Genomic DNA, 288,358 nt, shown 5'->3' with positions numbered 1-288,358 from the left:
ATGTTGTTACAAAGCAAGCTTTCGGGACTGCTTATGTCCCGTCATCAGGCTGATATGACAAAATATTTGAAGAAACCTTATTTATATACAGTTTAAAGTACAACATTTCAATAAACAAACAATGAGCTTGAAGAGAGAATCCTTAATTAGGTAAGATCAGATAGGTAGTATGAAAAGTTCTGAAGATCAAAGGGCTACTTGGAGTAGATAGCTCAGATATGGTAATGGATCATAAAACCTTCTGACAAATTGAGTCCTGTGTGAATAGAATCAAAGATAGTAATTAATTTATGCTCCCACACTCTCCGATGTGTCTCTGATTTAAAATTGCCTTTTAAAATGACAACTTTCATATTGCCTATGTTGTATCCTGGACCACAGAAATGTTTAGCCACAGGTAAATGGGTTTTTTTGTCTGTAATTGTATGACGATGAGACCTCATCCTTGCTCTCAGTCTCTGTCCTGTTTCTCCAACATACAGGCCACCCACAGGACATATATTGCATAGAATTAAATACACCACATTGGAAGTGGAACATGTGAATGTCCCTGGGATCTTATAGTCCTGCTGTGTGTTGGGAATTTGGATTTTGTCTTTGGTCTCTATATGAATGCAGGTTTTGCATCTTCTCCCATTGCAAGGATATGTTCCTCTTGGTGAATCAGAGGGCATTGAACTTCGGATAATGATGTTTCTTAGATTGGGAGGTTGCCTGTAACATAGCAAGGGGGGGGGGTGGTCTTTGAATAGTGTTTTTAACCGGTTATCCTTGTGTAGGATATGGTGAAGTTTCTTAGCCATTTTTCTGAGTATTTCAAGCTGTGGGTTGTAGGTCACTACCAGAGGTACACGATGATTTTCCTCTTTTTTTCTGTATTGAAGTACTTGACTTCTAGGGATCCTTGTGGCCCTAACGATCTGATCATCAATGGAGGTGGGATGGTAACCTTGATTTAAAAATGACATTTTAAGCTGGGTTAGGTGTTCATCCCTGTCCTTGGGACTGGAACAGATACGGTTATATCTGAGGGCCTGGCTGTAGACAATGGATTTCTTAATGTGTTTAGGATGGAAGCTGTCCCATTTGAGGTATGTGGGACGGTCAATTGGTTTCCGATATACTGATGTTTGGAATATATAACCGTATCTGTTCCAGTCCCAAGGACAGGGATGAACACCTAACCCAGCTTAAAATGTCATTTTTAAATCAAGGTTACCATCCCACCTCCATTGATGATCAGATCGTTAGGGCCACAAGGATCCCTAGAAGTCAAGTACTTCAATACAGAAAAGAGGAAAATCATCGTGTACCTCTGGTAGTGACCTACAACCCACAGCTTGAAATACTCAGAAAAATGGCTAAGAAACTTCATCATATCCTACACAAGGATGACCGGTTAAAAACACTATTCAAAGACCCCCCCCTTGCTATGTTACAGGCAACCTCCCAATCTAAGAAACATCATTATCCGAAGTTCAATGCCCTCTGATTCACCAAGAGGAACATATCCTTGCAATGGGAGAAGATGCAAAACCTGCATTCATATAGAGACCAAAGACAAAATCCAAATTCCCAACACACAGCAGGACTATAAGATCCCAGGGACATTCACATGTTCCTCTTCCAATGTGGTGTATTTAATTCTATGCAATATATGTCCTGTGGGTGGCCTGTATGTTGGAGAAACAGGACAGAGACTGAGAGCAAGGATGAGGTCTCATCGTCATACAATTACAGACAAAAAAACCCATTTACCTGTGGCTAAACATTTCTGTGGTCCAGGACACAACATAGGCAATATGAAAGTTGTCATTTTAAAAGGCAATTTTAAATCAGACACATTGGAGAGTGTGGGAGCATAAATTCATTACTATCTTTGATTCTATTCACACAGGACTCAATTTGTCAGAAGGTTTTATGATCCATTACCATATCTGAGCTATCTCCTCCAAGTAGCCCTTTGATCTCACAGAACTTTCACACTACCTATCTGATCTTACCTAATTAAGGATTCTCTCTTCAAGCTCATTGTTTGTTTATTGAAATGTTGAGCTTTAAACTGTATATAAATAAGGTTTCTTCAAATATTTTGTCATATCAGCCTGATGAAGGGACATAAGCAGTCCCGAAAGCTTGCTTTGTAACAACATTCACTATTATTTGTTAGCCATTAAAAGGTATCATACCCACAAGATTCCTATTTTGTTTCTCTCACTGAGAGCACTTTATATATTTTTTTCTACTGGCTAACACGGTACCAAACCACTTTTTTCGTTTTAATATAATAGTGGCATCATTAAGAACAATCAACTGTAGCGGAGAAAAGCCATGCAAACAAAAAGGTAAAACGCATTCTATGACCATGAGAGGTCAGTACGTTACATCCTTAGGCTTGTGTAGTGAAGGAGAATAAGAAAAAAAGGAGAAAAAAGTAAGTACAAAAAGAAAAAAAAAAAACATTCAAAAGTTCAGTAATAGAAAACCTTCTATATTGGGGGGTCAAAACAATGCTCAATACAACAAGTGGAGCATGAATCCCCAGCTCCATATGACAAGCAAAAAGAAAGGTGCAAGCACACATATGCCATTCAAGTGAGTGGGTAATAAGAGTCAGACCTTGTCCCATTTTGGGTTCAGCTTTTTTATGGGGATGGTTGATATTTGGGGATCGCTGATGCTTCTGATCCTTCACAGGGGTAATTCCCCATGAGAGAAAATTCTCTGCCTGGGGTGGGAATAAGCAGACGTGGGTATCTTCTCCTCTGTGAATCATCAGCTTTACTGGGAAGCCCCATCTTTATCTCATGCCCTCCTTCATTAGAGCCGAAGTGCATGGTTTGAATTCCCTTCTTTTGGCAAGTGCCCCGGCTGATAGGTCAGGGTAAACAGAGATGCTGGAACTCCTCTGGGATAGCAGGCCTTTTCCTTAGAGCTTGCATAGAGGCTTCTTTAGTCCCCATAAAGTGTATTCTTGCCAAAACATCTCTTGGGAGATTGGGGTTTAAGGCTTTTGGTTTGAGTACTCTGTGAATGCGATCAACTTTTAGTTCATGTGGCTCCAATTCGGGTAGCACTTCCCCCAGGAATTTACCAAAGAACTTAGGCAGATCCCAGTCTGAGAGGGACTCTTGGATTCCCCAGATCTTAACATTATTCCAACAGGACCTATCTTCCAGATTCCAGTTTTTATTCCGGACTACAGAGATTTTGACAAAGACTCTCTCAGGCGAAACACGTAGATCTAATTGACATGTTATACGCCCGGCTTCATGTGCTACATTGCAAAAAAATTATTTTTTTTTCAAATTGAATTTAAATAAAAAGTTACATTTTAGCTACCTTCTACTCCACTGGAACCTTCCTTTCTGCAGGACTAGTCTTCTCTTTTAGGGCAGGGTTCCCCAACTCCAATCCTCAAGGCCCACCAACAGATCATGCTTTCAAGGTTTCTTTAGTATTGCTCAGGTGATAATTGATTCACCTGTGCAATACAAAGGAAATCCTGAAAACATGATCTGTTGGTGGGCCTTGAGGACTCGATTTGGGGAACCATGTTTAAGGGTGTCATGCTCATCAATCAGGCTGTTATGTGTTTTAGTGAGCTCAGCCATTTTGTATTCAAGGTGATCTGTGCAGTCACCCAGAGATATTTCCCCTTTAAGATCCTGCACCATCACCCTCAGGTCAGCCTGCAGAGATTTCCTCAGAGAGGCTAGTAGGGCCTCCATTGTTCTTTTAGTAAGCAGATTCTGCCTCCCAGCGTCTCCCCCTCTCCCTTCAGATAGTACCTGCGAGTTTATGTGTGAGGAAGCCCTGGACGACGCCATCTACTCTGCTGCAGCATGCGGCTCCCTGGGGAAGAAGTCTGTTACCTTCATAGGTGAGGGCCGTTTCTGACCTCTGGTTCACCTAGGTTGTGGCATCTGAGGTGGGGAGTCTGGTGCATGGGATTTCGGGCTGTTAGATTGCCTGTGTGCCATTGTGTGAGCCGCTTTAGAGCTGGGGATCACAGAGCTCCAGGATTATGCTGATGGTGTCATGAGCTGCCAGGCCACGCCCCTTCCTGTGTGCATTTGTAAACATTAATCTGGCTTTTTTGTTTCTTTTGGAGCAATGGCTTCTTCCTGGCAGGGTAGCTTTTCAGCCCATGTTGATACAGTACTCGTTTCACTATGGATATTGACACAATCTTATCAGCTTCCGCCATCATCTTCACAAGGTCTTTTGCTTTCGTCCTTGGGTTGATATGCACGTCAGACCAAAGCACGTTCATCTCTGGGACACAGAACCCGTCTCCTTCCTGAGCGGTATGATGGCTGGACATTCCCATCTAGTTTGTACTTGCGCATAACTTTTTGTACAAATGAACAAGGCACCTTCAGGTATCTTGAAATTGTACCCAAAGAAGAGCCAGACTTGTGCAAGTTCACAATGCTCTTCCTGGTGCTACACAAAGAAGCAGTGTGTTTCAGGTGTGCTTTAAAATACATCCTCAGGTGTGTCTCTAATAAACTCAGATGTTTCCAAAAAAAAAGCTTCCAAACACATGACATCATATATCGGCAGTCCAGAATTGTTTAGAGGCATAGTAAGCTTACTGTATGTAAACTTTTGACTTTGCACTAAGTAATAAAAATGCTTAAAACATTCACTCACTATCATGATTCTAGTATTTGGCAAATAATAAGCATGGAAATCCTAATTGACCTAAAACAGGAAAGGTTTATACTGATTTCATGTCAGATATTGAGGAAAAACATGCATACTTGTCTTTTTAAATAGTGTATGTAAAGTTCTGGTTTCAATTGCTGATGGGGTATTCTGTGCTTATAAATGTGACTCCTTGCTGATGAGGTATCCTGTGCTTACGGCACATCTGTATGTAGTGCTAATACCCCTGCAAGTGTTACTCATGTCTGGGGCAGACACTCCCAGGAAGGAAAAATCCTTCAAAAATTACAAATCAACACCCCAAAAAATTCCACACCATCATTTTGTGAACAATTATTTAATAACTACACAATGAAAACACAATGAACCGTCATTGCTCTGGATGTAACAGGGTATGTTTTCACGATTAGTTTTTTTTTCTGTTCTTGTGGAATTTGCAGCAGAAATCCGACAATGACCGCTACATTTCTGCAGTAGACTGCACTGCCAAGGATTCGATAGGGCTAATCCATGTGTGGTCAAGAGATGCGGCTTCCAAGCAGAATAAATAGGAATCTTGGGGCAGAATCCCCATCAGAACATGTGTGAAATTACCGGAACATGCCCGAAGAGGAAATTTCATCACTTGATGGTAGGAGCTTCTTTTTGGGAGACTCCCAATCCGATCTAGTGTGGTGTACGGATTCCTGCTGTGTCTATCATTGTCATCACTCATCTGGTGGTGATGCTTTCTTAAAGACAATATTCGGGACTTTTTAAAAAAAAAAAAAGTGCCAAAGCATTAACAGGCAGGTAGTTGCTACTGGTCTGCCGGTTCTGCCTAGTGCCATTCTCCGCTGGCAGACTTGTCACAGACTTCCGCTGATGTCAGGTCAACAGTTCAGCTTTTTCTCTTCCTGTTGACAGGTTGGGACTACCCATGTCATGCTGCTTGACAGCTACCCGATGCATAACTGAGGGAAGCTGGTTGTCAATCAGTATGACACCAGTAGTCCCACCCTGCCAACAGGAAGAGAAACAGCTGAACTGTTGCCAGGGATCAACTGAATTTCCTGCAGCAGCAGTCAATGACAGGCTGGTAGTTTCCTCTGTTAGCAACTACCTGCCTGTTAGTGGTTAGGCACATTTATTTATTTTTAACATCACATATATCTCCTTTAATAATGTCACCAACATGATGTCAGAGCAGTAATTACCCTCATATTACAGTTGAGATCCCATTAACACACAGTGATGAAGGAGCAGCAGCAGGGGCCACAAGCCATTGATGCTGCATGTGCGGATGGAACGACAGGGCACATATAATCTAAACCCGATAATTCTGTTTTGAGGGGGGAAAACGATTGCTGCTCCTTTGAAGTCAGCCCGATTTTCTAAATAGTTTTTAACTTGTGAAAAATAATCTGCGGCTCACGTGACGTTACCACCTCTGAAGCCCCACGCACAACCTCTACACCAGAGTGGTAGTCACTCCCGACAGCCTGATAGTCAAAAGGGAGGAGTTTAATCCTGGCAAATGATCAGGAGAACAATAGTCCTTATACAAGTACAGTTAAATATAACAAACATTTCAAAGATTAAAATGGAAAGAAAGCTTAAAAATTAACACAAATACTTAAAAAAAAAAAAAAAAAGTAATCTCAGTTGGGATTCAATGATGCTTTTGGTATAAAATATCCAGCACCTTCTCATACCAGCAATGTCTGTTTCACAAGAGCATAACAAGATTTTTGTATTACAGCAGCAAAAAACAGGATCTTCTGGAAGGAATCAAGACCTTGGAATCAGAATGTGACCAAAGTTCAGTAAAACGCTGCCGGTCTGGATAGCAACATGGAAGCTAAAATGTTGCCTAGTTCTGTAAAATCGCACAGGTTCCAGATGTACCAGCCGCAATACAAGCCTCAAAAATATGCCCATATTATGGCTATTTTTGAGACTTTAAAGCAGGGCTGTGGAGTCGGTGCTCATTTTGGTGGAGTCGGAATAAAATGGACCGACTCCTAAAATATAAAATAAATTGGGTACAGTAGTTCAATGCAGAATATGCTGAATATTTTTTTCATAGGAATTTGGGAAAGTTATGAAATGTCCTATAAATGACTGTTCTATTCCTGATCTAAGGCTACATTCACACACAGCGTTTTTCCTGCGTTTTTTGAGGATACGTTTTTCAGTTGCAAAAGCATCAGCTTTTTAAAAAACCGCATCACCTGAAAGGTTTTTGAGCTCATAGACAATGTTTTCAATAGCAAAAGCAGATTAGAAATCTGCTCTATATATCCATTTATCCATATCTGTCTATCCATATCATATCTGTACCAAAAAGAATGAAAGCCGGATAGCACACAGACTAACACTCCTTTTTTTTTTTTAGCACCAGTCAGGTACACCTCATAGCTGCCCAAAAGGACGCCCAGGACAGGCATTGCTCATCTTCAGTAACATCAACTGATAGTTGGAATAAGTAGACTGCATTCATCACATCTTGTTAAGGTGCAGGCTTTATTTTCAAGTGTAGGGGTGTGAAGTATGAGGTTCTGCAGCAGCTGAGTTGTGCAGTATGAAATTCTGCGGAACAGCATGAAGTTCTGCCCCCCCCAGGTCTGATCCTGGCTATGCCCATAGTGTGAATGTAGCCTGAGGATCTAGGCTTTATCTTAGCCGAGATAAGTCATAGTGTGTGTGTGTATATATTATATATATATATATATATATATATATATATATATATATATATATACACACACACACACACACACACACACACACACACAGTACAGACCAAAAGTTTGGACACACCTTCTCAATCAAAGCGTTTTCTTTATTTTCATGACTATGAAAATTGTAGATTCACTCTGAAGGCATCAAAACTATGAATTAACACATGTGGAATTATATAAATAACAAAAAAGTGTGAAACAACTGAAAATACTGTATGTCTTATATTCTAGGTTCTTCAAAGTAGCCACCTTTTGCTTTGATTTCTGCTTTGCACACTCTTGGCATTCTCTTGATGAGCTTCAAGAGGTAGTCACCAGAAATGGTTTTCACTTCACAGGTGTGCCCTGTCAGGTTTAATAAGTGGGATTTCTTGCCTTATAAATGAGGTTGGGACCATCAGTTGTGTTGTGCAGAAGTCTGGTGGATACACAGGTGATAGTCCTACTGAATAGACTGTTAGAATTTGTATTACGGCAAGAAAAAAGCAGCTGAGTAAAGAAAAACGAGTGGCCATCATTACTTTAAGAAATGAAGGTCAGTCAGTCCGAAAAATTGGGAAAACTTTGAAAGTGTCCCCAAATGCATTGGCAAAAACCATCAAGCGCTACAAAGAAACTGGCTCACATGAGGACCGCCCCAGGAAAGGAAGACCAAGAGTCACCTCTGCTGCGGAGGATAAGTTCATCCTAGTCACCAGCCTCAGAAATCGCAGGTTAACAGCAGCTCAGAATAGAGACCAGGTCAATGCCACACAGAGTTCTAGCAGCAGACACATCTCTACAACAACTGTTAAGAGGAGACTTTGTGCAGCAGGCCTTCATGGTAAAATAGCTGCTAGGAAACCACTGCTAAGGACAGGCAACAAGCAGAAGAGACTTGTTTGGGCTAGAGAACACAAGGAATGGACATTAGACCAGTGGAAATCTGTGCTTTGGTCTGAGGAGTCCAAATTTGAGATCTTTGGTTCCAACCACCATGTCTTTGTGCGGCGCAGAAAAGGTGAACGGATGGACTCTACATGCCTGGTTCCCACCGTGAAGCATGGAGGAGGAGGTGTGATGGTGTGGGGGTGCTTTGCTTGTGCCACTGTTGGGGATTTATTCAAAATTGAAGGCATACTGAACCAGCATGGCTACCACAGCATCTTGCAGCGGCATGCTATTCCATCCGGTTTGTGTTTAGTTGGACCATCATTTATTTTTCAACAGGACAATGGCCTCAAACACACCTCCAGGCTGTGTAAGGGCTATTTGACCAAGAAGGAGAGTGATGGGGTGCTACGCCAGATGACCTGGCCTCCACAGTCACCAGACCTGAACCCAATCGAGATGGTTTGGGGTGAGCTGGACCGCAGAGTGAAGGCAAAAGGGCCAACAAGTGCTAAGCATCTCTGGGAACTCCTTCAAGACTGTTGGAAGACCATTTCTGGTGACTACCACTTGAAGCTCATCAAGAGAATGCCAAGAGTGTGCAAAGCAGTAATCAAAGCAAAAGGTGGCTACTTTGAAGAACCTAGAATATAAGACATGTTTTCAGTTGTTTCACACTTTAATTATATAATTCCACATGTGTTAATTCATTATTTTGATGCCTTCAGAATGAATCTACAATTTTCAGTCATGAAAATAAAGAAAACTCTTTGAATTAGAAGGTGTGTCCAAACTTTGGTCTGTACCGTATACATGTATACAGTGTATTACATATTTACAATTTATTACAGTTTTTTGTGGTCTAAAGTTGTATTCCAATAAATAGATATTATGTTCTATCTAAATATCTTGATTATTGGATCATAGAAATGATTAAATGTCTGATGTTCACATTGTACTACAATACATTTTTCACTTAAATATAAGCAATATATGTGGGAGTCGGAGTCGTGGAGTCGGAGTTGGTGTAAGGGAAATTGAGGAGTCGGAGTCGCAGTTTTGGCTTACCGACTCCACAGCCCTGCTTTAAAGTGAACCTGTCAGCAGGATTGTGCACAGTAATATACAAACAGCGTCAGGTCAGCACAGTTATACTGATTACAATGATACCTGGTGATGAAATCCGTCTTGTGGTTGTTGTTCAATCTTTATTTGTAGTTTTCAGTTAATGAGATTCCGAGGCGGCCTGTGGGTCTTGATGTGGTGCTTTGCTTACATATGCATCTGTATGGCTTATAAGAGGTCACTGATCCATCAGTCACCTGCCCCCTATTTTACATACTGTATAGCATATTGTGTGGTTTAAAAAAAAAAAAAAAAAAAGGTCAACATTGAAGCACGATACAATGACTAATATGTTTATACAGTATTCTGGGGGGGGGATAAATATGTTTTCATCAAAATGGCGCCTGTGCACTAGCATCTATTGTGTTCCAATAGATGCTCTTTTGCAAGCGCCACCGGTGCCATTTTGCTGGTTGGAAAAAAAAACTGTTTCCATCAAAATGGCACTGGCGGCACCTGTACAACAGCATCTATTGGATCGCGATAGATGCTACTGCGCAAGCAGTGCCACCATTTCGATGAAGATAGTATTGCAGGGGAAAAAAATTATAGAACTTATGATTAAATGCATATGTGCATATTAGGCATTGTATCATGCTACAGTGCAGGTGCCGATGCCGGTATCATTTTGATGAATGTTAAAAAAAAAAAAAAGTTAAATCACACAATGATATACAGTGTGTAAAATAGGGGGCAGGTCAGTGAGGGATCAGTGATCTGTCATAAGATGAACATGCAAGCAGAGCCCCACATAAAGCCTCGCCCACAGGCTGCCCCGAAGCATGAGAATCTCATTAACTGAAAACTACAAAGAATGATTAAATAGCAACCACAAGACGAATTTCATCACCAGGTAACACTTTAATCAATGTAACATCGCCGACCTGACACTGTCTGTAGTTTACTTAAAAGGAACCTGTCAGCAGTATTTTGCTAAGTCAGAATTGTTAATCTAGAAGAGTTTCTAGATTGTGTAGAGCTTTAATTCTCCCGCATATTTACTGGATTTTCAAGATGGTCGTAAGCTGTGCAAATCGGTAAGTGTAAATGTTTCATGTATTGCCCTCTCTGGATCGTCATGTCACCCAGAATCATTAACCAAATCGGAAGGTGACAAGTAGTGATGAGCGAAAGTGCTCGCTACTCGAGTTTGCATTGGTTGCTCGGGTATGAGTCTTGTATCACGGGTGCTTGAGCGACACTCTCAAGTCACTGTCCCGTATGTTTCGCGGCTGTTACACAGCCAAAAAACATGTGTGGATTGCCCATGTATGGCATGCAAGCCCCGCATATTTTTTGTCTAACAGCTGCAAAACATGCGGAGCGGGGACTCAAGCATACCACTTGAGCACCCGTAATACTCTGTGCATACCCAAGCACCCTAGGCTAAATTGAATAGCGAGCACTTTCGCTCATCATTAGTGACCAGTAAGGAGTTGTAATCAGAGGGAGATACAGGATGATGCTATATTTTATACTATTAAGTTGTCAACTATTTAATAAAAAAAAAATGTATGTTGTTGTACAACCTCTGACCCTTGCCTTGACTACTATTCTTCTGTCTAAAAAAAACCAATGTACATTCACATTAGGGAATTAAAAAAAAAAAAAAAAAAACCCTGAAAAACCCATTTAGGTCAAAATAAGAATGTTAGTCTTGCGAACCTCTTGCTGCTCTATTAATGCCTCTCCGCTGTTGCACCCATTTTGTTAAACATGAAAACATGGTGGCAGCAGTGACCTCATGACCACAGCATGTCAACAAAAACTGGGAGAATGGAAAAGAGCCAGAGCTGGTGCAGCGGGGAGGGGGTGAGGGGTAAGCAAGGCTGATTTTATCTTCACACACAACATATTTATAGATTAAAAATTGTGAATCTGAAGAAAAAAACAAACCTTTAAATGCTTCCTTTACATATTAGCTTCTGCAGCTTTAGATTGAAGGCAGGGTTAAACATGTTACCTCTACTAATTCGACACAGTTTTTCTAAAAATTATGTTGTTCCAAATGTCCATTCTTTGTTTCCATTCTTCTCTGCTGTTTCAAGCGTGAGATTATTAAACTGAAGTTACTGCAGCTCCTTTGAAGTTATTTCTCTTAGCTCAGTGTCAGCTTCATCTTTGACTTTGCAGTTTTTGATCATTTCTCTTGGATTATCCAGAAAGAACTTTCCCTCTAAAGAAAGAGGCAACCTGTAAAGTTTTACAACGCACTGTTTGATGTTTATCTTTTCTTGAAGACTTGATTGACTGTTTGGTCTTGATGAAGCATCTGGAGTCATCTCCACAGCATCACATGGTGGTAAAGATGCCATTTCCATTGGTTTCTTGCCTGCAGACAGAGATTTCTGCTTGGATGGTGTATATTTTCTCCTTATTGCAGAGAGTCTTTCTGATCCAATAAAATGTAATTTTCTTTTCTTTTGTCGCTGTAGTTTACCATCATGAACCAACTTGTCTTCAATTCCAAGATTCTGCCCACATTTCTCATACTCGTTACATTTAGGTTCTTGCAAAGGAGTGAATTCACCATTACTGTATTTAACTACACAGCCATAATGTTTTGAGATTTCGAGTTGGGAATCTCTCTCTGTCTGTAGATCTGGGTTAGACATCTTTAAACATGTCTTTACCTTGTCCAAAAGTAGCTTTTGTGAAGGTTTTACTACTTGACATTGGTTTTCTTTAGGAGTCTTTACATTGTGTTTATTTAGAGTATTCTGGACACTTTCCTGCTTACAATTGTCACAAAATAAGCATCTCTTTGGTCTGCACCGCCGGGGTGGAGATAGTTCTGAAGTTTCCACAAAAGAAATATTCTGCTTATCTAGTCCAAGACTGTGTGATTCTTTTCTCGATGCGGAAGGTGTTTTTATAGTTTCACTAGGAATAAATTGTGCTTTGCTTCTAGCCTGTTTCTTTGTCGTGACAGGGAAGCCATCTTTAATTAAGGGGAACTTGACTTTGCATGATTGACGACTGATATGCGATGTTAATTCATTCATTTCAAAATTTGTAGTAGGTGACACCAAGTTACATGAGCATTTTGATTGTTCTCCACAAACTTGAGCTGACCACCCTAACATGCAACAAAATTCATTGCCGTATATATTGTTTTGTATTTTTTCCATTGTCTTGTCATTCGTCGTGTTGTCTAAAAGAATTGCACTTTGAGGCACACAGCTGCTTCCATCCATACTGTTAAGAGATCTGTCAATACTTTCATTACTACAGTCACTCTCATTTATTACTGCATTGTCTTCTGAAGAATCTGGATTTATATCATGCTTGTTTAATGCTAAATGTGTTAAATTTTCCGACTCCTTGTCTTTCCAGTTTGACAGATAATCTTGGTCAAAGGGCAAACTTTGTCCACGTTGTTCAGTGTTAGCTTTTGGTCCTTTATTTTGGCAATGGATAGAGGAGCTAAATTTCTCACACATACTGCTTTCTCTGAAATCTATCGGTTTTGAATGTACATACGGACTTCCTCCCCCGTTACTCACATACATGCTTTGTTCAGACTCATCATTAAGATCGGTTAGGGGCTTTTGACCCGGTGTTAAATCTGATACTTTACTTGTTCCATGAGATAGTAGTGCTTTTTCTTGCCTGTTCAGTGTGTTTGCTCTACTTTCACCACATGTTTGTAAAGCCAAAACCGAATTTAACATAGATTCCTGTTTTCCTGTTGAATTACTATTTTCTCCTTCAGATAACGCAAGCGCTTGTGATTTTCTTCTTCCTACTCCAGATGTTTTTCTTAAAAAGGAAGTTTGTGTCTTCTCATCATGTTGGACATGCTCGAGAGATTTACCATTTGAGTTTTTTTTTCTTTTTATAAGAGGTAGTTTAAGCTGACGTTGTGTTTTCAGCTGTCGGGGCGATGTTTCTTTTTTGACAGTTCTCTTGCTGCTATCCAGATCTTTAATTATGACGTAATCACTGTAAGATTCTATATGCACAGCAAGTTGTTTTACTGAAGCAGAAGACTGTGGTACATAACCAAGACTTGGTGTTGTAGTACTTTCTGCTAATGCACATGGGCATTGGACTTGTTTTCCATAAATACTAGCCGTCCAGCTGAGAACACAACAAAACTTTTTGTCGCGTGATTTATTTTCTATATTTTCTTCCGCGGCAGGCTTTGATTTGTTGTCAGATGGTACAACAATTTTACTGACTGAAGAATCAGACCTTTTTTGTTCGTCAGAATTTTGGGTATGCGTTTCTATTCTTGTTGATTTGGCATATGCAGTAGATCTTGTCTCGATCCTTGAAAATTTGGACGCTGGAGAAGAAACTGTTGGAGTGACAGGTAGTTTAGGTTCATTAGATAGGCCACCTTCTTCTGTCACAAATTTATTCAGATTTTTGCCTTTATGATTATCCACAGTTGAGCTCACATTTTTACAGAGCCAAGCCTCCACTTCCCTAACATTGCAATCAGATTTATTTGAGGATTTAGGTGCAGAATGAGAATCCAAAGGTATGTGTTGCACATCTGATTCACTTAGCAATTTCAAGTCATTTGGACCTGCAGGGTCCAAGTGACTCTCTTTGAACCTTGATGCGATTGAGGCGTTATGATGGAAGCTAGTTTTAGACAAGGAGCATACGTTCGATATCTTGATAGTTGGGAATTCACATTTCTGTGCTGAAGGATAATGTGGAACTTCACAATGATCGCATTTATTTTCATCAGGCTGCCCGCCTTTCTTCAATTCATTCACTTCCATGGGCGTGTTCACTGCTGGTTCAGCAACATAACTGCCTGCAACCTTCGTGCTTGAATAATCAGACATTGGTGATATTGGCTTCTGTAAAACACAAGTAGCATTTGTTTTCATAACTAAAAAAAAAGATAATACATTGTCTTTCTTTCAGCCTTCATTGGGGAACACAGGAAACCATGGCTGTGCAGTGCTGCCACCAGGAGGCTGACAAGAAGAAATACTCTTAAAGAAAAAAGTTGGCTACTCTTCAAAAGCAGGGAGGTGGAAATGGTGTCCATTTTTGTGGAGTCGAAGTTGGAAAAAATGAACCAACTGACTGCTAAAATATGTAATAAATTGTGAACAATGCAGTATATGCTGTAAATTTTTTCATAAGAATTTAGGAAAGTTATGAAATGTCGAATAAATGTCTGTTCTATTTCTGATCTAAGGATCTAGGCTTTTAGTTGAGATGAATCTGTGCTGCACTTTATGTACGTGCTCAGTAGTGACCAATGCTGTGGAGTCAGAGTCGCGAATCGCAGTCAATGAAATTGAGGAGTTGGAGGTTTGGCTTACCAACTCCACAGCCCTGTTCAGCAGGCTACAACCTCCTACTGGCACCAAGCTACTCAGTTAGTCAAGAAGAAGTAGGAGAAGCAACATAAAGAAAATAAAAAAAAAGGGGAGAAGCCAGAGCTGCTTGTGGTCAGAACGCAATACATAAAGTGCATATGCACATATTGATTTCTAACTGTATTATAAAATGAGCCATTTAGCAAAAAATTCATCAATTATTTGAGCCACCCCACCACGGCATTCTCATATGGGGCAGTCATACTCTACGTTTTTTATATTCGCTGTGCCATTACGGCCTCCTAAATGTATTAACAGCAAGACCATATTAAATGCAAACTGTACCTGAAGCGTTTCTGAATCACTCCCAGGGAGCCAGAAATGTCAAGCGCAGATAAAGGTTGACCAGGTCCGGACATAGACATTTCAGGTTTAACCTCCACACTGACTGACCAGCACCCCAGACACAGGTGTACAACCAGAGCCTGGTGTAGGGCAGGGCTGCTGTGTGTGTGCACAGCAGCCTAGATCATTCACAATGAACACAGAAAGAAAGGCGAACATAACCCAGCGCGCACGGCAACAGTGGTGGTCAACCACAAACCAATATCAAATAAAAAAAGGGGAGAAGCCAGCACTGCTTAACGCTTCAGGTAGTTTGCATTTAATGTGGTCTTGCTTTTAATACATTTAGGAGGCCATAATGGCACAGCGAATATAAAACACGTAGAGTAGGACTACCCCATATGAGAAGGCGTGGCGGCTCAAATAAGTGATCAATTTTTTGCTAAATGTTTCATTTTGAAATACAGTTAGAAATCAATATGTGCATATGCACTTTATGTATTGCGTTCTGACCACAAGCAGCGCTGGCTTCTCTCCTTTTTTATTTGATAAAGAAAAGAAATCCCAACAGAGAATAACCACAAACAAATGCCCAACAAGGAAAAAAGGGTGGGATTTATGTCTTCCAATGAAGGCTGCAAGAAAGAGATTTTACAGCAAGTATCTAAAATAAATACTCTTTTCTCAGCACCTCTTTGGAGGACACAGGAGAACATGGGTTGTCCCAAAGCCGAATCATTGGGTGCAAAAAAAACAAAACAAAGGACTTTGGTACAAAATGGTAAAAGGATGGTAAAAAATTCTCTCAGGCCATCACCCGAGAAACTGCCACATACAAAAGGGTGTGAATTCTGTAAAAATTGGGGAAGGTGTGGAATGAAAACCAGGTAGCAGCTTTGCAGTACAGAAGACTGACGGCCAACAGCCCAGGAAGCCCCATGATGGGAGAAAAAGGGCGAGTGCAGTCTAGGAGACGTAACGAGAGGAGGAATTAGCTTGCACAAAGCCACTTGGACTGCTGACACAACCTGCCTTCAGAGTAGCCGGTGGGTCTAATTCAATCTGGTGTAGTGTGACTAATGGCCGCATAATTAATGGGAGGTATGTGTCACCGGGATGGTTGCTCCCTGTGACGTAACCCGGAGTATTTTTTCTTTAGGAAACGTAGGCCCTAAGTGGTTGTTGTTCACACTTGGGTCCGGGTTACAGGTAGCTCAGAGATGGGAAGGTCATGCTCCCCATATACCTCACCCCGAGGTGATGGTACTCACTGTACCCCTTTTTCCCTGCAGAAGGCTGTGTGGTTGTGTGTTTGAGGACTTGTGGTGATGTCATGATCACGTGACTAGCCAGTGGTGGGTACCTGGGTGTGGTTACAGCTATGTAATGGAGGTGTGTTTGGCACATAACAGTGAGTGTTTGGGAGTCTGTCAGTGTGGACAGATTTCCATGTGTCCAGGATGGACACTACAGAATGGTCTGTGTGCAGAGAAGGAGAAGTCTTCCTGTATGTGTGGCTGCAGACCAAACCTGCTTGCTAGACATTGCACAGTCTGGGGAAGCAGTGCTGGCTGGCCTAAACCAGAGGAAGGAGGTCTGTGGGATACCTCCAGAGTGGACGGTCTGACAACCGTGATACTGACCGAGGTCAGTGAGAAGTGTTTGCAGGATACCTCTGAGGATAAGAGGCATCCGGAAACTTGTGTGGCCGACACCAACAGGTCAGGGAGAGACTATTTATGCTATAGAGCCGAATGTGTAACGGACTGTGTACTGGCTGCTGCATACTACTAGGTTCCTGAGGAGCGGTTTATGTTGTACTTTAATAAACCAGATGGACTTTTTTAACCGAGTGTCCCAGCGCATGCCTTAACGACCAGCAAAGCGAGTAATCCCCGTCCACAGATAGTGTGGGATGTTACACTGGGTAGTAGTCAGAGTAACAAAAGCAGAAGAGGACATGTGGGATGTTACACTGGGTAGTAGTCAGAGTAACAAAAGCAGAAGAGGACATAGGCACACACTCTATGACAGGTATCTCTGGGATACCTTGGTCAGTTCATCAACTGATTGGGGCGGAGTAACAGCCAATTGAGGAGGCTCCTAAGTAGGCAGAGGTGACAGGCGAGTGCAAGTAGCACTGGTTGCAAATGATTGCCCCGAAGGGAATTTCTGATTAAATGAAGCGCATGCAAAATCGGTGACCAAGAGGGCTATGCGCGCTTACCGTCCTCTCTGGGTACAGGCATAGTAGAGAGAGAAAGAACTGGACAGAAAAAAAAAAAGGATCTGGTGTAAGAAGGTGGTGTCGCAGGAGTCAATTTAAAAAGAGCAAACAGCTGACCAGGTCCTGATTATTGGCTTAACCCCCAGCGGTATTTTCATTTTTGCGTTTTCGTTTTTCATTCCCCTTCTTCCCAGAGCCATAACTTTTTTATTTTTCTATCAATATGGCTGTGTGAGGGCTTGTTTTTTGCGGGACAAGTTGTACTTTTGAACAACACCATTGGTTTTACCATGTCATGTACTAGAAAACGGGGAAAAAAAATTCCAAATGCGATGAAATTGCAAAAAAAGTGCAATCCCACACTAAATGCTAAAACTGACCGGCCATTATGATTCTCCAGGTCATTACAAGTTCGTAGACACTAAACATGTCTAGGTTATTTTTTTATCTAAGTGGTGGAAAAAAATTGCAAACTTTGTAAAAAAAAAAAAAAATATATATATTTGAAAAACTTGTGCCATTTTCCGATAACCGTAGCGTCTCCATTTTTCATGATCTCAAGTTGGGTGAGGGCTTATTTTTGCGTGACGAGCTGACATTTTTGGTTAACGTGGTTTGCACGTTAACTCCCAGGCCAATTTTTACAATTCTGACCACTGTCCCTTTATGAGGTAATAACTCTGGAACGCTTCCATGGATCCCGGTGATTCTGACATTGTTTTCTCGTGACATATTGTACTTCAGGCTAGTGGTAAAATTTCATTCAAATAACTTGCGTTTATTTGTGAAAAAAATGGAAATTTGGTGAAAATTTCACAATTTTCCAACTTTGAATTTTTATGCTCTTAAATCACAGAGATAAGGCACACAAAAAACTTAAGTAACATTTCCCACATGTTTACTTTACATCAGCACAATTTGGGAACCAAAATTTTTTTTGTTAGGAAGTTATAAGGGTTAAAAGCTGACCAGCGATTTCTCATTTTTACAACACCATTTTATTTTTACGGACCACATCACATTTGAAGTCACTTTGAGGGGTCTATATGGAAAATGACACCATTCTAAAAACTGCACCCCTCAAGGTGCTCAAAACCACATTCAAGAAGTGTATTAACCCTTCAGGTGCTTCACAGGAATTTTTTGAATGTTTAAAAAAAAAAAAAATGAACATTTAACTTTTTTTTCACAAAAAAAATTACTTCAGGTTCAATTTTTTTTATTTTACCAAGGGTATCAGGAGAAATTGGACTGGAAAAGTTATTGTGCAATTTGTCCTGAGTACGCCGATACCTGATATGTGGGGGGGAACCACTGTTTGGGCGCATGGCAGAGCTCGGAAGGGAAGGAGCGCCGTTTGACTTTTTCACTGTAAAATTGGCTGGAATTTAGATTCGAGGCCATTCCACGTTTGGATAGCCCCTGATGTGCCTAAACAGTGGAAACCCCCCACAAGTGACCCCATTTTGGAAACTAGACCCCCCCCAAGGAACTTATCTAGATATGTGGTGAGCACTTTGAACCCCAAAAGGCTTCACAGAAGTTTATAACGTACAGCCGTACAATTAAAAAAATATTTTTTCCACAAAAATGATCTTTTCACCCCCAATTTTTATTTTTCCAAGAGTAACAGGACCCCAAAAATTATTGTGCAATTTGTCCTGAGTACGCTGATACCCCATATATGGGGGTAAACCACTATTTGGGCACATGGCAGAGCTTGGAAGGGAAGCAGCGCCATTTAACTTTTTTGGCTGGAATTGAGATCGGACGCCATGTCGCGTTTGGAAAGCCCCTGATGTGCCCAAACAGTGGAAACCCCCCAATTCTAACTCCAACCCTAACCCTAATGGGAAAATGGAAATAATTTTTTTTAATTTTATTATTTTTCCCTAACTAAGGGGGTGATAACGGGGGGGGTTTGATTTACTATATATGGCGGGTTTTTATTTTTGGCAGCTGTCATACGCTAAAAGACGCTTTTTATTGTAAAAATAGATTATGCATCACATCTTGAGAGCTATAATTTTTCCATATTTTGACCCATCGAGTCATGTGAGGTCTTATTTTTTGCGGGACGAGTTGACGTTTTTATTGGTACCATTTTCGGGCACGTGACATTTTTTGATCACTTTTTATTCCGATGTTTGGGACGCAGAATGAACAAAAACCAGCGTTTCATGAATTTCTTTTGGGGGGTGCGTTTACACCTTTCCGCGTGCGATAAAATTGATAAAGCGGTTTTATTCTTCGGGTCAGTACGGTTACAGCGATACCTCATTTATGTCTTTTTTTATGTTTTGGCAGTTTTATGCAATGAAAACAATTTTATATAAAAAATGATTATTTTTGTACCGCTTTATTCTGTGAGCTATGACTTTATTTTTTCGCTGATGACCCTGTGTGGCGGCTTGCGGGACAAGATGATGTTTTCTGCGGTACCATGGATATTTATATGCGTCTTTTTGATCGCGCGTTATTGCACTTTGTTCGGCGGTATGATAAATCATTTTTTGCTTCGCTTTTTTATTTTTTAAAGGAGTTTGCTAAAGGGGTTAACTAATGGGACAGTTTTATAGGGTGGGTCATTACAGACGCGGCGATACCAAATATGTGTGTTCTTTTGTTTGTTTTTTTTTCAAAAAATGAATTTATTAGGGAATATTTTTTTTTAATTTATTTAGCAATTTTTTAAAATTATTTTTACACTTTTTTTAACTTTATTATAATGTCCCAGGGGGGACATCACTGTCCTGTGACAGATCGCTGATCTGTCACAGGCTCTGTGGGCAGTGAGGAAGCCAGCTCCCTGCAGGCCACCGAAGGTCCCAGTCGCCATAATGGATCCGGGGACCTGCAGGGAAGGCGACTCCCGCAGCACATCACGCTGCTGCGGGGGGGTTGCAGGGAAGCACGGAGGGAGCCCCCTCCCTGCCGATGCTTCATTTAACCCCCGGTACACCGCGATCATGTTTGACCGCGGTGTGCCAGGGGTTAACGCGTCGGCGGCGGTCCGTGACCGCCCCTGACTCATTGTGCCGGGTGTCAGCTGTGATAATCAGCTGACACCCGGCTGCGATCAGCTGCGCTCCCCCCGTGAGCGCAGCTGATCGCATTAGACGTAATATTCCGTCCTTGGGACTTAGGTCCCAGGTCACATGGACGGAATATTACGTCCATTGTAGGAAAGGAGTTAATGATACCATTTTAGCGCAGATGCGATCTTTTGATCGCCCGTTATTACATTTTAATGTAATGTCGCGGTGACCATAAACATAATTCTGTTGTTTTTACTTTTTTTCTCGCTACGCTGTTTAGCGATCTGGTTAGTTTTTTTTTATTGATAGATCAGGTGATTCTGAATGCGGCGATACCAAATATGTGTATGTTTGATTTTTTTTTTTTTTATGGTTTTATTTTGAATTGGGTGAAAGGGGGGGGGTGATTGGAAATTTTTTTTTTTTTTACTTTTGGCATGCTTCAATCGTCTCCATGGGAGACTACAAGCTGCCCTAATCCAATTGGCTCAGCTACATATAGGAGTTCACATCTCCTATATGAAGCTGAATTACTCACTTGCTATGAGTGCCGACCACTGGGCTGCGCTCACAGCAAGCCGGCAGTGACAACCATAGAGGTCTCCAGGAGAATTTCCGGTTGTCATGCCAACCCACCGATGACCCGCGATCACGTGAAGGAGGTCAGCGTTGGGAGGATTTCCGGCACGATTGCTGGAAGCGCATGTTAAATGCCGCTGTCAGATTGACAGCGGCATTTAATGGGTTAATAGCTGCGTGTGAATTACGATTCCACCCACAGCTGTTCCAAGCACTTGTCAGCTGTTCAAAACAGCTGATGTGCCGGGAAAGATGTGAGCTCACCGCCGGAGCTCACATCAAAGGGAGGGAGTCCGACATCAGCGTAAATGTACACCCCATGTCAGAAAAGAGTTAAGAAGCGCAGATGGTGGGAACAGGACTTCAAATATTAGAGCGTAGGAAGGATGCAATCCCACTAGAGAGCATGCTGTAGACTGCCATCAACGACAAAGTATGAATGGAAGAAGGCAGCGACAAAAGGAAGAGGTGGGCACAAGCTGGAACGTTAGAAAAGAGCCCGGGGCAAGCTTGGCCTCTTGGAGTCAGTTAGGCTGCAATAGAGGCCAGGGCCTAAATTGGAACATAGAAGGGGCACAAGAAAATTGGTGGGTCGCACTAAGGGGACAGGAAGTGAAGCAGAGGAACGGGGGAGCCATGGAGGACTCTAGGGTAGGACAAGTAGAGAGAAATCCGACTATAAGAGTATATGAGTGCGTAAACACCACAGTATGCGAATGCCAAGTACAAACAGGATGTTGGCCAGCAGACTGCATTGGGGTGTAGGAAAGGAGGAAGATTGTTTTTACTCGTTGTGAGGACACAGCATTGTATCTTAATTAACCAGACGTTTATTTTCAGCAAGCCAAGAAGAACAGACTTATCTATATGTTGACTTTTGAATTCATGCGTTTTTCTTTGGTCAAGAGTCTGAAATGTTGACTCTTCTTTCTTGCATTGTCACTGAACAATGATGCTTGCCAATATGCCAATTACACATTGTCCAGGCCAGCTAGCTTATTGACTTTTAAACTAGAGGAGGGAAAAACTATGCAAATAGATTAAATAATCAAAAATGCAACTTGATCTTGTCATCATTGTTCGCCTTATCTGTGAATGCTGGATTGAAGGATATTTGTTAACTATAAAAAAGGTTATATGCCTCTGTTTGGTGAGCCAGAGATTCAGCCAAGACATCCAGGGACTCTCTACAGGACAGCAGCCAATACGTCATGGATTCATCACAAGGGCCACAAATTTGTCATTTTAAAAGATGCCAGCTTAGGGGACCACAGCTCCGACTGGAAGAATACAGATCTGCTCCATTGACCTTCGCAAATCAATGGATATGTTTGGAGAAAGCCAGGATTGGGACCTACCGGTCGCTTGGCTCCATAGAGATGTTAGAAGCCAGGTTGTGACCATCAAATCAACTGGTCTTGTACCTGAATAGGCTGTCATCTTCTTAAGCTTGTCATTATCTCCTCTCTGTACGTGCCACAGTTGGGGTAGTCGGCCCTGGAAGCTTTGAAGTCACAGCTGCTCTTGTCCGGCGAGTCAGCGGAAGGGTGAGACTGCATTGTGCACCATCTTGAGTATTCTGCTGGACCTGTTCTACGTGTTATTTGCCTGTTTTGTGGTTCAATAACGTACTGCCACACTGTTTTACCTTCATCCTGTGTTGTCTGAGTAGTGTTAAGTCCATGGTAAAAGGAAAGTGGGCTTTCGATGGAATGATATATAAACCTACAAAATTGTCACCGTGGCCAACCGGGACCCAACCCCCAGGCCTGAACCATGAAAACAAAAAACAACTGAGGGATCTTTTTATAAAAAATCCTCCCAAAAAGGATCAATAATTATACTTGAATTAAGCAATAATATAATAATCCAAATACGAAATATAGGTTTTTTGTTTTTAGAAAAATTAATGAAATTTGTTGCACAAATATTATACAAACAAGACAGGGTATTCGTATAAAGATATACACTCACTGGCCACTTTATTAGGTACACCATGCTAGTAACGGGTTGGACCCCCTTTTGCCTTCAGAACTGCCTCAATTCTTCGTGGCAGAGATTCAACAAGGTGCTGGAAGCATTCCTCAGAGATTTTGGACCATATTGACATGATGGCATCACACAGTTGGCGCAGATTTGTCGGCTGCACATCCCTGATGCGAATCTCCCGTTCCACCACATCCCAAAGATGCTCTATTGGATTGAGATCTGGTGACTGAGGAGGCCATTTGAGTACAGTGAACTCATTGTCATGTTCAAGAAACCAATCTGAGATGATTCGAGCTTTATGACATGGCGCATTATCCTGCTGAAAGTAGCCATCAGATGCCTGTTCTTAGCTGAGAGGAGTGGTACCCAGTGTGGTCTTCTGCTGCTGTAGCCCATCTGCCTCAAAGTTCGACGCACTGTGCGTTCAGAGATGCTCTTCTGCCTACCTTGGTTGTAACGGGTGGCAATTTGAGTCACTGTTGCCTTTCTATCAGCTCGAACCAGTATGCCCATTCTCCTCTGACCTCTGGCATCAACAAGGCATTTCCGGCCACAGAACTGCCGCTCACTGGATTTTTTTTCTTTTTCGGACCATTCTCTGTAAACCCTAGAGATGGTTGTGCGTGAAAATCCCAGTAGATCAGCAGTTTCTGAAATACTCAGACCAGCCCTTCTGGCACCAACAATCATGCCACGTTCAAAGGCACTCAAATCACCTTTCTTCCCCATACTGATGCTCGGTTTGAACTGCAGGAGATTGTCTTGACCATGTCTACATGCCTAAATGCACTGAGTTGCCGCCATGTGATTGGCTGATTAGAAATTAAGTCTTAACACACAGTTGGACAGGTGTACCTAATAAAGTGGCCAGTGAGTGTAAGTGACAGCTAAAGGAATAAATGCACTACAAGATGGATAATGCAGTACATAGAGAAACACACGTCCCACAGCAAGACTGCATGTCTAGTAAATGGCAAGTTTACAAAAGTATAGGGTTAACAGACCTAAAAGCCGACTATATATAATACACGGCCAGCGAATTAGTAAATCAATAGAATAAGTAAATGGTGGTCTGTATATTACCTTGAGACATGTTAGATGCCGCATGCAGGGATGCTAGAGAGACGCGCAGGAGACTCGACGTGCGTTTCACTGCACTCGGTTCGTCAGGGGGTGTGGCTAGTTAAAAAAAGGTAGGGGATATTTATACAGATAATATAGGATCCATCTGCGAATCGGTCCGTAGCCTGGCGTGATACACTGCTGTTGTGAACTCATTTTCTGGTTTACCTCTGGCTTCTAGTGAGGGTGGTGGAGCTGGCTGTGTTGACAGAGGAGTCGTGAGTTCTCCATCCGGGCTCCCTCTGGTGGTGACAGTAGGTAATGGAGCTGATCTAAATGGCAGAGACATGCCACCTGAGGAGGAGGACTGTGATTGGACATCAGGAGTCTCCGACTGGATTTAAGACAGCCGACTCCCTAATTCTGTGCTGGTGATTTTCCTGCCTTCTCAAGCTAAGTGTGCTCTGCTATTTTTCACTTGAGATTTGGTCTGGTTTACTCAGTTTTTGTGGTCAGCCAGCCCCCGCTGGGGCTGTGCTGAATTTCCATTCTTATGTCTCTGTTTATGCCAGTTTGTTTTTTGTCCCTGATCAGATTGGTCTCTTTTTGCTCTGTCTTCAGAATATACCAGAGTGCTGAAATAGGGAATTGAAGTCTAGTGACTTCAGGGTTTTTGTTATCAGAAAGTGTTGGACATTTTTTGGCAGAGTTTTTGTGCGTGATTGCAGACAGCATCTTTCCTTTCCTGTCCTTTCTAGTTAGTGTGGGCCCCATCGTTTGCTCAGCCTATTTTTCTATCTGTGTTTGTGTTTTCATCTTGTCTCACCGACAATATATGTTTAGGGGCTGTCTATTGCTTTGGGGTCTACTCTGGGGCAGTTCAGATTTCCCCTTTTCTTGCTTTAGGCTTATTTAGTTCTCCGGCTGTGACGAGGCGTCTAGGATCATCGTAGTTACGCTCCACGGCTACTGCTAGTTGTGTGGATAGGATCAGGGGTCTGCAATCCGCTTAGTTACCAACCTCTCTGGTTTTCTGTGGCTTAGCTTGTTTTTGTTTTTCCTCCTCGGTGACTCATTCATAACACACTGCCCTGTGACAGAGCAAGCCTGTGCGCGCGAAGGACGATGGGAAGGAGGACGTGCGTCTTCACATACCATCTCCATGGCAGCGCCTCCGGTCTACAACGCCACAGCAGCGATACACGCACAATCTATTGATGCTTTTTGGGAGGATTTTTTTTATAAAAAGATCCCTCAGTTCTTTTTTTCGGTGGGATGATGACTGGTCCATGCGGTTTCGGCTAGCGGACCGGAGCGCCGGCTGCCCCCCATGTCGACACACTAGTCTGTCCTGAAAAGGCTTAGTCCTTGTCTCCGGATCAGTCTTCGCTTCATATAACACGACAGGCTTTGGGAGGTGGGCTAGGAGATAAAAGGCAAGGACCACCCACCCAAGAACCAGATTAAAGTCTGCATCAGGAACAAGTCCTGCTATACCAATGAGAAACTGTTAGGTCTGACCCCTGGCAGATCGTGCTCTCCGTCTTATGTTGAGGTTACAGAGTGGCCATTTCACTCTGTTGCCCTATCTAAAAGAGAAAAATATGAGTAAAATGCAGAAAATACCATAAGTAGAGACAATTCTGGACCTGAGACTTGTGTCTGCCTCCAAAGTGACATTATTAAGCTAGATACCTTAGTGCCAGTAAGAGAGTACATAAGGAGCCAAATTTTCTTTAAGTGTATTTAGTAGTGTCAGCCTCCTGGTAGCAGCAGCATGTACCCATGGTCCCACGTGTCCTCCAATGAAGCACATGAGAAAAACAATATTTCATGGAAAGCAAAATCTGTTTTGTTTTAAAAAAAAAAAAAAAAAAAAAAAATGCAACGATCATTGTACCATGGCCAAATTGACCCACATATTACTAAAGGGTTGTCCACATTTTTCGTTTTTAATAGCCCAGAATAGTGTAAAAAAATAAAAATATAACTAATACTCACATACTGCTCACCTGTCGTTCCTCATCTAGCACTGTCTGGGTTTTGTGTCACGCACTGTGCACCATCTCACGGTCTCACCATATACCCTGTTTCCAGTTGTACGGACATGTGACCCCTGCAGACAGTGATAAAGTCACATCCCTGCTGGAAGAGGAAGCACAGAGATTAGTGTGGTACCCAGGCAGTGCTAGGAGAGAAGCAGCGGTGTATCAGGTGAGTATGAATACATTTTTTATATTTTACTGCAAGTTGGATCAGTTTTTTTGTTTATTTTTTATTTTTTTACATAGGGGTAGACAACCCTGTTACGAAAGGGATGTTGTCTCACCACATGCCTAATACATACAAATAAGCAGCTCTTACTCTGGTGGACCAGGTACCTTTATGTAAAACATAAATTATCTATGGACGGCTAATAGGGAAATTAAATAAAAAAAATTAAAACAAAATGAAACATATATGCAAGACATCATCTCCTTCACATTGTATATCGTTCGGAAATGGTTAACATCCTTTTCTGTAATACCTGGAAAAAGACATTATATATATATATATATATATATATACATACATACATACACACATATATACACACACACACACGCTGCTAGTCTCACTCCATTGTGCATGGAGGTAATCACAGGAACACTGTCTCTAAGATCTTCACTGGTTTATTATATATGCAGCATAAACCATGGTGAAGTAAAAATAAACACAGCCCTTTGGGCAAAAACAAAAAAAACCACAGTCCTTGTGGTAACAGAGATCCACCCGCTCAGGATTAGCAAAAACACACGGTTCTCGTTAGCAGTAGCACAAACAGGAACACTTCTCTGGAGTTCCCCTCTCCAGACAAAACAGAACACTGAATACCTCAGGAACCAACTATTTCAACCACACACCACATCCTGGGGTGGAGATAAAGTGGACAACCTCCCACCCACTCTATGGTTGTCCACAAAAACCCAGCCCTTATCCCTTTTACCCCAAGGGTAGTTTGCATGTTAATGACTGGGCCAATTTTTACAATTCTGACCCCTGTCCATATATGAGGTAAAAACTCTGGAATGCTTCCATGGATCCCGGTGATTCTGAGAATGTCTTCTCATGACATATTGTACTTCATGACAGTGCTAAAATTTCTTTGATATGATTTGTGTTTGTGAAAAAAAAATGAAAAACCGGATTACTTACCGGTAATACTCTTTTGTAGAGCCACGACAGCACCCACTGAGAGAGGGGATCCGCCCCTAGGAACAGGAAACCTACAGAGAGATAAAAGGGGCAGTCCCCCTCGCTCCCTCAGTTGGATTACAGAGAACAAGAGGAACCGCCATACATGCTTTAGTCAATTTGCTCAGTAAGCGATTCTAGTATATATATATATATATATATATATATATATATATATATATATATATATATAGTGGTGTAATGACCACTGTGTCCACGAGGGGGCGCTGTGTGGATGTCCCAAGAGTGTGAGTGGTTGAAGAGCCATTATGTATCTCAAGGTGGGTGACCTTGAGATAGAGACATATGTATGTTTATGAATGCTATTGTAAAGTATATATGTCTGTGTGAAGGACCTGTGGTGAGGTCATAGTCATGTGACCCGGTGGGCGTGGCTATGGACCATATAATGTGGCCAGGTTAGGTCACAGAGAGTGAATGCTGGGACCTGATTGGTCCAGTTTGGAAGGTCCCGTGAGGAGAAGGATCTCCTCACTAACAGCAGCCTGTGGAGCGGCTGTGGGTGTAATGGCGGCCAGTATCTGAGAGTCCCTGAGGAGTGAGTGGACTTCTGCGGCCTGGAGAAACAGCCATATGGGAACCCTGACGTGGGTGAGATAACCCTGGGGCTAAATAGCCTGTATAATGGACGCTCTCCTGTAATGCTGTGTATATTGCTGCTGGAGGTTTATGAAGGATGAATAAACCTCATAGACTATGATTTGTTGGAAAATCCTGTGCCGGATGTGTTTTTCGATCGCTGCAAGCGAGAACCCCTTACTTACATGACAGCGCTACCTCATAATATATATATATATATATATATATATATATATATATATATATATATATATATATATATATATATATATATATATATATATATATATATATATATATACACATACACACACACACACATACATACACACTTATATCTTCTGCTACATTTCACATATTTATATACTGCTTCTATCCTTCACCCATCAGAGTGAGCCACGTGTGGATATATCAAGGGAGGGAAGTGAGCGGGTGCTGTCGTGGCTCTACAAGAGAGTATTACCGGTAAGTAATCCAGTTTTTTCTCTTCACCACGACAGCACCCACTCAGAGATTTTCAGAGATAATCACCTGGGAGGGCCCACCGTGTTAAGGACAGATCTACCAAAGGCCAAAGCATCGAAGAAGACAAATCTAGCCTGTAGTGACTATAAAAGGCAGAAGGAGAAGAAGACCAGGTTGCGACCTTACATATTAGCTCAATTGGGAAATCCGTCCTTTCGGCCCAGGAAGATATGGCTCGTGTAGAATGTGCCCTCACGCCCTGTGGTGGGCCTTCTCCTTTTTGCCGAATATGCCAATGCGTTTCTGATCCACACTTCTTGTTACCCTGGAAAGAGACAAAAAGAGACAAAAAAGAGCCCTACTCTGCCTCCAGGGCCTAGAGTTATCTATATAGACTAAGATGGCCCCCCTTTACGTCTAGGCCATGCTATCTTTCCTTCTCTGGTGTTGCCGGGCTAACATAAAAAAGAGGGAAGGTAGATTTTTTGGATCTATGGAATTTAGCAGCCTTTCTAGGGAGGTAGGACGGGTCCGTCTTTGACACTATTCTGCCCAGAAATATTGTCAGGAAGGAGGATCTATTGACAGGGCCTGGAGATCATGCATCCTCCTTGCCGATGCTAGAGCTACCAATAAGGCGGCTTTCAATGAAAAGCACTTTATTGAGGTCAAGTGTATGGGCCCGAATGGTCCCTGTGTGAAAGCATCTAGGACTAAGCTAAGGTCCCAAGGCGGTTTTTTGAAGAATGTGAACCGGGTTTGCTTGCTGGCAAGCAGAGAAAGATCGAGCCACCCCTTCGTTGCCCGCACGTTACAATTATACTTGGCCTCCAGAGCCAAAACTTGGAATTTTAGGGCGTTACTTGCAAGTCCGAACTCACGCCCTTCCTGCCGGAACTCTAATATGGCAAGGATAAAGACCCTCCCCGGAAAGGTCTGCTGAATGGAAAGTTAAAGTTTTTCCTGCAAGAGAGTGTCAATTAAGTCATCTGAGAATCCCCTTCGCTTCAGTAACTGCCTCTCAAATTACATGCCGTGAGGCGTAGACCTTTGACCTGAGGGTGGTAACAGGGTCTTTGTGAGCGCAGGTCCCAATCCAAAGGGAGAACCCATGACATGGCTCTCAGCCATGAAACCCACGGCTTTTTTGGCCCAACAGGCTATTAAGAGGACTCTCGCTCCTTATTACCTCATCATCCTGGTAACTGCTGGCGACCATAACATGGGAGGGTCTGGTGAACCGTCCAAGGGTTTAGAAGGGCGTCGAGTACATCCGAACTGTCTTGTTCTGTACAGTGGAGCGAACCTTTCGACCCGCCTATTGTAGCGAACAGATCTATCTCTGGCATGCCCCATATAGCCGCTATCATCCTGAAGATGCACCGGCTGAGCACCCATTCCCCTCGATGCCGGGTAGGGTGGCTGAGGTGTGCTCCGGAGTTGTCCACTCCTCTGACATGGAGAGCAACCAGGAACAGGCTCTGAAGTTGTTTATTACCCTTACAAAACGGGTCAATAGGGACAACACGTGTTTTGGCTCTCTGCAGGATTCTCTCTGCGGTAGATATCAGAGTTCTTCACCGTATTCCTCTTCATACTATGAAGATACCATATCATACCATGAAGCATCCTGAAGTGATATGAGGCCCTATGAAGTACCATGAAGCACTAAGTACCATGAGGTACTATGAAGTACTCTGAAGCAATGTGAAGTACCATGAGGTACCATGAAGTACTCTGAAACATCATTAAGTAGCATGAAGTACTATGAAGCACCATGAAGCCATATGAAGCACCATGTACTATGAAGTACCATGAAGCACCATGAAGTACCATGAAGCACCATGAAGTACCGTGATGCAATATGAAGCACTATGAAGTACTGTGAAGGTACTATAAAGTACCATGAAGTAATATGAAGCACTATGGAGTACTATGATGCAATCTGAAGTACTATGATGCAATACTAAGTATGACGTAGTACTATGAAGTACCATGAAGCAATATGAAGTACTATGACTTACTATGATGCAACAAGAAGCACAATGAAGTCCTATGACATACGATGGCGTACTAAGACATATCATGAAGTACTATGGAGTACCATGCAGCAATATTATGCGCTATGACATACTATGATGTACTATGGCGCAACAAGAAGTACCACAAGGTACTATGACATACAATGACGTACTATGACATATCATGAAGTACCATGAAGCAATATGATGAGCTATGGCACATTATGATGCAACCAGAAGTACTATGAAGTACTATGAGAGATCACGAAGTACCATGAAGCAATATGATGCGCTATGGCACATTCTGATGTACTATGATGCAACCAGAAGTACTCTGAAGTACTAGGACATATCATGAAGTACCACAAAGCAAATATGACGTACAATGAATTATATCATTGGCTGCGTGTGCATCACTATTTGCGCTTTTTCTCCTTTTTTTTTTTTGATTCATCTTTGGCGCATGTTTGCACCGGGCCGTAGTATTTGGTAATTTATACAGTGGTGTCCACCTTTCACTGCATATTTTTCGTACTATGAAGCACCATGAAGTACTATAACATACTATGATATATCTTTCGTACTATGAAGCACCATGAAGTACCCTGAAGTACTATGAATTACCATGAAGTATTCTATGATGCAGTATGATTCATAGAGGCGCTATGATGTAATACGATACATCCAGACTCTATTATACCATATGATATACATAGGCCCCATGGGGTGCAGATAGACTTACGGCCCCGCTTGAAGGTGCCAAACAAGAAACCAGGCCCACAGTTACATTCAAGGGGGCACCTCTCAGAGTTCCAGATAACCTCCACTCTGAATGGTACATCTCAATTGTCTGAATGACCTCACCCGAAGGAGCCAATTAACGAGCCGCAGCTGGCAATCTTCACGGAGACAATGCGCTGCTGAAGTCCCCCATAAGGCTCTCAGCACATGAAATTGTGTGTGCCCCTAGGACTGCTACCAGTATGCTGCTGTTTACCAGGATCTATGACTGGTATTCCAATCTGGTACTTGCCTGGCTTCCAGCTACTTAGCTGCTGCCATCTAACGAGAGCAGTCACACTCGGACTGGAATGGCTGCCGACCCTCGGAGAGCAGGAGGAAGAGTGAGTGAACTCCTGCACACTGCTTCACTGACCCCTGCCGGGTGCTGTAGCCACCAATTGCAAGCCGAGGGTCTAGCTATACTGAGCTTCCCCTCCAGGGAGCAGGGTGAGGTTAGTGCACTTTTTTTTTTTTTTCCACACATCAACCAGACTAGGGATCTTCAGCTTGTCTCCCACTCTTGTAATTGCCCGGCCTTCATCTGCTCAGCAGCCACCTAAAGAGAGCAGCCCCGCATCTCCTTGATGATTAGCACATGGTACCGGCTGTGGAAACTCAGCCTAAGATGTGGTCTGCTTCACCGTGTACCACCTCTTTCCGTGGAACCATTCTGTCTAGAGCGTCCACTCTTTCTGATGCTCTATGGTAGCACCTCCACCACTTCATGTGGGTGTACCTTGCATCGCCATACGAGGCGTTCTGAGACGTGGTTCGCTTTCCCGTCTAACACTTTTATCCGTGGCCATACAAGGCCTTCAACTGCAGACCCTCTGCGCAAACGCACGCCAGTTACATTCCAGCCATATCGTGCTGCATCAGTGAGCGAGGATGGCCCCACCCGGCCCCTGCCTGCAGTCATTATCAGCCAAGGGGGGAGTCAATCTGCCTCGGCTCTCATCGCCCCTCTGGGACTGAGGCCCACCATGCCAAGCCCCCGGCTGCTGGCCTTCTGCACCTCTCATACGTGCCAGGTCGGCCTCCCCCGGTCTACACTGTCGGACCGGAACCAGTTGCACTCCAGCCATATGCTGCATCACCACGCCAAGCCCCCGGCTGCTGGCCTTCTGCGCCTCTCATACGTGCCAGGTCGGCCTCTCATGGTCTACACTGTCGGACCGGAGCCAGTTCTACTCCAGCCATATGCTGCATCAACCATGCCAAGCCCCCCGGCTGCTGGCCTTCTGCACCTCTCATACGCGCCAGGTCGGCCTCTCCCGGTCTAACCTGTCGGACCGGACCATACCACTGACCATCCGCCAAGAGTCAGGTATGGAATCAGCGTTCAGCATCTTACCGCATTCCGCATCATATCTCATCGCCGGAACAGCATACCGCTGAAGAACATCAGGTACGCTGATTCTCCCTTTCAGCGCCAGTGGCACATATCGCATCCTCAGGGCTTCATCTTCCTCCCTGGCCTCGTCACCCCCTTTTTTGCTGCTGTTATTATGGGGGGGGGGTGTCTTCCTGGTTCCCTGGCTCCCCGACGCTGTGCCGCGCTCCGTAATGCGCTATTCCCTGCGGAATTTCCTAGGTGCTGCTCCACGCACCCCCTGGTGAGCCAGGCACTTTTCGCCAAGGCCTCACCCGCATTACCAGCTGAGGGGGGATTCCCATCCTGGATCCGCCCTTCGCTGCTTCCAGCTCTGGGGCCCCCGTTGCTCATATAATGCCGCGGGCAGCTACCAGGCCAGGAATCCTCTTCTCCGTGGGTTCCTTCCTAGGAACAGGAAACCAACTGAGGGAGGGAGGGGGACCGCCCCTTTTATCTCACTGTAGGTTTCCTGTTCCTAGGGGCGGATCCCCTCTCTCAGTGGGTGCTGTCGTGGCGAAGAGAAAAATTTGGCGAAAATTTGGCAATTTTCCAACTTTGAATTTTCATGTCCTTAAATCACAGAGATATGTCACAAAAAATACTTAATAAGTAACATTTCTCACATGTCTACTTTACATCAGAACAATTTTGAAACCAAATTTTTTTTTTTGTTAGGAAGTTATAAGGGTAAAACAAACTATATGATAGAAAATACCAAAAAGTGATACTATTCTAAAAACTGCACCCCTGAAGGTGCTCAAAACTACATTCAAGAAGATTATTCACCCTTCAGGTGCTTCACAGGAATTTTTTGAATGTTTAAAAAAAATGAACAACTTTTTTCACAAAAAATTTACTTCAGATCCAAATTTTATTTTACCAAGGGGTAAAAGGAGAAATTGGACCCCAACAGTTGCTGTGCAATTTGTCCTGAGTACGCAGATACCCCATATGTACAGGTAAACCACTGTTTGTGTGCATGGCAGAGGTCGGAAGGGTAGGAGCGCCGTTAGACTTTTTCAACGCAAAATTGGCTGGAATTGAGATAGGACGCCATGTCGCATTTGGTGAGCCCCTGATGTGCCTAAACAGTGGAAACCCCCAACAAGTGACACTATTTTGGAAACTAGACACCCACAAGGAACTTTAGATGTAAGGTGAGCACTTTGAACCCCCAAGTGCTTCACCGAAATTTATAACGTGGAGCCGTAAAAATAAAAAATCATTTTTTCCACAAAAATGATCTTTTCACCCCCAATTTTTTATTTTCCCAAGATTAACAGAAGAAATTGGTCCCCAAAAGTTGTTGTGCAATTTTTCCAAAGTACGCTGATACCCCATGTGTGGGGGTAAACCACTGTTTGCACGCATGGCAGAGCTCGGATGGGAAGAGGCGCCATATTGGAGTTCAGATTTTGCTGGAATGGTTGACGGTGCCATGTGACATTGGCAGAGCCCCTGAGGTGCCAGAGTAACAGACACGCCCTATATGTGAACTCATTTTGCAAATGCACTCCCCAATGAATTCATCTACGGGTGCAGTGTGATCATCTTAACATCACATGTGCCTTACAGAATTTTATACTACTGAGCGGTGAAGAAAGAATAAATTACATTTTTACCACTAAAATGTTGTGTAAGCCCAAAGTTTTTAATTTTATTAAAGGTCTAATGGGAAATATTTTTTTACAACAAACTGAGATCCATTTTTTCCTGAGTGTGCCAATACCTACCCTACATGTAATCGGGAAATATTTTTCAGGCACAGTGCAACACTCAAAAGGCAAGGAGTGTCAAATTTTACTGTTATGGTTTGCAGGTCCATGACCCACTGGGAGAGCCCATGAAGTGCCAAAACATCAGAAACCCCCATAAGTGACCCCATTTTACGAACTGTATCTCTCAATGAATTCATCTAGGGGTGCAGTGATCACATTGACACCATGGGGAGTGTCACAGAAATTTATACCACTGGGCAGTGAAGACAAAGTAACTACATTTTTACCATCAAAATTTTGTTTTAGCCAAAGATTTTACATTTTCACTCAAGAAGTGGGTAAAAATCGCAACAAAATTTGTCCCACAATTTCTACTGAACGTGGCAATACCTCATATGTGGTTGTACAGTACTACTTAGCCATGCGGAGAGACTCGGGAGGACCGGAGCGCTATTTGCCTATTCAAGTGAATGGGTCTGAGCCCATGTCAGTGTGTTTCCATGGACCGTGTGTCCATGTGCAAATCACGCTGACATGTCCATTTTTGAATGTCAGCATGGGCCATAAAACGTCCTGTATATGTGCATACGCATAGCACACATGGATGTCATCCATGTGACACACATCGGCGCCGGGTAAGAAGCGTTACAGTAAGTGCTTTTCCCCGGCGCCGGGTGCGGAACACGGCTCTCATCATTCTCCCCTGCTTTGCCGGCGATCGGCGCAAGAAGGAGAGAACGATGAGAGTTATATTCAAGTAATAAAAGAGACAGCAGGCGGCAGCTGATGGGACTATTACTCCCAGCAGCTTACCGCTGCTGCAGGCTAATAATAGTGACAGCAGGAGCCGTGGATGGGAGTATTCATCAGCCGCTGCCTGCGCAATAAGTGAAAATGAGCTCACGGTGCTAGCAGGAATGTCACCAAAGTCACCACAACTCAGCCCGACTGGGAACGGAGCCTCGGTGACCGGATGTAACCTCTATGACATCACTTTTTTTTGGAAGTGCTGGTAACAGGGAAAACAAAAAAAAAAAAAAACAACAACTTTTAAATCTTCTGCCTGAGCGAGTGTGAACGAGCTGAGTGTGACCTGAGTGTAAGTGCGAACTGTGGTAAGTGTGACTTGTGATTCAGTGACTTTGGATTCAGGGAGTTTCCAAGGGAGGTATTACTGAATTGCTGTTATATTTTATTAATACTTTTTATTTATTTTTGCTTATCTTTTTGTCTGGTGCAATTCCCATTAGGATGTGCTCCACTATTGCCAATGCCATCCAGTGCACGTCTTGCGCATGTATGAAATCCTTGAACAGCCGGTCGAGGGTGCATACTGCTGTGCGAGATGTGAGCACGTTGTGCACTTGGAAGCCCAGATACTGGATCTAAATGTGCAGCTGGCAACACTGAGATCCATAGACAATATGGAAAGGAGTCTTCTTCTCACTAGGATAGATGAGGGGGGGGGGGATGCTAGGTTGGAGCTGCAGGACAATGAAGCAGCTAGCTGGGTGACAGTTAGAAGGCGGGGTAGAGGGAAGAGCACCAGGGAGGCTAGTCCTGATCTGGCACACCCAAATAAGTTTGCTAAGTTGGTAAATGAGGGGAGTGTTAGTGCAGGAGTAGCACTGCTGGAGCAAGGCATGTCCTCTGAAAGCCGGAGGAGTGTCTGCTCCAGCAAGGGGGGAAATAGGAGAGCAGGGCAGGCCAGATGGGTTCTGGTAGTGGGAGACTCAATTACTAGGGGAACAGATAGGGCAATCTGTCACAAAGACAGGGATCGTCGAACGGTGTGCTGCCCAGGGCTGTGGAGTCGGAGTCGGTGCTCATTTTGGTGGAGTCGGTATAAAATGGACCGACTCCTAAAAGATATAATAAATTGGGTACAGTAGTTCAATGCAGAATATGCTGAATATTTTTTCATAGGAATTTGGGAAAGTTATGAAATGTCCTATAAATGACTGTTCTATTCTTGATCTAAGGCTACATTCACACACAGCGTTTTTCATGCGTTTTTTGAGGATATGTTTTTCAGTGGCAAAAGCAGATCAGCTTTTTATAAAACCTCATCACCTGAAAGGTTTTTGAGCTCATAGATAATGTTTTCAATAGCAAAAGCAGATTAGAAATCTGCTCTATATATCCATTTATCCATATCTGTCTATCCATATCATATCTGCACAAAAAAAGAATGAAAGCCGGATAGCACACAGACTAACACTGCTTTTTTTCAGCACCAGTCAGGTACACCTCATAGCTGCCCAAAAGGACGCCCAGGACAGGCATTGCTCTGCCAAGAGTGTGCAAAGCAGTAATCAAAGCAAAAGGTGGCTACTTTGAAGAATCTAGAATATAAGACATATTTTCAGCTGTTTCACACTTTAATTATATAATTCCACGTGTTAATTTATTGTTTTGATGCCTTCAGAATGAATCTACAATTTTCATAGTCATGAAAATAAAGAAAACTCTTTGAATGAGAAGGTGTGTCCGAACTTTGGTCTGTACCGTATACAGTGTATTACATATTTACAATTTATTACAGTTTTTTGTGTTCTAAAGTTGTATTCCAATAAATAGATAATATGTTCTATCTAAATATCTGGATTATTGGATCATAGAAATGATTAAATGTCTGATGTTCACATTGTACTACAATAAATTTTTCACTTAAATATAAGTAATATATGTCGGAGTCGGTGTAAGGGAAATTGAGGAGTCGGAGGTTTGGCTTACCAACTCCACAGCCCTGGTGCTGCCTACCTGGCGCTCGAGTCCGACACATCGCTGATCGGGTTGACAGATTGCTGGGAGGGGCTGGTGAGGATCCAGCGGTCATGGTGCACATTGGCACAAATGACAAAGTTAGAGGTAGGTGGAAGGTCCTTAAAGATGATTTCAGGGAATTAGGCTGTAAGCTTAACCCCTTCATGACCAAGCCTATTTTGACCTTAATGACCAGGCCATTTTTTGCAATTCTGACCAGTGTCCCTTTATGAGGTAATAACTCAGGAACGCTTCAACAGATCCTAGCGATTCTCAGAGTGTTTTTTCCTGACATATTGGGCTTCATGTTAGTGGTAAATTTAGGTCGATAATTTTTGCGTTTATTTGTGAAAAAAATCAGAAATTTGGCGAAAATTTAGAAAATTTCACAATTTTCAAATTTTGAATTTTTTTTCTGTTAAACCAGAGTTATGTGACACAAATTAGTTACTAAATAACATTTCCCACATGTCTACTTTACATCAGCACAATTTTGGAAACAAAACATTTTTTTGTTAGGAAGTTATAAGGGTTAAAAGTTGACCAGCGATTTCTCATTTTTACAATAAAATGTACAAAACCATTTTTTTTAGGGACCACCTCACATTTGAAGTCACTTTGAGGGGTCTATATGGCAGAAAATACCCAAAAGTGACACCATTCTAAAAACTGCACCTCTCAAGCTACTCAAAACTACATTCAACAAGATTATTAACCCTTCAGGTGTTTCACAGGAACTAAAGCAACGTGGAAAGAAAAAATGGACATTTTAATTTTTCCAACAAAAATTTTCATTTAGCATCAATTTTTTCATTTTCACATGGGCAACAGGATAAAATGGATCCTAAAAATTGTTGGGCAATTTCTCCTGAGTACACCGATATCTCATATGTGGTCATAAACCACTGTTTGGGCGCACGGCAGGGCTCAGAAGGGAAGGAGCACCATTTGACTTTTTGAATGGAAAACATGCTGGAATATTTAGCGGTTGCCATGTCACATTTGGAGAGCCCATGTGTGCATAAACATTGGAGCTCCTCCACAAGTGACCCCATTTTGGAAACTAGACCCCCCAAGGAACTTATCTAGATGCATAGTGATCACTTTGAACCCCCAGGTACTTCACAAATTGATCTGTAAAAAAAAAAAATGCACTTTTTTTCACAAAAATTTTCTTTTAGCCTCAGTTTTTTCATTTTCACATGGGCAACAGGATAAAATGGATCCTAAAATGTGTTAAAAAAATTTCTCCTGAGTACACCAATACCTCATATGTGATCATAAACCACTGTTTCAGCGCAAGGCAGGGTCCGGAAGGGAAGGAGCACCATTTGACTTTTTGAATGGAAAATTAGCTCCAATCGTTATCGGACACCATGTCGTGTTTGGAGAGCCCCTGTGTATCTAAAATAGGAGCTCCCCCACAAGTGACCCAATTTTGGAAACTAGACCCCCTAAGGAACTTATCTAGATGTGTAGTGAGCACTTTGAACCCCCAAGTGCTTCACAAAAGTTTATAACACAGAGCAGTGAAAATAAAAAAAATTTTTTTTTCCTCAAAAATTATTTTTAGCACACTATTTTTAATTTTCACAAGGCTAACAGGAGAAATTAGACCACAAAAGTTGTTGTCCAGTTTGTCCTGAGTACGCTGGTACCCCATATGTGGGGGGGAACCACTGTTTGGGCACACTGCAGGGCTCAGAAGGGAAGGAGCGCCATTTGACTTTTTGAAATGCAAATTACTTCTAATCGTTAGGGGACACCATATCGTGTTTGGAGAGCCCCTTTGTGCCTAAACATTGGATCACCCACACAAATGACCCCATATTGGAAACTAGACCCCCTAAGGAACTTATCTAGATGCATAGTGAGCACTTTGAACCCCCAAGTGCTTCACAAAAGTTTATAACGCAGAGCCATGAAAATAAAAAAAATTTTTTTTCCTCAAAAAATTATTTTTTAGTGCGCAATTTTTTATTTTCACAAGGGTACCAGGATAAATTAGACCCCAAAAGTTGTTGTCCAGTTTGTCCTGAGTACACTGGTACCCCATATGTGGGTGGGGACCACTCTGTTTGGGTACACGTCGGGGCTCGGAAGGGAAGTAGTGACATTATGAAATGCTGACTTTGATGGAATGGTCTGCAGGCATCATGTAACATTTGCAGAGCCCCTGATGCACCTAAACTGTGGACCCCCCCACAAGTGACACCATTTTGGAAACTAGACCCCCTAAGGAACTTATCTAGATGTGTGGTGAGCACCTTGAACCCCCAAGCGCGTCACTGAAGTTTATAGCGCAGAGCCGTGAAAATAAAAAATATTTTTTTTTCCTCAAAAAAAAGATTTTCAGTCAGCAATTTTTTATTTTCACAGGGGTAGCAGGATATATTGGACCCCAAAAGTTGTTGTACAGTTTGTCCTGAGTACGCTGGTGCCCCATATATGGGGGGAACCATTGTTTGTGCACACATAAGGGCTCGGAATGGAAGTAGTGACGTTTTGAAATGCAGACTTTAATGGAATGGTCTGCGGTCGTCGTTACATTTGCAGAGCCCCTGATGTGCCTAAACAATAGAAACCCCCCACAAGTGACCCCATTTTGGAAACTAGACCTCCCAAGGAACTTATCTAGATGTCTGGTGAGCACTTTGAACCCCCTAGTGCTTCACAGACGTTTATAACGCCGAGACGTGAAAATAAAAAATACAACATTTTTCCACAAAAATATTTTTTTAGCCCCCAATTTTTTTATTTTCCCAAGGGTACCAGGAGAAATTAGACCCCCAATGTTGTTGTGCAATTTTTCCTGAGTACGCTGATACCCCATATGTTGGGGTAAACCACTGTTTGGGCACATGTCGGGGCTTGGAAGGGAGGGAGCACCGTTTAACTTTTTGAACGCAAAATTGGCTGGAATCAATGGTTGCACCATGTCGCGTTTGGCGACCCCTGATGTGCCTAAACAGTGGAAACCCCACAATTCTAACTTTAACCCTAACCCCAACACACCCCTAACCCTAATCCCAACCCTAACCCCAACACAACCCTAACCCCAACCACAACCCTAACCCTAATTCCAACCCAAACCTTAATTCCAACCCTAACCCTAATACTAACCCTAATTCCAACCCTAACCCTAATACTAACCCTAATTCCAACCCAAACCTTAATTCCAACCCTAACCCTAATACTAACCCTAATTCCAACCCTAACCCTAATTCTAACCCTAATTCCAACCCTAACCCTCTTTCCAACCCTAATGGAAAAATAAAAATAATTTCTTTATTTTATCAGTTGATCCTGCCTATGGGGGTGATAAACGGGGGGTTTATTTACATTTCATTCTATTTTGATCACTGTGAAAGTGATCAAAATGAATGAATGGAAATTGGAGCAGGCAGGCACACTGCGCATGCGCCCGCCATTTTCCAATATGGCGGCGCCCATGGTCCGGGACCGCGGGTCAACGGGAGCCATAACGGCACTCGGTGAGTACCGGGAGGTGGGTCAATCGGAAGCCGGGGGGAGCTGAGGGAAGGGGGGGGGGGGGAGATGATGACAGCTGCGGCACATCGCCTCTGTCATTCAGTGGCGGGGGGCAGATCGCCCCCGTTAACGGGTGGGGTCGGATCGCTGTGACCAGCCCTGTCCGACGCTACAGCAGCGTCGGACATGGCTGGATTGTAATATTTCATCAATTTTCATTGATGAAATATTACTATCGCTGATTGGCTGTTAAAAGTGAAACAGCCAATCAGAGCGATCGTAGTCACATGGGGGCGAAGCCACGCCCCTATGCTGAAGAACAAAGCCCCCTGTATCTGCGGGTCGGGTGACCTTTCAGTGACCTAGGTCACCCGACCCGCAGGGGGGCTTTAAAGTCATGACGCCACATAGGCGTCACTGGTCAGATTTGCATGACGCCTACGTGGCGTCATTGGTCGTGAAGGGGTTAAAGCAAGGACCTCCAAGGTGGTATTTTCTGAAATACTTCCTGTACCACGTGCCACGCCAGAGAGGCAACGGGAGATTAGGGAGGTTAAGAAGTGGCTCAGGAATTGGTGTAGGAAGGAGGGGTTTGGGTTCCTGCAGAACTGGGCCGACTTCTCAGTTGGCTACAGGTTCTACGCTAGGGATGGGCTGCACCTCAATGGGGAGGGTGCAGCTGTGATGGGGGAGAAAATGGCTAGAAGGTTGGAGGAATGTTTAATCTAGGGATGGGGGAGGGTATTCCTTTTATAGGAGGGGAAGACAGTGCAGATAGAGACCTGGGCACAAATAATGAAATTGGGGGTGGCATGGGGGGTGGGGTTAGAACAGTTAATAATTTAAGAAAGAATAGAGTACAGAGAGATACATAAAGTGCATGTATACTAATGCCAGAAGCCTCGCCAACAAAATGGAAGAATTGGAGTTAATGTTGTTGGAACATAATTATGACATGGTGGGGATATCTGAGACATGGCTGGACGAGAGCCATGACTGGGCGGTTAATTTACAGGGCTATAGTCTGTTCAGAAATGACCGAACAAATAAGCGAGGGGGAGGCGTGTGTTTATATGTAAAATCATCCTTAAAACCCATCCTTCGTGATAATATATATGAATCTAATGAAGTCCCTGTGGGTAGAGATAAAGGGAGGGGGGAAAAATAATAAGTTACTGATAGGGGTTTGTTATAAGTCACCAAAAATAATGGAAGCAACAGAGAATATCCTCATAAAGCAAATAGATGAAGCGGCGACCCAAGGAGAAGTCATTATTATGGGGGACTTCAACTACCCTGAAATAAATTGGGGAACCGAAACCTGCAGTTCCAGCAAAGGTAATAGGTTTTTGACAACTATGAGAGACAATTACCTTGCACAACTGGTTCAGGACCCAACAAGAGGGGGGCACTGCTAGACCTAATATTAACCAACAGGCCAGACCGCATATCAAATGTAAGGGTTGAGGGTCACTTGGGTAATAGTGATCACAAATTAATACGTTTTCATGTATCCTTTAATAAGATGTGTAGTAGAGGGGTTACAAGGACACTAAGCTTCAGGAAGGCAAATTTCCAACGGATGAGAGATGATCTTGGTGCAATTAACTGGGACGATATCCTGAGACATAAAAATAGACAAAGGAAATGGGAGACGTTTATTAGTATCCTGAATAGGACCTGTGCACAATATATACCATATGGGAATAAACATGCTAGAAATAGGAGGAAACCACTATGGCTATATAGAGCTGTAAGGGGTGCAATAAGAGATAAAAAATAAAGCATTTAGAGAATTAAAGCAAATAGGTAGTGATGAGGCATTAAATAAATACAGAAAATTAAATAAATTCTATAAAAAGAAAATCAAAATAGCAAAGATTGAGACAGAGAGACTCATTGCCAGAGAAAGTAAAAATAATCCCAAAATATTCTTTAACTACATAAATAGTAAGAAGCTAAAAAATGATAGTGTTGGCCCCCTTAAAAATAGTCTGGGTGAAATAGTGGATGAGGATGAGGAAAAAGCCAATATGCTAAATGACTTTTTTTCAACAGTATTTACACAAGAAAATCCCATGATGGATAACATGATCAGGGATAAAAATTCTCCATTAAATGTCACCTGCTTAACCCAGCATGAAGTACGGCGGCGTCTAAAAATCACTAAAATTGACAAATCCCCGGGCCCGGATGTGATACACCCCCGAGTACTGCAGGAATTAAGCACAGTCATAGATAGACCATTATTTTTAATCTTTAAAGATTCCATAATAACAGGGTCTGTACCACAGGACTGGCGTATAGCAAATGTGGTGCCAATATTCAAAAAGGGGACAAAAAGTGAACTTGGAAATTATAGGCCAGTAAGTTTAACCTCAACTGTGGGTAAAATCCTGGGGGGTTTTCTAAGAGATACTATACTGGAGTATATGGAGAAGAATAACCTCATGACTCAATATCAACATGGGTTTACAAGGGACCGTTCCTGTCAGACTAATCTGATAAGCTTTTATGAAGAGGTAAGTTCAGGACTGGACCAAGGGAATGCAGTGCAAGTGGTGTACATGGACTTTTCAAAAGCTTTTGATACGGTGCCACACAAAAGGTTGATACATAAAATGAGAACAATGGGGATAGGGGAAAATATGTGTAGGTGGGTTAAGAACTGGCTCAGAGATAGGAAACAAATGGTGGTTATTAATGGAGCACACTCGGACTGGGTCACCGTTAGCAGTGGGGTACCACAGCGGTCAGTTTTGGGGCTGCTTCTTTTTAACATAATTATTAATGACCTTGTAGGGGGCATAGAGAGTAGAATTTCAATATTTGCAGATGACACTAAACTCTGCAGGGTAATTAATACAGAGGAGGACAATTTTATATTACAGGAGGATTTATGTAAACTAGAAGCTTGGGCGGATAAATGGCAAATGAGCTTTAATGGGGATAAATGTAAGGTCATGCACTTGGGTAGAACAAACAAGATGTATAATTATGTGCTTAATTGTAAAACACTGGGCAAAACTGTCACTGAAAAAGACCTGGGTGTATGGGTGGACGACAAACTCACATTTAGTGGCCAGTGTCAGGCAGCGGCTGCAAAGGCAAATAAAATAATGGGATGCATTAAAAGAGGCATAGATGCTCATGAGGAGAACATAATTTTACCTCTAAATAAGTCACTAGTGCGACCACACTTAGAATACTGTGTACAGTTCTGGTCTCCGGTGTATAAGAAAGACATAGCTGAACTGGAGCGGGTGCAGAGAAGAGCGACCAAGGTTATTAGGGAACTAGGGGGTCTGCAATACCAAGACAGGTTATTACACTTGGGGTTATTTAGTTTGGAAAATCGAAGGCTTAGGGGTGATCTTATTACAATGTATAAATATATGCGGGGACAATACAAAGACCTTTCTAATGATCTTTTTACTCTTAGACCTGTGACGGGGACAAGGGGGCATCCTCTACGTCTGGAGGAAAGAAGGTTTAAGCATACTCACAGATGCGGATTCTTTACTGTAAGAGCAGTGAGACTATGGAACTCTCTGCCATATGATGTTGTAATGAGTGATTCCCTAATAAAATTTAAGAAGGGACTGGATGCCTTTCTTGAAAAGTATAATATTACAGGGTATATACACTAGTTTCCTTAATATTGCGTTGATCCAGGGAGCTAGTCTGATTGCCGTATGTGGAGTCGGGAAGGAATTTTTTTCCCCAATGCGAAGCTGTTTGCTACATGGGTTTTTTTTGCCTTCCTCTGGATCAAGATGTTAGGGCAAGTTAGGATAGGATATGGGTTGAACTAAATGGACTTAAAGTCTTCCTTTAACCTTAATAACTATGTTACTATGTATAACTATGTTACCCCCGGTTACTGACGCTGCGTTCCCAGCAGCTCACTCACCAGTGGTTCTCAGCCTGGACGGTCGCATCTTGGCACCGTCCAGGTTGAAAACCAATTATCCCCCAGACATGGATTACTGCGTGAGACAGAACGACGGATAGGTATAGTATATTGTTGTTTTATTATAGTTTTATTACAGGAGATCGAGGACTTCGGTGGAATTAGGCAAGGTTATAAGTATGAGTTAATTGAGATTATTAAAGGAGTGTCATTTTTTCAATTAAAGGACTTTATTCAGGCTGTGTCTTTATTTACAATGTAACTATAGGATTAGTAATGAATAGGTGTCTTATAGACACTACTCCATTTGGGGTGACGCTGGCACACTGTCTGCTTTCATTTCTTCCCCCCTGCTGCCGCTTTGCCAATTAGGTAGGTTTACTTCAGTAATTACCCATGTATTGAGAGAAATCGAGTGCCCACTTATGTTGGTGCTTATATATTACTAATGGGTTCTGTTTGTGGAATTTTACCTGATATTATGATCTATTAAATTAAGGGCATAGGGGTGTTTATTTAAATGCAATATTATCTTGCTGTAATTTACACTATAATTGGGATGTCCGCAGCATGTGTCAGCGCCTTGGTTTTTTAGCTAATTTCACATTGTGGTGTTTTGCTTTCCTCATCTGTATGCTTTTTTATAATAAAGAATTTTTTCATGGATTTTTCATAATAACTTTGGACTTGTGATTGCTCTTTTTTTGTGTTCCGTGTCCATTAATAAAGCCATGGGCTCGATGTCACCTGACAATACAAAGGTGACATCAACCCCACAAATCTTAACCCCACTTGCCACGGCTACAGGTCAAGTGTGAAGAGCCAGGCAAAGCGCCACAATTAGCACATCTAATAGATGTGTTTTTTCTGGGCAGTTGTGGGCTGCTATTTTTAGGCAGGGGGTCAATATCCATGGCCCCTTACCAGCCTGAGAATACCAGCCCCCAGCTGTCAGCTTTAGTAAGCCTGGTTGTCAAAAATGGGGGGGACCCCACCCCGTTTTTTTAAATTATTTATTTAAATAATTTAAACAAAAAAACAGCATGAGGACCCCTCTATTCTTGATAACGAATCTTGCTGAAGCTAACAGTTGCATCCCCCAGCTGTGAGTTTTGCCTGGCTGGTTATAGAAAATACAGGGGAACCCACGGCAATTTTTTCATTTATTTATTTACAGCGCAGGCGGCGGCTGATGAATACTCCCATCCGCGGTTCCTGCTGTCACTGTTATTAGCGGCAGCAGGAGTAGGCTGATGGTTGTTAAATATAACTCCTCATTCTCCCCTGCACGTGCCGATAGCCGGCAGAGCACGGGAGAATGATGAGAGCATTTTTCTAATTTTGGTACTAGACATTACAACAATGAATTTTAAACTAAACAATTCAGATGCAGTTGAAGTTCAGACTTTCAGCTTTCATTTGAGGGTATCCACATTAAAATTGGATGAAAGGTTTTGGCGTTTCAGCTCCTTAACATGTGCCACCCGGTTTTTAAAGGGACCAAAAGTAATTGGACAATTGACTCCAAGGCTATTTCATGGACAGGTGTGGGAAATCCCTTCGTTATGTCATTCTCAATTAAGCAGATAAAAGGCCTGGATTTGATTTGAGGTGTGGTGCTTGCATTTGGAAGGTTTTGCGGTGAAAGAAACATGCGGTCAAAGGAGCTCTCCATGCAGGTGAAACAAGCCATCCTTAAGCTGCAAAAACAGAAAAAACCCATCCGAGAAATTGCTACAACATTAGGAGTGGCAAAATCTACAGTTTGGTACATCCTGAGAAAGAAAGAAAGCACTGGTGAACTCATCAATGCAAAAAGACCTGGGCGCCCACGGAAGACAACAGTGGTAGATGATCGCAGAATAATCTCCATGGTGAAGAGAAAACCCTTCACAACAGCCAACCAAGTGAACAACACTCTCCAGGAGGTAGGCGTATCAATATCCAAATCTACCATAAAGAGAAGACTGCATGAAAGTAAATACAGAGGGTTCACTGCAGGTGCAAGCCACTCATAAGCATCAATAATAAAAAGGCTAGACTGGACTTTGCTAAAAAAATACATCTAAAAAAGCCAGCACAGTTCTGGAAGAACATTCATTGGACAAATGAAACCAAGATCAATACCTCTAACAGAATGATGGAAAGAGAAAAGTATGGCGAAGGCGTGGTACAGCTCATGATCCAAAGCGTACCACATCATCTGTAAAACACGGCGGAGGCAGTGTGATGGCTTGGGCATGCATGGCTGCCAGTCGCACTGGGTCACTAGTGTTTATTGATGATGTGACACAGGACAAAAGCAGCCAAATGAATTCTGAGGTATTCAGAGCCGTACTGTGTGCTCAGATCCAGCCAAATGCAGCCAAACTGATCCAGGAGTTTATTAAAGCAAAGAAGTGGAATATTCTTTAATGGCCAAGTCAGTCATCTGATCTCAACCCAATTGAGCATGCATTTCACTTGTTAAAGACTAAACTTCAGACAGAAAGGCCCACACGCAAACAGCAACTGAAAACCACCGCAGTGAAGGCCTGGCAGAGCATCAAAAAGGAGGAAACATAGCGTCTGGTGATGTCCATGAGTTCAAGACTTCAGGCAGTCATTGCCAACAAAGGGTTTTCAACCAAGTACTAGAAATGAACATTTTATTTACAATTATTTAATCTGTCCAATTACTTTTGGTCCCTTTAAAAACAGGGTGGCACATGTTAAGGAGCCGAAACTCCTAAACCCTTCATCCAATTTTAATGTGGATACCCTCAAATGAAAGCTGAAAGTCTGAACTTCAACTGCATCTGAATTGTTTTCATTGTGGTAATGTCTAGAACCAAAATTAGAAAAATGTTGTTTCTGTCCAAATATATATGGACCTAACTGTATGTCTCACTGAGGCTACTAGCTTCTGTGATTTGAAACCCAAGTTTCCTCCAGCACACTATATGTTGAGAGGGGTTCATCTGCCATTCTAAGGGCTGGGTTTTTGTGGACAACCATAGAACTGATGGGAAGTTATCCACCTTATCTCCACACCAGGGTATGGTCTGGGGTTTAAAAAGTCGACCTCCTGAGGCAGTGTTCAGTGGGGCTGAAGCCGGCAGCTCCAGAGAAGTTGTTTTTGTGTTAAACTATACTGAACTTAGCTGTTACATCCTGGGAGCGCGGATTCCCACAGCTGCAGAGTCTGTATACCATTTTATTTTGATTTCCTGTTTTGCCAAAAGGGCAGTGTTTATTTTAACTTGGCATTGGTTTATGCCGAATGCATAATAAACCAATGGAAGTTTTAAAGAGACAGTGTTCCTGTGTCTGTGCAGGTGAGTCAGCCGAACTACCACACTATGTGTAAATATTTATCGTACGCTTGACACCACAGCTCCAACGGTGATGTCCACACTCCATCACCGACTCTGTGCAGTTTACTTTGATTGGTGGCTCCCTCTCACTGATTGGCTGATTCGCTCTGTATTATGCAAGCCACTTGACTACTGACTTACAAAAATTTCAATGTAATCCTCTCCAATAGGTGATGTTTGGTCTTTAGGAACATTTGACACAAGGAATGTGACACTTGCAGCCCATGTACTGGATATGTCTGTGTGTGGTGGCTCTTGAGGCAATGACTCCAGCAGCAGTCCACGCCTTGTGAATCTCCACCATTTTTTGAATTACCTTTTCTTAATCCTTTCAAGGCTTTGGTTATCCCGGTTGCTTGTGCACCTTTATCTACCACACTTTTTCCTTCCACTCAACTTTCCATTAATATTCTTGGATACAGCACTCTGAACAGCCAGCTTCTTTAGCAATGACCTTTTGTGGCTTACCCTCCTTGTGGAGTGTGTCAATGACTGCCTTCTGGACATGTCAGGTCAGCAGTCTTCCCCATGATTGTGGAGCTACTGAAACAGACTAAGGGACCTTTGTAAATGCTTAGGAAGCCTTTGCAGGTGTGTTTTGTTAATTATTCTAATTTACTGAGATAATGACTTTTGGGTTTTCATTGGCTGTAAGCCATAATCATCATTAACAGAAATAAACACTTGAAATAGATCACTCTGTATGTAATGACTCTATATAAGAAATTCACTTTTTGTATTGCAGAACTGAAATAAATTAACTTTTTGATGATATTCTAATTTTGTGAAGAGAACCTGTAAGTGAATGTCACCTCCCGCAAAGAGAAATAAGCCACTGCATATAGTAAAAAGATAAAGTAAGGGCATATTATCCCAATGATATACTGAAGACAAACTGATAACCATAACGGCAATACTTGGGATACCAAAACAAATGTTATAGCCGATAGTAAGACAATCACAAGCAGTCAAAGACCCCTGTAATAGACATGATTGACTAATCAGATATATACAAATATTACCCATAGTTACCGACAGCAAAGACATTGACAGCAAAAACAACGCGTTTCCCCTTTAAAGACGGCGGGTAATCACAACGCTGCAAGAAGTCACATAACATCAGTGACGCATGGAAGTATTATTACAAAACACATTATATATATATATATATATATATATATATATATATATATATATATAGAGAGAGAGAGAGAGAGAATGAATGGTGGGGGGTCTTTACTTTGGTTTTGGAAATCCCTATTTTAGCTTTAAGGTACTGTCACACTTAGCGATGCACCAGCGATCCCGACCAGCGATATGACGCGGTCAGGATCGCTGGTGCATCGCTAAGTGGTCGCTAGTGAGCTGCCACACAGGCAGATCTCACCAGCGACATAGCAGGGGTCGGGGGTCGCTACTAACCTGTCAGATGAGGCGATCCTGACATCCTCCCGCCCGCGTCCACGCGTCGCTCGTCGGCATCACAGGAAGCTGACGAGAAACGGCCCAGGACGTTCTCGCGCGATCAGTGATAACCAGCGGGGTAGCCGGTCGGAGGTATCACACATAGCGATATCGCTATAACGTCACAAAAACCAGTGATGTTATAGCGATATCGCTTGTGTGACAGGCCCTTTAGTCTACTTCGAGCTTTCGCACCGAAGGGGGACAACAAGGGTTGTAAAACCCTCCAACTCAGATGTTGGAACCCAATTTTTGATAGAGCGTCAGGTCCTTTAGGGGGGGGCATGAAGGACCCTTCTGACCATTTTTGTTATTTAGTACATTTCCTAGTCTGAGGCTGCCAACTCTTCTTAAAGAGTAACTAAACATTTGAAATGTTATTTTTTTTTCATATTTCCTTGCACTTGCAATTTTTAGCAGATAAGTGAAGGTCCGGATTCCTGAGACCCCACAATCCCCTCCGCCAGAGTGGGGTACGGATTCAGCAGCAGAGGCTTTGTAGCTGTGCGCTCCTCGTGGGGGATGGGGCTTTGTGTGATTGTGGGGGCCTCAGGACGCACCCCCCGCCCATACACATGAAATTATAAGAGCAATGAACAGAAAGGCGGACTCTCACTACAAGGGGCGGCCATAGACACGTTCCCCTTCACTGTGCTCTAGAGGGGGCTCAGAGATCAGACCCTAAGTAACCCCTTCATCACCACAGCCTTTACTCCTCCCTAAACCACAATATCCACCTGAAAAAAAAAAACCGTCGCATTCTCCATCTAATTCGTCGCTACACGTTTCTCCTCATTTATCACGCTGGAGACATGTCCCCTCACGTCTCATACCTCAGCGCCCTCACCTCACACAGGAGCGGAGGACACGGCGGTTACTAGTTCTGACTAAATTGCGTCACTTGCGTCAGGCAATCTCCTCGCCGCGCGCATTTTCCAGTGTCGTCCCGCGGAGTCTCGCGACAGCCGCCCGGTTGGCTGAGAAGCACAGCTGTCTCTGATTGGACAAGCTATCGGGAAAAATTTCCCCCCAGAGATGTGACGTCACCAACAGCCGCAGACTTCGATTGGACGAGTGCGGAAACCCTCTTGAATGCTAGCGAATAGTCTCCCATCGTCTATGAGGTAAGCTGCGCCGTGATTGGCTGGCTCAGCTGGGACCACTCGGGAAACTTCGGGAGAGTTGCCTAGCGACGTCGGGAGCATGTGAAGACCGCATTCTGATTGGTTAGAAGAGTTGTGACGTATCTGCTCTCTCAACTTATATAGAACCAAGCAGCACGGAGGATCAGTTAGTGTGTGTGAGAAGACCGAAGACTGTCCCATTCTGTTACAAGAGCTGCAGCGCTTCCTGTCTGAGCCACCTATCCTGATTTCTCTGACTGCACACATACTGACAGAAGATGGTATCTAAAGGATTGGCATTGACCTGGGCACCACCTATTCCTGTGTGGGGGCAAGGTGGAGATCATCGCCAATGACCAGGGAAATCGCACCTCCCCCAGCTACGTGGCCTTCACTGACACCAAAAGACTGATTGGAGACGCCGCCAACAACCAGGTGGTGCTCAACCCCCAGAACACGGTGTTTGATGCCAAGAGGCTGATTGGCAGAAGGTTGGATGATCCTGTGGTGCAGGGTGACATGAAGCATTGGCCATTTCAGGTGGTGAGTAATAGGAGAAAGCCCAAGATAAGAGTGGAGTATAAAGGAGAGCAGAAGACATTCTCCCCAGAGGAGATCTCCTCTATGGTGCTCCAGAAGATGAAGGAGACAGCAGAGGCATATCTGGGTCATCAAGTCACCAATGCTGTCATCACCGTGCCGGCCTACTTTTATTATTTATTTATATAGCACCATTGATTCCATGGTGAGGTACATGAGAAGGGGTTACATACAAATTACTGATATTGCTTACAGTAAACAAGCTAACAATGACAGACTGATACAGAGGGGAGAGGACCCTGCCCTTTCGGGCTTACATGCTACAGGATGGTGGGGAAGGAGACAGTAGGTTGGGGGAGTGTAGCATCTCCGGTGTTGGTCAGGCGGTAGCTCCGGTAGTGGTGAGGATGCAGCGGGGTCATTGCCGGCTGTATGCTTTCTTGAAAAGATGGGTTTTCAGGTTCCATCTGAAAGATCCGAATTTGGTTGATAGTTGGACATGTTGGGTACAGAATTCCAGAGGATGGGGGATATTTGGGAGAAGTCTTGGCGGCGAATAAGTGTGGAGGAGAGGCGGACCGGAGATAACGTGAGGGAAGATATTGGGATATTAGTTCAAAACTATATGGAGGAGACAGGTTATAGATGGCCTTGTAGGTCAGTACTAGTAATTTGAACAGGATACGCTGAGGGAATGGGTGCCAGTGAAGAGATTTGCGGAGGAGAGAGATGAATTAGTCGGGCAGCAGAGATAAGGATGGACTTGAAAGGTGTGAGAGTGTTAGCAGGGAGTCCACATAAAAGGATATTGCAGTAGTCGAGACAGGAGATGCTGAGGACTTGCACAAGCTTTTTAGTAGGTTGAGGAAAGGACGGATTCTGGAAATATTTTTTCGCTGGAGGCAACAAGAGGTAGAAAGAGCTTGCAATGACTCCCATTACTAGGCTACCAAAGATGCCGGTGTCATCACGGGACTCAATGTGCTGAGGATCATCAATGAGCTGTCATCGCCTACGGCCTGGATAAGGGAGCCCACAGGGAGTGTAAAGTTCTCATCCTTGACCTGGGAGTTGGCACCTTTTGAGGTTTCCATCCTTGCCATCGATGAGGGCATTCTTGAGGTGAAAGACACATTGAGTAACACTCAGCTGGGAGGAGAGGACTTTGATAAGAGTAGTTAACCGCTTTGTTGAAGTATTCAAACGCAAACAAAAAGGACATTACCCAAATTAAGAAGGCTCTGAGGAGACTGAACTGCGTGTGAGAGGGCTAAGCTCACTCTGTCCTCCAGCACCCAGGCAAGCATTGAAATTGACTTTCTTTATGAGGACATTGACAAATACACCTCCATCACTAGAACCCACTTTGAGGAGCTGTGTTCTGATTACTGTGGTACTATGAAGCCTGTTGAGAAAGCCCTGCAAGATGCCAAGTTTGAAAGTTCCCAGATTCATGAGATTCTCCTAGTGGCATCAATGCATATCCTCAAGGTGTAGAAGCTGCTACAGGATGTCTTCAATGGGCGACAGCTGAACAAAAGTATCAATCCAGATGAAGCTTAGGCCTGTGGAGCTGCTATCCAGGCTGTTCATCCTCATAGGAGACAAGTCTGAGATTGTCAGCTGGAGGGGATATGATTGTCATCAACCACAACCAAGCAGACTCAAGTGTTCAGAACCTACACTGATAACCAACCCACTGTCCTCATTCAGGTGTACGAGATTGAGGAGTGGGTTTCCTCCTTTCTAAACACTGCTCCTTCAACCCTATCCAACCCCCACCCTCTCTCATCCTCCCTTCTTTCGAGGTTCACTCTGTCCGTATTTACTCTCCCTCTAATCTCCAAATGGCTGTCATATACCGACCACCGGGCTCAGCCACTGCCTTCATCGACCAATTCACCTGGCTCCACTTTCTCTCTTCTGACATCCCCACCATCATCATGGGGGACTTCAGCATCCCCACTGACACCCAGCAGCCTCCAAACACCTGTCACTTACCTCTTCCTTTGGACTTACTCAGTGGTCCTCCACAGCCACCCACACAGATGGACATACATTAGACCTCCTCTTCACTTGCCTCTGTTCCTATCAAATCTCACAACCTCTCCCTTCCCCCTATCTGACCACCATCTACTCACCTTCTCATCCTTGTCCTCCTCACCTGCCCCCCTTGTCCAGCCACTAGCACTTCCTGGCAGAAACCTCGCACAACTGTCAAAACCTCCCTAGAGTCCACTTTCAACATAAAGAGCATGGTGGAAGATGAGATGAAGGGGAAGATCAGTAATGATAAGATGATAATCTCAGACAAGTGTAAGGAGACCATCACCTGGCAGGAAACCACCCAACTTGCTGAGAGAATATACCCATAAAAAAAAAGGAGCTGGAGAACGTGTGTCATCTCATCATCACCAAGATGTACTGAGGGAAAAGCCCAGATCCAGCTGTGGTGCACAGGCCAGAAAGGGTAGCAGCTCTGTTCCAACTATTGAGGTGGATTAAGAACTGTCAGGTGAAGGTTAGACTGGGAAAAAAAACACCCTAAACAGAAAAGTACCAGGGATGAAAGTCTTTTAATGGCATTGCAAAATTGAGGCAGTCTTAAAAGGAAGTATTGACATGTAACCAATATACTGTAGAGCATGAAGAAATTTTGGGGTTTAGGTACCAGTTCCACATCCAGGGCTACATCTATTGGGGATCACCTTCTTCCATCTGCCTACTTCTGGAGGGAAGATACCATGCATGAGGCACTCTCCATAGTACAGTCAGGGATTTGCGGAATGAGTTTCATTATGTACTCTGCAACAAAGATGGCCATCTTATCTAATGCTTGGAATATCATACAAGACGACCCCTATTCAGGCTATATAAGCTATGGCCAGAGATGGAAACACAGTGCACACTGAGTATTTGCCCATCCTTTCTCCCACCCAATGTGCCATTTTTCTCTGTGGCTTGGAAAATACCTGTTGACAGCAACCACACAAACATGTGACTGGGTGAGGTCGTGTATGCTGCCAGAAATTCATTTGAACCTGCTAATTTTGTCATAAGTAGCCTACCATGTAATGTGTAGCAGGGGAGTGTCAAGACTCTTGGGCAACTTATGTTTTGGAGTAGGGAAGATAGGATATGTTGGATTCCAACATAGCTGATCCTTTGCTCTCAAGAAGATGGGCCAGCCCATAGGTGTCTGGCGCTCAGGGGCGCACCTACCATGAGGCAAGTTGAGTCCTTTGCCTCAGGCGGCGGTGCGTCCCTGAAGAGATGGGGCGGCAGATTCTCCTCTCCTGCATCTGCTCGGGTTGTTCATATATGGCTGTTCTGTGCGCACAGAAGCTGGCATGAGGTTACAGGAGGGGAGGAGTCAGGGGTCACATGATCAGGGGCCTCAGTGTGTGCATGACTCTGCTGTGCTGGTTGTCATGGCGCTGTACGGAGCGGGGTCGCGCGTGTACGGGGTGTGCGAAGCGGGGCCACGCGTGTACGGAGTGTAAGGAGCGGAGCCACGCGTGTGCAAGGGTTACGGAGTGGAGCCATGTGTGTACGAGGTGTGTGGAGCGTGGCAGCGTGTGTACAAGGTGTACGGAGCGGAACCGTGGGTGTATGAGGTGTGCAGAGCAGTGCATGTACGAGGTCGGTGTATGGTGGGGAGCATTCATACCTGTCAACTGTCCAAGATCCAGCGGGACAGTCCCGATTTTGAGAGTCAGACCTGTTGTGAATTCTCTTACTTCTGAGTCGGGGCTCCCTCTGGTGGTTACTGTGGGTAGTGGAGCTGGCCGGATTGACAGAGGTCTGCCACCTGACGATGATTGGAAATCTGGGGTTACTGATTAGGAGTATTTAAGTGAGCAGGCTTCTCTCAATTGTTGCTGGTGATTAGTTCTTCCTGTGCAACTTGAGGTCTGCTGTCTCCTGCCTGATCCTGCATTTTTCAGCTGAGTTGTTCATTTGCTAATCCTTTGCTTCTGATCTGGTTTTGCCTCTCCGCTTTGCTGTGTGGGTTCAGCGTGTTCCCTTCTGAGGCTGTGCTGGACCCCGCTCCATATGTTGCAGCTTGTGTCGGTTTGTTCAGTCCCCTGTTATTTTGGTCTCTTTTGCTTTGCTGCCAGTTTACGCCAGAATGCTGATATAGTGGGGGAGAGGTCGTGAGGGTATGTGCACACGTAGTGAAATCTGCTGCGTTTCCGCAGCGGTTTTGGCTCTTCGGAAACGCAGCAGATTCTGCTGTGTTGTACAGTACCTTTATTTTCATTGGAAAAAAAAAACGCAGTGCACATGCTGCAGATTTTTCTGCGCGGTTTACAATCCGAAGCATGTCAATTGTTTGGTGCAGAAACGCTGCAGTTTTACACTTCCTCCATTATGAGGTGTAAAACCGCAGGACTTTTGTCCTGCGGATTTACCTGCGGTTTTCGCTCCAAAATCTGCACACCCAAAAGACTACGTGTGCGCATAGCCTGAGACCTCAGTATTTTTTGTACATCAGACATGTTAGATTTTTTAGGGTTTTTGTGTGATTGCTATCTAGACAGTTTGGGCCCATTCATTTGCTTAGTCTATTTTCTGCCTGTGTTTGTCCCTTATCTGGTCTCACCGACAATATATGTTTGGGGGCTATTTCTTTGGGGTTTTACTCCGGGGCAGTTTAGATTTCACCTTTCTTGCTTTAGGCCTAGTTAGTTCTCCGACTGTGTCGAGGCGTCTAGGGCATCGTAGGTACGCTCCACTGCTACTGATAGTTGTGTTGTTAGGATTAGGGGTCTGCAATTCGCTAAGTGACCAACCTTTCTGGTTTCCTGGTGGCCTAGCCTATTCCTGCCATCCTCCTCGGTGACCTGTTCATAACACAGACCCCGCTGTCCCGGTCGGGAGCTTACTTTTCCCACGGACACAGAAGTAGACGGAGCTTCGAGGAGCACTTTAAAACTCACACGTGACATTCCACGGAAGTGACGTGCTGGAAGCTGATAGGAAATGAGATAATTTTGGGAAGAGATTGTCACGGAACCATGGAGGCACTTCAGGGAATGCTTCAGATCCATCACCGTGTCCTCCTCCGACAGCGCGAACAGCGGGATCACCTTGGAATCGGGGATGTCGGCCATGTGAGATCATATCCTGCACCAGGAGGCTTAGGTGGGCACTACAATGGGAGCCGGGCTGCTGTAGTACCTTTATAGAATCTTTCTTTCTCTCTCTGTTTCTCTCGCTCTGTTCTTTCTTTCCCGCTCTGATCTTTCTCTTTCTTCTTTCCCCTCTTTCTCTCTCTGTTCTTTCTCCGTTCTTTCTTTCTCTCTCTTTTTCTTTCTCTGTTCTTTTTTTTTTTCTCTCTCTCTCTGTTCTTTCATTCTTTTCCTTAGTACCGGTCAGTGTGCCCACAGTACCAGCCACTGTGCCCTCAGTACCAGTCAGGGTGATCAGCAGTGCTAAATGGGTGCGAATTTAGATTGGGAGCCCCATCGGGGACAGTGATGATAATGTGTACAAACTGTAAAGCGCTGCGGAATATGTTAGCGCTATATAAAAATAAAGATTATTAAGATTTAGATTGAGGCATATATATATGGATGTGACTAGTTGTGAAATGGGGGTGGTCGGGGCCATGGCCTAAATTTGCCACGGGGCAGAATGGAGCACAGGGGGGAGCAGAATGGAGCACAGGGGGGCAGAATAGAGCACGGGGCAGGATTGGAGACAGATGGGGCAGGATGATGAGGCAAGATGGAGACAGATGGGGCAGGCTGGAGAAAGATGGGGCAGGATCATGGGACAGAATAGATTACTCATGAGGGCAGGATGAAAGAACATACGGCTGGAGCCAGAAATTTGACACACGGGGGCCAGGATATACCATAGGGGCTAATTAAGGGATTATCTGTGTAGCAAGGTGGACATTAAAACTTATCCTTTATTAGGTAAAATTGTAAAAAGCCAAATTAGTCAAGCAACAAAAACAAATGGGTACCACAGTGAAGGAAGTGTCCTATAATCAATTAACAGAAAAGGGGGGGGGTAAAAAGGTACTACTGGCCTCTCAGATCCTCAATATTAGTCTGACCTGACAGCAAAATGACTATAGTTGCCGATAGGATGAATAGTATATACATAACCTCATTTATATGGTACAAATAAATGGTGCTTATAAGAAAAGAATATTATACCCATACATATTATTGTGACTTACTTGGGCAAGTGGATGTAAGTCCTCAAGGACAGGGTCCTCTCCCCTCTGTACCAGTCCGTCATTGTAAATTTGCTTACTGTTAACGATATCTATAACTTTGTATGTAACGATATCTATAACTTTGTATGTAACCCCCCTTCCCATGTACAGCACCATGGAATTAATGGCGCTATATAAATAAATAATAATAATAAAAAAAGTGGATGACATATCCTATGGGCAACTATAGTCATTTTGCTATCAGGTCAGATTAATATTGAGGATCTGAGGGGCCAGTTGTACCTTTTAAACACCCCCCCCCCCCCCTTTCTGTCCGCTGGTTATAGGGCACTTCCTTCACTGTGGTACCCCTTTATTTTTGTTTGACTAATTTGGCTTTTTACAATTTTACCTAATAAACAAATTTAAAAAAACAAAACCTTTATTAACCAAGAAAGAGAAACCACATGTACATTTATGCATACACCAAGATAATACACATGCGTTTTGCCAAAATAATTGTAAGTGAATAGCAATTCACACATTAAATTGTTTATACAATTTAGTTTCACAGGTCTATGAGTTATTGCTTAGGTAATTAATTATTAAACAGGTGAACAGAAGCATTGTCAAGCTCTATATCTTTGAAAGTACATATCACAAAAGCACTAGCAATCTAATTAAACTACAACCTAACACGCTGCCTAGTACATTATATAATATTAAAAAAAATTATGTGATGCCATAAATACATCTCGATAGATTTCAACTATAATAGTCACGGTGGTACCGAGCCTCCACTTCCTGATATAGTGAGATGAGAGGAATTCCATATATCCCAGATTTTATCAAATTTCCCCAAATTTAGAACGTTTTGATAAAGTGTTCTCTCATATGGGATAACCGAGTTTACCAGGTCAATCCAGGCTCTCAGAGAGGGGCTTGACCCTCCCATCCAACGTAACGCCAGCACCTTCCTAGAAAAGTGTTTTGCATAGAAAGATCCTAACATAGTGTCCCCAATTCTCCTCATCTAGCACCCTGAATAAACAAACTGATGGACTAAGAGGAACAGGAATTTGCACTAAGCATGTTAGCAGTGATGTTACTTCAGGCCAGTATGAAAGGACAATGGGGCATCCCCACACCATATGTACAAAGTTTCCTTCCATTATATGACACCTCTAACATCCCGAGGATTGGAGACGACCCATCCTGAAAAGTCGCAATGGAGTTAGATATGACTGGTGTAAGATATATAATTGAGTCATTCTATTATTGATAGATGGAGATACTTTAGTTGGAGATTCAAGAATCTCCTCCCAATCCTCAGCCTGAGCACCAGGAATGAGATCCTCCCACTTTCCCCTAATTGTCGTTATAGCAGAGTCAGTTCCTGCCGACAACATGTACGTGTAAAGAGTAGAGATAAGGCTCTGAGGGCTTTGGGATTTAAGGATTCCTATTAAAGGGAGAGATGGGTTGGGTCGTACTTGAATACCGTAAATGGGAATAGACAGCTGATCTGAGTTGAAGATAACGGAAGAATTGGGATCTAGGGACATTAAGTTGGATTTGTTCAAAAGACAAAGATATTACCTTCATATAGGTCTTTTATTAAAGAAACACCATGTGAGATGCAAAAGCCAGCGGATGGGTGGTTCAACAGCATCGAGAAATAGTTATAGTTCCATAGTGGCATTTCAGCAATGATGCTCTCAAAGTGGAACACTTTTTTGATCTGTCTCCGGATCGACCTCGCTAAACGGAGTAGAGGTTACAATTGGGGGGCAAAAAGTTTATCTGTGGACAGTTAATTTCTGCAGCATGAATGAGATGATGTTCTGAGCTAGGTAGATTATTTTCCGGCATCCACTTAAAGCTTTAATTTGTCCTGCCAGATCATATAATTAAAAATCTGGCAGTGCCGCTCCCCCCATGCGTTTAGACCTCTGTAGAGTGGATAATTTAAGTTTGGGTCTAGATTTCCCCCATATAAAGGACATGGTTAGGAAGTTCAGATTAGTGAAGATGAATTTAGGAACCAGCACCGCACTATGCTGAGGGGAGTAACTAAGTTTGGGAAGTAGAATCATTTTAATTAGATTAATACGGACGGCAACAGATAGGGGAAGTATACTCCATGAGGCGAATTTGAGTTTGACCAATTCCAGTAATGGGAAGATATTAAGTTGTAGGTCAAGATCACTGCTTTTAGATATATTAATTCCCAAATATTTAAAGTGAGACACTACAGGCAAAGGGGACAGAGAGCTAAGAAGGGTCGCAGGGCCATGAGAGAGGGGCAAGAGAGCGGACTTGTTCCAGTTAATATATAGGCCGGAGTATTTACTAAATTTATCTATGGTAGTAATCACGTGGCAACGTCTCGTCCGTTTTATCCATAAACACCATGTCGTCAGCGTATAAACCAATAGTATCTAGACGATCTGCTATTATACCTCTAATATTCGGAGAGATCCTCATACGTATTGCTAGCGCTTCTATAGCGAGGGCAAAGAGGGCCGGGGAGAGGGGGCAACCCTGGCGTCTTCCCCTAGAAAGAGAAAAGGATTCTGATATGGAGTTATTTATAACTATATGAGCTTTAGGTTTTGCGTATATTACACCAATCCATTTAGCACGAAAGCCATATCGTTGTAAACATGCAAATAAGAATGGCCATTCAAGGGAATCGAAGGCTTTAGCTACGTCCAACGACGCCAGGGCCCAATTATTATCCGGTACCAGGCAGCTATATTGAATCACTGACTGGACCCTCCAGATATTTATAGAGGTGATCTTACCGGGCATAAAGCCTGTCTGGTTCGGGTGTATAAGATCTAATATTACTGAGTTTAATCTAGTGGCCAGAATCTTAAGCTGGAGTCACACATAGCAATCTCGCTAACGAGATCGCTGCTGAGTCACAACTTTTGTGACGTAACAGCGATCTCACCAGCGAGATCGCTGTGTGTGACAGCGAGCAGCCCCCCTGCCAGTATCGCTGATTGCTGTAAGAAACCTCTGGACATTTTTTTGGTCGCTGGGCTCCCACTGGCCAGCACGCATCGCTGCGTGTGACAGGCGGGAGACCAGCGATCAGCTGTAAAAAATAGAATTAAAATAAAAAATATTGTTATTCTCACCTTCCGACGTCCCACGCAGCCTTCCTCTCTCCACGATCCGGTCCCAGTGATCCTTTGCACGAATGACCGCGAGACTTTGTTATCCCTTGAGACCGTGACTCTCGCGGTCATTCTCGCAAAGGATTACTGGGACCGGAGCGTGGAGAGAGGAAGGCTGCGCGGGACGTCGGAAGGTGAAAATAACAATATTTTTTATTTTAATTCTATTTTTTACAGGGATGGCAAGCGATGCCGGGCGCTCGGCATCGCTGTGTTGATCGCTGGTGAAGCTGTCTGTGTGACAGCTCACCAGCGATCACATAGCGACTTACTAGCGATCCTGACACCTTGATATCGGTGTCGGTATCGCTGGTAAGTCGCTATGTGTGACTCCAGCTTTAGTGAGAATTTTATAATCTACAAGTACCAGTGATATGGGGCGATAAGATCCACAATCAAGGGGGTCCTTCCCTTCTTCCTTGAGAATGATAATATTTGCATCATAAAAGGAGTCAGGTAAGCAGCCCCCCCTCACGATCCCTTGAAATACTTTTAGAAGTGGTGCCAGAATATCTTGATATTTTCTATACATTTCAACAGGGAACCCATCTGGTCCAGGAGCCTTTCCAAGGGCCATAGCCATCATAGCATTTTTAATTTCCTCTATAGTAAAACCAGCATCCAAGAAGGCCCGCTGGGTAGCATCCAATGTGGAGAATTCTATATCTGATAGGTAATTTAGACATTGTGGAGTATCAAGACCACTTGTTGAATTATATAATATTGTATAATACTCATAAAAACAGTGAAGTATATCTTCAGTTGAGGTCACTGTTGTATTATCCAATGTTCAGAGCTGGAGTATGGTGTACCTAATAAAGGTTTATCCACCTTGCTACACAGATAATTTATTTTGTGGATTGTTCTATTCCTGCTTAATATGCTAATTAAGGGATATTAACTGCAGTGATGTATTTTATTTTTTGAGGATACGGTTTTAAATGGGGGATGCGGTCCTGTTAATGTGCAGGGCAACACTGTTGCTTTTTTTCTTCATCTGGTGTAGTTTAGAATTTGGGATAAAATTAAGTAATGTGTTCTGGAAGTGGTGCTCTAGATAACTGTATTTCCTGCAGAGATGAGCCCTGGCTGAAAGAAGTGATGGCAGTCTGTGCTGGATGAAAGATGAAAAACAAAGATGAAGGACTTCACCTAGAGACGTTACTGGTGAGTTATTGTGTTACCTGTACACGGACACTATACACTGCATACTATATACAGCGGTCCGATGTATAATGTCACCGGTGATCACTGTATTACCTATACATTATATACAGAGCTTCTGTGTATAATGTCACCAGTGATCACTGTATTACCTGTACACTGACACTAGACAGAGCTCCTGTGTATGTCACTGGTGATCACTGCATTACCTGTACACTATGCACTATATACAGAGCTCCTGTGTATAATGACACCGGTGATCACTATATTACCTGTACACTGATACTGTATACAGAGCTCCTGTGTATGTCACTGGTGATCACTATATTACCTGTATACAGACACTGCATACCAAGTACAGATCTCCTGTGTATAATGGCGCTTAAGGTGATATTAGTATTGTGGGTTTTTTTTGTTAATGATTAGTATTGTAGTATTCAGTCACTATGTGGTGGTAATATGTTGTCCGGCCATGGTGTGGCAATATTTCTTTCTTGTATGTGCTATTATTTGGTCACCATGTGGTGCTAATATGTGGTCTGGTCATGGTGTGGTATTTGTTCCTTGTATGTGGTATTATTTGGTCACTGTGGTGGTAATATGTTGTCTGGACATGGTGTGGTGATATTTGCTCTTTGTATGTGGTATTATTCGGTCACTGTGGTGGTAATATGGTGTCTGGACATGGTGTGGTGGTATTTGTTCCTTTTGTGTGTGGTATTATAGGTCACTATGTGGTGGTAATATATGGTTTGGTCATGGTGCGGTGGTATTTGTCCCCTGTATGTGAGATTATTGATCATTTTAAAAATTGAAAAATAAATAAAAATATACCTAAACTGTATTGGATATTTTAACAAATGTTTAATAGGATAGAGTAGACTAGTGCTCAGCCAAAAGAGTCTACCTTGTCGTGGTGGCTGCTTAAATAATCTTTTGGCCAAAACTGCTGGCTATATGTGTGATCTGGTGATTGGAACTGTTAATGTGTGAATGGTGAGTAGTGCAGTTTTTCCAAGAGAGAGTGGTAGAACTGTGGACAGTTCGAGGGGTGGAGCTGGAGTGGAGCCTGGGAGGAGTCTCGAGGGGGCACCGAAAATTATACTGCCCCGAAATTCCTAGTGGCAGCCATATCTGTGTGCACATGGGCAATATTTGCTCCCAGGAAGGTGCGGAGCCGGGATAAAGCAGGAGAAATCTCCATTGTTCTTTACAGCATTTGTTGCACTATTACTAAGTGCAAATTTATAAGATTTATCACCAGTTTTATTCAAAAGTAATTTATGTCAGCAAAATGGCCCCAAATCATACACCCTGGGTACTGCCGCTATATCCAGGTTGTCTGCCCCCATTGCGAAGGTCCTAAATGCAGATTCACTGCGTTTTTCCACATTTCGTCTTTAATATACCGTATATACTCGCGTATAAGCCGAGATTTTCAGCCCATTTTTGGGGGCTGAAAGTCCCCCTATCGGCTTATACGCGAGTCATATAGCCAGGGGGTAGGTGGAGGAGGGGGAGTGTCAGATCATACTGACCCCCCCGGCGTATTTCTGCAGCCCCCATGCTTGTCCCACAGTGTCCTTTCCCTTCCTCCTACAGCGGTCACATGGTACAGCTCATTAAAGTCATGAATATGTGCATATTTATGACTTTAATGAACGGTACCACGTGACCACTGAAGGAAGGGAAAACGGGGCTGCAGAGACGCGCCAGGGGGAGATAAGTATATGCTATATTTACCTGTTCCGGTTTCAACGCTGCTCGCCGCTGTCTGCCCCTCTGGGTCCCTCTGTCAGTGACGTTCCCACAGCAGAGGGCGCGATGACGTCAGTGCGCGCCCTCTGCCTGAACAGTCACAGACAGAGGGACCCGGCGGGAAGACAGCAGCGAGCAGCGTTGGAGCCAGGACAGGTGAATATCTCAGGTGCCGGGTCCTGAGCCAGCGGCGACACCTGTCCCCCATAGCACACTGGTGTCCACCTGCTCAGCACACTGGCACCTGGCCCCCAGGGACAAGAGGTATGTCTTTTTTTTTTTTTTTTTTTTTTTACCTGCAGTAGCGGCAGCAGCAATATAAGGGGGCATATTCAATGGAGCATCTTATGGGGGCAGCATATGGAAGCATATTCAATGGGGCATCTTATGGGGGCATATTCTATAGAGCATCTTATGGGGCATAATCTATGGAACGTCGTATGAGGCCAGGACATATTATTCTAGGGATCATCTTATGGGGCCATTATTAAAGTTTGTGCAGTATTATATGGGGTGTATTTTGTATGAAGCATCCTGTGGGGCCCATCCTGAACTGTATGGAGCATTATATGGGGCTCTTGATTCAATATGGATATTCAAAACCAGTAGCTGCTGCATTTTCCACCCTAGGCTTATACGCGAGTCAATAAGTTTTCACGTTTTTTGTGGCAAAATTAAGGGGGTCGGCTTATACACGGGTCGGCTTATACACGAGTATATACAGTATATATTTTTTGTTGTTAACAATTTGCTGTATTTTTTTAGGTTTCCCAGTGTATGTATTTTTTTTTTTTTTCAGTAAATAATTTTATTAAGTTTAAGGCAAAGTGAACAAAGTATCGCTCATATCACATATAAAATGTAAATGTACATCGGTTAAAGTTAATTCAAACATGTGGATCAGGCAAATAGCACTGTATTGTGAATACTTTTACCAAGATAGGAATGGTAAAATAAGAAAAGAAAACAGAAAAAACAGAGAAAGCAAATCAATTCAGATTATACCGTGTCATGGTAAGACTTCTCAAAATAGTATTATAGAAACTATTTTAACTATAAAGACTGAGTGAAGATCAGAAAGAGAAAAGAGGGAAGAAAGAGATAGGTATAGGAAAGAGAAGAGGGTATGAGGGGGGGGGAATAGATAGATAGATAGGAGTAAGTCGGGCGTCCAGAGAGCTCATACGCACAAATATCCGAATCTTCATAAAGATTACAAATATCTGTTAAAGGCACCTGGGGGATAAACGACCACAGTATAGCCCCTTATCTGTGCCAAGACGAATATTCCGGAGTCTCTCGGAAAATGAGCCAGGAAGTCCACGTGCTAGCATGTGCATCCCATTTGTCACTGTCATCTGCCATCAGGGATTCCATACGCTCCAATCTATTTATCTCCTCCAAAAATTCCCTCATAGAGGGGGTGGTAGTTGTCTTCCAATGTCTTGGAATAATCATACGAGCAGCGATGAGAAAAAAACGCAAGATACCTCTTTTGGTCACAGAGAGAGATCCAGGAATTAGGGACAGTAAGGCTATTTGAGGAGTGGGGATTACTCGAATACCCGACAGTTGAAAGTACACTTCAAAAATTGAATCCCAGAATGACCTTATCAAGGAGCAATCCCACCATATATGTTTCATAGTACCAATTTCGACTCCGCATCTCCAGCAGGTATCTGGTACTGTGGGGAAGATCTTATGCAGTACGTCAGGGCATCTGTACCAGCGTGTAAGAATTTTAAAATTTTTCTCCTGTGCACTACAAGAAATGGACATTTTATGAGAGAGTGTAAAGATTTTGAGATGATCTTGTTCCGACAACATAATCTGGAGCTCTCTTTGCCAGGCCTCCAAATACGTTGGGGCACCTTTATACTGGGCTGTACACAAGAGGTTGTAGATCAATGCGATGGCATGCTGCGGCACGGCTTTTAATGAAATTAGGGTCTCAAAGTGTGTAGGTTTGGATAATAGAGCGTTTCCCGGGAATTTCTTTTTTAGAAATGTGGTCAATTGAGTATATTCCAGCAGTGTATGTATTTTTGATGTAGATTTAATGCTGGGCTTCTGCACTCTAAGCACCACTTTGTGTTTTTTTGGGCGGTTTTTTAGGGGGGTGGGGTTGCCCTGGAGTGGTGCTTCTAACCTAAGGTCCCTGCCATGCTTCTATACTCCCTGCTGCCATCTTCATCTTTTATCGGCGCCATCTTGTGCAACTTCTGTTTGCGGAAAGTCAGAAGTAACAGAAACACGCAATCAGGCCACATTCACATGTTCAGTATGTTACCTCAGTATTTGTAAGCCCAAACCAGGAGAGGAACAATCAGAGGAAAAGTGTAATAGAAACACGTCACCACTTCTGGATTTCTCACCCACTCCTGATTTGGCTTACAAATACTGACCAAATACTGAACATGTGAATGACATGTGAACCGGTACTGGAGATGTCCTTGTATGTAATACGTGTGGCAACTGTGTGCCTCATCAGTACCACACGGACGGCCACCGGGGAAAAAACGCTACAGTAAGCACTGTTCCCCGGCCAAGGGCGAACCTAAATTGAAGCAAGTTGATCACTTCGCCTCAGGCGGCATTGAGTCCCCAAAGAAATCAATATTTCAAATATATTCCTATTTAAAAGTGTATGTATTTTACATGTGCGTCAAGTTAGGCTAGTAAAGAGTAAACCAGATTTATTTGTACTGATTTTACTATGGGGCACCATTTTGCAGTTCGCCTCGGGCAGCAGAGAGTGTTGTGATTCGCTTTCTGGCCTCCCTCTGGTTATTACTGAAGGTAGTGGAGCTGGTCTGATTGAGAGGGGTTTGCGAGTTCTCTTTCTGGGCTCCCTCTGGTGGTTACTGGAGGTAATGGAGCTGATCTGATTGACAGAGGCTTGTCACCTGATAATGAGGATGACGATTGGAGATCTGGGGTTTCAGATTGGGATTTAAGACAGCTGACTCCCTCTATCCCTGCTGGTGATTTTCTTCCTGTGCCTCCTGAGGTCTGATGTTTCCAGCTCAGTCCCTTGTTGTTCAGCTAAGTGTTCATTTGCTATTCTGTTTGCATTTGATCTGGTTTTGTCTATCTCTGTTTTGTGCGGGTCAGCCAGCTCCGGCTGGGGCTGTGCTGAATCACCGCCCATATGTTACTGCTTGTGCCAGTTTGTTTTGTCCCTTGTTAGATTGGTCTCTTTTTGCTCTGCTGTCAGAATATACCAGAGTGCTGATATAGTAGGGGGCGAAGTCGTGCGACTTCAGTGTTTTGTGCATCAGACGTGTTGGACTTTTTGCAGGTTTTTTTGCGTGATTGCAGACAGTGTCTTTCCTTTCCTGTCTAGTCAGTGTGGGCCCCATCATTTGCTCAGTCTATTTTCCTGCCTGCGTTTGTGTTTTCATCTTGTCTCACCAACAATATATGTTTGGGGGCTATCTATTCCTTTGGGGTCTGCTATGGGGCAGTTTAGATTTCGCCTTTCTTGCTTTAGGCTTAGTTAGCTCTCCGGCTGTGCCGAGGCGTCTAGGATTATCGTAGGTACGCTCCACGGCTACTGCTAGTTGTGTGGATAGGATCAGGGGTCTGCAATCCGCTTAGGCCTGTTTCACACATCCGTATTTTACCATCAGTCAAAATCCGCCGTTTTGCAAAAAAAAACGATCCGCCATTTTGCTTGGCGGATCCGTTTTTTTTTCCCCCATTGAGTTGCATTACCGGCGGATCTTGACGGATGGCCATCCGTTGGATCTGGTTTTTTGCGGATCCGCCAAAATTTTGGCGTCCACCGACATGCCTGGACGGACAATGCAACGTTTTTTCGGGTGTCCGGATCCGCATTTTACATTGCGCATGCCCGGAGACTTGCCTCGGCCGCAAATTTAACCCTAAACTCTGTTCGGGCAGCTGAAAAATTCTCTCTCTCGCTCGTCCCCAGACAGCGGTTCCTTTAAATTTCTTCCTTCGCCGGATCAGTCAAAAAAACGGTCCGGTGGCACACGTTGATGTCCGTACACAGGCGGATCCGTTTTCCGCCATTTTGGCGGATTACAACTGACAGAAAAAATTGATGTGTGAAACAGGCCTTAGGTACCAACCTCTCTGGTTTTCTGTGGCTTAGCCTGGGCCTGCTCTCCTCCTCGGTGACCCATTCATAACAAGAGAGGCTAGGTTCACCCCTGCTGGCACTGGGTTATTCCTCATGACCATTCATGTGTCTGGGGGAATAAAAGGAATAGCTGTCAGCGGAACAGCTGTTTAGGCAAGTCTGAAAGGGATACCATAACCAAGCACCTCAAACTTCCACGGTGAGAAGTGAGCTGGCCCATCCATTGAAGCTTATGGAAAGTGGATCGCATGTGGCCTGCGTCAGAAAATCCAACACATTTGTAAACATTTTCGACTTTGTCTTATAGGTCACAGGAAATCATTACATCCAATGTCAATGTGATTTGTAGCCCTAGCCTAAACTAGCTGAAAGTGTCACATTCATCATGCTAGTCAAAAAGTAATTGAGGACATCGTGCAAAGATTAAGGCTGTGTTCACACACAGCGTTTTTTTCCGCTGTTTTCACTATAAAACCGCTATAAAAACGCGCACTTTTGTGCACATTGATGCGCTTTTTACCGCGAAAAAACGGCATCGCGGTAAAAACCGCAGCATGCTCATTTTTCTGCGGTTTTGGCTTCTTCCATGCGGTTTGAAACCGCTGCGGAAAAAAACGCATCAAAACCGCGCAAAAACCGCCATGGAAAAATAGGTGTGGTTTCTGGGAAGGGATTCAGGTTTTTGAGCAGAAATTTTCTGCAACGTGTGCACTTAGCCTAATTCACAACGAGCAGCACGGTGGCTCAGTGGTTGTTCTGTTGTCCTTTTCCTCAATGCAGGGCAGACAAAACCGATGCTGTTCAGCGTCCGGAGAGATGATGCATAACCAGAGATTGTGCAATCCAGACTTATTTATTTGTAAATCTGGACACACAGCGTATGATAGGTAATACAGTATGTTCTCCAGAAATGCAGATGTAAGCAAAGTGTGATAGAGAACAGCAAAGAGAGTGTGGTCGAAAACTGATGCCTTTCTCAGCTCGGTTCAAGGTCTCTCCCACTGAAAGTGAAACTAAAATGACATGGCTGCTAGGAGGAAAACGTGATCCCTAAACCGGAAGTGGAAGGCATGCCCATAAAAATTAATTACAGGCTGCTATACAGAAAAAGGGCATTGGATGGCAGCAGCTTAACATGTAGGAATTGTACTATGCATAACATGAAAAATACAATACATAGAAAACTGGAGAGCATAACTTACACAGAACATCACAGTGGTTAGCACTTGCAGCGCTGGAGTCCTGGGTTCAAATCCCACCAAGGACAACATTTGCAAAGAGTTTGTATGTTCTCCCCGTGTTTGCGTGGGTTTCTCTCACACTCCAAAGACATACTGATAGAGATTCTAGATTGTGAGCCCCAATGGGGACAGTGCCAATAGTGTATGTAAAGCGCTGTGGAATCAATGTTGATATATAGGTGAATAAAATAAATAAAACCTGCCAAGTCAAATTCCTGTACAATTAGAGTGCCAAAACCCAGGATGTATCAACAATCAGCTTCAAATTCTAGTTAAAACAGCAATTGTTTTTTATCTCACGGTTCTCGTTTGTAAAGAATACAACCGTACATTCAGGCTATGTGCCCATGTTGCAGAAATGCTGCGGAATTTTCCACAGCATTTCTGCAACTCCCCGCCGTGGGTAAAACCACAAGTGTTTTTAGCTTGCAGAAAGCGCTTTTCCAAGCGATTTGAAGCATCGCTTGGAAAAGTGATTGACAGGTTGGTCACACATATCAAGCATAGTGCTTGACAAGTGTGACCAAATTTTTACTATTGATAGAATGTTAAAAATAATTAAAATAAAAAAAAAAAAAAAAATCGGGATATACTTACCCTCTTTCAGCCCCCGGAGTTCTCCCGGCCCTCAGCGACGCTGCCAGCAAGATCCGTTCCCAGGGATGCATTGCGAGAATCACCTCGATGTAGCGGTCTCACGACAGTGACGTCATCTGGGATGATTCTCGCAATGCCTCCCTGGGAATGGAAGATGCTGGCAGTGCCGCGTGCACCGCTGAGGGTAAGTATATCCCGATTTTTTTTTTATTTTAATTCTATTTTTAACAGGAATATGGTACCCAGGGCCTGGAGGATAGTCTCTTCTCCTCCAGACCCTGGGTACCATCTGCACATGAAGCGCTCACTTAACACATGGTGGGCATAGCCACATGCATAAAGTGAGCGTTTCAATGCAATCCTATGGCGGCAGAATCTGCGCGATTTCGCAGAATTCATGGACATGCTGCGGATTTTACCGCTATATGATTCCGAAGCGGAAAAATTCGCAGCATGGGCACAGCAACTGCGGAATCCCATAGGATTGCATGGGAATGCATTTTTTAAGCATTTCCGCTGCAGCAAAAACACGGCGGAAACGCTTAAAAAATGCAACGTGGGCACACAGCCTTAAGGAAAGAACATTCAAATGGATGTTTAAAAATTTCACAAACATTATTAAATATTTATTTACATGGACGACATTTACATTAACATTGTCACATAGAAATCAAGGAATTAACACAATTTCAATGTTTCCCTACGAAAACTGTCTTCATAGAAGGTGCCATAAGCAGCCCACAATTTTATCACAAGTGTCCTCACCGAGGGCTTACAATTAATCTGCATTTTTTAACATATCAAATATAACAGAAGTTTCCCCCTTAGTCCAGTTTGAGTGCGGCCGATGTTTGGGTGCCCAAGAGCTGGTGTAAGTTTACACTGGAGTACATTTACTCAATGCTGTGATCGCCATCTAGTGGCTAGTTGTCTTCATCGTCATCCACATCATCAGCAAGCACAGTGGCTCCAAGGCTTTGCAGATTAGCGAGCATGCAGGATATCGATGCTACGTATTAAGAAAAAGAACATTCAAATTGAAAAACAATCTCAAGATAAAAACTTCAACACAGACAATCCGCTTTTTCTTCGATTGAAGACACCAAGGTCTGAAACACAGTGACTGCCTGTGTGTCTTTTTTGAGTTGGCTTTTTCAACATTGTGCTTGCAGGCCTTTGTTCTGGACAGCAGCACCTATTATCCACAAAGGAACTACCTATCTTTTTTTTTTTTTTCCCCAGGTACTACTGATCCTGAGACCCCCACCAATCGCTCAAAAGTGTGCACTGTCCATTTACAGTATATAGGCACAACCAAGTAAAGCTTTTTTCCCAGTAGTATTCTGCAGAAATATATATCTAATTCACCTTTGACAGCTGGAGTACAACTGGATCTGGCATCCTCTTCCCGTCTCTGTACCTTCTCATTTCCAATATCTATGGACTGGATGGCTGACAACCGGGTTTTCTGGTAGGAGGCAAACAATCCTTCCTGCCGCAGAGTTGCCTGGAAGGACAAATGCACAAATTCCATTTTTTAAAATCTAGTTTTACAATGCAGAATATATCGACATGAAAAACTACAGTAGTTAGCTTGGTACTAGTTGTGATTTTTGTTTCTCCAATTAGCAAAGTCATTTTGCAAACTGGTTTGACGAACCTCATGAACGTCAATAACCCATGTTCTTTTAGGAGTTCCCAGTTTATTTTAAGTGATGATTATCACAATAATATTCCAAAATTATTTTTTCAATTGGCTTGCCAATGTTATCGTTTTATTGGGGGACACAGGAAATCATGGGTGTTTTCTGCTGCCACTAGTAGTCTGACACTATGCATAAAAAATTAGCTCCTCCCCAGTAGTGTACACCCCACCAACTGGGGTTAATCAGGTTAGCTAGTGTCAGTAGGAGGTGGACAGTCTTTCACTAGACCCATATCTACCTCAGATTTCGTTTTCCCAGTAATTTTTTCCCCTTTTTATTTTTCAGAAGTTTCTTCTTTACCTATTCTCTGGAGGGAAATAGTGTGAACAGTCACACTGTTATCTCGCGTAGAGATGGCGAGTATGGCATGAACTGCCACCCGGTATCCTCATCTGTCTAGCCGGAAGGACCCCAACACATAATGAGTGTTTAGGTGATCCGAAGAACGGATCTGGCCCCCATTCTCATGCCCGCTCGCCAAACAAATCCTAACGGTTTTTAGGAGGAACGGATTTACCACAATCCAAGGAAGCCCAGACATCCGATGGCTCTTCACAAGCATATTAGGACTGTACAAGTACCCTGTCTTTTCTTTATGCCAGAGAGTGAGAGTAGAAGATAAAAAAAATAAGAATGTCAAAGATGAGCTGATAATGTATGAGGTTTCCCCAATAAACATGTATTCTCTCTCTGCACATCTACATATATCTGGGGGCCATTTGTTAAGTGTGTGACTGTGTATCCTGATTTTTCCAGAGTTTCTCTATCTTCCCCTCGCCCACTTCAGTTTTCAAAATTGAGCCCCCAGCTTCGGCGTAGACTAGTTCTGGTGTAGCTATGCCCTCCTCTACAGTCTCTTCTCCTGCCTGCTGTAGATATGCCCCCTGTTCCTCCAAGTGGTACGATTTCTGCACACCCTTTTACATACAGTAAGCCCTCCTCCCAGTGGGGTAACTACAAAGTTATGGGTCCCGATGCGAACTTTCAAATGGGGGGCCCCCCCATGCCAAATTACATGCACATCTCCGCTCTGTACACCTCGTACACGTGCGGCTCCTCTCCGTACACCCGCGGCTCAGCTCTGCACACCTCGTACACACGCAGCTCCACTCTGCACACCTCGTACACACACGGCTCTGCTCCGTACACCTCGTACACGTGCGGCTCCTCTCCGTACACCCGCGGCTCAGCTCTGCACACCTCGTACAGACGCAGCTCCACTCTGCACACCTCGTACACACACTGCTCTGCTCCGTACACATGCGGCTCCGCTCCGTCCAAAATTGTACACACACCGCTTCTGCTACATCCACTGTAACTGTTAAATATTAATAATTTGGTTGTTAATTTCTTATTACATTCAGTTCTGTACATTGCTTTAGCTGACACTACATAGGTTATGCTTGGAAGTTTAGCTCATGGTAAAAGGTAGGCTCCATATATACAGAGATCACATGCTTTAAGAGATGTATATAATTCATGGCTCACTGTAGAGGTCGCTGCCTCCCTCCCCATCATGAGACACAGATGCGAGGATGTCATCTCTGCACGGACATAGCATTGAATGGACAGACTGCTGGTATGTAACTTTGCTACGTGAGAAGCTGAACAGAGACAGACGCCATTTGCCATGTGGGATCCCAGAGAAAGAAGGTGACAAGCTTAGCTATAAATGGACAATCTCTTTATAATCATGCACCTATTTTTATGTTTTTCTGTAATAATCTTTTCTTTGATGGAAGAATCCAAATAAACCACTACATTTTTATCTGGTAACTAGTCCTGAGTATTTTACAGGATAAGCATTATTTTACATTGGAGAGCCAGCCAGATCTGAATTTTTGTACTTTTTTGCAGATTTCCCTCAACTTGCCCAAAAGGGGGGTTGAACTTTGCTAACGTCAGTCATATGTGCAAGTTATCAGGAACTCCACTACTCACAAGAATCAGACAGAACCTAGAAGTGAGGACTAAGAATTGCCAGATGTCTTGAGAAGTACTACAAGTGCCAGACGTGCTGAAGCCAGACGTGTGAAGACAAGAGCCCAGCGTTGTCCATCAAAGGAACAAGCTGAGACATTTCAAGGTAAGAAATGGATGTCATTAATTTTTATTCTAAGCAGAGTAAATTGAAATTTAAGTCTGTGGCAAGTCTAATTCAGAAGTATTATGGCTCAGCTTATATGCAGAATGTGAAATGGAAAATCAGAAGTTAGATTCTAAGCTTTTCAATAGAGAGATAAATTAAAAAATATTCTACAGATGGTAGAAGTATTTCACAGGTCGGTATCAGAAAAATCCAAAAATGATTGTTGTGCAGATGTTCCCGAGATTGGCTTTAAAGTTAGGGAGATTGAACAAGACTGTAATCAAGTGTCTGTAGCCGCCATTCAAGGTGACCTTGCAGACGTGGAACAAGATGGAGAAGTAGGAGGAGACTTCAGAACTGACGTAGAGGACGTACAATGGAAAGACGGACCACTAAAAATAGACGACTCACAGGCCCAACTCCGAAGTAAAGTAAGAATAAATTTGTTAAAAATATGCAAAATCATTCCTGCATATAACAAAATCCATGTTTGTAGAAACTCAGGTTTTTGAAAGCTGTGTTGACAAATTTGATTTATGTAACGAGGAGAAGAATCAGTTGTTCAAAATGTGGATCCCTGTAAATTTTGCTAGGAGATTATCTTTAAAGATATCTGGTGAAAAACATGAGAACTTAAATGATAAAGACAGATTCAAAATTTTGATTTTGTTTGTGCATCAAATGAAAATTATCCAGATATTGATATTCTTCAAAAATAAAGGATTGGTCGGAAGGAATGTACCTACACATTCATGTCTATATTTCACCGCTTGTATAGAACGGTCATGGAGAATGTCAAAACACAGTCCCTCATAAAGACTTTTGTAAGCAAATTTTGGTTTCTAAATCCTGCATCTCGTGTTATTGCGTCACAAAAAGATTCTTTATTTGAATGTGCGCAATCCCTTGATTTTGCTAGGAAACACGAGAATCGTGAAAGGAAAGTAAATTGTGCTAATTTTGTGAAGACAGGCAGAGTAAAATCTTATCAGAAGCCTGTATTAGCAAAGCCTTCTAAAATGAGTTTTCCCCGAAATCAAATCTATGAAGAACGAAGAAAATCACATGTTTGTTTTAAGCCGAATGATGCAAAGGATCACTGAAAAAACACAGATTGAGTTAAGGAAAATTCAAAGTTCTGATCTTCCTTCTGTAAAAAAGATGGCCGAATTTGACAGACAGAAGCAAGTGGTGAGTGACATCATTGACTTTGAGCTGAAGGGTCCATCGGAGCAGCTCAGAAAATCTGTTAACTTCAAAGTAGCAAGAATATTTAAAGACATTTTTTACAGGGAAAGAGTGGGTTTAGGAATTGGCTAAAAATGTAATTATATGTTGTGTAAAAGTGTTATACAATGTATTAGTCAGTTATATGTAATTATTATATAGAGTATAATTCTGTAGTTCTATAGTTTTGTAGATATACATATTCATACAGTATACAGTATATAGAGTGTTTGTAGAAGTAGAGATTGTGGAACTGTATTTTTTAGTGAAAATTCAAATCTACTCGAGTAATAATATTTAGAATTATGAATATGATATTAACCTTATCTTTTATTTTTTCCTTAGAATTTTCATTTCAAAGCAGGACTTAATCGGGAAAAAAATCTCTTACAAGGATTTATGCCTTTACTTACACAGGAAGTTGCAATAATTGCATGATTTTATATATTTAACACTTAAAAGAAAATAACACTGCATTTTAAATGTGTTCTGTGTGGATGCCTTTACTGCATGGCATGAATGACAACCACAGCATGTGAAATTTGAACCTTGTTCTAATAATAAGTATACCAGTATACTATGTCCCTGTTCTTTAGGGAAAGAATTTTTAAGGAGTCTCAACTTTTGCAAACCAATGGAATTTTTTTTTCTAGGCCTAAATGTCAAGTTTAGCTATACAATATATATATTTATGTTATGTGTATTTGGGGAATATACAAAGAAATATTAAGATACTAAACTTAATAGTTTACAATGCGCATTGATTGATAATTAGGATAATTTGGGTTAAAATACGTGTATTCATCACACCTTCGTATGTGGGATAATTTGGTTTAAACTTATATGTGACAGTCTGAGTGACAGATGACAGATGCGTGTATGAGCAGCTGCTTAGGAGTAATGTGATACGTTTGATGTGTGAGACGCCTCGAGGTTCTGTATGAAGAAAAACTGTCTTTAGAAGAAATATGCAGATCAGTTAAATTATTAGAATATTAAGATATAATGAAATATCTACACAACATATATTTCTTTAGTAATTTCTTGATTTAGTTAATTGTGATAAGTGCAAAGTGCAATCGCACATCAAAATGGTTTATGAAGAAAATCTACATTTAAATTAATTTTTCCAAAGGATAATTTTATAATATTCAAATTAATTTTAATAGTTACACATCTTCAGACAAATAATGGTATAAGCAAGTATAAATTCACAATTTATAAATTAATTACCGTATATACTCGAGTATAAGTCAAGTTTTTCAGCCACCTTTTGGGGCTGAAAAGGACCCCCCTCGACTTATATTCGGGTCACGGTGCCAACTTACCTGGACCCCGTCATCTCCGCGGTCCCCTGCAGCGTCCTGGCGGCGGGTGATGATAGGGCCGCGGCGGCGTTCAAAATCTCTGCGCACCGCTCTCTCCCATCCTCCGGCAGTGACGTGCAGGGGGCGCGATGACGTGGAAAGCACGCGCCCTCTGCCTGAGTCACTGAAGAGCCGGCGACGCTCAGGAGCAGCTGTCATCAACGTAGGTGAGTATATAGTGTGTGTTGTTTTTTTTTTTTTTAATTCCAGCAGGGGCAGCGGCAGCAACATGATAGGATTACTGGTAATCCTATCACTTTGGGGGCAGCATTACGATATTTGGGCCACCATTCACTGTGCAGCGTTTATGGGAGCATATGTTGTGCAGCGTTATTTGGGCCACCATTCACTGTGCAGCATTTTGGGGGCATACTGTATGTTGTGCAGCATTATTTGGGCCAGCATTCACTGTGCTGCATTTTGGGGGCATACTGTATGTTGTGCAGCATTATTTGGGCCAGCATTCACTGTGCAGCATTTTGGGGGCATACTGTATGTTGTGCAGCATTAAATTTACCAGTATTTTCAGCAATTCCCACCCTAGACTTATACTCGAGTCAATACGTTTTCCCAGGTTTTTGAGGCAAATTTAGGGGGGTCGACTTATACTCGGATCGACTTATACTCGATTATATACGGGTATTTTTCATTTTGGTTTTGATAAATGAATTATTTCATGAAACAATATGTTTTGGTATTAGGGGGAAATATGTTTTTGATCCTGACTACATCATCATATTTGATTAATACCTCTTTACACATTTTAATAAAAAAGAAATATTAATAAGGTACAATGGTATAAGTATTGGGTATAATTACATTAGGTATTATAAAGAATCATTTCTTTACACTGAGAAGAGTATTACATGCAAAGTTGCATAATTTGAATGTTTTGGTAACACAAGTTTATGACAATTATGAAATAATCCAGATCATGGAAATATTAAGGGTATATGTTACTGAAGACATAACTACTCTGCATCAACATAAAAGCCTTATTTTTTTATTCTTAATTTTATTTCTTATTTTATTCTTATTTTTCATTATTTTTAATTCTACCATCAATATTTAATAAAGTAATGTCTAGTATAGAATATTGCTTCATTAAATATAGTGATGATATGGTTCCATTACAAAGGAAAAATGTTTCAGTTCTGAGTTATATGCAACAATTCTTTAATTCATTCATTCATTCGCTCACTCGTATATTCTTATTTTGGTTCATGGTTATACATATTATTATTATAATAAATATATTCCTTATTAATAAAGATGAAAACACTTGTTACATAAAACACACTGACACCTATGGGTTGAAAAAGGTAATTACACCTATGACATAAAAAAATGTTCTATCACATGAAGAATATGGATAATAATGTATTATCACTTATTATTGTTTTATTATTCCAAACATTGAAATCCATATATGATACAAATTCTGATAATAATTATATGGATATTACTGATTGCTATGGTATGCTGATATTATAAGTTAGGAAAATTACCAGATTTGGTATAGAATAGGGAAAGAAGACTTCAAGCAAGATACTGAAATCACGTTAATAAAGACTTTTTATATTTCTAAATTGATTCTTATCAGTTGCAAGAAGAAGAATGCCGTTATCCAGAAGTCCCAGAAGGTAACAAAGCTATGATTACTGAGTAAGGCCGGAGTCACACTGGCGAGGAATACGGGAGAGTGAGAGGCGCAAAAAGCACGCATTAGACACTGACCAATGATTTTCTATGGGGTCCCTCGCACCAGCCGTATATTTCTCCTCAGTATCCTACGCTCCGTGCCACTCGCAGCATGCTGCGATTGTCAGCGTACTACGCCCGTAGTACGCCAATGCAAGTCTATGGGTGTGCAAAAAATACGGATTGCACACGGACCACACATGTGACTTGAGAGAAAGACGCACCAGGTGTCTTTAGAAACCCTGTCATAGGGCTCCATTATATGTCCATTTTGCAAGCCTGCGAGAAAATCTCGCCATACGGATTACATACGGACGCTTACATGCGCAAAATACGCGACCACACCTTGATTACGGATGACATACGGAGCACTGTTTAGGGGTCTGTCATCCGTATTACGCATGTAAAATACTGACCGTATTTTGCGCAGGTTAGTGTGACTCCAGCCTAAGACTGCGTTGCTTACAAATGCAGAATTCACCACTGTCAATTACAAGTGCAGTATCCACCACTGACAGTCACAATTAAGTGTCTAACCTGACAACCAGAGGACGATGATCCTATGATGCTGAGATGAACGGTGTTATCACGTTCTTACCAAGTTCCAGAGGTTTCAATCACCTGTAAAGCTTCAATGAAGGCTGGTGAACAATAAGGTAATTGTCAGGAAGCTACAACCCTGACATGTGTCCTGTGCATTAGGACTAAGGACTGGTTATGGTGCTATGTTTAGCAAGGAAGAGTCATTTTAACCCTTGCTTTGCTGACCAAAGACGTCACACCTGTTCAAAGACCAGTGCCGATGGAGGATTCCAGAATATCCAAGGCGAGCCAATGTAAGCCCAGGTTTTTAAAGGTGACACTGCACAGATATTAAAGCTGCATTTCATCTATAGACTTTGTTTTTGTCACGCGGGGCTTAGGTCAACTAAGGCAGAAATACCCGGGGCCCCTGTGAAGTCCCTTTAACTAGGGGAAACCGTGTCTGACCCTCAACCCAGGGTTTTTGCTGAAGGTGCAAATGCCTGAGCCTCCACCCTTTCCTTATCTGCTGCTCAGCCCTAAGCTTAACCCTCCACCCAGTGAGGAGACAAACCACCAAAGCCCCAAACAATAAAGACAGACAGGGAGAACTTAAACTGCACAGCGCCGCATACACACAGGACTATACAGTAATGTGAACAGGGCACAACAAAACACAAATATGGGAAGGCGAGAAGGTAACAATGGATCATACGACACCAGATATGAATCTCTCTCCAACACCTCCACTCCAGACCGGAACCACTTGGTATGACACACAAGCTATGATCGGCGACGCCCATAGGCCAGCACGGCTATTTAACCCCTTCCTGACATGAGACGTACTATCCCGTCCACGGTACCCCGGGCCCGTATGACCGGGGACGGGATAGTACGTCTACCGCGATCAGCGGCGCCCACGTGGTGAGCGCCGCTGATCGCGGCCGGGTGTCAGCTGATTATCACAGCTGACACCCGGCACAATGTGTCAGGGGCGGTCACGGACCGCCCCCGACACGTTAACCCCTTGCACACCGCGATCAAACGCGATCGCGGTGTACCGGGAGTTAAAGGGAAGCATCGGCAGGGAGGGGGCTCCCTCCGTGCTTCCCTGAGCCCCCCACGGCAGCGCAATGTGCAGCTCTGCTGCGGGGGGCTCCTTTCCTCCAGGCCCCCGAATCCAAGATGGCGACGGGGGCCTGGGGAAGCTGGCTTCCTCAGTGCCTGCAAAGCGCAGGCATGAGGAAGCCTTGTGCACTACCTGTGACAGATTGCTGATCTGTCACAGTGATCTGTGATGTGACAGATCAGCGATCTGTCACAGGACAGTGATGTCCCACCTGGGACTATGTAATAAAGTAAAAAAAAAAATTAAAAAAAAGTGTAAAAAAAAAAATAAATAAATAAATCGCCAAATAAATTAGTAAAAAAAAAAAATATTCCCCAATAAATTCATTTTTTGAAAATAATAAAAAAACCCAAAACAATAAAAGTACACATATTAGGTATCGCCGCGACTGTAACGACCTGCCCTATAAAACTGTCCCATTAGTTAACCCCTTTAGCGAACCCCTTAAAAAATAAAAAACGAAGCAAAAAATAATGATTTATTATCATACCGCCAAACAAAAAGTGCAATAACGCGCGATCAAAAAGACGCATATAAATATCCATGGTACCGCTGAAAACGTCATCTTGTCCCGCAAAAAAGAAGCCGCCACACAGCATCATCAGCGAAAAAATAAAAAAGTTATAACTCGCAGAATAAAGCGATGCAAAAATAATTATTTTTTATATAAAATAGTTTTCATTGCATAAAACCGACAAAAACATAAAAAAACGACCTAAATGAGGTATCGCTGTAACCGTACTGACCCGAAGAATAAAACCGCTTTATCAATTTTACCGCACGCGGAACGGTGTAAACGCACCCCCCCCCAAAAGAAATTCATGAAACGCTGGTTTTTGTTCATTCTGCGTCCCAAAAATCGGAATAAAAAGCGATCAAAAAAATTTCACGTGCCCGAAAATGGTACCAATAAAAACGTCAACTCGTCCCGCAAAAAAATAAGACCTCACATGACTCGGTGGGTCAAAATACGGAAAAATTATAGCTCTCAATATGTGGTGATGCAAAAATTATTTTTACAATAAAAAGCGTCTTTTAGCGTGCGACAGCCGCCAAACATAAAAACCGCCATAAATAGTAAATCAAACCCCCTGTTATCACCCCCTTAGTTAGGGATAAATAATAAAATAAAAAAATGTATTTATTTCCATTTTTCCATTAGGGTTAGGGCTAGGGGCGTGTTGGGGTTCGGGTTGGAGTTAGAATTGGGGGTTTCCACTGTTTGGGCACATCAGGGGCTCTCCAAATGCAACATGGCGTCTGATCTCAATTCCAGCCAATTCTGAGTTGAAAAAGTCAAATGGTGCTCCTTCCCTTCCAAGCTCTGCTATGCGCCCAAACAGTGTTTTACCCCCACATGTAGGGTATCAGCCTACTCAGGACAAATTCCAAAACAATTTTTGGGGTCCAATTTCTCCTGTTACCCTTAGGAAAATAAAAAATTGGCAAAAATATCATTTTTGTGGAAAAAAATGATTTTTTTATTTTCACGTCCGAGTGTTATAAACTTCTGTGAAGCACTTGGGGGTTCAAAGTGCTCACCACACATCTAGATAAGTTCCGTGGGGGGTCTAGTGTCCAAAATGGGGTCACTTGTGGGGAGTTTCAATAGTTTAGGTACATCAGGGGCTCTCCAAACGCACATGACACCCGCAGACCATTCCATCAAAGTCTGCATTCCAAAACGTCACTACTTCCCTTCCGAGCCCCGACGTGTGCCCATACAGTAGTTTTCTCCCACATATGGGGTAGCAGCGTACTCAGGACAAATTGGACAACAACTTTTGAGGTCCAATTTATCCTGGTACCCTTGGGAAAATAAAAAAATGGTGACTAAAAGATGTTTGTGGAAAAAATACGAATTTTTTATTTTCACACCTGGGCGTTGTAAACTTCTGTGAAGCACTGGGGGGGTCAAAGTGCTCACCACACATCTAGATAAGTTCCTTGGGGGGTCTAGTTTACAAAATGGTGTTATTTGTGGGGGGTTTCCACTGTTTAGGTACATTAGGGGCTCTCCAAAGGCAATATGACACCCGCAGACCATTCCATCAAAGTCTGCATTCCAAAACGTCACTACTTCCCTTCCGAGCCCCGACGTGTGCCCATACAGTAGTTTTCTCCCACATATGGGGTATCAGCATACTCAGGACAAATTGGACAACAACTTTTGGGGTCCAATTTCTCCTGGTACCCTTGGGAAAATAAAAAAAATGGTGACTAAAAGATCATGTTTGTGGAAAAAATACGAATTTTTTATTTTCACGCCCGGGCGTTGTAAACTTCTGTGAAGCACTGGGGGGGTCAAAGTGCTCACCACACATCTAGATAAGTTCCTTAGGGGGTCTAGTTTCCAAAATGGTGTCATTTGTGGGGGGTTTCCACTGTTTTGGTACATCAGGGGTTTTCCAAACGCGACATGGTGTCCGATCTCAATTCCAGCCAAAAACGTCAAATGGCGCTGCTTCCCTTCCGAGCTCTGCCATGCGCCCAAATAGTGGTTTACCCCCACATGTGGGGTATCAGCGTACTCAGGACAAATTGCACAATAACTTTTAGGGTCCTGTTACCCTTGGGAAAATAAAAATTGGGGTGAAAAGATCATTTTTGTGGAAAAAATATGATTTTTTAATTGTACCGCTGTACGTTATAAACTTCTGTAAAGCCCTTGTGGGTTCAAAGTTCTCACCACATATCTAGATAAGTTCCTTGGGGGGTCTAGTTTCCAAAATGGGGTCACTTGTAGGGGGTTTCCACTGTTTAGGTACATCAGGGACTCTCCAAACGTGACATGGCGTCCAATCTGAATTCCAGCCAATTTTGCATTGAAAAAGTCAAACGGCGCTCCTTCCATTCTGAGCTCTGCCATGCGCCGAAACAGTCGTCCCCCCCCACATATCAGGTATCTGCGTACTCAGGACAAATTGCACAATAACTTTTGCAGTTCAATTTCTCCTGTTACCCTTGGTAAAATAAAAAAAATTGAACCTGAAGTATTTTTTTTATAAAAAAAAGTTAGATGTTCATTTTTTTTTAAATATTCAAAAAAATTCCTGTGACGCACCTAAAGGGTTAATAAACTTCTTGAATGTGGTTTTGAGCACCTTAAGGGGTGCAGTTTTTAGAATGGTGTCACTTTTGGGTATTTTCTATCATATAGACCCCTCAAAGTGGCTTCAAATGTGATGTGGTCCTAAAAATAAAATGGTGTTGTAAAAATGAGAAATCGCTGGTCAACTTTTAACCCTTATAACTTCCTAACAAAAAAAAATTTTGGTTCCAAAATTGTGCTGATGTAAAGTAAACATGTGGGAAATGTTAGTTATCAAGTTTTTTGTGTGCCGTATCTCTGTGATTTAAGGGCATAAAAATTCAAAGTTGGAAAATTGCGAAATTTTCAAAATTTTCGCCAAATTTCCGTTTTTCTCACAAATAAACGCAAGTTATTTGAATGAAATTTTACCACTAACATGAAGTACAATATGTCACGAGAAAATGTCAGAATCACCGGGATCCATGGAAGCGTTCGAGAGTTATGACCTCATAAAGGTACAGTGGTCAGTATTGTAAAAATTGGCCCGGTCATGAACGTGCAAACCACCCTTGGGGGTGAAGGGGTTAAAGACCGTGGGCGTGACCAAACATCCAACCTGATCTTCAGCTAGATTAACCCCCGATAGCCTGAGAAACTCAAGCCGGCGCCACTGAGGCTATAGTGGACGGAGGTGGAACTACCTCTGCCTGCCGGACGCTGTGGTGTGAATAGCGTCCGACATGACCCCAGGGCCCTCAAAACTCATAGGACCCGGCTTGTCCGGATGATGACGGTGAAAAGAACTGACCAGCCGATCTGCATGTATGTCCGAGGCTGGTACCCAAGACCTCTCCTCCGGACCATACCCCCGCCAGTGTAACAAATACTGAAGAGTACGGCGCACTACTCGAGAGTCCACTACCTTGGAGACCTCAAACTCTAAATCGCCATCCACCATGACTGGAGGTGGCATCGGCGTCGTGTCCACAGAGCCTACCACCTTTTTCAATAAAGCCCTGTGAAACACGTTGTGTATCTTGTATACTGTAGGGAGTTCCAACCGATAAGCAACTGGGTTAATGATGGCAGCAATCTTAAAAGGCCCAATAAACCTTGGACCCAATTTTAAAGATGGAATTTTGAGTTTTATATTTTTAGTCGCTAACCACACCCATTCACCCACACACAGGTCCGGACCTGGCACGCGTCTACTGTCAGCCACCCGCTTGTACCTCGCACTCATGCTCAACAATCGCTGTTTCAGCCTCCTCCAGACCGATGATAATTGAGCTCCTAGCTGGTCCTCCTCCGGGACGCCCCCCGAGTCACCCTGACATAAGGTACAAAATTGAGGATGTTGACCGTAAACACAAAAGAACGGAGACTCTCCCGATGACTCTTGACGGTGATTATTTAACGCGAACTCGGCCAGAGGAAGGAAAGTAGACCACTCCTCTTGGTTGTCGGACACAAAGCATCGTAAATACTGCTCCAGATTTTGGTTCATGCGCTCAGTCTGACCATTTGACTGTGGATGAAACGCCGATGAATGTGACAACTTGATCCCCAAACGTGAGCAAAAAGCTTTCCAAAACCTCGCAACAAATTGAGTTCCCCTATCGGATACTATGTCCGACGGAACTCCGTGGAGTCTGACCACCTCCTGCACAAACACCTGAGCCAACGTCTTCGCATTGGGCAAGGAGGGCAATGAGACAAAATGCGCCATCTTTGAAAATCGGTCAACCACCACCAGGATGACCGTGTTCCCCGCCAAGACTGGCAAGTCAGTGATAAAATCCATGGAGATTTCTGTCCATGGCCTATTAGGTACCCCCAGAGGCTGTAGCGTGCCAGCAGGACGGGCTCGGGGCGACTTGGCCCTGGCGCACGTGATGCAAGCTGCCACGTACGAGACCACGTCCTGCCGGATTTTGGGCCACCAGAAACGACGCGATACCAGCTCCAAGGTGCCCTTAACCCCTGGATGACCAGCCAGTACTGAGTCGTGATGTTCCCTCAACACCTTAAGACGAAGATGAAGGGGTACTAATGATTTGTTGGTGGGAAGTCCTGGCGGTACCTCCTCTTGGACCTCGGCAATCTCCGCCTCTACCTCAGTCGTGAGAGCCGAAACCACTACACCTTCCTGGAGGATGGGTACCGGCTCTTCCCGAGGTTCTACCCCCGGAAAACACCTGGACAATGCATCCGCCTTGGTGTTTTTAGCCCCGGGACGGTAAGTCACCAGAAAATTGAAACGTGTAAAGAACAATGCCCAGCGAGCCTGCCTAGGAGACAGACGCTTGGCCGACTCCAGATAGAGCAGGTTCTTATGGTCGGTGATGACTGTGACCTGGTGAGCCGCCCCCTCCAAGAAGTGTCGCCATTCCTCAAAAGCCAATTTGATGGCCAACAACTCCCTGTTGCCGATATCATAATTCCGTTCGGCCGGCGACAGCTTCTTGGAGAAGTAGGCGCATGGATGCATATCGCTCAAAGATGAGCCCTGTGACAGTACTGCCCCCACTCCCACCTCAGACGCATCAACCTCCACCACAAAAGGTTTAGACACCTCCGGTTGCACCAGAATGGGGGCTGAAGCAAAACTGTTCTTTAGACGCTCAAATGCACGTATCGCCACCTCAGACCAGCTAGTCAGATCGGTACCTCTTTTTGTCATGTCCGTGAGCGGTTTGGCTATAGTAGAAATGTGTTTTATAAATTTCCTATAATAATTAGCAAACCCAAGGAACCGCTGGAGCGCTTTCAGATTATCAGGTCTTTCCCATTGTAGCACCGCTTGCACCTTAGCGGTGTCCATTTTAAACCCTGCGGCGGACACAATATATCCCAAAAAAGGCAACTCCTGAACAAAAAATAAGCATTTTTCCAGCTTAGCATAGAGCTTATTCTCACGGAACTGTAACACCTGCCTGACATGCTCTAAATGAATGTCCCGGTCGCTCGAATAAATGAGGATATCATCCAGGTATACAATCACAAATTTCCCCAGGACATGAGCAAACACGTCATTAATAAAATGTTGGAAAACAGCAGGCGCGGTTGTCAACCCAAATGGCATAACCAGGCTCTCAAAATGACCCTCAGGAGTGTTAAAGGCCGTCTTCCACTCATCCCCCTGACGGACCCTTATGAGGTTATACGCCCCCCTGAGGTCAAGCTTGGAAAACCACTTTGCCCCCGCCACCTGGTTGAACAAATCAGGGATCAAAGGCATCGGGTATGGATCACGGATCGTAATCTGGTTTAACTCCCGGAAATCCAGACACGGCCGTAACCCCCCATCTTTCTTCTTAATGAAGAAAAACCCCGCTGCTACAGGCGAGGACGAAGGCCGGATGTGTCCTTTGCTCAGACTCTCCGCGATGTAGTCTTTCAGAGCTTGTCTCTCTGGACCAGAAATATTAAACATCCTGGCCTTAGGTAATTTGGCCCCGGGTTTTAACCTAATCGCACAGTCATAGGCTCTATGTGGAGGCAGTTCTGAGCAACCCTTCTCAGAGAAAACATCCGCGAAATCCTGCAAAGCCTCCGGAAGGCTGGGCGTCACGGCGGACACACATGTGGCCAAGCAATTGTCCTGGCAAAAACCACTCCATTGGACTATGTCCTGAGTTTTCCAATCAATCACTGGGTTGTGCCTGGACAACCATGGAAAACCCAAGACCATTTGTGCTGGGAGATTACGGAGGACCCTACATGTAACCCACTCCGAATGTAGGACCCCAATGTGGAGTTTCACCTCAGCCACAAACTCCGTAATCTCCCCCTGAGGGAGGGGAGCGGCATTAATGGTAACCACCTGAATAGGATGAGGGAGTTTTTCGATCTTAAACCCGGCAGTGCGTGCAAACTCCTCATCTATGAGATTGGTGGCGGAACCGCTATCCACAAACACTGATATTGGTAGCTCTCTGCCCGCGATAATAACCTTGGCAGGGAGCATACATTGAGATACCATCATGGAGGATATGCATACGCTCAGTTGGGTCTCCTCCATACCCACTGAGCTTAGTAGTTTTCCGCCGGTGTGACCTTCTTCGGTAGCACAGGACAAGCGTTAACATAATGATTCCTTTTACCACAGTAAAAACATGCTCCGGGCTTCGTGAACCCAGGGACGCGACGCTTAACCTGTGACACCCCCGCAATTTGCATAGGTTCAGTGGGCTCACCTGCAGCAACCACACTTGCACCCCTGCTTTCCCCCAGGGGTAGCGTCTCCTGTGCTCCCTGACGCAAACGGCGATCAATACGTATAACCAAACTCATGGCAGACTCCAACGATGCAGGAGTCTCATACATCAGGAGGGCCTGTTTAACTCTTCCTGAAACCCCATGAATAAACTGACTCCGCAGCGCTGGGTCATTCCACTGTGTGTCTACTGCCCAACGGCGAAATTCGGAGCAATAGTCTTCCGCCATACGTTCCCCCTGACGGAGGGTGCGGATTTTAGATTCTGCTAGAGCTAATCTGTCGGGATCATCATAAATGAGCCCGAGTGCAGAAAAAACATTATCGACAGAATGAAATGTAGCAGAGTCAGCTGGTAAGGAAAATGCCCATGCTTGGGGGTCCCCACTCAGTAATGATAACACCAGGCCCACCCGCTGAGCCTCATTACCTGAGGAGACCGGGCGCATGCGAAAGTATAACTTGCAGGCCTCCCGAAATATGACAAATTTGCTGCGTTCCCCTGAGAATCGTTCTGGCAGCGGGATCTTCGGCTCTGCACCGACACCTGCAGATGCCGTTTGCACCTTCGCTACTACCAGGCCCTGCTGCTGAACTGCCCCTTTCAACTCGGAGACCTGTAAGGACAGCGCCGCCAACTGGCGGGTTATGGAATCGCTGGGATCCATGGACTCCTGAAAAATGTGGGCCGATTATAATGTCACGCGGGGCTTAGGTCAACTAAGGCAGAAATACCCGTGGCCCCTGTGAAGTCCCTTTAACTAGGGGAAACCCTGTCTGACCCTCAACCCAGGGTTTTTGCTGAAGGTGCAAATGCCTGAGCCTCCACCCTTTCCTTATCTCCTGCTCAGCCCTAAGCTTAACCCTCCACCCTCCACCCAGTGAGGAGACAAACCACCAAAGCCCCAAACAATAAAGACAGACAGGGAGAACTTAAACTGCACCGCGCCGCATACACACAGGACTATACAGTAATGTTAACAGGGCACAACAAAACACAAATATGGGAAGGCGAGAAGGTAACAATGGATCATATGACACCAGATATGAATCTCTCTCTCTCCCCAACACCTCCACTCCAGACCGGAACCACTTGGTATGACACACAAGCTATAATCGGCGACGCCCATAGGCCAGCACGACTATTTAAAGACCGTGGGCGTGACCAAACATCCAACCTGATCTTCAGCTAGATTAACCCCCGATAGCCTGAGAAACTCAAGCCGGCGCCACTGAGGCTATAGTGGACGGAGGTGGAACTACCTCTGCCTGCCGGACGCTGTGGTGTGAATAGCGTCCGACATGAGTTTTCTTATCAACATTTGAATTTATGGACTTTGATTTAATACACGCTATCTCAAAGGAATAAAAACTGTGTTTTTAAAAAAGAACCAAGAAGAAGACAGAAGACATCAAAATGAAGACCAGATGATGATGACTGGACCGGAGATGCTTCAATTTAGACTTAGGGAAGTATAATTATACATATTTTATATGAATATTGTTCACGGATTACCATAACATGAATTCACATCAATTATGTCATTGAGTACTTATAACAATAATCTGATGTTATTGATATTAAATTATTTTGTCAAAGAAAAAAGATCTCATTATATTTTGAGGGTTCCAGTTAATGTCTGTCTCCCTCAAAAGGGGGAATTGTTAAATATTAATAATTTGGTTGTTAATTTCTTATTACATTCAGTTCTGTACATTGCTTTAGCTGACACTACATAGGTTATTCTTGGAAGTTTAGCTCATGGTAAAAGGTCGGCTCCATATATACAGAGATCACGTGCTTTAAGAGACGTATATAATTCATGGCTCACTGTAGAGGTCGCTGCCTCCCTCCCCATCATGAGACACAGATGCGAGGATGTCATCTCTGCACGGACATAGCATTGAATGGACAGACAGCTGGTATGTAACTTTGCTACGTGAGAAGCCGAACAGAGACAGACGCCATTTGCCATGTGGGATCCCAGAGAAAGAAGGTGACAAGCTTTGCTATGAATGGACAATCTCTTTATAATCATGCACCTATTTTTATGTTTTTCTGTAATAATCTTTTCTTTGATGGAAGAATCCAAATAAACCACTACATTTTTATCTGGTAACTAGTCCTCTAAGTATTTTACAAGAATACGCATTATTTTACAGTAACCCCTCCTGACCCCACACAAACTTCACCTCATCCAGCACCATAACTCCTCCCCTCCTGTGACCTCATCACAGGTCCTGTGTGCACATTAGAGAACAGCCTAGCGACGTCATTGCAGGCTGTGGGGGGTCTCTGCGGGAGGGCAAGGATGGGTTTGATGCATGGGGGGCGTGGCGGCTTAGTGAAGTGTGGGAAAAATAGACTCACGGGCGGGACGCAGGTGGGGGGTCAAAAACGGGACTATCCCACGAGAATCAGGACGGTTGGGAGATATGGTCTGACCCGCCAGGCCCCTGACTCCCCCCGGGCCCGGTCGCAGTGACAACTGCTGCGACCGTGGTAGTTACGCCCCTGCCTCCTCCTCTCTGCAATCTCCATTTTCTGACTTTCGGACACAGCTGCAGGGCAGGATAGTCTCCAATCAGCTCCCTTGAGTCCTCTTCTACACAATCTCTGAGCCCAGGCTTCAGGATCTCATCTCCTGTGGGTAAATTCTGCTCTGCAGACTGACACTCTCCCCAAGAGATCTCCTTACTGTCCCCTAACCTCTGGCATTTATTAGTAAGTCTGCCCCATCTCTGTCATTTCTAATTCTAAAGGAGAGACCCCTCTCCCTCTGACCTCTACTACACTTGTCAAACACTTTGTTTGCTCGTCTTGTAAATGCAGACTCCCTTCAGGTCAGAAAAATGAAAAATGACGGCACTCCAAAAGTAGAAAAAAAAAAAGTTCAGTCCTATGACTAAGAGTGCACTTGACGCACTCGAAACACGTCAGGCTTCTTGTTTTTAATATGGCTTGAATTGCCGAATAAACTTTTTTTTATTTTTCTACTTTTGGAATGCCGTTTTTTTTTTTTTTTTTTCCTGTTATTGCTATGCTTACTAGCTTGGATGTGCAACCTCCTGCCTCATGTGTTTTGGCTCAACTAATATGGACTGATTTCGTAGCAGCTCCAAGTCTCCTTTCTACACAATTTCCCTTCAGGTCAGTCCTCTTTCCTCTGTCAGGACTGTCATTTCCCTGTTCTTACTACCCAAGAGTCTTCCTCAGTTTCTGGAGTGGGTGGTCCCCTTGCCCCTGTGTAGGCGACTTCTCTGTCGCAATCTGTTGCGGATCTTACCAGTTGTCTCAGTCCCTCGTATCCGTGCTGGACAGGCTCGGTTCTCCCCTCATCAGCGGCCAGTGTATCTCATGATACACAGTCTAAAAGGTACCAGCAATGGCCGTAAGTGGACTAAGCATGAGAGTTGCCCCAGGTCCTCCTCTTGCTCGGCAGCTTCCTCCCGGTCATCCTCCCCAGACTCACCAACAGATCAGATTTAGTTTCAGAGTCTGATTCGGACCTAGACTCTGATCAAATCTCCAACATGAGAGACATGGTTCAGAGTCTTACTGTGGCGGTCAACCAGACTTAATATCAAGGATTCGTCTATGGAACCTGCAAAACAGGCGGTGTTCTTCAGAAGTTCCAGACCAACTCCTAATATATTTGCTCCTCATAAGGAATTTCAGGAGGTCCTTTCCAGAGAACCAGAAAATCCTACCCGTCAAGGGAAACCACATGGTATCTTGTACTCCTTCTCCTCTGAGCTGGTGGAAAACTGGACAGTTTCTCCTATGGTGGATCCCCGGTTTCAAGACTTCCCCTTACATACAGGGAATCTCTCAAGGACTCCATTGATAGACTCATTGAGTCGTTTGCAAAGTCAGCCTTTGAAGCTGCCGGCTCCACTTTAAGCCCTACCTATGTCCCTACATGGGTGTCAAAGTCTTTATCTGCATGGGCTAAGCAACTCCGGCAAGGAATCCTCGCTGGAGCGTCACCTGCCAAGTTAGCTGATCTACCGAACCAGATTTGTCATGCTGTCCGTCCAGTATTATAGTGGCCAGCTGGAGAACCATCTGGCTAAAGGCGTGGCAGGGGCTGGCTGGCACTTTTCAGCCCGGCGGGCAATCAATAGGCAGTGGCCCTCGAATTGTGGTGGCTCACCTCTGCCCAACTTATCTCTGACTGCTGCATTAAAGCAGCAGAGAAGACAAGCTTTAAAGACAGGCTGGTACATAGATATGGGAACAGAACAAAGCTTGCTGCATAGATATGGGAGCAGAACCAAGCTTATTGCCTACATAGATACTGTAAAAGAAGCAAGCTAACTACATAGACATGAGAACGGAACCAAGATTCTTACGTAGATAAGGGAACTGAAAGGAGTTTACTACAGAACCGAGCTAACTATAGAGATATGGGAGCAGAACAGAGCTTACTACAGAGATATGGGAGCAGAACTGAGCTTACTACAGTGATATGGGAGCAGAACAGAGCTTACTACAGAGATATGGGAGCAGAACCGAGCTTACAACAGAGATATGGGAGCAGAACCGAGCTTACAACAGAGATATGGGAGCAGAACCGAGCTTACTACAGACATATGAGAGCAAAACTGAGCTTACTACAGAGATATGGGAGCAGAACCGAGCTTACTATAGAGCTATGGGAGCAGAACGGAGCTTACTACAGAGACATGATGGGAGCAAAAATTAGCTTACTACAGAGATATGGGAGCAGAACAGAGGTTACTACAGAGATATGGGTGAAGAACCGAGGTTAGTACAGAAATATAGGAACTGAAAGGACCTTACTACAGAGATATGAGGGCAGAACAGAGCTTACTACAGAGATAAGGAGCTGAACCGAGCTCACTAAGGCCGGTTTCACATTAGCGCATTTTATGCGCACGCACGGCCGGGGGTAGCTCCGCCCCCGAGCCGGCTCTCTGCCCGGCGTGCCCGCCCCTTGCCTGTAGCGCCGCCTCCTAGCGGACGGCGGCGCCTGCGATCGGCGCACCCTATCTTTAGCATAGGGTGCGCCGATCGTGCGCAGGTCGTGCGCTAGTTGCGCTTTGACCTGCGCTGCGCACTTTTGACGGTGCACCGTGCGCGCCAAAATCGAACTTTTCGGATTTTGGCGCGCACGGCGCACCGTCATAAGTGCGCAGCGCAGGTCAAAGCGCAACTAGCGCACGACCTGCGCACGATCGGCGCACCCTATGCTAAAGATAGGGTGCGCCGATCGCAGGCGCCGCCGTCCGCTAGGAGGCGGCGCTACAGGCAAGGGGCGGGCACGCCGGGCAGAGAGCCGGCTCGGGGGCGGAGCTACCCCCGGCCGTGCGTGCGCATAAAATGCGCTAATGTGAAACCGGCCTCAGTCTACTACATAAAGACAGGAACAATACCAAGCTTATGGCATACATATGGTACCAGAATCTAGATTACTACATCGATACAGATACCAGAACCAAGCTTACTGCTTAGATATGGTACCATAACTGAGCTTACCTTCAAACATATATACAACTCCAGAAACACGGACATGTAAACACACAGTACGCAGGGGCGTTGCTAGGGTCCTAAAACATCAGGGGTCCAAGCCCCAAAGTGCATGTTTCCCCACATGACCCCCCTATAGCCATATAAAATAGCATCTGTACATATGTAATTACAGTGTACCACTGATGCTAGCCAACAACACACAATGCAAAGACCAATATCATCAAAATGACTACTATAAAAGACCAAAACAATACGGCTGCACAATGTCCACTACGATCACCACTACACAGCGAATACATAATAATATGACCATTACCTCTACATAACAAGACACTCTATACAACTTGACACCACCATACACCTTCTACTACATAATGACGGAAACACATTAAGCTGTTACTAAATAAAAAAAAAATAAAAACACTACTAAAAAGAGCAATATTACCACCTTACAGTAACCGTATATTGGTAGATACCAGTCCCACAGAACATACACGTGATTACAGTACAGTTTAATTTACACATGTTTCGGGTCGTTCACTTTTCCAGTCTTTTCCATCTGGCCAAGATCTCCATTACCACTTCTCCAGCCACAGCTTGTCTGCACAACAAAAACACATTTTCAGCGACATCGCCATCTATTTCCAACCTACAAAAACTCCCCACTCTGTGTGCACTTGCGGTGTGAAGCACTGACCGCAATATTTAATAAATTGTGCCATTATTAGGATTACTCCCTCCCCAAAAAATGAAAGTGTCCCATAGAAAGTATTAATGCCTCTACTGTGCAAAGGCCTGTATTCTATATAATATCCCAAGTGCCCCCTTCCAGCAACAAATACCCTTGAATGTCCACAAAGTTAATAATGCCCCCCCCAACAAAATTGAATAAATAATGGAACCTGAGTGCCCCTATCAAAAACTAATAATGTCCCCTTTTATAACTAATAATTTCCTCTGAGTACCCACACAGCTCTGTATATACAGAATGATGGTCCTACAGCCCTCAATACACAATATGATTTTCCCCAAAGCCCTTTATAATACATTGAGGACCCCAGAGCTCCCTATATATAGTAAAATGGCTACATAGCCCCTATATACAATATGATGTCCCCACTGCACCCTATATATAGTATGAAGGTCCTCACTGTCCTATACGTATCATACAGTGGGGGAAAAAAAGTATTTAGTCAGCCACCAATTGTGCAAGTTCTCCCACTTATAAAGATGAGAGCGGCCTGTAATTGACATCATAGGTAGACCACAACTATGAAAGTCAAAAAGAGAAAACAAATCCAGAAAATTACCTTGTCTGATTTGGCAAGATTTATTTTGCAAATTATGGTGGAAAATAAATATTTGGTCACCTAAAACATGCAAGACTTCTGGCTCTCACAGACCTGTAACTTCTTCTTTAAGAGGCTTCACTGTTCTCCACTCATTACCTGTAGTAATGACACCTGTTTGACCTTGTTATCAGTATAAAAGACACCTGTCCACAACCTCAAACAGTCACACTCCAAACTCCACTATGGTGAAGACCAGAGAGCTGTCGAAGGACACCAGAAACAAAATTGTAACTCTGCACCAGGCTGAGAAGACTGAATCTGCAATAGGTAAGCAGCTTGGTGTGATGAAATCAACTGTGGGAGAAATAATAAGAAAATGGAAGACATACAAGACCACTGATAATCTCCCTCGATCTGGGGTTCCACGCAAGATCTCACCCCGTGGGGTCAAAATGATCACAGAAACGAGAAGAGAGAAGAGAAAGGGCTCAGTCCTTAGCCCCTGAGGGACCCCAACAGTGAGAGGAAGAGGAGATGATGTGGAGCCAGCGATTGATGCACTGAAGGAGCGGTCAGAAAGATAGGAAGAGAACCAGGAGAGAGCAGTGTCTTTTATGCCTATTGACAGGAGCATAGAGAGTAGGAGACAGTGGTCAACAGTGTTGAAAGCTGTAGAGAGGTCGAGAAGAATGAGCAGAGAGTGGTCACCGTTACATTTTGCTATCAGAATGTCATTGGCCAATTTGATGGGTGCAGTTTCTGTAGAATCTAGGGGGTGGAAGCCAGACTTTGAAGGATGTAGGAGGGAGTGAGTGGAAAGGTAACGGGCAAGGCGGGAGTAGACCAGGCACTCCAAGAGTTTAGAGATGAAGGGGAGGTTGGAGACTGGTCTGTAATTATTTGTGCAGGATAGATCGAGAGACTTTTTTTTTTTTTTCTTTTTTAATAATGGAGTAATGATAGAGTGTTTGATGGAGGAGGGAAAAATGCCAGAGGAGAGAGAGAGATTAAAGATTGTAGATAAACTGGAAGAGATGTGAGGGAATCGGGTCAGTAGTGCATGTAGTCAGACGAAAAGAAATGAGAAGCCTGGAGACGACTTCTTCTGTGATGGGATCAAATGTGGAGAGTGAGCCAGGAGAGATGCAGGGGAGAATGGGAGTCACAGCATTTGGTGGCTGGGAGTGGATTTTCTGATGGATATTCTCTATTTTCCCTACACAGTGGGAGACCAGGTCATAAGCACAAATGTCCGTGATAGTGGCCTGTGCTTTCAGACTGAGGAGGGAGTGAAAGGTGTAAGAAAATTTTTTTGGGTTGTTAGGAGGAGATCAGGGTATTGTAGTAGGTCTATTTGGCGAGGTGAAGGGCAGAGTTATTGGTCCTTAACATAAAAAAAAAAAATAATCCACAACAAATTTTAGTGTGCGAGTTTTCCTCCATAGGCGTTCAGCACTCCTAGAGCATCACTGGAAAAATCGAGTTTGCGTTGTGAGCCAAGGCTGTTTTACGGTGTTTGGAGATTCTGAGGGTGAGGGGCGCTTCTTGGTCCAGAGTGCTTCTGAGAGTGTCATTGTAGTGGTGTACAGCGAGGTCAGGACAGGAAAAAGAGGAGATTGGGGACAGTGATGAGTGTAGAGAGTCTATGAGTGAATGAGTGTTAATGGCTTGTAAATTTCTGCAAGTGCGGTAGGTAGGAGTGTGGTGGAGTGGGCGAGGATTGGTGAGCGTGAAGGAGAGAATGTTGTAGTCAGAAAGGGGAAGGCAGTAAATTATCTAGGTAAGAGACTGAACAGAGCCGGACAAAGACCAGATCAAGGGTGCTACAGTCTTTGTGTGTCGCAAAGGTTGAGAGCTGTGAGAGGCCGAGAGAAGTGCTTAGTGATAGAAGCTAGGATGCAAATGTGGAAATGGGGCTGGTGATGGGGATGTTGAAGTCTCCCAAGATAAGGGTTGGTAGTTCTGAGGACATAAAGTGTGACAGCCAGGCAGAGAGATGGTCAAGGAAGTTGGTGGGTGAGCCTGAGGGCCGGAATATGACAGCTACTCTGAGGGAGAGAAATCAGAAGAGCCTGATGGTGTGGACCTCAAGAGAAGGGAATGAGAGTGATGGAACTGGGGGGGGGCCTGGAAAGTGCATTCTGGGGACAGGAGTATGCCTACTCCACCACCAAGTCTGTTTGCGGGTCTCGGGAAATGGCAGCAGGGGGGACAGTGTAAGAATCCTGAATCCAGGTTTCAGTGAGGGCCAACAGATTAATAGAGTTGTTCAGAAAGTAGTTGTGCAGGAAAGGAAGCTTATTGCATACGGACCATGAATTTCCAGGAGATCCTGTCCTTGGTGGATATCCAAGACGCATATCTACATATTCAGATTTTTCCAGACCATCCGAGATTCATGCGGTTTGCGGTCCGAAGGACCACTTTCAATTCGTTGCCCTGCACTTTGGTCTCGCAACCGCTCCCAGGGACTTCAAAGATAATGGCAGCTGTGATGGCCATCCTTTGGGTCATAGGGTTAGTAGTCATACCTTATCTCGATGATATCCTCGTCAAGGCTTCCACAATTCGCCTACCTCAGGAAAGTCTGTCCATCACTTGATACCCTGTCTCGACTTGGCTTGATAATCAACAAGTCAAAATCCGTTCTAGTCTCTTCCCAGCGGCTTGTGTTTCTGGGCATATTTTTCGACACCCTTCAAGGGAGGGTCTGCCTCCCCGAGGAAAAGAGCAGCTCTTCAACAGGAGGTTCGTTCTCTTCAGGCACTACGGTCTCCATCCCTCAGCTCTGCCATGGCGGTTCTGGGCAGGATGGTGGCAGCTGTGGAGGCAATCCCCTTCGCACAGTTCCACACCAGGCCGCTTCAGCGGACCATCCTGTCCCAAAGGAACAAATCTCTTCTTTCTCTGGACTGTCCGGTTCAGATCTCGTTTCGAAACAAAGCGTCCCTAAACTGGTGGCTGTCCTCCCTCCTTCGTCAGGGCCAATCCCTCCTCCATACTCACTGGTAGGTACTTACAATGGATACCAGTTTCCTCGGCTGTGGAACGGTTTTCCTACATCTAACGGTCCCGGGCCAGTTGCCCCTTGAAGAGATTTCTCTGCCAATAAACATAATCGAGATCAGAGCCATCCTTCTGTCCCTTCTACATTGGCAGAATCTCCTCAACTGTCATCTCGTCAACTGCCATCCAATCAGGGTTCAGACAAACAACGCCACGGCGGTGGCATACGACAATCACCAGGGAGGAACCTGGAGTCCTTTGGCCTTGACCGAAGTCTCCAATATCTTTCTCTGAGCAGAGAAGGCGGATCCAGCAATATATGCACTGCATATTCCTGGCGTAGACTATTTGACCGCCAACTTTCTCACTCATGATGGCTCACGGCAGGAGAATGGTCCCTGCATCAGGACGTTTTCTGTCAGATCTGCCTACGGTGGGGCACTCTGGACGTTACGGTTGAACAGAAAGGTCACGCAGTTGGTTTCCAGGTCCCGCGACACCCTTGCGGTGGGCGCTGATTCATTGGCGATACCCTGGTCATAGTTCTCTCTTCCCTATCTGTTCCCGCCTCTTTCCCCTACTGCACAGGCCGTTGAAGATCAAGGCAGAAGGTGTACCAGTCATTCTCATAGCACCGGATTGGTCCAGGAGGGCCTGGTATGCAGACGTAGTCAATCTGCTTGCAGACGTCCCCTGGAGGCTCCCGTACAGACCTGATCTACTTTCTCACGGTCCTATCTTCCACCAAAATTCTCAGTTGCTCGATTTGATGGCATGTCTATTGAGACCGCTGTTCTAAGACAGTCCAGGTTCTCGGGGCCTGTGATTCAGACAATGATCCAGGCCCAGCAGCCAGCTTCGCCTCAAGTCTATTACTGGACTTGAAAAGCCTTCTTCCGTTAGTACAAAGCTAATCACTCCACACCTATGGTTTTCTCCCTTCTGTCTATTTTGGCTTTCCTTCAAGCAGGGCTTGACTCAGGACTAGCCCTCAGTTTTCTGAAAAGCCAAGTTTCTGTGCTCTCGATTCTTTTTCAGAAGAGCCTAGCTTCTCGTTCCCAGGTTAGAACTTTTCTTCAGGGAGTGGCTCAAGCAGTCCTTCCGTACCGAACTCCAATGGAACCCTGGGATCGCAACTTGGTTCTGGACGCTCTCAGGAGTTCCCCCTTCGAACAGCTGCAAGAGATCTCGTTAACTTTTCTTTTGTGGTGTTTTTTCTAGTGGCCATCATTTCCATCAGGTGTATTGCAGAGCTGGCGGCTCTTTTGTTGTTGCTCATAGTTCTTAGTTCTCCATCAGGATAAGGTGGTTTTGCAGCCTGTGCCTTCCTTTCTTCTAAGGTAGTCACCGCCTTTCATCTCAATGAGGACATTGTCCTACCATCCTTTTGCCCGTCTCTGACTCACCCTCTGAAGCTTTCATTCAACAGGTTGGACCTAGTCCCTAGTATCAATGAGGGTGCGCATAGAGGTCTTCCGGCTTCTAAGGCTACAATTGCTCAATCCGGACATCAATCTTGTAGGCGTACTGGGTTAAGAACAGAACGCCACCCCCTGAGGTTAAGGCTCGCTCTACCCAAGCGGTAGGAGCCTGCTGGGCAGTTCATCATTGGGCTTTTGCCTTACAGCTTTGTAAAGTGGCGACTTGGTGTTTCATTCACAGGTTCGCCAGGTTTTACAGGGTCCATACCTATGCTTCGGATGAAGCCAGCCTAGGCAGGAGAATTTGCAGGGGGCAGTGGTTAGATCCCTGGCCTAAATGGAGTCTGTGCCGTTTTTCCTCCTTAGTGTCTGCTTTGAGACATCCCAAGGTTTCCTGTGTGAATCGATAGAGAAGACAGATTTTTTGGTTACTCACCGTAAAATCTGTTTCTCAGAGCCTTCATTGGGGGACACAGCACCCTCCCATGTTTGCCAGCTGTGTTTATTTGTGTTTTCTTGTTACAGCTTTCTGTGGTCTTCTTTCACGTTGCTTCTCCTACTACTTTCTCACTAACTGATTAACTTAATGCCAGTCGATGGGGTGTACACTGCTGAGGAGGAACTATTTTTTTTTTTTTTTTTATGCATAGTGTCAGCCTCCTAGTGACAGCAGCATACACCCATGGTTTCCTGTATCCCCCATTGAAGGCTCCAAAAAACAGATTTTACAGTGAGTAACTATAAATGCTGTTTTCCGGCTCGTGGTCCTTGGAGGTATATTTCCAATATACAGATTTGATAATCTCACCATCATCAGATTTTTATCCCGTTCTGCTTCCCGTAGTTGGCGGGTAAGTTGTTCCTCTCGTACTCGAGCTGCGTCTTCTAATGTATTTATGGTTTCTTTGCTCCGAGTCTTCTCTCGCTGTATCTGGCGCTCAGTCTGTCTGAACGTCACAACTAGAAAGAGAAGCAGGAATTAGGGTCATGTACGTAAAAGTGATCTGTTATTAGAGAACTTTAATAGTGTTAACCTTGCGTACAATTCAGGCTGATCTGATTGAATGATGCAAGCATTAAAGGGGCGTCCAGGAATGTTTTTTTTTTTTTTTTTAATTCTCTTAGTGCAGGAAACATGATAAAATAATTATTACTCATCTATTCAATCCAGCCAAGTCCCAGCCCAGGAGTGTTAATGTCACATTCACATCACTACTGCAGCCAATCACTGACCTGAACATTGATGCCTGGATGAACAGCACGTGACGTCATAGTGGCCAGATGGTGGATACCACCAGTGCTGAAGTGGCAAGGGATTCAGTAGGGGAGTAACAAATATTTTTTATTTTAGCACTTTTCCTGCTCTTAGCTTTTGTCTTTTTGGCTGCTTCTCCCAGAAATGGCACCAATCTGATCTGTGAAGTTTAGTCCCACTCACAAGGGCCTCATTAATGTGGGACAGACTTACCAGCTTTTGTGTGCTCTCTCCTGGCCTCATGTAGATGCTTCTCCATCTGCGCCAGCTGCTGTGTTGCCTTCTCCTCCACGGCTCTCACTTTGTCCTGTAGCTCTTTAAAAAACACCATGTAGATGATTCTACCCTTGAACTACCCGCCATACCCCAGTACCAAAGCTGCCCACATCAGACGTCTTCTTCTACCTTTCTCATATTCCTCCTTCTGATCGCACAGTTGTTCTTGCAGTCGTGTAGTGGTCTCACAAGCTTCTTGAAGTCTCCTCTCGAGATCCAATATTTGCTCTCTCAGGGTGCGCTCCCGCTCTTCCGTCTCGTGGAGTGAAGAGCGTAGAAGGGATGCGGTCTGGCGAGCGACCTCTATTTCCGCTTCCACTGCACCAAGAAACACAAAGATGGTCGTATTCATGGTAATACATTTTTATCTGGCAGATCTAGAAAAACAGCCAAGCAACTAAAACAGGGATTTTTGTGTACTCACCGTAAAATTCTTTTCTCCGAGCCACTCATTGGGGGGCACAGGACCATGGGTGTTATGCTGCTGCCGCTCGGAGGCTGACACTAAGTAGAAACAAAAGATTAGCCCCTCCTCTTCAGTATAAACCCAGACATTGGCTCCAGCCGAACCAGTTCCGTGACAAAGCAGTAGGAAATCAAGAACTGCATAAGGGTATAAAAACGTCAAACCAAAGAACATACTCAAGCCGTCAGGCCAACATGGTGGGTGCCGTGTCCCTCAATGAGTGGCTCGGAGAAAAGGATTTTACGGCGAGTACACAAAAATCCGTTTCTCCTTCGCCTCATTGGGGGACACAGGACCATGGGATGTCCCAAAGCAGTCCCTGGGTGGGGAACTGACAGAACAGAACAAACCCCACGCACAAGCTGCCTATAGATGCGTTACCGACGCCTGCAAGATCCGTCTTCTCAGACCTGCATCTGCGGAAGCCTGAGTGTGAATGTTGTGCTTCGAGAAGGTGGGCAGACTGGACCAAGTTGCAGCCTTGTAAACCTGTTCCGCCAACACCTGTTGCCGAATGGCCTAGGATGCACCCACCGAACGAGTGGAGTGTGCCTTAATACCCGCTGGGATAGGCTTGCCTCTGACACGGTAAGACTCTAGAATAGCCGAGCTAATCTATCTGGCTATTGTGGACTTTGAAGCGGCGAGTCCCTTCTTGTGACACTCAGGAAAAATGAATAAGGCATCCGTCCTAGAGAAGGACGTTGTCCATGAGACGTACGTTCTGATAGCCCTCACCAGATCCAGAGTGTGAAAGGCCTTTTCAAAACGGTGTACTGGTGCTAGGCAAAAGGTGAAAAGAAACCACCTTGGGCAAGAAGGACGGGGACGGTCTGAGAACGACCTTGCCCTGGTGGAAAATTAGGAAAGGGGCTTGACAGGAAAGAGCGGCGAGCTCGGATACTCACCTGCTTGATGTCACTGCGACAAGGAAGGCGACTTTCCATGAAAGGTGAGTCAGAGAGATGACCTGCAGCGGCTCAAAAGGAGTCTCCTGTAGAACACCCAGGACCAAGTTAAGGTCCCAGGCATCCAACAGCCTTCTATAGGGGTGGTACCACGTGGGAGACTCCCTGAATGAAAGTTCCCACCTGCAGCTTGGAAGCTATCCTGCGCCGGAATAAAACTGATAAAGCAGAGATCTGACCATTGAGAGCTAAGCGCTAGGCCTGACTCCAGAAACTTCAAAATGGTGGGGATGGAGAAGATGAGAAGAACGACCATAGTCTCTGCACCATGCAAAAAAGGCTTTCCTGATGCGGTGATAGATCACAGATACTGGCTTCCGAGCGCTGATCATTGTGGAAACCACCTCTTGGGGGAACCCAGCTTGGGTTAAGACCCAGGATTCAACGGCCAGGCCGTTATACACAGGACCCCTGAGTTCTGGTGGCAAATCGAGCCCTGGGAGCACAAATCTGGTCGATCCAGTAGTCCGCACATGAGGAAAAAAATTCACAAAAAAAAACACATTTGAAAGGTTGACTCACCAAAACCCTGACTAATGCATCAGTAGTCCCCAAGCTGCACTAACTCCACGTACCACGCCTGGCGCGGCCAGTCCGGAGCAACTTGGATCACTGCAACCCCTTCCGCCTTGATCTTCCTGATGACCTTCGGCAGTAATGGAAGTGGGGGAAACATGTACAGAAGACTAAACTGACTCTACGGAAGGACCAGTGCATCTGCCCCAATGGCCTCTGGATCCCAGAACCGAGCTATGAATTTGGGCACCTTGGTGTTTAGTCTGGATGCCATCAGATCCACGTCCGGAGTCCCCCAGCGATAACAGATCTGATGGAAGACCTCCAGGATGAAATGACCACTCTCCTGAGGCGAGATGCTGATGGCTGAGGAAGTCTGCTGCCCAGTTTTCCACGCTCGGAATGTGAACTGCAGAGATGACCGAGTGGTTCCTCTTGGCCCAGCGGAGAATGTGTTCCACCTCACGCATTGCTGCCCTGCTGCAGGTGCCCCCCTGGTGGTTGATATATGCCACAGCCGTGGCATTGTCCGATTGTATTCGGATGGGTCGACCCGCCAGGAGGTGGTGGAACCGCCGCAGGGTCAACCGAATCGCCCAGATTTCCAGGACGTTGATTGGAAGAAGCGACTCTCGAGGCGACCAGTGCTCTTGGGCAGTGTGATGACGAAAGACGGCCCTCCAGCCGAGAAGACTGGGGTCAGTAGTAACTACCAGCCATTGAATCGGGTGAAAGGATTTCCCCTGGGTGAAGGAAGACCGCAACATCCACCACCTGAGAATGGGCTCCTGTATCAGGCTGCCAGAAGCGCATGCTGCAGAGGATGGGGGTGTAGTGGGCAAAGGGAACAGCTTCCATAGCTGCCACCATCTTGCCCAGGACACCCATGCCGAATCGGATGGAGTGAGGGTACGGACAAAGTGCTCGGACTCCCCGTTGAAGGGCTAAGACATTGTCTCGAGGAAGCATCACCAACCCTCGGAAGGTGTCCAGGGTCATTCCTAAAATGGATATCTGCTGAGCTGGGGCGGAGGAAGACTTGTTTAAGTTTATCAGCGAGCCCAGTTGAGAAAGTGTGTCCAAAGTGATACAGACGCACTCTGAGCAGGCTTGGAAAGATGGGCCTTTGATTAGGAGGTCGTCTAAGTATGGCAAAACCCATGCCCCCGAGAGTGTAGAATAGACATGACGGCCGCCATCACCTTTGTGAACACTCTGGAGGTGGTGGTGAGGCCGAAGGGAAAAGCTGTGAACTGGAAATGTTCCTCGTGGACAGCGAAGCGCAGGAACTTCTGGTGAGGGGGGGAAAAAAAAAAAAAAAAAAAAAAAAAAAAACACAGGATATGAAGGCAAGCATCCCGGATGTCGATTGGTGCTAGAAACTTCCCCTTTTCCATCGAGGTGATGACAGAACGGAGGGAATCCATCCTAAAGGGCCGGACCTTGACAAACTTGTTTAGGAGTTTCAGGTCCAGAATGGGCAGCAACGTTCCGTCCTTCTTCAAATGCAATAATATATGGACGGAGGGCACAGCCAAATTAGTCAAAAGTGGGTTACCAAAGATATATTCAAAAATACATTATACAAAGAACAAAAGAGAAAAGCAATATATCTACATATGAGAACTCCACAAAAATGTACAAAAGGTACATTTTATTTATACATCAATACCTGACACATACACAAAACAGCAAAAAACATTAACAACAGATTAAAAGATACAAAAAATTGAAATCATCTCAAATCATGAAATAATGATATGATGATACTCCCACAGCAGAAAAACCTCACATAGCAATAGTGATACGGTATAATGGCACTTTCAAATAAAAGGCGCCCTTCTTCAGAACCACGAATAAGTTCGACTAGAACTCTTCGAACGTCTCGTTTTCTGGGACCGGAATGATGACCGCGTCTTGGTGTAGCGACTCGATGGCTCGGTAGAAAGGCCATGCCGGAGGGCAGGAAGAAAATGCTATCTTGTAGCCAGAAGACAGCAGGTCCCTGACCCATTCGTTTTGAACGACAGAAAGCCAGGCATGACGAAACATGAGTTGAAGACCGCCTACCCTGCTGGTGCCGACCAGATAATGCCGCAAATCATTGAGCCGAGAACCTATGGGGCCTGGATCCCTTAGTTCTGGATTACTTGGGTCAGCTTTTCCACAACTGACTTGTCTTGTACGAAACCTGGGGACACCTGTCCCCCCCCCCTGAGGAGGACGCACCGATTAGGAAGAGGTGGTCATAGTGGAACAACCGGGATTGCTGCGAAATGACCAGAAACGCGTCTGTTGCTGACGGTGAAAAGGCCGCCTAGACTTCTGCTGGGGAAAGAATTTACATTTCCCCCCTGTGGCGTCGGCGATAAGCTGATCCAGCTTCTCTTCAAATAAACGACCGCTCGCCATTCCCTGAGCCACAGTGCCCCTCTGACGGTGATGGCATTTGAAGCTGCAAGTGCAGCACAGTTAGCCGCGTCCAGGGAAGTGTGCACCAAATAGTCCCCGGCCAGGGAGATCTGATTGGCCAGATCCGCTGCCTCTGGGTGGAGGTTACTATCCTGAATGGTTCTGGTCAGGGTATCTGCCCAAGAGACCATAGTGCCGAACCCGAGGCTTCAAAAACTGAGCGAGCAAGATTCTCTGACGGTCAGTGGGGTCCTTAATTGAGGATCCATCTTGTAAGGACAGGAGGGTTTTGGTGGCCAGGCGAGATGTAGGTGGATCAACTGGAGGGGATTCGTCCCATTACTTCTGCAGATCAGATGAAAAAGGGTATCTCGCCTCAAGAGGCTTCTGACCTGTGAAGCATTTGTCCGGTCGCTCCCTATGCCGCCGGACTATGTCCTGAAATTCGGGATGGTTATACAAAACCCTATGCAGGCGCCCCAGTGACTACTGCAGAGAAGGACCAATGAGGGTATCTTGCGCAGCACAGAGATCTTACCCAGGTCCCATGGCCCTGTGTGAGCGGTCCTCCCGATGCACTGCACTGTAAGGAGCCGGCCGGTGGATGAAGAAGTCCGCCGGGGATTGCAGAGGAGCCGTGAGATGTAGTGAAAAGCCTCACCAAGTGCAGTGTGAACCAAGCTGCACGTGTAGAGAAGCGGCTGGTAAATAAAGATGGCCGCCGGGAATTGCCAGAGGGAAGTCTTGCTGTGTGCGAGAAGCGCCAAGATGTGGGCGGCGCTGCTGCCGCCACATCATAAGTGGGTGGAGCTCCGGTTTACGTCCGAGAATAGGCCCAAGCTAGGGCCTAAATTTCCAATGCCGGCTGGAAATGCCCAGGGGAGAGGGGACGCCAATGGGGGATAGCGTTTAAGGCGCTGTTGTAGGAGCCCTCTGCCGGAGTTACTGTTCGTGTCCTGGGACCACACTTACCAGCGGTGTGCGTCGCGGCATGTAACCGACCTGGGCTGCTCTGCATACAGGTCAGCTGAAGTAGTGTGGACGTTGCAGGGGACCCTCCATCCACCATCCCTTTGATAGAGAGGTGGAGAGGGACTGTCCGCCTTCCTTCCATTGCCGCTGTTCATCAGTGGCAATGCAGTGGGGGCCGCACGAACGCCATAAGAGCCTCTGGACATCCAAGGGGTTAACACCCCCAGGATGGGACAGGGTTGCTGGTCCGGCTGTAATACATGAAGGTGACAGTCAATGTTCCCATCTGTTCTTGGTGCGGGGAGAGCGGTGTCCTGAAGGCACCCGTCGCACCTAAAAGATCTCCCGCCTGTTGTAGGTTTGGGGAGAGCGGAATCCTTATGGAATCCGTCGCCCCTCTGTAATCCTTTGAAAAATATTGGGAATAAAAATGAAAAAAAAAAAACTAAAAAAAAACAAACAAACTATAGTTGTGGTCTGAAGATCAGAACACATGTGCCTCCTACAGACACTAAGCATGAACTGGTTCGGCTTGGGCTAGTGTCTGGGTGTATAATGCAGAGGAGGGGCTAATCTTTTTGTGTTTTTCTTAGTGTCAGCCTCCTAGTGGCTGCAGCATAACACCATGATTCTGTGTCTCCCACTGAGACGAAGGAGAAATCCACTGTCCCGTCTTGTGCGGTGATTAACCTGTTATTTTTCCAGACATATTCCTCAAATATGCCACTGACCTGACAGTCCTACTTACATTTCTCTCTGGTCTCAGTCACTCTTCCATCGATGATTAGAGCACTGCGCTTCAGTTCTCCACTCAGACGGTCTCTTTCCTCATTTAGGAGGCTCACTTCAGCCCTTAAATCATCATATGATGGACGACATCTGCAGAAGGCATATTAAAATGAATCCCTTCCTTACCGATGACAGAATAGTATGTCATAAGTAAGGATCCCCGCTTTGAGGTGGGGTCCGGCGGTGAGCCCACCTCAAAGCTGTGACATGTCAGCTGTTATGAACAGCTGACATGTGCCCGCAATAGGCGCAAGCGGAATCGCCGTCCGCCCACACCTATTAACTAGTTACATCCCGCTGTCAAAGCTGACAGCGGGCATTTAAATAGCACTTCCAGCCGCCGGGCCGGAAATGAGCTCATCGCCGACCCCCATCACATGATCGGGGTCGGCGTCACGTTGCCTGGACAACCACAGGTCTCATAGAGACCTCTATGGTTGTTCCAGGCAGATGGCTTTGAGCGCCGCCCGGTGGTCAGCGCTCAAACCACAGCAGTAAATCTGCTACATATGGGCGATCTGCTCATCGCCCATATGTAGCAGAGCCGATCAGGATGTGCATTAATACTCGATTGCTAAACAGCGTAGCGAGAAAAAAATTCAAAAACGCCAGAATTACGTTTTTTTTTTTGGTCGCCGCAACATTGCATTAAAATGCAATAACGGGTGATCAAAAGAACGTACTTGCACAAAAGTGGTATCATTGAAAACGTCAGCCAGGCACGCAAAAAATAAGCCCTCACCCGACCCTAGATCACGAAAAATGGAGACGCTACGGGTCTCAGAAAATTGCGCAATTATTATTATTTTTTTTAAGCAAACTTTGTAATTTTTTTCACCTCTTAGGTAAAAGAGATCATAAACATATTTGGTGTCTATGAACTCGTAATGACCTGGAGAATCATAATGGCCAGTTAGATTTAGCATCTAGTGAACCTAGCATCTAGTGAACCTAGCAAAAAAGCCAAGCAAAAAAACAAGTGTGGGATTGCACTTTTTTTTGCAATTTCACAAAAACTTGGAATTTTTTTTCCAGTTTTCGAGTACACGACATGGTAAAACCAATGGTGTTGTTTAAAAGTACAACTCGTCCCGCAAAAAATAAGCCCTCACATGGCCATATTGACAGAAAAATAAAAGTTATGGCTCTGGAAAGAAGGGGAGCGAAAAACGAAAAAAGCTCTGGGAGTGAAGGGGTTAATAAAAGGAGCAAATATGACACTTGCCCCAACCCTGGTTTTAGGTCCCACACCCCTGGAAAAAAGCGCCACGTCAAGAAGGACAGCTTTGTAGGGAAAATCTAGGGGTCCCAGCATTCAGATCACTACAGTGAGTATTAATGGTACATATGATTGCTGTGCCATCTATGCTTACAGTAGGAAAGCCTCTTTAAATTTATGCAGGATGCTGCCGTATTCATCATTTAATATGACCACCAGCTCAGCTTAGGCCCCATTCCTCCATATGGTTCTGATTCTAATCACTTACATGTCATCTGTCACCGTGTCACTGGGCTGTTCTTCTTGTCTCAGTTTCACCAGCGCCAGTCTCTGGGCCACCAAACCTGACAGAGAGGGAGAATACAAAAAAAAAAAAAATCACAATGAGGTCTTGCACTCCCCTTTTCCTGTTGTGTTTTCCTAGAATTCAACTCTCGTATAGGAGTATATTTTATTTCGCGCTTTCAGTTTTTGATTCATGGCATCAGTTTACTGTACGCATTTACTATATTGCAGAGCGAATCCTGTATTTTAAAAACACAGTGAAGGCCAGGAACACAATCATGTGATGGACGAGTGGTTCATCCCTTTGTTTCCAATACAAAAAATAAATAAACCCCTTCTTACCCTGTATCGTGTCTACTCTTTTGGTAGCAAATGAGACCCTCTGTCCTAGGGTGACCAGTCGCTGCAGTGCCCCCCGGAAAGAGCTTTCCTGGGTGTAGAAAACCTGCACAAAACTGATGACACAATCAACATTTAAAAGTCACTTCTAAGTAATGCAAAGAGATTGCTTATTAATAGGATACACCAGGACTCTGATCAGTAAAAGTCAGAATGCTGGGACCCGCAACGATCCTGAGAGGCTGCAGAGCTATGGTTGATGCACACCAGGCTATGCAGGGAAATGCAGCCAGCCCTGATCAGTGAGGAGTCAACCTCTGGAGTGCAGGAGATGGCAGCAAAGTGACCATTTCATAACTATATGCCATCGCTTTATGACAAGTACTGTATATACTCGTTTATAAGCAGAGTTTGTGCTGAAAACATCCCATTCGGCTTATACACGAGTCAATTGTCCCAGAAAGCCGACGAGGGAGAGGGAGTGCACAGTGACAGCCGCTGGCTTCCAGCACACATCCTACATACCTTCCTGCGCGTCCTTGCTGCATCTCGTTTGTTCCGGCGCCAGCTTAACTTCCTGCAGAGCAATCACGTTGCCCTGCTCATTCACTCCCATAGGCGTGAAATGAATATTCATTACCATAATGAGCGGGGAAACGTGATCGCTCTGCAGGAAGTGCTGCTGGCACCGGAACAAACAAGATGCTGCGAGGGCGTGCAGGGAGGTATGTACGATCTGTTTTGTTTTTTTTAATGGGAACCATGCATACAAGGACAGGAACCGGTGAGTCATGCATAGAAGGATAAGGGATAAGGAGCCATGTATACAAGGACAGGGATAAGGAGCCATGCATACAAGGACAGCGACTAGAGAGCCATGCATACAAGAACAGCAACGGGGGAGCCATGCATACAAGAACAGAGACGGGGTAGCCATGCATACAATGACGGGGATGAGGGGACAATACATACCCGGCTTATACTCGAGTCAATAAGTTTACCCAGTTATTCGAGGCAAAATTTGGTGCTTCGGATTATACTCGGGTAGGCTTATACCCGAGTATATACGGTAAATACCCTTTAAGAGCAGGTTTGCAGCTTCCTTTTTATTAGCTCTTTGTCCCCTGGGATATTTCACAGCCCGGCTTCCGTGCAGTCATAATGAGAGGCGTTCATACCTGTCTATCATTTGCTTTAGTTGTAGCACAGTCTGTTCTGCTTTTTCAGCTCGGCTGGACAGAGAGGTGGCTGTGGCTTGGGCAGCAGTCATCTTATCATGTAAACACTAGAAAGGTGTATATTATCATAGCCAGCATCATGTATAAATAAAATATATATTTTAAAAAATAACTAACATTTCTTAGCATTTTTAAAAAGCTTGCTAAAAAGTTATTGACGTTTGGCATTTCAGGCATTTAGACATTGGGCATAATAATACGCCAATGTCAGACTCCCCGTTTGATGAGGGTTCCGGCGCTGAGCCCACACCTTTCTGGCTACTCGTCAGCTGATATATATGGGATACCATGAGATCTATATTAAAAAAACATTGGCCCATACTAATAACGGATCCAGTTCTCTGTAGAAATTTATCTGCAGGGCCTTTGATGACAGCCCGTAGGAGCCTCAACCTCAATGATATGTTGGTTAATAGTCACTACGTGACAAAGTCTCCATCTTTGTTTGGGAATGAAAATAAGAGGCGAGGATTTTTTCCTTGTCAAAATTGCTTGGCATGTAAGAACCATACTCGTGCCACGTCATTCACGTCATCGGACGGCTCCAAAAGATTCAACATAAACGAATTTATTACATGTACAACCACTCATGTTTACTACGCTAAATGTAGTTGCAATCTTATTTAAGTTGGATTAATCACGGGAGTTGCGAGTTAAAACGAAGGAACATGTCAGAGACATTGTAGCTGCCTGTGACGTGGATGACGTGGATAGCTTAAAATCCCTGCCCAGGCATTTTAAATCAAAACACAATTGCAATCCCTCGGATCTTTCGATCTGGGGTATTGATAGCATTCGTTTAGGAATCAGAGGTGGTGATGCGGTACGACTTTTGACACAAAGAGAATGTCGATGGATCACGATGTTGGATACATTAGCACCGGCGGGTCTAAATGAACAACTTAGTTTCTCCTCATTTTTATAACTTAATTTTCCTGGATTTTAATATATGTGTTTTGTCTCTTTGTATTTTAGTTGTGTTCCATATTGTATGAGTAATTATGAACATTTTCCCCCTGGACCCATGACGTGCTGTCTTATTGGATCAAGAAGATCACAGTCCATTAAAATAACCCAGCAACTGGAATTTTCCTGCTACATATTAATTATGCTATCCTTTGCACTGATTTTGCACTTATGCACTTTATTTGTTGCACTTTGTCGTTTATGCTTATGTATATAGTTTACACAGTGATCAATGTATGCACATTCTCACTGTAGTATTATGATATGTCTTTAATGATTATTACTCTTTAATGTTGATAAGGTATACAAATTTTTTATCACTATCATTAGCGAATGTTAGTTAGATATATTTGTTGAGCTAGTAGTGAACGACCATTTTTACACGTATTAAGGCACGAGAGGTTATTTGTGCGCATGTCGCGGGCACAGAGACATCCGGCGCATCACTTCCGGCTACAGTTGATGACGGATGCGGTTCAGTGACGTCACCGGGCATTCCGGGTGAACCGCATGGCCATCTTGGCGCCTGATAGTGACAAGAACTCCGGGTCCTGCATTCCGGAGGCATGCGCCAATTAGCGCAACACGTTACAGTCGGTAATGGGGTTTAAAAGGGGAGAAGGGACATACCATGCCGTCTCAGCCCCCCGACGAAGCCTACGCGATACGCGCGTAGGGGCTTGCTGTGTGGTGTGCAGAGCATCCATGGGTAAGGTATCTTGAACGTTGTGATTGCATGTGTGGTCATTATGGGGTCACGATCGCTATGATGCTAAAATGATTTACTTTGGGGCCTTTCATTTCTAACTACACTGGTGACCAGCTGTCTTGCTACGTATGATTATGTACAATATTGAAAAGCACTGTCACTTTATCTTCAGATATATTGTTGTTACTATTATCCCAACTGGTTTGCTGTGCACTGCCGCACACCTTTTGCTGCACCTTTATCCCTGTACAAATTACTCTGTAATGTCGTGATAATTGTCTATATGTTGTTCTGGCATCTCTTTTATATGAGATCAATAAAGATTCTTTTCATCTTATTCTTTTTCTGGTGGATTTAGTATGCCAACTGTTGTATTCATCGTCAGCTGATATATATAGCTGACATGTACCCACAACAGTCGCAGGTGGAATCGCGATCTACCAGCGGCTGTTAACTTGTTAAAGGCCGGTGTCAATCTCTTGACAGCGGCATTTAACTTGAGCTTTCGGGAAGCATTACGGAAATCCTGCCTGTCGGTGACCCAGTCACGTGATCGCGGGTCACAGATGGACTGGAATGACAATCAGAGGTCTCCAGCAGAACTGTATTGTGGTCATAGCTAGATTGCTATGATTGCCGCCCAGTGGTCGGCACTCATAGCAAGTGAGCGTTTCTGCTACATACAGGCGATCTGATCATCGCCTGTATATAGCAGAGTCGATCAAAGTACTGCTGCTTCTAGTCTCCCATGGAGACTACTGAAGCATGCAAAAAGTATAAAAAAAAAAAAAATTTTAAACAAACTATGGAATTTTTTTTTCACCGCTTCACTAAAAAAGAACCTAGACATGTTTGGTGTCTATGAACTCGTAATGACCTGGAGAATCATAATGGCAGGTCAGTTTTAGCATTTAATGAACATGGTAAAAAACAACTGTTGGACTGCACTTTTTTTGCAATTTCACCGCACTTGGAATTTTTTTCCCATTATCCAGTACACGATATGTATGTTAAAACCAATGGTGTCGTTCAAAAGTAAAACTCGATCCGCAAAAAACAAGCCCTCACATGGCCATTTTGACCAAAAAAAATAAAAAAAGTTATGGCTCTGGGAAGGAGGGGAGCAAAAAACAAGAATGCCAAAAAAAAATACCAATGGTCCTTAAGCGGTGAAAAGGGGTTGTCCCATGATGTTAATCAAGAGCACTATTCCTCCCAGTTTGCAGCGCGCCAGGCAGCAATGTATAAACGATTGACAATTTGTACCACCAGCGACATGGTTTAGCTTCAGTCGCGCACTGTGTGCTCGCTAAAGCTGCTATCAGAGGTAGCTTTGCATCTGCAGTATCAGGAGCGCAGCTTCATAGCTGCGCTTACAGGTTGTATCGCAAGGAATTTGCAAGAGCTGCACTCCTCATCTGGGAGATCAGCCATCGCTGATAATCTGCAGTAGCGGCCTGTGACCTAAGCAATGAGCAGTAAACAGTAAAAGTCAATAGTACATTTCAAAGTTGCTTATTTCCAAGCACTTTGCAATGTTATCCAGATGAGACAACTCTTTTAAGTCCAATAGAAAAGTTTAGTGGCACAAAGCTGGAAAAAAACAAACAAAAAAAAACTTATCCAGAGCATTTGATGAGAACACTGTACTGTCCAATATCCCGCTATAGACTGTAAAGTAACATCTTGTCGTAGCATTTTTTTAAATCAGGAAAGGGAAAAAAGTTTTAGCCAAACGTTAACGATCCTGTTGACGACTTATCCCTCACTGGAGTAGGGGGGAAAAAAAATGACCATGTAAAAACCTAACATGCCCGACCGAGCCTTCTTTCCCCTGGCATCGGTATTCCACCCCCTTTAGCTTTTCTTACTTTGTTTCGGACCCTTTCCATCTCCACCTCTGCTGTGCGGTCTTGCATGGCGTGCGAGTAGAGCGCCAACTGCTGATTGCTTTCTTGAAGAGAATTTTCCAGAGTGCAGATCTGGCGACACATACGATGTGATTGAGAGAACTGCATGACTGATTTAGGACACATATCCCGCCGCAGTTCTGCACCCACCATGCTCACCTTATCCTGCATCTTCCTATCATCATTCTCCTTGTTGATACCTTCTGACTTGAGCTGAACCATCAAACTGAAGACCTTTTCCCTCCAGAGCTTCAGCAGCTGCTGCGTCTTCTGTCCATCCAAGTGCTTAACCTGAAAAATATCACATGTATGAATAGTGTGGAAATGACTGGGAATGAATACAGAAACTATCACTTCCCTTCATGCAAAATTAAATGGGTTTTTCAGCCTAAACTTAGGCATGCACAAACCAGGGGAAGAGTCCTGAAGAGAAGAATCTGCATATTCCCAGTGCCTTCTGAGATAAGTGAAGAGTCTCCGCGAGCTCAACGATCACTGGATTTTGGCCGTTGCAGCTGAAAAGAGGAAATGGGTAAACGAGGGGAAAAGTCCTGAGGAGAAGAATTAGCATATTCCCAGTGCCTTCTGGGATAAGTGAAGAGTCTCCGCGAGCTCAATGATCACTAGATTTTGGCCGTTGCAGCTGAAAAGAGGAAATCGGTAAACCAGGGGAAAAGTCCTGAGAAGAATTTGCATATTCCCAGTGCCTTCTGGGATAAGTGAAGAGTCTCCGCGAGCTCATTGATCACTGGATTTTGGCCGTTGCAGCTGAAAAGAGGAAATCAGTAAACCAGGGGAAGATTCCTGAGAAGAATTTGCATATTCCCAGTGCCTTCTGGGATAAGTGAAGAGTCTCCGCGAGCTCAACGATCACTGGATTTTGGCCGTTGCAGCTGAAAAGAGGAAATTTTGGCTCATTTTTCATCGCTTTGAAAATTCTTGAACAATACCAATAAGGAAGAGGCCAGGAGCCATTTGGTGAGCTGCATTTCATGCTACATGTTCACAGATTTACCAGTGGAAAAGCCAAACTTCACATGCCACAAATGCAAGCTTGTGACTCTGTTGGAGGAAAAGATGCAAAATCTCGAAGAGAGGTTAGCTACATTGAAGATCATTAAGGAAGGTGAAGAGTTCTTAGACAGAGCAGAATTATCTCTTCACGTTACAGAAAGAGAAGAAATTCGAAGTGCACCTGAAGAAACAGAGGAATGGAAGGATGTGACCCAGAGAAGCAGGAGGATCGGGAGGCAGTCAGCACCCATACTGCTCAGGAACCAGTAGAAGGCTCTTACGCAGGAGAACGATGAAGAAATACATCAGGATAAGACTTTGCCCACAAACAGCAACCTTGTACGCCTTCAGAATCCTCCTGGATGGAGAAAGAAAAATGTTGTGAAGAAACGGAGAGTGGCGGTCATGGGGGATTCCCTGTTGAGAGGAACAGAGGCCGCTATCTGCAGACCGGATATAACTTCAAGAGAAATGTGCTGTCTTCCAGGTGCAAAAATTAAAGATGTGTCTGACAGGATTATCAGGACTCTTCATACCTACAGATGACTACCCATTCCTCCTAATACATGTGGGGACAAATGACACAGCAAGAAATGACCTGGAAACCATCTGCAGTGACTCTGAAAACTTAGGAAAGAAAGTGAAAGAACTGGGAGCGCAGGTGGTCTTCTATTCCATCCTTCCAGTGGATGGCCATGGATTAAGACGGTGGAATAAGATTCTGCAGGTGAACAACTGGCTACGTCGATGGTGCCATCAGCAAGAATTTGGATTTCTGGATAACGGAGTGAATTATCTATACAATGGACTACTTGCTAGAGATGGGGTGCACCTTACGAAGACTGGAAAACATGTATTTGGAAGTCGCCTTGCTACACTCATCAGGAGAGCTTTAAAATAGAACAACATGGGAAGGGAAGGAAAAGGCCAGAAAAAGCCATACACCTGACAAATGCTAATGAGAACTCTGCTATTAGAAGTGGAAAGGAAGAACTAAGACAAAAGAATCTAATTAATAAAAATATTGGAGAAAGAGAAACCAATCACAAACTAAAATGTTTCTATACTAATGCACAAAGCATGGGCAACAAACAAGGAGAATTGGAACTACTAACACAGGAAAAGAAATATGATGTCATTGGAATCACTGAAACTTGGTGGGACAATACACGATTGGAATACAAGGCTAGAAGGATACAACTTATTTGTAAGAAACAGACTTGATAAACGAGGAGGTGTCGCATTGTATGTGAAAGGCCAAGTTCTCCAAAAAATATGACATAGTCGTCATGGGAGATTTCAACTATCCAGACATTTGTTGGGAATCTCTCTCAGGCAAAACTAACAGGTCAAGGAAATTCTTATCCTCTCTTGCTGACAACTTTATCTTTCAAAAGGTAGGGGAAAAAACAAGGGGGAGCTGCTACCTTGGATCTAATCCTTATAAATAGGGAGGAAATGATTGAGGAGGTAAAAGTGGCTGGGACCCTAGGAGGTAGCGACCATGCTATTTTAGAATTTTGGATAACTAGAGGAGGAAGACCTGTGAAGATTCAAGACATCAAGGCTAGATTTCAGAAAGGCAGATTTTAAGGGATTCAGAAAGAGAATTGGAGGGATCCAATGGCTGGATATCCTTAAGGACAAAAATGTCCAGGAAGGATGGGAAATCTTGAAAAACGAAATTCTCAAAGCACAATTGTTAACAATTCCGAAAAGAGGGAAGAATAGGAAGCATTTAAGGAAACCAGGATGGATGAACACAGAACTTAAGCACATGCTAAAAAAGGAAGAAAGAAAGGTTTATAAAATGGAAAGAAGGTGGCATATCTAAAGAAAAATATAATGCTGTCTGCAGAACCTGCAGGGCACGAATCAGATTGTCTAAAGCTGACAATGAATTGAGGCTTGCAAGAGACATCAAAAGCAATAATAAAGGATTTTGGGGATATGTCAAAAGTAAAAGAAAAGTCAAAGATGCTATAGGATTTTTACAGGATGAAAATGATTAAATAGTAAGACAGCATGTTGAGAAAGACGAACTTTTAAATTCCTATTTTGCATGTTTTCTCTAAGAAAGGAAATGTAACATCAACTGTTCTTCACTGTCTAATTAAGGGAATAGAAGAATCCAGGATATCTATAAACAGAAAGCTAGTGAGGGAACACTTAGCTAACCCAAATGAATTCAAGTCTCCAGGTCCAGATGAATTACACCCCAGAGTACTGAAGGAGATAGCAGAAGAAATTTTTGAACCCCTCTCCATAATCTTTGAAAATTCGTGGCGAACAGGAGAAGTCCCAGAAGACTGGAGAAGAGCAAATGTTGTTCCTATCTTCAAAAAGTGGAAGAAGGTTGACCCAGGCAACTATAGGCTGGTGAGTCTGACTTCTATACCAGGAAATATCTTTGAACAAATTATTAAACAACATGTATGTCAGTACCTGGATAAGAATGAAGTGATTGGGTTTGTAACTAATAAGTCATATCAGACTAGCTTAATTTCCTTCTATGACAGAATCACTGATTGGGTGGGGTCAGGGAAATGCTGTTGATCTAGTATACCTTGACTTCAGCAAAGCATTTGACAAAGTATCTCACACAATCCTTATTGAAAAAATGACTAAATATGGCATGGACAAGGCAACTGTTAGGTGGATTTATAACTGGCTTAGTGATCGGACCTAAAGAGTGGTCGCAAATGGCTGCACATCCAGTTGGAAGAATGTCTCAAGTGGGGTACCACAGGGCTCTGTCCTGGGTCCTGTATTGTTCAACATCTTTATCAACAATTTAGATGAAGGAATTGAGGGTAAACTGATTAAATTTGCTGATGACACAAAGCTAGGAGGGTTAGCTAATACTAGAGAAGAGAAAGAGGATGCAGAAAGATATAAATAAGCTGGAGCAGTGTGCAGCAACTAAGGCTGGTTTCACATTAGCGCTTTTTAAGCGCACGCACGGCCGGGGGTAGCTCCGCCCTCGAGCCGGCTCTCTGCCCGGCGTGCCCGCCCCTTGCTTGTAGCGCCGCCTCCTAGCGGACAGCGACGTCTGCGATCGGCGCACCCTATCTTTAGCATAGGGTGCGCAGATCGTGCGCAGGCCGTGCGCTAGTTGCGCTTTGACCTGCGCTGCACACTTTTGACGGTGCGCCGTGCGCGCCAAAATCAAACTTTTCGGATTTTGGCGCGCACGGCGCACCGTCAATAGTGCGCAGCGCAGGTCAAAGCGCAACTAGCGCACGGCCTGCGCACGATCTGCGCACCCTATGCTAAAGATAGGGTGCGCCGATCGCAGGCGCCGCTGTCCGCTAGGAGGCGGCGCTACAAGCAAGGGGCGGGCACGCCGGGCAGAGAGCCGGCTCGGGGGCGGAGCTACCCCCGGCCGTGCGTGCGCTTAAAAAGCGCTAATGTGAAACCAGCCTAACAGAATGGTTTTTAACAGGGAAAAATGCAAAGTACTACATCTGGGCAATAAAAATGAAAAAAGCATATGCAGAATGGTAGGAATAGGGCTAAGCAACAGCACATATGAAAAAGACTTGGGTATACTAATAGATCATAGACTGAATAGGAGTCAACAGTGTGATGCAGTAGCAAAAAAGGCAAATGCAATTCTAGGATGTATTAACAGAAGCATACAGTCTAGATCACGTGAAGCCATTATTGCCCTCTACTCCTCTTTGGTCAGACCTCATCTGGAATACTGTGTCCAGTTTTGGGCGCCACATTTTAAAAAAGACATCAACAAACTGGAGCAAGTTCAGAAAAGAGCGACCAGAATGGTGACCGGTCTGCAAACCCTGTCTTATGAGGAAAGGTTGCAGGATTTGGGAATGTATAGCTTGCAAAAGAGAAGACCGAGAAGAGACTTAATAGCTGTCTACATATATATCAAGGGCTGTCACATTGTAGAAGGATCATCTTTATTCTCATTTGCACAAGGAAAGACTAGAAGCAATGGGATGCAACTGAATGGGAGGAGACACAATTAGATATTAGAAAAAACTTTTTGACAGAGTGATCAATGAGTGGAACAGGCTGCCACGAGAGGTGGCGAGTTCTCCTTCAATAGAAGTCTTCAAACAGAGGGGGGGGCGTGGCTATGGAGTGAACGGGAGATGACGCTTACCGAGAGAGCTCCGCATAATCCTGGGACATCCTGATACTTGAACCCTTTCCTCCAGGTATTTCTGGGGCTGCATAGACCCCGGTAGGCGGCGGGACCCCCTTGGAGCATCGTAGGAGGACAGGAGCGGTCTGCTATCAGCAGGAGACTGGGGAGACTGAGGTGGGCGGCTGCTTCCCCACGAGGCGGCGGCCATATTGCACGCGCGGCTCTGCTACAGGGAGCTGCGGCGTCACTCACACCGCCGCTCTGCTGCTCGGGCAGCAAAGATATCGACTGACAGAACGGGGGAGACGCGCGGTGCGTGCCCTGAAAGATTGGGCCCCGCGTGCTTTTTCCCCTCCGCCATTTAACCGCTGTACCGGCTGGTTTAATACTGTGGGAGGCTTTGCACACCCCACCCCCGCGGCTGCTGTCTTTGTGGGGACCCCTCTCCCTCCCCTGGCCGAAAGGAACTTTCACTGTACAGTGTGAGTCGCTGCCCTCATAAATTTACGTGCCCCCCCCCCCCCCCCATCTGTGGCCTGAGCCGTAATTATATATCAACAAACCTGCTGTGCGCGCTGCCTGTGGTGGACATTTTCAGATCATATATTTCCAGCTATCTTACTGGGTCGAGCTGCAGCAGCCATGAGCAGATTTAAGGGAGCAGCAGCGGAAAAATTAAAGGAGTATGCAAGACCCGATCCCTCTGAAAGTGCACGTCCCCAGAGGAATACTTCCTCCCAGGTTCAACGTAAAATTCGTCGTTCGGGGGATGAGGAGGAGTCTGAGCAAGAGGAATTGACCCATAAACAGCCTGCATCAATTGCTCAGACGCCTATCTCCCTAACCAGAACGTCCCTGACGGAAAAAAATTGAGGATGTATGCACGGAGGTGGGGAGACTTCGCCATGATATACAGGCCATGAAGGGACGCACTACAGAGGTGGAGACGAGAGTGTCCAAAGTGGAGGATACCATTACACCAATGGAGGCCAAATTAGCCCAAGGTGGCGGGCTCCATGAATGCTTGGAAACAAAAGGCGGACGACTTGGAGAACAGAATGCGTCGGAATAATATCCGCATCATTGGTCTGCCTGAACACTCGGAAGGTCAGCATCCTGAGCAGTTTCTGGAGGATTGGCTTAAGACCTCCTTGGGAGATGATTTCTCGTCAGTATTCGCTGTTGAAAGGGCTCATAGGGTCCCTACAAAACCCCTGCCTCCAGGGGCCCCACCCCGGCCCTTCCTGGCACGCCTCCTCAATTGTAAGGACAGAGACACCATTCTGCGTCTTGCAAGACAAAAAAGTCCTATTAAGTTCAATAATGCTGTGATCTCCATTTTTCCGGACTTTTCTATGGAATTGCAGAAACAACGGGCGCAATTCATCGAAGTCAAGAAACGGCTCAGGGAAAGAAATATTGTGTACTCAATGATATATCCGGCCCGGCTTCGAGTTGTTCACGGAGGTACCTCCGTTGTTTTCACGGATCCGGTGGGGGCGACTGAATGGCTGCGGTCCCAGGGGGGATCCCCTGCAAAGGAATCCTGATGTGATGGCTGTTAATTTGGATCCTTTTATTTAAAGGTCTGATTGGAACTTTCTCAGTGGGTATCTAGTTACCAACAATACCGGACACTGTGTTCAGTGATGGTATCCCCTTGTTTATTTTTTGATGGGGGCGTGAGACTGTGCTCCTATATTGTTAGGTCTTTGTTCGTTTTTTTCTTTTTCAAAAGTTTTTGTTTTTCTGGTTATTTAGGTAAATGCCGCAGCCGATGCCCACTCAGCTATCTAGGTGATATCTCTGCATTTTGATCGGGCACCACTATGCAACATATTTGGATTCGCGGGAATGGGTTCTGAATTAATATGTATGACCTGGAATGTAAGAGGCATAAAACCCCCCCGGAAGAAAATTAAGGTGTTCTCACAAATTAGACAATATCGTCCTCACATTGTGGCCTTGGTTGAGACGCACCTGACCAGAGATACCGTTCGGTGTGTGCAAAAACCGTGGGTACAATGGTTTATACATACTTTTCATACCAGCTATTCAAGGGGGGTTTCATTGTTAATTCATAAAGATGTTCGGTGGGAAACCAGGGAGGCCCGGAAAGATCCTGAGGGACGGTTTGTGTTTGTACATGCGCTAATTAACTCTCAGAAATATGTTATTCTGTGTATTTACAACCCCCCTCTGGCCAATATGTCAATTATCCAGAGGGCACTGAGCTTTGCCCTAAATTACCCAGATACACGTCATTTGTATGGGTGACTTTAATTTGGTCATGAATAATCATCTTGATAAATTGAGATTGAGTGATGGAATACAGAAGTGGGGCATCCCCCCTGGGCACATCCCAGCTGTCGCAATTTATGGCGGGTAGCGGGTGGCTGGATCTATGGAGATTGCGTCATCCAGAGACAAGGGAATATACTTGCCAATCCTCCACTAAACGCTCCCTATCTCGCATAGATTACATTTTTGGATCCAGCAGCCTAGAGACAAGGGTGGATGATGCTGAACATGGCAGTAGGGGGATTTCAAACCACAGTCCGGTTGTTCTTAAACTTAAGTACGGACCACTGAATAATAGGATAACATGGAAACTGAATCCTTTCTGGCTGAAATTGATAAAACCGCCTGATAGAACAATTGATAAGCTACGTTGCTTCGTTTCGTCCCACCCTGAACCCCGAAATATTAATCTATTTTGGGACACTCTTAAAACTTATCTGAGGGGTTGTTTATCCTCCACAATCTCTTATATTAAACGAGTAACATCGCAGGAGGATGGCGAGGTGGAGCGACATTTGAAGGATTCGGAGGCTGCCTACATATCTGACCAAAGTAATAGTAACAGGGTGGAGTGGTTGACAGCTCAAAGGTTGTATACTCAACATATTGACACTATAACTAAACGTAAATTATTTTTTACCCGACAATCTTATTTTGAAATGGGGAACCAGGCAAGCAAATTTTTGGCTTATCTAGTACGGCAACATAGTACAACTAATACAATCCTGCAGATTCACTGTTCTGATGGCACTCTGGTCTCTACAACTGAGGAAATATTACAATGCTATTACGACTATTATAGTTCACTGTACAATTCTAAGTCTGATGTTGACAGCCTGGGGTGTTTAGACTACTTAGCAGATATAGAGTTTCCCACACTAAGCCCTTCCCAACGGGCCTTTATGGAGGCTGAGTTTACTCTAGAGGAGGTGGAGGTTGCCATGAAAGATATGGCCTCTGGGAAGGCCCCTGGGCCGGATGGATTTCCTGTCGAACTATATAGGAAATATCGGGAGATACTGGCGCCCTTTCTGCTGAAGGTGTTTCGTGGGATTTGGGAGGGGGGGATGCATGCCGGAATCCTTTTATGAGGCTAATATAATAGTTCTGAAAAAAGAAGGAAAAGACCCTTTAGATTGTGGATCTTATCGGCCTATATCATTAGTAAATGAGGATTATAAGATCTTTACGAAAATTTTGGCCAACAGGTTGAACTCAGTCATATTAGACCTTATACACTCTGACCAAACTGGCTTTATGCCTGGTAAGAGCACCTCCATCAATATTAGACGGGTTCAGTCGGTGGTCCAGTATAGCTCCCTGTTGTCGGATAATGAATGGGCATTCGCATCACTTGATGCGGCCAAGGCCTTTGACTCTCTTGAGTGGCCTTTTCTTCATGCATGTTTGCAGAGGTATGGGTTCGGTGACAAATTTCGAAAATGAGTCAGTATATTATACATGAAGCCTAAAGGCCGGGTCATAGTAAACAGCTCCATATCTGAACCCTTTTCATTACATAGGGGAACTCGCCAGGGGTGCCCCCTCTCCCCGGCCCTTTTTGCTCTGGCAATCAAGGCACTGGCAATTCGTATTAGATCGACCCTTCATATTGCTGGTGTAGAAATAACGGGTCGAATTGATACCATAGGCCTCTATGCTGATGATATGATAATATTCATGGACAAAGCAGAGGAAACCCTGGTGAGAGTGATCACTACGGTAAATAAATTTGGTAAATATTCTGGCCTATATATAAATTGGGAGAAATCTGCTTTGATGCCTCTTTCCCACGCTCCAATGCCACGACTTGAAACTCTCTCATCACTGCCCATTGTAACCAGTTTCAAATATTTGGGTGTCCACATTTCCCAAGACAGTAAGTTTGATTTGCGACTTAATGTGTATCCACTGCTGGAGTTGGTTAGGGCCAAGTTTGCGATCTGGGGTAAACTTCCGTTGTCTGTGGCTGGACGCATCAATTTAATCAAAATGATATTACTCCCTAAGCTTAGTTATTTTCTACAACATAGTGCTGTAGTGGTGCCCAGATCCTTTTTCGCTAATCTGAATTCCCAGATCACATCTTTCATATGGGGGAAGACCAGGCCCAAACTTAAATTATCCACTTTGCAGAGACCTAGGAGGGAGGGGGGGCGGCGCTACCCGATTTCTTTTTGTACTATTTGGCCGGACAGGCCAAAGCCATGAACACATGGATGCCTGGTGGTCACCTTCCTAATTCTGAGAATCATCTACTTCATGCCGCACAGGTTGGTTGCCCGCTGGGATTTTTGGAAATGAGGAAAGTAAGTGTCCCACGGTTGTTGCCCCTGCTTCGACTGGCACGGTCGGAGTGGAGGCAGATTAAAAGGGTGGTTGGATATGAAGATATCATAGATGAGATACCTCTGTGGAATAATGGTTACCTTCCAGCGTTACTTGAGCACCTGTCTGCTGAGTTTTGGACTCAGTATAATATTTGCATGATAGGCGATCTATATGATCATGGAACTCTGATGTCTTTTGAACAACTGCAAGTTAATCGTAATGTCCCGAGATCCCAGTTCTTTCGGTATCTACAACTGAGGTCAGCTATTCAATCGCATATAAGGTCTGCAGGTATAGATATTGTTATTTCGTCTCTACCCTTGATAGGGATCCTTAAGTCTCATCTCCTCTCTATATACATATATGCTGTCGGTGGGGACAGGACCTGCTATAGACTCCGTTAAGAAAAAATGGGAGAGGCTCGTTCCGAATGCGCAAGGAGAGGAGTGGGAAGAAATACTGGAGTCCTCAATTAGGGTGTCTCCATCTGTTAATAACAGGATGATCCAATTATATTATAAATCAATCATATTTGACTCCAACTCGACTCTATGATTGGCCGATACCAATCATCGGAATGTTTAAGATGTCATTCAACAGAAGCAGATTTTATCCATATGGTCTGGTGCTGTCCTGTCGTTGCGCAATATTGGAGAGAGGTGACATCATTATTAACATCCTTGGTACAGGTTCCTGTTCCCCTTGAACCGCTGGTCTGTCTGTTTGGGGTCTGGGACGAGGAGACATGGGATCAATATGTTGGGATCTTTCTACGGGAGACGTTGTTTATGGCACGAAAGGTACTGGCATTGCGATAGATGGGAGGCTCATCTCCCTCACTCGGGTCCTGGGTTAATTTAGTGAACTCGATCATCCCATATTAACGCATGCTATATCAAAACAGAGGGTGCCCGGGTAAATTTGATAAGATTTGGGAGAGGTGGAACTACTCTCACCTCACTTTGTAGAGTGGAGATGTCATATATTAATAAAGGATTAAGTGTGTGAAAGTAGGCTGCGGAATAGTTTAGGTTAGGTTTATGTTTTTGTAGATGTAGATTTGGCTTAAAAGTTAGGCAGATCTCATTACACAAGTAAAAATACAAGACCATTGTGATTCAAACGACATTATATTTCGATATTTCGTTTTATTCTGTATACATCTGGTATGCACATTTTGCCTTATACTTTAAATGTCATATGAACATATATACATTTTGTATTATGTTTAATATTATATACCTGTATGTATACTGTATATCTGTTTATGACTTAACAAATTTAAAAAAAGAAGTCTTCAAACAGAGGCTGGACAGACATCTGTCTGGGATGATTTGGCAAATCCTGCTTTGAGCAGGGGGGTTGGATCGGATGGCCCAGGAGGTCCCTTCCAACTCTACCATTCTATGATTCTACTGCTAAACGTAACGCAACCTGACTTCGAACGGGATGGTGGGGGAAACCCACACCAACCAGATATTTAGGCTGAAATACCCCTTTATCAGCTACTGTATATCGGTTATAACTAGTGATGAGCGAGTACCGTAATATTGGTAATCGCTATAAACGGTGTTCCATATTATTATGCAAAAAGAGTTTAGGAGTGATAAGGTTAGAATTTTTTTGTTTGTCATTTAAACTCATTGATGGTGATGTGTGTCAGGGCTCTTTATATCACTGAAAGCAATTGCAGATACCTGTGCAAATTAGTTTGGCAGGTGTGTCCAAATAAAGACAAGATTACTTAAGAAGGCTGTTCCACATTATTAAGCAGCCTACATTTTTTGCCAAAATTGGAAAGAAAAAGGATGTGTCGGCTGCTGAGAAGCAACAAATTGTGGAGTATTTAGGTCAAGGCATGACAACAATCAACATTGCCAAGACACTTCATCGTGAACATCGCACAATCAAGAAGTATGTAGCCGATTCCAAGCACACACGTGTGCGTGCTGAAAAGGAGAAATTGAGGACTCTTTCCAACAGGCAATTGCGTCAGGTTAAAACAGCAGCTGCAAAAATGCCTTGTCATAGCACCAGACAACTTTTTGAAGCTGCTGGTGCCTCCAACGTCCCCCAAATAACAAGATGCAGGGTCCTTCATAGGTTTGCAGCTGTGCATAAGCCATCCTGTCGACCACCTCTATCCACTGCACACAAGCAGAAACGGCTCCAGTGGGCCAAACGATACATGAAGACTGACTTCCAAACTGTTTTGTTCACCGATGAGTGCCGTGCAACGCTCGATGGTCCAGATGGATGGAGTGGAGGATGGCTGGTTGATGGACACCCCATGAAAACACGGCTAAGGCGCCAACAAGGTGTAGGTGGAGTAATGTTTTGGGCTGGAATCATGGGGAGAGAGATTGTCGGCCCCTTTAGGATCCCTGAAGGGGTAAAGATGAACTCCATAATCTATGTGGAGTTTCTAAAACAGCACTTCCTGCCATGGTTCAAGAGGAAGAACCGTGCTTTCCGCAGCAAGATCATTTTCATGCATAATAATGCACAGTCTCATGCTGCAAATAACACATCTGCATCTCTGGCTGCTATGGGAGGACAAACTTATGGTGTGGCCACCATCTTCCCCTGACCTCAACCCCATTGAGAACCTCTGGAGCATCATCAAAAGGAGTGTCTATGATGGCGGGAGGCAGTTCACATCTAAGCAACAGCTCTGGGAGGGTATTCTGTCCACATGCAAAACAATTGAAGCACAAACCATCCAAAAACTGACAAATTCAATGGACGAGAGAGTTCAGAAGCTTCTTTCGAACAAGGGGTCCTATGTGCAAATGTAACATCACCTAGAATAAAGTTTTGACTTGAAAACTGTTTGATTTCATTTTGTAATAAGCTGATAATGCTTATAATTTCACAATTGACCATTTTTTTGTTCAAAATAAAAAAGGTTGAAAACTCTGCTGTGCATAATAATTTGGAACATGCATTTTGAGTGTTTCTTATTTTTAAAAATATACTGTTTTCATAGACAGTTTGTTCAAAAACATTGCAATTATACTAGAATATTAGATGACTGGAAAATAACAATGACTGCAATTCATATAGGTAATTTAGAGAAAATATTTTTTGCATAATAATTTGGAACACAGTGTACTCGTAATGAGTACTTTGCAAAAATCGCGTATTCTTTCCAAATAGCGAATACAATGCAAGTCAATGGGAAATGCGAGTAATTTTCATCTGGACCCTATAAAGGGGTCTGGGGGCCTGAGGAAAAGACTGAAATAGATGGGAAAGTGATGAAACATATTGGGAAGAGCCTGGAGAGCATGCATGCATTTCTGACTCACATATGGTTTCTGGGAATAAGTTTGTCGCAGTATTATGCCACTTTTTAGATACACATGAACAACTACCAAACCTAGATTTCTATTGAATATGTATCCCCCATCTCAGTCACAATGTGGGACAACCTGTAACAAGGGCCTCCAATGACAAATATTAGTTTGGAAGGACCACTCTACATTCAAGATTTGACCACTGCACAGTGTGCATAAGGTTTGTAAAAATTAGCCCTAATGGCTAAGTCATGGTTGACGCAGGAAGCCACCATTGCAAGGGCCTCCAATCACAAATAGTAGTTAGGAATACGGTCCTGGTTTGTCCACTGCACAAGGTGCATAGGGTTTGTATAAATTAGCTCTATGGACTGAGTCATGGCTGATGCAGGAAGCCACCACCCCAAGGGCCTCCAATCACAAATAGTAGTTAGGCTGGAGTAGGAATGCTGTCCTGGTTTGTCCACTGTATAATGTGCATAGGGTTTGTAAAAATTATCCCTATGGGCTGAGTTATAGTTGACGAAGGAAGGAAACGGGTATTTATGGGAAGGGGTTGCCATTAACAGCAGAATGAATCAGCATTTTTGGTGAATTTAGGTTGGCTTGCTGTCATCTGGAGGGATTGCAAACTGTGGAAATATCAAGCTCTTGTTGAATTTACTCGTAATCAGAGTAAGTTTGTCTGCATTTTCCGTGGAGAGGCGCGTGTGCCTATCAGTGATGATTGACCCAGCGGAACTGAAAACACACTCTGACATCACACTAGCAGCCAGGCAGGCCAGCACCTCCAAGGCGTATAAGGAGAGGTCGGGGCCAAGTGTTCAGCTTGGACACCCAATAATTAAAGGGAACCGAAACGTCAAAGGAAGTACCCCTTGACCATGTTCTGCAACTTCTCCCATATTGGCATAGTTACAGTCACAGATAGCCCTTGCTGGTTTATTGAAAATTGACCAATTTGTGCACATTTCCCCCCCCCACTTCTGTTGCACCTGGTGTTCGTGCCTCTCCTTATTATCCCTTGGTGTTGAAAACAGCCGCTACCTCTGCCACCAGCATTGTCTGAGGGTGAGGTTTTCAACAACTGATCTACAACAGCCCTCTTGAACGATTTCATTGTACAACTCTTCGGTGACTCCAAAAGGAGAGAAGGAAATTTCTCCTTGTACCGTGGATGGAGAAAGTTGGCCAACCAGTATTGGTTGTAAAATGTGTATCACGCGAGGGTCTTGCCACAAACACTTACACATGAACTGTGCCATGTGAGCTAAGCTGCAAAAAGGCAAATGTTCTGTTTCCCCAACAGAAGGAACAGTACCCATCCTTCTCCTCACGCTGACTCACCTCCTCCTCCTCTCCAGCCCATCCAGGCTGCACAGACAAGAAACTTGGGTTGAGTGTCCCCTCTGTAGCATTAGGAGTCCCCTCGGTAGCACAGAAAAACAAGGCAGGGTGACTTTTCAGAAGTTTCTGAACAACTAGGTTCAGCACGTGAGCCATGCATGGTACGTATACCAGCATGCCTACCTTTAAAGCCACCACCAGGTTACGCCTATTATCGCAGACGACCAGACCAGGTTGAAGGTGCAGAAGGGAAAGCCACTGATCGGTCTGCTTTAAAGCTTGCCACAGCTCTGCTGCAGTGTGTGGTTTATGACCTAAACAGATCAGCTTCAGCAGAGCGTGTTGCTGCTTTGCCAATGCGCTTCTGCACAAGTCCCAGCTTGGCAGTGATGGGGAGGGTACTTCAGTAAAGGATGAGGAGGAGGAGGTGGAGGGGAGAGAGGAAGTGGAATATGAAGAGGCGGAAACCCTGACAGAAGTTGGGCCCGCTATTCTTGGCGTGGGTAGGATGTGTGATGTTCCAGTTTGCGCCTAGGTCCCAACCTCCACCAGGTTCACTCAGTGTGACATGACAGAAACGTATCGTCTCTGTCCACAACAACTTGTCCAGGTGTCTGTTAAGTGGACGTTCCCAGTTACGGCGTTGGCGAGAGCACGTTTCAGATGGTTTAACAAGTGCTTGTGTAAAGCAGGGATGGCACACCGGGCAAAATAGTGGAGAAAATGGCCTGGTGCGTGCATGGTAGCAGGCAGTAGGAAATCTTTGGACTACTGCTTTGCGTAGGGCACTAACCCAAAAACAGCGGGGAAAATAGACCAGTGCTTTAACCCCTTTCCTACATTAGACATACTATTCCGTCCATGTGACCTGGGACCTAATTCCCATGGACGGAATAGTACGTCATGCCCTTTAATGCGACATCGCAGTTTAAGTCGCGGTGATCGCATTAAAATTCCAACGCCATCTTACCTCAGGGCAGATGGCCTCGGCATCCCGGGCTGTCTCCTCCCTGGCCTGCGCCTCTGTGCGCTGTGATTTGCTGTTCAATTCAGAACAGCCAATCGCAGCGCTTCTCATTGTTTCAGCCAATTAGCTTGGCTGAAACAACGAGGTCCTAGGCTTCGATCGAGTACCAATGTACTCGATCATAGGGCTGGTGCCTGCCAGGCACCGGCAAAAAGCTCCCGGATTGGCGCAATCGCCGATCTAATCGATTGCGCCAATCTCAGCGCACAGCGGCGGAATATATAATAGCACCGATCCTAGGCCGGAGCCTAGGACAGGTCCAGCAGGGCCTGCAGGAAGTGGTTGGCGCGATCGATTAGATCGGCGATCACGCCAACCACAGGGCACAGCTGCGGTCCCGCTGTGACCTCTCTGTGCCCTGCTTGTGACCTGGCCATGACCTGCCTAGGAATCGGAGCTGTGAGCTCCGATCCTAGGCAGTTGCCATGGTCACCAGGCAGCGCAGGCATTGGTGGATCGATGTAATCATTCGATCCCACCAATGACAGGTCACAGCAGTGATGTGACCGCTCTGTGACCTGTCCCTGACCTGCCTCTGGCCTGTCTGACATCTCTGCAGGGGTCCTCACTCTTAGCGGAGGATTCCTGCAGAGAGGTAAGACGCAGCAAGAGCTCCTGTGCTGGGTATTGTGGTGCCACAACTTTTAGCATCACAATCACTGCAGAAGAAAGAAGAGAGAAGAAAGAACACTACAACTGTAAGTGCTAACTGATCCCCAATCTATCTTCATCCCCCCCATCCCCCCTCCACCCCCCCTTTGGCGCCGCCTCCGTGCGCAGCCGCCGAGCGTTGATCGGTGACGCAGTTCACCGATCAACACTCGTGCTCGCTTTTTTTCACTCAGCCCCCTTTGCGCCACCTCCTCACACACATCCCGCAGCCGCAAAACTTTGATAAGTGACGCGCATCACTTATCAGAGCTTGTGCCTGCCGTTTTTCAATTTTTTCACCCCTTTTTGTGCCACCTAACTACAGCCCTAACTGTTGATCCCTGCCCGATCTCTATTCATCCACCCCAATCCCCCTCTTTTTACCCCCCTTTGCACCGCTTCCGTGTGCACATTTAGCAGCCGCAATTCACTTATCAAAGCTTGTGCCGGCTGTATTCCATTTTTCTTTTTCACCTCCCCCCCTTTGCGCCACCCCTGTGCACACATCCAGCAGCCACTAAATTTTGATAGGTGACGCTGTTCACTTATATCTAGGGCCTGCTGTTTTAGACTTTTTTTCACAGGTATTTTTCTCCCCATTTCCTTTTAGCTTTTTCTTACAGAATAGTGTGTACCAATCACTAGCCCCCCCCCCACACACATACACAGTTATAAATAAATCATAGAATCATAGAATCGTAGAGTTGGAAGGGACCTCCTGGGCCATCTGGTCCAACCCCCTGCTCAAAGCAGGATTCGCTAAATCATCCCAGTCAGATGTCTGTCCAGCCTCTGTTTGAAGACTTCCATTGAAGGAGAACTCACCACTTCTCGTGGCAGCCTGTTCCACTCATTGATCACTCTAACTGTCAAAAAGTTTTTTCTAATATCTAATCTGTGTCTCCTCCCATTCAGTTTCATCCCATTGCTTCTAGTCTTTCCTTGTGCAAATGAGAATAAAGTTGATCCTTCTACAATGTGACAGCCCTTTAGATATTTGTAGACAGCTATTAAGTCTCCTCTCAGTCTTCTCTTTTGCAAACTAAACATTCCCAAATCCTGCAACCTTTCCTCATAAGACAGGGTTTGCAGACCGGTCACCATTCTGGTCGCTCTTTTCTGAACTTGCTCCAGTTTGTTGATGTCTTTTTTAAAATGTGGTGCCCAAAACTGGACACAATATTCCAGATGAGGTCTGACCAAAGAGGAGTAGAGGGAAATAATGACTTCACGTGATCTAGACTGTATGCTTCTGTTAATACATCCTAGAATTGCATTTGCCTTTTTTGCTGCTGCATCACACTGTTGACTCATATTCAGTCTGTGATCTATTAGTATACCCAAGTCTTTTTCACATGTGCTGTCACTTAGCCCTATTCTTCCCATTCTATATATGCTTTTTTCATTTTTATTGCCCAGATGTAGTACTTTGGTTTTTAACAGGGAGAAATGCATTCTGTTAGTTGCTGCCCACTTCTCCAGTTTATTTAAATCTTTTTGAATCCTCTCTCTCTCTTCTCTAGTATTAGCTATCCCTCCTAGCTTTGTGTCATCAGCAAATTTAATCAGTTTACCCTCAATTCCTTCATCTAAATCGTTGATAAAGATGTTGAACAATACAGGGCCCAGGACAGAGCCCTGTGGTACCCCACTTGAGACATTCTTCCAACTGGATGTGCAGCCATTTACGACCACTCTTTGGGGCCGATCACTAAGCCAGTTATGAATCCACCTAACAGTTGCCTTGTCCATTCCATACTTAGTCATTTTTTCAATAAGGATTGTATGAGAGACTTTGTCAAATGCTTTGCTGAAGTCAAGATATACTATATCTACAGCATTTCCTTGATCTACCCAATCAGTGATACCGTCATAGAAGGAAATTAAGTTAGTCTGACATGACTTATTAGCTACAAACCCATGCTGACTCTGTTTAATCACTTCATTCTTATCCAGGTATTGACATACATGTTGTTTAATAATTTGTTCAAAGATCTTTCCTGGTATAGAAGTCAGACTCACCGGCCTATAGTTGCCTGGGTCCACCTTCTTCCCCTTTTTGAAGATAGGAACAACATTTGCTCTTCTCCAGTCTTCTGGCACTTCTCCTGTTCTCCAAGAATTTTCAAAGATTATGGAGAGGGGTTCAAAAATTTCTTCTGCTATCTCCTTCAGTACTCTGGGGTGTAATTCATCTGGACCTGGAGACTTGAATTCATTTAGGTTAGCTAAGTGTTTCCTCACTGTCTTTCGGTTTATAGATATCCTGGATTCTTCTATTCCCTTAATAGGACAGTGAATAACAGTTGATGTTACATTTCCTTTCTGAGAGAAAACAGATGCAAAATAGGAATTTAAAAGTTCAGCCTTCTCAACATCCTGTCTTACCATTTCATAATTTTCATCCTGTAAAAATCCTATAGCATCTTTGACTTTTCTTTTACTTTTGACATATCCCCAAAATCCTTTATTATTGCTTTTGACATCTCTTGCAAGCCTCAATTCATTTTCAGCTTTAGCTAATCTGATTTGTGCCCTGCAGGTTCTGCAGACAGCATTATATTCTTCTTTAGATATGCCTCCCTCTTTCCATTTTATAAACATTTTTTTCTTCCTTTTTAGCATGTGCTTAAGTTCTGTGTTCATCCATCCTGGTTTCCTTAAATGCTTCCTATTCTTCCCTCTTTTCGGAATTGTTAACAACTGTGCTTTGAGAATTTCATTTTTCAAGATTTCCCATCCTTCCTGGACATTTTTGTCTTTAAGGATATCCAGCCATTGGATCCCTCCAATTCTCTTTCTGAATCCCTTAAAATCTGCCTTTCTGAAATCTAACCTTGACGTCTGAGTCTTCACAGGTCTTCCGCCTCTAGTTATCCAAAATTCTAAAATAGCATGGTCGCTACCTCCTAGGGTCCCAGCCACTTTTACCTCCTCAACCATTTCCTCCCTGTTTATAAGGATTAGATCCAAGGTAGCAGTTCCCCTTGTTTTCTCCCTTACCTTTTGGAAGATAAAGTTGTCAGCAAGAGAGGATAAGAATTTCCTTGACCTGTTAGTTTTGCCTGAGAGAGATTCCCAACAAATGTCTGGATAGTTGAAATCTCCCATGACAACTATGTCATATTTTTTGGAGAACTTGGCCATTTGATGCATAAAGAGTTCATCCATATCTTCAGCTTGCACAGGCGGCCTGTAGTAAATGCCTACAATGGTGTCCTTTCCATTGTTCTGTCCTTGTATTCTTACCCAAACAGTTTCCACAGAACTCCCAGTCTCTGAAGCTTCAATCTCTGTGCAGATACACGCGTTTCTAACATACAATGCGACACCCCCTCCTCGTTTATCAAGTCTGTTTCTTGCAAATAAGTTGTAGCCTTCTAGTCTTGTATTCCAATCATGTGTATTGTCCCACCAAGTTTCAGTGATTCCAATGACATCATATTTCTTTTCCTGTGTTAGTAGTTCCAATTCTCCTTGTTTGTTGCCCAAGCACCATACTTCCACAAAAAAAATGTCCCGCCCATCATGTTCCTCCCAACAGCGCTATTCAATGGAGGAGGCATATGCTTTACTTGCCTCCGACACTGATAGCGAAGGAGAAGATTCCACTTTTCTTTATTTTTCGGATTCTTCATCCTCTTCCCCCTCGGGTCCTGCGGAACCGCCACGCAGATGCTCCAGGACAGAAGATGAGGCAGCGCCCACCATGCCCGCAGCTGATTCAGCAGACCCTGTGTGGACCTCGCCCCCCCGAAAATCACGAGCCACTGATTCCTGATTTTGTGGCAGAATCAGAAATCAAGTTTGACACCACCGGCCTCACAGAAATTGACTTTTTCTCTGAGGATTTTGTTAACTAATTTATACGCTCGGCAATTTTTGGAACAAAACCCACGTTCATCATATTCTAACTGGTCTCCTGTGGACGCATTTGAAATGACGCAGTTTTGTGGCCTGGTCCTCTACATGGGTATCCAGAAGAAGCCTGAAATTCCGCAATATTGGGGTGTTGATATTTTATACAACACTCCAGTGTTCCAAATGGTCATGGTCCGGATGCGTTTTCAGGCCATCCACAAATTGCTGCATTATAACGATAATGAACAATGTCCCGCACGACAAGACCCCAACTTTGACCGTGTGTTCAAAGTTCGGCTGGTCATCGAACACTTCAACAAAAAGTTTGCTGAAGTGTACGTGCCCCAAAGGGACATCTGCGTGGATGAGTCCTTGGTCCATTTTAAGGGCAGGCTCGGATTCCGTCAATACCTGCCCAGTAAGAGGGCCAGGTACGGAATCAAACTATAAGCTGTGTGAGAGTACCTCAGGGTACACCCACAGGTTTAGAGTGTACAAAGGAAAGGACACCAGGATTGAACCCCTGAGTGTTCTGTCCTGGGAGTGAGTGGGAAAATTGTGTGGGATTTGGTGCACCCACTGCTGGATAAAGGTCATCACCTCTACCCTGATCTTTTATACCAGCGTCCCACTCTACAAATCCCTCTCTGCGCGAGGTACCGCAGCTTGCGGTACTGTCCGCAAAAATCAGAGAGGCCTCCCGAAGACGCTACTTGGGCAGATACTCCGAAAAGGTGAGAGCAGGGCCCAATGTAGCGACCACCTGCTGGTGGTCAAGTACAAGAGGGATGTCCTTCTCTTGACCACCATACACGGTGATGGCAGCGCCCTCAGCACTGTACGGGGTACCTCTGCACAGGTCAGCAAACCTGAATGTGTGCTGGGGTACAATAAAAACATGGGGGGCGTTGATCGCTCCGATCAACTCCTCCAACCGTACAATGCTTTGGGAAAGGCCAAGGTGTGGTACAAAAAGCTGGCCATGCACATCGTCCAATTGGCAATGCTCAACGCATTCCTGCTGTCACAATGTGCATGCCACACCGATACGTCGTACCTTGAGTTCCAGGAGGTAATGGTTAAGGTCCTGATATTTGGCACTCTGGAAGGAGTGGGCCCCAGTACTTCCGGAACTGAAGGTGCTCGTACCAGGTCAGCATTTCCCGGGGGGAGGTCCCGCAAACTGCAAAAAGAGGTAAATCGCAAAAAAGATGCCAAGTGTGTTACAAAAACGGAATACGCAAGGACACCATTTATCAATGTGACACCTGCCCGCAGACCATACCATCTAAGTCTGCATTCCAAAACGTCACTCCCTTCCGATCCCCGAAGTGTGCCTTAACAGTTTTTTCCCACATATGGGGACCAGCGTACTCAGGACAAATTGGACAACAACTTTTGGGGTCCAATTTCTCCTGTTACCCTTGGGAAAATTAAAAATTGGGGACTAAACAATCATTTTTGTGGGCACAAAATAGGATTTTTTATTTTCACGTCTGGGCAGTTTAAACTTTAGTGAAACACTTGGGAGTTCAAAGTTCTCACCACATTCCTTAGGGGGTCTAGTTTCCAAAATGGGGTTACTTGGGGGGGGGTTTCTACTGTTTAACCACATCAGGGGCTCTGCAAATGGAACATGACGCCCGCAGACCATTCCATCAAAGTCTGCATTCCAAAGCGTCACTTCTTCCCTTCTGAGCCCCAAACAATAGATTTCTCCCACATATGGGGTACCAGCGTACTCAGGACAAATTGGACAACAACTTTTGTGGTCCTGCTTCTCCTGTTACCCTTGGGAAAATAAAAAAATTGTTGCTAACAGATCATTTTTGTGACTAAAAAGTTAAATGTTAATTTTTTCCTTCCATGTTGCTTCTGCTCCTGTGAAGCGCCTGAAGGGTTAATAATCTTCTTGAATGTAGTTTTGAGTAGCTTGAGGGGTGCAGTTTTTAGAATGGTGTCACTTTTGGGTATTTTCTGCCATATAGACCCCTCAAAGTGACTTCAAATGTGAGGTGGTCCCTATAAAAAATGGTTTTGTAAATTTTGTTGTAAAAATGAGAAATCGCTGGTCAACTTTTAACCCTTATAAGTTCCTAACCAAAAAAAATTTTGTTTCCAAACTTGTGCTGATGTAAAGTAGACATGTGGGAAATGTTATTTATTAACTAATTTGTGTCACAAAACTCTCTGGTTTAAGGGCATAAAAATTCAAAGTTTGAAAATTGCAAAATTTTCAAAATTGTCGCCATATTTCCGTTTTTTTTCATAACAAAACGCAAGTTATAGCGAAGAAATTTTACCACTAAAGTGAAGTAAAATATGTCACGAGAAAACAAAAAACTGTCCCTGCTCGAGTATCTCTCTCCCTACTTTACACTGACCTAATATATACCGCAGATAGCCATGAAAAGGGCTTCTGTGTTATTAAGAGGCCTAAAGACTCTCCCTAGCAGCTGAGTGATCTCTCCCTATGCTGGTAGCTGCAATGTGTGCTAAATGGCGGCGGCAGGGCTTAAATAGATCTTATGACACTGGGAAGCCAGTCAATCACAGTAATGCCACAACCAAGATGTCTGCAGCATTACTGTGATTGGTTAAGAAGCCCAGCATGTTTAGTGGCTGCAAAGGAGGTGCCAAAACTGCAGGGCGGGACATCCGAATATAGCGAGACGACTACACAAATACTCGCAATGTAATGAGTAACCCGAATAACATACTATCGGTGCGAATAGCAATGAATACACTCGCTCATCACTAGTTATAACTATTAGATCGCTACGGACCCCCTTGAGAAAGAAGGACTCGTCCTCACAAGAGAGCAAAATCGCATCCAGGAATTGAATGGGGCATCAGATCGCACATGCCTAAATTGCTAAGTTCCCTGTAGGGACTAAAAAAAATGAATATTATATTATATATCATACAAATTAAAATCACCTTTTTCTCAACCCCATCCCCCAAATTTGCATATTCAATATCACTGTGCTTGTAAGAGTCTGATTTCTAAAAGTATAACATTTATTAACCTGTAAGATAAACGTCGTAAAAGGGAAATAAAAAAACTGCAATAAGAAAATAAAAATGTTTTATGTACCCCACAATAGTGCACAGAAAACCATTCCCTAAACAGCTCCATCAATAGAAAACTGTCCGGAAAACACAAATAAAAAGTAATGATGTTGGTACTTACTGCTTTTCTACAGAGATCAGTTTCCTGCAGGGATAAAATGTGTGTAAGTGATGACAACCGGGTCTGCAGGAGCGACATAGAAGTCTGCAGAGTGTCTCTCTCTTTCTCCAGAAGCTAAAAAGATCAATAAGGACCGGATGTAAAGAGCTCTGCGAGGTCAGACATTCATCCTGCAGTCCCATGCATGTCACCTGTATTGTTTTCTGCAGCTCCGTCTTCTCCCTCTTCTGCTCCTGCGCCTGTCGATTATCCGGCACAAGCTCCCCTATGTACGTCCTCAGCTGCAGCACTAAGGCATTCTGGGTTTCCAGCTTTACATGGGACTCACTAGAAATGACAAACGACGGCACCAATGACAACTGACTATGGTAGGAGGCTAGGTCACCTTTCATAAACCGTTATTGGATTTACCAAAACGGCACGGGGCAAGTTGTACCTCAGCTCTGCTTCCGCGGCCGCTCTCTTCTCGTTAACCACGTGAAGTTCTTCTCTCAGACGCTTCACTTCTAGCGTTTTCTCTTCCCGTTCTTCTTGCAGCTGTGATTCCAGGGTGGACGCTCGGACCATCAGCTTGTCAGACTCCATCTTGTGACTCTCCACCAACGACTGCAGCTGAGCATGGGAGATTGCAAACACGTTAAACAGAAGGCTAATTAACGCTATACGTATGTGGATTAATTAATTAACAGAAATAAATATAAGTTTGTGGCCCTGCCAGTGTGTGCTTACTTCCTGCACCAATCACCTGCTCGCTGCAGCCAATCGCTGGCCACGAAGTGATGCCAGCATGTACAGCACATGACCACTGACGCTGGCAATTGGCTATGTATTACTCAGGATTGCAAGAAGTAAGCAGGCGCCATCATAGAGGAGGCACTGGGGAAAATGATGGCTATATTTATTTCCTCTATTACATGTTTTTGGTTCTATTTTTATGAATCCTGGAAAAGTTGCCGGCACTTGATAAAAGTTATCAGTATAAGGCCTCGTTTAGGCAGTTGCCTGTTTGCACCACAAATTTTGGGCCGGCAGCAGGTCTTATGCCCTAGGTCCCCATCACTTGCCTCCTGCATCTTCTGTATTTCTGCCATCTTCTCTGCCTGCTTTTTCGTCTCCTCTACTTGTCTTCTCCTCCCTTCTGCCTCCTCGGCTTCTCTACAGGCCAGCTTCAAAGCTTCCATCTCTTGTGCCATCCACAGCATTTCCTCCTCTTTTTCTTGAGCAACGGCAACCTCCTTCTCCAGTTTCTGGATTTCTTTCATCTGATGGGCAATAATTTCCAAGGCCTTGGACTCCGCTGGTGGAGCCTCCGATGGGCGACGATCCAGAGACCTGTAGGGAAAATAAAAAGTGCTAACGGATAAGAATACAAGGCTTTGTAAGTTCGGAGACGGTGTATTATATTGCCTTAAAAAGGGGTTGTCCTGGCAAAGCCGGAGCTAATGACCTTTGATTGGTGTGGGAGCTGGGTGTCACAATGATCTGTTCAGAATAAGCAGTTGTGTAAACATGAGGAATTACACTTTCTGAACATTATATGACTTGTATCCTGTAATTTTAACCTGTTTTCCCCCTCGGCAGTTTCTCTCTGAGCTAGTGGGTGTACACAGCACACAGAGTCCTGCTCTCCTGTCTCTATATAGCACTTGTTCAGAAGCAGCAGCCTGGTTGGTATTATACACCAATATAGTGCAGTGTAGCTGTGAATCCTCATCAGGAATTAGATAAACACTTACTAGAAAGCAGAAACACTATCTCTGCATCTCCATTCTCCTTCCCTCTCCATAGACTTTGAAATGCAGCTGTAATCTGATCTCTCAGTGAGCTGGCAGTTTCTCTTAATTTGACAATGACAGATTTGAGCGGTGTTTTTTTTTTTATTTTTGGATGGGGAGTTCAGGATGTAGGAGGAAGTGTCTCATAAGTGGATAAAGTAGAATGTACTATTGATTTTATATAAAGTTTGTTGAAACCACAGTAACCATTTCTATGACATATTTATAATAAAGTAATGGGTGGCTCAGTGGTTAGCACTGCAGCCTTGCAGTGCTGGGGTCCTGGGTTCAAACCAAGGAGTTTGTATGTTCTTCCCGTATTTCCGTCGGTTTCTTCCGGAATCTAGATTGTAAGCCCCATTGGGGACAGTGATGCCAATGTGTGCAAACAGTAAAGCGCTGCAGAATATGTTAGCACTATATAAAAATAAAGATAATTATTATAATGATGTATCGGTACGCATCTAAGATATGCAATATGATCTATGATCTAAGATAGGCAACATGTTAAGGTACCCTAATAGCAGGCAGCCCAACGATCCCTCATAGATCCAGTAGACAAACTGAATTAGAATTTCCCACTCCCCTGTTTTTTTGTGGGAGACCTGGCAATCCAAGTGAAGAATGTGAGCTTAAGGGGGTATTCCAATCTTTACGATTCTTGTAGGTGCCAAGTAGAAATGTAGTATAGTTCTCCTGATTTGCTATGTCACTTACCCAAAGTGCAAGATATTGCAGTAGCTTAGATATACATAGTTACGACCACTCATTGTGACAGCAAGTTAGGCACCCATGGTTACGACCACTAACAACTAAGCTACTTCAATGTAGTGCACATGAATTAAAGTGAACCTGTCAGCAGGATTGTGTACTGTAACCTACAGTCAGTGTCAGGTCGGCGCTGTTATACTGATTAAAATGATACCTTGGTTAATGAAACTCGTCTTACGGTTGTTCTTTAACCCCTTAACGACCAGAGGTATTTTTGGTTTTGCATTTTCATTTTTTGCTCCCCTTCTTCCCGGAGCCATAACTATTATTTATTTGGTCAAAATGGTCATGTGAGGGCTTATTTTCTGCGGGACAAGTTCTACTTTAGAACAACACCATTGGTTTTACCATGTCGTGTACTTGAAACGGGAAAAAAAAGATTCCAAATGCGGTGAAATTGCAAAAAAAAGTGCAGTCCCACAGTTGCTTTTTTTTACTAGGTTCACTAAATGCTAAAACTGACCTGCCATTATGAATCTCCAGGTCATTACGAGTTCATGGACACCAAACATGTCTAGGGTCTTTTTTATCTAAGTGGTGAAAAAAAATTCCAAAAACTTTTTTCATAATCTCGGGTTGGGTGAGGGCTTATTTTTTGCACGCCAAGCTGACGTTTTTAATGATACTATTCTGGTGCAGATATGATCTTTTGATCGCCCGTTATTGCATTTTAATGCAATGTTGCGACGACCAAAAAAACGTAATTCTGGCGTTTTGAATTTTTCTCTCTACGCCAGTTAATGATCAGGTTAATCCTTTTCTTTTATTGATAGATCGGGCAAGTCTGAAAGCGATACCAAATATGTGCATATTTGATTTTTTTTATTGTTTTATTTTGAATGGGGCAAAGGGGGGGGTGATTTAAACTTTTCTTTTTTTTTTTATAAAATTTAAAAAAAAAAAAAAAAAAACATTTTTTCATCACTTTTGGCATGCTTCAATAGTCTCCATGGGAGACAAGAAGCTGCCATAACCAGATTGCATCTGCTACATACAGGTGATGATCAGATCACCTGTATGTAGCAGAGTACCTCACTTGCTATGAGCGCCGACCACCCTCCTTCACCTCATTGGGGGACACAGGTACTGTGGGACGTCCTAAAGCTGTCCCTGGGTAGGAAGTTGACTCACCGATCCAAGCTACATGCACCTCCTGTCTAAAGGTGCACCACCGCTGCTTGGAGAATCCTTCTACTCAGACTCGCATCTGACGAAGCCTGAGTATGGATATTGTAGTGCTTTGAGAACGTGTGCAAGCAGGACCAGGTTGCAGCCTTGCAAACCTGTTCCGCCGATGCCTGGTGCCGAAGTGCCCTCTGATCCCTGCTGTAACTGGTGTGCCTCTGATGCGGTAAGACTCCTGAATAGTCAAACGAATCCATCTGGCTATGGTCGATTTTGAGGCAGCGAGTCCCTTCCTGCGCCCCTCAGGAAGCACGAACAGCGTGTCCGTCTGACGAAAGGAGCCCTTTCCACACGGTGTACCGATGCTGGACAAAAAAAGGCAAGACAATATCCTCATTGATGTGGAATGAGGAAACGACCTTCGGCAGAAAAGGAGGGGCTGGTCCGAGAACCACCTCATCTTTGTGGAAGACCAGAAACGGAGCTTGGCAGGATAGAGCTGCCATCTCTAAGACCCGCCTGATTGACGTTATTGCCACAAGAAATACTACCTTCCAAGAAAGGTGGGTTAAAGAACCTCCCTTAACGGTTCAAATGGAGCCTCCTGTAGAACACCTAGGACCAGGTTAAGGTCTCAAGCGTCCAAGGGTGCCCTATAAGGAGGTACCAAGTGGGAGACTCCCTGAATGAAAGTCTTCACTTGCAGATTGGTAGCAATCCTGCGCTGGAACAGAACGGATAAGGCCGATACTTGTCTCCTGAGGGAACTTGGGGCCAAGTCTGAGTCTAGGCCAGACTGAAGAAAAGCCAAGATGTTGGGAATAGAAAATCTCAGTGGAGAACAACCATGGTTCCGACACCATGTGAAGAAAACCTTCCAGGTGTGGTGATAAATACGTGCTGAGGCCGGCTTCCGGGCGCTAACCATTTTAGCAACCACATTGCGGCCGAACCCAGCCTGGGTTAGAATCCAGGACTTAACGGCCAAGCCGTCAAACACAGGGACCCTGCGTTTGGGTGGTAGATTGGGCCCTGTGACAGTAAGTCTGGGCGCACTGGCAGGTGCAAAGGAACGTCAGCGAGTAGCTGTACTAGGTCTGCGTACCATGCCCGACGAGGCCAATCTGGTGCCAGCAGAATCACTGGCACCCCTTACGCCTTGATCTTCTTGATGACCCCCGGAAGTAGTGGCAACGGGGGAAATAGGCATGGGAGGCGAAACTGGTTCCATGGCAGAACCAGCGAATCCACGGCAATTGCCTGCGGATCCGGGGATCAAGCGATAAACACTAGTACCTTGGCGTTCACTTTGGAGGCCATTAAGTCCACATCCGGCGTCCCCCATCGTTGGCAAATCTGCTAGAAAATCTTGGGGTGAAGTGACCATTCCCCGGATGCGAGACCCTGCCGGCTGAGGAAGTCTGCCGCCCAGTTGTCCACGCCCGGGATGTGGACTGCCGATATCGCCGAGTGGTTTCTCTCGGCCCAATGAAGCACATGCCCTACCTCGTGCATGGCTGCCCTGCTGCGGGTGCCCCCTTGATGATTTATGCAGCCATGGCGTTGTCTGACTGAATCCGAACGGGCCGGCCTGCTAGAAGGGGATGAAACTGTCGCAGAGCTAGCCGGATTGCCCGTATTTCCAACAAGTTGATTAGGAGGCGTGCCCCCTGCGGCGACCACTGCCCTGGGTCGTGTGGTGGCGAAAAACCGCTCCCCAGCCAAGGAGACTGGCGTCGGTTGTCACCACCAACCGTCTGGGGGAAAGGGTTGGCCCTGGAGAAGTGATGCACTGGCTTGTGGGCAACCAGCACCGGCGATCGAGAGAGAATGGGTTTTTGTCCCAGACTGATAACAGGGCGTGCTGCAGGGGGCGAAGATGGAGCTGGGCAAATGGAATTGACTCCATTGCTGCCATCATCCTTCCTAGTATCCTCATGCAGAAGCGGATGGTCTGAGGGACCGGTTGGCGCAGCTTCCGGACTCCCTGCCGGAGAGCTAAGGCCTTGTCCCGAGGGAGAGTTACCAACCCTCGGGAAGTGTCGAAGATCATTCCTAAGAAGGCGATCCTCTGAGCTGGCACAGGGGATGAGGTTTTGAAATGAACCAACCATCCTAAGCGGGAAAGAGTATCTAGCGTGATGCTGACACTCTCCTCGCATGCCTGAAAGGAAGGGCCCTTGACCAAGAGGTCGTCTAAATAAGGAAAGACAACTATGCCCCGGGAGTGCAGGGTGGCCATGACGACTGCCATGACCTTTGTGAATACCCTGGGAGCGGTGGCCAACCCGAAGGGCAGTGCTGCGAACTGAAAGTGTAGGCTGTTGATTGCGAGGCGCAGGAACCATTGGTGCGGGGGAAAAATGGGGATGTGTAGGTAGGCGTTGGTAGGTGTAGTTAGGTAGTCTTGGATGTCGATAGAGGCCAAGTATTCTCCCCGTCCCATGGCACATATATGACTGAATGGAGAGACTCCATCCGGAAATGTCTGATCCTGATAAACTTGTTCAGGAGCTTTGGGTCCAGAATGGGCCCGACGGCCCAATCCTTTTTGGGCACCGTGAACAGGTTGGAGTAGAACCCCTGATATTTTTCCTTCTCCGGTACGGGAACAATGACTCCGTTGTGCTGGAGTAATTTTATGGCCTTGAGTAAAGCCCTTGCACGGGCGATTACTTTTGGAGGACGGGAAAGAAAAAACCGTCTTGGGGGGTATTTGATAAATTCTATCTTATACCCCGAGGACACCAGCTCCGTTACCCATGTGTCGTGTGAGACGGAGAGCCAGGCGTATCGAAAACAAAGCAGGCGCCCACCTACCTTGCTGAAGTCGCCTTGAGATTGCCTTGAGTCATTTGGCTGCAGATCTCTGGGACCTAGGTCCTCTTGATCTGGGCTGGTGGGTACGCATTCTCCCCAAAGGGTTGGCTCTATATGAGCCCTTTCGATCCCTGTCCTGGCTGGGAAGACCTGAAGTGGCGGAATTGGTTGCTGCAGTCCACCCGATGTTGCGAAAGGACCGAAACCGTGTCTGAGGTTGGTGGCAAAACGGCTGCTTAACCCTTTGTTGAGGGAGGAAAGTACTCTTTTCACCTGTGGAATCAGAGATGAGTTGATCCAACTTCTCCCCGAACAGACGACCACAATGATAAGGCAAGGAAGTCAGGGATTTCTTGGAAGTTGTGTCTGCCTGCCATGTCCTCAACCATAAAGCCCTCCTAATGGAGATCGCATTTGCGGCAGCCAGAGCCGCGCAGTTGGCCGCATCAAAAGATGCATTAGGTAGTCCCCGGCCAAAGTGATCTGATTTGCGATCTGATACCTCTGCTGGTAGGTCCATACCCTGTAGGGCTCTGTTCAATGATTCTGACCAAGCCATCATGGCCTTTGCTACCCAGGTTGCCACAAATGAGGGGGGAGAGTGCTGAACCTGATGCCTCAAATACTGAGCGAGCTAGGTTCTCTATGAGACGGTCAATGGGATCCTTGATAGAGGACCCGCTAGGTATGGATAACAGGGTCCTAGAGGCCAAGCGTGACACGGGTGGATCTACCGTTGGGGACTCTGCCCAATTTTTACGGAGATCAGGGGCGAACAGATACCTCGCCTCGAGCGCCTTTTGCCCTGAGAACAGTTTGTCGGGCCGCTCTGTGTTGTTGTACTATGTCCTCAAACTCTGGATGAGAACTAAAAACTCTATGCTGCCGCTTTGCTCGCTTAAATGAGACCTTGAGACCTGAGGCCAAGGCGGAATCATCTTCGATCCCACGGGTCTGGTTGACTGCCTCAATGAGACTATCAATTGTTTCCCGGTATTCTGGAGTACCTGAATCAAGCGGCTCATCCGAGTCGTAATCTGAGCTCCCGTTAACGACTCTTGGTGAAGGTGAGCGAGAGGCCCGAACTTATGGATGCCGAATCACCAGATGGACCGGGAGACGCTGTGTGGGTTTGTTTCCCCTGCGTCTGCCTGGAGTGAGAGCGGCCCCTGCAGGCCGGAGGCTCCTGTGAGGTGGAGGACCCCTCTAACACAGGCGAGCCGCTATCCCTGCCCCTATCTGGGGCTCGAAGGGACTCGATTGCTCTCGTAAGCGATGCCATGGACTGCGACAGAGACAGAGCCCATTCCGGGGGGCTCGGTACACTGGGCTCGGTCGCAGGAGAGGGCTCCTGGGCACGTTCGGAATTGCAGGCTTCGCAAATCTGCTTGGTTTGCGCCTGTGGGAAGGCGGACTGACAGGAGGTGCACGCAGCATATAAAAATGTGTGTGCCTTTGCTTTTCTGTACATGCTGGCTGCTAAGCGATATGCCAAGGACCAAAAAGCTGCTTAGCCTCTGGAAAATACACAGAGGGTGCCCTTCCTCCAGGGGTAATATGGTGGTAATGGTGGTTTCCGAAAGGAGCCACTCCTTGGCTGGGTCCTTCCCTGGAGGAAGATCTGGCTAGTCCCGTGGTTGAGACTCTTAAATGAGGCTCCACGGACTTTATTTGCATATTCGTATTTCCCAGGGAGCAATGCACCTAGGATTTCACTGATTGAGCGCCTTTGCCAGCTGCCGCAGTGTTTTCTTTGACTGGTCTCCCTGAGGTCAGTGATTGTTTCATGATGTTGGTATACTAGGCATTGCTCCCACCTAGCCAGAATCCTGTCCAAACACTGATGAGGGGCAACACCTCGAAACAGCTGTCCGTGGATGGATACTTGGCCTTGGTATTTCCCTTGTCATATCTGTAAACTCGTAAAGAGCTGGATATTGACTTAAAGGGCCACTTAATATGGTGGTAATGGTGGTTTCCGAAAGGAGCCACTCCTTGGCTGGGTCCTTCCCTGGAGGAAGATCTGGCTAGTCCCGTGTTTGAGACTCTTAAATGAGGCTCCACGGACTTTATTTGCATATTCGTACTTCCTCCAGGGGTAGCACTTACCCCAGTCCTGTGTCCCCCGTCCTGGCCTGTCAGACGTCCAGCCCGTCGCCCAGCTGTTTCTTCTTTAAAACACAGCGCGCTCCGGCGTGTGGGCGGGCCTCCGGACGAAAAGGCGGCCCGAGGCGTCATGGGGCGGAACTTCAGTCTGCGGCCTAGTCCCTGGCAGAAGCCGGGGACTAAATTTCTGCCGTCCATCCGAGGCCCCGATGGGCGGGTCTGCCAGAAGTGGCCGCGTCACGGGGTCTAGCTCCGGGAAAAGCCGGGGCCTAAGTTTCCGGCGTGCGTCCGGACTCAGGGCGGGACCACCAGACACTGGGCCAGGAGCCTGTGCCACCGGCTGACACGCTATGTGGCGCACCCCGGGAGCCCAGGGACCAGGAGTGCTGACCACGGGGGTCCACAGGAGCCCTCCCAGCCCACCTCCTTCCATGCCTCACCCCTCGACATCCTCTTGATCCTCAGGTTAGGGGGGGGAGGGGGGCCGGAAAAAAGTTTTAAGGACGGTGCAGGCACACTAGCTCCATCTTCCCTTATAGGGGATAAGGAGAGGGACCGTCCGCCACCTTCCATCACCGCTGTCTGGCATTGGTGATGCAGTGGGGGCCGCACGGACTGTTCGCAGGCCTCTGTACAGCCTAGGGTTTCACTACCTTAGGGTGGTCAGGGCTCAGTCCAGCATCATGTCCCACGTAGCGGGAAAGGATACGTGGAGGTGACACTCGCACGTGCTCGCCCGTTGTTGGCTTGTGGAAATCGGACCCTTTCAATAGGATCCGTTGCCCCTGTCTTATCTTCATGGAAAAAATGACCGAACTGGAAAAAAAGACCAGACATGTGCCTCCAATGGACACTAAGCAAAAACTGATTCTGCCTGCAACCGAGGCAAGGGTGTATAAGGCGGAGGAGGAGCTAACCTTTTTTTTTTCACTTAGTGTCAGCCTCCAGGCGGCAGTAGCATACACCCACAGTACCTGTGTCCCCCAATGAGGCGAAGGAGAAATATATCTTTTCTCGGAGACTTCATTGGGGGGGGACACAGGTAACCATGGGTGTATGCTGCTGTTGCTAGGAGGCTGACACTAGGCAAAAAAAAAGGAAAATAGCTCCTCCCCAGCAGTACACACGCACTGACAGGCACCAAGAACCTCAGTTGGTGTTAAAGCAGTAGGAGAATCAACAAAAACTCAACAAATGTACCAACCCAACAACAAAAGGCCTAAAAGTGGTACAAACAGTTAGGGAAGGTGCTGTGTCCAATGAAGGCTCCACAAAAGATTTTATGCTGAATACCAAAAATCCCTCTTTCTTTATTGCTTCATTAGGGGACACAGGCAACCATGGGATGTCCCAAGGGTGGGAAACAAACAATGCAAAGAAAGAAACAGACTTAGGTCAGCCTGTGTGTAACCGCCGCATGCAGCACCTTACTTCCCAGGCTTGCATCAGATGAGGAATGGGTATGAACCCTGTAAAACTTCACGAAAGTGTGCAAAGATGACCAGGTTGCAACTTTACAAATCTGTAAAGCCGAAGCCTGGTGAAAACTGCCCAGGAAGCTCCCATCGCCCAGGTGGAATGAGCCTTTACCCCCCAGAGCAGGCTGTTTGTCCTGAACTACCTTGTCCTGATGTAGAATCAGTAATGGAGAATGGCAGGACCAAAATTCTCCTGATGGATGTAATGGCAACTAAGAAGGCCACTTTCCATGACAGGAGAGAAAACGGAATGTCTTGAATGAGCTCAAAAGGAACACGCTGGAGTGCACCAAGAACAAGACAAAGATCCCATGGATCTATCAAAGGACGATAAGGAGGTGCCAGGTGGGCGACTCCTTGAAGAAAAGACTTTACCTGGGAACGAGAAGCCAGATCTTATTGAAAAAGAATTGACAGAGCAGAAACTTGACCCTTAAGGGTATTGAGTGATAGACCAGAGTCAAGACTCGCTTGTAGAAAACCCAAGATGGAAGGAAGGGAAAAAAGACAGATCAAATTGTTGTACTCACTCCACCTGAAAAAAGGCTTCCAGTATTTGTGATAGATACACAAAGATGCTGATTTTCTTTCCCTAATCGTGGTCTGAATGACCTGATGGGAAAAGCCGGCCTCCCTCAGGACTGCGTTCTCAATGCCAATGCCATTAAACTTAAGAGACTGTGAACTCTCATGGAAGAGGGGGCTTGAGAGAGAAGATCTGGACGGTCTGTAAGCCTCCAGGGAGCATCCATGAGCATGTTCACCAGCTCCATATACCAGGCCCTTCTTGGTCAGTCTGGAACTACCAGGATTATGGAAATTCCTTCCGCCTTTATCTTTTTCACAACTCTCGGAATCAAGGGGAGAGTTGGAAAAAGATAAGGCAGCTGAAATTGGGACCACGGGATCACTAGGGTATCGCAACCGATGGCCAGCAGATCCCGGGACCTAGCTACTAACTGAAGAACCTTGTGGTTCAACCGAGACGCATTCGGTCGACGTCCGGGGCGCCCCATCTCTGGCATATTTGGTTAAAAACGTCGGGGTTGAAAGACCACTCGCCCGATGCGAGACCCTGACAACTCAGAAAATCATCTGCCCAATTTTCCACCCCCGGAATGTGTACAGCTGATATTGCGGGAACGTGAAACTGCCCATCGCAGAATCCTTGTTACCTCTGCCATCACTTGCTTGCTGCGAGTCCCTCCTCGGTGGTTTATGTAAGCCACCGCAGTAGTGTTGTCCGATTGAATTCGGACCGGGCGGCCAGCCAGGAGGGACTGCCAGCGGCGAAGGGCAAGAAAAATCGCCCTGATCTCTAGAAGATTGATGGGGAGAGCGGCTTCTCGAACGTTCCAGAGACCCTGCGCTGTGTGATGAAGCAACACCGCTTCACAACAGAGGAGACTGGCGTCAGTGGTGATGACCTGCCACCGGAGAGGGAAGAAGGACTTCCCGCACAGGACAGATAGCATCCACCAGGTCAGGGATGGCCTCACCCTGAGAGGAAGTAGAATGGGCCGGTCCAGGGAGACAGTCCTCTTGTCCTAGGTAGACAATAGGGCCAGCTGAAGAGGACGAGTATGGAATTGGGCAAAGGGCACTGCTTCCATGGCAGCAATCATCTTTCCCAGGACTCTCATGCAAGACCGCAGGGGAAGAGGAATTGGTCACTTTAGAAGGCGGATTCCCTTGCAGAGCGAAAGAAACTTTTCTTTTGGACGGAAGACACGGGCTTGGGCCGTGTCGAACCTCATCCCGAGAAACAGCAGGCATTGGAGTCAGGGAGGACTTCTCCCTGTTGACAATCCAGCCGAGATGGACCTGAGTGTCTAAGATGACCTGAAGGCTCAGGTCGCAGTCTCGTCAGGACGGCCTCTTGATCAAAAGATTGTCCACGTAAGGGATTATGAGAATCCCCTTGGAGTGAAGGATGGCCATGACCGCTGCCATCACCTTCGTAAATACTCTGGGGGCAGAGGCCAGGCCGAATGGAAGGGCCGTGAACTGGTAGTGATCCTCCTGGATCGCAAACTGCAGGAATCTCTGATGTTGAACACAAACAGGAATGTGAAGATAAGAATCCTGAATGTCTACAGAACAAAGAAATTCTCTCGGTTCCATGGAGGCAATCACGGAACGTAGGGACTCCATCCTGAAATGGCGGGCCCGAACGTGATGGTTCAGTTGCTTGAGGTCCAAAATCGGACGGAGTGAACAGTCTTTGTTCGGGACTACCAAAAGATTGGAGTAGAACCCTGAAAACCTTTTGTTCCAGGGAACAGGTACGATTACTCCTGTGCGTAGAAAGAAAGAGACGGCCTGAAGAACCCCTGGAGCTTGAGACGGGAGTCTTGGTGAACGAGACAGAAAGAAACGTCGATTTTATAACCGGACATAACTATCTCTCTGACCCAGGCATCGTGGCCAACCGACAACCAAGCATCATGAAAGAGAAGAAGCCGGCCTCCCACCCCGGAGATACTCCCGGGTGGGGGTGACCCGTCACTTAGAGGAAAACGTGTTAGCGCGGAACCCAGAAGACTTGGAAGAACGACCAATTGATCGCCTGGACTGGGGAAGAGAAGTGCTTTTTCATGCTGGTAGCATCCGAAATTATCTGATCCAGTTTGGACCTGAAAAGCCTAGAGCCTTGAAAGGCAAGGTTAGTGAAAGACTTTTTTGAGGGTGGATCAGCATTCCACGCTTTTAACCAGAGGAAGCGGCGTATAGCAATGATGTTGCTGTTTGCCCTGGTGGAACAACCAGCCGCATCCAAGGAGGCGGTCAGAAGATATTTGCCAGCATAGGTAATCTGGTCTGCCAAATCTGCCATCTCATCCGGAGGAGCTGCTTCTAGGCTACCCTGGCAGAGTATTTTTGCCCAGGCAGACATGGACTTAGCCACCCAGGTGGAGGCAAAATCTAGCACAGGCCTTAATGAATCTAATCACCCATCGATTACCCACTAGGTCGTAATTATAAAGAGCCCCTAGAGCTGACACCTGAACTTTCAAGGTACTCAGTGCCAGGCCCTGCTCTTGCCCTTTTTGAAGGAACTCCAGGATCTCTTTCAAGGGTACCTTTCCTTCTGAAAACACCCTGTGGAAGATAAAACCTTTTTCCACGTCCTACTATAAATTTTTGTAGTTGCCGGCTTTCTACTAGCAAGTAAAGTAGAAACCAGATTGGCAAAGAACCCTGTTGTGAATTCTCTCTCTGGCTTCCCTCTGGTGATTACTAAAGGAAGTGGAGCTGGTCAGATTGACAGAGGGGTTGCGAGTTCTCTTTCTGGACTCCCTCTGGTGGTTACTGGAGGTAGTGGAGCTGATCTGATTGACAGGCTTGCCACCTGATAATGAGGAAGAAAATAGGAGATCTGGGGTTTCTGATTGGGATTTAAGACAGCTGACTCCCTCTATCTCTGCTGGTGATTTTCTTACTGTGCCTTCTGAGGTCTGATGTCTCCTGCTCTTTCCCTGCATGTTCAGCTAAGTGGTTCATTTGATATTCTGTTTGCATTTGATCTGGTTTTGGCTATCTCTGCTTTGTGCGGGTCAGCCAGCTCTGGCTGGGGCTTTGCTGAATCACCGCCCATATGTTACTGCATGTGCCACTTTGTTTTGTCCCCTGTTATATTGGTCTCTTTTTGCTTTGCTTTCAGAATATACCAGAGTGCTGATATAGTGGGGGTGAAGTCGTGCGACTTCAGTGTTTTTTGTGCATCAGACGTGTTGGACTTTTTGCAGGGTTTTTTGCGTGATTGCAGACAGTGTCTTTCCTTTCCTGTCCTGTCTAGTCAGTGTGGGCCCCATCATTTGCTCAGTCTATTTTTCTGCCTGCTTTTGTGTTTTCATCTTGTCTCACTGACAATATATGTTTGGGGGGGTTATCTATTCCTTTGGGGTCTGTTCCGGGGCAGTTTAGATTTCCCCTTTCTTGTTTTAGGCTTAGTTAGCTCTCCGGCTGTGCCGAGGCGTCTAGGATCATCGTAGGTACGCTCCACGGCTACTGCTAGCTGTGTGGACAGGATCAGGGGTCTGCAATCCGCTTAGTTTCCAACCTCTCTGGTTTTCTGTGGCTTAGCCTGGGCCTGCTATCCTCCTCGTTGACCCATTCATAACAGAACCCCCTACCTTCTAGCACTGACTTTTCAAGTTCCAGGCTGTCAAGTGCAGCCCAGTCACCTGAGGATGAAACACAGGCCCTTGAGCTAGAAAGTCTGGGATCTCTGGAAGGACCAACGGCTCCGTTACCGACATACTCCTTAGCCAAAAGAACCAGGGCCTCTTGGGCCAAAAGGGGGCTATGAGTATTACCCTTGCCCTGTCTTGCCTGATCTTCCTGAGGACTGCTGGTATCAGACAGATTGGGGAATGGCGTATGCCATGGAGAATCCCCATTTGATTCAGAAGGTGTCCACTGCCTGGGGATTTTCTCTCGGATTCAGGGAACAGAACTTTTACACTTTGGTGTTCTGTCGGGTGGCAAAAAGGTCATTCTCCGGTTCCCCCCACATGTCCACCAAACGTCTGAATATTGTCGTGAGGGACCATTAGCCCCGCAGAAGTTGCCTACGGCTCAAAAAGTCCGTTGTTACATTGTCCTTATCTTTGATATTGAGGGCCGACAGTGACAAGATATTCTTCTCTGCAAGACTGAAAATTTGTTTGGTTACATGCATTAAGTTCTGGAACTGTGTACCCCCCTGATGATCCAGATATGCCACAGTAACCTGGTTGTCTGACAATATCCTCAAATGATGGCCTTGCAGGAACGGTAGAAGAGTCTGCAATGCATTTTCTACTGTGCAAAGCTCCAACATATTTTAAGAAGCTTCCATCTCTATCAGTGACTATGTCCCCTGAACCAGATGGTTGTCCAGATGTGCTCTCCAACCCCTGGGACTGGCGTCTGTGGTAAATACCCTGGAGATGTGAGGAAACCACGGGACCCCCTCCCAAAGGGATTTTATGCCCAACCACCAGTGGAGAGAATGTATAACCTCCTGTGGTAGTGTCAATGTACCTTCAAGATACCACTGCAATGAATGTTGGCTTTCCAGGACGAACCTCTGCAACTCCCTTGAGTGGATCTGAGCTCACTTCACTGTAGGGATACATAAGGTCAGGGAACCCAGGAGAGACATAGCACTTCTGAGGGTCATGACTGGATTTTGTATTGACCCGGAGAGGAGACTGAACAATTTTTCCCTTCTTTTGCTCTGGCAGACGACATTCCTGCCAGTAGGAGTAGAGTAAGAGTCCTAAAAAGAGCTGCATCTTTTGTGGCCACAGCCTTGATTTTTCCAGGTTTAAATACCATCCTAAGCTTTTTAGGATAGTGACTATGTCATCCACCTGACTGTGGCAATGAGTGAAGGAATGGCCTACTATTAGAAAATCATCCAGGTATGGGATGACTATCCGGTTTCTCTCTCGGAAATGAGCTGTAACCTCCGTTATCAGCTTTTTGAATACTCGAGGGGCCACTGCCAGGCCAAAGGGAAGTGCCTTGTACTGGAGGCGTCTTACAGCACCTTCCACTGATACCGGCACCCTGAGGAATTTCCTGAATGCCACGTGTATTGGCACGTGGTAATATGCATCCTTCAGGTCCAGGACGGCCATATAGCAATCAGGGAAAAGTAATTGAAACGTCGACTTTATCGACTCCATCTTAAACTTTGGGATCTTCAAAAATTTGTTCAGGCCCTTTCAATTGAAGATCGTCCTGTATGAGCCATCTGGCTTCTTTAATAGGAACGGGGGAGAGTAGAACCCTTTCCCCTCTTCCTCCGCTGGTACATATTGCAGAACATTCTTGTGACGACTCCTGGAGTCCTGGCACCAACCCTCCCAGGGCGAGGTGACCTAGTGAGGACCACCCCCTATACAGGGAGTGTCAGGGGCAAGCTCCAGGGGGTGAGGTACCACGACTGCTGGCACAAGGTGGCCGGCTCACAGGAGACATGAGTGAGTGTGTCTGCAGGAATGTGTAAAGCGTGGGCACAGGAACACGTGGTGTACAGGACGGTACTGGGTGTACTCGGGAACACAAGGAGTGTACACGGGGACACGTATGGCGTGCAGCGACTAGTACGTCCGGGTGTGAGCAAAGCAGGATGCGCGCAAAGGAGCACGTCAGAGTACTGAGTTAGGCAGCAGGTGTGCCAGGAGGTGTAACAAAGTACAGGAGCAGAGTGTGTGCCAGAGGGCACAACTGAGCATAGGACAGAGTACAGGATTGGAGCGTGTGCCAGGAGGCACAACTGAGTATAAGACAGAGCACAGGGTCAGAGCGTGTGCCAGGAGGCACAGCTGAGTATAAGACAGAGCACATGGTCAGAGCGTGTGCCAGGTGGCACACAACTGAATTTGAGACAGAGCACAGGACCTGAGCGTGTGCCAGGAGGCACAACTGAGTATGGGACAGAGTGCAGGTTCAGAGAGTGTGCCAGGAGGCACAACAGAGTACAAGGCAGAGTGCAGGTTCAGAGTGTGTGCCAAGAGGCACAACAGAGTACAAGGCTGAGTGCAGGTTCAGAGTGTGTGCCAAGAGGCACCAGAGTACAAGGCTGAGTGCAGGCTCAGAGTGTGTGCCAAGAGGCACAACGGAGTATAAGACAGAGGACCCGAATACAGCGCACAGCCAGGCAGGGACATAGCAGACCAAGCCAGGAAGCACAACAATAATCAGGCATCTCCCCTAGGAAGAGGTAGCCTGATATAGCACATAATCACGAGGGCTTCCGGGTCAAGTCCTCCAGTACCATAGAGAGGACTGACCTGGAGACCGAAGTGAGAAGAGCGCGCAAGCGCACATATAACATGGAGGAGACAGGAACCTAGGTACGAGAGGTGCGCGTGCGCACCCGGCGGAACCCCCCGGAGTGACCGCGGCTCCGGAAGAAATGACGTCGGGACCGAGGTCCCGCCCCCAGGTGAGCGCGGCGTGACAGTACCCCCCCTTTACGCCCCCTTTCTAAAACTGGAGAGGAACTTAGACAAAATCTGGGGTGCGTGGATATTCTCCCTGGGTTCCCATAACCTTTCCTCGGGGCCAAAACCCCTCCAATCGGTCAAGAACATGGTTTTCCCTCTTACCTTCTTCATGGCCAAAATGTCATTCACCTCAAACTCATCCCCCATGCCAACAGGCTGGGGTGTGTGGCCTGGAGAAGGATGAAATCGGTTATGTACCACAGGTTTAAGGAGAGACACATGGAAGGAATTGGGAATACGGAGTGAAGGAGGCAGCTTCAATTTGTAGGCAACATCATTAAGCCGCCTGAGGACCTCAAAAGGACCAATGTAACGGGGACTCAGTTTGTAAGATGGTACCATAAGGCGGATGTATTTGGTGGAGAGCCACACCTTGTCACCAGGGAGAAATGGAGGAACGTCCAGGCGCCTCTGTCAGCGTGTAATTTCATTCTGTCCCGTGCTCTCTCGAGAGCGGTTTTGGTCTCCTGCCATACCCTGGAGAACTCCACAGACAGAATCGGCAGCAGGTACCCCCGAGATAGGAAGCACCGGTAGAGGCACACTGGGATGCTGTCCAAAGACGATGAAGAAAGGAGACTTGGTGGACGATTCACTGGAGTGATTATTGTAGGCGAACTCAGCCCAAGGAAGTAGACCGACCCAGTCATTCTGATGAGCATTAGAAAAATGCCGGAGGTAGGATGTAAGGATCTGGTTGGTACGTTCCACCTGCCCATTGGTTTGGGGGTGATAGGCGGAAGAGAAATCCAATGACACTTTCATGAGTCTGCATAGAGCTCTCCAGAAGCGAGATGTGAATTGGACCCCTCTGTCTGACACGATGTGCTGGGGGAAGCCGTGAATCCTGAAGATATGGGAAATAAAGATCTTCGCCAAGTCAGGAGCAGAGGGTAGTCCGGGAAGAGGAATGAAGTGGGCCATCTTTGAAAATCGGTCTACAACCACCAAGACCACAGTACAACCGGAAGAACAAGGCAGATCAGTAATGAAATCCATGGCTATGTGCTGCCATGGAGCCGACGGAACGGGAAGCGGGAGCAGAAGACCGGAGGGTGGTTGTCTGGGTATCTTGTTCTGGGCACAGGACAGGCAAGATGCCACAAAGTCTTTAACATCCTGGGAGAGTGAAGGCCACCAATAATAGCGAGAGATTAAGTCCAAAGTCTTTTTGACACCAACGTGGCCGGCAATCTTGGACGAATGTCCCCAGTTTAACACTCGTTTTCGGCTATTCTCAGCCACAAAGGTTCTTTCCGGAGGTAACGTGGTTAACTTGACAGGAGCCACGGTAATTACTTTGGACGGATCAATGATATGAGAGGGTTCTTCCTCTGCATCAGATGACAAGAATGATCTTGACAACGCATCCGCTCTAACGTTTTTATCGCCGGGTCGAAAATGTAGTTCAAAGTCAAAGCGGGCGAATAGGGACCACCTGGCTTGTCGAGGATTGAGCCTCTGTGCGGACTGGATGTACGCCAGGTTCTTATGGTCCGTGAAGATCTTGAATGGATGTATGGCACCTTCCAGTAAGTACCTCCACTCCTCCAAGGCCAATTTAATGGTCAATAGCGCTTTGTCGCCAATGGAGTAGTTCTGCTCAGTGGAGGAAAATACTTTAGAAAAGAAGCCACAGGTGACAAAACGTCCAGAAGAGGATTTCTGCAGAAGGACTGCGCCAGCCCCGGTAGAGGATGCGTCCACCTCGAGAGTGAAAGGTCTACTAACCTCAGGTCCGTGAAGCGCCGGAGCAGCGGCGGAGGCTTGTTTCAGCGACTGGAAGGCCTCTTCAGCCTCAGAGGGCCAAACCTTTGGGTTAGCTCCTTTGCGGATAAGGGACGAGATGGGGCGAACCAACAAGGAGAAATGAGGAACGAACTGTCGGTAGTAGTTCGCAAAACCAAGGAAGCGTTGGATTGCCTTCACCCCATGGGGCTGTGGCCAATCAAGGACAGCGGACACCTTCGCTGGATCCATGCGTAGACCTGAGTCTTAGATAATATACCCCAGGAATGGCAGGGACGTTTGCTCGAAGGCGCATTTCTCGAGCTTGGCATAAAGGCGGTTCTCCCTCAGGCGTTGGAGAACTTGACACACGTTCTTTCTGTGGGCGGAGAGGTCTGGAGAAAAAACGAGAATGTCATCCAGATAGACTACCAAGCAGGAGTACAGCGTATCCCGGAAGACGTCATTCACAAACTCCTGGAATACCGCTGGGGCATTGCAGAGGCCGAAGGGCATGACCAAGTCTCTGGTGTTAAAGGCAGTCTTCCACTCATCTCCGGAACAAATGCGGATCAAGTTGTAGGCCCCGCGAAGATCCAGTTTGGTGAAAATTCGAGCTCCTCTAAGCCAGTCAAATAGCTCCGGGATCAAAGGCAATAAGTACTTGTTCTTGACCGTGATATCGTTCAGGCCTCGGTAGTCTATGCAAGGACCGAACTGAGAAGAGCGCGCAACATGGAGGAGACAGGAACCTAGGTACGAGAGGTGCGCTTGCGCACCCGGCAGGACCCCCAGAGTGACCGCGGCTCCGGAAGAGATGACGTCGGGACCGGGGTCCTGCCCCCAGGTGAGCGCGACATGACAATTCTTCCTCAAGAGGCACAGTACTTCTGACTCCAACACTATCTGTTTTGACACGGACACTCGTGGGGCCGTAACGATGAACCTGTTTGGGGGATATCTTCCGAATTCCAGTCTCAACTCTGCCCTCACCAGGTTGAGACTAAGTACTGGATGATATTTTCTCCCAGGCTGGAAGGTAAAGGGAGAGCCTTTCTCCCACCTGGGGTGAAGAGTCATTTGGAGTACTTCAGATCACTTCGGGAAGAGGTACTGAACAGGAGCCCCTTGGACTTTTTAGGTCTGTCGTCCCGTCTCCTCTGTTCCGTGGATGCTCTCATTCTATTGTACCTTTTCCCCAAAAGGACTGTTTAAATGAAAATAAGGGAGGCTTTGGGAACCCCTTCATCCCAAACCTCACCCCAGCCTTCATCCCAATCCTAAACATCTCTTCAACCTATCACTAAAAATTGGTGCTTTCCCCTCATGCTTCAGACATGCCTCAATCACACCCATCCTCAGAAAGCCCTTTCTTGACTCATCCTCTGTACCTAGCTATCGCCCCATATCTCTTCTCCCCTATGCCTCAAAACTACTGGAACACCACATCCATCTTGAACTGTCCTCCCACCTCTCTTCCTGCTTCCTCTTTGACCGCTTACAATCTGGCTTCCGGTCACATCACTCCATTGAAAATGCCCTAACTAAAGTCACCAATGACCTACTAGCCGCCAAAGCCAAGCAACTCTACTCTGTCCTCCTCCTGGACCTGTCCTCTGCCTTTGACACAGTGGACTACTCCCTATAACTACAGACCCTCATCTTTTGGCATCACAGACTTCGCCCTATCTTGGATCTCATCATACCTAACAGACCTCAGCGTCTCCCACTCGCACACCACCTCCTCACCTCGCCCCCTATCTGTCAGAGTCCCGCAAGGTTCAGTCCTAGGGCTCCTGCTCTTCTCCATTTACAGCTTCGGCCTGAGACAGCTCATAAGAGTCCCACGGCTTTCAATATCATCTCTATGCCGACAACAAACAAATCTATATCTCTGGACCATTTATCACCACCCTACTAATCAGAATCCCACAATGCCTGTCTGCTATTTCATTCCTTCTTCTCTGCTAGATTTCGAAAACTTAATATGGACAAAAGGGAACTCATCATATTTCCCCCCATCTCACTTCGCCCTCCCCCCCCCCCAATGGACCCATCCATTAAAGTAAATGGCTGCTCACTCTCCCCAGTCCCACAGGCTCGCTGCCTTGAGGTAATCCTTGACTCTGATCTCTCCTTCAAACATCATATCAAAGCCCTTTCCACATCCTGCCGACTTCAACTCAAAAATATTTCCCGGATCTATACATTCCTCAAACAAGAATCTGCAAAAACCCTAATCCAACTGCAACCTCCTGCTCTGTGGCCTCCCCTCTAACACTTTTGCACCCCTCCAATCTATTCGAAACTCTGCTGCCCAACTAATCCACCTGTCTCCCCGCTATTCTCCAGCCTCCCCTCTCTATCAATCCCTGCACTGGCTCCCCATTCCCCTAAGACACCAGTTCAAATCCCTAACCATGACATACAACCTGTGTCCTCCATATATCTGTGACCTAGTCTCCCAGTACTTACCTGCACGCAACCTCCGATCCTCACAAGATCTCCTTCTGTACTCCCCTCTTCCCACAATCGCATACAAGATTTCTCCTGCGCATCCCCCCTACCACTACGTATCAGACTCTCACCTACCGTGTAAGCATTCAAAAGGAACCAGAAGACCTACCTCTTGCAACAAGCCTACAACCTGCAGGAACCACCGATCCACCAAAGCACTGCACGACCAGCTCTGCCCTCACCTATTGTATCCTCACCCATCCCTTGTAGATTGTGAGCCCTCGCGGACAGGATCCGGTCTCCTCCTGTACCAGTCATGACCTGTGTTGTTTAAGATTACTGTACTTGTTTTTTTTATTATATACAACCCTTCTCACATATAAAGCACCATGGAATAAATGGCGCAATAATAATAATAATGTGGTTTTGCGCACCTTGAGGGGTGCAGTTTTTAGAATGGTGTCATTTTGGGGTATTTTCTGTTATATAGGCCTCTCAAAGTCACTTCAAATGTGAGGTGGTCCGTAAAAAAAGGTTTGTAAATTTGTTGTGAAAATGAGAAAACGCTGGTCAACTTTTAACCCTTATAACTTATTCAAAAAAATCATGATTCCAAAATTGTGCTGATCTAAAGTAGACATGTGGGAAATATTATTTATTCACTATTTTGTGCGATATGACTCTGATTTAAGGGCATAAAAATTAAAAGTTTGAAAATTGCCAAATTTTCACCTAATTTCCATTTTTTTCTTTTACAAATAAACGCAAGTCATAAAGAAATTTTACCACTATCAAAAAGTACAATATGTCACAAGAGAACAGTCTCAGAATCACCGGGATCCATGGAAGCGTTCTAGAGTTATGACCTCAAAGTGACAGTGGTCAGAATTGCAAAAATTGTCCGTGTCAGGTAGGTGAAAAAAGGCTTCGGGGTGAAGGGGTTAACAACCGCCCATAATTGTGTAAGTGGTTATAAGAAAGGTAATTAGAGCCGCTTCTTTAAATACCTGGCCCTCGCTCCATCCCCTTTTTCTTGCTTTCTTTTCAGCATCTCATTTTCCTGCTTCAGCTTTGCCAGCTCTTTAGTCAGTTCTGCTACAACCTGGGGCTCAGTAGATAGTTGTGGAATGGGCGCAGAAGATGGAGGAGTAGAGTGCTGGCGAGGGGTCTCGAAGTGAGAAGGTGGGATGAGTCCAGTGACACCTGTGCGGGAGAAGCGGGTGGATAGGACAGCACACATAAGGATACCGACATATGGGAAATGGCACATGAGCAGACAGAATTTCCTAACGTGACCGGGTGTGACAGCTATGAAAACAGGGGCATAAATCACGTGAGAGTGACATCATACATGGCATGGATGCAGATACTGCCCGTCTATGGCCCTGGAGCACTTGGCAAGTGCATTCATTATACCGATGGAAAGAAAAGCAATGTGATGCTTCATTCCTCCTGTGGATGCGCTATAGGGAAAGCAAACACTTCTCAACAGGGTATCGGACAGCTGATTGCTGCACGGGACTCTGATTAATCTTACCGGGTCCCCTGGATGTCAAGAACGCAGATAGCGGATTTAGGCTCCTCTTCTCCATCACTATCCAGGACACTGCAGGACCGAAGAACACAAGTGTTATGCTCTGCGTAAATCATCACCTCCATTTCTAAGTTATGGCACCCTGCCACATACCAGTGTCGATGACGGACACCACTAACTGAGAAAACAGGACAATCCCTTTAACCAGTTCAGGACCCATTCACGACCAGACATATTTTAGACTGTTTTTGTACATTTTTCTCTCCTACTGTTGTCACCTCAAATTGGCAGGCTATGTAAATGCCCTGAAGGGCAGTGTTTCGTCTTCTTTCCTCAACCCCATCCTTCCCTGCAATATTTTTAGGGAATTTGAGTAGGTGTCCTCCATAGTTCTTGTGTGCGCAATGCAATCTTGCCTAGTGCATGCGCAGTATGCTTTGCCTAACTGCGGGCAAAGCCCAAAAACATTACTGCACATGCGCCGACGCACTATGTCCCGGAACACAGCGAAATACTTCCGGGACATAGTGCGCTGGTGCATGCGCAGTAACTCTTTTCGGCTTTGCCCGCAGTTGGGCAAAGCATACTGGGCGTGTGCGAAGCAAGATTGCATTGCACATGAGCGAAATATGGAGGACACTTACCCAAATTCCCGAAAAATATTGCGGACAGCGGGGAAGGATGGGGTGGAGGAAAGAAGATGAAACACTGCCCAACGGACCGGACACAGGGCATTTACATAGCCAGCCAATTTGAGTTGACAGATTCCCTTTATTCATTTTTACCATGGTACATAACATTTATGTCATTTTTATATTCAAGCTGTTTTATTTCCCGGGAAATGGAGAAAATGTAAAGAAAGGAAACAGGTGTCAGTTATTCATATTTTTAAAAAAATAATTTAAATTGTGTTCCCGTTTCCATAGCAATTACTTATATATAATCGGACACAAAGGTTTTTATTTTTGCTGTCCCCCTCCTCCCCCCCCCCCCCCCATCAAGGACGGGGTTTTGAAACAGCAAATCAGATTGGCGAGAACGTTTTTTGTTATTTGATTTCCTAGTTACCGTATTTATTTTGTGCATTGATCCCCCATAAGGTTATACACCCCCTTTTTTTTCTTTTTATTTGGTGGTGAGGTATGGGGGGGTGGAATGAACATTTACATTTTTCTCCTAATTGCTAGAGATGAGCAAAGAAGTTTGCAGGATCCTTGCACAGTGACATCCCAGATATTTAGTTGGCCGGCTTGGTGCGATGTCATGTGTGTCGGCTAACCTGAAAATAAATAGAGAATGTTGTCAAGTAGGAGGCGGCTCATAGGACCCCTCTCCGGCAGCCACCTAATCCTACAAATCGAATCAAGTTCGCCCGTCTCTATTGATCTCCCCTGTAACTTGAGCTTCTACACTGATGAGCTAAAGGGTAACAATGTTTTGAACTTTTGGCTTTCAGGCTCCATATCTCACCACCCACTACAGGTTCCAACCTGAGACTAACACCATTTATAGAAAATCATCTTGGCTATCTCATACATAAATTGGATTTGCAACTATTTAGCATTATGCAGATTCTTGTCATGTCACTGCTGTTATCCTCCAAGAGACTCTTGGGATCGAGATACCCGAACCCACCTGAGCAAGCTGGCCAAGTGAACACACACCCTCTTAACAGGGAGCATCAGGGGCAATCCCAGGGGGTCGGAATACCGCGACTGCCAGTAGCAAGGGGCGGCTCAGAGGAGGCAGGGAAGAGAATGAGGGGTCTACGGGGTGACAAATGGAACAACAGGAAACAGTATATGTAGGCGAGGTGTGGACAGGGACATGGAGCACACAGCAGGAAGAAGAAAGGACTGGAATGGGATCCGTGGGCCAGGAGCCGAGGGCGCAGAGCAGGGTGCAGACACAGGGAGAAACCAGGTAGCTGGGCACTGCAAGGCAAAAAGGGACAGAATATGGCTAAGAGAGGACAAGGGACCTGAGAGAGGCAGCGCTAGGACGAACTCTAAAGTAGGCTCGCAGTAAGCACTATCAATAATCAGGCGCTTCCTCTAACAGGAAGCGGCCTGATATACCCGGTAGCCTCTGCCCAGAATGGGCAGTGCTTCCGGGAACCGAAACAACCCGACAGTATTAAACTGCCGGGGGAGCGTGCGCCTGCCACCTAACCGGGCGGCCGCGCATGCGCGGAGCCTGAGATTCCCAGCGCGGCTGAGGACACGGAAGTGTCGGTGAGACGCGACGGGGGACGCGGCCGGCAGAAGAAGAGCCGTGGCGCGGGGCCCAGCCGGCGGGTGAAGAGAGGTGAGTAACAACTGCATTGTCACTGTTTTACTCCTAAAAATCTAAATTTTAATCTATTCTATTATTTCTAAACACTGTTTTTCGGTGATTCCTTTGTATCCCCGTTCATACTGCACCCACCCACACAAATGATACACCATTTGAAAGGTAAACTTGCCCCTTCAGCAAGAAAATAGCCAAACAAACCACACATCCACGATTTGATCACAAAATACAGTTTAAACATTAATTTTTATAAACCTGCAGTAAGGAAAAATGACCTGCAGGTGGCACCACAGTACCCTAAAGTAGCCCTCCTCCTCCTATTACATCATGCGGGCACTGAGTCTTTGTCCATGATTTTTTGAGGACTCTCCTTATCTAGGGGTTTATGGCAGATAGGCATCTATTGTGTTATTTTGCCTCTGTTTGGATATTCATCAGCATTATTCAATGTTCCTTTATTGGTCTGCCTTCAATATACATGAATTTATATTCTGTCCTCATCCCTTTAAATCTTGACCAATGGGTCATATAGGGTATTGATATTTCTCAGATCTCTCAACTTGCAGCAATTATTTTTGATTCACTTTTAGTGACCTGCACTTTATTTGCTGATCTTGCAGATAATGCCTTGTCATGATGCATATCATTATTATATTTGACATCTTTTTCTATTGAATTGTCTTGTGCATTATTTTTCCTGTATAGAGTACTGTATATTTTTTCCTATACAAACCCTTTGCCTTAGCATCGTGGAGGAGTGGAGCATTAGGTTATTTTAGAACCTTTCTGGAGTGTTACACACGGCCAATTTGTCCAGGCCTTTTTTTAATTGTTTTTATTCAAATCAATGTCACTTTATGTCTGGAATTTTTTGTGTCAATAAAATTTATTGATTTGTTTATATATTTTTGTGTTATATTGTGATTATAACCCTGGGGTTGATCGCATCCATTACACACACTTCTTTCTCTTGTTGGTTGCATTTCTAAAGCACACTACCAACACATTTGTAAACATGCACTGCTTTTTCACTCATTACTTCGCCCCACCCCCACACGATACACCATTTGAAAGGTAAACTTGCTCCTTTCAGCAAGAAAGGAGCCAAACAAACCACACATTCACGATTTTATCACTAAATACAGTTTAAACATTCATTTGCATAAACCTGCAGAAAGGCATAATGACCTGCAGGTGGCACCTCAAGCGGAAAACATTTTTTGGCCTCTACTTATCAAAACAATTTATTATATCACCAATCTACATATATAAATACCTGTCTGTGTTCATCATCTCATGAAATACATTTACATTTGACCAGCTTGCTTTGGTTGTTGGGGGCGCAGGCAAATTCAACAAATGTGTGAAAATTTCGCAAGGGCCAAGGTAGTTTTTAATATTTTCATAGTATTTTGTAAATCCACCTTTGGCTTTCACTACTGCTTGAATTATTCTGGGCTGCTCTCGATCAGATTCAAAAGCATGTTTTGACCGAAATCTGATCCCAGGTCTCTTCTACACGTTCCCAAATTTGGTGCATACTGGTCGCCTCACTTGGGTATGTATACAGTGTTTTCTTCAGCTCTACCCACAAGTGTTTGATTGGGTTGAGGTCTGGGGACTGTGAGGGCCATTCCCGCACCTCTACCTCATTGTCACTGAACCATTTCTTTACCAATCTTGTAGTCTGCTTCAGGTCGGTGTCCTGCTGGAACACTATGTCATCCTTTTCAAACCCATAGTACTTAAGTGTACGAAGTAACTCCTCTTGTAGAATACTCACATATAGCTCAGCACTGAGACCGCCATCGACCTAATAACTCACTGAGCTATTAGGGAAAATGAGAACAGGGAAAGATTTTGTAGTATATAGGAAGGGAAAGATTTTTTTTTCCACCACCAGGAGCAAAACAGTAACAATGCAGTGACATGACAAGAATCTGCATAACTAATCATATGCTAAACAGTTGCAAGTCAAATTTATGATTGTTTATAAAGTGATGGTAGTCGATGGTGAGATATGGAGCCTGAAATTCAAAAGTTCAAAACATTGTTACCCTTTTGCTCTTCACTGTATATTAGCCCCAGTTACAGGAAGAGTTCACTCACCACTCACAGCCTACCAATCCATGGAGGGGGTGATTGCTCAGTATAGGATTGCACAAAAGAGGCTTGTATAGGGCACTGTCCACATGCAGGCTGGACAGCACTATATAAATGCATCCCATATGGACACCCCCAATTTCCAAGACCTAACGTGCTGGGCTTAGCTGCGCCCTGAAAAATAAAGTGCAAAATAATACATACAAATATGTGAGGTATTGGTCGATATTTTGGCCAAGATATGGAAGCTCGCAACCCGCATCACACTAAACTTTATAGCAAAGCCACAAAGAGAGAACTAAAAATACTCAAAAATTCAAGAATACAGCAGAAAAGGGGCAGCAATTCTTCCTTGCCCAGGTATCTGAACAAATGCATGATCAGGATGTAGCAAACCCATGTAGTAAATATGGAGGCAACCACTCACAGCCTCTTTTGTGCAATCTAATACTAAGCAGTCCCCCCTCCATGGATTGGTAGGCTGTGAGTGGTTGTCTTATTAGTACTTTGCACCTGTGTTGCCGCCATCTTTACTACATGAGCTTGCTGCATCCTGATCTTGCATTTGTTTGGAGACCTGGGTGAGGTAAGCACTGCTGCATTAATTCTTTAGTCCTCTTTTTGTGGCTTTGCTATTAACTTTGGTGTTAGGACGTGCAAGCTTCATACCTTGGCCATAATATTGACCAATACCTCGCATTTACAGTATATGTATTATTTTGTACTTTATTTTTCAGGGTGCAGCTAAGCCCCAGTATGTTAGGTCTTGTAAACTGGGGTGTCCACATGGGATGCATTTAAATAGAGCTGTCCAGCCCGCCTGATGGAATAGTATGGGCGTCACTAATGGGCTGTAAACCAGACGCTGCATTATCTGCATGTGAACAGCGCCCTTTACAAGCCTCTTTGAGCAGTATCTTATTGCACAAATCACCCCCTCCATTGGGATGGGTAGGCTGTGAGTGGTTGTCTTATTAGTACTTTGCACCTGTGTTGCCGCCATCTTTACTACATGGGTTTGCTGCATCGTGTAGTGCACTTGTTCGGAGACCTGGACAGATAAGCACTGCAGTATTAATTGGAGGATTTTTAGTCCCCTCTTTGTGGCCGTGGTGGTAAGTATAGCTCTTGCGATCACTAAGGTTGGAGTATGTGCCATTATTCTGGCTTCCTAAACTGTATAATTGGTGCTCGTTCAGCGATCAGGAAGGCAGAGACGGTAATAAACCCCTTCTCGTGTCTATGGGGGGGTCCGAATGTCTGACGGCCGGCGCCTTGCTCCCGCGGGCTAACCAGGCTGCTCCTGAGGCTGGAATGACGTAGTCAGACGTCGTGTGACCCACAAAGTTACGTCAATGGAGAAAATCTATTTGCATTGAGGCGATCAGAGCGTGACGAGAAGATATGGCGGTTTCTCACTGTCCCGGCCGCTTCCATAGTGGCTTGCGCATTTTGTGCACCACAATCCAAGTGAGAAAACCCGAGCTATCATCTTCCCCGCGTCACCCCAACATGGAGTCTGTGCGAACAACCAGAACCAATTACCGTAAGCCTGTGCGGCTTCAACGCAATGTCTTGGACTCTTTACAACTATTGCATTAGTTAGCCATTGGCCACCTACTAGTTCCCTTACTGATGCAATGCTGGGACATGTAGTCCCCCAGCTGTTGCGATAACACCCTTACCTTCACCATCTCACCTTTTCCACTTTCAGTCCCGTCTCACTTGTTACACTTCATCCAGGCGGGCTGCGGACCCGGGAAACCACAACTGAAACAGCCGCCATGACTTTTTTTTTTTTTTCTCTTTTCCACTCCCCTTAGTAACCAAGCTACCAACATAGCAACGACACCAGCCATTTATAAACCAATGTGTTCATTGAGCAATAAAGTTTATTGAAAAAGAACGTGTCAGCGGTGATTAAAACAAAAAAAAGGGCGGGGTTAAACTGCGTCAACCAATGAGTGCCGACTAAAAGGCGTGGTTAAAGAGACCAATCCCTGATGAGAGGGGCGGGGTTTCTTGACGAGTCCGAAAGTGTTCCGCCAATGAGAAAGGGCGGGCGTGTCCCACGCTGGAAACACGCGCCAAATTTCAAAGGCGCGCTTCCTTCCTCTGACTTTCCCGCCGTTATTCCCGGCGGCGATGGCGGCGGGGACGGCGGTTCCGTGAGCTCCGTGACGTCACAGTCCGGGATTCCCTCTCGCTCTCGCCAGTGTCCTCCCTCCTTCCCCCACTGCTGGCCGCAAGCTGAGGAGCTGGATTCCTGGAGAGAGAGAGGTTATAAGTACAGCAGCTGACGTCAGCTGTAGTGGAGGCCACGCCCATTCTGTATCTTTTGGGGTTCTTTTAAAGGGGTAGAGGATATGATGCTGTTTTAAAGGGATAAATTGACTTTGGGGACTTCTTAAAGGCAGCAGTTTTAGTCGGTTATGATTTTGGTGAAAGGTCATCGCCATTGATGATTAAGACTGTCACCGTGACAACCGCCATGGTGGGGTCAGATGTGTCGCGGGTGCAGCCCTGTTTCCAGCTGCTTCGCATGGGCTCCGACCAAGAAGTGGTCCCGTCCTCCTCACAGGACCTGTACACCTTCCTGCCTGACTCCTCCCGCTGCACCTATCGGCTCGGGGCGCGGCCGGACCTGTGTGACGTCCCCCTGCCCGGGAAACCCGGCGTCCAGGCGGAACTCCACGCGGAGCGAGAACCCAGCGGGGACTGGCGGGTGAAGCTGGAGAGCTGCTCCAACTGCGGTGATTATCTCCGTGTCTCGTCTCGTCCTTCTCTTTTTTAGGCTTTGTCTGTGTAGATGGCGCCCCGCTGACGTGTTTCGAGACGTCCGATCCGAAACTACTTGCGGTGACCTGGAGAGAACCGACGTCAAGATCCTCACCGTGAAGTGTGACATCGTACATGGCTGCCGGCCATCAGGTCATGGCGTAGCTAAACGGTGCCCCGGTCCACCATGGATTGTGACGGCAGCTGTAGAAATATGGCTGCTTGCGGTAAAACCACACACGGCCTGGTAGAGGTGGGACATTCGAGTCTCTGGGCTTGGTCAGTAATCTGTGGACGGGAGCCCTGACAACCGCCTCCTACCACTGTCATTGGTCAGTTCTTTTGGTGTGACATCGCACAAAGCCGGCCAATTAAAAGAAGAGCCACTGATGCCAGGAAGAAGGAGGCGGTTCTCAGGGGTCCCGTCCAGCAGCCATAGATTACTGACTTGGGCACCGATTCACACTGTGATCCATGTGCCAACTCCAGATCTGATCTCACAGGTTTGCATGAGACAGTAAGTTCGGGTCGAGAGACCCACAGTCAGTCCTAAGGCCGCGGTCACACGCTCAGTATTTGGTCAGTATTTTACATCAGTACTTGTAAGCCAAAACCAGGAGTGGGTGATAAATCCAGAAGTGGTGACGGGTTTCTTTTACACTTTTCCTCTGATTGTTCCACTCCTGGTTTTGCTTTACAAATACTGATGTAAAATACTGAACGTGTGAACATGGCCTACGCCAACTCTCCATGTATTATATTGTGTCCTACATGCCTGTGTCATGGGATATAGCATCACTTAGGTGAGGGCCCGACCTCTGAGCCGCTCTGCCCCTTTCTAATTTTTCCTTGCACGGTGGCACTCGATTAAAACTATATAAGGCTATGTGCACACTCTGCGTTTTTTGCTGCGGATCCGCTACGGATTTGGCCTCTGCGGATCCACAGCAGTTCCGCAGACAGTGTACAGTACAATGTAAGTCTATGTGACTTACAATCCGCAGTGCACATGCGTTTTTTTCACTGTTGAAAAGCGGTTTTAAATCCGCAGTTAGAGTTGACATGTCAATTCTTTCTACGGATTCCGCTGCGGTTTGCCACCTATTCCATTGTCCAGGTGTCAAACTGCTGGCCAATCCGCAGGTAACACTGCAGGTCAATTTACCCGCGGATCCACACGGAAAAATCCGCTGATGAATCTGCAGCGTGTGCACATAGCCTAAGGACTGACTGTGAAAGGGCCCGGGACACTGAAGGTACTGACGATAGAGATAGTTACAACAGTGTGTATGTGTGTGTGTGTGTGTGTGTGTGTATATATATATATGCGCATGCATACAGTGCTGTGCAAATTAATTGGGACAAAGCATTTTTTTTAAGTAAAATCGTAAGTTGGTTACCAGTCAGTGATTCAAACCAGCTTTAACTGCTTTGAACAGGTGTGAGTGCCTGTTCAAAGTAGTTAAAACTGGTTTGAATCACTGACTAGTAACCAACTTACTGATTTTACTTAAAACAAAAAAAAAAAATGCTTTGTCCCAATTATTTGGCACAGCACTGTATAAATACTGGTGTAACTATCACATATGGATAGCCCTTTATTTTGTGATCTGCACAGATGGTTATTGTCATACAGTGCTCGTGAACACAAACACTTGTGCAGTATACTGTTTCTTAAAATTTAGTCCTTCAGATAATAACACTTAGCTCGTCACCTAGGAGGCCGACAACTGCTGCTTTTCTATTGAGCTTGTAAGCGCTGTTTTGAAGCTTGTCTGGATCGCTGTGATTGTACTCCGGAGTAACTTGTAATCCCTGCCAGCTTCAGTGCAGCGCTTAAAAGCTACAGAGCTGCAGCAGTGGTAGGTTTCCTAGGTGATGAAGTGTAAAGAAAAGTGTTAATATCTCAAGAATGGCTAAAAGATTTCTTAAACGGTAAACTGCAAAAGTGCTTGGTGTTCCAAACATCAACGATGATGAGAAAAGACCTTTTAGAGAGTTATACATTTATGGGTGCTACCGCTTTTACAGCAGAGATAACCGACCCGTCTGCTATAGTTGTATCCTATGTGGTTCCTCTGTTTGTAGCAGGAATGTTATGGCACGTCTTCATTTTTCTATAAATGTATAGAAACTGATATCCAAAGGAGTCGGGGTCCTTACTGGATAGGTAAGGTGATTGCTTGGTCTGACCGCTGGGACCCCCACTCACCCTAAGGAAGGGTCTCTGAAATGCCCCATCGGAAGAAGAGAATGCTTCTCCTCGTTCCTCTGCTCCATTCATTGTCTATGGGACTGCCAGAGAGTGGCGAGTGCTGCACTGTCAGCAGCTGTCCAATAGAGAATGAATCTGTGTCACCACTCTACTCCAACAGGGCATTTCAGTGTCTTTCTCGGGATCCCTGGGGGTCCCAATTATTGTACCACACCAATATGCAAGTTAAGGTTTTAAAATGACTTCTATTCTTAAAGGGTTTATCCAGTGCTGCTTACTTCCACATCAGGAAGTAAGCGGCTGCGATAACGTTGCGGTTTCCTTCCAAGGCGCATGCACGATCGGTGGGTGTTGTGCCCATGTCCAATGAAGCGACTTCTCTTGAGGTTTCTGTAGGTTCATAATGTATTGCCACTAAAGTTGTTGCATTTGCTCTTTAATCTTTTGCTGTCCTTGCACCTTCCTCCCATTATTCCCCTGCGCTCTCGTGCACGTAAAAGGGTTTGACCAAGTAGGGAAAACTATGGATTCCTTCATGCAAAAAAAAATAGCACCACACCTGTCTGTAGGCTGTTTATGGTGCTGCTTCTTAGCCTAACTCCGCACCCAATATGAATGGGGCTATGTGCACACGTAGATTTTCGTCCTGCGGATTCTTCCGCGCAGATTTTAAGAAATCCGCAAGTCAAATGACCTGCATTTTTCCTGCGGATTTCTTCCTTGTTTTATTGCGGTTTTTCCACTGCGGTTTTCCCCCTTCGGATTTGGAGAATGGAGCAGGTGGAAAACCGCACAAAAGTGACATGCTGCTTTTTTTTGGACCGCGCGGAAAAACCGCAGTGTGTACACAGCGGGTTTTTTTTGTTTTTTTTTCCCATTTACATTGTACTGTAAATCACAGTGCGGATTCGCAGAAAATCTGCATCGTGTGCGCATAGCCTTACAATAGCAAGCACAACTCGTGACAATTTTTGGAGAAAGCAGCCGTGTTGTGAATTCGCTTTCTGGCCTCCCTCTGGTTATTACTGAAGATAGTGGAGCTGGTCAGATCGACAGAGGGGTTGCAAGTTCTCTTTCTGGGCTACCTCTGGTGGTTACTAGAGGTAATGGAGCTGATCTGATTGACAGAGGCTTGCCACCTGATAATCATGATGACGATTGGAGATCTGGGGTTTCAGATTGTGATTTAAGACAGCCGACTCCCTCTATTCCTGCTGGTGATTTTCTTCCTGTTTCTCCTGAGGTCTGATTTCTCCAGCTCTGTCCCTGCATGTTCAGCTTAGTGGTTTATTTGCTATTCTGTTTGCATTTGATCTGGTTTTGTGCGGGTCAGCCTGCTCCGGCTGGGGCTGTGCTGAATCACCACCCATATATTACTGCTTGTGTCAGTTTGTTCTGTCCCCTGTTATATTGGTCTCTTTGCTTTGCTTTCAGAATATACCAGAGTGCTGATATAGTGGGGGGGCGAAGTCGTGCGACTTCAGTGTTTTTTGCATCAGACGTGTTGGACATTTTGCAGGGTTTTTTGTGTGATTGCAGGCAGTGTCTTTCCTGTCTAGTCAGTGTGGGTCCCATCATTTGCTCAGTCTATTTTCCTGCCTGCGTTTGTGTTTTCATCTTGTCTCACCGACAATATATGTTGGGGGCTATCTATTCCTTTGGGGGTGTGCTCTGGGGCAGTTTAGATTTCCCCTTTCTTGCTTTAGGCTTAGTTAGCTCTCCGGCTGTGCCGAGGCGTCTAGGATCATCGTAGGTATGCTCCACGGATACTGCTAGTTGTGTGGATAGGATCAGGGGGTCTGCAATCCGCTTAGGTACCAACCTCTCTGGTTTTCTGTGGCTTAGCCTGGACCTGCTCTCCTCCTCGGTGACCCATTCATAACAGCCGTGGTTTCCTAATCCTGGACAACCCCTGTCGGACACATTGTATATTGACGCTCCCTTTTATATTTTATCCTAGGTATTTACATCAATGAGGTTCAGCTTCAGTGTCGTCAGAGGATAGAGCTGTGTGACGGAGACCTTCTCCGCTTCCAAGAGTGTCCTCCTTCGTTATCGCCTCCTTCTGCATCCCCCGACACATACTTCCTGTTCCAGCGGGTTCGCGTGCGTCCTTTGGACTTCTGCGCCATCACATCACCACGTGCCCAGGCCACCCCTTCCACTGGTTTCACCCCCGTACTAGGAACGCGACGGCTCGGAGGGGAACGTGGGGTCTCTCCTCATTACACAACTGGAGCCACGGTCATCCTCAACTCCATTGGTAGCATCAGCAAGATGAAGCGTGAGAGGATGCACAATGGCGGACTGATAGGAGGGACAGTAGAGCTGACCAAGCCACCGACTCCAGATTTACCACTGCCATCTCGTACTGGTCTGGAAAGAAGGAGAAGTCGCAGGAAAGCGCAACACAAGGTCCTCTGTGAACTGGAGGAAGATGAGGAGGAGCGGCAGGTGGAAGATGAAGATGGAAAGAGGAAGAAAAAAAGAAGGCGGAAGGAAGACGAAAAAAGGACGGCACAACAAGTGCAAATGGGAAGGTGAGGACAGGGCTGTTTTTAACAAAAAGTAGTAGGGTTTTTTTTTTTCTTAAACAAACTTGTACTTTACTCCCCCCTTCTCAGGTCCGGTGCTCAGTCTCGGCCACTGCTCATAGTGTCTGTTATTGTCTGCAGCGCTGACGTCACAACGACAGCACTGCGGCTCTGAAAGGCTTGTGCTGTGAACTTGAGCACAGCCTTTGAGCTCACAGATTGTCTGCAGCGTTGAGGTCACGTCAACAGCGCTGCAAACAATTTGTGAGGTCAAAGGCTGTGTTCAAGTTCACAGCACAAGCCGTTCAGAGCCGCAGTGCTGTCGTTGTGACGTCAGCGCTGCAGACAATAAGACACCCGGAGCAGCGATGGAGACTCGGTGCTGGACCCAGAAAGGGTGAGATCTCACAGCCATATACAACCCCTGGCAAAAATTATGGAATCACCGGCCTTAGATGTTCATTCAGTTGTTTAATTTTGTAGAAAAAAAGCATATCAGACATGGCACAAAACTAAAGTCATTTCAAAAGGCAACTTTCTGGCTTTAAGAAACACTAAATGAAATCATGAACAAAAAATGTGGTAGTCAGTAATAGTTACTTTTTTTCCTACGCCTCATTGGGGGACACAGAGACAGTGGGTGTTATGCTGCTGGCCACTAGGAGGACACTAAGTAAACCAGAAAAAACAGGCCTCCTGCGTCTGGTACCCCTGAGTGGGCTGCATCCCTGTCACGGTCATGGGGTCTCTGACCCAGGCTATATTCTCCCTCCGAGGGGACTGTCTCTGGAAAAGCGGACCCATGGCGCGTCCCCCAGTCGCGTTCGCACCTCAGCATCACCGACTCCTGTCGCTCGCGCGCCCTCTCCTGAGGTTCACAGCATGACTGAGTTCGTACTTGTCGCGTCAGCCCCTCAGAATCCCTCATCTCATCAAAAGTCGCTTGATTCTCTTATAGAATCAGTCAGCAGGATTCTGAAGTTAGATGAGGAAAGTATTCAGGGCTGTGGAGTCGGTAAGCCAAACTTGCGACTCCGACTCCTCAATTTCCCTTACACCGACTCCACAACTCCGACTTTGACTCCCACATATATTGCTTATATTTAAGTGAAAAATTTATTGTAGTACAATGTGAACATCAGACATTTAATCATTTTTATGATACAATAAAGATATTTAGAACATAGTATATATTTATTGGAATACAACTTTACAACACAAACTAATTGTAAATATTTAATACACTATATAATATTGATTGCATATATACAGTACAGAGCAAAAGTTTGGACATACCTTCTCATTCAAAGAGTTTTCTTTATTTTCATGACTGAAAATTGTAGATTCACTCTGAAGGCATCAAAACAATGAATTAACACGTGGAATTATATAATTAACAAAAAAGTGTGAAACAACTGAAAATATGTCTTATATTCTAGGTTCTTCAAAGTAGCCACCTTTTGCTTTGATTACTGCTTTGCACACTCTTGGCATTCTCTTGATGAGCTTCAAGAGGTAGTCACCGGAAAAGGTCTTCCAACAGTCTTGAAGGAGTTCCCAGAGATGCATAGCACTTGTTGGCCCTTTTGCCTTCACTCTGCGGTCCAGCTCACCCCAAACCATCTCGATTGGGTTCAGGTCTGGTGACTGTGGAGGCCAGGTCATCTGGCGTAGTAGCACCCCATCACTCTCCTTGGTAAAAATGGCCCTTACACAGCCTGGAGGTGTGTTTGGGGTCATTGTCCTGTTGAAAAATAAATGATGGTCCAACTAAACGCAAACCGGATGGAATAGCATGCTGCTGCAAGATGCTGTGGTAGCCATGCTGGTTCAGTATGCCTTCAATTTTGAATAAATCCTCAACAATGTCACCAGCAAATCACCCCCACACCATCACACCACCTCCATGCTTCACGGTGGGAACCAGGCATGTAGAGTCCATCCGTTCACCTTTTCTGTGTCGCACAAAGACACGGTGGTTGGAACCAAAGATCTCAAATTTGGACTCATCAGACCAAAGCACAGATTTCCATTGGTCTAATGTCGATTCCTTGTGTTCTTTAGCTCAAACAAGCCTCTACTGCTTGTTGCCTGTCCTTAGCAGTGGTTTCCTAGCATCTATTTTACCATGAAGGCCTGCTGCACAAATCTCCTCTTAACAGCTGTTGTAGAGATGTGTCTGCTGCTAGAACTCTGTGTGGCATTGACCTGGTCTCTAATGTGAGCTGCTGTTAACCTGCAATTTCTGAGGCTGGTGACTCGGATGAACTTATCCTCCGCAGCAGAGGTGACTCTGGGTCTTCCTTTCCTGGGCCGGTCCTCATGTGAGCCAGTTTCTTTGTAGCGCTTGATGGTTTTTGCCACTGCACTTGGGGACACTTTCAAAGTTTTCCCAATTTTTCAGACTGACTGACTTTCATTTCTTAAAGTAATGATGGCCACTCATTTTTCTTTACTTGGCTGCCTTTTTCTTGCCAAAATACAAATTCTAACAGTCTATTCAGTAGGACTATCAGCTGTGTATCCACCAGACTTCTGCACAACACAACTGATGGTCCCAACCCCATTTATAAGGCAAGAAATCCCACTTATTAAACCTGACAGAGCACACCTGTGAAGTGAAAACCATTTCTGGTGACTACCTCTTGAAGCTCATCAAGAGAATGCCAAGAGTGTGCAAAGCAGTAATCAAAGCAAAAGGTGGCTACTTTGAAGAACCTAGAATATAAGACATATTTTCAGTTGTTTCACACTTTTGTGAATTATATAATTCCACATGTGTTAACTCATAGTTTTGATGCCCTCAGAGTGAATCTACAATTTTCATAGTCATGAGACTTTCAGAGACCTTCACCCGGGATGGACCACCGTGCTGAGGACCGATCTACCAAAGGCTAGGTCAGATGAGCATGATAAATCAAGCCTATAGTGGTTATAAAAGGTAGAGGGCGTTGACCAAGTTGCAGCCTTGCATATAGACTCGATTGCGACGTCTCCCCTTTCTGCCCATGAGGAAGCCATAGCTCTGGCGGAATGTGCCCTGATACCCTCCGGAGGATCTTCATTGCTCACGGAGTATGCCAGACCGATCGCGTCTCTGATCCACCGAGACAGGGTACCCCTTGTGACTTCATACCCCTTCTTTTGGCCCTGGAAGGAAATAAATAGAGCCCTACGCTTCCTCCAGCTGCTAGACCTCTCGATGTATTGTAATACTGCTCTTCTAATGTCTAGTGTATGGAATTTTTCTTCCTCTGGAGTAGAAGGGTTACTAAAAAATGAAGGGAGGTGGATCTCTTGCGACCTATGAAACGTCCCTGCTACTTTTGGTAGGTATGAGGGGTCTGGTTTTAATATTAGCTGATCCTGGAATGTTAGCAGGAAAGGGGGTTCTATAGATAATGCTTGTATGTCGCAAACTCTTCTGGCTGAAGTTAGTGCAATTAGTAGTACTGTCTTGAGAGAGAGACTCAATATCCCTTAAGCACCTAACGGTTCAAAGGGGGGACGTGTTAGGGCATCTAGTACCAAGTTCAAGTCCCAAGGAGGAACTCTGGGTATGTGTACCAGTTTGCTCCTCTCACAGGCAGAGATGAATCTGGCTATCCATCTATTGCCTGCCACGTTATAACTATAGAGGGCCCCTAGAGCAGACACCTGGACTTTTAGTGTGTTAACAGATAGTCATAAATCTTTCCCTTTTTGTAGAAACTCTATGATCGATGTTATCGGGATTTCTCTAGAGTCGGGAGCTGTGTGAAACTCTAGGAACTTCCTCCTTACCCTGGTGTAAATTTTTGTAGTAGCCAATTTTCGACTCTGCAGGAGAGTATTGACTAACCCTTCCGTGAATCCCCTTGCTCTAAACATTTCCCTTTCAAGTTCCAAGCTGTCAAGTGGAGATTGTCCACTTGAGGATGGAAGAATGGTCCCTGAGAGAGGAGCTTGGGGGTTGAAGGAAGCACCCAAGGGTCTGTCACTGACATTGCTTGCTGGCATGAAAACCATGGCCTCCTGGGCCAGAATGGTGCTATTAAGATTATTCGTGCCTTCTCTGCCCTGATCTTCCTGATGACCTGCGGTAGTAGTATGATTGGGGGAAATACATACGCTAGCTTGAAGTGCCAAGGGGCTTGGAGGGCATCCAGAATTTCCGGACGGTCTGTCACGTTCAAAGAGGCGAACCTTTGCACCTGCCTGTTTTCCCTGGTGGCAAAGAGATCTATTTTGGGGAAGACCCCATAGTGACATAATGCGTGTGAATATTTGCCGGCTCAGGCACCACTCTCCTTGCCGTAGTGTATGGTGGCTTAGAAAGTCTGCTTCCGAATTGTCTCTTCCTCTTATGTGGAGGGCTGAGAGAGGCAAAAATTGTTTTTCGGCTAAGGACAAGGTCTTTCTTGCGGAAGACATTAAGGCGACTGATCGAGTCCTGCCTTGCCTGTTCAGATATGCGACCACTATGGTGTTGTCTGAAAGTATTCTCACATGTTCCCCTTGTAACTGCAGAAGAAAATGATATAATGCATGACTAACCGCATTTAGTTCTTTTAAGTTTGAAGAATCCTGATCCTCGCTTATATCCCACAGGCCTTGGGAGAAGGCGCCTCCCATATGAGCCCCCCATCCTGCGGTGCTGGCGTCGGTAGTAATTATACAGGAAGGCGTTATCACCCATGGTACTCCTCCTGATTATCATCCTCTAGCCACCACACTAGGGAAGTTAGGACCGTCTGGGATAAGGTAATTTTCTTTGTCAAATGCCCTCGGTCATGGGTTTCCTCTAAGAGAATTTGATGTTGTAGCTCCCTCATGTGGAGCTGGGTCCACTGAACTGCCGGGATCCAGGAAGTAAGGGACCCCAGGAGAGACATTGCATCTCTCAAGGACATGCACGGTCTGTCTATTGCTAACCTGACCTTCATTTTAATTGTTGCAATCTTTACCTGTGGCAGTAGGCATTTTTGGTTTATGGAGTCTAGTTGGAGACCCAGGAAGGACTGGACGTATTGTGGCTAGATTCTGGACTTCTTGAAGCTTATTATCCAACCTAGAGCCTGTAGAGACAAGAATGCGTCAGCAACTCGTCTGTTACATTGTCAAGTTGAGTTCCCTATTATTAAAAAGTCATCCAGATAGGGTATTATCAATGTGTCCTTCTGGCGTAAGAAGGCCATCACTTCCAGCATCACCTTTGTAAAGACTCGTGGTGCGATGGAAAGGCTGAATGGCATGGCTGTGAACTGGAGATACTGTATGGTGCCATCGAGGGAGACCGCCACTCTGAGGTATTTCTGATATCTGTAATGGATGGGAAGATGATAATCATCTTTCAGATCCAAGCCTGCCATCATACAATTGGGGAAGAGGAGCTTAATTGTAGATCTAATAGATTCCATCTTAAATTTATGATTTATTATAAATGAATTTAGCTTCCTCAGGTTGATTATAGTCCTGAATGAGCCATCTGGTTTGGCACCAGAAAAAGAGGGGAGTAAAATCCTCTCCCTTCCTGTCCTTTAGGCACATGGACCAATCCTTTTTTTTTTTTTTTTGTCCAGCAGACTCAAAATCTCAGTCTCTAGGGCCTGCTGTTGGATTGGCGAGCTGAGAGATGTTATAACTGAGTTACAGGGAACGTGGTGGAAATCTATTTTTAACCCTTCTCTAACAATGCCCAGAACCCAAGGGCTGGCTGTGACTTTTTCTCATTCCTGAAGAAAAAATTTTAGTCTTCCTCCTACTGGATGGACTGGCTCCTTAGCTCCTGTCTCTGCGGAAGGAGGATCCTCTAAACATGGCACCTTTGCCCTTTTCTTCCTTTGTGGCCCAGCGATTTTGATTTTCCGCTGGCCTTCCTCTGCCAAATGGTCGTCTCCTAAACGCCCTCCTGTAAAATGGGAGAGAGGGGTTAGGGAAGCCTTTTTTCCTTTCCTTTGCCTTGGTAAGGATTTCATCTAAGGTTTTTCCGAACAAAAACACCCTCGCAAGGAATGGCACAAAGCTTTGCCTTGGATTGGGTGTCGCCTCTCCAGCTTTTAAGCCACAGGCTACGCCTGGCGTTATTAGGTAAGCCTGCTGTTCTGGCTGTCAGGCGTGATGAATCAGCAGAAGCATCCGCTATATACGCAGCCACGCATCAATGGAATAGCGGCTCGTAGTTTGTCTCTGGAGATTTTTTTGGGTCTATTTGCTGGTCTAGTTCATCAATCCAGACTAGCATAGAATGAGCTGTGCAAGTAATAGCTATTGCCGGTTTAAACGTGCCGGTAGCTACCTCCCATGCCCTTTTTAGTGAGGCATCAGCTTTTTGGTCAAGTGGGTCTTTTAGAACCCCTGCGTCCTCCACTGGTAAGGCTGATTGTTTTGAGGTGGAGGCGACTGCCGCGTCCACTTTCGGGACTTTAGACCATGTTGACAATTCCTCGTCGCTGAAGGGGTACCTTCTTTTTGAGGTTGAGGGGAGATAACCTCTCTGGTCCTGCTTCTCCCATTCCTTCTTAACCAGAGCTTTTATAGCTGTTATAACAGGAAAGGCTCTCCTCTTCCTATCTTTTAGTCCTGCAAACATAATTTCCAGGTCACCACCTGACAGCACGCTGTAGGACGTCCTTCTTATCCACTGTGGGACAGGAAACCACGAGAGTTCAAAAGGACCCTCCCCTCACCACCCTTCAGTGTTTTTTCCTGTCCCACTGCGGATGGGAACGACGAGAGATCCGACCGTTCTGAGCAGATGGTGAGGATCGGGGGGCCCAGCCTTTCCCTTCCCGCCTCAAGAAGTCTGCAGGCTGACACCCACCTGAGGGTCCCTCAGCAGACCCAGTGTAGCGCTGCTCCTGGGAATGGAGTCGCTTCCCTTGAGAGGGCTCTCGACTCCAGGTGTCGCCTCAGATGTCCCTCTGCCAGGCCGCCTCTACAGAGCCGCATCCTGTAAGCGGTCCCGGCACCAGATGACCGCAGGACATCTCCGCAGCCAGCGTGGCAGAAGACCCACAGCCAGGTGAAGCAGAGCCGGCGTGGGGTGGATCGCGCCTCTCCAGGCGACGGCACCGCAGGGCTTCCGGTCACGGGGTCCACGACGTCAGCTTCCGGGGGGAGGGCGGATTGCGACCCGAGCGGCCGCGTCACTTCCGGGGGACGGGCCCGGGCGACGGCAGTACTTCCGGGTAGCGGTTCTGTCACAGGATTTGAACTGAACCGCGCGCCCGGTGTGGGAAAGCCGACAGGCGACGTCCCCTCCAGGAGGATTCAGAGCAGGTCGGACATCGCCCGATTTAGCGGTGGAGAGCAGCCCCATACAGCCACTCCTGCAGAGATCAAAGATGGAGGATCAGGCGAAATCTGAGACGGGGCCAAAGGTTACTGCAGGACCCTAGGTAGGCAGATCCCATAGGACACATATTCTATGTATTCCAGGGGACCCCTGCAGAGAAGGAGTCTAAGAAGGAGAGAAAGTGCCAAAAAAACTAAGACACATGGCAGAAGCCCTTATGTGACGCATGCACCAGACGCATAGTGGGGGATGAGCAAGCCATTATGATGTCTAACATGAGATCCATTATAAGGGAGGAGGTACAGGCTTCAGTATCAGGCCTAAGATGCCCCCAGACTCCGCAGCCGATTCCCCAGGTATCCGGTAAAAGGCCAAGGGAGTCGGACTCCTCGTCGGAAGGTGACCCGTCCGAATCAGGGCTAGATGAGGAGGAGATGAGAGAACCTGCAGAAAAGGGGAAGAGATACCTCTTTTCATCAGGGGATACGGACGAACTGTTAGGTGCTGTAAGACACACTATGCAGGTCGAGGAACCCCCCAGAGACTCTCAGTACAGGACGAGATTTTTTGGCGGGACTGAGGTCGCAAACCTCGATGGTCTTCCCAGTAAATATGCATATACGAGCAATGATACTGGAGGAATGGGAAGAGGCAGAGAAGAGACTTACTGTCTCTAGAGACTTTAAACTGCAACTGCCATTTGACCCAGAGGAGGTCAAGGTCTGGGAGGAAATCCCAAAAATAGATATCCTGGTTGCAAAGGTGTCTAAAAAGATGGTAATTCCCTTTGAGGACTCCACCAATTTGAAGGAGCCCATGGACCGGAAGGCAGACGGCCTCTTAAAGAGAGCCTGGGAAAGTTCAGCCGCGGTCATACGGGCAAATATAGCAGCAACGTCTGTAGCGCGATCAATGCACCTCTGGATGGATGACTTAGAGGAGCACCTTACAGATAGAACCCCAAGGGAGACTATCCTAAAATCCCTTCCCTTGTTAAAGTTAGCCACTGGGTTTCTAGCTGACGCTTCAGCGGAAACAGTCAGATTTACGGCCAGGAATCAGTCCCTGACCAACGCGGCCAGGAGAGCCATTTGGCTAAAGAGCTGGTCGGGGAATGTTCAGTCCAAGAATAAGGTCTGCTCAATCCCCTTTTCAGGAGGCAAAATCTTCGGGCCGGTGCTCGATGATATTTTGGAGAAAGCCTCTGATGAGAAAAAAGGTTTCCCAGAAGAGAAACGCAAAAAATATCAGCCCTTTCGTAGACCCCGTTTTAACCAAAGGTCTGACTACAGAGGGAAGGGGAAAACTTGAAGATGGAGCTACCCCAAAGGGGGAGAGAGCAGGGGTAGGAATAACGACTCCATCTTCTCTGGGTCGAACTCCCGAAGGAAATGACTCCACCAGAGTAGGGGGACGATTGCTGGGGTTCCTAGAGGGATGGCACCTGGGTGCTACAGGTGATCTCACAGGGGTACAGGATAGAGTTCGACTCCCTCCCTCCAAGCCGATTTCTGATACCCAACTCTCACCTCCACTCTGCCTCCCCCATGTGGCTGGATATTCAGGACCTCCTAACAACGGCCGCAGTTATCCCAGTACCCACGCGAGAGGATGGCAGAGGAGCCTTTTCTCAATAAGAAAGCTGTCAGGAGAGTCCAGAACTATAATCAATCTCAAACCCCTAAACAGGTGGCTAAGATATAAAAGGTTCAAAATGGAATCAATAAAATTCACGATTCCTCTTCTAGGCAAGGGGGCGGTAATGTGTACTTTAGATTTAAAGAGTGCATATTACCATGTTCCCATCCACCCAGACAATCAGATATCTCAGGTTTTCAGTCAGGAAAGAGGGAAGAATCTATCATTTCCAGTTCCGCTGCCTCCCCTTCGGGCTAGCTTCAGCTCCAAGGGTCTTTACGAAGCTGATGGTAGAGGTAGTGGCCTACCTAAGAATCAGAAATATTATGGTGGTCCCTTACCTAGACTATTTCCTCATCTTAGCAGATTCAGTGGCCCGGCTCAGACTCGACTGTCAGTCTTTGATTTCCACGCTGCAGAGCTTGGGTTGGATTATAAACTGGCAAAAATCAGATCTAGTACCCAAGTCAAAAATAAAGTTCCTGGGAGTAATGCTGGACTCAGAGGAAAGAATGTCTTGCCTTCCAGAGGTAAAACAGACCAGCACGAGGGAAAGGATTCGCCAGTTTGCAAGACAACGAGTCTCTATCAGAGAGGCCATGAAGATTCTGGGCCTAATGACATCCTGTATTCCCTGTGTCAGGTGGAGCCAGTTCCACTCTCGAGATCTACAACGGGCAGTTCTGTCTTCCTGGGACAGAAGGCAGAGCTCGTTAGACAAGAAGATCCGATTGTCTCACCGAGTCAGGAATTCCCTGATGTGGTGGACCATTCCGAAGAATCTATGCACCGATGTCTCATGGATCCAGTTCCCAGAGGTCATAGTCACCACAGACGCAAGTCAGCAAGGTTGGGGCGGACACGTCCAGGGAAGATACTACCATGGAAGATGGGGTCGAGAGGACAGCAAGGAGTCCTCCAACTTCAGAGAGCTTCATGCGGTATGGAAGGTACTATCGTCTGCCCAGTCACTAGTGAGGAACAGGCACGTCAAGGTACTATCGGACAATACCACGACAGTAGCTTTCCTGCGTCACCAAGGCGGTCCAAGACACCAGGACTGCAGCGCCTAGCCGAACAGATCTTCAGATGGGCAGAAAAGAACACCCTCTCGATCTCAGCAGTGCACCTAGAGGGCGGAAAAAAACAGGTGGCAGACTTTCTCAGCAGAAGAAGAGTTGTCGCAACGGAATGGGAGCTGAACAGCGAGGTATTCAACAACCTATGCAGCCGCTGGGGAGCACCGGACATAGACCTGTTCGCAGTCAAGCAGAACACAAAGGTCAAGACCTTCTACTCTCTGAACCCTCTGGGGAACCCAGCAGGAATCGACGCTCTATCACAATCATGGAGCAGGGGCCTGTTATACGCCTTCCCACCTCTCGCTCTCATACTGCAAACTCTCAGGAAAATCAGCGAAGACAGAGCCAGAGTCATACTAATAGTGCCATTCTGGCCGAAGAGAAGTTGGTTCCCCTTGCTGGGGAAGATGGCAGAGGAAGAACCCATTCTTCTACCAGAAAGAAGGGACCTCCTCCACCAGGGTCCGGTTTGGCACCAGAAGCACTCCAATTGTCGGCCTGGATCCTGAGCGGCAGGTCTTAAAATCAAAGGGCCTCTCAGACGACGTCATCTCTACCTTGCAGGCGAGTAGGAAACCGGTAACCGCTGCAATATATAACAAGATCTGGAAAAGATTCTGCAGCTTCTGCAGCGAGACAACAGTTGAGACTGACCACCCCAATATCCCAAAAATCCTGGACTTCTTGCAGGCAGGGTTCAAAAAGGGTCTTAGTACAGATCGCAGCCCTTAGTGTGTTCTATGACTGTGCCCTGTCAGCACACCCTTGGGTAGCCCGGTTCTCCAGGGCAGTTCAGAGGCTGAAGCCCTTAATAAGGAAGTCGGTTCCCCCCTGGGATCTTAACCTAGTCCTCAATACACTATGTAAAAACCCATTCCAGCTAGTGGCAGACATAGGGATTGGTAACCTCTCGATCAGAACGGCATTTCTGGTAGCGATCACGTCGGCAAAGAAGCTAGGAGAACTTCAGGCCCTGTCTATCCAGGACCCTTATCTACAGGTGTTTAACGATTAATCTTAAGACTTGACCCGGCTTTCCTTCCAAACGTTGTCTCAGATTCAAACATGAATCAGGAGGTAGTGCTCCCTTCATTCTGTCAGTTCCCTAAGAATAGGAAAGAGAGCGCCTACCATAACCTAGACGTCAGGGAGTCAGTACTCCGGTACCTAGACACAACCAGGCCTTGGAGGAAAGATAATAATCTTCTCTTCATTCAATATAGTGGTCCGAATAAAGGGAGGAAGGTGTCTAAGTCCACAATTGCGAGATGGATTAAATCCACAATTAGTCTAGCCTATAGGACACAGGGGCAGAATTTTCCCCCCCCCCCCCCCCCCCCCGGGAACCTTAAAGCCCACTCAACTAGGGCCATGGCCACGTCATGGGCAGAGAAGGGGGGGAGCCTCGGCAGAGCAGATCTGCAGAGCCGCGTCCTGGTCCAGTCTCAGTACCTTCTCTAAACATAAATTAGATGTGGTATCCGCACAATTAGCATTCGGCAGAAAGGTACTCCATGCGGTAGTCCCACCCTAGGACCAGTCTCCTTTGGTACTACTCCAGCGTCCCGTCAGGTGGTGACCTGGAAAACGGTAATTAGACCTACCGGTAATTGTGTTTCCAGGAAGCCATCCTGACAGCACTATTAGTTCCCTCCCTAGAATACTCTTCCGTACTATTGTGATGTAACATGTGTATGTGGAAATTTTGTTAAATAAAAATATTCTTGCATCCATCCAGATGTGTTACTTTGAGAAAACACTGAAGGGTGGTGAGGGGAGGGTCCTTTTGAACTCTCGTGGTTTCCTGTCCCACTGTGGATAAGAAGGACGTCCTCCAGCGTGCTGTCAGGATGGCTTCCTGGAAACACAATTACCGGTAGGTCTAATTACCGTTTTCTTGTGTTTGCGGCTCCCTTGTCTCTGTGCACCCCATGGTGTTCCTCACGGATTTAACCAAGTTGTCCATGTTCTCTAAGGGGAAACACAAACACCCCTCCATATCTGAGGAAGATGATGTGGATGCATTGGAACTATCAGACTATTGCTTCGTCCTCATCAGAGTCTAAGCTAACCGCAGTTGGTTTGTTAGTCTTAGTACTTATGGGTATGCTGCTAGGCTGTGTTAGGGCCTGTAACTCTTCCCTTATTATGGCCCTTATGTCTGTGGCTGATGTTGATGCCTGTTTTGCTGTTTCAGTAATGCATTTTTTGCATAGCCTTTCTGTGTAAGAGTCCGGTAGGGGACGTGTAGAAAGGGCACATTCTTTATTTTTTGATTTTCTCTTTTTTTTCTTAGCCTGAGGTAGAGACGTAGCGAGGGAGAAAGAGAAAGGCAGACAGTTGTCCACTCACCAAAAAGCTGTAGGTACCGGATCAGGAGGCTGAGAAGGAGGCTTGTTGGCATGGCTTCTGTGGCTTCTATCCGAGGAACCTTGGCACGAGTGATCCTTGGATGTCGCTGTATCACCTGCTTGGGGATGCGTGTCTTGTCCTGGGGAAGACATGCTTGCACGCAGTAACCACATCCCCTGGGTTTTTTGTAAGCTCCTTCATTATGCCGGTACCTCCACCTCCAGGTGCGCCTGCTTGTCTTGGGGGCGGCTAATTAGTATGCGTCCGGCCTGGAATACAGCCGCCGGCCCGCTGTGTAAATTAACATCGTCCTTTTTTTTTTTTTTTTTTTTTTTTTTTTCCTTTTTCCCCATTAGGAGGGGGCGGGGAGCGCTCCTGCATGCCCACGTGTGGTCTCGCGATACTTCCCCGGAGCTGCGCGTGCGCCCTGTGCTGAGGAGCCTCCGGTAACCCGGAAGTTCCTCCTTACTCTTTCCTGTCGGCGCTGCATGTGTGTCCCCTCCTGGACACTGAAGCCTTTAGGAACGCTGGAGGCTACCACCATCTCCTCCGGTTCCATGCTCCCATACGGACCGGGATGGTTCCTCCCCAAATCCGGGTGGCGTGTAGCTCTGCAGGTGAACCCCGGTCGGCCTCACCCGGAACCGGCGTTTCTGCCCGCGCTGGTGCGGTATCAGTCAAGGAGGGAGCTGGATCACAGCACTCCGCCGTCGCTGCTCCTGGACCGGAACCCCCGCCGTTCCCGCAGACACTGCACAGGCGGTTCCTTGGCCCAGGTATGAGCTGTAGGAGAATCCTGCGGTTTCCCATAGGAACAGGAAACCAACTGAGGAGAGGCAGACCGCCCTCTTTTATCTCTGTAGGTTTCCTGTTCCTATGGGCGGATCCCTCTCTCCAAGTGGGTGCTGTCGTGGCGAAGAGTAAAAGGGATTTTTGTGTACTCACCGTAAAATCCTTTTCTCCGAGCCAGTCATTGGGGGACACAACACCCACCCTGTTTAGCCTATTGGCTCACTGTAGCATTCTTAGGCTTTGACTTGGTTATGGTTATTATTGACTGTTTATGCTCCTACTGCTTTTTTTCACCGAACTGGAGAAATCTCAGCCAGAGAGAGAGTGTATACTGCAGGGGAGGAGCTAACTTTTTTCGGGTTTACTTGGTGTCCTCCTAGTGGCGAGCAGCATAACACCCACTGTCTGTGTCCCCCAATGATTGGCTCAGAGAAAAGGATTTTATGGTGAGTACACAAGAATCCCCTTTTTTTTTTTTTTTTTTTTTTTTTTTTAACTAAGCATAGGGAAAAAATTATGGAGTCATTCAATTCTTAGGGGGAAAAAACTAAGTAATCGCCCTGTAAATTTTCTTTCCCAAAACTAACACCTGCATCAAATTAGATCTGCTCGTTAGTCTGCATATAAAAAGGAGTGATCACACCTTGGAGAGCTGTTGCACCAAGTGGACTGACATGAATCATGGCTCCAACACGAGAGATGACAATTGAAACAAAGGAGAGGATTATCAAACTCTTAAAAGAGGTTAAATCATCACGCAATGTTGCAAAAGATGTTGGTTGTTCAGTCAACTGTAAAATCTGGACCAAATACAAACATGGGAAGGTTGTTAAAAGCAAACATACTGGTAGACCAAGGAAGACATCAAGGCGTCAAGACCAGAAGCTTAAAGCAATGTGTCTCCAAAACAGGAAATGCACAACAAAACAAATGAGGAACGAATGGGAGGAAACTGGAATCAATGTCTGTGACTGAACTGTAAGAAACCGCCTAAAGGAAATTATATTTACATACAGAAAAGCTAAATGAAAGCCATCATTAACACCTACACAGAAAAAAAAAAGGTTACAATGGGCTAAGGAAAAGCATTCGTGGACTGTGGATGGATGACTGGGTGACAGTCATATTCTGTGATGAATTGTGAATCTGCATTGGGCAAGGTGATGATGCTGGAACTTTTGGTGCCGTTCCAATGAGATTTAAAAAGATGACTGAAGGGAACATGCAAATTTCCAGTCATTGATGATGATATGGGGCTGCATGTCAGGTAAAGGCACTGGAGAGATGGCTGTCATTACATCTTCAATAAATGCACACGTTTATGTTGATATTTTGGACACTTTTCTTATTTTATCAATTGAAAGGATGTTTGGGGATGATGAAATCATTTTTCAAGATAATGCATCCTGCCATAGAGCAAAAATTCCTTGAAAAAAGACACAAGGTCAATGTCACGGCCTGCAAATAGTCCGGATCTCAATCCAATTGAAAATCTTTGGTGAAAGTTGAAGAAAATGGTCCATGACAAGGCTCCAACCTGCAAAGCTGATCTGGCAACAGTAATCAGAGAAAGTTGGAGCCAGATTGATGAAGAGTACTGTTTGACACACATTAAGTCCATGCCTCAGAGACTGCAAGCTGTTATAAAAGCCAGAGGTGGTGCAGCAAAATACTAGTGATGTGTTGGAGTGGTTTTTTTTTTGTTTGTTTTTTTCAGGATTCCATCATTTTTTCCCTCAGAATTGAGTGATTCCATTTTCTCCCCTATGCTTGGTTAAAAAAAGTAACCATTATGTGACTACCACATTGTTTTGTTCTTGATTTTTCTTTTAGTGTTTCTTAAAGCCAGAAAGTTGCCATTTGGAATGACTTTAGATTTGTGCTAAGTCTGTGATTTTGCTTGTTTAATTTTGTAGAAAAACTGAATGAACATCCTCCAAGGCCAGTGTTTCCATAATTTTTGCCAGGGGTTGTATAATTTGACTGCCTGAGCTGCGTTTGTAATTCTTCCAGTACCTAGTAGAAACCATCAACAAGTTTGTCAGATCTCCTTTAAAGGGAATGTCACCCCCCTTTTTTTTTCGAATATGAGCTGCCGGCACCGCCATCAGGGGCTTATCTACAGCATTCTGTAATGCAGTAGATAAGCCCCCCCCCCCCCCCCCCCCCCCCGATGTAACCTGAAAGATAAGAAAAAGGAAAAAAAGAGATTATACTCACCCTGGTGTCCGGTCTGGCGCCTCCCATCTTCATATGATGCCGTCCTTCTTTCTTTCCTGTCGTGGCTCAACAGGGCAGAGCAGTGCGCCTGTGCAGGAGCCACGACAGGAAGGAAAGAGGACGGCATCGTATGAAGATGGGAGGCGCATCGGACCAAGACTGGCCCGCCCCCCCGGTGAGTATAATCTAACTCCTTTTTGTCTTCTTTCAGGTTCCATCAAGAGCAAAAAGGGTGACAGATTCCCTTTTAATGGAGTTTTTCCTAGATTTCTGTACAGTATATGGTGTAAAAACAACACATCCCAAAATGCATCAAGCCAGAGATTAATTCTGTTTGCTATTAGTTACGATTGTTAATATGTCCATGGGTCGGGCTCAGACAGGCACTGTAATAAAAGGGTCAGTCGTGCCAACAGTGCGGGGCACGAGCTGCCAGCCATTACTTGCACTATTTTCACCCGTGATCGTACATGTCAGTATTTTTAGGTCTGTGTGGACTAACACAGAGGCTACAATGAGTCTGTTGTGCAAATCTGGTCATATGAAACCGTAATGCTCCTCTTCTCCCATCTAATAAGGTAGTGGTTAAATGACTGGGTTATGCCGTCCCACATTGATTGGTGGGACCCCTACTGTTCCTGAAAATAAAGGGACCCCCTAAATTGATTTTCTCTGCACATCAGACATGGTGCCATTCAAGTGAAGCATGAGATTTACAGTGTTTGTAATCTGCTACAATATGATGGCGTAAAATGGTATAACCGTTGCAGATTGTGCTTTTTATTCATGCATACATGTATTTCACCTCCATCCCTTGAGGCCGTTCTTGCTCATTCCACTTGATTTCTTTTTGCAGGAAGCCTCGTGGTCGTCCAAGAAAGAACCCGACTGCTCCGACGGTCGTGTCCCAGACTATCTCCAGTGCAGAACCTTGCGCCTGGCGATCGTGCTGCCTCCCACAGGAAGACACTGTGAGCTGGGTGCAGTGCGACCACTGCGATTCCTGGTACCACGTCATGTGCATCGGACGCAGCCTGACCTCCCTGCAGGACACAGACTTCCACTGCGGCTGCACGTGACCTGACATCACTTCTTTCTTTTCTCACCTCTTCTTTTAACCAAGCATCCTTTTTAAAAAAAATTTATTTTAACACTTATTTCTCTGTAATCTGAGAGCTGCGGCCCCATCTTTCCCCCTGGGCTGTAGCACATTGCACGGTTGTGTGCATTATTCAAGGCATTATTCTATCATGTACAATAGGGACCTTATTGTACCCCATTCCTTTCATTATTTAACCCATTTTCCTGGTCACTTTTTATTTTCTTTTTTTTAGCTACAATTGACCATAATGAACCCACAAAACTTCTGATATCAGGCAGATCTTCACCAGAAATTCTAATGGTCATTTCTCTTTGCTAGATTGAAGCTGTCAGAAAAAAAAAAATATTTATATATTTTATCATTTATTAAAAAAGATTTTTGATGTTAAAGGGGGTTTGGGTTCCCTGGCGATAGGTTTTTATTTTTTAATTATTTAAATCAAACCAACCTTGCTTTACTCCCTTTCCCCAGGTCCAGTGACGAGTCTCCACCACTGTTCCCGGTGTCTATTGTCTGCAGTGCTGATGTCACACTTAAAGCACTGCAGACAGTCTCTGAGCTCAACGACTGCAAGAGTTGATGGCACTAACCGCTCAGAGTTGCTGAGCTGATTGACTGGCTGCAGCGCTGTCAACATGATGTCCATTATGGTTTTCAGCACCGACACCAGAAGCATCGGTGGAGACTCGTCGCTGGACCCAGGAGAGGGGTGAGTAAATCACAGTCTTGTTTGTTTGTGTTTTCTCAAACTATAGCTGGGGGACAAGGGTTTCAGAAAATAGGAAACCCTTTTATATGGTGACAGTGTGATGCTTTGTACAGGACTGGACACTAGGGGGCGCTGTGTATAAAAGCTGACACCAGTAAAATGTCTGCCCCTTCCTATAGCGATCGATCTGTTCACGAGAGAGCTTTATTCTGCGTCATGTTAATTTTTTTTTAACTTATGGGGTCTAATAGATCAACCAGGAGCCATTTTGCTCCATACAGAAGATATCTGGGTTTTGTCGGTCTGTGGGGTCTGACCTCTGCTAAACACAAGAGTCAGATTTCCTGCCTTGGATTTGCATATGGAAAATCTGCATATTAAAATAGCAACAAAGTGAATGATCTTTTAAGGAATCTGCTGTGTATATTGGTCGTTGCCACGTATTAAGCTGGGCTTAGGTGGCCACCAAGTTAATCGGTCCTTTCATGACCTTAGATGATGCGATCATTATGTGCACGCATATCGTTTTTCTCGCCAGTACGTCTTCTCTTTATTCAGGATGATGTTCTGTTCCCTAAAAATCACTGCACCCGATGAATAAGCATTCATTGAGGGTGACTGGCAGCCGGAAACGAGCATTAGTAACGCCTGTTCCCATAATTATCGGCCCAGATAAAACCAGCAAAAGTTCATTTTTGCAATATTTTCTCAAGGAAATTCTCCCTTTTTTGTGTGTATTTATCACCGTGGAAAAGATCACGGGTTTTAATCTAACAAGTAATTTTTATAAGGAGGGGTATAATAGCTTGAAATTATATTTTATTCTTCACTTCTGGATAACCTCGAGCACTAAACCAGTGGTGGCCAAATACTGATAAGGGAAGGTATTGCTTTTTGTGGGTGAATGGGCAGACGGGATCCCGGAAACTGTCCAGTCCTGCACTATATTCACTAGGACTCTCCTTTCGTAAAACTGTTAATGAGCGATGATATTTTTTATTTTAATTCCCCCACCCAAATAAGTTTTATAATGTGAGGCCCCAATATAGGAAGTTATCCTCTAGCCATGGGATTCCCAGTGATCCTTGAATATGGCTCTGCAGCTCCATATCCTGAATGGAGCAGCGGACGTGCCCATGCTCGACCTTCTCTACATTCATTATGGGACTGTCGGAGGAAGCGGAGTACAGTGCTCTGCTACTCCTCAGTCAACCGAGCCGAGTTCCAGGGCCCTGGTTTTCAGGATCGTGGGTTAAAGGTCCCAGCAATCAGTAAGTTGTACTCTTGGGACTAACCCTTTAACTTAGAACACATTATGAAAAATTAATAAGGTGAAGCGTCCTGATTGTGACTGCCTTGCATGTGAACAGGTCGCTTTTATATTTTATGAGCAGATCAGGAATCCTCCATGGAACAATTGCATAATAAACTCTTTAGTGTGGATTTGCTGCCGATTTAATTCTCAGTAATTTGGCAACAAATCTGCTTTAAAATATTTTCAGGCGTAATATTATGGCCAGTGTGAATCCAACCCTGCAGGCATCAGCAATAAACCTTTCCTTGCCATAGTGTTCACTAATGATATTCCAGCTGCCTGCAGCCACCACTAGGGGGAGCTCGCTATGTACAGTTATCCATACCAGTTTCCAGCAGATTTTGCACAACTCATAATTTTTCTCATATTTTCCACCACTCTTAATACTTTATTGAAAAATGGTCTGGAATTAGTGAGGAGTGTAAATAGATCTGCATGTTCCCCCCCCCATTGATTTCAAGGGGAGCACTTTTAATTTATATAATATAAATTCCTCCTAGTGTTAGGTGCAGACAGAACCACACCATGACTGTTCACACAACCATACCGTAGTGCACAATTTCACTTTTTTTTTTTTTTCTTTCTTTCTGGTCCATGTTACAGACTCTATTCTTGGCCAAATCGCGGTTCTACAGATGAGTAAATAATAATTTTTTCAATCTGCCCCTATTGGTACTGGATTAAAACAATTTCTGTTTTATTAAAAAAAAAAAAAATTACCTGGTGAGGAACCATAACTTGTTGCTGTTTCCCTCTCGTAGCTGGCAAGTGTTCCCTCAGCAGGAGAAGCATGTCACAGCCGCTATGGGCGCAGCAGGGTATCCTCTACTTCCTCGGGTGACTGTGCTTTTGTATTATTTTTGCACTTTTATAGTGATTTTTCTTGTGTGATTGTAATATAATATTGAATTATGGCAGTCAATTACCACAATGACTGTTCAAACCAACCATGGGAGCTCAGTGCACCTTTGGTGTAGCCACAAAGTTTAGTCCACCTTGTTTTCCAGCTATCTGCACCCTTCTTTGACAGCTCTGATTTTACAGGAAACAGTCAGGAAAGAAGGGAGAAGATAGGGTGGAATGTGCCCGAGCTTGGTTTGAACAGTCATCTTGTACTGACAGTCTCTAAAAGTCGGCATGCCAATGAACCGTCATCAATTTCTTCAAGTATTAGAAAGGTTGTCAACCTTTGGGGTAAATGTTCTTATTGCCTAAAGGGGTATTCTCATGTTGTTAAATTGCTTTAGTTAGTTAACATAAAAATAAGCAAGTTTGCAATTGATCTCCTGCTGTGAGCGTTTTTATCTTACACAGTGTACAGCTGGATTCTAAGGAGCTTGGCCACCAGAACCTGGCTGAATGTGCACAGAAGTTACATTCCAGGAGAGGCGTTAACTACTGACAGCCCAATCCAGGCTCTCCAGCCAACTGATTTTTATACAGCAGATAGCTGCTCATCTCGCTTCCTCTCTCATCATCAAACCTCTAAAATCACCAGCATCAGAAGTTTCCAGAGCAGATCTATGGCTCTCACTGTCTGGATCTGTGTGGTCAAAGACCCTGTTATTTCTATGTGTATATGCAGTGATAATGGTGCACACTTCAGAACAAAAATATTAGACCACTAATATGTAGTATTATTGCACCTGTGCAGTTGCCATTTTACTTGGGTCCTCTGCACCCTGGTGAGTGCAGATGTATTTAGGCCTGTCTGGTTTTATCTTGGTTTTTGTTTTTTTTTTGGAGGATTTTTTCCTCTCTGAGGTTTTCATGTTAGAGTAGGACTGGCAAGTGTTAGGAACTTTGACGCAGTTTGCCAGCTTCTGTATTATGGCCATAATATCAACCAATACCTTACATATATTGATATGTTTTTGTGCACTGTATATTTTTTCAGGGTGCAGTTGGGCCCAAATGGTTCTGCTTACTGTGGCCTCTGTTCACACAGGATGCATTCTAGTTGGCACTGGGCAGCCCCCCTATATGGTGTTACTAAGAGGTTGTGAACCATAAGCCCTGCATTCCCTGTGTGAACACTGCCACATGCGGATTATATTTCTGCACTGGTGTACCACACGGCCAATCCCTGCTTGTAGGCTGGCTATTTCATTTGCCATTATTGCACCTGTGCAGTTGCCATTTTACTTGGGTCCACTGCACCCTGGTGAGTGCAGATGCATTTAGGCCTGTCTGGTTTTACACTAATATGTAGTAGCAGAAACAAATTTCTGACCAGAAGTGGCTATGGAAGAGACAATGTGATAATACTGGGTCTATCCTAAATGTTGCCATTGGGTTTAAAAAGATAGATGGATTGATATAGATAGATAGAGATATATATCTCTATCTCTGGCAAAAATTAAGAGACCACATGTTCAGTTTGTCTGAGTTTTCTCTTTATAGGTATATTTTTGAGTAAAATATAAATTGTCTATAAACTTCTGACAATATGTCTCCAAATTTCCAAGCAATAAATTTTGTAAATTTTTTTTTTTTTTTTTTCTGACAAAAAAAAAAACCCCCAGTGCTTTCAGACCTAAAATAATGCAAAGAAAACAAGTTCATAATCATTTAGAAACAACAATACTAATGTTTTAACTCGGGAAGAGTTCAGAAATGAATATTTTATGGAATAACCATGATTTTTAATCACAGCTTTCATGCGTCTTGGCATGCTTTCTACCAGTCTTTCACACTGCTTCTGGCGCAAAAATTTAAGCAGTTCTTCTTTGATTGCTTGTGATTATCCATCATCCTCCTGATTACACTCCAGAGGATTTCAATGGGGTTCAGGTCTGGAGAATAGGCTGCCCATGACAGGGATTTGATTTGGTCGTCTCTTAATTTTTTTTCCAGAGCTGTGAGATTATATATATTTAGCTGAAGAGCCCGGCGCTGCCCGGGCATGGTAACTAACTGTAGTTAGTTATAGCAAATTATAATTATCCTCCATCCCATAGTCCCGTGCCCATATACCCATCATACATATCCTCCATCCCATAGTCGAGTGCCCATATACCCATCATACATATCCTCCATCCCATAGTCCCATGCCCATATACCCATCATACATATTAGCCATCCCATAGTCGAGTGCCCATATACCCATCACGCATCCTTCATCTCATAGTCCCATGCCCATATACCCATCACACATCCTCCATCCCATAGTCAACCATTATGACATCACTAGCTGAAGAGCCCGGCGCTGCCCGGGCATAGTAACTAACTGTGGTTAGTTATAGAAAATTATAATTATCCTCCATCCCATAGTCCCATGCCCATATACCCATCATACATATCCATGATCCCATAGGCCCGTGCCCATATACCCATCATACATATACTCCATCCCATAGTCCCATGCCCATATACCCATCATACATATCCATGATCCCATAGGCCCGTGCCCATATACCCATCATACATATCCTCCATCCCATAGTCGAGTGCCCATATACCCATCATACATATCCTCCATCCCATAGTCCCATGCCCATATACCCATCATACATATTAGCCATCCCATAGTCGAGTGCCCATATACCCATCACGCATCCTTCATCTCATAGTCCCATGCCCATATACCCATCATACATATACTCCATCCCATAATCCCATGCCCATATACCCATCATACATATCCTCCATCCCATAGTCCCATGCCCATCATACATATCCGCCATCTCATAGTCCCGTGCCCATTTACCCATCACACATCCTCCATCCCATAGTCCCGTGCCCATATACCCGTCATACATATCCTCCATCCCATAGTCCAGTGCCCATATACCCATCACACATCCTCCATACCATAGTCCCGTTCCCATATACCCATCATACATATCCTCCATCCCATAGTCCCGTGCCCATATACATATCCTCCATCCCATAGTCCCGTGCCCATATACCGTCATACATATCCTCCATCCCATAGTCCAGTGCCCATATACCCATCACACATCCTCCATCCCATAGTCCCGTGCCCATATACCCATCACACATCCTCCATCCCGTAGTCCTGTGCCCATATACATATCCGCCACCCCATAGTCCCGTGCCCATACACCCGTCATACATATCTGCCATCCCATAGTCCAGTGCCCATATACCCATCATACATATCCTCCATCCCATAGTCCCGTGCCCATATGCCCATCATACATATCCTCCATCCCATAGTCCAGTGCCCATATACCAATCACACATCCTCCATCCCATAGTCCCGTGCCTATATACCCATCATACATATCCTCCATCCCATAGTCCCGTGCCTATATACCCATCATACATATCCTCCATCCCATAGGCCCGTGCCCATATACATATCCGCCACCCCATAGTCCCGTGCCCATATACCCGTCATACATATCCGCCATCCCATAGTCCAGTGCCCATATACCCATCATACATATCCTCCATCCCATAGTCCCGTGCCCATATACCCATCATACATATCCTCCATCCCATAGTCCGGTGCCCATATACTCATCACACATCCTCCAATCCATTGTCAACCATTATGACATCATAATGAGCGGCGGCGGGGCTTGCAACCTTTGATGACATCAGCGTCGCCATGGCAACCATTGTGACATAATGGGGGGCGGGGCTTCATATGCACACAGTGCTTCCCCAGTATGCAAATAGGAGCATTGTGACATAGAGGGGCGGGGCTTGACGCGCACACACTTTTTTCCCCAAGTATGTAGATGGGGGCAAAATTGTTTGGTGAATTGGAACGTGCGGGGTTAAAATTTCGCCTCACAACATAGCTTAAGACGCTCTCGGGGTCCAGACGTGTGACTGTGCCAAATTTTGTGGCTGTAGCTGCGACGGTGCGGATGCCTATCCCGGACACACACACATACATACACACTTTGAGCTTTATATATTAGATAATGAGCGGCGGGGCTTGCAACCTATGATGACATCAGCGTCGCCATGGCAACCATTATGACATCATAATGAGGGGCGGGGCTTGATACACACACACACACACACTTTTTCCCCATTATGTAGATAGGGGCAAAATTGGTGAATTGGAATGCGCGGGGTTAAAACTTCGCCTCACAACATAGCCTAGGACACTCTCTCGGGGTCCAGACGTGTGACTGTGCCAAATTTTGTGGCTGTAGCTGCGACGGTGCGTATGCCAATCCCGGACAGACATACATACATACATACATACATACATACACACACTTGAGCTTTATGTATTAGATATATATACTCTAACTTTAAATAATTTTTGCACCGTTGCTTCCTATATCCTGTAGCATGTAAGCCCGAAAGGGCAGGGTCCTGTCTCCCCTCTGTATCAGTCTGTGATTGTTAGTTTGTTTACTGTAAGTGATATCTGTAATTTGTATGTTACCCCTTCTCATGTACAGCACCGTGGAATCAATGGTGCTATATAAATAAATAATAATAATATAGCACTGTCTACAATGAGTTAACTGAGAAACCATCAGCCTTTACAACCATTATGTCTCTTTCTCAGCTGATTTATGGTCTCAGACCACATCAAAGTTGAATGTGTAGGGAAACTAGAAGCCAAATGGTGCAAAGTTGTTTGCATTTTTGTTTGCTTTTTATGGAAGTGCAAAAAACGAATCTTGTGTTAATGGAGCAATGGTCGTTCATGCGCCCTGCCGCTACAATCATTCTTCTGAAGATGCTGTAGACCGGGTGAACATTGCACTCTTCTATCTCAGGTGGTCCCATTAAAAATGAATAGAGCAGCAATACATATGATCCCAGCGGTCGACCCCCAGTGATGAGGATGTTAACCCCTATCTGTTTAATGGGGAATAATAATAACCATACCTGAGAAAACCCCTTTAAGGAGAGCATACCGACGCAGGTGAGGTATTTCGTGTGCAGCACAAACTGTACAGAAGAATATGTAGAGATTATCAGCATTTTGATGTACCCCCATCTACCATTTGTTTCGTTCATGGGTATTAAATGTTTGTAACTCCCTCTCAAATTAATATATGTTCCTTATTTTGGGTGGGTTCCCTTCCTATGAATTGCAATAAACTAAGAGCACTATTTACTATTAATTTTGAGAGTTTTGTGTTTCTCTTTTTGACTGCGAATAGTAGCCTTGTGATACATCTTACTTTTAATAGCCACAGCTACATCCTGGTAAAATCAGCTGTTTGTCGGAATCAGGACCAAGGGGGTGATCAGTGGATTCTAAGGTTCTAAAAAAAAAAAAATACTTTGGGAGTTTATAGGTAAATGACAATCATGGGAAAACTGTTCAATTTCCCTGCAGCAGTCCTGCAGGAAAAAAAAAGTATTACATTATGCTCTTTGAAATCTAGAAGCTAATGAGACCTTCCCAGCTAAATAACTGCTGCTCAGTATAATTAATCGAGGTCCTAATTGAGGGAAAATGATTCTATTAAAATCTTCCAGTGGGGTATTTGCTAAAAAGAACAGCAATCCCCTTCAAGAAGTAAATGAAGTCTCCAGATCTTTGGAGGTCTCTTGCTACACATGGGCATATTTGCATTAAGTATATAGATTGCAATCTGTGGAGTGACCAGATTTCTCCCAACCAAAACTTACAACCTTTTTTATACCTATAAGTTTGTAAGGCTGGTTTCACACTAGCGTTTTTTTAGCGCTGCGCGTCCTGCGCCCCTATCTTTAACATGGGGGCGCATAGTCTAGCGTATGCACGCGTTTTTGTAGTGCGCACCGGACGCAACCTGTTGCATTTTTGGTCTGTCAGACCGGTTTCAAAAACGCATGCGCACGGAGTGCGCAAAAAATTCACATTACAGTCTATGGGAACGCAGGCTTGCGCATGGACTTGCGCACACCTGCGTTTAAAATCGCATGTGTTTTAAGAGTTTAAGCTGGTTTCACACTTGAGTTTTTTTGCGCTGTTTTTTTAGCGCAAAAAAAAGCATGCGTTTTTTTCCCATCTTTTACATAGGTGCGCATACACATGCGTTTGTATGCGCATGCGTTTTTTTGTAGTGTGCGCTCAGGCGCACAAAATGCATCCTGTTGCATTTTTTGTGCGTCCGACTTGCCCCAAAAAAAGCATCCGCACGCAATGCGTTTTTTTTTTTTTTTTGTTTTTTTTTACAGCCAAACACCCATTATAGTCTATGGGTGCGCATACGTGCGCATGGTAATGCGTATGTATGCACAAAAAAAGCATGTGTTTTTAAACGCACCAAAACCGCACACAAATGTATGATGCATTTTTTGCGTTGCGCAATGTGCGCAGTGCAAATGCACATAAAAACCGCAAGTGTGAAAGTAGCCTAACATGGCTAGAAACTGGTTAAAAAGCAAACGCATGCAAAACGTATGATGCGTCTTGCATGCGATTCTATTGTGCACGCAGAGCTAAAAACCGCTAGTGTGAAACTAGCCTAAGTTTGGGGTCAGTTCGCATACGGATTGTGAAATACGCCCATATGAACCAGGCCTAAAAGTCTGCTGACGTTTTTTTTTCTATACACTGTGTGCAGAATTATTAGGCAAATGCGTATTTTGATGACATCATCCTTTTTATACATGTTTTCATACTGCAAGCTGTATAGGCTTGAAAGCCAACTGCCAATTATGTATATCAGGTGTTTTACATCTCTGTAATGAGGAGGGGTGTGGTCTAATGACAACACGCTATATAAGGTGTGCTTAATAGGCAACTTCCTTTCCTTTGGCAAAATGAGTCAGAAGAGAGATTTGACGGACTCTGAAAAGTAAAAAATTGTGAGCTGTCTTGCAGAGGGATGCAGGAGTCTAGGAATTGCCAAACTTTTGAAGCGTGATCAGCGAACAATCAAGCGTTTCATGGCAAATATCCAACAGGGTCGCAAGAAGCGTGTTGATAAAAAAAAAGGCGCAAAATAACTGCCCATGAATTGAGGAACGTCAAGATGCCATTTGCCACCAGTTTTGCCATATTTCAGAGCTGCAACATTACTGGAGTAGCAGAAAGCACAAGGTGTGCCATACTCAGGGAAATAGCCAAGGTAAGGAAGGCTGGAAAACGACCACCTTTGAACAAGATAAAACGTCAAGACTGGGCCAAGAAATATGTTGACAGATTTTTGTAAGGTTTTATGGACTGATGAAAGAGTGACTCTTGATGGGCCCGAGGCTCAGTAAAGGCCAGAGAGCTCGACTCAGACGCCAGCAAGGTGGAGGTGGGGTACTGGTATGGGCTGGTATAATCAAAGATGAACTTGTGGGACCTTTTTGGGTTGAGGATAGAGTGAAGCTCAACTCCCAGACCTACTGCCAGTTTCTGGAAGACACCTTTTTCAAACAGTGGTACAGGAAGAAGTCTGTATCGTTGAAGAAAAACATGATTTTCATGCAGGACAATGCTCAGTAAAGGTCTAAAAGAAGAAAAAATAATGACATGGCCCCCTTGTTCACCTGATCTGAACCCCATAGAGAACCTGTGGTCCCTCATAAAATGTGAGATCTACAGGGAGTGAAAACATTACACCTCTCAGAACAGTGTCTGGGAGGCTGTGGTGGCTGCTGCACGCAATGTTGATCGTAAACAGATCAAGCAACTGACAGAATCTATGGATGGAAGGCTTTTGAGTGTCATTGTAAAGAAAGGTGGCTATATTGGTCACTGACTTTGTTTTTGAATGTCAGAAATGTTTATTTCTAAATTGTGTGTTTTATATTGGTTTACCTGGTGAAAATAAACAAGTGAGATGGGTATATATTGGGATTTTATTAAGTTGCCTAATAATTCTGCACAGTAATAGTTACCTGAAAAATAGATATCCTCCTAAGCTAGCCAAATCTATAAAAAAAACAAAAAACTCCAACTTCCAAAAATATTAAGCTTTGATATCTGAGTCTTTTGGGTTGATTGAGAACACAGTTGTTCAATAATAAAAAGAATCCTCTCAAATACAACTTGCCTAATTCTGCATGCAGTGTATTTTAATTTTTCTCTGATTCTGTTTGCAGCTCACTGTTGCCCCTTCTGAGCTGTAAAGAAGAAACCTTCCCTTTTATCAGATGACATTTTCATTTCTGTACGCAATACACTTGGCTGAAGTAAGGGTGTAGTTAATATTTTCTATCAAAAATTGTCCAAATTAAAGAAGAGATCCATCGTGAATTAAAAACAATTCTTTATTGAAAATAATAAAAATCAGTGCCGCATGTAGGGGACATTGTGGTATCTGGACAAAGATAATGATATAGTACTGATATAGAGAGAAGTGATTATCAAAAATAAACTTGAATATGCACATGTAATCCTAATTGGCAATGAAACAAACAAAAAAGGAAGGGAATATAAACTAAGCAGTAAATACTGACACAACTAATCCTATCTTAGGTTTTCATTGGGGTAAACATAAAAATCCCATATCTAGAGTACTACAGAGTGTATATAGTACCAACTAATGCCATCAAATGACCAGATTTACTATGAAAGAGATCATAATAAATATCCTGACTCTTGGAATGGACTAACAATGTCTCAGCAGGTGTATTATGGTAATATACAGTTAGGTCCATATATATTTGGACAGAGACAACATTCTTCTAATTTTGGTTCTAGACACTAACCACAATGAATTTTAAACGAAACAATTCAGATGCAGTTGAAGTTCAGACTTTCAGCTTTCATTTGAGGGTATCCACATTAAAACTGGATGAAGGGTTTAGGAGTTTCAGCTCTTTAACATGTGCCACCCTGTTTTTAAAGGGACCAAAAGTAATTGGACAGATTAAATAATTGTAAATAAAATGTTCATTTCTAGTACTTGGTTGAAAACCCTTTGTTGGCAATGACTGCCTGAAGTCTTGAACTCATGGACATCACCAGACGCTGTGTTTCCTCCATTTTGATGCTCTGCCAGGCCTTCACTGTGGTGATTTTTCAGTTGCTGTTTGTTTGTGGGCCTTTCTGTCTGAAGTTTAGTCTTTAACAAGTGAAATGCATGCTCAATTGGGTTGAGATCAGGTGACTGACTTGGCCATTCAAGAATATTCCACTTCTTTGCTTTAATAAACTCCTTGGTTGCTTTGGTCGTTGTTTCATACTACAGATGGACAATCAATTTGGCTGGATCTGAGCACACAGTATGGCTCTGAATACCTCAGAATTCATTTGGCTGCTTCTGTCCTGTGTCACATCATCAATAAACACTAGTGACCCAGTGCCACTAGCAGCCATGCATGCCCAAGCCATCACACTGCCTCCGCCGTGTTTTACAGATGATGTGGTATGCTTTGGATCATGAGCTGTACCACGCCTTCACCATACTTTTCTCTTTCCATCATTCTGGTAGAGGTTGATCTTGGTTTCATCTGGCCAAAGAATGTTCTTCCAGAACTGTGCTGGCTTTTTTAGATGTTTTTTTAGCAAAGACTAGTCTAGCCTTTTTATTCTTGAGGCTTATGAGTGGCTTGCACCGTGCAGTGAACCCTCTGTATTTACTTTCATGCAGTCTTCTCTTTATGGTAGATTTGGATATTGATACGCCTACCTCCTGGAGAGTGTTGTTCACTTGGTTGGCTGTTGTGAAGGGGTTTCTCTTCACCATGGAGACTATTCTGCGATCATCCACCACTGTTGTCTTCTGTGGTCGCCCAGGTCTTTTTGCATTGATGAGTTCACCAGTGCTTTCTTTCTTTCTCAGGATGTACCAAACTGTAGATTTTGCCACTCCTAATGTTGTAGCAATTTCTCGGATGGGTTTATACAGCTTAAGGATGGCTTGTTTCACCTGCATGGAGAGCTCCTTTGACCGCATGTTTCCTTCACAGCAAAACCTTCCAAATGCAAGCACCATACTTCAAATCAACTCCAGGCCTTTTATCTGCTTAATTGAGTGACATAACAAAGGGATTGCCCACACCTGTCCATGAAATAGCCTTGGAGTCAAATGTCCAATTATTTTTGGTCCCTTTAAAAACAGGGTGGCACATGTTAAAGAGCTGAAACTCCTAAACCCTTCATCCAGTTTTAATGTGGATACCCTCAAATTAAAGTCTGAACTTCAACTGCATCTGAATTGTTTTGTTTAAAATTCATTGTGGTAATATCTAGAACCAAAATTAGAAAAATGTTGTCTCTGTCCAAATATATATGGACCTAACTGTATAAAGTAAAATAAAAAGTATCAAATGGCCCATGAAATTTTACCTATAAGTAGCAAAAATGCAGGATCAGTCAGAGATCAGATGCGGCATCCCCACAGCACGACGTGCGTTTCGCCACTAGCTTCTTCCAGGGGCGTCTGAGTTGGTATTATATATCCTTTATACTCTAGATATGGGATTGTAATGTTTACCCAATGAAAACCTAGGATCGGATTAGGTGTGTCAGTATTAGATGAGCACATTCTAGTTTAAAAGGTATATTGGAAATAACTGATTAATCATATGAATGAGTCACTTGACTGTATATAGCACCCTATATTTTATTACTTTGCTCCATAGCAGCATTAATATAATATTATCTTTGTCGGGATACAGCAGCATCTCCTAAATGAGGCACTCTGTGATTTTAAGAGGTTTTTGTTTTTATTATCAATAAATTGTTTTTAATTCATGATGGATCTCTTTTTACTTTGGACAGTAATTGGTAGCCAAAGTATGGGCGTAATTGGATGAAGTGCCATGAACCCTATTGTTTGGACATTGTGGTAATTGACTTAAGAAAATATTGCAGAATCTTTTTTATCTTGTAAATATTCCTTTCCTGAGACTGGTCACGCCTTACGTCTGCTCAGAATAAGATCATTAGAGAAGATGTTGATCGAAGGTATATTTAACCAATTCAAGCAGTGACTGAGGAGAAGCTCTCAGAATGGTCAGGGCCGGGAGGATTGGAAATAACTACATGTCCACTATACTGACAGTTTAATGCACATAATTGGGGGGATGCGCGCCAATATATTTTATAAATGCAGCCTGTAAGATATATGATGTCCGTATTTTACTTTTTCTCACTGCTTGGTCCGTGATGGGTCGAACAGAGGATTGTGGACTTCCATCTCTCCTGTCTGTTGAGAAAAAATGGGCCACGTTTGATTAGTACTTGGTTTAGAGAAGTATTTATTAGAGGGAGACTTTCGTGGCTTTACGCACCGGGGCAAGTCCAGGACACTCATAGATGGCAAATTCTTCCCCCTCTGCCTCCGAGTCGGTGGACATTTGATGGCAGGGCTTCTGATCTGAGCTTCTGGGAGTAATGGGAATTATTAGATTGGAAAACAAGAAACCATAATTGGGTGGACATCATGCTGGTGACTGATGCTCATTCTCGCTCTGCGCCTTACCTCTCCTGTGCCTGGAAGTGTTTCTTCTGAGCACTATAATGCTGCTTATAATGAGACATCTGATCCGGTGTCTGAAGGGAAGGAGAATAAAAAATAAAATGATAGGACTGATAATCCATTGTACACCAGAAAAAAAAAAAGCCCACAGGAAAATTACCCACACGGAAAATTGGCCACTTTCTATGAACACTGTATATTGCCAGAAAACTGTCAATCAGTGGTTGAGGTGGGTTGGACCAAAAGACACGAGACGTCTTGTCCTCTAGAACATCTGATAACCCTCAACCCAACCCCCAATGACAAACACAAAGGCAAAAATATATAAAATTGAAAAGAATAAGGCGCGAATGAAAAATAAGAGAAAAACGCCAAAAAAAGAGACAAAGGTGCAAATGCAATAATGAATCAGGCCTTTTGTATTTAGCTGGTGTGCACCATGTCTTACCCTCTGGCACGCGGGCTGCCTGCTGCCCTTACAGGATGTATAGGCCATCTCTTGTGCCAGCCTGACTTCTTTTTGTAGCCTAAATCAACATGGAGAATACAGATTAATGGGTAAAATTGGGCTATAGTGAGGAAAAATCTGCATAAAATCCATATTAATAACTAGAAGCCATAGCTGTCAGATACAAGCTGAATAATCAGCCCTGATGCTGCCATGTCAGATCTCATACAGATGAGAGATGCAGATAACGCTATTAGTCCGGGTCTGTGGACTCAATGTTATGAACTATGGCCATAATATAAATGTAAAATGTATAATGAGCCCTAACACTGCTTCTAGTCTTGTGCTACTTCTCTGCAAGGAAATTGGCACTATATTGTATCTTTTTTTTTTTTTCTTTTTTTTTTAAGGTATCTGTGCCATTTTAGCATCCAGTTTTTTGCATTACGTACCTGTACCAACACATCGCCACAACAAGTATTCCAGATAAAGCGGTCAGGCTGCAGATAACAATCAGAGCTGAAACAAAACACAATACACAAGAACATGGTGATGGAAGGTGAGATGCTGAAATGAGTAACACTCCAGAGCTGCACTCACTATTCTGCTGGTGCAGTCACTGTATACATACATTACTGATCCTGAGTTACATCCTGTATTATACTCCAGCGCTGCACTCACTATTCTGCTGGTGCAGTCACTGTGTATATACATTACATTACTGATCCTGAGCTACATCCTGTATTATATTCCAGAGCTGCACTCACTATTCTGCAAGTGCAGTCACTGTGTACATGCATTACACTACTGATCCTGAGTTACATCCTGTATTATACTCCAGAGCTGCACTCTGTTATGAGCTCATTTTCTGCTCCACCAGTTGAGAGTTCCCCTTCCGTTCTCCCTCTGGTGGTGACAGGAGGTAGTGAGGTTGGTTTAAGTGGTAGTGATCTGCCACCTGGTGAGGAAGATGACGATTGGTTCTCTGGAGTATTCGACTGGATATAAGACAGCCGACGCCCTATCCTGTTGCTGGTGATTCAGTCTGCTTCTCAGGTCTAGGACTCGGCTCTGTTCTAGTCTTCTCAAGATAAGTTTGTTTTTTGCTAATGTTCACACTTGCTCTTGTTGGTCTTTTCAGTTTTTTTGTGTGGTCAGCCAGCCTGGCTGGGCTGTGCTGAATTTCCACTCTTATTTGCCAAATTGCCTTTTTTTTTGTCCCTTATTAGATTGGTCTCTTTTTGCTCCATCTCAGAATATTTCAGAGTGCTGATATAGTGGGAGAAGTCTAGTGACTTCAGGGTTAATTTTGCTATCAGTGGTGTTGGACATTTTGTAGGGTTTTTTTTGCAGACTGCAGACAGTGTCTTTCCTTTCCTGTCCTTTCTAGTTAGTTTGGCCCCATCATTTGCTCAGCCTATTTTCCTGCCTTTGTGTTTTCATCTTGCTTCACCGTCAATACATGTGGGGGCTGTCTCTCCTTTGGGGTCTGCTCTGGGGCAGTTAGTTTTCCTCTCTTCCTGCTTTAGGCTTATTTAGTTCTCCGGTTGTGACGAGGCGTCTAGGACCACCGTAGGAACGCTCCACGACTGCTGCTAGTTGCGTGTTAGGATCAGGGGTCTGCAGTCTGCATAGTTACCAACCTCTTTGATTTTCTGAGACTTAGCTTGTGTTGTTTTTTATTTCCTCCTCGGCTACCCTTTCATAACAGCACTCACTATTCTGCTGGTGCAGTCACTGTGTACATACATTACTGATCCTGAGTTACATCCTGTATTATACTCCAGAGCTGCACTCACTATTCTGCTGGTGCAGTCACTGTGTACACACATTACATTACTGATCCTGAGTTACATCCTGTATTATACCCCAGAGCTGCACTCACTATTCTGCTGGTGCAGTGTCTCTTGTACATGGGTCGCCCCTCACACCCAGGGCAGCGGGGTACTCAGTACCGGGCCGGTGTCAGGGGCATGTGTCACAGCAGCGGTGACCCGGTCCGTGGCCCTGGGTGCCCAATATCTGGCGGTGATGTCAATAGTGTTATAGCTTAGTTGAATAGTTCGTGACACCACCCGTGGTGTTTGGCAAGTAAGATGTTGATCCAACGCTGCATGCAGATCCAATGGGACTGATGGTGTGGTGCAGCAAAGATGGTGGTGTTCCCCACAGGTGGAGCTGTAGTCCCAGGGCAGTGTGGGTGCAATGGATGAGGAGAGGCGCAGAATGGTATAGATGCTGGTACCCAGATGTAGCGGTGCTGAAGGTGTTAGCGACGAATGAATGGAGGACACCAGGGCTTGCAGTGTCAAAGCTTTACTCACAGTTCGTGGTACCCACTGGTGCCCACCTCCGTGCCGTGTCCTCCGGGGTAGAGAATCAACCTCCCGGGCAAGTCAGGGTTCTTCTCTCCAACACTCCGCCAACATGTGCCTTTCCTGAACGACTCCTCTATTGCGCCTTTTAATGTGAAGAGCTCCAGTACCGTAGTTCTCTGGAATTCCTCCTGTCAGATGTTCCTAGAACCTTACTTGTATGACAGACAGCTGTAGCCTCTATCGGGGACTCCTCTCAGAGTCCTGGCTCGCAAATCGGTTGCTGTTGTGTCCCAAGTCTTGGATGGGAGTAGTGCATTTACATTCAACTACTCCATCGGTGTCTGCTGCAGAACCATAAGTGTCGATACAACCTCGGGGACCGGGCCCTGGCCTTGCACTGAGAACCTATAGGCAGGGTTCCTCTTCTAACCCACAACTCCTCTCTGTTCTCTTACTCCTTCGTTCCGCGCTGTTCCTTCTCCCTCTTATGGAAACGTAGGTTGCAGGTCTACGTCTTTCTCCTTCTCTTCTCTTTCCCGTGCCAGCTGGCTCAGATCACTGAGGCAACTGCAGCACTCTTTCTAAACTGAACTCAAACTGAACTCAAAACTAACTTCAGAACTGAACTTCTCTCGCCTGCCCTCCCGTCAGCCTGCCCTCCTGTCAGACTGACCTACAATTCTAAACCTTCCCTCTCTTTTATACTAACTCCACCCACCTCCCAGCACATCTCGTGTTACGAAGGAGGGTTCCGCGAAGGGTGCTCTGCTACCCCCAGCCTGAAGCTGCTAGGCGGACCTACTGAACTATCCTGTGTGTGGGATGCAGGTGTTGGAGTGTGGAAAGGAGTTCCCAACCTACCTAGTTGGTGGGGCACTACACCTTAGGAGAAGGTGCAGTACCTCTGTGGCGACTGAGCCTCAGGGGCGCCACATACATACATTACTGATCCTGAGTTACATCCTGTATTATACCCCAGAGCTGCACTCACTATTCTGCTGATGCAGTCAGTGTACATACATTACATTACTGATCCTGAGTTACCTCCCGTATTATACCCCAGAGCTGCACTCATTATTCTGCTGGTGCAGTCACTGTGTACATACAGGATGTAACTCAGGATCAGTAATGAAATGTATGTACACAGTGACTGCACCAGCAGAATAGTGAGTGCAGCTCTGGGGTATAATACAGGAGGTAACTCAGGATCAGTAATGTATGTACACAGTGACTGCACCAGCAGAATAGTGAGTGCAGCTCTGGGGTATAATACAGGATGCAACTCAGGATCAGAAATGAAATGTATTATACCCCAGAGCTGCAATCACTATTCTGCTGGTGCAGTGTCTCTTGTACATTACATCCTGAATTCTATATCACAGGATTTATATCTAAAGAGCAGAAATTACTTAGCGACATTGTCTGGTTCATCTCGCTCTTCCTCCTCCTGACCAGTTTCCCGTCTTTCATCTGGGGTGGGAGTGTGGAGGTGAGCAGTGACGGGGCTCGAGCATCGGAGCTACTTTTGATAAGTTTGGGTTTATCTCCAGTAGATGTAAGATGGACAGAGGCAGCTGCTGTGCTGGTGGATTCTGCAAGAGAAAGTGAGTAAAGGCTAAAAGGAAAGGACAAGAACAGACAGAAGGATGGAGATTGGGCGCTTTGGGTGAAATACTGACCTGTGTCTGTTGGGTTTAGTCTATGTCCTTTACTGATCCTGTATTCCTGAATGATGTCGATCATTGCTTCCGGACCCTTGATCTTCAGTCTCCGGCTTGCTGAAAGAAGCAAATGCACAAAAATAGTCAACAAGCTGGCTCAATTTACAGCTCAAGGGTGTTACGACCATCACATGAGCTCTTCACCATGGCTATATCATAATGGGGCAGAGAGAAGACCTACGGCTGCAGTCAGCCAGGTCATACTGATCGACTTGTATCGAGCACAGTAAATCTGAGGCAATGCTGCCCCCTATGGACAAGAACATGTAAGATTAATATCACCTCTTAATTCACATTTTCCAAAATTCGATTCCTCAAAGTTGGATATGCAGGGGCCGCATTTCTGGCTGCCTGGTGGGCATATTTCTCTGTTCTTCATAACACAATCCAAGTTCGAAAGACAGCGACTTTGCCCTGCAAGTAGACACACTCTATAACATTAGTAAATGTTTCAATTCATAGCTGTATATCAGGTAGTTTAAAGCAAGGGGAACCTTAAGGCTATGTGCCCACGTAGCGATTCTGAAGCAGAATAAGCCTGAGCAGAATCGCACACCCTGCTCCCGGGAAAACGCATGCGGTTTTTGACGTGCGTTTGTCAAGCATTTTTGCATGCGTTTTCCTATGCATTTTTGCCCAAATGATGGTATGCAGAATCGCGTGCGTTTCCGCAAAATTAATGAACATGCTGCGTTTTTAATCGCTAAGCGTTTCCGCAGCGGTTAAAAACGCACCATTGGCACATGCGTTTTTCATTAAAAATCAATTGAATGCTTTTCTTAAGCGTTTCCGCAGCAGAATCGCTTGTCTCTCAAAGCGCTGCAGAAACGCTTAAAAAACGCTACGTGGGTACACAGCCTTAGAGAAGTCTATGGGCTCATACTCATCTGCAAGGAAAACGGACAAATGCAATCGAAAAAGAAATCGGATTGCACTCTGACCAATGTTATCCTGTGAGACACTGCTCAACTGCGTTTTTTTGGGGTTTTTTTTGGGCTCAGCTCAGATTGGGATGAGAAAAAAATTACAGCATGCTGTGAGTGTCCTCGTATATTGGAAGAGACTCGCTAATGCAAGTCAATGTGTGCGAGAAAAAGATTGCACAGCACTCAGACCAAACGAGTGCAGTCCAATTTTCACACACCTATGTCCTTTGAAAGCCGGCAATTCATCTGCCGGGTACAGTAAAATCACAGCCTGATCTGACATAACAGAATAGATAGATTACATATAGTATATGTAAAATAATATAAAGCTGTCAGTGATATATATAGTACATTGTGTGTGCAGCTTACTGTACATGTATTTTAGTACTGAATATTAACTAGCAAAGGGAAAGTCCACAACGGGGGCCGATGTTTATACCCTGGCAAGGGAATAATACCCATGGAGCTTCCCAGGCTATTAATATCAGCTCACAGCTGTATACTTAGCCTTTCCTGGTTATTAAAATGGGTCCCCCCTTCCCCCGTTATAATTAAAAACCAGCAAAGGCTAGGCAGACAGGGCTGATATTAATAGCTTAGGAAGGGGCCAAGGATATTGGCCCCTTCCCAGACTAAAATTATTAGTTCTCAGCCGCCTCAGTAAAAGTGCATCCATAAGATGCGCCAATTCTGGTACTTAGTTTTGCCTCTTGCCCTGGTGTGGCTGCAAGTGGGGTGATAGTTGGGGGCGTTGATGTCACCTTTATATGGTCAGGTGACATCAAGCCCAGCGATTAGTAATGGAGAGGTGACTATAAGACACCCCCATTACTAACCCCATAATGATATTGTATAAAAAAAAACACACCCAGAATAAAGTTCTTTAATTGAAATAAAGACACTTACTCCTTTATTGAATTTTCCCAAAAACGTGTATTCACGTGATCTCCCAATCCTGGATGGCAGGCTGTTTAGTCACATCATGCAACAATTCACTCCCTTGATGAAACGCGCGTAGGGGAAGCGGCACAATCGCATGGTTTTAGGTAAGACATGTACAGTGAGGAAAAAAGTATTTAGTCAGCCACCAATTGTGCAAGTTCTCCCACTTAAAAAGATGAGACAGGCCTGTAACTGACATCATACGTAGATCACAACTATGAGAGTCAAAATGAGAAAACAAATCCTGAAAATCACCATGTCTGATTTGGCAAGATTTATTTATCAAAGTATGGTAAAAAATAAGTATTTGGTCATTAACAAAAGTTCATCTCAATATTTTGTTATATATCCTTTGTTGGCAATGACACAGGTCAAACGTTTTCTGTAAGTCTTCACAAGATTGGCACACACTGTTGGTGGTATGTTGGCCCATTCCTCTACAGCAGTGATGTTTTGGGCCTGTCGCTGGGCAACACGGATTTTTAAATCCCATGTAATACAGCAGTGTCCCCGCTGTGCAGTGATGAGGCAGTGACCCAAGCAAGTTCAAAACAAAAAGTGTTTAATGTCAAACAGTGCACAGCATGCTGTATCCTCCAAATCGCAGCCACGATAACAAAGACAGTCCAGGACTGGTAGCCTTGAGCGACCGCATTGCCGTGTACGCAGCGGGTGCCAGACCTTTTGGCTCCGCTTGGCCCTGTGTTGCCTCACACAGGGAGTGCTCTGCAGACAAACCGCTCTGTCTGCTTGCAAGACCAAAACTGACACACCCAAATTCTTCATGCAGGGTTTTTTCTCTCCTTCACTCCACTCTGTGGCCATGGGCCACTTCTAAGATCTGGGCTGGAGGAAACAGACCGGACCCACTACCTTCCTGCAGTCGGTTTCAAAAATAAAGGCCCAGACCTGGTTTTCCTGAACAAGCTCCTTGGTCAAAAATAATTTGACCAGGTTCAAACTTACTTTTATTCTGCCTTGTGACTCAAGGCACACTGATTGCTGTGACCACATGGCACTCCAGCGGATCTAATGCACTTCTGAGCGCATCCTGGGGGACACATAGCAACCCTCACATATGACTCCGGCCACTGCCTCACAAACCCCCCCTGTTCAAATGCATCCGCATTTCCCTGTGCCTTCCCCGCCCTATGTTCCACTGAGAAACTGAAGTTTTGCAGGGACAGGAACCATCTGGTGACTCAAGCATTCCTCTCTCTTGCTTTTCTCATCCAAAGGAGGGGTGAATGGTCCGTTACCAAACAAAACTGACGCCTGAGCAAATAGTAGCGTAGGGACTCCAAGGCCCATTTAATCGCCAAGCACTCCTTCTGCACTATAATTTTTCTCTGCCGGGTCAGCTTCCTGCTCAAGTAGGTGACTGGTTGCTCATCCCCGTTCACCTCTTGCGACAGCACCACTCCTAGGCCTAGGTTTGTATAATTAAGGTCGTCTTGAAGTCGGGCTGATGAGAACCGGCTGTCCACACAACGCCAACTTCAGGGGCTGGAATGCTTCCTCCGCTTGAGGATTCCACTGGACCATCACTGTCTTCTTACCTTTTAACAGGTCTGTTAGAGGGTGCTGATTTCCCCGCAAAATTGGGTATAAACCGACGGTAGTACCCAAGGATGCCAAGGAATGCCCTCACCTGTTTGGTACTTAAGAACTTGGGCCAGTTTTGGATGGCCTCGATTTTGACCCCCGTTGGTACGACCGGAGTCACCTTCGTGACCAAACATTCTCGGTCCTTCCAGGCCTTTTAGCAGGTTTTCATGCTACAGTTGCTCGGGTTTCCTTTTTCCGGGTTGGTATACTCTATAATTTACTTCCCCCACTTTCCCCCGTATCTCATAAGGCCCTTGCCACTTGGCCATGAGCTTACTCTCTGGGGTGGGTACTAGTACCAACACCCGATCTCCTTCTTTAAAGGTCCTGACTGTGGCCCTTTTATTATACGTGCGACTCTGAGCGGCGTGGGCATTCAACAGATGCTCCTTTACTATGGGCCGCACGGCTGCAATCTAATCCTGCATTTTTGCCACATACTCGATGACACTCTTATGTGTAGTGGGCTGCTGTTCCCACATCTCTTTGGCTACATCCAGCAGTCCCCTCGGGTGCCTGCCATACAGTAGCTCAAATGGGGAGAACCCCGTGGATGCCTGCGATACCTCGCGGATGGCGAACATTAGATAGGGCAATAACATGTCCCAATCTCTTCCATCCTTGGCGACCACCTTTTTGATCATGGCTTTGAGGGTCTTATTAAACCTCTCCACCAACCCGTCGGTTTGTGTATAATACACCGACGAATGTAGCTGTTTAATCCGGAGCAGCTTACATAGCTACCTGGTCACCTTAGACATAAAAGGAGTTCCCTGATCCTTAAGGGTAGCCCAAGGCGAAAAGCATAGCAAATAGTTCACGGCTATTAGTTTCGCCGAAGTGTGCCCGAGAAGTATTGCCTCTGGGTACCAGGTGGCGTAGTCTACAAATACTAATATGTGCTGGTGGCCCCGGGCGGATTTTACTATGGGTCCTACCAGATCCATTGCAATCTGCTCAAAAGGTACCTCTATAATGGGCAGAGGCATCAATGGACTTCGTGGTGGGTGAGGTTAGTTAGCATTCTGGACATGTTTTGCAGTAGCTTTGGACCTCAGGGTAGACACCAAGCCTAAAAAAAACGGCTGCAGTATGCGCTCTAGCATCTTTTTGGCCCACAAATGCCCTCCCAACATGAGTGTGAGCCATGTCGAGCACCGCCCAACGATAGAATTGGGGCACTAATAGTTATTCTACCACATCACCCCTGATTTTATCAACCCCGTACAGTAATTCCTGGTTGATCGTCATCCGAGGAAACTCCTTCCTGCACCTGGTCATTGAGAAACCCCATTCACCTCGATTACTCTTTCCCATGCCCAGGTCATAGTGGGATCCTGGAGCTGGGCAGTCCCGAACTTACCAGGTGACACCTCCAGCTCAGGGCTCGGTGGGGTCTCCTCAACTTCTCCTGCCAATTCTTCTAGGGGAAACCTATTGGGGCTACACTCTGTCCCTATGTTGGCGACCCCTGTGGCAGGTATCCCTGACTCGGGATCTTCGGGTTCTGAGCCTGGAATACTATTTACCCTGAGAGGGCTAACCCTGGTCTCCCAGAGGCACCAGAACAGGGAAAAATCTCTTCCCAATACAGTCCCATAATGAAGAGTCTTTATCACTCCCACGTTTTATCTCCCTAGTTAGGGTGGAGAATGTGACCTCCGCAATCGGGTACTCTCGGAGGTCCCCATGTATGCACACTACCCCCACCTTCTGTCCATTAGGAATGTCCCTAGCAACCAGGGACTCGTGTACCAAGGTCATCAAGCTCCCTGAGTCCAAAAGAGCGTCTGTCTGGTACCCAATAACGAGTACCTCGCACAGCTGAGGTTAGGTACCAGCAGGGTCTGTAGTTTTCAGTGCAGACTGGCTGGGCATACATAGATACACGGCAAGCATACTTGCAGTCCATGGGTTCGGTTGTTAGGGGGCAGTTGGCAACGACATGTCCAGGCTCTTGGCATCACCAACACTTAACAACTGTGGCACAAGGGAACCTTGGGGCCAATTTAGGAGACACGGGTCTGTTATCACTTTCTTTCCGAGATATCCCCTTGGTACAGGCACGATCCGTATTGGCCCTGGTAGAGGGTCGGGGACTTTTCCTATTCTCCTGAGCTAGGGGGGGCCTTACGTGAAGGCCGCAGTGGAGCATTGTCCCATATAAAATCCTGAGTGGCTGTATACCGCTCTATCAGTCCTATTACCTGGTCCAGAGTGAACGGGTCTCCTTGCCCCACCCAACACTGTATGGCTGCTGGCAGGGCCCTCACCAGCCGGTCGACCACATCCTCTCTACCATCTGGAAAGGGGTTAAGGTCTCAGGCTGGAGCCATTTTTTAACCAGTTGCAGTAAGTCACATACGTGAGACCGGGCAGGGCGAGACTCTGAAAAAGACCACTGGAACACCCGTTGGGCCCACATGTATGTATTAACCACCAGTCTGGCAAGGATCTCACCTTTCAGCTTCCCATAGTCCAGGGCACCGTCGCGACTGAGGTCCAGGCAGGCCTTCTGTGCATCTCCCGTCAGAAAGGGGGGCCACCACTTCAGCCCACTGGGTCACCGGCAAGCTCTCCCACTCCGAAGTGCGCCATCTTCCTCATTGCTGACCGAACTCTGTCCCCGGCCTCCAACCGGTAAGGGATCACTGGGGTGGGTGACTCTCGTAGAACCGCGATCTGCTGCAACAACAGATTATTTGCCTGCTGCCATTGGTTCTGCTCCTGCTGCCGTTGCTGCAGCTCCTGCTGCCATAGATGCTGCTCCTGCTGCTTTTTTTTGCTGCTCTTGCTACCTTTGCTCATGTTGTTCCTGCTGGAGCTGCAGCAGCTGCTGCTGCTTGAGGGTCTGCTGCTTGAGAGTCAACTGCTTAAGTATTTCCTCCATCTTTTTAGCCAGCTTGAGCTGCAGTGTTGCAAGCTTAATAAATGACATGCAACATGCTTTGGGGTATGCCTCAGTTCACACTGCTCTGCATTCTCCAACCATATGTAATGCAGCAGTGTCTCCGTTGCTGTGCAGTGATGAGGCAGTGACCCAAGCAAGTTCAAAACAAAACGTGTTTAATGTCCAAAAACTCACACAGTGCACAGCACGCTGTATCCTCTGGATCGCAGCCGGGAAAACAATAGACAGTCCAGAACCGCTTGCCGTGAGCGACCACATTGCAGTGTACGCAGGGGTGCCAGACCTTTTGGCTCTGCTTGGCCCTGTGTTGCCTCACATAGGTAGTGTTCTGCAGACCAAAAGCTCTGTCTGCTTGCAAGACCAAAACTGACACACCCAAACTCTTCCTGCAGGGTTTTTTTCTACTTCACTCCACTCTGTGGCCATGGGCCACTTCTAAGATCTGGGCTGGACGAAACGGACAGGACCCCACTACCTTCCTGCAGTCCGTTTCAAAAATAAAAACCCATACAGAGTTTCACTGAACAAGCTCCTTGGTCAAAAATAACTTGACCAGGTTCAAACTTACTTTTATTCTGACTTGCGACTCACAAGCACACTGCTGTAACCACAAGGCACTCCAGTGAATCTAATACGCTTCTGAGCGCATCCTGGGGGACACATAGCGACCCTCAAATATGATTCCGGTCACTGCCTCACACCCTTCACAGGTTTTCTATGGGGTTGAGATCTGGAGACTGGCTAGGCCACTCCAGGACCTTCATATGCTTCTTACGAAGCCATGCCTTCATTGCCCTGGTGGTGTGCTTGAGATAATTATCAAATTGAAAGACCCATCCACATTTCATCTTCAATGCCCTTGCAGATGGAAGGAGGTTTGCACTCAAAATCTCACAATACATGGCCCCATTCTTTCTTTCATGTACACGGATCAGTCGTCCTGGTCCCTTTGCAGAGAAACTGCCCCAAAGCATGATGCTGCCACCCCCATGCTTCACAGTAGGTATGGTGTTCTTTGGATGCAACTCAGCATTCTGTCTCCTCCAAACATGACGAGATTTGTTTCTACCAAACAGTTCTACTTTGGTTTCATCTGACCATATGACATTCTTCCAATACTCTTCTGGATAATCCAAATGCTCTCAAGCAAACTTCAGACTGGCCCGGACATGTACTAGCTTAAGCATGGGGACATATCTGGCACTGCAAGATCTGAGTCCCTGGCGGCGTAGTGTGTTACTGATGGTAGCCTTTGCTATAGACCTTCTTTTTTCTCTTTTCCTTGCTTATGCGTCCTTCACATTGTTTAATAAAATGGTCAGCCTTACCACAATAAAGGCATAGCCCCTCAGAGAACCTTCTCTGTTATGAATGGGTCACCGAGGAGGAAAACTAAACAAGCTAAGTCACAGAAAACCAGAGGTTGGAAACTATGCAGATTGCAGACCCTTGATCCTAACCACACAACTAGCAGCAGCCGTGGAGCGTTCCTACGATGAATCTAGACACCTCGTCACAGCCGGAGGACTAAATAAGCCTAAAGCAAGAAAAGGGAAAAACTAACTGCCCCAGAGCAGACCCCAAAGGAATAGACAGCCCCCACACATGTATTGACAGTGAAACAAGATGAAAACACAAACACAGTCAGGAAAATAGACTGAGCAAACAATGGGGCCCAAACTAACTAGAAAGGAAAGACACTGTCTGCAATCTGCCCAAAAAACCCTACAAAAATAATGTCCAACACTTCTGATAACAAAATTAACCCTGAAGTCACAAGACTTCTCCCACTATATCAGCACTCTGAAATATTCTGAGACAGAGCAAAAAAGAGGCCAATCTAATAAGGGACAAAAAGCAAATTGGCAAATACAGATAAATATGAGTGGAAATTCAGCATAGCCCCAGCCGGGGCTGGCTGACCACACAAAAAACTGAATAGACCAACAAAATCAAGTGTGAACATTAGCAGAAACACTTAGCTTGAGACGACTGGAACAGAGCTGAAAACCAAGACCTGAAAAGCCAGAAGGAATCACCAGCATAGGGCGTTGGCTGTCTTAAATCCAGTCTGAGATCCAATCATTATCCTCCTCATCAGGTGGCAGATCTCTACTAATTAAATCAACCTCACTAACTCCTGTTACCACCAGAGGGAGCCCAGAAGGAGAACTCACAACTGGTAGACCCGAAAATGAGCTCACAATACTTCTCTCCCTTTCCTGAGAACGAGAGGACATCGCCCCAAGTTGCATCGTTTCCCCACAGTCAACAGGGCTCTCCTGAGAAACTGGGTCCAGCAAAATAGCCAGCATGAGGAGAAGGTTTCTATCTCTCAAACTTCTATCCACCCTGATTGCTAACTGCAAAGCAGCTTCCAGCATAGCAGGTGCAGGATATACAATGAGTAAATCTTTAACCCTTGTCATTCAAACCTGCTAAAAACTGACTCTTGAGTGCTGAATCATTCCAGCTGACTTCTGCAGAAGATTGTCTGAACTGGGTACAATATCTCTCAGCATCGCCAGAACCATGTTTCAGCTGTCTGAGTTCTGCCTCTGCTGTAGTGACCCGATCAGGATCGTCATATAATACCCCCCATAGCAGAAAAAAAAAAGGTTCAACTGACATCAAACAAGGGTCATTCAGGCGCAATGAAAATGCTCAAACTTGCGGCTCACCTCGCAATAATGACATAATCCCCACACGCTGTAATTCAGCCCCTGAAGACCTGAGTCTAAGCCGAAAATAAAGTAGACCTGCATTTTTAAATGAAAACAAAATCCTGCCGTTTACCAGAAAAACACTCAGGTAAACCCACCTTAGGTCCTTCAGAGCGGACTCCATTGCAATTACTCATGTGCTGTTGGAAGCTGGCAACTTCCAATGTTAACCCTTGCAGGCGTTGAGCAAGATCTTGAACACTGTTCATATTGCAGAAATCCAGGAGGGTTTTTTTTTTGGGCTGGACAACTGTTATGGATCTGCAACACAGGACTAGGGTAGAAGGGGGAAAACTGACCCTGCACTATGTCTAGGCTGATACCCTACGATGGAGTTGGCAACCCATTCCTTGCGAATAGACCCACCGAAGATCCTAGGTTAATCTCAAGCGAAGACCTATAGATGGGGGAAGGGGGTCCCTGAAAGATCTAAGGACTGGGCACAAAAACGGGTGACCTCCTAATAGATACCACAGAGAAGGCTGCAGAAACCAACAGAATACAGAAACAAAGACTAGCGGAACCAGAGGTCCCAGCACTGCACAAGTTACACACACAGAAAGCAAAGCACCAAGCCAGAACTCAAGCGGATTAACACTGTTGTCCAGCAAGGACTGGAGGCAGGTGCTGGGCAATAAAGAGTGATACAATCACCTGACCCAAGACAAACCCAGCATCAGAGGAAAAAGACCAGCAGCCAGAACACCACAAGAAAATGGTGGATAGTCACAAACTAAACAGTTTTGTTAGACAGCGATAATCCAAGTTGTCATCATTCATTAATATAGGAAATGGTCCTTCCTATTCAGAATTTATTAAAAGCAGATTAGGGACATAAATAGATATTTTATACAATTATTTCTATTATCACCCAGCTCATTTTAAAAATAATAATAGTTAAGTTTTATGGCTTGTTAGTGAGGCATTAAATCTGTATCTCTATTTTGATATATAGAACTATTGCTAAAGCAAATGTGCTTGGATGAGGTGTTATCTGACCATGCTCGTGGCTGTTTGACAGCTGCAACACATGCAGGGATTCCCTGTTTGTTAGCCAATCCCTATATGTGTTGTGGCTGTCGAACAACCGTGAGACATGCAGCCGCGGGGACTCAAAAACATTTTCGAAGTCACTCGGTTAGCACCTAAGCATGGCGGATAACACCGTATCCGAGCACGTCCGCTTATCACTATATGGAACATATAACACCAGGGGCTGACACTCAAGATTCCTGCTGTGGATGTGCAACCAGATCGTTATGAAAATTAGCCCAAATGCAATTGAATGGAGCTATTATTGTCTGATGGGTGTCTCAATATGGAAACTGCTGCTGGTACCAACTGTGAGGCAGCGACCGGAGTCATATGTGAGGGTCGCTATGTGTCCCCCAGAATGCGCTCAGAAGCGTATTAGATCTTTTGGAGTGCCCTGTCATCACAGCAGTGTGCCTGTGACTCACAGGGCAGAATAAAAGTGAGTTTGAGCCTGGCCAAGTTATTTGGACCAAGGAGTTTATTTAGGAAAACCCGGTATGGGCTTTTATTTTTTAAACGGACTGCAGAAAGGTAGTGGGGACCGGTCAGTTTCCTCCAGCCCAGGTCTTATAAGTGGCCTATGGCCACAGATTGGAGAAAGGAAAAAAAAAACCCTGCAGAAAGGGTTTTGGGTGAGTCGGTTCTGACTTACACAGACACAGAGCAGTGGTCTACAGAGCGTTTTCTGTGTGAGGCAACACGGGGCCAAACTGAGCCAAGAGGTCTGGCACCCCTTTCTTACCCGGGCAGCACGGTCGCTCATGGCAACTGGCCACGGACTGTTTTGTTGCTTCCTGGCTGCGATCCAGAGGATACAGCGTGTTGTGCACTGTGAGTGTTTTTTGTGGACATTGAACACATTTTTTTGTTTGAACTTGCTGAGTCACTGCCTCATCTCTGCAGAGCATGGACGCCGCTGCTTTACACTTGGCTGGAGAATGCGGGCAGTGTGAACTGAGGCATACCTAAAGCGTGCTGCATGTCGTATATTAGACCTGGAATGCTGCAGCTTAAGTCGACTGATAAGATTGAGGAAATACTGAGACAGTTGGCTGCCTCACAGGTGCAACAGCAGAAGCTGCAAGAGGAGCAGCAACAGACCAACAATTTAATTCTGCAGCAGATTGCGGCTCTGCAAGAGGCAGGTTCCCCAGCCACCACATACAGATCGGAAGCCCGGTACAAGGTCCGCTCAGCGCTGAGGAAGAAAGCATCTGAGGATGACATGGAGGCTTTTCTCACCATTTTTGAATGCACTGCAGAACGGGAGAACTTGCTGGTGGCTCAGTGGGCTGAGGTGGTGTCAAACTACTTGACAGGAGATGCACAAAAGGCCTATCTGGACCTCAGTCGGGACGATGCCCAGGACTATGGCTATGGGAAGCTAAAAGGTGAGATCCTTGCCCGACTGGGGGTTAATACATATGTGCGGGCCCAACGGGTGTTCCAGTGGTCCATTTCTGAGACTTTCTTGAGCCTGCCCAGTCTCAAGCCTATGACTTACTGCAACTGGTTGAAAAATGGCTACAGCCTGAGACTTTAACCCCGATCCAGAGGGTGGTGGTCGACCGGCTGGTGAGGGCCCTGCCTGCCGCCATACAACATTGGGTGGGGCAAGGGGACCCGGGCACTCTGGACCAGGTGGTAGGACTGGTTGAGCGGTATACGGCCACTCAAGACTTTATACGGGACACTGCCCCACTTCGGCTGTCACGTAAGGCCCCGTCAGCTCAGGAGCCTGGGAAAAGCCTACAACCCGCCACCAAGGCCAATACGGATCGTGCCCGTACTGAGGGGAAATCTTGGAAGGAGAGTGTCAACCGCCCCATGTCCCCTAGCGTAGCCCCAAGGTTCCCTCGGGCCCCAGTCCTTAAGTGTTGGCGGTGCCAAGAGCCTGGACATGATTGCTAACTGCCCCCTAACAACTGAACCCATGGACTGCGGGTATACCCGCCGTGTATCTATGTATGCCCAGCCAGTCTGCACTGCCACTACAGACCCTGCCGGTACCGAATCTCAGCGGTGCGAGGTACTCGTCAATGGGTAAAAAGACGGATGCTCTCTTGGACTCAGGGAGTGTGGTGACCCTGATACACGGGTCAATGGTTGCTGGGGATAGACCTAATGGACGGAAGGTGGGGGTAGTGTGCATACATGGGGACCTCCGTGAGTACCCGACTGAGGAGGTCATGTTCTCCACCCCGTGTGGGGAGATAAAACATGTGGTGGGAGTGATAAAGACTCTTCCGTATGGGACTGTATTAGGAAGAGACTTTCCATTGTTCTGGTCCCTATGGGAGACCAGGGTTAACCCTCTCAGGGTAAAAAGTATTCCGGGCGCTGAACCTGAAGATCCCGAGTCAGGGATTCCTGCCATAGGGGTTACCAATATAGGGACAGAGTGTAACCCCGATAGGTTTCCCCTAGAGATATTGGCAGGAGAAGTTGCGAACTCACCGATTCCTGAGCTGGAGGTGTCACCTGGTAAGTTCGGGACTGCCCATCTCCAGGACCCCACTTTGACCAGGGAAAGAGTAATCGTGGTAAATGGGGTGGCGCAACAACCTGGTGCAGAGAAGGAGTTTCCCCGGATGGAGATCAGCCAAGAGTTACTGTACAGGGTTGATAAAATCAGGGATGAGGTGGTAGAACAGCTGATGGTGCCTCAACCCTGTCATCGAGAGGTGCTCAATCACATGCTGGGAGGGCATTTGGGGGTCAAAAAGATTCTAGAGCGCATATTGCAACGGTTTTTCTGGCCTGGGGTCTATGTGGAGGTCAAAAGGTTTTGCGACACATGTCCGGAATGCCAACTATCCTCACCCACCACAATCTACCGGAGTCCTTTGGTGCCTCTGCCCATTATAGAGGTACCTTTTGAGCGGATTGCGATGGATCTGGTAGGACCATTAGTAAAGTCCGCCCGGGGCCATCAGCACATATTAGTAGTCGTAGATTACGCCACCCGGTACCCAGAGGCGATACCACTCCACCAAACCGGCTAAACTAATAGCCCGTGAACTGTTGGCCAAGTTCTGTCACTTAGAGCTACCCAAGGAAATCCTTACCGCTCAAGGTACTCCATTTATGTCTAAGGTGACCAAGGAGCTGTGTAAGCTACTCCAAATCAAACAGCTACGCACATCGGTCTACCATCCACAAACCGACGGGTTGGTGGAGAGCTTTAATAAGACCCTCAAAGCCATGCTAAAAAAGGTAATCGCCAAGGATGGGAGGGATTGGGAAATGTTACTGCTCTATCTAATGTTCGCCATTCGCGAGGAACCGCAGGCGTCAACAGGGTTCGCCCCGTTTGAGCAATTGTATGGCAGGCACCCATGAGGATTGCTAGATGTAGCCAAAGAGATGTGGGATCAGGAGCCCACTCCCCATAAGAGTGTCATTGAGTATGTGACAAAAATGCAGGATCGGATTGCCATCGTGCGGCCCATTGTAAAGGAGCATCTGTTGGATGCCCAGGCCGCTCAGAGCCGCACGTATAATAAAAGGGCCATGGTCAGGGCCTTTAAAGAAGGAGACTGGGTGTTGTACTAGTACCCACCCCAGAGAGTAAACTCAAGGCCAAGTGGCAAGGGCCTTATGAGATACGAGGTAAAGTGAGGGAAGTGAATTATAAGGTGTACCAACCTGGGAAAAGGAAACCCGAGCAGCTGTACCACGTAAACCTGCTAAAGGCCTGGAAGGACCGAGAATGTTTGTTTACAGAGGCGATGCTGGACATGGCTGGGTGTGAGGTAAAAGTAAATGATGCTCTCACAAAACAGCAGTGACGGGAGGCTCGAGCTTTAGTGCAGTAGAATACGGATGTATTCTCAGAGCTGCCGGGACGAACCTCGGTGATACAGCATGACATTATCACCGAGCCCCAGGTTAGGGTACGGATGAAACCATACCGAGTGCCAGGAGGCAAGCGATAGCGGCTGAAGTGAAGCAAAGGCTTCACTTGGGAGTCATTGAAGAGTCCCGGAGTGAGTGGGCTAGCCCCATTGTGCTAATACTGAAACCGGACGGGTCGTTACGCTTCTGTAATGACTTCTAGCCCCATTGTGCTAATACCGAAACCGGACGGGTCGTTACGCTTCTGTAATGACTTCAGGAAGTTAAATGAGGTGTCAAAATTTGACCTCTACCCAATGCCTCGGGTGGACGAGCTAATTGAAAGACTGGGAAAGGCCCATTACTTCACCACGCTCGACCTCTCTAAAGGGTACTGGCAGGTTCCCCTGACAGAATTGGCTAAAGACCGCATTTATCACGCCAGAGGATCTGTTTCACTATGTTGTCTTACCGTTTGGGTTACATGGGGCTCCGGCCACATTCCAGAGGCTGATGGACATAGTATTAGAACCTCATCGGAAATACGCATCGGCCTATTTAGATGACATAGTCATCTTTAGTACCAACTGGGAGACCCACCTGTCCCAGGTACAAGCCGTGTTAGACTCGCTCCAAGTCGTGGGGTTAACAGCAAACCCAAAGAAATGTGCGATAGGGCTCATGGAAGCTCGGTACTTGGGTTGCGTGATTGGTGGCAGGATGATCAAACCCCAAGTAAACAAGATTGAGGCCATCCAAAACTGGCCCAAGCCCTTACGTACTAAGCAGGTGAGGGCATTCCTTGGCATCATTGGTTATTACTGCCGGTTTATACCCAATTTTGCGGGGGAATCAGCACCCCTAATGGACCTCTTAAAATGTAAAAGGACAGTGATGGTCCGATGGAATCTTCAGGCGGAAAAAAGCATTCGAGTCCCTGAAGCCGGCGTTCTGTGGACAGCCAGTCCTCATCAGCCCCGACATCAAAAAGATCTTTATTGTACAAACCGATGCCTCAGAGGTAGGTCTAGGAGCGATGCTGTCGCAAGAGGTGAACGGAGATGAGCATCCAGTCACCTACTTGAGCAGGAAACTGACCCCGGCAGAGAAAAATTATAGCGTAGTGGAGGAGTGCTTGACGATTTAAATGGGCCTTGGAGTCCCTAAGCTATTATTTGCTCGGGCGTAAGTTTCGTTTGGTAACAGACCATTCTCCACCTTGTCTGGATGAGAAACGCAAAAGAGAGGAATGCCCGAGTCACCAGATGGTTCCTGTCCCTGCAAAACTTCAGTTTCTCAGTGGAACATAGGGCGGGGAAGGCACAGGGAAATGCGGATGCCCTGTCACGGGCCCCCTGTATGGTAACAAATGTTCAACCCCACAAGATTGAACAGAGGTGGGGTATGTGAGGCAGCGACCGGAGGGTCGCTATGTGTCCACCAGAATGTGCTCAGAAGTATATTAGATCTGCTGGAGTGCCCTGTCATGACAGCAGTGTGCCTGTGACTCACAGGGCAGAATAAAAGTGAGTTTGAGCCTGGTCAAGTTATTTGGACCAAGGAATTTATTCAGGAAAACCCGGTATGGGCTTTTATTTTTTAAACGGACTGCAGAAAGGTAGTGTGGTCTGGTCCATTTCCTCCAGCCCAGGTCTTATAAGTGGCCTATGGACACAGATTGGAGAAAGGAAAAAAAAACCCTGCAGAAAGGGTTTGGGGTGTGTCAGCTCTGACTTGCACAGACACAGAGCAGTGGTCTGCAGAGCGTTCCCTGTGTGAGGCAACACAGGGCCAAACTGAGCCAAGAGGTCTGGCACCCCTTTCTTACCCGGGCAGCATGGTCGCTCACGGCAACTGGCCACGGATTGTTTTGTTGCTTCCTGGCTGCGATCCAGAAGATACAGCGTATTGTGCACTGTGAGAGTTTTTATTGGACATTAAACACATTTTTTTTGTTTGAACTTGCTGGGTCACTGCCTCATCTCTGCACAGCGCGGACGCCGCTGCTTTACACAACCTATTGCTCAGTACCACCAGCGGAACACCGTCGCACCACACACACACACACACACACACACACACACACACTCTATACGCCGTACGCACTACACACACTCACACACTTATACACTCGCAAACTCAAACACTCACACACTCACACACACTCACACTCACGCAGCCACTTGCGTGGTACCACCAGCGGAACACTGCACCTGCACGAATTCCGCGCAGGCGCAGTTAATCATTCGGCTGATCCCAGCGGCAGATGCGCGACTTGTCTACAGGCAGAAGAAGCCGGTCACATTAAAGGGGTTTTCATAACAGACCTACTTCACCACCCTGATCTCCTCACTAGTCAACAACCCCAAGAAAATTTTCAACACTTTTCACTCCCTCCTCAGGCCAAAAGCACAAGCCCTTATCACAGACGTTTGTGCTGATGACCTGGCCTCCCACTTCACAGAAAAAATAGATAATATTCATCAGGAAATCTGCTCCCAACCACCAAGTGCTGTGACTCCCATCCCTTCCTGCATCTCCCCTGGCTCACTTTCCACATTTGATCCCATGACAGAAGAAGAAGTCTCCAGACTCCTCTCTTCTTCTCTTCTGACCACATGCACTACCGACCCCATTCCCTTACATCTCCTCCAGTCTCTCTCTACAGTTGTCACAACTCACCTAACTGCAATCTTTAATCTCTCCCTCTCCTCGGGCATTATCCCATCCTCCTTCAAACACGCCATCATTACTCCATTACTAAAGAAACCCACTCTCGACCCATCCTGCACAAACAACTACAGACCAGGCTCCAATCTCCCCTTCATCTCTAAACTTTTGGAGCGCCTAGTTTACTCCCGTCTAAATCTGCACGCATCAAAGTGACCAATGACCTCCTGACAGCAAAACATAACGGTGACCACTCTCAGGTCAAGAAGAATGAGCAATCTGCAGCTTTCGACACTGTTGACCACCATCTTCTACTCTCTAGGCTCCAGTCACTAGGCATTAAGGACACTGCTCTCTCCCGGTTCTCTTCCTATCTTTCTGACCGCTCCTTCAGTGTTTTGTTTTCTGGCTCCACGTCATCTCCTCTTTCTCTCGCTGTTGGGGTACCTCAGGGCTCAGTCCTTGGCCCCCTTCTCTTCTCTCTCTACACGGACCCAATTGGACAGACCATCAGCAGATTTGGCTTTCAGTACCATCTTTATGCTGATGACACACAACTATACACATCAATCCCCGACCTTACCCCCGCTGTACTACAGAACGCCAGTGACTGTCTGTCCGCAGTCTCCAACATCATGTCCGCATTCTATATGAAACTCAACCTCTCCAAAACTGAACTTCTTCTGCTCCCGCCGTCTACTTACCTCCCTAAATGACATTTCCCTCTCTGTGGGTGGCACTATAATAACACCCCGGCAGCAGGTGCGCTGTCTGGGTGTTATACTTGACACCAATCTCTCCTTCTCATCCCATATACAATCTCTTGCCCGCTCTTGCCGCTTACACCTAAAGAACATGTCTAGAATCCGCCCTTTTCTCACCATGGAAACAACAAAAACCCTCACTGTAGAATTGATCCACTCCCGCCTGGATTACTGCAACGCTCTATTAATTGGCCTCCCCGTTACTCGACTATCCCCTCTCCAGTCCATACTGAATGCAGCAGCCAGGGTCATCTATCTGGCTAATCGGTACTCGGACGCGTCCGCTCTTCGCCAGTCCTTACACTGGCTGCCCATTCATTATAGTGTTGAGGGAGCTATTCAGGGCGGGCTAAATTAACCCTTCACGGGTGACCAAGTCATTTCCAAATTAATCCACGGGGTGTTGCTAGCAACTGGGAATGACCAGACGGAGATGGGGGTTTCTGTATGGGAGGATCAAGGCAGATCACTTACCCCCTTTATTATGTCACCTTTTTATAGTATTTTGCTTAATTATGCAAAGTACTCAGCTACCAATAGCATCGTCGTGACACATTTACTTTATAAGCCAATAGTATTGCAAGAAAATCGGAATATATCCCTAGTTACGTGACGCAGAGAATAGAACAATAGCACATTCATCAAGGTCTCATATCTTGTACGAGCTGGAACAGTCTGGTTTCATAGCAACCATGAACTTTCATCTAGTTAAGTTACAAAATTTAACGTGTAAACAACAAAATGGCGTCGCAAGCACAAAAATGGAGTCTTTGAGAACAAGATGTCCCGTACATCTAAATACTGTACTTCACAATCCCCCCTAGATAAATTTTGGTAACTAATATTCAGTATCAGAGGTGCTGTCCCAAGCCATAAGCTTGAGGGGTACTGGTCTTCACATGGCTGATGCTGTGTTATCAGTCATGGCTGTTGCGTCTCACCCATCAACAATTTTTGATGACGGTGGTGGAGATCTTTTGAAGGTAGCCATATGCTTGGCTTCAACATTTATCATCAAATAACCTTTTGAGATCGGTGTAGAGAAGAGCAGGGGTGAAGACGCCTTTGGTATCCCATACATCTAAATACTGTACTTCACAATAGGATCCAACTCAAAGTACTTGTTCTCACCCACAAAGCTCTCCACAGTGCAGCACCCCCCTACATCTCTTCCCTCATTTCTGTCTATCGGCCTAACTGACCGCTGCGCTCTGCAAACGACTTTCGACTAACCTCTGCACTAATCTGTACCTCCCACTCCTGACTCCAAGACTTCTCCCGCGCTGCGACAATCCTCTGGAATGCTCTACCCCAAGAAATTAGGACTATCCACAATTTGCATGGTTTTAGGCGCTCCCTCAAAACACATTTGTTCAGAGCAGCCTATCACGTTCACTAATCAAAATCATTCTATGTGTAAGTGTGCATGTGTAGCCCATTCACTATCTCCATCCATCCCTCACTCCCTCAAGATGGCTGGACCATCATTGTAAATACACCATTGTAAATACATGCCTGTACTCTGTATCTCCCCCACCTCATTGTAGACTGTAAGCTCTCACGAGCAGGGTCGCCTTATTTTGCTTTAATTATTGTATTGTTAAAGTTGTTACTTATGACTTGTGTTTTGAAACTGTTAAACTGTGAAGCGCTGTGGAATATGTTGGCGCTATATAAATAAAGATTATTATTATTATTATTTTCCCACGAACGAAAGTTCATTTTAAAAATTGTCTGTGTCTGACCGTGTACGGAGCATGCTACATCTCCTGGGCAGGGGAGGAAGCAAAAGACAATACTGACATTACAGCAAGGGAATCACAGAGGATTAATTTTGTGAGGTAAAATATTTCACTGACTGTTTTTTAACAATATTTTACCTCACAAAATGTATCCTCTGCGATCTCCTGCTGCAATGTCAGTATTGTCTTTTGCTTCCTCCCCTGCCCAGGAGCTGTGGTATGTTCTGTACACGGTCAGACATAGGGGTGAAAGAGACAGAGCACAGGGGGAGACAGCTCAAACGGGACAGCACATGAGGGGAGAACACAGCATAGACAGGAGAGAGATAGCAGTTGCAGTTGCATTTCGAGAGATGTAGTTCATCAAGTCTTGGACTGCAGACCACATTTTCAGTTTCCATGGTGCTTTTCACCGACACACAACCTCAATATCGCCTCTAATGTGACTTCTTTCATCTGAATACTGTCACTCTGCACGTACCAAACAGACGACAATGTACTTTACTTATTAGATTCTGCCTTCGCATGACGTTTTTTGCGTTTCCTTAGCAACAGAATCACAGTCTAAATACAGGAAATGGTTAGTGAGGTCAGAAGTGGCAGTGTCGGAGGGAGCATTGGAGGAGAGGCGATAGCAAACAGGTAATAAAAATGTAAAAAAAAAATCATACAACAAAACCAATATAATTTGCGGGCTTACCTGAGACAGCGACCAGGAGCAGAAAAACATGAAGTACCGCGATCACCATCCTGTCCTTAGACTAACACATGAAGATGACCTCTCGATGATATGGCAGCGTCAATGCACAATACAATGCTACCACTTGAAAGTGCCCCCCCTTACACTAGGCGACCGGCCATACACTTACATGCATATAGGATATCTACAGGTGCATGCAACAGTTGTCTGCAAGACTGCAGCGGGCAGATTTGCATGCACTGTAAGGGTTAATATGCAAATATAGTTGCATAAAGTGAGATGATAATATTTGCAGAAAGATCTTCACACAGTATGTAGTTCTATATGACCGCTGCCGTACGTCGCTGCTACCTGTCAGTCTCTAGCCATGTAACATACTCTTGCGCTGTCTAATTTTATCCCGTGCCTCCCCTCCGTGCCATGCTCTTCCTCTGTGGGTGCCCTGGTCTTTCTGTTCATTTATCCCTGCGCACTGATATTTCTTTATGAATGGAGAGATGCGTGGGAGGGGGCCGTGTGTCTGTGTGCAGAGCCTTGTGTCATCCATGAGACAGGCCAATGGGAGGTGGGATACAGCAGAATGGATGCAGACCTGCAGCCGCTCTGTTGCTCCGCTCATACAAAATCAATTCACTGCTCGTAAAGTGTCTTCTCCTTTTAGGGTATTTAGGTATATATTTTTTACAAGGATTTTGACGCAGATTGATTTTTTTTAAAACATTGATTATGAGTCTAATCCATTTCAAAATACACATAAAAAAACACTTAGGCCGGGCAGGGCAAAGTGGGGCCCTAGGCAAAAGTTTAAATTGGGTCCCCAAATGGTAACATATTGCACATCACACAGAAGCATTTCGGTTGTATTTATATGCGCTGACGTCAGGCCGCTAAATGAGTGTGATTGACAATATTGAAGTCGTTTGACGCTTGTTTCCTGGCCTCTTTCCACCAACTGAGAAAGAATAATGGGAACAGAACAATCATTAATGGTCAATCTGTCCCCATACAGTATCATGTTATCAGCAGCACATCTACAGTTTACACCGGCGATGTGCTGCTGAGAACAATGATTTCTGTACCGGCATAAACAATCCAATCACTCGATGAATAGGCAGCATATTGCTTGTTTAGTATAATACACCCCTCAGTCCTCCATATATTATAATGTGCACCACAGTCCTCCATATTGTAAAATGCACACCCCATAGTCCTCCATATAATATAATGTGCCACAAAGTCCTCCATATAGTATAATACACTCCCCATAGTCCTCCATATAGTATGATACACTCCCTATAGTCCTCCATATAGTATAATACACTCCCTATAGTCCTCCATATAGTATAATACACTCCCTATAATCCTCCATATATTATAATACACTCCTCAGTCCTCCATATAGTATTATACACTTCCCATAGTCCTCCATATAGTATAATACACTCCTCATAGTCCTCCATAAATTAAAATACACTGCTCAGTCCTCCATATAGTATAATACACTCCTCAGTCCTTCATATATTATAATATACTCCTCATAGCCCTCCATATATTAAAATACACTCAGTCCTCCATATAGTACAATACACTACTCAGTCCTCCATATAGTATAATACCCTCCTCATAGTCCTCCAGATATTAAAATACACTGCCACGTCCTCCATATAGTATAATACATGCCTTATTGTGCTCAATTTAGTATAATGCACCACCATAGTAATCCATGTAGTACAATTCACTTCCCATAGTATAATGCACCCCATAGTTTTTGTTAGGGATGGCGGAACGCACTAAATATTAAATAACAGAAAGTGTGTTCGCCGCCCGGGGTCCACCGTGCAGTAGGTGTTAAAACCGCTGCTAGACAATGACAGACACGCTATATGGCGGTATAGCACACATGGGTTATACGTCACCCGATGTGCGCTTGCCGTACTCTGCTGATTCACAAAGTCGCCAAAGGCATGAACATAAATGCCGAGCCTGTTGACCTCACAGGACTCAGCGAAGTGCACGCACGGTATGTGGTCACAGGACTAAGCCCAAGACTCAGGGGGATGTCCGTCTAGACCTACCGTGCGTGCGGCGTCGCTACCGTGGACGCCAACTAGTGCTGCTACAGCAGTGCGGCGACTGACCCAGCCGCAATACAACAGTGCCCAAGAAGGGCACACTGTCGGACGCTAGCACTGTGGAGGGTGCGCCGTGTGGCCAGTAACTTGCCACTGTCTGGCGCTGACTCTATAACTAGATCCCTAAACGCACTCGTAATATCAGAGGGAGGGGAATCTTAATGAGTCATTCGCAGTCCATACATCCATCACCATTCACACAGTAGCAATTAGAGTCTATACTAGCGCATGGCCGAGCGACCATGCGGGCCTTCCAGATCTCTCAGATGGACCAATCAGATTAGGAGAAGGCCCTGAGCACGTGACTCCCGATCTCCAATGGGAGATCGTCTCGTGAGCATTCCCAGTAGCGTGACGAGAGGACTTAGCCTCTGGAGTGGCTTGCTGCAGGACAGCCTGCGCTGCAATTGCTGACCCAGAGGTGGCAGCAACAACCAGTCCTACAGAGCTGGTCTGAGCAGAGCGCCTGGGACGCCGAGATTGCTGTGCAGGCTCCTGAGCGGTCGGTGGAGAATGTGAGACTGCTGGATGCAAAGCTCTGGATTCCCGTTGTGCAGCTGCAGGAACACGATGCCTAACAGTTCTTCATATAGTATAATGTATTCCCCATAGTCATCGATACAGTATAATGCAGGCCACATATAGTATAATGCAGCCCCCACAGAATATAATGCAGCCCCTTTACATAGTATAATGTAGCCCTCCGCATATTGTATAATGCAGCCCCCATAGAATAAAATGTAGCTCCCTCAGAGTATAATGAAGCCCCCCATACAATATAATCTAGACCCCCATAGAATGCAATGTAGTCCCCACATAGAGTATGATGCAATCACCCCTCATAGAATATAATACAGACCCCCATAGAATATAATGTAGCCCCATCAAAGAGTATGAGGCAATCCTCCCTCATAGAAAATAATGTAGCCCCCTCATAAAGTATAATTTTCCCCCTCATAGAGTATGATGCAATCACCCCTCATAGAATATAATAAATATAATACAGCCCCCCATAGATTATATTACAGCCCATCTCCCCATAGAATATAATGTAGCCCCATCAAAGAGTATGATAAAATCCTCTCTCATACAATATAATACAGCCCCCCAAAGTATATAATGTAGCCCCGGATAGAATATAATACTGCCCCCCTATAGAATATAATACAGTCCACCTCCCCATAGAATATAATGTAGCGCCCCATAGAATATAATACAGCCCACCTACCCATAGAATATAATGTATCCCCCCATAGAATATACATAGAATATAATACAGCCCCCCACAGAATATAATGTAGCCCCCACCCCCTCCGAGAATAGCCTCATAGTCCAGTACTCACTGATATATTAAATTAAAAAACACAATCCTCACCTCTCCTTGTGCCCGCTCTGCTCCGGTCTCAGCGGCGGCTCACAGTGGGTGCGCGATGAAGTGACATCATCGCGCACCCGCAGTGTCAGAGGGGAATTAAGGGAGAGGGAGCATCATCTGAAGCTCTCTCCTCTATCATTGCTTTGAACACGGCGGCACTGGTGGCAGACGGCCCTCCCTGACTCAGGGGCCCCATAGGGGCTGCGTGATGTGCCACTATTAGCGGCATGCTACTGGCTGGGGGCCCCTGGGGGAGCGGGGGCCCTAGGCAGCTGCCTAGTCTTCCTGCCGCTAACGCCGGCCCTGAGGCCATGGTCACACTTGCGAGTGTGATGCGAGAAACTCACGCCTCAATACCCAGCACTGCCGCCGGCACTCAGGACCGGAGTGTGCGCCTGCATGTATTTCTATGCAGCTGAATGCTCCGGTCACAGTGTATTGAGATGCGAGACTCGAGCGAGTTTTTTGCAAGTGTGACCCCGGCCTTAAAAATACTTTTTGATGTGAATTTTAATGTGAATGTGGCCCGTTTTCCTGCTAAGGCCAGGCTCACACTTGCGCGAAACTCAGGACCGGAGTATGTTGCTGCATGTATTTCTATGCAGCTGAGCGCTCCGGTCCGAGTGCTGGCGTCAGTGCCAGGTATTGAGACGCGAGACTCGTGCGAGTTTCTCGCAAGTGTAACCCTGGCCTAAGGGTTCGCTCCCACTTGCAATGAAATCCGATTAAAAATTGGATTGTATTCGGACCCCAATGTTATTCTATCATTGTGTGTCCATCTGAGAGTTAATTTCCAGCTCGGATCGGATCATGGTCGGACTGGAAAAGCATGCTGTGATTGTAATCGGAAATCGGATCGCATCCCGAATTAGAAGTCAATGGGTGCAAGAAAAATATCGCACAGCACTCGGACCATGCGAATGGTGTCCGATTATTACACACCCATGTCCTTTGAAAAGCTGGCAAATTCATGTTCTGCATACAGTAAAATCACAGAGAGACAAGTTAGAATAGAACAGATAGAATAGATAGATATAAAGATGTCAGTGACATATAAAATTAATGCAGTGCTTGTGTAGCTTACTGTACATGTATTTTTTACTTACTAAATTATATTCTGAAAAACATGGCGTGGGAACCCCAAAATTTTATTAACCAGCAGAGGGAAAGCTGAAGGCTGGGGGCCGATGTTTATAGCCTGGGAAGGAAGTAATATCCATGGAGCATCCCAGGCTGTTAATATCAGCTTAGAGCTGTATACTTAGCCTTTCCTGGTTATTAAAATCGGGGAACCCCCCCCAAAAAAAAAAAATGATTTAGGGTCCCCTTATAATTAATAACCAACCTACCTTCTAGATGTAGCAGAGGTAGGCCTGTCGGGGGACAAATGGATTATTATCTTCTCGGCGAACAGGTGAGGAAAATTGTTGTTTGTTATTTTAATTCTATTTCAGGAGACAATGGCGTCACTGGAATGGGCGATGCTGTAAATATAGCTTAATTAAGATTTATTAAAGGAGTCTGTGTCATTCTTTCAATTAAAGGACTTTATTCTGGGTGTCTGTGTTTTTACACAATATGACTATGGGGTTGGCAATGAGGGCATCTTATAGTCGCATCTCCATTACTAACCTCTGGGCTTGATGTCACCTGACAATACAAAGGTGACATCAACCCCCCAACTATCACCCCTCTTGCCACCACATCAGGGCAAGTGGGAAGAGCGAGGCTAAGCGCAAGAATTGGCCCATCTTAAAGATGTGCCTTTACTGGGGCGGCTGAGAGCTGATGTTTTAAGCCTGGTTGGGGGGCAATTTCCATGGCCCCTTCCTAGGCTATTGACATCATCCCACAGCTGTCTGCCTAGCCTTTGCTGGTAATTATTTATAATGGGACTCAACATCATTTTAGGGGGGTCCCCCATTTAAATAGCCATTAAATGCTACGTATACACCTGTGAGTTGATATTAACAGCCTGGGAAGCTCCATAGGTATTACCCCTTTCACAGGCTATAAACATCTGCCCCCATCTTTCAGCTTTCCCTCTACTGATTAAGAAAATTAAGTGGTAGTCCGCCCTTTTTTTTCAGAAATATAATCTTTTAATAATTAAATACATGTACAGTAAGCTGCACACACTGTACTTTTTATATATATCACTGACATGTGTATAACTATCTATTCATATACTGTATGTAATCCATCTATTCTATCCTGTCGGCTCCTGCTGTGATTTTATTGTAAGCGGCTGCTGAATTGCCGGCTTTTTATCTATATATCTAATATATAAAGCTGAAAGTGTGCGTGTATGTATGTGTGTATGTCCGGGATTGGCATCTGCACCGTCGCAGCTACAGCCACAAAATTTTGCACAGTCACACGTCAGGACCCCGAGAGCGTCATAGGCTATGTTGTGAGGCAAAATTTTAACCCCGCGCGTTCCAATTCACCAAAAATTTTTGCCTATTATTCTTATCATTTCTATGGTGGTATCGTCCTTCTGTAAATCTGGAAATAACACAATTTATTACCACGCCAACACAGACCACCCTTTGACACAGACTGCAGTGGGAGCCTAGTATCACAAAGGATAGGATTAGATACACGGCTCAGCAGTCAGTATCACACAGGATAGGATTAGATACACAGCTCAGCAGTCAGTATCACACAGAAGAGGATTAGACACATGGCTCAGCAGTCAGTATCACACAGGATAGGATTAGATACACAGCTGAGCAATCAGTAACACACATGACAGGATTAGGTAAACGGCTCAGCAGTCAGTATCACACAGGATAGGATTAGATACACAGCTTAGCAGTCAGTATCACACAGGATAGGATTAGATACACAGCTCAGCAGTCAGTATCACACAGGATAGAAATAGATACATGGCTCAGCAGACAGTATCACACAGGATATGATTAGATACACAGCTCAGCACACAGTATCACACAGAATAGTATTAGATACACGGCTCAGCAGACAGTATTGCACAGAATAGGATTAGATACACGGCTCTGCAGTCAGTATCACACAGCATAGGATTAGATACATGGCTCAGCATTCAGTATCACACAGGATAGGATTAGATACACGGCTGAGCAATCAGTAACACACATGATAGGATTAGGTACACGGCTCAGCAGTCAGTATCACACAGGATAGGATTAGATACACAGCTCAGCAGGCAGTATCACACAGGATAGGATTAGATACACTGCTCAGCAGTCAGTATCACACAGGATAGGATTAGATACACAGCTCAGCAGTCAGTATCACACAGGATAGGATTAGATACACAGCTCAGCAGTCAGTATCACACAGGATAGGATTAGATACACGGCTCAGCAGACAGTATCACACAGGATATGATTAGATACACAGCTCAGCACACAGTATCACACAGAATAGTATTAGATACACAGTTCAGCAGTCAGTATCACACAGGATAGGAATAGATACACGACTCAGCAGACAGTATCACACAGGATATGATTAGATACACAACTCAGCACATAGTATCACACAGAATAGTATTAGATACACGGCTCAGCAGACAGTATCGCACAGAATAGGATTAGATACACGGCTCTGCAGTCAATATCACACAGCATAGGATTAGATACACGGCTCTGCAGTCAGTATCACACAGCATAGGATTAGATACACAGCTCAGCATTCAGTATCACACAGGATAGGATTAGAAACACGGCTGAGCAATCAGTAACACACAAGATAGGATTAGGTACACAGCTCAGCAGTCAGTATCACACAGGATAGGATTAGATACACTGCTCAGCAGTCAGTATCACACAGGATAGGATTAGATACACGGCTGAGCAGTCAGTAACACACGATAGGATTAGATACACAGCTCAGGAGAAAGTATCACACAGGAGAGGATTAGGTAAACAGCTCAGCAGACATTATCACACAGGATAGGGTTAGATACACAGATACACATGTTCTATCAAAAGGATCTTGAATGAGTTGAAAATAAAATACTATCAATACTTGGGTAATCGTTTAGTTAATTTGTGTTGAAAATCTGTAGTGTTGAATATATGATGTGAAATGTTTTTATGTGCAATATAATCATTATAATTTGTTATAACTAACCACAGTTGGTTATAATGCCCAGGCAACGCCGGGGTCTTCAGCTAGTATCTATATATAGCGATATCTATCTATATACAGTATACAGTTGTGGCCAAAAGTATTGACACCCCTGCAATTCTGTCAGATAATACTCAGTTTCTTCCTGAAAATGATTGCAAACACAAATTCTTTGGTATTATTATCTTCATTTAATTTGTCTTAAATGAAAAAACACAAAAAGAATTGTCCTAAAACCAAATTGGATATAATTCCACACCAAACATAAAAAAGAGGGTGGACAAAAGTATTGGCACTGTTCGAAAAATCATGTGATGCTTCTCTAATTTGTGTAATTAACAGCACCTGTAACTTACCTGTGGCACCTAACAGGTGTTGGCAATAACTAAATCACACTTGCAGCCAGTTGACATGGATTAAAGTTGACTCAACCTCTGTCCTGTGTCCTTGTGTGTACCACATTGAGCATGGAGAAAAGAAAGACCAAAGAACTGTCTGCGGACTTGAGAAACCAAATTGTGAGGAAGCATGAGCAATTTCAAGGCTACAAGTCCATCTCCAAAGACCTGAATGTTCCTGTGTCTGCCGTGCGCAGTGTCATCAAGAAGTTTAAAGCCCATGGCACTGTGGCTAACCTCCTTAGATTTGGACAAAAAAGAAAAATTGACAAGAGATTTCAACGCAAGATTGTGCGGATGTTGGATAAAGAACCTCGACTAACATCCAAACAAGTTCAAGCTGCCCTGCAGTCCGAGGGTACAACAGTGTCAACCCGTACTATCCGTCGGCGTCTGAATGAAAAGGGACTGTATGGTAGGAGACCCAGGAAGACCCCGCTTCTTACCCCGAGACATAAAAATGCCAGGCTGGAGTTTGCCAAAACTTACCTGAAAAAGCTTAAAACGTTTTGGAAGAATGTGCTCTGGTCAGATGAGACAAAAGTAGAGCTTTTTGGGCAAAGGCATCAACATCGAGTTTACAGGAGAAAAAAAGAGGCATTCAAAGAAAAAAACACGGTCCCTACAGTCAAACATGGCGGAGGTTCCCTGATGTTGTGGGGTTGCTTTGCTGCCTCTGGCACTGGACTGCTTAACTGTGTGCATGGCATTATGAAGTCTGAAGACTACCAACAAATTTTGCAGCATAATGTAGGGCCCAGTGTGAGAAAGCTGGGTCTCCCTCAGAGGTCATGGGTCTTCCAGCAGGACAATGACCCAAAACACACTTCAAAAAGCACTAGAAAATGGTTTGAGAGAAAGCACTGGAGACTTATAAGGTGGCCAGCAATGAGTCCAGACCTGAATCCCATAGAACACCTGTGGAGAGATCTAAAAATGGCAGTTTGGAGAAGGCACCCTTCAAATATCAGGGACCTGGAGCAGTTTGCCAAAGAATGGTCTAAAATTCCAGCAGAGCATTGTAAGAAACTCATTGATGGTTACCGGAAGCAGTTGGTCGCAGTTATTTTGGCTAAAGGTTGTGCAACCAAGTATTAGGCTGAGGGTGCCAATACTTTTGTCTGGCCCATTTTTGGAGTTTTGTGTGAAATGATCAATGTTTTGCTTTTTGCTTCATTCTCTTTTGTGTTTTTTCATTTAAGACAAATTAAATGAAGATAATAATACCAAAGAATTTGTGTTTGCAATCATTTTCAGGAAGAAACTGAGTATTATCTGACAGAATTGCAGGGGTGTCAATACTTTTGGCCACAACTGTATGTGTGTGTTTTGAAGAATATTTCCTTTGAAGTGCCGGGTATTGAGATGCGAGACTCGTGCGAGTTTCTCACAAGTGTGACCCCAGCCATATGGGTATGGACTTAAGACTAGAAAGGATTTGTATACACGTCACTAATATTAGTGTTTTGAATGATGACCAGAAAAATGCTCACAGAAGCCCCGGGACCAGACGGGTTCAATGGCAGTTTCTTCAAGATTTTAAAGGAACAAATTTCACCTGTATTGAAGGAGTTGTTTAATAAGATATTAGGGGGAGAGCGAGTATCGGCTACCCTTAACACAGCATACATAAAGCTCATCCCTAAAGCAGGAAAGGACCTAGAGGACCCAACTAGTTATAGGCCTATCTCGTTAATCAATCAGGATCTGAAAGTTTTGGCAAAGTTGATGGTTAATAGATTGGCATTGATATTGCCAGAGATTATAGATCTACCCCAGGCGGGATTTGTCAAGGGGAGCTCGGCAGTGACGAACATCAGGAAAGTAATGTTGGCAGTCGACATAGCTAAGGTCTGTTTCACACATCAGTTTTTCACCATCAGTCAAAATCCGCCAAATTTTGAAAATGGCGGATCCGCTTTTCTTGTGGCGGATCCGCCATTTTTTCCCATTGAGATACATTAGTGGCAGATTTTGGCAGATGGTCGTCCGTTACGTCCGCTATTCGGCGGATCCGCCAGATTTCTGGCGGATTCTGTCTGAGCTGGTGAACGGACTTTGCAACGTTTTTTGGCGCCGTCAAAATGGCGGGAGACGGCGCATCCGCCGTCATCCACCATGTGGTAGAATGGGCGCCTATGGGCGGCGGATCCGCCGGGATCCGCTATTTTGCGGAATCCGCCGGTGGATAAGCCATAAGCTGCCATAACCTGCCCAGCTGCAAGACCCCTGGAGCAAGAAGCCTGCCTGCACCTGCCCAGCTGCCCTGCACCAAGCCAGGACGGAGAGGCCTGCCATTGCACCAACAGCCTGCTAGCAAAGCCTGCAATTGTGTGAGTATTAAACTATTTGTGTGTGGCCTGTCTGTGTGTGTCTGGCCTGTCTGTGTGTGTGGCCTGTCTGTGTGTGTGTGGCCTTCATGTTTGTGTGGTCTGCTTTCCTGCACGTATGTTCGTGGCCTCCCAGTATTGCATGTCTGTGTGTGTGTGTATTTTTATTATGCTTTTTTTTCATACTTTAATTGTTTCTCTGTTGCATGTGTACTGAATTTTATTTTCATGGTACTGTAATTTTATTTGCATATTTGCAAGTTTACTGTGAATGTGTTATGTGTATTGTATATGATGTAACTGTGGTATTGTATGTGGTGTGACTGTAGTATGTTTTCTGGATTTTTTTTATTTTTCATTTATTGTGGTATTTAAAATAAAGAGCAGAGTAGCTCCTACTTGTGAAAAAAAAAATTAATAAAAACTTTTTATAAAAATTGTCCGTAGTATTATTTTAAAACCAGGTAAAATTAAGTATGGGTATACGTGCAAAAAAAGGTAAAATTAAGTGTTGGTTTTTGGTATACAAGTGTGGTTATACTCTCAAGTGAGAGATGGGAATTTACACATGCAAACACTTGGGTATACTCTCAGTGAGAGTTTCAGGGAATTACACACATCCAATCACAGTGTGGTTACCCTCTCAGTGAGATTTTCAGGGAATTTACACACATGCAAACACTTGGGTATACTCTCAGTGAGAGTTTCAGGGAATTACACACATTAATACCGATGAGGATTTTTTTTTATGTTTTTAAAATTATCTTTATACTTGCAGATCCATTCAGGAAGAACCCAGTAGGCCGCAGCATACCTGCCAGGCCGCAGCAGAGCCACCAGACCCACATAGGAAAACCTTCAGTTTTTCCAGTAAGTATAAAGGCCTGAAAGCTTTTGCTATCCTTTGTATAGTAGCTTAACAAATGTCTTTATACTTGCAGATCTGATCAGGAAGGACCTGCCAGGCCGCAGCAGAGCCACCAGACCCACATAGGAAAACCTTCAGTTTTCCCAGTAAGTATAAAGGCCTGAAAGCTTTTGTTATCCTTTGTATAGTAGCTTAACAAGTGTCTTTATACTTGCAGATCCGTTCAGGAAGGACCCGCCAGCCACACCGCAGCAGACCCGCAAGCCAGGCCACAGCAATGTCTTCTTCTGAGAGCTCCCCCTCACATCATCAGTGAACTGAGGTAAATAATTTTTTTTTCTTATTTTAATCTTATTTTACTTTTTTTTTTTTTTTAACCCTATATGCATGTATTATGATTTCACAGGAAGCTGAATCTGAGGAGCTTCCAGGAGGAGACATGCAGGGTGGAGAAATGCAAGGAGGGGGAGTGTAAGTTTAGCAGATACAAAAACTCACATACATACATACATACATAATGCTACACCCAACACATTCATCACAGCACACACAATAACTTCGCCTCCATCCAAGCCCCAAATTTTTTTTTTTTTTTACAGTCTTTAGAATCCGGTGCCCGCACTAGAGCGACTCCCAGGACATCCCAGCGTCGTCGAGGTGATGCTTCTGGTGGTCGGCGAACGGTAAGTAACCCTTTATTTGGGTGATTGATTAATCAACCTCATGTGTTTGAATGTAATCATTTTTTTTGCTTATTTTTTTTCTTCACAGGTTTCACAGCATGCTCCCCACAGACATGTGGAAGAGGCTCTTCTCATTGATGTTGATCTCCTCATTGAGGTTGTGCAACCACGGGAGCCGCTGTGGAACATGGCTAACCGCTTACATGCCGACCAACCAACCACCCGACGGCTATGGGATGAGGTGTGTTCGGAGGTTGTAGAGAACTGGGAGGAAGGTTGTAGAGAACTGGGAGGAGCTCGATGCGAGGGCCAGAGATTTTGTGCGTAAGTATTCCAATTTCAGTAACTTATATTCTAGCATGTGAAGTGTTGAATACTAACCACTTTTTTTTTTTTCATTCACAGGTGACAGGGTTAACATACAGTGGCGGTCGCTCAGGGATCGCTTCAAGAGGGACTTCAACAAGGAGATGCAGGCCCCGAGTGGATCGAGAGGATGCAGGAGCACCCAGTATAAACATTACCGAGCCCTGTCGTTCCTCCGGTCAACGATGGAGAGCAGAAGGTAAATACTCCACACACCATTTCTATAGTACAAATGTTTACATGTTTAACCTATTTTTTTTCAGCAATGTTAAATGAAATATCAATATATTAATATATATTTTTTTCTCTTTTTTCGCACCATCTGCAGCACTCGGGAGCCTGCTTCTGAGTTGCCTCCCTCTGGAGGGATCCCTTCGCAGACCGCCACCGGTGACCACATCGAGGTATCTGACCCCTCTCTACCTTCCCTCTTGTCTTGTCCCTCTATCCCCTCCACCAGCACTGGAGCAGCAGGGCAGACTTCATCACATGAAGCTGCTGGTGACAATTTACAGTACCCTTTGCCCCACCCCTCTGACACTGCCGCAACATCTCGACCAACTTTTGGTTCTGGATGGCAGCGTCTGAGAGGTCTGGAAAGAATGACCGTGTCTGACTGTTTGAGTCTGAACTCAGCCATCCAGAATGCTTTCCACATTTATGGTCAGCAGTTAGCTTCTGGGTTGAACATGATAAATCAAAGTATCATCGAACTCAGAAGCTACATGGAACGGATGAATGCAGAGTCAAACCAGACGCCGAGACATATTTTTTTTTATTCAGTTGTCTGGCAAATGGAAGGTTTAAATACTCACCAGCTGATGCATGTGATGCAAGCCTGTCACAATGCTCTAGTGGCTGCAGTGTTCGAAGCATCCCATTCTACCCATGCACCTATTCCATCACCTCATTCCACCGTCCATCCTCCCTCTGTCCATCCTCCCTCTGTCCATCCTTCCACAATCCATCCTTCCACCACCATCCATCCTCCTACCACCATCCATCCTCCTACCACTCCTTCTCCTTTTTCTAGTTCCCCATTCCATTCTTCCCAGTACCTTCCTTCCCAATTGCATTATACCCCAATGCCCTCACCATACCCACCCCCACACACACCTTAAATGTTCCCACAAACCTCCTCTGTCCATCAACTCCCGTCCCAACCTCATGTTTTCAATCCCCCTTCCACTTCTGATCCTCACCAACTCCGTTCCCGGTCCTCCACCCCCCCCTCGATGTGGTCAACCCTGTTAACCCCTCCGATGATATCTCCACCCAACAATACCGGCATCTTTAAGTTTGTAAAAAAAATTAAAAAATGTTATAAAAAATTAAAATAACAGTTTTTTTCTAAAAAATTAAAATAACAACAGTATTTTAAAAAATGCACAAATAAACATGTTTTTGTTTCAAAACAATTTTATTGTGTAGTTTCCTTTTTTTTCTTTAGTTCTTGGTAAAAGGTTGAAAGTACACCGGTGGTGTACAGATACAAATACACAACACGTGGTAACATTTCAAAGTACACCGGTGGTGTAAAGGTACGAAAAACACAACACTTGGTAAAGTACACTGGTGGTGTAAAGGTAAAAAAACACAACACTGTTATTACCCACAATTGGTGTTAAAGGTATCAAAACTAAAAAAGGAAAAATTACTTAAGTTTTTCTTATCGAAAAAAGGAACCTTGGTAAAAAAAAAAAAAAAATTATACCTTGTCATCTTGCCAGTCAACTCTTCCTTCTGTGACAGAAAATAATCCGCAAATGTGTCCCTCATTCTTGACACTGACACAGTACTCCGAACACTTGTCTGCTGATAATCCCACAAGGTGGTTTCACAAACATTTTCTTCCATGGAAACAGGTTCCTTTCAAAGTACAAAATTGTGCAGGATGACACATCCCTTCACCACCTCATCCACAGTGTCAGTTTTCATTTTTATGGCCATTAACAGCACTCTCCATTTTGCAGTTAAAATCCGAAAAGCGCACTCCACCACTCTTCGCGCTCTTGTCAATCGATAGTTAAATATTTTTTTGCTGTGTGTCAATCCATGACTACCATATGGCTTGAGAAGATGTTTGGAGAGTTGAAATGCGTCGTCACCAACACACACAAATGGCATTGGTGGGCCTGTTATTCCAGAGAGTGGTCTTGGAGGTGGGAAATCAAAATTGTCTCCATACAAACGACGGCCCATTGCAGACATCTTGAACACCTGTAAATCATTTGCTCCACCATACGCACCAATGTCCACGGCAATAAATTTGCATTTGGAGTCTGCAATGGCCATCAGTACAATGGAAATGAATTTTTTGTAGTTGAAAAATCCTGATCCAGATCCAATGGGTTTCACAATCCTTATATGCTTCTCATCAACTGCACCAACACAATTTGGAAACTGGCAGATTTCTTGAAAGCTGTCGGCAATCTCCAGCCACCTCTCCTGTGTTGGCTCTGGGATGTGCTCCTCGTGTAGACAATCCCACAATGCCCGGCAGGTCTGTTGGACAATTCCAGATATTGTTGAAATCCCAAGCCGGAACTGGTAATGGAGGGAGGTGATGGATTCTCCAGTTGCCAGGAATCTGGTAAAAAAAGAGAAAAAAGTAAAATTAATACAAACTACAAGCCATAACATAACAATAAAAGTCTGCAGAATCTGAAAACTTGTAAAAAATAGATAACTTACCGAAGGGTCACCATCAAACGCTCCGCCGGTGAAATAGTTTTAAAAGCGCATGTAGGTGTCTCTTCTCCGGATTTGTGCTCCAACACGCTCCACCAATATCTCATACAGGTCGTGCCTCATCGGCACATCATTGAAGAACTTGTCCGGATTATCCCTCAGTTCCAGATACAGTGTAGAAAACACGCCAAGGGTAAATCTCTGTGCATTTATCGGATGAATCCACTGCCGTCATCTCTTCATGCGTTGGAGACACAGGATTCGCAGTCTTCTTTTCTCCCTCTGGAGAGCAATAATTGCCAACCGATTGCATTGAAAATCAAATTCCACACAGAAGCTGTTAATATCCGCAATGACTCCTTCCATCTCTGCCACTAGATCTAAAACCTTTCAAAGATATTGTTTTACAACACCATAGATATAGTTTTCCCTAGTTTCCAGGATCCAGTCACATTTGGGAGCATTTTCGAAGAGCCAATCATATTTGGGAGCATCCCATTTTGGAGGTGTGGAAAAACGGATCCGTCAGAAAACGGATCCAACGGATGGCAAAAACGGATGCCAGCGGATGGAATGGATCCGTACAAAAATCCGTATAGCGGATCCATCAAAAAACGGATCCGTACCATCCGCTTGCATCAGTTTTTACACATTTTTAGCGGATCCGCCATTTTCACTTTTTGGCGGATTTTGACTGATGGTGAAAAACTGATGTGTGAAACAGGCCTAAGCGGAGAGGGGGAGAAACTCCAGCCTTGATCACCTTGGATGCGGAAAAAGCATTTGACAATGTGAGGTGGTCATGGCTGGAACAGGTGTTAGACCATCTGGGTTTGCATGGAGCCTTTAGAAATTTTGTGCAGGTGCTGTACGCGAATCCTCAAGCTAGGGTGAACACCCTGGGATTCTTATCAAGAATGTTTCCTTTGTTAAAGGGAACCAGGCAGGGTTGCCCAATGTCACCTTTGTTATTCAATTTAGCTATCGAACCATTGGCTAGACGTTTGAACGATGGACGATGGTTTGAAGGGATCAAACTGGGGGGCAGAGCACTGTGTTTGGCATTGTTTGCTGATATTGCCCTGTTTATGAGTGGGCCCAAAACACAACTGAGTGAAGTCATTACACAAATTGAGGGGTTCGTGAAACTGGCAGGATTCAGACTTAACAAAAATAAATGTGAAATACTCTTTTTGGGAGAAAAAAGAGCAGAGAGAGAGAGAGGCTCAATATGTGACATTCCTATTGCCAGAAACACAATTAAAAACTTGGGAGTTCTGGTGGGAAGGGATCCAAAAGCTTTATATTCCTTAAATTATTCCCCACTAATTGAACGTATAGAGAAAGAACTGCAGGGATGAGCTAATCTTCCGCTGACCCTTTTGGGAAGAAATCATCTGGTAAAAATCATGAGCTTCTCTAGGCTCCTTTACCCTATGCAGACAATCCCATTACTTCTCAAACATACAGATGTAAAAAGATTGACAAAGGCATTCTCTCACTTTTTGTGGAAGGGGAAGAGACCGAGGATTAGCGCTAATAAGTTAATGCTACTAACAGAGAGGGAGGGATCAAACTACCAAATATTAGAGGTTATAACCTGGCTTGCATTTTGAGACATGCAGTTGACTGGATTAGACAAACAAGTAGACACTCTGATTGGACTTTAGAAGCCGAATTCTGTAAGCCATGGGACCTGAGATTAATATAACATACATCCATACCAAATCTACCACCCAATATTAAACACTCATTGATATGTAGGGACACAGTAATGACCTGGAAGGCGGTTAGAAAAAAGTTTGGGCTAGCATGGAATATTTCAAAATTCATTAACATCTGGGCAAGCCCAGATTTCCCACAGGGGAGGGAAAATGACCTGTTTAGAGAGTGGAGGGAGAAGGGGATAAGGACTTTAAGGAACTTGATGCATGATATAGAGCGGAGATGGATGACGTGTTGGGAAATAAGAGAGAAATATGACTTGCGCCTATTCCAGACTCTCCAGTATGAACAGATAAAGCAAGGGATAATGAGGAAATTACTCAACGTAAACAATGAATATGAGGTAAACCAATTGGACACGATTTTATTAAAGGACATTCATGAGATTACCATTTTAGTTCTCTATAGGGACTTGAGAGAACCATTAGTTCCCAACATACCAGGGAAAATTTTAGAGGGATGGGTGTTATGATTGAGTCACCAAGGAGGAAAAACAAAAACAAGCTAAGCCACAGAAAACCAGAGAGGTTGGTAACTAAGCGGATTGCAGACCCCTGATCCTATCCGCACAACTAGCAGTAGCCGTGGAGCGTACCTACGATGATCCTAGACGCCTCGTCACAGCCGGAGAACTAAATAAGCCTAAAGCGAGAAAAGGGGAAATCTAAACTGCCCCAGAGCAGACCCCAAAGCAATAGACATCCCCCAAACACATGTATTGTCGGTGAGACAAGATGAAAACACAAACACAGATAGAAAAATAGGCTGAGCAAACGATGGGGCCCACACTAACTAGAAAGGACAGGAAAGGAAAGATGTTGTCTGCAATCACGCACAAAACCCTGCCAAAAAAAGTCCAACACTTTCTGATAACAAAAACCCTGAAGTCGCTAGACTTCAATTCCCTATATCAGCACTCTGGTATATTCTGAAGACAGAGCAAAAAGAGACCAATCTGATCAGGGACAAAAAGCAAACTGGCATAAACAGAGACATAAGAATGGAAATTCAGCACAGTCCCAGCAGGGGCTGGCTGACCACAAAAACTGAGTAAACCAGACCAAATCTCATGTGAAAAAATAGCAGAGCACACTTAACTTGAGAAGGCAGGAACAGAACTGGAAACCAAAACCTCAGGGCAGGAAAAATCACCAGCACAAAATTAGGGAGTCGGCTGTCTTAAATCCAGTCAGAGACTCCTGATGTCCTCTCACAGTCCTCCTCCTCAGGTGGCAGGTCTCTGCCATTTAGATCAGCTTCATTACCTACTGTCACCACTAGAGGGAACCCGGATGGAGAACTCACGACTCCTCTGTCAACACAGCCAGCTCCACCACCCTCACCAGAAGCCAGAGGTAAACCAGAAAATGAGTTCACAACAGATGGGCAAAGCAGTTGGGAGACCAAGAAGGGGAAGAAAAAATCTTGAAAGGGTGGATGGAGATGAGGAAGAAGATAGTAAACGAAATCTGGAGAGACACTCAATACAAACTTATACATAGGGCTATATTGTTAGGCGTCGGCTTCCTGCAGCTGCACAGCAGAAATCCAGAGCCATACATCCAGCAGTCTCCCATTCCTCTCCGACCACTCAGGAACCTGCACAGCAATCTCGGTGATCCAGGCGCCCTGCTCAGACCAGCTCTCTGGGTCTGGATGTTGCTGCCACCTCTGGACCAGCAATGGTAGCGCAGCCTGCATTGCAGGAAACCACTCCAGAGGCTAAGTCCTCTCGCCGTGCTACTGGGCATGCCCACGCGACGATCTCCCAGTGGAGATCGGGGGGTCACGTGCTCAGGTCCTTGCCCTGATCTGATTGGCCCATCTCAGAGGTCTGGAAGGTCCCGGAACCGCATGGCTATAAAAGGCCAGCATGGCCGCTCGGCCATGCGCTAGTATAGGCTATACTCGCTAGATGTGTGAATGGTGACGGATGTATGATTCTCGGGACTGACTTATTTGAAACCCCTTCCCTCTGATATTACGCATGTGGATAGGGAATTAGAGTTATAGTCAGCACCAGTCAGTGGCAAGCCATACGCCACAGTGCATACCGCACCGCTACACTAGCGTCCGACAGTGTTATGCCTCACGGCACTGTCGTACAGCGGCAGTAGTTACCGCCGCGCTGCAGTTAGCAGCACTTACTAGTATCCGCGGTAGCGACGCCGCACGCACGGTAGGTCAGGACGGACACCGACCTTGGCCTTTGGTCGTGTCCTGTGACCGTATACCGTGTGTGCACGCCAGCTGAGAACTGTGAAGCTAACAGGCTCTGCGTTTATGCTAAGTGCCTCTGTGAGTTTAACAGAGTCCGCTCTGCGCACCTCGGGTGACGTTTAACCCAAGCGCAGTATACCGCCATATAGCTAGTCTGCCATTACTCAGCAGTGGTTGTTACACCTACTGCACGGTGGACGCCGGGCGGCGAATGCACTTCCTATTATTTATATTTAGTGCGTTTCGCCATCCCTAACATTATACTAGCGCCAGGGTCTGGCTAGTAATGGCGGACCTGCAGCAGCTGCAACGGTACATTCGGCAGCTGGAGAGCAGGTTGGCGGCTATCGAGAGCTCCACCTCAGCTGCGAATGCCACAGTAGCCGCTGCTCAGGCAGTCGCAGAGGCTGTCTCACGCGTGCCCAGACTCACGCCTGTGCCGACAATATTTCGCCTCCCGCTCCCCGACAAGTTTTCAGGTGACAGCGCCACATGTAGGGGATTCGTGAGTCAGTGCTCTATCCAGCTCGAGTTACTGGCTGCACGGTTCCCTACAGAACGGGCTAAGGTGGGGTTTATTGTTTCTCTTTTTGTCTGGCAGGACATTAGAGTGGGCTACGCCACTGTGGGAGTGTGATGATCCCGTGGTTCAGGGGGATGCTCAGTTCCTTGCGGCTCTGAAGCAGGTATTTTTGGGACCACGGATCACGCACGACACCTCTCTCCAATTATTGGCCCTAACACAGGGGTCTCTCTCGGTCAGCCTTTATGCCGTCCGATTCCAGACATTGGCTTCCGAACTAGAGTGACCCGATAAACCTTGTGTTTTGGAGAGGGTTAGCAGAGCATGTCAAAGATGCTCTAGCAACCAGAGAGGTCCCCACAAGTCTGGAGGAAGTGATTGCCATCTCCACCCGCATTGATCTCCGGTTTACGGAGCGCGGGCTGGAACGTGTGCAATCCAGACGAAGGGTTAACTTGGCTCCCACCTTCACCGAGCCACTAAGATCTCCCACTCAGGAGCTTACATCCTCCGAACCTATGGAGGTGTCTTGCGCCTGCCCCAAGCCACGTCCGGTGCGAAGCTCCGCACGTTGTTACCAGTGCCGGCAGTTTGGTCACTCAGCTAGCACGTGTCCTCTGCGGTCAGAAAAACGATCACATCCAGTGGTCGTAGGTGGTGGTCAGATACATATGAAACCCTTTTCTTCCAAACCGGTATTCCGAGGGACCTTAGATAGTGGGGCCTCCACCTGGGAGGTAGAAGTTACCGTGGATTCCGGGGCTGAGGGGAACTTTATGTCCTCGACCTTCGCCCAGAAACACGCTATTCCACTGGTGTTACTGCCCCAATCTCTGTCCATCAGGGTGGTTAATGGTGCACCTTTACCATCTCAGGTGACCCACCAGACAGCCCCACTCGGGCTCTCAATCTCACCCTCTCATCGTGAGATTCTGTCCTTGTTCATTTTGCCAGATGGCATCGACCAGGTGCTTCTCCGTTGTCACTCCCCTCATATTGACTGGGCTTCGGGGAATATACTGGGTTGGAGCAAGCACTGTGAGGGAAGGTGCCTGACGGGCAGTGTTCAGGTAGCGTCCACTGAAGTGCCTGCGGATCTCTCCTCGCTTCCTAAACCTTTCCACCAGTACGCGGACGTCTTCTCTAAAAAATCTGCGGAGACGCTCCCGCCGCACCATCCTTACGATTGCCCGATAGATCTTCTGCCAGGCACAGAACCTCCTAGAGGCTGTGTGTATCCGCTGTCACTCCCTGAGACAGAGGCTATGTCTCAATATATCAGGGAGAACCTGGCTAGAGGTTTTATCAGAAAGTCGGTGTCGCCGGCTGGTGCAGGGTTCTTCTTTGTGAAGAAGAGCGGAGAGTTACATCCCTGCATTGACTACAGAGGTCTCAACATCATAACAGTTAAAAACAAATACCCTCTCCCATTGATCTCTGAGCTATTTGACAGGTTGTGAGGGGCCCAGATCTTTACGAAATTAGATCTACGGGGGGCGAACAACCTGATCCGCATTCACGAAGGAGACGAGTGGAAGAGAACCTTTAATACCAGGGATGGCCACTACGAATATCTGGTCATGCCCTTCGGCCTTTGTAATGCGCCTGCTGTCTTCCAGGATTTCGTCAACGACGTCTTCCGCAATATGCTCTCCACCTCGGTGGTGGTCTATCTGGATGACATCCTCATCTTCTCGCCAGATTTGACCTCCCACCAGAGAGACGTCTGCAGGATCTTCGGCCATCTGCAGGCATACTCTCTTTTCGCCAAGCTGGATAAGTGCCAGTTTGAGCAGGAGTCCTTGCCATTCCTGGGCTACATCATCTCGGCCCAGGGGTTGGCTATGGATCTGGCCAAACTGCAAGAGGTAATGGACTGGCAGAAACCACACTCGCTCAAAGCGGTGCAGCGCTTCCTAGGGTTCGTCAACTATTACCGCCAGTTCATACCTCACTTCTCCACACTGGTAGCTCCTTTGGTTGCTCTCACAAAGAAAGGAGCTAATCCTAATGCTTGGTCTGAACAGGTCTCCAAGGCCTTCTCGTCTCTAAAATCCCATTTTGCTGGCGCTCCCATCTTACACCATCCCGATATGGATAAACTGTTTATCCTGGAGGTGGATGCCTCTTCCGTCGGTGCAGGAGCAGTCCTTTTCCAGAAGGATGCTCAAGGTCGGAAGCATCCCTGCTTCTTCTTCTCTAAGACCTTCTCACCGGCGGAGAAAAATTACTCCATCGGGGACAGGGAGCTGCTAGCAATGAAGTTGGCCTTTTCCGAGTGGAGACATCTCCTGGAGGGAGCCCGATTTCCCTTCCAGGTGTATACGGACCATAAAAATCTGGTCTATTTACAAACGGCCCAGCACTTGAACTCTCGACAAGCTAGGTGGTCGCTCTTCTTCTCCCGCTTCCACTTCATCTTGCACTATCTCTCTGGAGAGAAGAACGTCCGTGCAGATGCTCTCTCGCGCTCGGTGGTCTCAGCGGAAGAAGGGGAGGCTGAGCCACGGCTAATTCTCCCTTCGGAGAGCTTTACGACCGTGGCTCCAGTTGCTCTCGAGTCAGTGCCACCGGGCAAGACCTTTGTGCTGCCTCAGCTACGGCCGGAGGTTCTCGCCTGGGCACACGCGTCCAGGGTGGGTGGTCACTTTGGCAATAAGCGGACCACAGAACTCCTGGCAAGGTCGTATTGGTGGCCGCACATGGCTCGAGACACTAAGGAATACATCCAAGCATGTGTCTCGTGTGCACGGAACAGGTCCTCTAGACAGAGGCCGGCTGGGTTATTGTATCCTCTGCCGGTGGCGGATAGACCTTGGGAGATGGTTGGCATGGACTTTGTGGTTGGCCTGCCCAAGTCTGGTGGCATTACGGTCATCTGGGTGGTCACCTACCATTTTTTTTTAAATGGTGCATCTGGTGCCACTCGCACGGTTGCCTTCCGCTCGTGGTCTTGCCACACTGTTCATAAAACATGTATTCAGTCTGCATGGCATGCCGGATAAAATTGTTAGTGATCGAGGTCCCCAGTTCGCGTCCCGGTTTTGGAGGGAGCTCTGCAGCCTACTCAGCAGTGAGCTAAACCTGTCCTTCGCTTACCATCCCGAGACGAACGGCTTGGTTGAGAGAGCCAACCAAACCTTGGTCAGGTACCTGTGGCATTTCGTCTCTGCCAGGCAGGATGACTGGGCATCCTTGCTACCATGGGCTGAATTTGCCCTGAATAATGCAGTGGCTGATTCCACTGGTCAGACGCCGCTCCTTCTAAATTACGGCCAACATCCGCGTGTCCCTGTCCCGATGCCAGTGTCCTCCGCTGACTCCAGGGTGGCAGACTGGGCAGTGGAGGCTCGCGACATTTGAGATCGCACTCAGGATGCTATTCGTGCCTCTAAAGAAAGAATGAGGGCATCCGCCGACATACATCGGCGACCCGCTCCAACCTTTTCCCCCGGCGACTTGGTGTGGCTCTCTGCTCGAAACATCAAGCTGCGGGCCGAGTCCGCCAAGTTCGCGCCGCGATACATCGGACCTTTCAAGGTTCTCGAGCGAATCAGCTCGGTGGTCTACCTCCTGGCTCTTCCTCCACATTTAGCCATTTCTGACGTTTTCCATGTGTCCCTTCTGAAACCTGTTCACATGACCCGGTTCTCTGAGTCATCTGCCGGGTCATCAGATTTGTCTTCGGACGAGTTTGAGGTTAACGCCATTGTGGGACGTAGGATTGTGCATGGCAAAAAGTTTTATTTGGTGGACTGGAAGGGTGATGGTCCAGAGGCCCGGACCTGGGAGCCAGTGGAGAACATCCACGCTCTGCTCCTGATTGTGGCCTTTGAGCGTAGCGAGGCTCAGAGGGGGGGGGCCCTAGGAGGGGGGTAATGTTAGGCGCCGGATTCCTGCAGCTGCACAGCAGGAATCCAGAGCCATACATCCAGCAGTCTACCATTCCTCTCCGACCGCTCAGGGACCTGCACAGCAATCTTGGCGATCCAGGCGCCCTGCTCAGACCAGCTCTTTGGGTCTGGATGTTGCTGCCACCTCTGGACCAGCAATGGTAGCGCAGCCTGCTTTCAAGGAAACCACTCCAGAGGCTGTCCTCTCGCCGTGCTACTGGGCATGCCCACGAGACGATCTCCCAGTGGAGATCGGGGGTCACGTGCTCAGGTCCTTGTCCTGATCTGATTGGCCCATCTCAGAGGTCTGGAAGGTCCCGGAAGCGCATGGCTATAAAAGGCCTGCATGGCCGCTCGACCATGCGCTAGTATAGGCTATACTTGCTAGATGTGTGAATGGTGACGGATGTATGATTCTGGTGACTGACTCATTTGAAACCCCTTCCCTCTGATATTACGCATGTGGATAGGGAATTAGAGTTATAGTCAGCGCCAGTCAGTGGCAAGCCATACGCCACAGTGCATACCGCACCGCTACACTAGCGTCCGATAGTTACTGCTGCGCTGCAGCTAGCAGCACTTACTCGCGTCCGCGGTAGCGCCGCCGCATGCACGGTAGGTCAGGACGGACACCAACCTCGGCCTTGGGCTGTGTCCTGTGACCGTATACCGTGTGTGCATGCCAGCTGAGACCTGTGAAGCTAACAGGCTTGGCGTTTATGCTTTATTTGTACTAAAGCTAAGGTCCCTCTGTAAGTTTAACAGATTCCGCTCTGCGCACCTCGGGTGACGTTTAACCCAAGCGCAGTATACCGCCATATAGCTAGTCGGCCATTACTCAGCAGCGGTTGTTACACCTACTGCACGGTGGACCCCGGGCGATGAAAGCACTTCCTATTATTTATATTTAGTGCGTTCCGCCGTCCCTAACATATATATGGCTTCAGTTTTTTGAATATTAGACAACAAGACAAACTGGTGAAATGTCCGAAATGTGGTACGGAAAGAACGGACTTATACCATGGGATTTGGCTGTGCAGAAAAATTGAGGGATTTTGGAAGCAAGTTCAGGGGTTGGTTCGAACAATCTGGAATAGAAACATGGAGCTTGAACCAATGGCTTGGCTATTCCATTATCATCATCAGGAGGGAGGGGACAAAGGAGGGGGTACAATACTATCTCTCTTCCATGATATAGTCATGATTAGTAAAAGGGCAATTCTCCAGAAATGGTTGGTGAGAGAAATTCCCTCGAGAGAAGAGGTGATAAGCCAGCAGAAAAAACGCTCATGCTGGAGAAAGTGGTGATGGAGATGAGCAAGGAAAGATTGACAGCAATTTTTTTTCAGTAAATGGAGAGTTCATAAGTGGTATATGCTCAGGAGAAGAAATAAGTCAAATAATGTTAACATTTGTATCTAATGTACTGAATGGTAAATGAAGGAAGTTCTGTTAGGATCCCTAGGTAAGCTGAAATTATAGGGGGTGGTTCCGAGGCTGAGTCGCATGGGGAGTAGGAGGGAAGGGCGGAGGGGAGAAGGGATAGGGTTGATAAGTAAGGTTAGATTTCAGACATAAGAAACTGCTGAAGGATGGGAGAAGGAAAACAGGAAGGAAGAATATATAAGGAGGAGGAGGTGAAAGAGGCAAATTGGAAGGATTATGTGAATTTATTGAGATTCCTTGATAACTATTACGACTAGAGATGAGCGACTTTGCCTTTTTTAAGGTCGAGTCGGTTTTCATGAAACCCGACTTTCTCAAATGTCGAGTCGAACGAAATCGGCCGACTATCGGGAAAAGTCGGAGGTCCAACTGAAACATGAAACCCAATGCAAGTCAATGGGGAAGCAAAGTCGACAGGGAGGGGAGGACAGTAAACACACCTACAGTGCCCATTTCAATGCCAACAACATCAATTCTTATTACTTAAGCTTGTCAACCTTAATTTACTTCATAATAATAGTTACGCATTGAAAACTGGGGGTTATTTGGCTAAAGTTGTGGGGGGGGTAGGGCTGGCTCCAGGGCGAAAGAGTGTCAGTGGGCCCCTTTAACACATACCACAATTCATGATGCTCTGATACAGCAGAGAGATATTGGTATAGTACAATGAAAAATACTTCACTTCTTACATGACATGACTGATATCTATTTTAAATTCTACAATAGCTCAAAAAACGGACAGTATATTACTCCATACAGTATTATAGCCACCACATAGTGCGCCATACAGAATAATGAGCCCCATATATTTCTCCATACAGAATAATTGGTCCCATATAATGTTCCATACAATATATGATGAGCTCCACATAATGCTACAGTATATGTTGGTCCCCATGGATGATGCTCCAGTGTCTTATGGGCCCAAATAATTCTCCATATATAATGGGCCCCATTTCTAATGCTCCAGTGTCTTATGGGCCCAAATAATTCTCCATATATAATGGGCCCCATTTCTAATGCTCCAGTGTATAATGGGCCCCATAAATGCTGCTCCGGTGTCTGATGTCCCCCATTTAGAATGCTCCAGTATATGATGGACCTCATGGATGATGCTCCAGTGTATGATGGGCCCAAATAATGCTCCATATATATAATCTGCCTCATTTACAATGCTCCAGTATATGATGGGCCCCATGGATGATGCTCCAGTGTCTTATGGGCCCAAATAATGCTCCATATATAATGTGCACCATTTCTAATGCTCCAGTGTATAATGGGCCCCATAGATGCTGCTCCAGTGTCTGATCTGCCCCATTTAGAATGCTACAGTATATGATGGGCCCCATGGATGATGCTCCAGTGTCTTATGGGACCAAATAATTCTCCATATATAATGGGCCCCATTTCTAATGCTCCAGTGTATAATGGGCCCCATAGATGCTGCTCCAGTGTCTGATCTGCCCCATTTAGAATGCTACAGTATATGATGGGCCTCATGGATGATGCTCCTGTGTATGATGGGCCCAAATAATGCTCCATATATAATGGACCCCATTTCTAATGCTCCAGTGTATAATCGGCCCCATAGATGCTGCTCCAGTGTCTGATCTGCCCCATTTAGAATGCTCCAGTATATGATGGGCCCCATGGATGATGCTCCAGTGTCTTATGGGCCCAACTAATGCTCCATATATAATGGGCCCCATTTCTAATGCTTCAGTGCATAATGGGCCCCATAAATGCTCCTCCAGTGTCTGATGTCCCCCATTTGGAATGCTCCAGTATATGATGGGCCTCATGGATGATGCTACAGTGCATGATGGGCCCCATATATCATTCTCCAGTGTATAGTGCTCCCCAAAAATTGCTCCCAACCATTAAAAAAATGAAATACCTCTCCACGCTGGGCACTGCTCTACTCTGGACTCCTCAGCGTCGCCATCTTCCAGCTCTCTGCACTTGGACTGTTTAGGCAGAGGGCATACAGGTGTGATGTCATCTCGCACTTTGACCTGAATGTCACTGTCAGGAAACGCGGAAGACGTCACGGCGGTGGAGCAGGGAGAGGTAAGTATTGCAAGTGCTGTGGCCCTGAGCAAGCAGGGGGGAGCCCTCATAGTACGCCGGTGTGTCTGATGGCGAGTGGGCCCTCCCACCGGCAGAGACACTTTTGTGTACTATGAGGGGCCCTGTGCCATCGCCCATGAGTATGCCCCCCCACCTGCTCAGGGAACCGGCACTTTCAACAGCACCTTCCTCTGTGTCACTGTGTGAGGTGGTATAGTATGCAGGAAGGGGCACCTGAGTTTCATCAGGGTCAGATTATGGCTCTGTAGAGTGCGAGGGGAATGTAGTGCTGTGGGTGAATGTACCAGCAGAATCTTCTAGCAGTGGCTGTGCATCAGTGCACTCCATCTCTGATACATGTTGGACTGGGGAATTCAGGATTTGACTTGAAAACCCAGGAATGGTATGTGAAAAGAGCTCCATGGAGTAACCTGAAGTGTGGGCTCCCGCACCCTTCACTTTTGGTGGGGGTGAACGACACAAGGAAAGGGGTTGTTCCTGACCAGAAGCCTGCACTAACGACTCAGTGCTTGCATTTTTTGAAACTTCAGAAGAGGAGGCGATAGAGCTGGATGCTGTTTCGGCAATGTAAGCCAAAACCAGTTCCTGATGCTCTGGCTTTAAAAGCGGTTTACCTACTCCCAGAAAATTGAGCCTTCCAGGCCTTCCGGAGCCAGACCATGCCGCAGTCTCAACACCTCCTGCCTTAGCTGCTATTGTGCTTTTGGCACTACCAGCAGATGCACCACCACCACCATCAGTACCAGCTGGTCCCCCATGCCCACGTCCGCGGCCTCTTCCTCCATACTTCCTAATTTTTGTGAAAAAACAAAACAAAATACCAGCAGATATATGGTACTGTATCTGAAGCGTACAGCTGTATACAGTCTAGGAATAATTGTAAATCTCCGTCTATATTTCATGAGTAAGACACAGACGCTCACAGGCTCAGTATGTATTAGACAATAATATAAAAAGTTGAAAAAGGGTACAGTATCACTAGATACAAGGTATATATAGTATAGTTTAAACATTCTAAATCTCCGTATATATTTCAGGAGGCAGACACAGATGCTCTCAGGCCCAGTATGAATTAGACAAGAACATAAAAAGTTGAAAAAGGGTACAGTATCACCAGATACCATGTATATATAGCATAGTTTAAACATTCTAAATCTCCGTATATATTTCAGGAGGCAGACACAGACGCTCTCAGGCTCAGTATGGATTCGACAAGAATATAGAAAGTTGAAAAAGGGTACAGTAGCACTAGATACCAGGTATATATAGTATAGTTTAAACATTCTAAATCTCCATATATATTTCAGTAAGCAGACACAGACGCTCTCAGGCTCAGTATGGATTACACCACAATATTAAAAGCAGTAAAAGGGTAATGGATCAGAAGCGTACAGCTGTATACAGTGTAGGGGTCATTGTAAATCTCCATATATAGACTCTCACTGGCTTTGTATGCATTAGACCAGAATATAAAAAGCAGTAAATGGGTAATGTATCACAAGCGTACAGCTGTATACAGTGTTGGGGTAATTTTTTAAATCTACATTTATATTTCAGGAGTAACACACAGACTCTCACAGGCTCAGTATGGATCACACCATAATATAAAAAGAAGATCCGCATGAAATAATCACACACATGGGCCAATGTTCAAGGGGTCAATGATGCACAGAGTGGTGGGTGGAGGAGGACTTTCTGGCACAAAGGGTACTGTATTAACAGATACCAGGTATATATAGTATAGTGAAAATAGAAAAAATCTCCATATGTATTTCAGGAGGCAGACACAGACGCTCTCAGGCTCAGTATGGATTAGACAATAATATAAAAAGTTGAAAAAGGGTACAGTACCACCAGATACCAGGTATATATAGTATAGTTTAAACATTCTAAATCTCCGTATATATTTCAGGAGGCAGACACAGATGGTCACAGGCCCAGTATGGATTCAACAAGCATATAGAAAGTTGAGAAAGGGAACAGTAACACCAGATACCAGGTGTATATATAGTATAGTTTGAACATTCTAAATTTCTGTATATATTTCAGGGAGCAGACACAGATGCTCTCAGGCTCAGTATGGATTAGACAATAATTTAAAAAGTAGAAAAAGGGTACAGTATCACCAGATACAAGGTATATATAGTATAGTTTAAACATTTTAAATCTCCGTATATATTTCAGGAGGCAGACACAGACGCTGTCAGGACCAGTATGGATTCAACAAGAATATAGAAAGTTGAGAAAGGGTACAGTAACACCAGATACCAGGTATATATAGTATAGTTTAAACATTCTAAATCTCCGTATATATTTTAGTAAGCAGACACAGATGCTCTCAGTCTCAGTATGGATTACACAATATAAAAAACAGTAAAAGGGTAATGGATCAGAAGCGTACAGCTGTATACAGTGTAGGGGTCATTGTAAATCTCCCTATATATTTCCAGAGTCAGAAACAGACTCTCACTGACTCTGTATGCATTAGACCAGAATATAAAAAGCAGTAAATGAGTAATGTATCACAAGCGTACAGCTGTATACAGTGTTGTGGTAATCGTAAATCTCCAAATATATTTCCGGAGTTACAGACAGATTTTCACAGGCTGAGTATGGATTACACTAGAATCTAAATAGCAAAAAAGGTACTGTATCAGAAGCGTACAGCTGTATACAGTGTTGGGCTAAACTTAAATCTCGGTATATTTTCCCGAAGTCACCCTCAGACGCTCACTCAGTCTGGATTTGACCATAATACAAAATGTTTAAAAAAGGTACTGGATAACAAGATAGCAAGTATATATATTGTAGGGTACAATTTAAATCTCCCTATATATTTCCGTAGTCACCCTAAGACACTCACTCAGTATGGATTTGACCGTAATACAAAATGTCTAACAAAGGTACTGTATCACAAGATAGGAGGTGTATATAGTATAGAGTAAAATTTTTATCTCCGAATATATTGAAGGAGTAAGCCACACACGCTCACTCACTATGGATTATACCGTACTAAAAAATGTAGAACTAAGGTACTGTATCAGCAGATACCAGGTGTATATAGTATAAGTGAAAATGTAAATCTCCCTATATATTTCCGGAGTCTCATACAGATAGTCAGCATGTATTTCTCCGTGATACTAATGTGTGAGGAGCGTACAGCTCTATACTGTGTGGGAAATAATGAACGTTCGTTCACTGTGCAGAAAAACAGAATAAAAGTAGGAGTGCTGTGTAAAAAGCAGTCTGCACAGCAGTGTCCACACAGCAATACTGCTATAAGGCAGGCTAATAATCAGCACTGCTGCACACAAGAAAATCGTCCCTGTCACTGGCAGGCAGCCTAATAACTAGCGTTGCTGCACACAAGAAAATCCTCCCGTCACTGCACACTAACAGAACACAACAATTGCGTTCAGCACAAGCACATAAGAACTTCTGTTTACAGGCCTAAGTGTCTCCCAATTAATAAACAGCGTCAGCAACCTCTCCCTACTGTAAAGATGGGCAGAAGAAAAATGGCGGTCGGCGGTGAGGGCTTTTGTACACACTCCGTATATACAGGGGTTGGACAAAATAATGCAAACACCTAACGTGTTGGCATCATAATCTTCGACCATGTTATAAACATGCAAACCATGACATTTGGTAATGTTTTGTAGTTGATTATTTGTGTTATGTGATTTGTGTATGTAAATTAACTGTTTGCGTTGCATAATTGTAAGAACATTGAGGAAAACCTGATACCAATGGTAGACCTCTCTGATTTTCAAAGAGGCCAAATTGATAATGCTCGTATGACAGGCGCTAGTGTAACAGAAAGTGCCCGTATGCTTGGCGTGTCAAGAGGTACTGTCTCCAAAGTAATGACTGCGTTTGAAAGAGAAGGAAAAACGTCCGCAGCAAAGCACAGGTCCGGCCGAAAGTCGAAATTGACTGAGAGAGACTGTCGGACTCTAAAGCGAATTGTGAGAGAGGATCGCAAAACCACGGCTCCGAAAATCAATGCTGAGCTCAATGAACACCTACAGAACACAGTTTCCATGAAAAATGTACGTCGGGTGCTGCACAAATCTGGATTCCACGGAAGAACTGCAATTTTAAAAACACTGCTCTCAATGACAATTGTTTCCAAGCGTTTAGAGTGGTGTAGAAACCTCCAGAATTGGTCCCTCGAGCAGTGGAAACATGTGATATTCACAGACGAATCATCGTTTACCCTATTTCCGACCTCCTGCCGAGTGTACGTTTGGAGACAGCCGAAAGAAGCATTCCATCCAGACTGCCTTCTCCCAACCGTAAAACATGGCGGAGGTTCTGTGATGATCTGGGGTGTTATTTCGTGGAGATCCGCCGGGCCAATGAGATCCCTTCATGGAAGAATTAACAGCTGCGATTATTTAGGCATTTTGGGCAACCAAGTGCATCCTATGGTTCAAGCACTGTTCAGAGAGGGGAGCGCCATCTTTCAGGATGATAATGCACCAATTCATACAGCTAGAATCGTTAAAGCATGGCACAAGGAACATTGTAATGAAGTTGAGCATCTCATCTGTCCCCCACAATCGCCAGACCTCAACATTATTGAGCATTTATGGCTAATATTCAAGAGATTCAAGTTAGACGTCAATTTCCGCCGCCATCAAAGAACTGGAGGGTGTTTTAACTGAAGAATGGGCTACAATTCCTTTGGAAACAATTCACACCTTGTATGAATCCATACCTCGGATAATTGAGGCTGTAATCGCCGCAAAAGGTGGACCTACACCTTATTAACCTAACTTTTGTTGATGTTTCCAGGTGTTTCCCTTATTTTGTCCAACCACAGGATTTCAGGAGTCACCCTCAGATGCTCACTCAGTCAGTATGGATTTAACCGTACTCCAAAATGTTGAAAAAAGGTACTGTACCAGCAGATACCAGGTGTATCCAGTCTAGGGGTAATTGAAAATCTCCGTCTATACTTCCGGAGTCAGGCAAAGACACTCACAGGCTCAGTATGGATTAGACAAGAATATAAAAAGTCGAAAAAGGGTAATGTATTACAAGCCTACAGCTGCATACAGTGTTGGTGTCATTTTAAGTCTCCTTATAGCTTACCAGAGTCAGACACAAACTCTCACAGGCTCAGTATGGATTACACCAGAATATAAAAAGTAGAAAAAGGGAAATGTATTCGAAGCGTACACCAGTATACAGTGTTGGAGTACTTTTAAATCTTCGTATATATTTCACTGTCAGTAAGCCAGTCCAGACTCTCTGCTACAGGAAACTAGATGGATACAAGTTCAGATGGAAAGTGGAGTGATTGCAGAAATTTTTGGAATTACTAATCACGGGAAAACCTCCTGGGAGAATTCGCAGAGGCGATGCTGACCCTCAATTACTTTGCCTGTGGAGACTGCGAAAACGGTTCTTTGTGAAGAAAGGGTTGCTGTATTGCAGTAGCGTGGATCCCATCACTGTTACTTGTCTCCATCAAATTGTGATCACAGGGAGAGATGTAGACATGGTCCTCATTGCCTATCATAATCTGTCTGTTCACTTTGGAGTGCAAAAGACAGAAGCCACAGGCCGTAGGCGATTCTATTGGATTGACATGAGAGGAGACATTGAAAAATGGTGGCAGGAATGTCACACGACTGTGACTAGGAAAACTGTGAAAGCTGATCATAAAGCACCACTGCATCCGATTGTGAGTCGACGTCCATTACAAATGGTAGAGCCCAGCAGGAAAGGCCATAGCTACGTCTTAACCATCATCGATCAGTTCACCAAATTTGTAGTGCCCGTCCCTGTGAAGGATTTAACTGCCCAGACTACACAGCGATGGAGCAGGGAGAGGTAGGTATTGCAAGTGCTGGGGCCGTGAGCAAGCAGGGGGGGCCCACTCGTGGGCGGCGGCACTTGCACAGGGCTCCTCATAGTACGCCGGTGTGACTGACGGCGAGTGGGCCCCCCCACCATTAGAGACACTTTATTGTACTATGAGGGGCCCTGTGCCAGTGCCGTCGCCTAAGAATGGGCCCACCCACCTGTTCAGGGCAACGGCACTTGCCCGGGTGCGCCAGGTGGTGACCCCGGCCCTGGGGGGTCAGCACAGTTAGGGAGGTTGAAAAAATTGCATATGTTGATGTGTAGACTGGACATTCAGCAGCTGCAAATGGAGGAAGTGGAGAAGTCCGAGGAAGAGGAGGACAAAAGCGAGCCATTTTTATTGCAACCTATGTGTCATCAGGGGAAGGTGGGAATGTTTGTATATGTATTTCCGGAGTCTCACACACGCTGTCTCTGTATAGATGTGACAGTAATCCGAACAGCAGATATACGATACTGTTTGAGAAGCGGACAGCTCTATATGGTGTATGTATAGAAAATTTTAAATCTCCGTCTATTTTTTTCCGGAGTCACACACACACACACACACACACTGTCTCTGTATAGATGTGACCATAATCCAAATAGCAGATATACGATACTGTTTGAGAAGCGGACAGCTCTATAGGGTGTATGTATAGGAAATTTTAAATCTCCGTCTATTTTTTCCTGGAGTCACGCACACACACACACACACACACACTGTCTCTGTATAGATGTGACCGTAATCCAAACAGCAGATATACGATACTGTCTGAGAAGCGGACAGTTCTATACGGTGTATGGAAAAATGGAAATGTCCGTATATGTATTTCCGGAGTCTCATACACACACACTGTCTCTGTACTGTATAGATGTGACCATAATCCAAACAGCAGATATACAATACTGTTTGAGAAGCAGACAGCTCTATACGGTGTATGTATGGAAAATTTTAAATCTCCTATTTTTTTCCGGAGTCACACACACACGCTGTCTCTGTATAGATTTGACCGTATTCCAAACAGCAGATATACGATACTGTTTGAGAAGCGGACAGCTCTATACGGTGTATGTATGGAAAAATGTAAATCTCCGTCTATTTTTTTACGGAGTCACACACATATAGCATGTATTTGTCCGTGATACCAGCTGATACACGGTAGTGTGTGAGGAGCGTACACCTCTATACGTGTGTGAAAAATTGAATGCTAGGTAACTGTGCAGAAAAAAGAATAAAAGTTTTTTGCTTTGAAAAAAGCAATCTGCACAGCAGTGTGCATACAGCAATGCAGCTATCAGGTAGCCTTATAAGGCAGCCTAATAACCACCAGCACTGCTGCACACAAAAAAATCCTCCCCTGTCACTGCACACTAACTGTACAGTGAAAATCGCTATCAGCAGAAGCACAGATTTTTTTTTTCTTTCCTGCCTAAACACTCTCCCTATTGAGAACGAGTAGCACCAACCTCTCCCTATGCTAAGATCGGCAGAAGTAAGATGGCGGTCGGCGTTCAGGGCTTTTATAGCCACTGTGACGCCACACAAAGCAAGCCAATCACTGCAATGCCCTTCTCTAAGATGGTGGTGGCCGCTGCCCATGTCATCGCGTTGCCCGCAGTGTGCGTCCTTGCTCATTGACAGAGAAAAGGTGCCTGAAAGCATTATCTGAAATGCGACTTTGGTGCTTGGGTCGGCGACTGCATGGCCGACCTCACGCTATAGTCGGGTTTCGATCGGCGAAACCCAACTTTAGCGAAAGTCGGCGGCTTTTGAACTTGTCCGACCCGTTTCGCTCAACTCTAATTACGACGTTTGATATATTTTTGTATGCTAATACTTATCCTTTCTATTCTATACTTTGTATATTTTATGTAACAAAATCAATAAAAAGCTGGTTTAAAAATGCTCACAGAAAAAACCTACAGCCATGAATGCCCACAGGAAAATTGCCTACACAGAAAATTGCCCACATGGACCAAATAACAACATTTATCAATCCTCCCAATCCCCAAGACCTGTAATATGTTATATAGCTCAGGAGCCTGTGTACAATGTGACCACAGTTGTACCAGCATGTGTCCAATTTTCCATGTGTGAATACAGCCTTAGGGCTCATACTCACTGGAGAGAAAATCGGATGAGTGCTCTGACCAATGTTAGTCAATGGGTGACATCTCACTTGCGATTTTTTTCCCATCCAAAATCGAACTGAGAAAAAAAATCGCAGCATGCTGCGATTTTTGCTTGAAAATCGCCAATGCAAGTCAATGGGTGCGATTAAAAAACGGACCATCCATTTTAAACGTTTACATTACTATTCTGTGGCATAGAACACTGTAAATGGTCCTGAAAATGACTAGAAAAATAGTTGCTGCGAAAAAAAACGGATTGCATACGGATGTAAAATGGATGGAAAGATTAAAAATCGCATAGAAATCGCATGACACTCGCATAGCACTCCTCCCTTTTTTATAGTCCAGAAATCGGACCTTTTTTTAATCGCAAATGGGTATGAGCCCTTAGCCCTCTTTAACTCCTTCATTCTGCGGTCAATTTTCGTTTTTTCCTCCCCTTCATTTACGATCCATAACTATTTCATTTTTCTGTTGACACTGACATATGAGGGCTTGTTTTATATGGGACAGGTTGTACTTGAATTACATAATTTATTTTACCACATAGTGAACTAGAAAATGTGAAAAAAAAATCCAAGTACAGTGAAATTGTGAAAAAAAAACTGCAATTCTGACATTCTGTCATTTCTTGGGATTTGCTTTTACGGTTTACATTTTGTGGTAAAACTGACCTCACAGTATGAGTCTCCTCATTAGGTCTGTGTCACACTTGCCAGAAACTCACACGAGTCTCGCGTCTCAATACCCGGCACTGCCACCAGCACTCAGGACCGGAGCGCTCAGCTGCATAGAAATACATGCAGCTGCACTCTTCACTCCCTAGAGCCGGCGGCAGTACTGGGTACTGAGACGCGAGACTCGTGCGAGTTTCTCGCACGTGTGACCCCCGGCCTTAATGCGATTATGGTGATGCCCAACATGTCCAGCTTTTTTTTTCAATTATTTTAGCGTTTAAAAAAAAAATCAGAAGTTAAAAAAAATGTTTTTACTTTGTGTCACTGTGAAGGGTTAAACTAGGGGGGATGGGTGCGCCGCAAAAGCCATGACTGATAACACGGCATCAGCCATGTGAAGACCAGTACCCCTCGAGCTTATATCTTGGGATAGTACCTCTGCTATGTCTGCTATGTGTTAACAAAAGTTATCTAGGGGGGATCGTGAAGGGTTACACTAAAATCAAAGCTGAAGGCTTCATTTTTTGTGCTTGTAATTTTCTTGTTGTTTACAAGATAAATTCTGTTAGCTGTTATGACTAGTTCACACCAGTATGAACAAAGGGGGTTGTTGTGCAGTGGCCTTGGCTCATGAAGTTCTGTAACTTTTTCCATGTCACGTAGCTAGGGACATATTCCGGTTTTCTTGCAATACTATTGGTTTATAAAGTAAATGTATTACGATGCTATTGGTAGCTGTGTACTTTGTATAACTAAGCAGAATACTATAAAAGAGGTGACATAATAAACGGGGTTAGCGATCTGCCTTGATCCTCGTCTGGTCATTGTCAGTTGCTAGCAACACTCTGTGGATTAATTTGGAGATCACTTGGTCAGCCGTGAAGGGTCATAGATCCTCCCCCAACAGCTGGGTGCCCAACATGGGGTGCCCAAACAGGGACGCCACTGCCCACGGAGGACAACAAGACAAAGGACCCTTAGACCGGACACAGGCGCCGGAAAATTGGGACTAATCATGCCCCACGACAACCATGGTAAGTGGGCAGTTATACAGTACTGTTCAGATGGACCGTTTGATGTGGTTTTTCCTGTGTTTGTTGCTGCAAAGAGGATCTGACGTTTGTCCCCGATGGTGGGGTGATTCTTGGGTGGAATCATATAGAGGTGCAGTCCCGTTGGGGGCCCAGTGTTCGAACCGTACCTCATAAGGGACAGACACCCCAGATTGACCAGTGATTGTGACTCTCTTTATAGTAAAAATATCCTGAAATCCTGATCACTGTTAGAATCAGGTGTGGTGAGGTGATCGAAGATTGGGTAGGATACGTAACTCAGGAATATATATATATGTATAACCAGAGGTGTCCGGAGGGATAGTCTGATAACACCTTCCTCCTTTCACTGAGTACCGCATTGGAATTTTGGGCATCCCAGAGGGGGATAGACCCGGTGGAACAGACTGTACAGCCGCTCCAGTACTGTGCACAACTGAAGTAAGGATATTTAGCTCTAAAGGAGAGAATCATGTTTCCGTGGAAGAAAAAGAAGAGTTTGGATTTGTGTGAAGGATCGTATACTGTTAGTCTTATGATTCAAAGACGGGGAAAGAAATCTGTCAGGATTGCAGAAAAAATATTTTCGATTATGGGATTTCCTAAGGGCGGGAGGCTACAGCCTACGCTAAGGGACAAATGTATTAGGAAGAAAAAAGGGAGGTTGACTGATGATGGATTGCTTAAAGACGCTGAAGAATTCCATGACTTGGCACATGAATTGTGTGATGAAGGTTATATGGAAGTGGAGGAGGAAGTGAATTCTGATTGTTTCTGTTATTGCTATGCTGAAAAAGGAAAATTGTCTACTACTATGACAAGGACGGGATGTTTTGTGGTGCAAGAAGGAACTGAGAAAGTGATTGAGGGTAATGTGCCAGAAAGACAAACAACTAAAAATGATGATCTGGAACAAGGGGTCTCCCTGCTAGATAATAAGGTCCCTCCTCCCGACTGTAAGATCTGTGCCCCTCAACCCCAGAGCACCAATATATCCTGGGCTGCCAAAACCCAGTGCGCCCCCACCCAATGATCCTGCCGGGTGGATTTGTGATGTATGCGAAGTTACTAATCATCAGTGGAGAGAGGTCTGTTGCAATTGTGGAGCAAGGAGACCCGGAGTCGTAGTCCCAGCCTTTCCCTTGCTAAACGCTGATGGTACCTATTATCAGCCACCGCCAGCACCAATCCCTGCTATGTCTAGTATTGTTAGTGGTTATGAGTATCCACCCCCTCCCACTTTAGTCACCCGGTCAGAGACAGGATACACAGAAGAGATAGAAGATTTCCATGAAATGTATTCCAATGTTATTCCTGGACCCCACCATCATGATGTGCTCTTTAGGATAGGGACAGGGGATCTCACGAAGCAGCACGTTGGGGTCATAGTAAATGCCACGAATAATCAACTCCGCCATGCTGGAGGACTGGCCGCAACAATTTCACAGGATGGCGGACACATGATACAGGAAGAATCTAATTCGTATATAAAAACGTATGGCCAGGTAGAAACAGGACAGGTTGCAGCAACCAGAGCAGGACAGCTGCCGTGTCAATATGTAATACATGCAGTGGGACCACGACATAATCCTACCAACATTCCTAGGTCCCAACAATTGCTTACTGAGGCTGTCCAGAACGCAATCCTGTATGCCTCCTCTGTCCCCCCCGGTACGATGCCTCAACGTACAGTGGCCATACCATTAATTGTTATGATTGAGTCACCGTAGGAGGCAAAACAGAAATGCTAGCTAAGTCCAGAAAACCAGAGAGGTTGGCAGCTATCGGATTGCAGACGCCTGATCCTATCCACAACAACTAACAGTAGCCGTGGGGGGTTCCTACGATGCCCTAGACCCCTCGATCACAGCCGGAGAATTAAATAGGCCTAAAGAAAGAAAGGGGAAATCTAAACTGCCCCAGAGCAGACCCCAAAGCAAAAGGCAGCCCCCAACATATAATGACGGTGAAGCAAGATGAAAACACTAACACAGACTCTAAGATAGACTGAGCAAAGACGGGGCCCAAGCTAACTAGATAGAAAAGGACAGGAAGGCTGCTGTCTGCAATCCGTGAAAAACCCTATGAAAATAAGAGCCAACAGACTGACAGTGAAAAAGGCCCTGAAGACGCTAGGCTTCAAAAAAGCTATGTCAGTACTCAGGAATATTCTGAAGACAGAGCAACAGGCACAAGGAGATTCAGCTCACCCCAGCAGGGAATGGCAGAATCCAGAAAAGCAAGGAAAACAAAACAAAACACAAATGCTAACAGGCAAAGCAGAAAACTTAGCTTTAGAGGAGCAGGAATCAGACTGGTGTCCTAGAAGTCCACAGAGAAATCACCCGCAGGGCAGAAGGGCGTCAGCAGCCTTATATCCAGTCCGTGACTCCACTCAGCCAGTCATCCTCATTAGGCTCAGGTGCCTGATAATCAGGCTCATTACCTTCCTTTACCAGAATAGGGAGTTCACCAGACCTCAGTGACGAAGGGGAAAATGAACTCACAACAATTAATCTCTGCCGGTATCTCTCAATATCCCAGGAAGGATGCCGCCATGGTCATATTATCAGCAATAGAGCGGTGTATACAGGAAAACCCCATAAAATTGGAGGAGGTCCGATTTGTCCTCGACAGCCGCCTAACGGCCCATCAGGCAATACAATCTCTAACTGTAACAGAGCCTCCTGCCCCGCTTCCACAGCAGATGCCTCTTGTGCCCATACTACCGCCACCATCTCCCTCCCCGAGTAAGTAATATCCGAATTTGAAGAGGATGATGTGGAAACTACTCCTGACAGGCCAAAGTATACCCCCTTTACCCCATCCCAAATAGACACCCTTTGCAATCAATTACCTGATCCAGAGACTTCCCACATGGCCTTCTACAGGCAAATGGCAGCAAATTGAGAGATTTATTCCACTCCCCGAAGAGATCTATTACACATACTTCGCGTAAAAGCTGGGGAGGGGTATTTTCCAATTATTGAGGGTGGCATAATGTATAATGTGAACCTGGATGGGGGAACCCATGAGAGTGGTGTCGATTTCTGCAAAGCTTTAAAGGTTTGGGCACAAGATAGACTAGCGGATCAAGCAACCTCTTTCACAGATGTCAGACAGGACAAGGGGGAGACTGCCGAGAAGTTCTTTGGGCGTCTTATGGTGGTATTTAAAGATCTGGGATTCTCATTGTATAATAAAGCCCATACACACTTTATTGTGGCAGCTTTGATGTTCGGCCTTAAACCCGAATTGAAAAAGGGGATAATGTCAGTTAGACCTGACATCGAGAATTCCACTCCGGACGATGCATTAAAAGTAATAAAAAGTTTTCAGAAGAATTTAGCCCGCTCTGCATCAGCAGGAAAAAGAAACAAACCAGCAGCTGCAGCAGTTCCAACCCTAGCCCCCACCCCAGCTGCAAGCACACAGCTCATTCCTTGTCAGTGGCCCACACAGCAGACTCCAGCTTCCTCCCTCCAACCATACACAAATTGCAGTCATCGACCTTGCCAATGCCTTCTTTAGTATTCCGTTACACCCAGATTGCCAGTTTCTGTTTGCATTCACTTATCAGGGACGACAGTTAACATGGACAGTTATGCCACAAGGGGCCCAAAACAGTCCCAACCAGTTTGCAAAAAATATGAGCGAGTGTCTTTTTCCCTGGCAGTTAGATCACCCCCAGGTCACGCTGCTTCAGTATGTGGATGATCTTTTGTTGTGTGCACGAACGGAGCAGGAAACCATTGCTGCCACTGTTAGTCTCCTCAAGTATCTGGCAGATCTGAACTGTCGGGTTTCGGCCTCAAAACTTCAGTTCTGCCTTGGTCAAGTGATAATCTTGGGTCACTGTCTCCTTCAGGGTGTCAGACACCTCACAGAAGAAAGAAAACTAGCTGTCAGCTCCCTTCCTTTCCCAAAAGATGAAACTGAACTCCAGCGTTTTCTTGGACTATGAACTTATTGTTGTCAGTGGATACCGGATGTATCCCGCATAATGCCACCCCTTTACAAAGCCTTGAAAGACGGCATAATGGGCTATAAGGAAAGTTCACCGGTTTGTATGGAAAGCCTTTATCATGCCTTTTCTGAGTTAAAGCGGCTTATTGTTTCCGCCCCTGCCTTGGGCATCCCAGACTATACTCGACCATTCCATTTGTATGTGTCTGAGAATGAAGGACACGCAGCAGGGGTACTTACACAATCACATGGCAATAGGCAATGACCAGTGGGCTTTTATTCTGCCCGCCTCGACCCCGTGGCCCGAGCATCACCAAGTTGCATGAGGGCAGTTCACGCCACTCACTCGTTGCTTGACAAGACTGCAGACATAATACTTGGACATGAAACGCACATTTTTGCCCCGCATGACATTGCAGCAATACTAACACGCCAACAACCAAGACATTTGACTGTGCAACGACACTTACGGCTGCAGTGTTCACTCCTTTTGCCTGACTATGTCAAGTTACATCGCTGTACTACAATTAACCCTGTTACTTTACTGCCAGTCCCCAAGAAAGATGGCAGTGATGAGGATTATCTCCAACATGATTGTTCCCAACTTCTGACTGAAGAAACAGCTACTATGCCAAATGTCAGTGAGAATCCACTTCCAAATCCCGATCTGGTGTTATACATGGATGGTTCAAGATATGCTGATGAGTTTGGTAGATTCCACACGGGATATGCTGTTACCACAGAGGACACTGTAGTGCACGCAGCTGCGCTCCAGCCCTCACAGTCAGCACAAGAAGCAGAACTTCAGGCTCTGTCTACTGCATGTATTTTGGCCAAGAACAGGCGGGCTAATACATACACGGACTCACGGTATGCATTTGGTATTGCTCACGATTTTGGGGCTCTATGGGCCAATCGAGGGTTTATTACTACTGCCAGAACCCCAGTGAAAAATGCTGAAGCTGTTAAAACCCTCATGGATTCGATCAAATTACCTACTCAGGTGGCCATTATCAAAGTTAAGGCGCATGGTCCTAGGAACAGACTGTTGGTAACGCTTTTGCGGATATGCAAGCAAAAGCCGCTGCTCTTTTATCCTTTGAACCAACCATACTAGCTATGGTGACCACATGCTCTCAGCGTAAACAGTTACAAGAAGTATTGACTCTACAAGAACCTGATGATCTACGACAGACTGAAGTTTTCTGTCGGACCCCGCGAGACCTCTTAATGACGATGCAGAGAATGTCTCCAAACGAAGAGGTGAAGCAATGGAATACTGATGGAGCACGAATGGATAATGGTCTCTGGAGAAAGGACAAACCTGTGTGTCTCCCTAAGCGGATGTACCCTGCTATTGCCACATGGGCACATGGGCCTACACATCGAGGAACGAATCAGGCCCTCGCACTGGTGCAAAAAATCTACTGGGCCCCGGGAATTTCCACAGTTTTGACAGCGGTCAAACGGGCCTGTAATATCTGTCAGACCTGCAATCCTGGTCAACTTCAACGTGTACCCCCGAAGCACCTTGCTAAGCCCGACTATCCTTTCCAAAGGCTCCAGGTGGACCATATCATGTTACCTAAGTCTGAAAAGTATGGATACTGTTTGGTTGTTGTTGACATGTTCTCCAGTTGGCCGGAAGCATTCTCTGTTACCAACATAACTGCAAAAACCACAGCGAAGAAACTGGTGATGGAAGTCATATGCAGATATGGGGTTCCAGAAGTTGTTGAAAGTGATCAAGGTCCGGCCTTTTCTTCTCATGTGTACTAAGAAGTTCTGACATTCTGACAATGCTTGGATCCACTGTATCCCTCCATACTCCGTACCATCCACAATCCAGTGGGAAAGTTGAGAGGCTGAACGGCACACTGAAGGGACAATTGACCAAAATGATGCAGGAGACTACGCCTCCATGGCCAGAGCTTCTACCCATAGTACTATACATACCACATTCACACTACCCCTATTGCAAAACATGGCCTGTCCCCATATGAGATATTGTTTGGTGCCAGGCCCCCAGTTGCAAATTTCCAGCCTCAGCAGTTATCAGAAGAAACTGACCATGCTGTTCAATATGTTATTCAGCTTAGTAAAAATCTTGCTAAAACCCTTGCTCTAGTTTCTTCTTCTCTTCCAGATTCAGCAGAAACCGACACCTGTCATAAACTGAAGCCTGGTGATTTTGTAGTCGTGAAAAGGCATGTCAGAAAGCACGGACCAGAACCCTTGTATGATGGTCCCTATCAAGTCCTCCTCAACACTCCTACATCAGTGAACTGCAAGCTGGTTAAACAAGCCAATAGGAAATAAAGGGGGCAGACCACATATAGTACAGATGAGTGTGGCCAATAAAGTTGTCATTTCTATTTTGATTTACCCTATGATTACACAAATGTAGGATAAATTGGTTAGGGCCACAAACTATCTAGATTATCAAATTTGGGACATATTGGACATACTTAATGCTATTGTTGCTGTCCAAAATCAACTTATCATAGTCACTAATCAACATACTATAGTGCTGGACTACTTAGCAGCAGCACAAGCAGGGCCAGACTGGGACTAAAATTCAGCCCTGGCATTTGAAGTTACACAGGCCCACTAGTCACATGGTGACTATATAATATCTTTGTACACTTGTAGGTTACAAGAAGTGAGAGGAGATTAACACGACTATATAACATGTAGTCAGAGCTGTGCCCAGTAGAATCATAGAATCATAGAATCGTAGAGTTGGAAGGGACCTCCTGGGCCATCTGGTCCAACCCCCTGCTCAAAGCAGGATTTGCTAAATCATCCCAGTATTTCAGCTCAGTCCTATTTATTGCTTTTAGGTACAGTACTCCTCCCAAAGCTCTGTCCCCTTTTGTACGCATGGTGACAGAATTCCTGGCAGAACTGCTATCCATTGGGCAACCAGACCCCCTGGTCACAGCCGCCCCTATCATACCTTCCAACTTTTGAAGAAGGGAAAGAGGGAGAAAGACAGCGGTGCGCGCAGCGCGCCACTGCAAATTTTAGGCCACGCCCCGGCCACATGCATTTCGCAACTAGTCACGCCCATGTCCACGCCCAACCGCACCCATTTAGCACTGCTGATCACACTGATTGGTACTGAGGGCACAGTGGCTGGCATTATGGGCACACTGACTGGCACTAAGGAAGAGAGAAAACAGAGAGAGAGAGAAAAAAGAAAACAGAGAGAGAAAGAAAAGAGAGCGAGAGAGAAAGAAAGCACAGAGAGAGAAATAAGAAAGAACAGAGAGAGAAAGAAAGAGGGGAAAGAAAGAAAGAACAGAGAGAGACAGAGAAAGAACAGAGAGAGAAAGAAGTAAAGAAAAGAAAGAAAGAACAGAGAGAAAGAAAGAGAGGAAAGAAAAAGAAAGAGGGGAAAGAAAGAAACAGAGAGAAAATGAGGGAAAGACAAAACAGAGAATGAGAAAGAAACAAAAAGAGAGAAAGAAATAAAGAAAGATTCTATAAAGATACTATAGCAGCTCGGCTCCCATTGTAGTGCCCACCTGAGCCTCTCGATGCAGGACATATCATGATCCGCTCACATGGCCGTCATCCCCGATTCCAAGGCGATCATACTGTCTGCGCTGTCGGAGGTGGACATGGTGATGGAACTGAAGCTTTCCTAATTCCGTCACAATCTCCTCATGAAATTATCTCATTTCTGGTCAGCTTCCAGCATATCACTTCCGGTGGAACATCATGTGTGAGTTTTAAAATGCTCCTCGGGGCTCCGCCGTGTACTCCTGTGTCCGCGGGAAAAGCCCGCTTTGTATGCTTCGTACACACTTGGCTCTGCTCCGTACATCCCGTACACATATGGCTCCACTCCGTACACACACGGCTCCGCTCCGTATACCCCATACACACACGGCTCCGCTCCGTACACCTCATACACACGGCTCCTCTCCGTACACCTCGTACACATCCAGCTCTGCTCCGTACACCTCGTACACACGCGGCTCCGCTCCGTACACCTCGTACACACACGGCTCCGCTCCGTACACCTCGTACACACACGGCTCCGGTCCGTACACCTCGTACACGCGCGGCTCCTCTCCGTACACCTCCTACACACACGGCTCCGCTCCGTACACCTCGTACACACGCGGCTCCTCTCTGTACACCTCGTACACACACGGCTCCTCTCTGTACACCTCGTACATGCGGCTCCGTTCTGTACACCTCATACACACACGGCTCCTCTACGTACACTTTGTACACATCCAGCTCCGCTCCGTACACCTCGTATACACACGGCTCCGCTCCGTACACATCGTACACACCCGGCTCCGCTCCATACACCTCATACACACACAGTTCTGCTACATCTACCCTGTAAACCCCTCCTGAACCCACACATCCTTATCTCACCCAGCACCATGACAACCAGCACAGCAGAGTCCGTCAGACACCAAGAGGCAGGGCTGTGCGCACAGGACCTGTGATGAGGTCACAGGAGGGGCGGAGTCAGGGGGTCACATGATCAGGGGTCTGGAAAAAGGCTCCTGATCATGTGACCCCTGACTCCTCCCCTCCTGTGACCTCATCACAGGTCCTGTGTACAGAGAAGAGAGCAGGCAAGTGACGCTGTGAGTGGCTGCGGAGGGGAGGTCTCAAGCTAAGGCGAGGATGGGGTGCGTGGCGGCTTATCTCCCTGCAGTGCGCACAGAGGGCCAGCGGAAGGAACAACAGCCAGGCCACTGGCCGCATCACATGACAGCGGCCCAGTGGGAAAATGCCCGGTTGGGCATATTACCAATCCGGGCCTGAGCACAAGGTGGTATGTGTCAGGTCATTGGACCCGCTGTCATTATATAGATCCTAACAGTACTATGAAGTTAAAGTTAAAAGACATTCAAAGACTCAGAGATCAATATGATAAAGACAATGATAGTAATAAGGACAGTTGGTGGTCAGAGACCTTCTCCTTTCTCAATCCAGCCAATTGGTTTAAGGGAATTGGTGGCTGGATAGCTGGGATCTTACAAAGCTTGCTACACATTGCTGCCTGTATCCTTGTTGTATATGTGATACTAAAACTTGTTCTTTGGTGTATTTCTGTATGTATTATGAAATTCTGCACTAGGACAGCTAATGATGATACCAAAGGCGTCGTCACCTCTGCTCTTCTCTACACCGATCTCAAAAGGTTACTTGATGATGTTGAAGCCAAGCACATGGCTACCTTCAAAATATCTCCACCACTGTCATCAAAAATTGTTATTCGTAAATTGCAGCATACAGGGGGGATGGGTGCGCCGCAAAAGCCATGACTGATAACACGGCATCAGCCATGTGAAGACCAGTACCCCTCGAGCTTATATCTTGGGATAGTACCTCTGCTATGTCTGCTATGTGTTAACAAAATTTATCTAGGGGGGATCGTGAAGGGTTACACTGAAATCAAAGCTGAAGGCTTCATTTTTTGTGCTTGTAACTATCTTGTTGTTTACGAGATAAGTTCTGTTAGCTGTTATGACTAGTTCACACCAGTATGAACAAAGGGAGTTGGTGAATAGTGGCCTTGGCTCATGAAGTTCTGTAACTTTTTTCCATGTCACGTAGCTAGGGACATATTCTGGTTTTCTTTCAATACTATTGGCTTATAAAGTAAATGTATTATGATGCTATTGGTAGTTGTGTACTTTGTATAACTAAGCAGAATACTATAAAATAGGTGACATAATAAACAGGGTTAGCGATCTGCCTTGATCCTCCCAGAGACCCATCTCCGTCTGGTCATTCTCAGTTGCTAGCAACACCCTGTGGATTAATTTGGAAATCACTTGGTCAGCCGTGATCCTCCCCCAACAACACCATTTTCAGAGACCACTGACACTTTTTTTTTTTCGGCCGATGGAGCTGTGTTGTGGCTTATTTTTTTGCGGGATGAGACATTTTCATTAGTACCATTTTGGAATAGCTGTTCCTTTTTGATCACTTGTTACAGCGTTTTTTTGTGGATTTGGGGCATCCAAAAAACCTTAACTTTGGCGTTCTTGAATGTTTTCTGTTTACGATGTTTATTGATCAGGTTAATTGTTTTTGTATTTTGATAGATTGGACTTTTCTCAATGCAGCAATACCACATACTGTAGCTTTGGATTATAAGGGTAATTTCACACAGCCTTTTTGCTGCGTTTTTTTATGCTAATTTTCAGCTGCTTTTTCCATTACCAGCAAAGCCTATGAGATTTCAGAAATCTTATGCACACACATTGGTTTCTTGTGTGATCAGGATTTTGTGATTTGCTGCGTTTTTTGGACATAGAGCATGCCACTTCTTTCAGCGTTTTTGCTGTGTTTTTTTCAACAATTTTCACCAATTGACATGAATGGGTGTTGAAAAAAGGATGCAAAAACGCAGGAATCATTATTTGCAGTGTTTTGCTGCAGATAAGTCATGGACATTAGCATGGACAAAGACACACACAGAAAAAAGCACTAAAAACGCAACAAAAAAGGCACCTAAGGTTGGTTTCATATTAGGTTTTTTTGTGCAGCGCATCGTGTGCATCCGTGCACATGTGCCGTGTGCATCCGTGCACATGCGCCATGCGCACCCATGTGCATGCGTCATGCGCACCTATGCTTAACATGGCGTGCGCATGGTCTTGCATTTGCATGCATTCGGCTGCGTTTTCGTACGCATTAGTTTTTTCAGGTGTGCGTCTAGACGCGCCAGACGCAACCTGTTGCATTTTTGGGTCCGTCCAACGGCGTTAAAAAAAACGCATGCGTTCGCTTACGCAGTAAAAAAAAGCATTACAGTCTATGGGAACGCAGGCGTGCACATGGACATGCGTATGCCTGCGTTTGCGTGCGCATGTGTTTTAAGAGTAAAAACATGTATACACACTGGAGAACAAATGCACATAAAAAACGCATGCAAAAACGCATGATGCTTTTTTTGCATGCGTTTCTATTGCGCACGATGCGCTGCGCAAAAAAACACTAATGTGAAATTAGCCTAAACCTGCGTTTTTACCGCAGCTTCTTTCCTGCCAAGAAGGACAGGTTTTGCTGCAGAAAAAATGCATAAAAAAAGCAGAAAAAAAAGTCCTGTGTGAACTTACCCTTAGGCGCACTTTTTTCATCTGAAAAATTGCTGCCAGGTGCGGCGCATGCGCAGATTGAGGTCTTGGTGCCACCTCTTGCGGACATTTTCCCCAAGTCCACCGCAGTGAAAAGGATGGGAAGTGCAGGGACTCCCAACATTTTCTGAAAGCCAAGAGTTCGCTACAGGCAGCCTCGTCGCATTGCCGAATGTCTCCTCCTCCCAGCCTGGAGCCCGCAGCATAGCCCCACTCCTGTCGCCACCACTGCCAGCTTCCTGTAGCAGCGACCCTGCCTTCTGGGACCTCGCTCAACCGCAGCAACACTCCTCGTCCCCCGTAAGCTACCATAGAAGCAGATTATAAAACGCACCACCATTTTCCATTAAAAAAAAAAAGATTTTCGTCCCCAAAATTTGAAACGAGTCTTATGGTCCGGTGTATCTTATATTTCGTAACATATGATATGTGTATTACTTTTATTTTCTAATATCATTATTTTCAATGAGGAAAAGGGGAGTGATTTGAACTTTCAGGCTTTTTGTTTTTTTTTTAAAACATTTTTCTTTTTGCGGTTATTGTTAGCCCTTGGGGACTTGAAGATAAAATTGTTCGATCGTTTGTGCTATATACAGCGATGCGCTGTATAAAGCAGAAATAGTTTTAAAGTAGCTCCATAATGACAGGCACAGGGGTAATCAGCTGACCCCGGCTATCTTGACAAACCATCATCTACCCACGATCACGACATGGGAGAGATGATGGGCGGAGAAAATGATGCATGTTTTGACAGCGGCATTTATCAGTTTAAAACTGCTCTTCCCGCGATTGTTAGCAGCAGGTTCTGGCTGTAAAGGCCCCGTCACACTAAGCGACTTACCAGCGATCCCGACACCGATATCAAGGTGTCAGGATCGCTAGTAAGTCGCTATGTGATCACTGGTGAGCTGTCACACAGACAGCTTCACCAGCGATCAGCACAGCGATGCCGAGCGCCCGGCATCGCTGGCCATCGCTGTAAAAAATAGAATCAAAATAAAAAATATAGTTATTCTCACCTTCCGACGTCCCGTTCAGCCATCCCGCCTCTCTCCACGCTCCGGTCCCAGTAATCCTTTGCGAGAAAGACCGCGAGATGTCACGGTCTCGAGGGATAACAAAGTCTCGCGGTCATTCGTGCAAAGGATCACTGGGACCGGATCGTGGAGAGAGGCAGGATGGCTGAACGGGACGTCGGAAGGTGAGAATAACTATATTTTTTATTTTTTTATTATTTTTTACACCTGATCGCTGGTCTCCCGCCTGTCACACACAGCGATGCGTGCTGGCCAACGGGAGACCAGCGACCAAAGAAATGTCCAGAGGTTTCTTCCAGCGATCAGCGATACCGGCAGGGGGGCCGCTCGCTGATCGCTGTCACACACAGCGATCTCGCTGGTGAGATTGCTGTTACGTCACAAAAGTTTTGACTCAGCAGCGATCTCGCTACCGAGATCGCTTAGTGTGACGGGGCCTTAATACATAGCCATCACTTGCTGCCCGCTCCGTACACCCACTTCCAATATGCAACATACTTTTACAGCGGATGTTGTGAAGGGCTTAATAAACTGTTTTAATAGACGGTTGTTATTTTGTCCATGTGGGCAAGTTGCTGTGTGGGCATTCATGTCTGTGGACATTTTTCATGAAACTATTTTGAAGGTAATGTACAGACTACATCTGTGCTCTTAGCCTACAGTATACTGTATATCTGGAGCTTTTCCCTGATATACACTGTATTATTATTATTATTTATTGTTATAGCGCCATTTATTCCATGGCGCTTTACATGTGAGGAGGGGTATACATAAAAACAAGTACAATAATCTTAAACAATACAAGTCATAACTGGTACAGGAGGAGAGAGGACCCTGCCCGCGAGGGCTCACAATCTTCAAGGGATGGGTGATAATACAGTAGGCGAGGGTAGAGCTGGTCGTGCAGCGGTTTGGTCGATCGGTGGTTACTGCAGGTTATAGGCTTGTCGGAAGAGGTGGGTCTTCAGGCTCTTTTTGAAGGTTTCGATGGTAGGTGAGAGTCTGATATGTTGTGGTAGAGAGTTCCAGAGTAGGGGTGATGCGCGAGAGAAATCTTGTATGCGATTGTGGGAAGAGGAGATAAGAGGGGAGTAGAGAAGGAGATCTTGTGAGGATCGGAGGTTGCGTGCAGGAAAGTACCGGGAGACGAGGTCACAGATGTATGGAGGAGACAAGTTGTGGATGGCTTTGTATGTCATGGTTAGGGTTTTGTAATGGAGTCTCTGGGCAATTGGGAGCCAGTGAAGGGATTGACAGAGGGGAGAAGCTGGGGAATAGCGGGGGGACAGGTGGATTAGTCGGGCAGCAGAGTTTAGAATAGATTGGAGGGGTGCGAGAGTGTTTGAGGGGAAGCCGCAGAACATGAGGTTGCAGTAGTCAAGGCGAGAGATGATGAGGGCATGGACTAGGGTTTTTGCAGATTCTTGGGTGAGGAATGAACGGATGCGTGAAATATTTTTGAGTTGAAGTCGGCAGGAAGTGGAAAGGGTTTGGATATGTGGTTTGAAGGAGAGATCAGCGTCAAGGATTACTCCGAGGCAGCGAGCTTGTGGGACTGGGGAGAGTGGGCAGTCATTTACTGTAATTGATAGGTTCGTAGGGGGGGTCACGTGAGATGGGGGAAAGATGATGAATTCTGTTTTGTCCATGTTGAGTTTCAGATATCTAGTGGAGAAGAAGGATGAAATAGTGGACAGACATTGAGGGATTCTGGTTAGTAGGGAGGTGATATCTGGTCCAGAGATGTAGATCTGTGTGTCATCAGCATAAAGATGATACTGAAAGCCATGAGATTCTATGAGCTGTCCCAGGCCAAAGGTGTAAATAGAGAACAGCAGGGGCCCTAGGACTGAACCTTGTGGGACTCCGTCCACCCAGCTCTCCTGCTCTCCTGCTGTCTGTCTATGAAGGACACACAGTGCATCACCCAGCTTTGCACATAGACTTGCCTCTGCACCTAGCATTCACATGGTATGTCCATCCACCCAGCTCTCCTGCTCTCCTGCTGTCTGTCTATGAAGGACACACAGTGCATCACCCAGCTTTGCACATAGACTTGCCTCTGCACCTAGCATTCACATGGTATGTCCATCCACCCAGCTCTCCTGCTCTCCTGCTGTCTGTCTATGAAGGACACACAGTGCATCACCCAGCTTTGCACATAGACTTGCCTCTGCACCTAGCATTCACATGGTATGCCTTTCAGCTAACCCCAGCTTACCCCAGTGTTATTTATGACCTTGTTTACTCTGGCTTGATCATATACATCTGGTCCACTCTTAATTGTCTGGTCAAGATGAGCAGAGACCACTCCTCTCTGCTTCACACCTGACTGCACTTAGTTGTACATATATTGCAGAGTACAAGTCTGCATAGACTTCAGTCTGCATTGTGATTGCTATAAGTGTGTGCTAGAAGTGTGAAGATTAATTTAAGAATTAAAACCAGAATTGAACCAGATGGGAACTGAAGGTAACTGTACACAGTCACTGTAAACAATGTTTCTGTTTGTTTTCACTTTCACCCCTATAATCCTTCACTTTCTGCTAATTCCCCTAATCCCTACTCCTAGTAAGGAACTGTTCATCTCTTCTTCAATCCTCCCCATCCACCTCACCTCCGCCTCAAAACTGTTCCTTAACATACAATCCTCTGTCTCCAAACACAGACAGCCCCCTCATGCCCTCTCCTGCTCCCACCTGGTAACACTTTCTCTGCTCCTTCTCACTGCTGGTGATATCTCTCCAAATCCTGGTCCTCCTCACCACATTCCCACAGTCATTTCTACCTCCCATCCACACTCTATCACAACCTTCCGTAACCTCTCCAACCTTATACCCATTCACCCAGCCCCCGCTTCCCCAGTCCCACTAACAGGAGCTCTGTGGAATGCTCGCTCTGTCTGCAACAAGCTTTCCTACATCCATGATCTTTTTGTTACTACCAAACTCTCCTTCCTCGCCATCACCGAAACCTGGCTCACCCCTTCTGACACAGCCTCTCCTGCTGCACTTTCGTATGGCGGCTTCCACCTTTCTCACACCCCCCGCCCCAGCAGCAAACATGGTGGAGGAGTTGGTTTTCTCCTGTCAGATACCTGCTCCTTCACCCCAATCCCACTGCCACCCTCTGTTACCCTCCCTTCCTTTGAGGTGCACTCTGTGCGCATCTACTCCCCCTCCAACCTCCAACTGGCTGTCATCTACCGCCCCCCAGGGCCAGCCACCACCTTCTTTGACCACTTCACCACCTGGTTACTTCATTTCCTTTCCGCGGACATCCCTACTATCATCATGGGCGACTTCAACATCCCCATTGACACTTCCCTCTCAGCTGCCACTAAACTTCTATCTCTCACTTCCTCCTTCGGCCTCACTCAATGGTCTTCTACAGCCACCCACAAAGATGGCCACACACTGGACCTCATCTTCACCCGCCTCTGCTCCCTATCTAACCTCTCTAACTCACCTCTTCCTCTCTCTGACCAAAACCTGCTCACATTCTCTTCCCTCTTCACTCCATGTCTACAATCCCCACCCCACAAACTTTCACACCCTCGCAGGAATCTTAAACACCTTGACCTACACTCATTCTCCGAATCCCTCCTCCCTCTTACAGATATAAGTTCCTTACACAATGCGGATGACGCTGCCGCTCTATATAACACCACAATAGCTGTAGCTTTGGAATCCGCGGTCCCACTTACACAAACCAAAACTCGCAAAATCAACAGACAGCCCTGGCACACCAGCCTGACCAAAGAGCTGAGGCGAGCTTCCAGGGCTGCTGAGCGCAGATGGAAAAGATCCCACTCCAACGAGCATTTCATCGCATTCAAACAGTCCCTCACTACTTTCAAGACCACACTCGCCACAGCTAAACAAACCTACTTCTCATCTCTCATATCCTCCCTGTCTCACAACCCTAAACAGTTATTCAACACCTTCAATTCTCTCCTCCGCCCCCCAGCACCTCCTCCCTCCCCACTCATCTCAGCTGAAGACTTTGCCTCATTTTTCAAGCAGAAAATTGATAACATCAGAGACAGTTTTGGTCAACAACCCCCAGAGCCCTTCCTCCCGACTTCCCAGCCCTCCACCTTCAAAACCAACTTCTCCACCATTACAGAAGATCGACTCTCCACTCTACTCTCAAGATCACATCTCACCACCTGTGCACTCGACCCGATCCCATCCCACTTCATCCCAAACCTCACCACAGTCTTCATCCCAACCCTAACCCATCTCTTCAACCTATCACTAACAACTGGTGTTTTCCCCTCAAGCTTTAAACATGCCTCCATCACACCTATCCTCAAAAAGCCCTCTCTTGACCCATCCTCTGTATCTAGCTATCGCCCTATATCACTTCTCCCATACGCCTCCAAGCTACTGGAACAACACGTCTACCTTGAACTGTCCTCCCATCTCTCTTCTTGCTCCCTCTTCGACTGCTTACAATCTGGCTTCCGGTCACACCACTCCACTGAAACTGCCCTTACTAAGGTCACCAATGACCTCTTAACTGCCAAGAGCAAGCGACACTACTCTGTCCTCCTCCTCCTGGACCTGTCGGCTGCCTTTGACACAGTGGACCATTCCCTATTATTACAGACCCTCTCATCCCTCGGCATCACAGACTTGGCCCTCTCCTGGATCTCATCATACCTAACAGACCGGACATTCAGCGTCTCCCACTCACACACCACCTCCTCACCTCGGTGCCATAATCCCCCATTTACCAGATTGAAGTCAAAATTGTTATTTTGGTCTGCTATTGGCCAGTAAGCGTCTTGCATACTGTTTTTGACTGCACTTTTATATACACTGTGTTCCAAATTATTATGCAAAAAGAGTTTAGGAGTGATAAGGTTAGAATTTTTTTGTTTGTCATTTACACTCATTGATGGTGATGTGTGTCAGGGCTCTTTATATCACTGAAAGCAATTGCAGATACCTGTGCAAATTAGTTTGACAGGTGTGTCCAAATAAAAGCAAGACTACTTAAGAAGGCTGTTCCACATTATTAAGCAGCCTACATTTTTTGCCAAAATGGGAAAGAAAAAGGATGTGTCGGCTGCTGAGAAGCAACAAATTGTGAGTATTTAGGTCAAGGCATGACTACAATCAACATTGCCAAGACACTTCATCGTGATCATCGCACAATCAAGAAGTATGTAGCTGATTCCCAACACACACTTGTGCGTGCTGATAAGGAAAAATTGAGGACTCTTTCCCACAGGCAATTGCGTCAGGTTAAAAGAGCAGCTGCAAAAATGCCTTGTCATAGCAGCAGACAAGTTTTTGAAGCTGCTGGTGCCTCCAACGTCCCCCGAACAACAAGATGCAGGGTCCTTCAGAGGTTTGCAGCTGTACGTAAGCCATCCTGTCGACCACCTCTATCCACTGCACACAAGCAGAAACGGCCCCAGTGGGCCAAACGAGACATGAAGACTGGCTTCCAAACTGTTTTGTTCACCGATGAGTGCCGTGCAATGCTCGATGGTCCAGATGGATGGAGTGGAGAATGGCTGGTTGATGGACACCCCATGAAAACACGACTAAGGCGCCAAAAAGGAGGAGGTGGAGTAATGTTTTGGGCTGGAATCATGGGGAGAGAGATTGTCGGCCCCTTTAGGATCCCTGAAGGGGTAAAGATGAACTCCATAACCTATGTGGAGTTTCTAAAACAGCACTTCCTGCCATGGTTCAAGAGGAAGAACCGTGCTTTCCGCAGCAAGATCATTTTCATGCATGATAATGCACCGTCTCATGCTGCAAATAACACATCTGCATCTCTGGCTGCTATGGGCATAAAAGAGGACAATTGTAGTTTCCAAGAGAAAAAGGTCGCACTCTGCGGGATAATGATGAATGTTTATTGACACTGAATTACATGTCACGTCGGAGATGTGAAGGAGAGTGTGTCAAATGGCTGACTACGGCCGTTTCACGCTACTCGAGCGCTTCCACGGGTCCCGTGGAAGCGCTCGAGTAGCGTGAAACGGCCTCTGGCACCCACAGCCCTACACCGATTGCTAGTCAGGTAAAATGGTGCTATCGGTGTAGGGCTGTGGGTGCCAGAGGCCAGGAGAGACATTGATGTAGGTAACTGCCACTTGCATTTTTTGTAGCAATGAGTTATATTTATGTACTGATGCACTTTATGACTTTTGATACATACTGTGTTGTGATCATAATGATATTTCCATTGAGGAGATTGTGTTGCAATACATAAGCACTATGCACTTTACTATTGCTGATCATACTTACCCCGGTATATTATATAATTTTACAAGATCACTGTGTAATACAGTATTTTTGATTGCATTTGCTACTTGTTTTGCTAACACTGGCCTTTGCCCATTCCCAGCTTCAAACCTGTTTGAGAAATTTCTTTTGGTTTCATGTTTTATACATTTCAATACATTATAAATAAAATATGCAGTCTTAATTTGTTGCCTATGCCTCTTTATCCCTACTCCACAAAACAACCACTGACCTCAGGGAGACCAGTCAAAGAAAACACTGCGGCAGCCGGCAAAGGCGCTCAATCAGTGAAATCCTAGGTGCATTGCTCCCTGGGAAATACGAATATGCAAATAAAGTCTGTGGAGCCTCATTTAAGAATCTCAAACATGGGAATAGCCAGATCTTCCTCCAGGGAAGGACCCAGCTAAGGAGTGGCTCCTTTCGGAAACCACCATTACCACCATATTAAGTGTCCCTTTAAGTCAATATCCAGCTCTTTACGAGTTTACAGATATGACAAGAGAAATACCAAGGCCAGGTATCCATCCACAGACAGCTGTTTCGGGGTGTTGCTCCTCATCAGTGTGGAGTAGGATTCTGGCTAGGTGGGAGCAATGCCTAGTAGACCAACATCACAAAACAATCACTGACCTCAGGGAGACCAGTCAAAGAAAACACTGCGGCAGCCGGCAAAGGCGTTCAATCAGTGAAATCCTAGGTGCATTGCTCCCTGGGAAATACGAATATGCAAATAAAGTCCGTGGAGCCTCATTTAAGATTCTCAAACATGGGACTAGCCAGATCTTCCTCCAGGGAAGGACCCAGCCAAGGAGTGGCTCCTTTCGGAAACCACCATTACCACCATATTAAGTGGCCCTTTAAGTCAATATCCAGCTCTTTACGAGTTTACAGATATGACAAGGGAAATACCAAGGCCAGGTATCCATCCACAGACAGCTGTTTCGGGGTGTTGCCCCTCATCAGTGTGGAGTAGGATTCTGGCTAGGTGTGGAGGAAGATCTGGCTAGTCCTGTGTTTGAGACTCTTAAATGAGGCTCCACAGACTTTATTTGCATATTCTTTATCCCTACTGACAGTTTTGGGATATTGTTGATTATGATTAAATTGAGGTTGGCAAAATACCTTGAATGGACGTTTGATAGACATACAGTGTATGGAAGTGTAAATTTGGCAAATACACTAGTTAAAGCTCAAAAATGCAGAATGACTATTCAAAGCAAGTATATGCGCTCGGTACACCCTTGGTGTGGCTAACCATTTAAGTGCGCCATCCTACCTGCTTCTTATAAGCCTATCTCTACCCACCTGTCTTTTTGATTGACAGCTCTAGCTTAGTAGAGCCAGAGAAGGGCAGATATAGATGGGAAAACAATCAAGTGGGAAGATGTGTTTAAATATTTGGCCATGCCATGAAGCACTCAATGCCTTTACTTGCTTTGAACATTTATTCTTTGCTGACAAAGTCCCTTTTAAAGATGTTATTCCAGGCCAACGATACTGAGGTTCTATCCTAAGTATCCTCAGGTCTTATTGAAGTACTGTATTTTTGGGATTATAAGATGTACTTTTTTCCACAAAAATTTGGAAGGAAAATGGGGATGCGTCTTATAATGCGAATTTACCTTACCAGCAAGAGTTGAGCGTTGCCGCAGGCTGGGATGAGGGGGTCTTCGGATGTGCGACACTGCGGATGTTCAGTGGTCCGAAGACTCCGCCAACATTTTGTGAAAACCAGCACTTCTATGATTTACTATGCGTTGGACTCCGGGAAAATGACTGCCAGGGGCGGCGCATGCACAGATGGAGATCTCAGCACCAATATCTCGGGAAATGAGATCTCGGCGACAAGATCTCCATCTGTGCATGTGACGCCCCCGGCAGCCATTTTCCCGGAGTCCACCGCATAGTAAATCATAGAATTGCAGGGGCTCCGGGCTTTCACTAAATGTCAGCGGAGCCCCCGCACCATCGCACATCCGAACATACCTTTTTCCTCAGTCTGGGGTCCGCAGCATCACCCCATTCTTGCCTCCTCCAGCAGCAACCCTGGGATCTCGCTTCACCGCAGCCACCACCCCCGGTAAGCAATAAGGTGCATGGTATTGTAAGAAGCACAATCATTTTATTAACTCCTTTCTGACATTAGGCGTAATAGTGCGCTGACGTCAGACTCCCTCCCTTTGATGTGGGCTCCGGCGGTGAGCGAGAAAAAAAAGTCAAAACGCCAGAATTACATTTTTTTGGTCGCCGCGACATTGCATTAACATGCCAAATCGTGCAATCGTATCTGCACCAAAATGGTATCACTAAAACTGTTAGATCGGCACACAAAAAATAAGCCCTCACCCAACCCGAGATCACAAAAAACGGAGACGCTATGGATATCGGAAAATTGCACAATTTTTTTTTGTTTTACCAAAGTTTGGTAAATATAAAGTTTTAATTTATTGGCTGTGCCTCTTTATCCTTACTGACAGTTATGGGATGTTGTTATTACTTCCATACATTGGCTTTAAAACTAAATAAATAGATAAATAGGCTGTGATTGGAACACTTCAAGGACCCATTGTCATGTCGGACGCTGTTCACACCACAGCGTCCGGCAGGCAGAGGTAGTTCCACCTCCATCCACTATAGCCTCAGTGGCGCCGGCTTGATCTTCAGGCTCTCGGGGGTTAATCTTGCTGGAGACCAGGTTGGATGGTTAGTCACGCCCACGGTCTTTAAATAGTCATGCTGGCCTATGGGCGTCGCCGATTATAGCTTGTGTTTCATACCAAGTGGTTCCGGTCAGGAGTGGAGGTGTTGAAGAGAGAGATTCGTATCTGGTGGCGCATGATCCGTTGTTATCCTTTCTCCTTCCCATATTTGTGTTTAGTTGTGCCCTGTTCACATTACTGTATATTCCTGTGTGTGTGCGGCGCAGTGCAGTTTAAGTTCTCCCTGTCTGTCATAATTTGTGTGGGGGCTTTGGTGGTGCGACTCCTCACTGGGTGGAGGGTTAAGTGCAGGGCTGAGCAGGAGACAAGGAAAGGTTGGAGGCTCAGGCATTTGCACCATCAGCAAAAACCCTGGGTTGAGGGTCAGACAGGGTTTCCCCTAGTTACAGGGACATCACAGGGGCCCCGGGTATTTCAGCCTTAGTTGAACTAAGCCCCGCGTGACACCCATTTAGTAGATATGCCCAAAGAGATATTAGATTAAAAAAAGAACTTATGATGTAGAATACTCAAAATGATCAAATTCTATAATAGCAACATCTCTTCTAAAGGGGGTCCAATAAATACAACAACCAACACACCATCATATTGCTATGGCACATCTTAGTCACCCTCCCCCCAAAAATTACTGAAATAAGAGATTATCAATTTATGGTATGTAACGCCAATCTACGGTATATAATTATAAGATCAACACCAACAATAGAAATATGCATGTCAATTCATCAAAATAAGTTTATTAACAGAAAAAAAAAACAACAACACAACATGTAAAACATAGCAAAGACACCACTAATACAGTAACATTTCTTCTACATAATGTAGAATATAAAAGACAAGTTATTTCCAAAAATAGATGTCATATATCCAACAGCAAAGTTTGTTTATCTACACAATTCTCCTCCAGAAAAAATATTAAGTTATTGTCCTTAGCATATGTAACTTAGAAGTTAAGACTGTTCTATTCATTATGAGTGCCAAAAATAAAAAAAAGAAAAAGAAAAAAAACAGTTCAAAGTTCTCAATCCACCTCCTCAATAGTGGGTCCAGAGCTGCCACCCTGCCCGGCCTGTGCACCACAGCTGGAGCTGGGCATTCCCCCTGGCATACCTCCCTGGTACATCTTGGTGATGATGGGTTGGCAGACCTTCTCCAGCTCCTTTTGCTTATGGATATATTCTTCTTTCTCAGCAAGTTGGTTGGTTTCCAGCCAGGTGATGGTCTCCTTACACTTGTCTGAGATTATCCTCTTCTCATCATCACTGATCTTCCCCTTCAAATTCTCATCGTCTACCATGCCCTTTATGTTGAATGCGTATGACTCCAGGGAGTTTTTAGCAGCAATTTTCTCTCTCTGTGCTTCATCATCAGCTTTGTATTTCTCTGCCTCTTGCGCCATCTTCTCGATCTCTTCTTTGCTCAGTCGTCCTTTGTCATTATTAATTGTGATCTTGTTCTGTTTGCCTGAGCTCTTGTCCTCAGCGGACAGATTGAGAATACCGTTAGCGTCTATGTCAAAGGTCACATCAATTTTTGGTACACCTCGTGGAGCTGGAGGGATTCCGCTAAGGTCAAATTTACCCAGCAGGTTATTATCTTTGGTCATGGCTCTCTCACCTTCGTACACCTGAATGAGGACACCAGGCTGGTTGTCAGCGTAGGTGCTGAACACTTGGGTCTGCTTTGTAGGAATGGTAGTATTGCGTTTGATGAGGACAGTCATAACCCCTCCAGCTGTCTCCAGACCCAAAGACAGAGGAGCCACATCTAGAAGAAGAAGATCTTGCACAATCTCAGACTTGTCTCCCATGAGGATGGCGGCCTGGACAGCAGCCCCATAAGCCACAGCTTCATCTGGATTGATGCTCTTGTTCAGTTCTCTCCCATTGAAGAAGTCCTGCAGCAGCTTCTGCACCTTGGGGATACGTGTGGAGCCCCCAACTAGGACAATCTCATGTATCTGGGATTTGTCCAGCTTGGCATCTCGCAGGGCTTTCTCAACAGGCTCCAGAGTACCACGGAAGAGGTCAGAGCACAGTTCCTCGAAGCGGGCTCTAGTGATGGAGGTATAGAAGTCAATGCCCTCATAAAGGGAGTCAATTTCAATGCTTGCCTGGGTGCTGGAGGACAGAGTGCGCTTGGCCCTCTCACAGGCGGTTCTCAATCTCCTCAGAGCCCTCTTGTTTTGGGTAATGTCCTTTTTATGTTTGCGTTTGAATTCTTCAACAAAGTGGTTAACCATTCTGTTATCAAAGTCCTCCCCACCCAGATGAGTGTCACCTGCTGTGGCCTTCACCTCAAAAATTCCATCGTCGATAGTGAGGATAGAAACATCAAAGGTGCCACCGCCCAGGTCAAAAATGAGGACGTTGCGTTCCCCGTGGGTTCCCTTATCCAAGCCGTAAGCGATAGCAGCTGCTGTTGGCTCATTGATGATCCTGAGCACGTTGAGCCCGGCAATGACACCAGCATCTTTGGTGGCCTGGCGCTGGGAGTCGTTGAAGTAGGCTGGCACGGTGATGACTGCATTGGTGACTTGATGACCCAGATAAGCCTCTGCCGTCTCCTTCATCTTCTGGAGCACCATAGAGGAGATCTCCTCTGGGGAGAATGTCTTCTGCTCTCCTTTATACTCCACTCTCACCTTGGGCTTTCCCCCATCACTCACCACCTGGAAGGGCCAATGCTTCATGTCACCCAGCACCACAGGATCATCAAACCTTCTGCCTATCAGCCTCTTGGCATCAAACACCGTGTTCTGGGGGTTGAGCGCCACCTGGTTCTTGGCGGCGTCTCCGATCAGTCTCTCGGTGTCAGTGAAGGCCACGTAGCTGGGGGTGGTGCAATTTCCCTGGTCATTGGCGATGATCTCCACCTTGCCGTGCTGGAAGACCCCCACACAGGAATAGGTGGTGCCCAGGTCAATGCCAATCGCCACTCCTTTAGATGCCATCTTCTGCCAGGATGTGTGCAGTGAGAGAAATCAGGACAGGTGGCTCAGCCAGGAAGAGCTGCAGTTTTTGTCTCAGAATCGGATCGGACAGTCTTCACTTCAGTGAGGCTAGTTTCACACTTGCTTTTTTTTGCAGCGCGTTTTTCCCGCAAAAAAACGCATTAAAAAAACGCATACAAATGCATACAAACGCTGCGTTTTTTTCCAGCATTTTAATGCGCATGCAGGAAAAAAACGCAGCGTTTTTGCGCGTTTGTATGCGTTTTTTGTGCGTTTGCGTTTTTTTACAGATTTTGGAAAAACCCCACAAAAAAGAAAAAACAACCATTCAACAACACACAAGACCAATGGGACTTCATTGTGGGTGTGGTATGTTAATATATATAGACCCTGTCTACAGTATTCTTCACATTTGCTTGATTCTTCTCGTGACCATGGATCTGCGCTGGAAGAGTTTTCACTTCAACTTGGATTTGGACATCGCGATGGCTCAGGCGTATGCAGTTGCTTGCCATGAACAAAGGAAGAGAGAGAGGCAGCGAAGACGGCGGCGTATGTGGATACATCCGATTGTTGAACTCCGGGAGAGCCGTGGGGCATACCACACCCTCTACAGCGAGCTACGTGCAAACCCGGAGAAATTTACTGATTATATCCGGATGTCCCACGAAAGTTTCATGGATTTGCTTGCTCGTGTCCAACAATCCATCCGGAGACAGGACACACAGCTCCGTCGTGCGATTCCTCCTGAGGAACGGCTACTGGTGACATTACGGTATGTTTTAAAAACAAAGGGGTGTGGTCTGATTTTTTTTTTTTTGTAAATTTAGTATTCAAAACCTTGGGTAATTAGTTTTCGTGAATGTACTAATATTTTTTTTTATAGTTTTTAAAAATAATATACATAAATATTAATTTTACTTCTTTGTCTGTTCACAGATTCCTGGCGACTGGAGAAACCCTATCCTCACTACACTTCCAGTACCGTATTGGAATCTCTACCTTGTCTGGAATTGTTGCTGACACCTGCCGGGCTCTCTGGAATGTTCTTTGCCCAGAATTTATGCCCCTGCCCACCGCTGAAAAGTGGATGGAAATTGCTGACAAATTCTGGACAGTATGCAATTTTCCCAACTGTTTGGGAGCTGTTGATGGGAAACACATACGGATCATCAAACCCCAAAGAACGGGATCTGAGTACTATAATTACAAAAAGTACTTTTCAATAGTACTCATTGCAATTGCGGATGCCGGATGTATGTTTGTAGCAGTGGACATTGGAGCATTTGGCCGTGGTAATGACTCGCAGGCTTTTAAAAACTCAGACATGGGCCGGAGGTTGTATGGCAACCAATTTAATTTCCCTATGCCACGGCCTCTTCCTCACACCGAAGCTCCGCCACTGCCCTTTGTAATGGTTGGCGATGAGGCTTTTCAAATGTGCGGAAACTTACTGAAACCCTAATCCAGCCGGGACTTGGACCACACCAAAAAAATTTTTAATTACAGGCTGACCAGGGCCAGAAGAACTGTCGAGTGTGCTTTTGGGATTCTTGTTTCCAGATGGCGAATTCTGGGCACGGCCATTACTCTTAAACTTGAAACAGTCGATGAGGTGGTGAAGGCCTGTGTGGTTCTACATAACTTTGTGATGGCTAAAGAGCACCCGACCTTTGAACTGGACGATGATGCTCCTAACCCATTGCCTGAATTCACTCAGCACACTCTCAGGTCATCCGTTGAAGTTGGCCAAATGAGGGACAAATTTGCGGCCTACTTTATTTCTGATGTAGGACGGGTGCACTGGCAAGATGAAATGGTGTAATGTTGTTGTTTATGGTAATAAAAATCCTTATTTGATACCATTACTGAGTGCACTATATTTTTTAAACTCCAATTAATTAAAAAACTTCCCATGTATAACTGAATTTTGTTATGTTCACACACCTGGGCAGGTAAATACACATACGAGTTAAAATGCAGCATTGCTAGTCTGCGTGAAATATATTGGAATGAACAAAGCTGCAGGCCATGAATCAGGAAACCATTTTTTTTCAAGAGAAAATTGTGCAACTAGTTTAAAACAAAGTATGTGATTTTCTCAAAACACAACCCTCAAAACCCAACCCCAATGAAAGTCCATGGGGAATACAAGTTAGCATTGAGTGGATGAATGTAATCTGCTCATGTAATCTGCTCCATTACAAGTTATTACACTAGGCCTTGGAATGACTATACTAGGCCGTGGTATGAGTATAGTAGGCCTTGGGGCTAGTAGTATAGTAATATGTGAAATACCACGTCCTAGTATAGTCATAACAAGGCCTACTCGATTTTGGCCAACTAGTATCTTGTTTCACAAAAAACAAACGGGTGAAACTTGACAAGTTTCAACAGTTTGAAAATAGATTCTAGTTGGTAAAACTAGAGTTATTACACTAGGCCTTGGAATGACTATACTAGGCCGTGGTATTTCAAATATGAGTACAGTAGGCCTTGGGGCTAGTAGTATACTAATATGTGAAATACCACGGCCTAGTATAGTCATAACAAGGCCTACTCGATTTTGGCCAACTAGTATCTTGTTTCACAAAAAACAAACGGGTGAAACTTGACAAGTTTCAACAGTTTGAAAATAGATTCTAGTTGGTAAAACTAGAGTTATTACACTAGGCCTTGGAATGACTATACTAGGCCGTGGTATTTCAAATATGAGTACAGTAGGCCTTGGGGCTAGTAGTATAGTAATATGTGAAATACCACGGCCTAGTATAGTCATACCAAGGCCTACTGTAATAACTCGATTTTTAACAACTAGCATCTTGTTTCACAAAAAACAAACTGGTGAAACTAGAAAGAAACTTATTTTTTACAAGTTTCAACAGTTTGTTTTTCATGAAACCAGATTCTATTTGGTAAAACTAGAGTTATTACACTAGGCCTTGGAATGACTATACTAGGCCGTGGTATTTCAAATATGAGTATAGTAGGCCTTGGGGCTAGTAGTATAGTAATATGTGAAATACCACGGCCTAGTATAGTCATACCAAGGCCTACTGTAATAACTCGATTTTTAACAACTAGCATCTTGTTTCACAAAAAACAAACTGGTGAAACTAGAAAGAAACTTATTTTTTAGACAAGTTTCAACAGTTTGTTTTTCATGAAACCAGATTCTATTT

At 45.4% G+C, this 288,358-nt stretch overlaps 5 protein-coding genes, 2 long non-coding RNA genes and 1 pseudogene across 20 annotated transcripts; 4 read left to right on the top strand and 4 right to left on the bottom strand.

Annotated features, from left to right (window-relative positions):
* Positions 1 to 8,927: 8,927 nt before the first annotated feature.
* On the bottom strand, positions 8,928 to 50,120 carry LOC141051856 (uncharacterized). Of its 7 annotated transcripts, none has more exons than XM_073548954.1 (3): positions 49,944 to 50,120; positions 25,925 to 26,068; positions 8,928 to 14,212 (listed from the first exon to the last, which is right to left on the bottom strand). In XM_073548954.1, the coding sequence occupies exon 3, from the start codon at positions 14,195 to 14,197 to the stop codon at positions 11,462 to 11,464; it is 2,736 nt and encodes a 911-aa protein (XP_073405055.1). In that variant the 5' UTR covers positions 14,198 to 14,212; positions 25,925 to 26,068; positions 49,944 to 50,120; the 3' UTR covers positions 8,928 to 11,461. The 7 variants fall into 7 exon arrangements, with proteins under 7 accessions (XP_073405055.1, XP_073405056.1, XP_073405053.1 ...); XM_073548955.1 differs by having other exon boundaries at positions 25,925 to 26,065; XM_073548952.1 differs by having other exon boundaries at positions 49,958 to 50,120.
* Positions 50,121 to 50,229: 109 nt separating this feature from the next.
* On the top strand, positions 50,230 to 52,271 carry LOC141052187 (heat shock 70 kDa protein-like; annotated as a pseudogene).
* A 17,338-nt stretch (positions 52,272 to 69,609) lies between these two features.
* On the bottom strand, positions 69,610 to 163,702 carry CCHCR1 (coiled-coil alpha-helical rod protein 1). 7 transcript variants are annotated; one of them, XM_073548943.1, is made up of 19 exons: positions 163,569 to 163,702; positions 158,543 to 158,753; positions 157,478 to 157,546; positions 156,948 to 157,143; positions 135,741 to 136,008; positions 135,113 to 135,288; positions 134,868 to 135,003; positions 134,677 to 134,790; positions 111,686 to 111,826; positions 111,497 to 111,607; positions 107,891 to 107,997; positions 106,716 to 106,828; positions 106,357 to 106,432; positions 104,829 to 104,959; positions 98,876 to 99,064; positions 98,684 to 98,785; positions 98,024 to 98,175; positions 70,374 to 70,512; positions 69,610 to 70,014 (listed from the first exon to the last, which is right to left on the bottom strand). In XM_073548943.1, the coding sequence occupies exons 3-19, from the start codon at positions 157,530 to 157,532 to the stop codon at positions 69,929 to 69,931; spliced, it is 2,292 nt and encodes a 763-aa protein (XP_073405044.1). In that variant the 5' UTR covers positions 157,533 to 157,546; positions 158,543 to 158,753; positions 163,569 to 163,702; the 3' UTR covers positions 69,610 to 69,928. The 7 variants fall into 7 exon arrangements, with proteins under 7 accessions (XP_073405044.1, XP_073405049.1, XP_073405045.1 ...); XM_073548948.1 differs by having other exon boundaries at positions 111,695 to 111,826; XM_073548944.1 differs by having other exon boundaries at positions 163,555 to 163,688.
* A 208-nt stretch (positions 163,703 to 163,910) lies between these two features.
* Positions 163,911 to 189,164, top strand: TCF19 (transcription factor 19). Its single transcript, XM_073548950.1, has 3 exons — positions 163,911 to 164,622; positions 168,823 to 169,402; positions 185,613 to 189,164. The coding sequence occupies exons 1-3, from the start codon at positions 164,331 to 164,333 to the stop codon at positions 185,833 to 185,835; spliced, it is 1,095 nt and encodes a 364-aa protein (XP_073405051.1). The 5' UTR covers positions 163,911 to 164,330; the 3' UTR covers positions 185,836 to 189,164.
* A 10,586-nt stretch (positions 189,165 to 199,750) lies between these two features.
* Positions 199,751 to 225,009, bottom strand: LOC141051851 (neural proliferation differentiation and control protein 1-like). 2 transcript variants are annotated; one of them, XM_073548942.1, is made up of 9 exons: positions 224,527 to 225,009; positions 204,951 to 205,082; positions 204,627 to 204,725; positions 204,357 to 204,539; positions 201,082 to 201,148; positions 200,630 to 200,708; positions 200,185 to 200,255; positions 199,994 to 200,084; positions 199,751 to 199,908 (listed from the first exon to the last, which is right to left on the bottom strand). In XM_073548942.1, the coding sequence occupies exons 1-9, from the start codon at positions 224,573 to 224,575 to the stop codon at positions 199,852 to 199,854; spliced, it is 828 nt and encodes a 275-aa protein (XP_073405043.1). In that variant the 5' UTR covers positions 224,576 to 225,009; the 3' UTR covers positions 199,751 to 199,851. The 2 variants fall into 2 exon arrangements, with proteins under 2 accessions (XP_073405043.1, XP_073405042.1); XM_073548941.1 differs by having other exon boundaries at positions 199,994 to 200,087; positions 224,527 to 225,008.
* Positions 224,401 to 236,366, top strand: LOC141051852 (uncharacterized). Its single transcript, XR_012220705.1, has 5 exons — positions 224,401 to 224,468; positions 235,659 to 235,750; positions 235,822 to 235,894; positions 235,966 to 236,070; positions 236,155 to 236,366. It is a non-coding gene; the product is annotated as an uncharacterized lncRNA (long non-coding RNA).
* Positions 236,367 to 236,393: 27 nt separating this feature from the next.
* On the top strand, positions 236,394 to 238,172 carry LOC141051850 (uncharacterized). The gene is made up of 3 exons (XR_012220704.1): positions 236,394 to 236,755; positions 236,837 to 236,996; positions 237,126 to 238,172. It is a non-coding gene; the product is annotated as an uncharacterized lncRNA (long non-coding RNA).
* A 44,637-nt stretch (positions 238,173 to 282,809) lies between these two features.
* LOC141051848 (heat shock 70 kDa protein) lies at positions 282,810 to 285,274 on the bottom strand. Its single transcript, XM_073548939.1, has one exon. It carries the CDS (start codon positions 285,174 to 285,176, stop codon positions 283,245 to 283,247), a length of 1,932 nt encoding a protein of 643 aa, XP_073405040.1. The 5' UTR covers positions 285,177 to 285,274; the 3' UTR covers positions 282,810 to 283,244.
* Between the last annotated feature and the right edge of the window lie 3,084 nt (positions 285,275 to 288,358).

Source organism: Dendrobates tinctorius, unplaced genomic scaffold (assembly GCF_039654945.1).
Source record: "Dendrobates tinctorius isolate UK_male_01 unplaced genomic scaffold, ASM3965494v1 ptg000158l, whole genome shotgun sequence".
NCBI classification, from domain to species: Eukaryota; Metazoa; Chordata; class Amphibia; order Anura; family Dendrobatidae; genus Dendrobates; species Dendrobates tinctorius.
This window is presented reverse-complemented; position numbering and strand designations above follow the sequence as displayed.

What these genes read in the sequence shown, in the direction of transcription:
- LOC141051856 (XM_073548954.1), bottom strand. Translation starts at nt 14,197, where the DNA reads ATGTCTGATTATTCAAGCACGAAGGTTGCAGGCAGTTATGTTGCTGAA.
- LOC141051848 (XM_073548939.1), bottom strand. Translation starts at nt 285,176, where the DNA reads ATGGCATCTAAAGGAGTGGCGATTGGCATTGACCTGGGCACCACCTAT.
- TCF19 (XM_073548950.1), top strand. Translation starts at nt 164,331, where the DNA reads ATGATTAAGACTGTCACCGTGACAACCGCCATGGTGGGGTCAGATGTG. An exon ending in GGAGAGCTGCTCCAACTGCG is followed by an intron (nt 164,623 to 168,822) that starts GTGATTATCTCC and finishes ATTTTATCCTAG; the next exon opens with GTATTTACATCAATGAGGTT. An exon ending in CAACAAGTGCAAATGGGAAG is followed by an intron (nt 169,403 to 185,612) that starts GTGAGGACAGGG and finishes TTCTTTTTGCAG; the next exon opens with GAAGCCTCGTGGTCGTCCAA.
- LOC141051851 (XM_073548941.1), bottom strand. Translation starts at nt 224,575, where the DNA reads ATGGTGATCGCGGTACTTCATGTTTTTCTGCTCCTGGTCGCTGTCTCA. An exon ending in TGGAAAATGTGAATTAAGAG is followed by an intron (nt 204,726 to 204,950) that starts GTGATATTAATC and finishes TGCTTCTTTCAG; the next exon opens with CAAGCCGGAGACTGAAGATC. An exon ending in GGCAGCCCGCGTGCCAGAGG is followed by an intron (nt 200,256 to 200,629) that starts GTAAGACATGGT and finishes CCTTCCCTTCAG; the next exon opens with ACACCGGATCAGATGTCTCA.
- CCHCR1 (XM_073548943.1), bottom strand. Translation starts at nt 157,532, where the DNA reads ATGGAGAAGAGGAGCCTAAATCCGCTATCTGCGTTCTTGACATCCAGG. An exon ending in AAATACAGAAGATGCAGGAG is followed by an intron (nt 135,289 to 135,740) that starts GCAAGTGATGGG and finishes TCCCATGCTCAG; the next exon opens with CTGCAGTCGTTGGTGGAGAG. An exon ending in GAGAGAGCACACAAAAGCTG is followed by an intron (nt 98,176 to 98,683) that starts GTAAGTCTGTCC and finishes TTCTCTTTCTAG; the next exon opens with TTGTGACGTTCAGACAGACT.